This window comes from Canis lupus, chromosome X (genome assembly GCF_048164855.1).
Source record: "Canis lupus baileyi chromosome X, mCanLup2.hap1, whole genome shotgun sequence".
NCBI classification, from domain to species: domain Eukaryota; kingdom Metazoa; phylum Chordata; class Mammalia; order Carnivora; family Canidae; genus Canis; species Canis lupus.
The window spans coordinates 49,990,886-50,279,243 of NC_132876.1; the positions used below are offsets into that span (position 1 = coordinate 49,990,886).

The 288,358-nt window shown below is 39.3% G+C and overlaps 1 protein-coding gene across 2 annotated transcripts; it reads left to right on the forward strand.

The window, feature by feature from the left end:
• The first annotated feature begins 9,024 nt into the window (after positions 1-9,024).
• Positions 9,025-148,447, forward strand: PCDH19 (protocadherin 19). 2 transcript variants are annotated; one of them, XM_072818365.1, is made up of 5 exons: positions 9,025-11,246; positions 14,918-15,245; positions 92,752-92,810; positions 102,870-103,042; positions 147,498-148,447. In XM_072818365.1, exons 1-5 carry the CDS (start codon positions 9,100-9,102, stop codon positions 148,085-148,087), a joined length of 3,297 nt encoding a protein of 1,098 aa, XP_072674466.1. In that variant the 5' UTR covers positions 9,025-9,099; the 3' UTR covers positions 148,088-148,447. The 2 variants fall into 2 exon arrangements, with proteins under 2 accessions (XP_072674466.1, XP_072674467.1); XM_072818366.1 differs by having other exon boundaries at positions 102,873-103,042; positions 147,498-148,441.
• The last annotated feature ends 139,911 nt before the right edge of the window (positions 148,448-288,358 follow it).

Below are 288,358 nucleotides of genomic sequence, written 5' to 3' on the forward strand. Positions count from 1 at the left end.
GATCTCATTTTGAGCTATCATCCTGTCTACTCTTTTCAGCCAGCCTTCCAGAACTTATTGCCTGTTCCCCCAAATGCAACTGCACAGCTAGACAGTAAGGTTTTCTCAAGTTCCACCTTTTCCCAGGGTAGAGAACACACAGAGCTCCGTGGGCCTCAAGCTGGGCCCGCTCCTCTCTAAGACTGCTAGTTGTCCTACCAACCCGTCATTAGGAATGAGACTTAATTTGATCACTGCTGCCTAGGCTGTTAGCCCTAAGTAGATACCGCCTGGTACTGATGTCGCTGCATTTTGTGATCTTTGCTAACGGAGACCAGCCAAGCTTAGCCAGCTGGTGTCTCCTGTGACACAGGGCGCTCTCACTTCCTACTCTTCCTAATTGCCAGCTTTGGGGAGAAAGGTCATTGGTTCTCTACGGCTGTTTTGGCCCCAGCTGCAGGCAACAGACACAAATTAATATGCTTCCCCTCCCCAAGTCCAGTGTACCAATATGCAAATCATTGGACTCCAAATCAGGATGCGTTCTCAGATGGCAAGTCATTGTTTTCTTCTCATTCAGAAAAGGTACATAACTTCTTGGCTGCTAAAATGATTTTTCTGTCACTTCTGCTCTGTCTGTCCCCTTTGTGGTGCTCTTTGTCTCCTTCTGGGATCTCCCTCTTTCACTTTACTCTCCACTGCCCCAGGGCCTGTCAACCTGAACAAATATTATGCATTATGCTGTTAGTGGCACACGTGACATGCCTTTGGTACTAACATTGCCAGCCCAGGTAACATAACTACATCTGTTAAATTGGCAGCTCGTCATGTTTATTAGTTTCCTTTGTTTTTTTGTTTTTGTTTTTTTACCTTTGTTTCTTTTTTTAAATTGGCATTACCCAACTCATAAGTTTCCTAGTTCTGTGCAAAATCAAGTCAGTGGAGCAGCTGGAACTCCCAGGGAGCTACATAAGGCCTCACCTGAGTTACGGAAGAAGCTTTAAAGGAGCCAAGAATAAACTTAGGCCTACCCTGGGTACCTAGAACTAAAGAGTATACAACAGGTCTGGTGTCCTCACTGAGATTGTCTTGGGCCCAAGATACCTACAGAAGCCCAGGAAGTTGGGTCATCAGACTGACTTTTGTGTTCCTCTGCTTACCAGTTCCTTTGGCTATTATTGTCTATTTGAACCCAATGCAAAAGAGTGTTAAGGCACTAAGTTCATACACTCACTCCAGCTCTATCACCATATATCTCTAAGTTTTACAAGATCTGGCTTGTTTTTTCCAGTCCTGTGGACATCTCCAAAAAGAACTCAGCCTCCAGTAAGACCAGACAACTAGATAGATTTTTTTTTTTTTAATTTGGAAAGCTGATCTTCAAGACCTATCCTGTAGGGCTGATATTCTGGTCAGAGGTCTTTCAGCACCCTCAACCATTCCTTCTAGTGATATTTCTGCCTCTTTTTCTACCTTTTTTGCTTCAACCTCTCCAGAAATAGCAGAAGAGACTGTGAGAGAAGTCTAGGATGAGAGTCAAAAGCCAAGCCCTTGTCTGGAGGTCTAATCTGAGGGAGTTACACATGGTACAGAGGTTTCTAGGATCTACCTACTAGGTGGCAGCTAGAGTTTGGGGGAAGCAGTGCAAAAAAAATTGGCTTGCTGTAAATGAGGGCACCCCTAGTCTGTATATTTCCAATCATCTCTCTCTACCTTTATTTTTAGAATTCAATTTGTATTTCAACTGGTTTTTAAGGTCCTTTATTCCGTGATAGTTTTTTTTTTTCCGAAAATTGTCAAGAAGGCATTTACTTTAGGAGTATGTGTGGAATATCACTCTTACCTTCCTCCTTGGGATGAGAGAAGCAGCAGTGTGGGAAGGCTGGGCATGATATGATCAGAGTGCCTTTGAAGGGAGAGCTTTCTGTTTTCAAAGTTAGTGGTGGGGAACAATAACAGTTGGTATAAGTTTGCACCTAGAAAGTTAGCATTTGAGATCCACTGGGAGAGAATTCACATGAAAAGGTTGAGGCAATAATGCTGTGAGCCCAAATGGTGCTGTCAAAACATCACAGGTAGTCACTGCAGGGTAGTGCAGAAGGTGTTAGAGACTGGTGTCATTTATTGAAATGTATCTGCTGATTTAGCCTTTGCTAATTAAATGGTCCCCATGATGTGTGTTTATTTAGGGACAGTTATGAGTTTTGCATCAGCAGGGGTTTGGCCCTGTGGGAAGTGCCATTTCTAAAGAGAGGAGATAAGCATGGTGGGGACTTGGGCATAATTTGTTCAGGGATGCTGGCCTTGTCAAACCGGGAAGACTGGGAGTGATTCGTAGGTTTCTGTCCCTTTTCCACCACTGTTCCCCATGTCTCTTGTATTTATTGGAAAGGGCAAGTGACAGGGCCATGGTGGACCATTGTAGCACTTAAGGAGTACTTTTATCTTTGTTTCTCTGCTACAGCTCCCTGGGTGTCACTGTTATCCTTTGTCACAGGGTGGGAAAGGGGGTGGGGCTTAGGAGGAAGAGGGAGGAAAAAGTGCAGGAGACCTCAAAGACTTTTCTTAGCTCCCTTCCCTAGTTTTCCTGGTATTTCAGAATGGTCAGAAACAGCATCCAGGATGGTGGAAAATGCTTCCCATTCCTGCCCAGCAAGTCTACATCACTGGATGCTGCTTTTAATGGCTTTCCTTGTGATGCCTGGGACAGTGTGTGTGTGTGTGTGTGTGTGTGTGTGTGTGTGTGTTTGTGTGTGTGTGTAGCAGGGTGAGGGGACTAACTAGAAATTGGGCAATCACTTTGGGCAGAAGGGAACAGAATTTTAGGAAGCCATCAACAAGATGCACCTCATTCTAGTTCCTCTTCTAGAAAAATCCATAGTACATAGAATTGTGTGCTGCTATTAATCAACTGAATTTAAAACTTTATAAGGGCAAGGACCATTTTTTAAAAAGAATTTTTTTCAGTCCCTAACACAATGCTGGGCACACTGCCAGAATTTGTTGATTTCACAAGGGAAGTGGTTAAGTTTTGTGTAGTGAGGTCATCTTGGCAAGTCATTGAACTGCTCTGCAACTTTGCTCCCACATATGAAAAGTCTCTTTACCTCCTAGAGATATTGTAAAGATTAAATAAGATGATGACTTTAATAATGACACATTCCAGTATTGTGCTGTGTCCTCTATTTTCATTTTCGCTACTTTAGGCATTGTAACCTAAGTAAGGAGACCAGATATGCAGGCTGGCAAAAGTTGGACTTTGGCTATTTTTAAAATTTGAAAAATTTTTTATTGTATTCTATTATTTTTAAAATATTTTCTTTTTAAAAGATGTTTTATTTATTTATTCATGAGAAACACACACAGAGAGAGGCAGAGGCATAGGCAGAGGGAGAAGCAGGCTCCATGAAGGGAGCCCGATGTGGGACTCGATCCAGGGGCCTTCAGGATCATGCCCTGAGCCAAAGGCAGATGCTCAGCCGCTGAACCACTCAGGCATCCCAAGATTTTATTCTTTATTCATGAAAGACACACAGAGAGAGAGACAGAGGGAGAAGCAGGCTCCATGCAGGGAGCCTGAAGTTGGACTTGATCCCAGGTCTCTAGGATCATGCCCTGGACTGAAGGTAGCGCTAAACCGCTAAGCCACCCAGGCTGCCCTTGGCTATTTTTTTAAATAAAGCTTTTCTTCCAAAGAGAAGAAGCTTCATCAGACAGCTGGTCAAATTGGTTGGGTAGAATGGGATGCCCATGAGATGCAACAAATGGTGAACTAGAAGATAATCCACATTTTTGCAGCAAAGGCAGAAGGATGTGTGAGGGGGTTGGAGGAAACAGAGAAAATGGAGTTATTTGAAAGCTAATCTCTTTGGAGCTTGAAGCAAACATTTTAAAAGTGCATCTCAGAAAGCTCCCTTAAACTTGTCACTGCTATAGTCTTCATATCTTTATATCTTAGTAATTACCATAAATTTTTACCTTTTTGAACAAAACCTTTTACCCTATCCTTATCAATTTCAGGACAACAAGAATTATCCTCACACATTGGGTCAATTTAAATGTAAGGATATCCCCATTTTGGTCTTCTTCCACTGCCCTTCAGCATTGTTTCGGTGGTGAGGCTGAAATTTTAAACATCAAAAGAATCTTACGGATTTTGACTCTGGCTTTAGTGACTCAAAGGGCTGCCTTGGCCCAGAGAGCTGGCCCAGGGTGCCCAGCCCTATAATTGGTATCCAGGGCCTAGTGTTTCTCAGCAAAAGTTGGTTCAAAAATACTGAGGACTGTCACTAGATGTCCCTCTTGTGTCTCTAAAGAGGCTGAGGAGGCGGGGCTCCCTTCAGGATTGAAAGGAAGCTAAAACTGAGAGAACTTTGTTTTTTATTGTCCTCATCCAGAATGTTTTTATTAAGTTAATTAATAAATTCCTGATCAGGTAGATACTTTTTGCCACTTATTTAGCCAATAGCATTATTGGAGCATAATGATCAAGTGTGCCTATTAAAAAAAAAAACCACACATATACTGGGAGCAAGTGGTGTTAGGATTATCTGTAGCAATAGATTGGGAGGATGGAAGAGCTTTATTTTGGAGGGGAGGTGTAACTATTACTTCGAGCTTGAGAGTGATGTGAAAGAAAGAAAGTAAAGGCACAGTCTTCTGCTTCCCTCAGAGCCTGGCTTCCATAAAAGTGGTTTGGTATAGCTGGAAGTACTTGGGGTGCTCTGCTTGGAAAGGAGGGGCACCTGGAGTGTGAACAGTGAGCTGGAAGCAGGGAACTCGATGCCATCTCCTTAGTGAAGAGCACGTTTGTCTCTGCAAATGCAGAACATGTCTTTACAATGTGATTTGCAATTACAAAGGTAATGACATTGTACGTGAATTGAATTCTCCTATTTATCTTTAAAAGACTGCAGAATATAGACATTCTATTAGCACTCCCCAAAGTAAGAGGTCCGCAGCCCTCTTATCTTGTGTGCATCTTCACGGATGCCACGGCAACGTTAATCATTTTACCTGAGTAATTCTTCCATTTCTCATTACCTGGGGGATTGTTAATGGCTGAGACTACTTCTCAGACTCTTTGCTCCCGCTCAATCAAGCCGTGGAGGCGCCAGTTTACTTTTATTGATCAGTGGGTTCCTGACAGCCTTCCCCCCAAGGAAGCAGCATCATCCTTTTTTAACTTAAAGGGGAACAGATCGCCTTAAAGTTTACAGCTAAAAGCTTCTAAGCATAGCATGCAAAAATTTTAGCATGCTGCTAATTGTTCTGTTTAAATAGTCCAAGCAATATTTCAGAAAGCTGCCAAACTCCGAACTCACATCTCGTGATCAGATAGCAAACCCATTTCAAATGCCTTTTTAGGCCTTTTTAATTAGACTAAGATGCACTTCATTCCCACTCCACTCGCTGACCTCAAAGGTAAATAACTGTGATAAATCAAATGAAGCCCTTTCTTTGCGGAGCTTTGAGGTGCGCCCACGCTGTCTGCCATGTTGTACTCTCCCCTACTACTCTCCCATTTCTACAACCGGGTCTGCAGAAAACTGGGAGGACCACTGGGTTCCCTTGAGCCACACCTCTGCTGTCCATGCATCTAAAAGACCAAAATTAAATGATACTCATTGGAGATGCTTCGACTTTTCGTCCTTTTGTTTTGGGCTCAATTGCATCCTAATGTGAAAGAGTGAAAGGATCCCCACACAGAAAGCAAATCAGGTCCCCCCCCCCCACCCCGCACCCTCCTCTTGGTTTCTGATGCATGTTCAGGGGGTTGTAACCTCACTCCTGAAATAATTCCTTTTTGTAGGAGGAAGCTGTCTTCTCCGCCCCGCCCCCTCCCCGCCCCGCCCCCCACCGTAAAGGGTGCTAAACTAGTTCTTCTTGGAAGGAGAAATATTATTTTAAAAGAAGCTGGGTTGCTTTCTGCAAGAAGATGGCATTTTTGAGAAAACCTATTATGTTTCCAAATGCCATTTCCCCTTTTCTTGTTTAATGTTTTTAAAGGGCAACAGTGAATCTCATTTTAGGCCCACAAGCTTGGGCCAATGTCGCTGGGGCTAATTATGGGTTTGCTCACCCAAGACTCCCAAATATCCGAGACGACTCACTCAGAAGACAGGTGTACTCTTCCAAATATTGTAAATTCGGGAGCCAGTCCCCGCCACTCCCAATCTGTGATAAAACAAAACAAAACAAAACAAAAACAAACAAAAAACCCAACTTGTTCAGCGGGGTGATTTTGCTTCTTCCTGCTGGTGACCTTAAGTAAGAGCCACAGAACGGAGCGCGGAGGAGTCCCCCTCTGTCCTCCCGGCATCTTAGTCTGGAAGCTGAATTTAATGTCAGCCCCCGCCAGGCCGGCCTCCCGCTTCCCGGCACTGGCACAGGCCGTCGCCAGCACTGCCCGAGAGTAGCGGGCAGTCCCCGGGCCTGAGACCCCGCGGGAAGGCCAGGGTGCCCCGCACACCGGCGCAGGCTCCAGCTGCCGGCCACCCCTACGGGGGCTGCGCGCCCCGCTCACAGCTCCCGCAGGGCTGGGGCTCTCCTGGCATGGCGCTGCTCCACGGCGGCCGTTCCACCCTCTCTTCTCCAGCATAGTTTATTTACAGGGAGCTAAATTCTCCAACAGCATGGAGTGAGGGGTGACCAAATTCGTCCAGCCCTCTCCCCGGTTCATTCCCTGCGACACAGACCCCATTTGATAAACAAGCATCAGACAAGAGCGAACCGAACCGGGCCGAGGGCCCTGCTCTGGGAGAATATGTGCTGCGTTTGCCGGGGAAGGAGGGGTGGAGGTGACGGTCCGGGAGGATGGCCGCCGCGGTTCTCAGCTGAGGTGAAGACTCACCGGCCAAGAGCCGGAAGAATGACCACCTCGGGGGCGCCTTCTCCTTTCCTTTTTCTTTCCAACATCCGAGGAGAGGAGAGGAAAACAGAGAAGCAGACAAAACCCAGGGTGAAGAGACAAAGAGGGAGGGGGAGGGGAGTGAAGAGAGAAAGAATATGAATATTATAGTCAAGCTATGAGCATATATGAAGGAGATGAACACGCCGAGAGACACAAATCCTCATCTTTCCTGCAATCTGCAAACATGAGAGGTGCACAGCTCCCAGGGATGCTCGGCCGCAACGCCAGCACGTCCGCCTCTCCACTGCACTCAGTCCTCTAGCCCCCGCCTGCCCTGCCCGCCTGGCCTCCTCAGACTCCCGCCCCGGCTCGGCGGGCCGGGGTACCACTGGGTCCCGCCCGTGTGTAAGTTTCCGGCTGACCCCGCCCCGTCCCGCCCCGCCCCCCGCGCCTTGGCCCCGCCCCAAGCCCAGAGCCCGCTGGGCGCCGAGCTGATTGGCCAGCGCCTGGCGTAGCCCGGCTCGGCAGCTCGGGCTCTCTCTGGCTCTCTCCAGACTCCACCGCCAGTAGTTTGCGGCATCGGGAGCAGCAGCAGCAGTGGCAGCAGTAGCAGCAGTAGCGGCGGTGACGGGCGCAGGGGGAGACCGACCAGCGGGCGCGGACGACAGCACAGCTCCAGCACACCATGCCGGACTTGCCCAGAGGGCAGTGGCACTCGCGTCTCTAGCCTGGCGCAGGCCCTTGGTGCGTTGAGCTCAGCGACGTTGCGGCCGAGCGCATTCATCGGAGATCCAAAACCTCCCACCTCTGCTTGCTCACACTCAACACTCACAGTCCCTGCACCACACACTCACTCTTCCTCTCTCACACATTCACACACAGCCAGACAGCAAGATAAACCTCCCGAGTGCGACAGCGTCCAGGAGGGAGGGAGCCCAAACGCAGCGCGGCCAGCTCCTCTCTGGGAGGATGGAATCAAGACGCTCCCGCAAGTAAACTTTGGCGGCGACATAACCGTCGACCGTGGCAGCTGCTGAGGCGGACCTTAGCGACATTCGACTGAGCTAGGAGGATTTCCTCCCATAGCCGCGGCGGCGGCGGCGGCGGCGGCGGCGGCGGCGGCCCTCAGAACGACACCCCAGCCTAGACCAAGGAAGAAGGTGAAGCCCCGGGTATTCGCGGCAGCAGCCCCGCCTCTCCTGGCCGGTACTGTCGTCGCTTTCCTTCCTCTCTTCCCCATTCCCCGCCCCCCACCCCCCACCCCCGACCCCCGGACCTTTAGAAAGAACTGGACTTTGATTTTCTTGGATAAATCACCATCGCCTCGTTTTCACAAACTTGACGTGGAGGCTCGGGCTGCGTTGGTAACTTTGATTTCCGAGACGCAGATGCCTGCAGTCTAACTGCTCTGTGGAGGGGACTCCGAGCCCACCTCCAATCTTGGACAGGCGCCCCCCCCACCCCGCAGCCATCTGAAGCCAACCTCAGCGCGAGGGAGCGCTCTCTTGTCTCTGCAGCCTCCCCCTCTCCCTTCCCCCTTCTTTTGCGGGCCCCAGGACCGCCCTCCGGCTCAGCTGGATACCCAGGCGCCTGCGGCGCTTGACAGCAACTCAAAGTCCCACCTTTGATAATCCTTTCTCCCTAACAGACCTTGAAAAGGTCAGCGTGCCCCCCCCTCCGACCTCGGAGGGCGCGTTCCAGGCGGGGTCTCCCTCTGCAGCGAGCCGGGAGAGCTGGAGGGAGGTCTTTGCGCATGCCAGGTGAACAGAGAGCGCGTTCGCCAGCGCCTGTGCGGGTGCGCCGCGGCGGGCCAGGCAGTGCCTGAGAGGCTGCACCCCCACGGTCCTTCAAGTCTTCGCCCCAAGTGCGATCCAGACTCATCCTCCCGTCTACCAGGCAGCTCAGACGGCGTCGGACCCGCAGCCCTGAGCCGCTGCGGCCAGTCGAGCCTGGCTAACTTTGAAGGGGGAAAACTGAGGAGCCGGGCTGGAGGGAGGGGGCTCGGGGCCGCGCGGCGCTTCCTTGGTCCCCCGGAGCCCCCAGGGCCCCCGACAGTCCCCTCCGAGTCTGCTGCAACTTCAGCGTTGGAGCCGGCGCGGGTGTCTCCCCCGCGCCGCCGGGCCGCCCTGGGCGGGACTCCTCCCGCGGCCTCCGGGGCCCCGGGGCGCGCGCAACAGGCGGCCCGAGTCGGCGGGAAGCTGGAGCGCCGGCGGCGTCGGCCTCGGAGGGGAGTGGAGAGGCGAGGCCAGGCAGAGCCCCGCGCAGCCATGGAGTCGCTCCTGCTGCCGGTGCTGCTGCTGTTGGCTGTACTCTGGACGCAGGCAGCCGCCCTCATTAACCTCAAGTACTCAGTAGAAGAGGAGCAGCGCGCCGGGACGGTGATCGCCAATGTGGCCAAGGACGCGCGCGAGGCAGGCTTCGCTCTGGATCCACGGCAGGCCTCTGCCTTCCGTGTGGTGTCCAACTCAGCTCCGCACCTGGTGGACATTAACCCCAGTTCAGGCCTGCTTGTCACCAAGCAGAAGATTGACCGCGACCTGCTGTGCCGCCAGAGCCCCAAGTGCATCATCTCGCTTGAGGTCATGTCCAGCTCAATGGAGATATGCGTGATTAAGGTGGAGATCAAGGACCTGAACGACAATGCGCCCAGCTTCCCAGCAGCACAGATTGAGCTGGAGATCTCAGAGGCGGCTAGTCCTGGCACGCGCATCCCGCTGGACAGCGCCTATGACCCGGACTCGGGCAGCTTCGGCGTGCAGACATACGAACTCACGCCTAATGAGCTGTTTGGCCTGGAAATCAAGACGCGTGGCGATGGCTCACGCTTTGCAGAACTTGTGGTGGAGAAGAGTCTGGATCGCGAGACACAGTCGCACTACAGCTTTCACATCACTGCACTCGACGGCGGCGACCCACCGCACCTGGGCACTGTTGGCCTCAGCATCAAGGTGACAGATTCTAATGACAACAACCCGGTGTTTGGCGAGTCCACCTATGCAGTGAGCGTGCCAGAGAACTCACCTCCCAACACACCAGTCATCCGCCTCAATGCCAGTGACCCAGACGAGGGCACCAATGGCCAGGTGGTCTACTCCTTCTATGGCTATGTCAATGACCGCACGCGCGAGCTCTTCCAGATCGACCCACACAGTGGCCTGGTCACAGTCACCGGTGCCTTAGACTACGAAGAGGGCCACGTGTACGAACTGGACGTGCAGGCCAAGGACCTGGGGCCCAACTCCATCCCGGCACACTGCAAGGTGACCGTCAGCGTTCTGGACACCAATGACAACCCACCAGTCATCAACCTGCTGTCAGTTAACAGTGAGATGGTGGAGGTAAGCGAGAGCGCCCCCCCGGGCTATGTGATTGCGCTGGTGCGGGTGTCTGATCGAGACTCCGGCCTCAATGCGCGCGTGCAGTGCCGTTTGCTGGGTAACGTGCCCTTTCGGCTGCAGGAGTATGAGAGCTTCTCCACTATCCTGGTGGACGGTCGGCTGGACCGCGAGCAGCATGACCAGTATAACCTCACAATCCAGGCACGCGACGGCGGTGTGCCCATGCTGCAGAGCGCCAAATCCTTTACGGTTCGCATAACCGATGAGAATGACAATCACCCGCATTTTTCCAAACCTTACTACCAGGTTATTGTGCAGGAGAACAACACGCCTGGCGCCTACCTGCTTTCGGTGTCAGCGCGAGACCCCGACCTGGGTCTCAATGGCAGTGTCTCCTACCAGATTGTGCCGTCCCAGGTGCGGGACATGCCTGTCTTCACCTATGTCTCCATCAACCCCAATTCCGGCGACATATATGCGCTTCGATCCTTCAACCACGAACAGACCAAGGCGTTCGAATTTAAGGTTCTGGCCAAGGATGGAGGCCTGCCTTCGCTGCAGAGCAACGCCACAGTTCGGGTCATCATCCTCGATGTCAACGATAATACCCCGGTCATCACGGCCCCACCCTTGATCAATGGCACAGCCGAGGTCTACATTCCCCGCAACTCCGGCATAGGCTACCTCGTGACCGTTGTCAAAGCAGACGACTATGATGAGGGTGAGAATGGCCGGGTCACCTACGACATGACCGAGGGCGACCGCGGCTTCTTTGAAATAGATCCGGTCAATGGGGAAGTCAGAACCACTCGCACCTTTGACGAGAGTTCAAAGGCTTCTTACGAGCTTATTGTGGTGGCCCATGACCATGGCAAGACGTCTCTCTCCGCTTCTGCACTAGTCCTAATCTACCTGTCCCCTGCTCTCGATGCCCAAGAGTCCATGGGCTCGGTGAACTTATCCCTGATTTTCATTATCGCGCTGGGCTCCATTGCCGGCATCCTCTTTGTCACTATGATCTTCGTGGCAATCAAGTGCAAGCGAGATAACAAAGAGATCCGGACCTACAACTGCAGGTAGAGCCAACTTTTTTTCTTTCCTTTGTCTTAGATGAAAAAGGTGTATCTGTGTCTGTGTGAAAATCCCAGTGCTTTTGTTTACTACTTAAGTGCATGCTCTGTACATACTGTGCTTCTTGGAGGGGGAAAGTTTGTGGCAGTCCAAGTTGATCAATTCTTTTGATCTGACAATGTGCTGGAAGACAATCATTTACTGTTCCAGTGGTGGATTCTGTCACATAATGATGATGAGCAGTAAAGCAATGATCATTTTAAAATTTGCGCAGCTGTCTCCATGAAGTTATGTCAGGAAAAAAAATGAGAGAGGGAGAGAAGGAGAGAGAGAGAGAGAGAGAGAGAGACTATTTTCAGCAAAACCACCAAGTCCCACAACTTGATTTGAGGGGCACAGTGTTTTGAGGACAGATACTGAAAGGAGAGGGAGTGCTGCTGGTTGCCTGGTCCTGTTGTAGGGATAAGCTGAAGCGACCTGTAATTGGGTCTCTAAGGTAGGAAACAGAGAGTTGAGGGAAGAGAAAACAGGAATGTGTGGTGAAGCAGGTGACTAGTGTTTTTACAAAGTGTGTTCTTGGCTTGTTTTGTATCCATTCCCCAGACATCTGGCTATGTAAGGTGAAATTCTACCAGTCGCATATCTTTTCAAATATCTGGTTGGTTGGTGGGGGTAGAGACCAAACATCTCAATGAGGGATAGGACTTTGCTTCCAGATGTTGCAGTAAAAATAGCAATCTTCTGGAGCTGATGGTGCTTTTCTGTATTGTGGGTTTATGCTGTGGCATTAAGATCTGGTCCCTACCAGTGGATGTCACTATGCGTTATTGTGTTACACTTTTTCTTGAAGTGTATGCAGGGTGTGTGTGTGTGTGTGTGTGTGTGTGAGAGAGAGAGAGAGAGAGAGAGAGAGAGAGAGAGAGAGAGAGAATGAGAATAGAAATGCAGAAATTAGAATGACAAGTAGTATTTTAAAAACAAGATTTCCTGATAAACACATTAGAAGGTCTTGTTGAAGCCCTTCCTTACAGTTGGATAGAACAAATTAACCTAAGTATTTCTGGAGTCCAATTTAGGATAATACATGTAATTTTTTCCAGCAATATCTCATCGAAATGGTAAAAAAAAGAAGTTGTTTCTTTAGTTTGCTGAAATCGAATGATGGTGCTGTTTCCAACCAAGGTGTGCATGTGCTTCCAACACACCTACACATCCAATGTGTCTTTTGTGCCATCTGTGCTTGCACGTTAATCAGTCAAAATATGTTCCTGTAGGTCCAATTTGTATTTGACACCATCTGAAATGCACACTGCTGTGAATTAGAGCCCCCTGAATATGTAACAGCCATGCAATTATTGTTTCCCTTTTACTATTCTCTGCATTACACAAGTTAGTAGACAAATGCTAACCACACATGAATATCAATCAGGTGCCATAAAAGAGCAGCTGCAATGCCTCATAAATGCTTTAATCCTGTTACTAGTGAAATGGCCGTGACTTTTCTTTCCTTCAGATCTGAGTCATTTCAGATGGGAGAAATGGAAATTAATATTTCTCTTACCTTTGAAACCTGTGACTGCCAGTGGCAATTTTTACAGGAGAAAAGATGCAGGGTCTGTAAAATTTTATTTATATGGAGATAATAATGATAGAGTAGACTCTTTTTAAGCCATTTTATTACTGTAAAGTAACTGTATAAGACCCTTTTCTTGATGAAAAACAAATCATCCTGAAATAAAGATAGTGAAGGCTTTGCCACTTCTTGGTGATGTATGACTAGAAGTGAGAGCTCTTTCAGAGAGCTTGTCAGGGAGATCATTAAACAGGGAAGAAAGCATTTGAAATTAGAGAAGGAAAGAGAGAGAGAGAGAAAGAAAAAGAAAATCTCAGTACTCTCCAACTTCACTTACATGTGTATTCTGTAAAGAGCTCTGTTCCCTATGATGGTTTGGGATTAATGGAGTACAGTTTAATTAAATAATTGGTCAATACAGAAAGGGCTGCTCAGTGAATGCCTCAGCTAAGTAATTGGACGGGGCGTTGCCAAACTTAACCATCATGGGTAAACAAAATCATTAAAACTTCCCATTGCTTCTGTAAATAGATTAGAAAAGCAAATAAACCCTAGTCCTGAGGTCTTTGGGATTTTTTCTGCTCCCAAACTCCAGTAGCATCAGCTTGCCATCACTGCAAGTCTGCTGGAACATAGAGTGAAAGGACGAGGGGAACATAACTGCTCAGCTCTAGGAACATCCCAGGGACAGAGTAAGAATTTGCCTCTAGAAATAGGCAATCTCCCTGTATGCTCAGATGTTTTAGAAACGTAAAATTCAAGAGCCTGTCTTTCCCTGTATTAGGCAAGAGGTTTCCTTTTCTCAGCCTCTCCGGAACCTCTTCCTCAAATGCATTCATTTATGAGACTTGCGAGGTGATCTGCAATTGCTGCTGAATTGGGCTCCGTTTTTGTATTCAGACAATTAGCTTTGTTGAGCGAGAACACAGTCACAGTCTTTCCCTTGTAAAGATCAACCCATATAATTTATTAACCCGATTGTTTTGCTGATTATTGCCCAGAAATTGAATTTTCAAACAATAAGGTGAATCATTATGTGCAAAGTAATAAATGACTTTGAGACTCTGTCTACATTTTAATGTATTTCTTTTGACACGTCTCTTAAGGCTTGATGTCTTTGGTGCACATTGCTGGGTCTGTGTCAGTGTTAATTAAATTGAGCTCTTTATGTTCCAGTTGCAGCACAGCTGCTTGTAGGTACACCTGAATGGAGGAAGGATGCTGAATGCACTAACCTTTAAATTCCTTTGCAGTAATTGTTTAACCATCACTTGTCTCCTCTGCTGTTTTATAAAAGGACAGAACAGCAAGTGTCTGCATTGCATCTGGGTTTCTCCCATTAGCAAGAAGCAAGACAAAAGGCAGAGGAGAAAGTTAGCCTAAGGGGAAAGAGGTAAAAAGCATTTCCCCTCATTCGAATGGGTCTGGCTATCAGATATCTCCAGGAGAGGAGGGGGCAGGGTGGAGAATAGAAGGGAGCAGGGCTACGGCAAAGGGAAGGAGGGAGTGGAGGAGAGAAGCTGAGGATCCCTCAGATGATGGCGTCTGATCTCCTGCCCTAGTCCAAAACTGATCAGGTTAATCAAAGGGGAATCTGACTGAAAGTGTTCATTCGCCACATGGCAAATACCTGGAGGAACTGGAGAGGAGGTTTTTGTTTTGTTTTGTTTATTTCCTTCCATCATTTCCTCTTCTGGTAAATTAATACTTGCTTTGGATTTCACTCAAGGGTTCTTTTGGGTTCCAGGGGAGCTCCACATTTGAGCATTCTCATGCTCTCTCTCCCATAGGCTCAACTTTCCATGTCCTCCCCACCCTTTCGAAATAGACACTCACGATGAGAAATTCCACATCCAAAGTATAGAGACATTTTTGGGGGATGGAGGAATAGGAGGTTTGTATGTTTAATGTGAAAACTGTATGGCCCTTAGCTTGTTTTCACATGTAAACAGCGCAGGGAGAAATCCAATGATGTAATGCACCAGAATAAGAAAGAAGCTGGAGCAGAGGTGGGGTGCAACCCTCTAGGGTGCTTAAGATTTATTAATCAATGCATGGTTTGGGAGGGCCTTAGCAATACATGTTGCCTTTTTTGTCACATAGAATCGCTGAGTACTCCTATGGGCATCAAAAGAAATCAAGCAAGAAGAAAAAAATCAGTAAGAATGACATCCGTCTGGTACCCCGGGATGTGGAGGAGACAGACAAGATGAACGTTGTCAGTTGTTCCTCCCTGACCTCCTCCCTCAACTATTTTGACTACCACCAGCAGACACTGCCCCTGGGCTGCCGCCGCTCTGAGAGCACTTTCCTGAATGTGGAGAACCAGAATACCCGCAATACTAGCGCCAACCACATCTATCATCACTCTTTCAACAGCCAGGGCCCCCAGCAGCCAGACTTGATTATCAACGGTGTGCCTCTGCCTGAGGTGAGTGCCAGTGTGGGACTCCATGAGGTCCTCCCAGACCCCTTCTTCTGCTACTCCCTGGACCACTTTGGTCTCTTTGCTGGAGAATTCTCTGGCAGGGATAGGGAGAACTTCTCTGCCTAAGCCCATTTCTGTAGTCTGGGTTTGCTACTGGAGTCTCTTGGGGGCAGAGGGTAACCCAACATATTGGGCCTTTGCAGGAGTGGATGTTGGGAGTGGGAGCTCAAGGGGTCTGTGCCTTTGAAATCTCTGTATAGTCTTCTGGCATAATGTGAATTTGCTCCACCTGTTGCAAATGTGATGCGTTCGCCAGCCATTGGTACCTATACTCCAGTATAAGTGGCAGAGAGATCAACATGTAGTGTTAAAGATGGGTGAACCCTAGAATGCTCAGGGACCAGTTTCCCAGTGTGAGAGTGATTCCGCTCCAGGAAGCCCCTTTTTGCTTTTTCTCTGGCCATGTATATGCTTTGCCAAGAATATGGATGGGTTGGTTAAAGGGAGGCAAATGAAAAAATTAAAAAGCCACTTGGCCATTTCTTGGTAGTTCTTATGGTGACATCTGACAAACGAGGAGGTGGAAAGTGTCACTTATTAATGAACATTTCAGAAATTAACTATGATTTGAGTTAGCTTTGTTTAAAATGAAGCATTTTTTTTAACATTGTGTGGTCCGATGTTTGCTGGCTCTTAAAATACTTCAGGGTAGTAGGGTGATAACACAAATGATGGTGGATGGGTGGGTGAGTGGAAGGCTATAAAGTAACAGTTCTTAAGTTGATTTCGTTTTTCCATGAATTGCTTCAGCCCCTCTTTGGTTGGAAATTTGATGCACTAGAAGGCAGATGCCCTCTTCCAGGCCACTAATGAAAGGAATACTGTATATTTGAAAGGCACTTCCACATTTTTTGAAGCACCTGCACAACCCTTGTCTCTTTTGATATTTGCAATACTTATCTTGATAGATTGCCCTTCAGTAGATGATGAAACAGAGGTCCAGAGATGGTAAAGGAGTTGTTCAGACTCACAAATTAAGGCATAGAGAGACAGAGAGAGAGGAGGGGAGTAGGGAGGGAGAAGCAAAGGGAGAGGCAAAGAGAGAGAGAGATGACAGACAGACTAGATCTCAGGGCTCTGTAACTCTCTGGCAAGTGTTGCTTTGGTGACACCTTCCTGTCTCAGAAATAATTCAGCCTGACATACCTAGGCTATGATGCATATAAAATGGTCTCATAGTATTTGTATCAATTTCACAGGGCAAAGGGTTTTAGGACTACCCGAACCAATCGCTTTTCTTAGTTTCCTGGAAAATAATTCTCATCAGAAATAATTGGACCAAACAGCAGTGCTTCTAACGAGAAACTGATGATATTCTGCTAGCAACAAAAGCACCAATATTTTCAGTCTATAGCTCTATAAATAAGGATTTATTGAAAATCCAATATCATGCTACATAGACACAGTTATAATCATGGATATCAATATATACTACTAGGAACTAGATCATAGACTTTTTGGAGGACTACTTATGGACTACTAAGAGTTCTGCAATGGAGAGGAAGAGATAATTCTATGTAGTGGAATCAGGTAGACCATGATTTTGAATCTGGGAAAACCTTTTGGTATGGAATCCCTCCGAGTCTCTCTTTCCTTATCTACAAAGTTGGTACCCCTATTGTTGTGCAAGGTTGGTCCAAGGAATAATATGACTTTGTGTAATGTAAAAGGTATGACACGTATGTGTTCTCTGAATCGTAGATCTCTTCATTAGACAATAATTGGAGAATCCTTTATAATGGCCTGCACATCAGAGTGTGTCCCTGTAGACACTGTAACTTAAGAGGATTTTAAGTTGGTTTTATATAGATAACACCTACGAAGTGGTGTGGTTGGCATATTCATTTTGGACATTAAACAATGGAGGTGAAAGATAGCAAGGTTATTGGTTCAGGTGCTGTCCTCTATTGCTTGTGGAGATAGACCAGAATAATCATCTGAGTGCTTGGTGATTATTTATGTAATCAATTCAAGGCACTAGAGAAATGTGAACCCTGGTGCTTATGAGATATTTGGAGGAGACGGGAGACATATGACTGTCTGCATGGTTTACCTAAGATCTTGGTGTTCTTTTTGATTTTCCTATAGGCAGAATGAAATGAAATATTGCTTGAATCATTTAGAAAAGCCATTGAAAGTCTGAATTCTGATCCTATCCCCAACTTACAAAGCCACATGCTCTCCTTATGTAACAAAATCATGGAGATATAGTGTCTAGGGCTAGTCAAAGGCCAAGGCAGTGTGTACTAGACATAGTGAGGTTAAGTGTGTATTTCCAGTGTGCAGTCCTGTAGAGTTCAATGGACAAACCCACTCAGAAAGAGGAGAGACCCTCTCACAACTGAGCATAAATCAGGCCATTTAACCTGAATCTGTCACAAAGTTATGCATGGGGAGAATGACACTTCTCCTTTTCTTTCCATACCAGAAGTGCTTGAATGTGGACTAGATAGAATACTTAGGTACAGTGAAATCTACAGAAGAGCAAGAATGGTTGATTCATACATCTATACATTCAACATTTAAAATTTGTTAAAGGTCTACTTTTTTCTGCTCTAGGCTCTGGTGTTCTAGAAATGAAAAAGATGTTCTCCGTAAAGACTGCTAACTCTGGGAAACGAACTAGGGGTGGTAGAAGGGGAGGAGGGCGGGGGGTGGGAGTGAATGGGTGACGGGCACTGGGTGTTATTCTGTATGTTAGTAAATTGAACACCAATAAAAAATAAATTAAAAAAAAAAAGATGTTCTCTAGTCTCAAGGAATGCACATTTTAACAGGGGAGACAAGCAAACAAGTGGTTTTCAGTATGGAATGATTTATGCTACTTTGCGTTCAATAAGATGTTCTCCATTCATAGGATAGTGATATCCTGATATATTTTCTACCTTCTCTTTATATTTTCCTGTTAATTAATTAATCTATCCAAGAAACCGCCATTAATTAAGAAGTTAGAGTGGTAAGAGCTATGATGTGGTAAATATGAGATTCTTTGGTCATTTCTGTATTCAATCTTATGCTGCTTACATTTTTCTTTATATCATTTCATTATACCATTCTTTTATTTGTTCATGAATTAAATCCAATAGCCTTTGTCGCACACTTAGAATGTACTAGACACTGTACTGCGTGCCCAGTATCCAAAAATAAAACACTTGATCCTTGACCCTAGGGAGTTTACAAGGAGACAGACAAGTAAACAGGTCAATTCAATTCAGGATAACATTTCTTTTCTGAGCTTATGTTACATTATTGCTCTCCAGATTGGGACCAAAATACTTACACATTAGGTTTTTCTGCTGGGCTACCTTGTCACAAACCCACCCTTTTTGTTTGCTGCAGTCAGTTACAAGGCTTACAATGACATTGTAAAGGAGTCAGATTTTCTTCCCTGTAGCACTCCATCACACTTTGTCACCATGGCATTAGATATCAGTAAGCATTATTAGAGGATCCAGTGTGCTCAGCTGTGTGGCAGGTACCATGGGGATCCCAAATAAATATGAGATGCAGCATCTGCCCACGGAGAGTTCAGTCTGGTTGGGGAGCTAAGATCATCCAGTGATTTCCCTGCAAGCAATATAAGAAAGTCTCTAACTATATGTTACTTTGTAGACTTCTTAGTACTCCCCTTCTCTTTCTTCCTTGGCAACCCTGCTATCATTTATATGTAGACTTACCATTCAGATTCGGTGCTGCCTTGTGGGTAACTTTTGCATCAGTGTGCAAATTTAGCCACATCTGAACATTGTTGGCTCTAGAAACCAGAGGGAATGTAATGTTAAATGCAGTTAAGTGGATAAGGTAAAGGGAATGGAGCACTAGGCTAGGAACTCAGCCTTTTAGTATCACAGAGACTGTCTTGCCTTGAATAAAGTATCATTATTCACCGGTCTTCTGATGTTGGCCAGGAAATCAGCTATGTGGATTTTGTGGTTTTGTATACAGATTTGAAGTGGGAAAGTGGAGGATCTCTTTGCTGTTTACAGAAGAATTTTGTAGAATTAGTGATGTCAGGTATCCCTTAAATATTTTAAATCAAAGGGTGAGATTTGCATTTCTTGGCAACTGGTATACTTAGTCCATGGATTTAGTATATGCATAAGTGAGTGTATGTGTGGTGGGAGGAGAGTGAGAAGAGGGGAAAAGAGATTGAAAAAGAAAGAATGGATAAGAGGGAACAATAATAGGTTTGCCAGTTTGCTATGATTTTTCTGAAAATATTCCACCGTTTTTAGAGTCTCCTTATTATGGCAAATACTTTTTCTTCCAATGTTATGAAATGGAGACATGCCTACTGGGCACCCCTGGTTGCTGGAAAGTGTTACTCCTTTGTTCATCAGCATCCCTACATTACCCTTTTTGTCACCCAAGCTGAGATCATAGCTGGAAGAAGAAAATGCAATTCATTTCTTCTACTGCTAATGGAGACTTGGGTGAAATCTCTTCCTGCTGTTAGGAGGGGTCAAATGGCCCAGACAGTCTCTTTGGTGAGGCATTTTAAAATTTTAGTTCTCTAATGTTGAATGCTTCTGAGCTGACACTCTGAGAGTGTCATAGTGGGCAGAACCATGCTGAATTCTAGCCATATGTGTATGGGGATTTATAAATTCATTTTTTATTGGTGTTCAATTTGCCAACATACAGAATAACACCCAGTGCTCATCCTGTCAAGTGCCCCCCTCAGTGCCCGTCACCCAGTCACCCCAACTCCCCGCTCACCTCCCCTTCCACCACCCCTAGTTCATCTCCCAGAGTTAGGAGTCTTTCATGTTCTGTCTCCCTTTCTGATATTTCCCACTCATTTTTTCTCCTTTCCCCTTTATTCCCTTTCACTATTTTTTATATTCCCCAAGTGAATGAGACCATATAATGTTTGTCCTCCGATTGACTTATTTCACTCAGCATAATACCCTCCAGTTCCATCCACGTCGAAGCAAATGATGGGTATTTGTCGTTTCTAATGGCTGAGGAATATTCCATTGTATACATAAACCACATCTTCTTTATCCATTCCTCTTTCGATGGTCACCGAGGCTCTTTCCACAGTTTGGCTATTGTGGACATTGCTGCTAGAAACATCGGGGTGCAGGTGTCCCGGCATTTCATTGCATCTGTATCTTTGGGGTAAATCCCCAGCAGTGCAATTTCTGGGTCGTAGGGCAGATCTATTTTTAACTCTTTGAGGAACCTCCACCAGTTTTCCAGAGTGGCTGCACCAGTTCACATTTGTATGGGGATTTAGATTTTGGTTTCAAACTCTATCTTGAGTTCTCTCTGTTGCTCTATCTTTTACTAGCAAATGGTAGCATCTTCAATATGAGACATTCTGAGGGTGTATGTGTGTTCTGCTATTGACACTGAGCAATTTCATAAGTAGCCGTGGAAGAGTTTGCAGACTAAGGAGGTATGTGGCAGACCAAATTGAACACTTCAAATTATCTAATAGGAAGTCTCAATGTGTGTTATCTCAGTGTAGATAATGAAACTAAAACATCAGTTAGGCTTTGAAGAAAAATAAACAGAAAGAAATAGCTCAGCATACTTTGGTCCCTAAAACAGTTTTAAAGTTAGGGATATGCAAGGATTTGAGTGAAACTGGGTTAAGGAACTAGAAAAGCAGCCACAAACCTATTAGATGTCAGATTCAGAAATCTGACATTCAGAGTCAGAAATCACTGGGAAATTAATAGGTTTGATGAGGCTGGTTTAGAGAGCGAGGAAATGACACTGCCTCCAATTAAACCAACAAACAGTGAGGGTTGTTTTTTTTTTTTAATTTTACTTTTCTTGTTTCAGCAGCATCTTGGAACCATCTAAGTCTTATCCCTAAGGGTCAAAATAACCCTCAGGCTGCAGAAGGAAGCAATGGAAAACAGTGCAGCCCACATCTTTTCAAGTGTAGTCACTCCAGTTTTCTTTAAAAATCAAAGGCTCCACTACTACTAGGAGACATTCTAGGGCCACCCATTGCCTACATTGTATCTTATTGGGCCATTCACCTCTACCAGAGGCTGTGTTTCCCAGTGGTGATCTGCTTGCAAGATGTGTTCCAGAATAAACCGTTCCTCTGTCGTCTCCATGCAACTGCCGCAGAACTGAGTTAGTTTACATTAGTATTTGCTAATTTATTATTATCATTCCTTATTGGCAATTAGCTGGTTACCTTAGAGATCACTTCTCTCCCCATACACCTTCACTAAAGTTGAGCTCAGACAGAGTGCTTGCTAATGATCCTGAGATTTCTCTCCTTGGGGGACAGGAGGCAGGACATTTTCCATAGAGGGCTCTGAGGCTTTGGAATTCCTCTTATCAGAGGACCCCTTGTTTTGGGTCCTGGTGGCCCTACCTGGTTGTCAATCAGACTTATAAGGTGGGAGTTGCTGCCTCTCCTTGCTTATTCTGGCCCCAGTCTTTGCTGTGGTTTTGGTATGCTGTGCCCAGAGGCTGAAGGTAGGGGCGTGGGGGATTGCTTGTTAGGAATTAGAGGGCCCCAAAAGGATGTAGTCACCTCCTGACAAAGCTGGAGTCTTTGAATTGTGGCGCTGCAGTGGATCTGAGGCGGCTGCTTGGAGTTTGAGATATTAATCCCTCTGCTTGTGTATCTCAGTTTTCAGGGCTTTGGGGAGACCAAGCTTGGCTGGATCGAGTGTCTCAGATGTGGGTAAATGAAGCCATTTGTACAAGAGGCTGCGTGTGAGAGGCAGGAGGCTGGCTCTGGAGCGGCCATTTTCTCCTCCTGAGAGGAGGCTTAATTTCTTGATGTGTGACTGGCTGGCCTTTAATGTGAGCCTCATTTACTTCTAACAATTGAGATGCTTGAAGTGAAAGTCCCAGAGGATCAGTTGTTTGTAGAGGGAAATGCTCTTCAAGTTACATTTCCTTTTTGGCTGTTGTGGAGTGACTAGTGGTTTTTGTGTGGGCTGTATGGTGAGGGTCGCTCTGCTTCCAGTTGGTGTGCCCATGCTGCGAGCGCCTCCCTGTGTCACCCCAGGGAATGGTGTGGAAAGGACCACAGCTGCCTGGAGAACCGCTCTCTCTGCCAGCTTGAGGAACTTGGGCTCCCATGCCTGAAATCTCATTTGCTATATCATTCAGCATTTTGCTTAGAAATATTGGCTAGGACCACATGGCTCCACAGCATCCCTGGAAGAGATGTGAGAAGGATCCAGGGTTTCTACTCTATAATCATGAAAATGGATTTGCAGAGAGGACACATGGCTCAACCCCGTACACAGCATTTGGGGCCAAACTGGACTCCATTCTGCTTGACCGTTGTTCCTCTGGTACAACTTCGAAGTGCTGTCTGTCACAGAATAGAAAACCTGACTGGATGTCACAAGAGAGCCTGTGGATATACCTTTGAAGGGTAGTTGTGTTCCTGAAAAGCTGTGCAGCAGGTAAGCATTTTGTAAATTAGACCCTGTGTTAATCACAGTGATTGCATTCCATATTAATAAAACCCGGTGGTGGATTCTTTCATAAAAGAAAGAGCCCCATGTAATGTGAATAAACAACTCCTGCCTGGTTTCCTTTGTCAAGTCTGGATTTTTTGCATATCTTGTTTGCTGAAAGTGAGATTCCTCACATTGGCGAGATTTACAAAACCTTTGAAAAATGGGCCAATTCCTTCGTCTCTTAAATTCTCACGGTTTGGCTTTCCTGGTTGAATTTCAACTTAATTAAAATATGTAAGTACATGATATTTAAAATACATAGAGTCCAGAGAAGACAGGTATATATCACCTAGATTTACCAAATATTATGTTTCATATTTGTTCCAGATTTTATTTTTTTAAAGATTTTATTTATTTATTCATAAGAGACATACAGAGAGAGAGGCAGAGACACAGGCAGAGAGAGAAGCAGGCTCCATGCAGGAAGCCAGATGTGAGACTCAATCCCGGGACTCTGGGATCACACCCTGAGCTGAAGGCAGACGCTCAACTGCTGAGCCACCCAGGCATCCCTTGTTTCAGATTTTAAAAAAAATTAAAGGTCACAGCTACCCCCTTCCTGTTCTATTCATCTCCCTCCATTCTTTGTAAGTCTGTGGCTGGAAGAACTGAAGCCCCTCAGGAATGTTCTTGGTGCTTCTTGTTTTAGTCTCCTGAGCTCACTCCTGAAAGATACGGCTCTCGCTTTGTTGCTCCAGGTTCTGAAAGCTCTCCCAAGTCAATAAGTGTTTCTCGGGTTGAGTAGAGCCTGGGAATTACTTTGGAAAATGAAAAGGCTCTCTTATAGTGCTTTTAAATTTCAGCTTTTGGGGAAGTAATATTCTACTTTTCGGAAAGAAAAAAAAATGAGAGAGTTAGATTGACAGACAGGTGTTAGGGTTAGCTATCTTGAGTTTTGTGTAGACCATTTGTGATTGAAGCAGGCAAGAAGCTTGATGTGAAGTCTTCATTCTCCTTGAGCTCAGTGTTCATGGATTAGCACCAGGACTTCTTCATGTCAGATGCTTAAGCACTGCCTTGATGTGCATAGTCTTTGGATGCTCCATTAAATCTCTGAGTGCCAGGGTGGCCAGTTTTCAGCTTCTCCCACTGGGCCCCATCTGGCTGCTGTTCTGTGGCAAGCTGCTCTCCCTCACTGCTACCAGCTCTGGCCTTGGTGGTCTCTGCTTTCTGGATTATTTTTGTTTCTAAATCTGATTTCCAGAGCATGAAGGGCACCTCTTCTCAGATTGTGTAGTTTAGTCTTCTCAACAAAATGAATTCTCTGTGTAAACTGGCGGGAAGATAAATTCAATCCAAAGACCAGACTCTCCTTTTAGGGGAGTGTGTGTGAGTGTGTGTGCATGTGCGTGTGTGTGTGTGTGTGTGTGTGTGTGTGAGAGAGAGAGAGAGAGAATGATCTACTCTCACCCACTTATTCTGCCTCTGTGGTAATTGAGCCTTTGTGGGCTGGGCTGGCCTGATTATATACATGTCTATGAGTTTAGGCCCTCAGAGTCCCCCTCCCCACCCTATGACAGTCTGCTGATTGCCTTCCTGAGGAAAACCTCAGTAGCTCAGTAACAGCAGGGTGTTTTTCCCCCACATGTGAAGGCAGGGCACCCCAATTTGATATAGCCCAGGAATAGATCTCCTGGGGACTATTTTTAATTGAGAGCTCTACTTAGGGAGCAGCCAAATAATCATTGCTATGTGTACAATCCAGCTTAGGAAAGCTTCATAGGGAATTTCAATTCCGTGGAAATTATTTTCTAAGGCTCTGTTTCTCTTTTTGTGCCTTTTGGACATAATGCCATTTCAAACCCTCCTCTAACCTTTTCATTCACTTGGCTTGAGGAAACCTTATTTGGGCTGCCTATGTGTATAGGTACTTAGCCATAAAACCATACCTTTTCTTCTTTTAAATATTTTATTTATTTATTTATAGATTTTATTTATTTATTCACTAGAGACACAGAGAGAGGCAGAGACATAGGCAGAGGGAGAAGCAGGCTCCCCTCAGGGAACCTGATGTGGACTTGATCCCGGGACCCTGGGATCACGACCTGAGCCAAAGGCAGACGCTCAACCACTGAGCCACCCAGGTGCCCCAGCCACATCTTTTCTAAGCAAAATGTATGAGCAGGGATCAGTCTGCATTCAGAAGGATTGGCTTGATCTTTGAACAATTTTTTTTTCAACTAAAGATATCTGTAATCTAGCATACATATTTGAAACTTGACATGTTCGAGGCATGCAGGACATTGAAAATATAGGTCTGAGCAGAGACATCTGGCTATAGGTAATGGTGAATGGCTTGCTGGAAGACTGATTTCCTCCTCTGTGCTGCCAGGTGCAGAGGCCCATGGTAAGGACACAGGTACACTGCATTCAGAAGACTGGCATTGACTATGATCTTGCCATATTGGTCATTTCTTTAACTGGTGCATTTCCATTTTCTCAAGTATAGACTCTTGAGCAGTGGAGCATGCTAATGATAACATTTGTTCCTAAGAGCATAGGGGAAAGAATATATGGCATTAGCATTAAATAAAGGCTTTTTATGGAACTTTGTTTGATTTTTTAAATTATAAGACAATTTGTGATAGCTATGGCTCTTTAGAAACACATCTCAACTGCTGCATAAGAAACACCAATTTTTTATGTGGCCTGTGAGCTTGCTAATGGGGTGTATATCCTTACACCTCTAGGTCATTCTTATAATTTTGCCTCTACTGGGTAATTTTTTAGAGGTGGAAAAAGGCATATGCCTTGTTGCAGTAAGAAATAGAATAAGAAAATGTTTGAAATGTAAAGAAAGTGAAACTGTCTTTACACAAACTATACTTTGTAGAGTGACCTGATAGAGCAAAACTTTATAAAACTAGTAAGCCATAATACCACGGCACTGGGCACTGTTGGAATGGCCTCAGGGGACTCAGTCTTTGCCCATCTGATCACCTGGTGTCCTCAAGAAGAGATCATGGAAGGTAGAAAAAACTCAGCAACTGCAAAGGTTTGTGGCTATTCACGGTGCGATATTTGGAGGTATGGGCATCAAAGAATGTGTGACATTTGCATTACCTTGCTCTCCTCACCCTCTGAGCCTAGCACACTCCATCAGGACAGTTATCTCTAATGTGTGAGTCACCCCAAGTCACTGTATTCCCAAAGGTAACAATCTATAACTGTAATTCTGGGATAGATGAGGAGGTCACTAGCAAAACCAATGAAACGGAGTTAAAAATCTGTAAAAGAAGAGCTTTAGTTCATGGAAATCCATTATTACTAAGGAAACCACTACAGGACATGGAGAATTCTGAAAAATCTGGACAGATGCCAAACTGCATCAACCCTGGAACAATTATGTGAGGAGATTCGATCAGGATATCTCCAAATTCTTTTGCAGCTCTGACTGTAATTCCATGAATTTTATAGCATTGGTTTGAAGGGCTTCATATAGCTGACTGCATTAAGATTTGAGTCCATGTGATCACAACAGCTGCTCTGTAGGTGATATTGAGGGTAAAGGACCTAGCTATGACAGGTGACACAATAGGTATAAGCCTTTAGCTTTTAAATGAGGGCAGCATATTCTGTGTCTAATGTGGGTTGTGTGTCAAATAAGTAGCTTCTCCATTCAAATAGGTTTTCCTGTCCAATGTAAGTTCTGGCATAAAGGTAGCAGTGAGCATACTAACCTTGCTTCAGTTGGTCTGTACTTGTTCTAGGGATGTGTAGCAGAGACACTCCTCTTGCCTGGTAATAAGAACACAAATTCACTTAAATATAAATTATGTTGATTATCATGCTACCTAAAATTTCACAGATCTGGAAGTCACCAAGGTCTCCTTTTTAAGATAGGTATTCTTGAGAACTATTTTTTATATCATGATAAATTATCTAACCTTTCATATGGTGGAAGGCCAACATTATGGAAATAAGCAGCTTTTTATTCCATTCTGAGGTCAGTCTAACCAAATTATGCAACTTCTAATGCAATTGCTTGAAGCTTCCACTTTGAAAGTTTTCTCATTTTAATAACTCACAAGAGATAAATATTTTAGCTACTATTCATGCTTAACAATATTTTTCACTGATTATCATTCTCTTTGTGACATTTGTTGGCATGAGGGGCAGTTAGTTCACTGTGGCTTTGCTCATTTTGTTGTTTGTTATAGATAATCAGCAAAGAGCCAAAATTCAGTAAAACATGTAGTTTTGTTGTTATTTTTAATTTCAGGCCATAGGAGGCTCACTGAGCCCTACAGCATCAATATATATGGAGCACTTGGGGGTTTTGCTTGAGAGCCAAAAATGAGGTAGATTTTCTTTTAGAGTAGATTTGATTCTAGGATTATTAAACCATTAAACTCACTGCATGTTGGAGACTGGTGTTCCAGAATTTGGGCCACTGTCTGTAACAAGGCAATCTATTTCTTGCAAAAAGTGAACTACTATTTCAGGGGAAGGGAAGGTCAGTTGGGGAGCCCTTGGGAAGCTCTCTTTTACTTTTAAGCCCCCTAAAGAATATTTTTCAGGGGCTCCTTGAAGGCAGGGCCAATCCTAATATTCCGTTTGTATGGTGTTAGGTGTTATTAAGTTTTGTTACTTAAAAGTTTCTACAGTGGTTGTTATGCCCTGATCTTACTCTAGGTGAATCCTGCCCCTCCGTGATGATTTGCCTCCAGACTTTAGTGAATGGACTTTCTGTTCAAAAAAAATATTTTGGCTTGAAAACATTCACTCATTCACCCATCTACCAAATATTTGTAGATCATCCTTTACTGACCAGCTCTGTACTCAGCTCTGAGGGATAGAGAAAGTATAAGGTACTTACCCTCATAGTTTATGTATTACTGAGGAGACAAGAGGAGAGGTTAAATACATTAAAAAAAAAACAATGGGGAAAGTAAGGATGATTTACTAAATGGTGCTATGTGATTATATTATTGGAAAAAATGTTTTTATTCCCTACTATATAACAAAGTAAACTCTACATAGATTAAAGAGTTAAAATTTTAAGATGAAAATGCAAATAATTAAAATCAATTGAAAAGGACTTCAGAGGATAAAAGCAATGGAAATGAACACAAAGAAATAGACCAGCAGCTCTATTGAAATTTCGAAAGGTCTATATGTCTAAAAGAAAATAAGCTAAATTAAAAATAAACTATAAGCTGGGGAAATGTTTTAAATTTGTATAGCAAAGAATCTGTATTTATTAATTCTATAAACATTTATATAGTGCTTACTATATGCTAGTCAGTATTCCCGGTGCTGGAGATATAAGGGTGAATAAAACAAAGTTCCTGTCTTCAATGAGTTTATAATTTTATGCATACAGACAAACAATAAACAGATAAATATATAATATGTTAGGTGATGATATGGAGAAAAATAAGGAAAGGTAAAGGTAACTTGTTGTGTAAGGAATGAGGGTTCTCTAGAAAGATCAGGGAAGACATACATCTTGGATAAGGAGACATTTAAGCAATGCCTTTATATATAAAGAGCTCTTTCAAATCAATAAATAAGACAAATACCACCATATAAAACTTATGCAAAAGGCATAAATAGATAATTCATAAAGAGGCTGTACAAATGGCCAGTAGATACAAAAATATTTCAAGCTTAATAACTTAATAATAGCAATGGAATGCCATCATTAATTTTTAACTACAAACACTATACGTACTTATGAAAAAGTCTAACAAATATAGGAGCATATAAAATAGGAGCTAAAGTCTCCACAGCTCTTTCCTTATTCATCCATTACCTCAGGGGAACCACAGATAACAATTTGATGTGCGAGGTGTCTTATTTTTACTTATAGAATTAGGAAAAATTAAAAAAATTATATTCAGCATTGGCAAGGGTATGGTTATCATATACTGCTACATGGAAAATAATTGATAGAATTTAAATTGATATAATCTTTCCTGGGGGCAATTTATCAATACACATTGAAAGCCCTAAAATATCTAGCTGCTTCTTCTGGAAGTTACCGTAAGGAAATGATTTTAAATTTGCCTAGAAATTCATGTTAAGGGCTGTTAAATTTTTTACAATTTATAGAATAAAATATTGAAAATATTCTCAATATCATCAGTATATGAATGAGTATATATTATGATATGTACATTGCTAGAGTACTGTGAAGATATTAAAATAATATTTTGAGGAATATTTAATGATGCAAGAAAACACTGTTACATACATTAATTGAAAAAAATAAAAAAATGAAACAACATGTATAGATTGATTCTAATTGTTTAAAAATATATATGCATAGAAAAAATACTGAAAAAAAATACTGGAAGGAAAATTAGCAAAGCATTAATAGTTACTACAAGTTTCAGGAAATCAGGCAATTTTTACTTTTGAAATATACTTTTCTAATTTCCCAAATTTTCTATATTGAACATGCATTATTTTTGAGATCAGAAAAGCAATTACTGGGCACCTGAGTGGCTCAGCTGCTGAGCATCTGCCTTTGGCCCAGGGCATGATCCTGGAGTCCCGGGATGGAGTCCTGGGATCGAGTCCTGCATCGAGTGCCCCATCGGGCTCCCAACAGGGAGCCTGCTTCTCCCTCTGCCTTTATTTCTCGGTGTCTCTCATGAATAAATAAATAAAATCTTTAAAAAAAAGAAAAGCAATTACTTAAAAGAGGTAACTACTATACAGTATATATTAAGGACCAAAGAGGTGGCATAAAATTATAAATTATTCTGAGGCAGGACATATCATGTATGTGTTTATTTTCCTTTTCAATGGAGGTCTCTGTCAGATATAGGTTCACATTTAAAAATATCCCTTTTCTTTACAGTTTACCTTTTAAATATGAGAAATAAAATTATGAAAAATAGTTTTTCCTTCTTCACTTTTCTTGCCCATATGTATACTCTTGTAAAAGTAGATATATCTCACCAGTGTTAGACATCTGGTTCACAAATTTTAGTTTTAGAATGAGAGATTTTAAAATAGTAACAATTAACTGTACAGACTTTTAATACTATGAAAATGAAATAAGCTTTGGTCTAAGGGTCACTTTTGGCAAAATATAATTTTCAGTGTCCTTTTCAGGACCAAATAACCAGTTTGAGGGAGGACCTTTTAAATATTCTTCAGTATTTGATTTCATATTTGGGCTTCTCGAATCTGAGGCATACAATAGTCCCCAAGAATTTGGAACAAAGGAAGGAGAGAGTTAATGAATTGATTGTTACTGAGATGCTCAAAATTTCAAATCAAGCCTTGGCTAAATGCACAATTTTTTCCAATAAAATGAAATGAATTCAGTCTTTCTTTTCTTTCTTTCTTTCTTTCTTTCTTTCTTTCTTTCTTTCTTTCATTTGTTCCTTTTTTTTTTTTGCTTTTTAATATTTTATTGAAGTCAACCTTTTTAAGAAAGGCACATTTATTTGTTGGAGCCCCCATTTAGTAGCTTAACTTTGTACAGCATAAATAAAAAAACCAGCATCCTTTGGAACACCTCTTTAATTGATGGCTGTATAAACTTCTCATATAGTAAATATTGCACTTAAATACAAAATTGTTTATTCAGTGGCCCTGTGTAGATACCAGAACTATTTAGATATTGCAAAGAAGATATGTATTAAAAAACAAACAGATGCTTCACCCCCACTCCATAGCTAATCGAAGAGAATGTCATCTGTACAATGTCATCTTGATTGTAGAAGTGTTTGTCTGCTATAGGAAAACATCTGTGGCCTGATTCTGTAGTCCATCCCTTGGATAAATAAATGGAGATCATGGCCTTTGGTTGGATTGTATTTCTTATATGTGTAATCATTTAACTAAATTGAGTTTCAGTTCAAAGGATATGTTTTTCATGTTATAATGTGGAGTATTTGATAAAAATAAATACCTGCTGCTTTTGTGTGTGGGAGCACAAGAAGAAGGGACTCACAATTAAGGGAAATTAAGGAAAACACCACTACCTTCTTCCCAAATTCTCTATTTTCTTAGTTCTTTAATGTAAAATTCCTCATTTAAAGATATACTGAGAATGCTTACAACTTGGTTATGAAGCAACTTAAGATTCACATTGTCCCTTTGTATGTAGCTTAAAGAGGACATTGTTTGGAATAGAAAAAGAATTTTCAGGAAAATAAAATATTTAATTGATTTTAAGCCAGAATTTGAAAGAAGTTAGTGTGACAGAGTGTTTAGGCTGAAGAAAATAAATTGTAATGCTATGCAAATTCGTATCACCACTTAAATGAGGATAAAACTGCAGAAGGTGATAAGAAGATTAAAAACAAGGAATTTTGTTTATTGAATTCTGATCCTATTGGCAGTTGACAGTCAAGGCTCCGAGGAAGGCCCTATTAAACACATCGTGCTGTGTAGGATGTATGCAAAGGTCTGATTCTGAACTTGTTTATGGGCCCTGAATCGGCCTAAAGACCTTGGTGTTCTCCCTACCTCCACTTTCCATGACTGCTGTTGCTTAGGATCCAAGAACAGAATTGATGTTGTGGCTGAGATGTTCTTGTTTACTAGTGCCATTATGAGGGAGACTGAGCCACCTAGGGAGATACAGATACCCAAAAGCCCCTTGCAACAAGTGATGATCATCTTTGAAGACATGTCTGTAAATGTCCTGATTGTTTGAATGCAGTATACTATCTGACTTTTACTTTAGAATTATTAAGAAACCTGTTGCTCTACGGAGGAAAAGTAGGCTGGGTCCTATTATCTTTTATTATTGTTTTCATTGATTACTTATTATAAAATCAGTTTGTTTCCACTGTGAAAAAAATGGAAAAGGGCAGAAATATTTCAAGAAGTTGGAAAGTCATCCATAATTCTCCCACTCAAGGACAACCATCATTAACTTTTTTTATGTGCCTGACACAACAAAAATGCCAATAAAAGTTATTGAATTAATGAAAAAGCATTCATATTTTTGCTGTTTTAAGGATCACTTTATTTGGGATAATTGTTTCTTTTCCCATCTTTATTTTGCATCATAAGAGTTTTTTTGTATCATTAGAAAATCTCCCTAAGCCATCTGTTTTTTGGTGATTGAATTGTATTTTGTTCTATGGATAAAATTTATTTTACTCAATATCTAATGTTCACCTTTTAAGTTCTTTAAATTTTGTCCTATTATAATATCCTGTGATATCCTTATACATAAATCTCATTGTGATCTCTGATTGTTACGTTAGAAAAAATTCTCTAGAAGTTTAATTGTTTTATCTGAAGGTTTACATGTTTTAAGACTTCTGATATATATTTTCCTTAAAAAAGTACCGATGTGCAGTTCTACCAACAGTGTATAACAGCCCATTTCGCTGTATTCACAAAGCATTATTATAATTTTAAGTATAGTCTGGTGAAGCCATAGGGAAACGAGCAGTCTCATATATTGTTTGTGGGTATATAAATTGGTACCGGCCCCATGGAGGGAAATTGAATAATGTCCTTCAAAACTGTGGATGCATATGCGATTTGACACAGCAATTCCATTTTTAGGGTATTCATCCTATAGATATGTTTGACCATGTACAGAATGATGTAAATACAAGGTTATTCACTGATGTATTATTTGATATGACAAAAGTGAAAACAACGTGTATGTCATTTTTAAAAATGAATATAATATTTAAAAAATGAATGTTTCATATCTTGATATGGAATAATCTCTAAATATATTGGTAACTAAACAAGGAGAAGATTCAGAAAAATATGTAGGCATAGTATCATTCAGATGAAAAAGGGGAGAAGAGAGAATACATATTTTATTGGTTTATATATGCATGAAATTGTATGAAAGAATACACAAAATAATTGGAATGTATACCTGTTGGGAAAGTGGCCAATGAGAGGATAGGGAACAAGAGTGGGAGGGAGAATTATTAGTTCCATAGATGAAAATGGGTTATCTAACTTTAGTTTAAACCTGTTTTGAAAAAAAAATCTCCTTTTGTTGAAAAGAATTTTTTCAGTGTGTTGTATGACTTTTAATTCAGTTTATGCTTATTTTTTACAGAGTGTTGTGGAAGGAATCATATACAAAAATTTAAAAATTATTTATATGTATATATACATATTTATGTATTTCACATTTTTCCAGTATCCTTATGAATCTTTTTTTAGGGTTGTAAAAATATCTTTATTATTCAAAGTACTGAAAAAATTGCTTTTGTGAGTTTAGTACTTTATAATCCGTGAATGCTTTCTCCCTATGAATTTTTTATTGTGTTTTTAATTCCTTAGGAATTTATTTTGGCATATTATTAGAAGTGACAATGTAAAAAATATTTTTCTAGATGGTTAGTTGGCTGATTTAGTATCATTTATTGTTTATTTCTCTTCTTTCCTCACTGCTTTCTAGTGCCTTTTTTTAAAGATCTTTATTTATTTAGAGAGACAGCACATGCATGTGCACATGAGTTGGGGGAGGGGCATAGAGAGACACCATGCTGAGCCTGGAGCCTGACCTGGGCCAAAATGAAGAGTCAGTTGCTCAAACAACTGAGCCACCCAGGTGCTCCTTACTTTTTTTAAAGTAGGCTCCGTGCCCAGTGTGGAGCCCAATGTGGGGCTTGAACTCATGGCCCTGAGGATCAAGACCTTGAGCTGAGCTCAAGAGTCAGATGCTTAACTGACCGAGCCACCCAGGCACCCTTCTGGTGCTTCTTAAAAACATCATGAAGTTTTTATATACATGAAGTTTTTATATACACTAGGATATACTCTTTCCCAAGCTATTCTTTTTAATTTTCATTTTTTATTTAAATTCAATTTAGTTAACATCATTAATTTCAGATGTAGAGTTCAGTGATTCATCAGTTGCATATAACACCCAGTGTTCATTACATCAAATGCCATCCTTAATGCCCATCATCCAGTTACCACATACCCCCACCCACCTCCCCTCCAGCAACCCTCAGTTTGTTCCTTAGAGTTAAGAGTCTCAATGGTTTGCCTTCTCTGTTTTATCTTATTTTATTTTTCCTTCCCTTCCCCTGTGCTGATCTGTTTTGTTTCTTAAATTCCACATATGAGTGATATCACATGGTATTTGTCTTTCTCTGACTGACATTTCAAATAGCAGAATACCCTCTAGCTCCACCCACATCGTTGCAAATGGCAAGATTTCATTCTTTTTTCATGACCAAACTATTTTTTCCCACTGATCTGTTTGTCTACTTCTTTACCAATACCACACTGATTTAATCATTACTGGTTTATAATAGATTTTAATAGATGGTAGGGTTAGTTTCTCTTTATCCTTTGTCTTTTCACAAAAAGTTTTTCTGTATTCTTTTAGATAAGCTTTGGGATCATGTTAAGGTTTAAAAATGTTGGGATTTATTTATTTATTTTTTAAAAGTAGGCTCCACACCCAGCATGGAGCCTAATGCAGAGCTTGAACTCACGACCCTGAGATCAAGACCTGAGCTGAGATCAACAGTCAAATGCCACCCAAGCACCCCCCACCCCCGAAATGTTGGGATTTTAACTGGAAATCTGCCAAACCGATAAACAAATTTAGGAAGGATTAACATGTATATAATATTTCGCCTTTTTATCTAGGAATGTGGCATCTTTCCATTTTAGTCACTTTCATTCTAATATCATTAGTAAATTCATATAGTTCTCCTTACATTTTTTGTTAACCTTATTCCCAGCTATTTCATAGTTTTGCTATTATTTTATTTATTTTTATTTTTTTCATTGAAGTTTGATTTGCCAACATACAGTATAACACCCAGTGCTCATTCCATCAAGTGCCCTCCTCAGTGCCCATCACCCGGTTACCCCAACCCCCTCCCACCTCCCCTTCCTTTGTTCATTTCCCAGAGTTAGGAGTCTCTCATGGTTTGTCTCCTTCTCTAATTTTTCCCACTCAATTCCCCTCCTTTCCCTTATAATCCTTTTCACTATTTCTTATATTCCCCATATGAGTGAAACCATATGATGATTGTCCTTCTCTGATTGACTTACTTCACTTAGCATAATGCCCTCCAGTTCCATCTACGTCGAAGCAAATAGTGGTTATTCGTCTCTTCTGATGGCTGAGTAATATTCCATTGTATATATAGGCCACATCTTCTTTGTCCATTCATCTGTTGAAGGACATCGTTGTCCCTTCCACAGTTTGGTTGTTGTGGACATTGCTCCTATGAACATTCAGGTACAGGTGTCCCGGTGTTTCACTGTATCTGTATCTTTGGGGTAAATACCCATCAGTGCAATTGCTGGGTCATAGTTTTATTTTTAACTTTTTGAGGAACCTCCACACAGTTTTTCAGAGTGGCTGTGCCAGTTTGCATTTCCACCAACAGAGCAAGGGGGTTCCCCCTTCTCCACATCCTCTCCGGCATTTGTTGTTTCCTGTCTTGTTAATTTTCACCATTCTCACTGGTGTGAGGTGGTATCTCATTGTGGTTTTGATTTATATTTCCCCAATGGCAAGTGATGCGGAGCATTTTCTCATGTGCTTGTTGGCCATGTGTAGGTCTTCTTTGGTAAAATTTCTGTTCATGTCCTTTGCCCATTTCATGATTGGATTTTTTTGTTTCTTGGGTGTTGAGTTTAATAAACTCTTTATAGATCTTGGATACTAACGCTTTATCTGATATGCCATTTGCACATATCTTCTCCCATTCTGTAGGTTGTCTTTTAGTTATGTTGACTGTTTCTTTTGCTGTGCAGAAGCTTTTTATCTTGATTAAGTCCCAATAGTTCATTTTTGCTTTTGGTTTTTTTTTGTTGTTGTTGTTTTTTGCCTTCATAGATGTATCTTTCAAGAAGTTGCCGTTATTTTAACTGGGCTCTTTTTCCATTACATTTTCTAAATGGATGATGCTGATCGAGTATGTAGGAGAGCTCTTAACATCTGCAGCTATATTTTGAATGTCATCCCTTCTTGTTTCCTTAGACAATGCTTTTCACTTGGGTGCTCTGGGAAAAGGAAGGACTTGGAGTTATCCAGCTGGGAATAGAAAGGACACACTGGTAAGACCTTGGATTCTGGATGCAGACTGTCTTAGAATTCTGAGTACCCTAGTCTTTAGCAGAGTGATTTAGGGAAGTTTTTCTCTGTGCTTCAGCTTCGTCATTTAAAAATGAAAGTAATAGTACCCACCTCATAGAGTTTTGTGAAGATTCAATGTATTAAAGCACCTGGGATCCCTGGGTGGCGCAGCGGTTTGGCGCCTGCCTTTGGCCCAGGGCGCGATCCTGGAGACCCGGGATCGAATCCCACGTCGGGCTCCCGGTGCACGGAGCCTGCTTCTCCCTCTGCCTGTGTCTCTGAGCCTCTCTCTCTCTCTCTGTGACTATCATGAATAAATAAATAAAATCTTTAAAAAAAAAAAAAAAAATAAAGCACCTGACACAAAATAAGCCTTCAACAAATATTAAGTAGGGATACCTGGGTGGCTTAGTGGTTGAACTCTCCCTTCAGCTCAGGGCGTGATCCCCAGGTCCTGGGCTCAAGTGCTGAATTGAGCTCCCCGCAGAGATCCTGCTTCTCCCTCTGCCTATGTCTCTGCCTCTCTCTCAGTGTCTCTCATGAGTAAATAAGTAAATAAAATCTTTTAAAAAACCAAATATTAAGTAGCTGTTAATTATTATCATCTCTTTATGCCAAGGAAGACATAGAAACTGTACTCCTAATTTGGAAGAAAACAGATTCTCTTCTCCCTTAACAGAGTACGGGGTGGGGGGCAACACAATCCAAGTTTTTAAAAAATATTTCATTTATTCATGAGAGACATAGAAAGAGAGAGACATAAGCAGAGGGAGAAGCAGGCTCCCCATAGGGATCCCAATGCGGGACTCAATCCGGGGACCCCCAGATCCTGCTCTGAGCCAAAGGCAGAGGCTCAATGGCTGAGCCATCCAGGCATCACAAGCAATTTTGAAATGAAGGAAAACTTCCATTTGCCTCTATTTAATTGTTACAAGTAAATTCTACCCCAGCATAATTTTTTGCTTTTAGTTCACGAATTCCTTTTTATTTATGTAATTTATTATTTTTTAAAGATTTTGTATATTTATTTATGATAGACAGAGAGAGAGAGAGAGAGAGAGGCAGAGATACAGACAGAGGGAGAAGCAGGCTCCCAGAAAGGAGCTCGATGTGGGACTCGATTCTAGGACCCCAGGATCATGCCCAGCAGATGCTCAACTGCTGAGCCACCCAGGCATCCCACAACCCAAACAAGTTTAAATAAACAGGTAATTTACTGGCTCACATATCTGAGAAGTCAAGCTGTAAGGCTTGAAGCAGGGCCTCAAATGAGATCATCAGTATCTGATTTTCCTCCATTCACAGGCTTCATATACAGGCAGGCTATCCCATCGTGCTCCAGAATGGCTCCAGAATACATAGCCTTTTTCATTCAAACACATAGGATTCTATCAAAGGATTCATTGGGTCTCATTTTTTTAACATATCTTTTTTTTATTGGAGTTCGATTTCCCAACATATAACACCCAGTGTTCATCCTGTCAAATGCCCCCCTCAGTGCCCATCACCCAGTCACCCCATCTCCCCACCCACCGCCCCTTCCACTACCTCTTGTCCATTTTCCAGAGTTAGGAGTGTCTCTTGTTTTGTCACCCTCTCTAATTTTTCCCACTCATTTTCTCTCCTTTCCCTTAAAATCCCTTTCACTATTTTTCATATTCCATATATGAGTGAAAGCATATAATGATTGTCTTTCTCCGATTGACTTATTTCACTCAGCATAATACCCTCCAGTTCCATCCACGTCAAAGCAAATGGTGGGTATTCATCATTTCTAATGGCTGAGTAATATTCCATTGTATATATAGACCACATCATCTTTATCTATTCATCTTCTGGTGGACACCGAGGCTCCTTCCACAGTTTGGCTATTATGGACATTGCTGCTATAAACATTGGGGTGCCGGTGTCTTGGCTTTTCACTGCATCTGTATCTTTGGGGTAAATCCCCAGCAGTGCAATTGCTGGGTCGTAGGGCCCAGCCCTACGATCTATTTTTAACTCTTTGAGGAACCTCCACACAGTTTTCCAGAGTGGCTGTGCCAGTTCACATTCCCACCAACAGTGCAAGAGCGTTGCCCCTTCTCCACATCCTCTCCAACATTTGTTGTTTCCGGTCTTGTTAATTTTCCTCATTCTCACTGGTGTGAGGTGGGTCTCATTGTGGTTTTGATTTGTATTTCCCTGATGGCCAGTGATGTGGAGCATTTTCTCATGTGCTTGTGGGTCATGTGTATGTCTTCTTTGGTGACATTTCTGTCTGTTCATGTCTTTTGCCCATTTCATGATTGGATTGTTTGTTTCTTTGCTGTTGAGTTTAATAAGTTCATTATAGATCTTGGATACTAGCCCTTTATCTGATATGTCATTTGCACATATCTTCTCCCATTCTGTAGGTTGTCTTTTAGTTTTGTTGACTGTTTCCTTCGCTGTGCAGAAGCTTTTAATCTTGATTAAATCCCAATACTTCATTTTTGTTTTTGTTTCTCTTGCCTTCATAGATGTATCTTGCAAGAAGTTGCTGTGGCCAGGTTCCAAAAGGGGTGTTGCCTGTGTTCTCCTCTAGGATTTTGATTGATTCTTGTCTCACATTTAGATCTTTTATCCATTTTGAGTTTATCTTTGTGTATGGTGTAAGAGAATGGTCTAGTTGCATTCTTCTACACGTCACTGCCCAATTTTCCCAGCACCATTTATTGAAGAGACTGTCCTTTTTCCAGTGGATAGTCTTTCCTGCTTTGTTGAATATCAGTTGACCACAGAGTTGAGGGGCCATTTCTGGGTTCTCTATTCTGTTCCATTTATCTATGTGTCTGTTTTTGTGCCAGTACCGCACTGTCTTGATCACAGCTTTGTAGTACAACTTGAAATCTGGCCTTGTGATGCCCCCGGCTCTGGTTTTCTTTTTCAATATTCCCCTGGCTAATCAAGGTCTTTTCTGATTCCACACAAATCTTAAGATAATTTGTTCCAACTCTCTGAAGAAAGTCTATGGTATTTTGATAGGGATTGCACTGAACGTGTAAATTGCCCTGGGTAGCATAGACATTGTCACAATATTAATTTTTCCAATCTATGAACATGGAATATTTTTCCATCTCTTTGTGTCTTCCTCCATTTCTTTCAGAAGTGTTCTATAGTTTTGAGGGTATAGATCCTTTACATCTTTGGTTAGGTTTATTCCTAGGTATCTTCTGCTTTTGGGTGCAATTGTAAATGAGATTGACTCCTTAATTTCTCTTTCTTCAGTCTCATTGTTAGTATATAGAAATGCCACTGATTCCTGGGCATTGATTTTGTATACTGCCACATTGCATGAAGGCCTTTTTACAGGACAACATTTATTCTTTTTATTAGTGGTTCCTCCTAGGTTGCTCATTGTCCTTTATTATGATACTCATCCATAGTTCAGTTGTGAAATGGGATGAGGTCCTACATAAATCAGAGTTGGCTAGAGAGAGCAAGCCAGCAAGAGAGCAGAAAGTCCTTCTCTGATGTTATCCTTTGTGTTTTCTTTCTAGAGTCAGTGGATATCAATTTAGGCCTTAACTGACATTTTCAACCTTTCTCCTTCATGACTCTGTGCTGGGCATCTCCATTAGCTAGGAAGCTCTGGAGATGGCAATTTCATGGACCACTGGCTTAGGGTTGTGACCTACACTTTAATAAATACAGCCCCAAGCCTTTCTTCTCCTATGACCTGCTGCTTCCGCAGACCTGGGCTCTGTTTCAGGGCCACTGCTTTTTCTCCTTTCTTTCATGCAAGTGACTTACAAATGAATTTTAAATAGCCAGTTCATGGTGAGGAACTTTTGAGCTCAGTTTCCTAGGACAGTGCTCTGTCCCATACATGCCTTCCTTCTACCCAGGAAACCTGTTGTTGGTGTCTTTTATTTAGGGATTCCTTTCTTTCTTTCTTTCTTTCTTTCTTTCTTTCTTTCTTTCTTTCTTTCTTTCTTTCTTTCTTCTTTCTTTCTTTCTTTCTTTCTTTCTTTCTTTCTTTCTTTCTTTCTTTCTTTCTTTTTTTCTTTCTTTTCTGGATTTTATTTATTTATTCATGAGAGACACAGATAGAGAGGCAGAGGGAGAAGCAGGCTTGATGCAGGATTTGATCCCAGGACCCCAGGATCCCGACCTGAGCCAAAGGCAGAGGCTCAACCACTGAGCCACCCAGGTGCCCCTACACTCTTTTCTGTTTTCTTTTTTTTTTTTTTTTCCAATTTTGGGATGGAATGTAATGGCCTAGGGCAAAGGCTCCAATTCCACTTTTGCCACTTGGGGACCAATTTATACTTTGGGGGGTTTTAGGGAAGTGCCACGAGGCTGGTGAGAGGTAGGAAGGGAGAACAAAAACTTGATTCTCTATTATGATATTTAACCTGAATGAAATGCATGAATCGTGGCAAGTGTGGTCTCACTGTGAGTCATTGCTGCCAACAAAATAATAGGTATCTGGGTGCCACTATTTCCTAATCAGGTTTTTTTTTAATGACTAGATATTGTTCCCTATAGAGTTAGCAGTTGAGTACCAATCACTCTGTGTTCATTTAAGTACAAGCTGATCCCCCCGACCCCTGCTTTTAGCTTATACACTTATAATCCATGCACGTACAATTAAAATGATACCCAACTGCAGCTCAGGGTTTTCTTTGAATTTGTAGCAGCTTTTGTGCTTTTGTGAGCAGGGAAGGTTGTTGCTTTGCTATAAACCCCAGACCCAGAGTAAACCTCAGCTGTGCTGTAGCTATTTTGGACGACAAGTTTCGAGTTGCTTGTGTGTAATTGCCCATATTACATCATCTTAACCATGGTGAAATGTGCAAAATACAAAGCTTATTTAATGATTCGTTTCAGGTGGACAGTTCCTCTGAAAGCAATTTTATAAGGGTTCCGTGCATGAAACAGATTCTCCCCTTTGTTCTCGCTTTCTTGTTCAGGTGGAAGGTAATTCAGTGATTGATAACAATGTAGCAGAGAGAAGTGTATCATAATACATTGAGCCTCGTAACCTTGACAGTCTACCTAAAACCTTCTATGGGATGTAGTTTCCCTTGGTGCAAGTAAAGAACCAAGGGGAGAAAATTTCCCTTCATGTGAAATCAAATGAGCACTAACCCCTAGTGAAATTTAATTTCTCTATCACTGAGCAGCAGGATTAAAAAAATCTATTTTCAATGACCACAAGAAGCTTGGATACATATCACTCACTGATCTTAGCTGGTTTCATTTTGTCAGGTTTTGCTGTCCTTTGTCATGGCAGATGTATGCCATACCGAAGATTTTAAAATGTCTCTGTTGGTGGATTGCATTAACTCATCTTTAATTCACATATGTGAAATTTCGCTAAGCTAAGACCTTTTGGCATTTTCCTACCAATGTTAAAAATTTGCAGACTAGGTAGTAGGTCATGTCTACTCACCTATTAGTAGGAAGAGGAATTTTAAAATAACATCTATCTTTGGCCATGGACCTTATATATTGCACACAGAATGCAGTTTGGTAAAAGGCCTTATAGATAATATTTCAAAGTGAGAAAAAAAGATTGCTTAGAATCTGAAAAGTCAGACATGGATCAAATAATTCTGGGCCTTTTTATTGCTGAATAATGGACTTTGTAAATACTGTATGTCACTATTAGATCAAATGAGAATGCATAGAGTGCAATACTAATTGGTTCAGTATCAGGTGATGGCCTGTTTGCAGAATACAATGAAATTATGTTATCAATATAATGTTTTATCGACTCCTGGGTTTACAAAATTAACATAATAATAAACATAGCATAAGCACTTGCTGTGTAAGTTGTGGCAGGGAATAGGGTTTTGATTTGGAATTTGAAAACGGAATTAAAGGTGATTGAAGCAGAAAGGCTGTGGCATAAGATTTTTGCCAGCGTTTCTTGAAATAACTAAGTATATCTGGGTGTTTGAGAGGAATAAAATCTAAAGAACAGAGACTTTGGGGATGTGTTCCATAATGCTTTCTTCAGGCTTCTGCCAATATTAGCAAACTCTTTTGTTGAATATTTTAACTTGTTTTGGTATGGATATTAACTTATTTCATTATATACTTTTTCTTCGCGGTGTCTTGGTATTCTAGATGCTGGTTAAATAATGGTGAACAAAAGGGACATAGTCCCTACCTCCATGGAGTGGGGAGACAAAACCCTAATATAAAATTACAGTCTTTGCTAACTCTGGGAAACGAACTAGGGGTGGTAGAAGGGGAGGAGGGCGGGGGGTGGGAGTGAATGGGTGACGGGCACTGGGGGTTATTCTGTATGTTAGTAAATTGAACACCAATAAAAAATAAATTAAAAAAAATAAAATAAAATTACAGTCTTGTGAAATAAGACCGTTATACAAGACACAAAAGGGGCAACGTGATCTAGTCTAGGGAATTGTGGAAGTCTTACTTGGGTTGACACTTGAAGGGTGAGCCAGAGTCAGTGATGCAAAAAGCTGTGGGATGGGGTCATGGTTGAGAGCTGAGGAGTAGCATGTGTGAAGACCCTAAGTAGGAAGGAACTTGGTGGAGCCATAGTGAGAGTACCAGTGGCATCAGAGCAGGTGGGCAAGTGGAAAAACCTCACATGCTGTGTGGCTGGTAAGGTATGGATCTGAAGTTAAACTATTGGCCTAATCTCAGGGAGACCTTCCTCCCTCCCCCCAGGTGGTTAGAATCTGAGCACTGAAGTTCTGAACCCAGGCATTGGTTAGAAAAGTGGAAGGGGCTGAGGTAAGAGGGTAGTGGTGGTAGTTCAGAGTCTACTGTGAATTCAGCAGAGAGCAAATTCATTTCAGAAAAGCAGCCATGAGGGACACCTGGGTGGCTCAGCGGTTAAGCCCGTCTGCCTTCAGCTCAGGGCATGATCCTGGAGTCCCAGGATTGAGTCCAAACATCGGGCTTCCTGCATGGAGACTGCTTCTCCCTCTGCCTGTGTCTCTGACGCTCTCTCTGTGTCTCTCATGAATAAATAAAAAAAATTTTTTAAAAAGAAAAGCAGCCATGAAAAGAACTGATTTCAAAGTAAAGAAAGAAGCAGCCTGCAGCCGGCTTCAGATGGATGGTTTATGACTTAAGTGCATTCTTACAGTGTCTGCTCGAGGGCCTTTTGTGGCCACGCAGCACCCACACATGATAGTGGGTGGTATGCAGATGAGCTCTGTAAGATGGTGTTTATGGCACATGCAAGGCATAACTAGTCACATTCACGATGTGGGCAAATCAGTAGTTTCAAGGCAATATTTATGATTTTTATCTTCTTTCTTGGCTGCTTTTGATAGAGAAGAAGACAAGATTTTTTTCCTCTTCCTAGTTCCTCTAGATAAACAGACAGCAGGCCTCAGAGAAGAAAGGACTCATTCCTTCCCTATTTCCTGTTTGCAGTCTCAGCTTCTTTTTCCCTCTTCCCTTTCTGCTCCATTTTTTTCCCTGTGAAGTTCTGGTTGATAGTCAGCAGAGGGCGCACGAATGCACCAAAATCCAGCCTTTATTCCTCTGGCCACAGAAATTTCATTGTCTTTCTCTCTTCATCTTTATATTTCCCAGAGACAGAGGTGCATCTTGGCCTTTACTCTCTGTAATATTTGTATCAAGGGAAACCATTCCCCACCTATTTTTAAAAGGTGGGCAAAAGCTACCGTCTAGATGAAAAATAGAAATGGATTGTGTTCTTGAGATCTGGGAGGAAAGTGTGTGTGTGTGTGTGTGTGTGTGTGTGTGTGTGTGTGTGTGTGTGAGAGAGAGAGAGAGAGAGAGAGAGAGAGGCTGTGATCACAGAGTTGCTAGTACCGTGCGTAACTCGTTTGGGAAGGACTCATTTTGCCAATAGCAAGATAGACTGTCTGGGCTCTTCTTTTTTGCTTTCTCTGGGCCGTTGTCCTCATAGCAGCTGCCCTGCTTCTTGACATGTCCTGATAATGAGGATGATGTGGCCAGGGGGAGATTTATCTTCCCCAATTTGACTTCTTTATTGAATTTGCTCCTTGCTGAAGTCCAAAGAGGATTGTCTCCTCTTAACTGTGTGCTCTGTTCACTCTGCCCAAGGTCAGAGAATCCAGCTGTGGCCTGTCTGCCTACAACATCACTGGTCTTACAGAGCAATCTGCATATGTCTGTGACAGTTCTGTGCCTGATGTGTGAGAGGCAGAGGAAAGCTAGTGTAAGCTCTTGGCATGGCAGTGCTGATGCAAGTGGAGACTTGTTTGTGTTAATGACATAATCAGAAAAGATGACCAGGACCCAGCTGCAGGGAGTGAGGAGGTGTGCAGTTTAGTATGGTCTTCTGACAAACCCCACCAACTTCACATTTGTCTGCCCTTAGTGCCAATCTCCTGATATCTTAACCTGACTTTTGTTCTGGTTTGCTCAAACAATTCTGGTGCCACAGAGAATTGCTCAGCTGGTGGTAGTTATACTGCTAGCACGTTAATATAAATACAGGGCACTTTATAACCAACTAGTCATAATGATAACTACACATGAGGAACAGGCAAGGTTTAGCATATTCTGCCTGTTGTAAAGCATCAGCCACAGTTAACATTCCTCATAAATAATAGTGATGGCTCCAGAAGGCCATTTTTCATGAAAATTTCCTTACTGCTAGCAAGTATGGAAAAAAGCTGTACCAAAGAACAGGTTATTTAGAAAGCAGAGTGATTTCCCAATAAAATGCTTTCCAGCTTTTCCCTTTGGGGCTCAAGGAAGCCCTCCCCCCTCCATTTCAGAGATCCACATGAGTAGATTGCATGTTAATTGGTGAACCTAGTAGCAGTGTTCGTACTTCCCATGCCAGCAAAGTGCTAATACTATAAACACAAAGGACATTTAACACAGTAATTGTTTCTGATGGAGCAAGTGGCACTGTCAGCTTGCTGTCTCATGGATGGCTTCTGTACAATGGGAACAAGATTGGGAGTCAGGCCCAGGCTCCTCCTTGGTTTTGTGTGGCACAAACGAACAACTTAAAAAATAAGTGTTTGTATAGCCAAGGTCATTTCTGCCCTTTCTCAACAGACTTGCAATCCTGGACTGAATACTTATCTGGGTTAGTTTTGTGTCTTTGGAACAAACGAAATTTCCAGTGACCAGTCTGGTTAATCACCAGTGCTTATTCCCTCTTCCCTACTATTTTGTATCAGGTTTCCTTTTACTCCAGTATATTGGATTTCTAATCACATCAAACCCTATTAGGCTGCTTTCCATTCATAGAAGATTAGATTCCCTTATACCTCACTGCCTAGCAGGATTTTCTTCACCATTATGTAGCGTATTAGGTTCCCTTACATGGGTTGATGCTTGTTAAGTTGTGTTCCGTGCTGTGTAGTATTGAATTCTCTTTCTCATCTGCAGTCATTGGGTTGTTAATTACATACTTGCAGATTTGCTTCTTCTTAACATGTGTAGCTCTCCACAAGCTCTGACTGAACACTTCAGTCCCCCAGCCAGCCATGTCTGCTCACAGGTTCAGTTCCATTCAGCTGTGTGATATGGGGCACCTCCACCTCCCTGTACGCCAGAGTCGGTGCTAGATCCTGCAGGGTTTATAGATGTGAGTGTGGGATACTCCTCGTCTTCAAGGAGTTTACAGTCTGCTGGGGTCGGGGTAGGGAAGGGCAGTGTATAAGATGAACTATGTGCATGAAGGCTAAGTGTTGGTTATACTACTTTCCTAGTAACAGTTTATTGTTTGGCATACTTAAAACACCTTAGAAGGCAACTTGTTACTTATAATGCCATTATTATCATCTCTCTGTTCCAAAATGAAAAAAAAAAATAAGGAAAGACAATTGTGTGGAAAATGGACATTTTACCAGGTTCCACTGCAGGTTATTGGAAGAATTATGATAAAACTCTGGTGTCTTTTTTTTCAAGATTTTATTTATTTATCAATGAGAGAGAGAGAGAGAGAGAGAGAGAGAGGCAGAGACCCAGGCAGAGGGAGAAGCAGGCTCCATGCAGGGAGCCCGATGTGGGACTTGATCCCAGGACTCCAGGATCATGCCCTGGGCCGAAGGCAGGCGCTAAACCGCTGAGCCACCCAGGGATCCCCATCTCTGGTGTCTTTTAACACAGTCCTGCTTTCATATGATTTCTAATATGCGATTCTAAGAGATACCCATTAGACATGGATAAAGTCATTAAAATTCATATGTAGATTATTCTATTACATGAATGGACATTACATGCAGACAAGGATCTACCTCAATTTTTTTTTCTTTTGACATCAAAATATTTTGCAATTTTATTCATCCCTGGAAAGGAGGGAACCAAAAGTCATGCAAAGGAGTGTGAGTCATGGCTTCCCATAAGCAACAGAAGGGGCATTACTAATTGTGATCTTAATGCTCCAGAATCTCAACTTGGTGGCAAATCTTGTGTCTCACATTAATGTAAATATTGCCTAATTTCTTCTTCACATAGCTTCTCATCCCTTGAACACTTACCATGTGCCAGGCAGCATTCCAAGGGCTTTATTGTAGCATCTCAGTGATTGCTCACCATAAATGAACCTTCTATATATTTGCTGTCATAAAAAAAAACGATCCAAGTTTACTGGCAACAAAGGGATGTGTTTTGTATCTCTTTCTGCCAGCTCAACCAGAACGCTTCACTAATGCCAAATTTCTAATTGGCTGTGAACAGTACTTATAGCATAGTCTGAAGCTTAGAATGACAAATAGTCATCTGAAAAGACATGTAGTTTAGAAAAAAAGACCTTGATAATAAATAAAATTATTTGATATAGGAATGGAATAAAAACCAAGAATTTGGTTCTTTTTTTCTTCAATACCAAAACATTGTGCCTGCCTATATCTATCTATCTATCTATCTATCTATCTATCTATCTATCTATCTACCTACCTACCTACCTATATCTAGATATATATATCTATCTGGAAGGGAGAGAATCAAACATTTTTTTAAAGATTTTATTTTTTCATTCATGAGAGACACAGAGAGAGGCAGAGACACACAGGCAGAGGGAGAAGCAAGCTCCATGCAGGAAGCCTGATGTGGGACTCCTCCCAGGACCCAGGGATCATGCCCTGAGCTGAAGGCAGATGCACAACCACTGAGCCACACCAGGTACCATGGAAGAGAACCAAAGTTAAGGCAAAATAGAAAGAGGTGAGAGGACCAGTACTTTTGGAATGTACTCAGCCTTTTCAAACTAGTCAAATACATAGTGTTTCTAAAACCCAGAGTAATGATAACTGCATTTCCTATTCTTTTTTTAAAAGATTTTATTTATTTATTCATGTGAGACACACAGAGAGAGGCAGACATAGGCAGAGGGAGAAGCAGGCTCCCTGCGGGGAACCTGATATGGGACTCGATCCCGGGACCTCGGGATCACGCCCTGAGCTGAAGGCAGATGCTCAACCACTGAGCCACCCAGGGGTCCCTGTATTTCCTATTCTAATTGTGTAATGTAGAGAGATTTTACTGGCCTGCAACTGTGGCAGCAATATTCAGAATTCATTTTTCAAAAGTGTGTTACTATTCCAACATATGGACTGTAACACTGTTGCATTAGAATAATGAAACGTTGATCTTTCAATTGAAATGCCCTGCCTATTTACTTGACCAAGGTCATCACCAGTTGTCAGGGGGCTCTTTCTTTTCTTTTCTGAGGCTTGTCCTTATTGCATAGGGCTTAACATGCACATCTGGATATAGACGTTATTATTCTCTAACATTGTCCCCTGCTATATGTAATGCAGCATCCTCCTACCCTCACAAACACTCTTACCAGAGTATATTACCTTCATAATTCAACTAGTCCATATTTCATCTTCTTTTGAATCCAAGACTTGTGATCCTAACTTACAGTTTCAGAGACATAGTCAGTTACAATGTACTCTATTATTCCTTACACGTCTACGGTTTCCACTTTCCCCTGTTGCTGACTATAGTCTATAAAGACTATAGAGTCAGTCACTGCCTCAAATCTAGCTACTCTTTTTCACATGAATAGCATAATGGTGAACATTCTGTACAATGCCTGTGACTCACATAATCACCATGCAAAATGCATCATTCATAAATTGTTTAGTGTGACCTTTTGTACAGTAGCACTAATTATTATTATCACGGAAGCCCAGTAAACCAGACTGGTAATTATCAGGGATTTATTTGAATGGACAGCTAAGCTATTCTTGGCAAGTTAGTCAAAGCAGTTGTCATGACAGCCATACAAATATGTCTTATGAATTGGGTTAATTAGAGTAATTAATAACTGTTAGTTTGGCCCCCTTTCCCCAGGGTATTGCCTCAGCATTCTCAAAAGGGGAGAGGTAAAGTTTAAAACAAAGTTTGCCTCCCTCTTCTAAGAAAGCTACTTTTGAAGTCAGTGAGCGCTACCTAGCCTCCAAAGGTGGCTCCCCTAGAGAAACCCTGACTTTTGCAGGGTTCTTCTCCCCTAGAGAAACTCCTACTTTTGAGGGTTTCACAGTCAGCAAGCACAAGCCATACTGACAAAAATGTAGTTAAAAAGAGGAGCTAAATAGTTTCTGAAGGCTGCTGCTTTCTTTTTAGTCACCTATGAGAGCTCCCAAGGGACCATCCCCCCAGCTTCTACTTTCCGCAGAGCCCTGCTTTGTTTTTGCTCAGCTACAACTTTCTTGCCCTGCTCTCTAGCCTGCTCATTGTATCAATTTTCTTTTCTTATTTTTCCCTCACAAGGAAGTTGTGAGTTTTCCTCACCCAGGTTTCTGCTCTTCTGAGGTTTTCCAAGTTTTAATTCTGTTGGAGGACCTTTTTAAAAAATGCCTTGGGGACCAAGTAACATTGCTTGGTGGCGTTTTTGCTCTTTTTTCAAAGAAAGAAAAAAGGGGCTGGCTTTGAAGAGCTTTTTGTCTTTATCTTCCCTTTAAAAAAAAAGAAGGCAAAGGTTAAAAGTCCAAGTTTCTTCTTTTTTTCTTTTTTAGATTTTTTATTTATTTCAGAGAGAGAGAGAGAGAGCAGAAGCACAAGTAGGGTAGGGGTAGGAAGCAGACTGCCCTCTGAGCAGAGAGCCTGATATGTGGCTCCATCCTAGGACCCTGGGATCATGACCTGAGCTGAAGGCAGATGCTTAACCAATTGAGCCACCCAGGTGCCCCACCAAGTTTCTTTTCTGTGCATTTATGTGTATTAATATGTTTTCTTTATTATAGTGCAAAGAAAGGGAGAGGTTAAAAATGAAACTGTTTCTTTTTTCAATGAGATTATCCTTTCAGAGGATACTGTCGTTTGCAAAAAGAATTCAAGCCTTTTCATAATGATTTTGAATAGCAAATTGATTTTTCCCTGTGTCTTCCATAAAATAGGGGAAGTGAATACAAGGAGGGAAGGGGACTGAGGACATTAGTCGGACGCCAACTGTATGCCAGTTCCTGGGCTCAGTCAGTGCTTTTCATATATTAGCTAACTTAATCCTCACAACAGCCCAGTGATAATGGAAACGGTATTATCCTAGTTCTACAGATGAAGAAACTAAAGTATGTAAAGGCTAAGTAATTTTTCTGAGGTCACACATAATCAGGATATGTACCTAAGTCTCTCTGACCCAGAGTCTTTCTTCCATACCTCCTAGCACAGAGTTCCCCAGGACAGTGATAGGCTACTAGGCTTCTAGTACTTTACTAATTTCAGATACCTTGTCTACACTCAAAAGGTCCATTGACTAGGAATGCCCATTCTTTCTTGCTTCTCTGCCTCTTTGGCAACTGAAAACTGTCAGGGACTAGTAATATGACTTACCCATAAAATTTCAGTTTGGGGACAATTCTGGTAAAAAGCATTTAGTAGAGGGGAGTAGGCTAATACCTTAGAAGTGTACATAGAACTTTCCTCCCATGTCACAGGGAGGTGTCATGATCAGGAAAAGGCAGCTTCCTGGAACACCTGGGTGGCTCAGTGGTTGAGCGTCTGCCTTTGGCTCAGTGTGTGATGCTGGGTCCCGGGATCAAGTCCCGAGTTGGGCTCACTGCATGGAACCTGCTTCTCCCTCTGCGTATGTCTCTGCCTCTCTCTCTCTCTGTGTCTTTCATGAATAAATAAATAAAATCTTAAAAAAAGGAAAAAGTAGATTCCTTCTCTGTTTTACATGAAGTTGCCCTGTTAGGGAAGAAAGGCTTTGTGTTGTGTGAAGTGGCTTGGTGACAATTGGAGGCTACACAGGACACATGGGAGATGAAGGTGGTTGGGGTCCACTGAGTAACCCTGCCCTAGTGAAACAGGACCAAGTCCGAATACCTTAGGGCTATGCCAGGCCCATTTTTTTTCTGGTGTGCCCTTATACAATTTAGAATTAGTACTGTATTTGTAGTATTTAATATTTTATGTAGCTTTGTCTGGTCCATAAAAAAACATTCATTCAACAAATAGTGATTGAATAACTACCTCATGTCAGGTATTGTTTCCATGGTTCCAGGAAGAGCAGTGAACAAGACAGACGGAAATTTTTACCATCATGGAGTTAACACCCTAGTAGGGGGAGAGAAATAATGAAAAGAATTAGTGAGGGACATCTGGGTGGTTTAGTGGTTGAGCGTCTGCCTTTGGCTCCAGCGTGATCCTGGGGTCCCAGGATTGAGTCCCGCAGTGGGCTCCCAGCAGGGAACCTGCTTCGCCCTCTGCCTGTGTCCCTGTCTCTCTCTCTATGTCTCTAATGAATAAATAAAGTATTTTTTTTAAGAAAAGAATTAGTGAAACATGGTATTTTGGAAGATAAGTGCTATAGAGAAAAATAAAGCAGAAAAGGGGGATTGTGATTATTGGAGACATTGTGCAAATTTAAGTAGGATGGTTAGGTAAGGCTTCAGTGGGATCTAATTATGTTCCTTATCACATCACACACAGACTCTTCTTCAGCCAGGCTGATAGTTCATTCATTCATTAATGCCTACCCTCCCTACCTTTGTATCCTACCAGGCACAGGATACACACATTTAAGAACAAAACAGACATTACTTCTATGTTTATGGAGCTCAGAATATAGTGCAGGGGACAGGCAGTAAAAAAAATATTACACAGATAATGACTTGCAATCATGATCAATGTGATGAAAAGCAGTACAAGGTACTAACATGTACCGTGCATGGAGGACAGGGTACACATACTCATTCTGTTAGGATAAAAGCCACAGAGAGACCACAGACAGCATTTAGTCTCATTGGATTATAAGGGGAAGGGCCATGGCAACATGATTACAAAATAAATCTCACTTGGCTGAGGTTGTGTCTTAGGGATCCATGAATTTGTGATTTCAGCTGTCTGCCATAATTGCATATAGGTACCTTTAGCTTCCAACCCAGCAGATTACTGGCAGTTGATTTTAAATGCACAGACATACATGGATATATTTTTCTGGAAAACAAATAAATGACTGAAGTGGTGAATTGTGGGCCTGCTAGAAAACTGACTTAAAAGGAGGGAAAGCATTAATGAAGATAATAGCTGATTTTTAGAGCAGAGTGTCTATTTGTTCTTCTCCTTTCATTGTGCCTCCAAAGCTTCAAAACCCCCTAAAATGAAAGATTGTAGGATAAAATGCATCCATTTAATTTTTAAACCATGGAGAGCAAAGTATTTTAATGAGGAAATATATTATATTATTCTCCTATAAACCAAGGGCTAATAGCCTGGAACTGGTACTTTGGCTCCCTAAAAAGTCCAACAAGACAAGCCAATTACAGACTCTGGAACATTTTTATTTTTAGTTTCTCATAATAGCTATTCATTCTTTGCTATGGTACATTAACTGGGAAACAAGTTCAAATGAGAGTTTTGGCATCTTTAGAATAATTGACTATATTTACCAAACTCTTAATAATGCAGAGAGGTTCGTGCAGGGAGGGATAGAAGAGCAAAAGATTAGGTAGGGGAAAAGTGATCCAAGAAGGCATGACTTTCAAATTGACATCTGTGGAATACGGTTTAGCTTCGCCTTTTTTTTTTCCTTTCAGTTTATTCTTCAAGTATACAATAGTTTGGTTATTTATGCTGATTTCTGCCTTTATGTATAATATGGTGTTACTTTGGTGAGCAGGAATAATTAGTTGTTTACAAAGAGTGCAATAGGCACAGCTGTGATATTCTTCTCCATAGCACCATCTCTAGCAGTCCCCAACTGTCCTCTCTATCTGGGTGCATTGGTAACACTGTTAGCTGGCTTGTTCCCTTTCCTTTTTTTTTTTTAAGATTTTATTTGTTTATTCATGAGACACACACACAGAGGCAGAGACATAGGCAGAGGGAGAAGCAGGCTCCCTGTGGGGAGCCCAATGCCAGACTCGATCCCAAGACTCTGGGATCACGACCTGAGCTGAAGGCAGATGCTCAACCATTGAGCCACCCAGATGCCCCTGTTCCCTTTCCTTTGAAGTGGACTTCCTTTTGTTTTGGAGACCTGTTGTTTTTTTTTTTTATCTACTCTTCCTGCAGTGGCTCTCCTTGCCTATCTGGTGGTCTTTTTGGAAGTTGCAAACCAATGTCAATCTGAAGTGGAGCTGATAATGCCAAATGGAAGGAATCTTTGGGAAGTATAGAAATGTAGTGAGGGAAGAAGTTAAAGTTAAATGAACTGCTAAAACAAATATAATCTTAGGCCTCATTAATGAAGTAGAGTTTCCTGACTATGAGATGAATTAATCCCTCTGAACTTTATGCTGCTTGGATACATTGGAGTATTATATTCAATTCTGAATGCCTTATTTCAAGTAGCACACTGACAGTAAGCTTCAAAGAAGGTTAAGAAACTGGTAAAGGGCCTGGAGAACATATCACTTGTGGGACAACATTTGTGTTGGTTAATTATGAGGGAGGCAAAAAGTCAGTAGCATGAAGCCAGCATTATCTATCATTGGGCTGCACTGGGCAAATGTGTTGAACTGAAGAGGCTAAAACTAAAACATCATCAAAGCATAAAACCTTCTTTTTTCATGTTTGGACTGTGATTAGTTTGAGTAAAAATATGCAGACATGCCTCAGAGATATTGCAGGTTAGGTTGCAGACCATCCAAATAAAGCAAATATCGCAAGAAAGGGAGTCAAATCAATTTTTTTTTATTGGTGTTCAATTTACTAACATACAGAATAACACCCAGTGCCCGTCACCCATTCACTCCCACCCCCCCGCCCTCCTCCCCTTCTACCACCCCTAGTTCGTTTCCCAGAGTTAGCAGTCTTTACGTTCTGTCTCCCTTTCTGATATTTCCCACACATTTCTTCTCCCTTCCCTTATTTTCCCTTTCACTATTATTTATATTCCCCAAATGAATGAGAACATATAATGTTTGTCCTTCTCCGACTGACTTACTTCACTCAGCATAATACCCTCCAGTTCCATCCACGTTGAAGCAAATGGTGGGTATTTGTCATTTCTAATAGCTGAGTAATATTCCATTGTATACATAAACCACATCTTCTTTATCCATTCATCTTTCGTTGGACACCGAGGCTCCTTCCACAGTTTGGCTATAGTGGCCATTGCTGCTAGAAACATCGGGGTGCAGGTGTCCCGGCGTTTCATTGCATTTGTATCTTTGGGGTAAATCCCCAACAGTGCAATTGCTGGGTCGTAGGGCAGGTATATTTTTAACTGTTTGAGGAACCTCCACACAGTTTTCCAGAGTGGCTGCACCAGTTCACATTCCCACCAACAGTGTAGGAGGGTTCCCTTTTCTCCGCATCCTCTCCAACATTTGTTGTTTCCTGCCTTGTTAATTTTCCCCATTCTCACTGGTGTGAGGTGGTATCTCATTGTAGTTTTGATTTGTATTTCCCTGATGGCAAGTGATGCAGAACATTTTCTCATATGCATGTTGGCCATGTCTATGTCTTCCTCTGTGAGATTTCTGTTCATGTCTTTTGCCCATTTCATGATTGGATTGTTTGTTTCTTTGGTGTTGAGTTTAATAAGTTCTTTATAGATCTTGGAAACTAGCCCTTTATCTGATATGTCATTTGCAAATATCTTCTCCCATTCTGTAGGTTGTCTTTGAGTTTTGTTGACTGTATCCTTTGCTGTGCAAAAGCTTCTTATCTTGATGAAGTCCCAATAGTTCATTTTTGCTTTTGTTTCTTTTGCCTTTGTGGATGTATCTTGCAAGAAGTTACTATGGCCGAGTTCAAAAAGGGTGTTGCCTGTGTTCTTCTCTAGGATTTTGATGGAATCTTGTCTCACATTTAGATCTTTCATCCATTTTGAGTTTATCTTTGTGTATGGTGAAAGAGAGTGGTCTAGTTTCATTCTTCTGCATATGGATGTCCAATTTTCCCAGCACCATTTATTGAAGAGACTGTCTTTCTTCCAATGGATAGTCTTTCCTCCTTTATCGAATATTAGTTGCCCATAAAGTTCAGGGTCCACTTCTGGATTCTCTATTCTGTTCCACTGATCTATGTGTCTGTTTTTGTGCCAGTACCACACTGTCTTGATGACCACAGCTTTGTAGTACAACCTGAAATCTGGCATTGTGATGCCCCCAGATATGGTTTTCTTTTTTAAAATTCCCCTGGCTATTCGGGGTCTTTTCTGATTCCACACAAATCTTAAAATAATTTGTTCTAACTCTCTGAAGAAAGTCCATGGTATTTTGATAGGGATTGCATTAAACGTGTATATTGCCCTGGGTAACATTGACATTTTCACAATATTAATTCTGCCAATCCATGAGCATGGAATATTTTCCATCTCTTTGTGTCTTCCTCAATTTCTTTCAGAAGTGTTCTATAGTTTTGAGGGTATAGATCCTTTACATCTTTGGTGAGGTTTATTCCTAGGTATCTTATGCTTTTGGGTGCAATTGTAAATGGGATTGACTCCTTAATTTCTCTTTCTTCAGTCTCATTGTTAGTGTATAGAAATGCCACTGACTTCTGGGCATTGATTTTGTATCCTGCCACGCTACCGAATTGCTGTATGAGTTCTAGCAATCTTGGGGTGGAGACTTTTGGGTTTTCTATGTAGAGTATCATGTCATCGGCGAAGAGAGAGAGTTTGACTTCTTCTTTGCCAATTTGAATGCCTTTAATGTCTTTTTGTTGTCTGATTGCTGAGGCTAGGACTTCCAGTACTATGTTGAATAGCAGTGGTGAGAGTGGACATCCCTGTCTTGTTCCTGATCTTAGGGGAAAGGCTCCCAGTGCTTCCCCATTGAGAATGATATTTGCTGTGGGCTTTTCATAGATGGCTTTTAAGATGTCGAGGAATGTTCCCTCTATCCCTACACTCTGAAGAGTTTTAATCAGGAATGGATGCTGTATTTTGTCAAATGCTTTCTCTGCATCCAATGAGAGGATCATATGGTTCTTGGTTTTTCTCTTGCTGATATGATGAATCACATTGATTGTTTTACGGGTGTTGAACCAGCCTTGTGTCCCAGGGATAAATCCTACTTGGTCATGGTGAATAATTTTCTTAATGTACTGTTGGATCCTATTGGCCAGTATCTTGTTGAGAATTTTTGCATCCATGTTCATCAGGGATATTGGTCTGTAATTCTCCTTTTTGGCGGGGTCTTTGTCTGGCTTTGGAATTAAGGTGATGCTGGCTTCATAGAACGAATTTGGAAGTACTCCATCTCTTTCTATCTTTCCAAACAGCTTTAGGAGAATAGGTATGATTTCTTCTTTAAACGTTTGATAAAATTCTCCTGGGAAGCCATCTGGCCCTGGACTCTTGTGTCTTGGGAGGTTTTTGATGACTGCTTCAATTTCCTCCCTGGTTATTGGCCTGTTCAGGTTTTCTATTTCTTCCTGTTCCAGTTTTGGTAGTTTGTGGCTTTCCAGGAATGCGTCCATTTCTTCTAGATTGCCTAATTTATTGGCGTATAGCTGTTCATAATATGTTTTTAAAATCGTTTGTATTTCCTTGGTGTTGGTAGTGATCTCTCCTTTCTCATTCATGATTTTATTAATTTGAGTCTTCTCTCTCTTCTTTTTAATAAGGCTGGCTAATGGTTTATCTATCTTATTAATTCTTTCAAAGAACCAACTCCTGGTTCTGTTGATCTGTTCCACAGTTCTTCTGGTCTCGATTTCGTTGAGTTCTGCTCGAATCTTTATTAACTCCCTTCTTCTCTTGGGTGTAGGATCTATTTGCTGTTTTTTCTCTAGCTCCTTTATGTGTAAGGTTAGCTTTTGTATTTGAGTTCTTTCCAGTTTTTGAATGGATGCTTGTATTGCGATGTATTTCCCCCTTAGGACTGCTTTTGCTGCATCCCAAAGATTTTGAACAGTTGTATCTTCATTCTCATTAGTTTCCATGAATCTTTTTAATTCTTCCTTAATTTCCTGGTTGACCCTTTTATCTTTTAGCAGGATGGTCCTTAACCTCCACGTGTTTGAGGTCCTTCCAAACTTCTTGTTGTGATTTAGTTCTAATTTCAAGGCATTATGGTCCGAGAATATGCAGGGGACAATCCCAATCCTTTGGTATCGGTTCAGACCCAATTTGTGACCCAATATGTGGTCTATTCTGGAGAAAGTTCCATGTGCGCTTGAGAAGAATGTGTATTCAGTTGAGTTTGGATGTAAAGTTCTGTAGATATCTGTGAAATCCATCTGGTCCAGTGTATCATTTAAAGCTCTCGTTTCTTTGGAGATGTTTTGCTTAGAAGACCTATCGAGTATAGAAAGAGCTAGATTGAAGTCACCAAGTATAAGTGTATTATTATCTAAGTATTTCTTCACTTTGGTTAATAATTGATTTATATATTTGGCAGCTCCCACATTCGGAGCATATATATTGAGGATTGTTAAGTCCTCTTGTTGAATAGATCCTTTAAGTATGATATAGTGTCCCTCTTCATCTCTCACTACAGTCTTTGGGGTAAATTTTAGTTTATCTGATATAAGGATGGCTACCCCTGCTTTCTTTTGAGGACCATTCGAATGGTAAATGGTTCTCCAACCTTTTATTTTCAGGCTGTAGGTGTCCTTCTGTCTAAAATGAGTCTCTTGTAGACAGCAAATAGATGGGTCCTGCTTTTTTATCCAGTCTGAAACCCTGCGCCTTTTGATGGGGTCATTAAGCCCGTTCACATTCAGAGTTACTATTGAGAGATATGAGTTTAGTGTCATCATGATATCTATTCAGTCTTTGTTTTTGTGGACTGTTCCACTGAACTTCTTCTTAAAGGGGAATTTTAAGAGTCCCCCTTAAAATTTCTTGCAGAGCTGGTTTGGAGGTCACATATTCTTTTAGTTGCTGCCTGTCTTGGAAGCTCTTTATCTCTCCTTCCATTTTGAATGAGAGCCTTGCTGGATAAAGTATTCTTGGTTGCATGTTCTTCTCATTTAGGACCCTGAATATATCCTGCCAGCCCTTTCTGGCCTGCCAGGTCTCTGTGGAGAGGTCTGCTGTTACCCTAATACTCCTCCCCATAAAAGTCAGGGATTTCTTGTCTCTTGCTGCTTTAAGGATCTTCTCCTTATCTTTGGAATTTGCAAGCTTCACAATTAAATGTCGAGGTGTTGAACGGTTTTTATTGATTTTAGGGGGGGATCTCTCTATTTCCTGGATCTGAATGCCTGTTTCCCTTCCCAGATTAGGAAAGTTTTCAGCTAGAATTTGTTCAAATACATATTCTGGCCCTCTGTCCCTTTCGGCGCCCTCGGGAACCCCAATCAAACGTAGGTTTTTCTTCCTCAGGCTGTCGTTTATTTCCCTTAATCTATCTTCATGGTCTTTTAATTGTTTGTCTCTTTTTTCCTCAGTTTCCCTCTTTGCTATCAACTTGTCTTCTAGGTCACTCACTCGTTCTTCCACCTCGTTAACCCTCGTCGTTAGGACTTCTAGTTTGGATTGCATCTCATTCAATTGATTTTTAATTTCTGCCTGATTAGCTCTAAATTCTGCAGTCATGAAGTCTCTTGAGTCCTTTATACTTTTTTCTAGAGCCACCAGTAGCTGTATAATAGTGCTTCTGAATTGGCTTTCTGACATTGAATTGTAATCCAGATTTTGTAACTCTGTGGGAGAGAGGACTGTTTCTGATTCTTTCTTTTGAGGTGAGGTTTTCCTTCTAGTCATTTTGCTCAGTGCAGAGTGGCCAAAAGCAAGTTGTATTGGGAAAAAGAGAAAAAGAGAGGAGAGAAAGAAGGAAAGAAAAGAGAAAGAGAAAAAAAAGGGAAGAAAAAAAAAAACGAAAAAAAAAAAAAAGAAGAAAAAGAGAAAGAAAAAGAAAGGAGAAAAAAAGGGGGGTGGGGGAAGGAAACAAATCAAAAAGCAAAACAAAATAAAAACAAAAACAAAAACAAAAACAAACAAACAAAAAAAGAACCACCGGGGAGTATCTTCTGATTCTGTGTACTTTAAGTCCCTTGGCTTCTCCTGGAAGTTGTCCGTCTAGCTGGTGTTCTGGGGGAGGGGCCTGTTGTGCTGATTTTCAGGTGTTAGCAGTTGGGGGAGCTGCTGTGCCCCCTCCTGGTGCAGGGCTCAGTGGGGGTTGTTTACCCCGTGAGGCCGCAGGAGGAACAGCCCCAGTGGCGGGGCAGCTCTGGAGCCCTGGATTCAGCCCCCGCAGGAACTCCGTCTGCAGGGCCTGGAGGCTCCGGGGCGGGGCCGCGGATCTGCTCAGCTGGGGCAGGAGCGTCCTTGCTGTCCTGGGCCCTCCCGGCCTCTGCCTGTCCCGGGGGAGGCGGGATCCTGGGCTGTGTCCCGGCGCCCTGTGCTCCGGGGCCTGCGCTGGTGGATTCGCGCTCCCGGGCCGCGCAGCCCCCTCCGCGGAGCCGCCGCCCGAGCCCCTCCGAGCTGCTCCTGGAACCGCGCAGCCCCCTCCGCACGGAGCCTCTTCCTCTGCCCGAGCCCCTCCGAGCTGCTCCCGGGGCCGCGCAGCCCCCTCCGCGGAGCCGCCGCCCGAGCCCCTTCAGCTGCTCCGGGTCCCGCCGGGTCCCCCGTGCGCGCTGCAGCCCTTAGGGAGCTCGGCGCACTCTCCTGGGCGCGCAGTTGCTGTTACTGTCCCGGGGAGCCCGAGGACATCGCCGCCCTCCTGGGTCCTGCTCCAACTCCCCGCGAGCCCCTTTCCGCCCGGGAAGGTCGGTGCAGCTCCTGCGTCTCCGGGACGGGGCTCTCCTGTCCTGGGGACACTCGCCCCGGCCTCAGCCCGGCTCCTCGCGGGGCCCCTCCCCCTTGGAGGCCTTTGTTCCTTTATTTCTTTTTCCCCGTCTTCCTACCTTGATAGAAGCGCGAACTCTTCTCACTGTAGCATTCCAGCTGGTCTCTCTTTAAATCTCAGGCCGAATTCATAGATTTTCAGGATAATTTGAAGGTTTTCTAGGTAGTTTGGTGGAGACAGGTGATTTGGAGACCCTACTCTTCCGCCATCTTGCTCCTCCCCCCTCAATTTTTTGTTTCAAAAATTTTTTTTTGTTTTCCTAGTGCATATGAAAGTTATGTTTTCCATTATACTGTAATCTATTAAGTATATAAGAGTGTTATGTATAAAAACATACATATGTCAATTAGAAATAGTTTATTATTTTATTATTTTTTAAAGATTTTATTTGTTTATTCATGAGAGACAGAGAGAGGAAGAGTGAGAGAGAGAGAGAGAGAGAGTCAGAGACACAGGCAGAGGGAAAAGCAGGCTCCATTCCGGAAGCCTGATGTGGGACTCAATCCCGGGCCTCCAGGATCACACCCTGAGCCGAAGGCAGACGCTTAACTGCTGAGCCACCCAGGCATCCCAATTAGAAATACTTTATTCCTAAAAAATGCTAACCATCGTCTGACCTTTTTTTTTTCTGCTGGTGTTGGGTCTTGTCTCCATAATGATGGTTGTTGACTGATCAGGGTGGTGACTGCTAAAGGTGAGGGTGGCTATGGCAATTTCTTAAAATAAGACAACAATGAAGTTTGCCACATCAATTGACTTATCCTTTCACAAATGGTTTCTCTGTAGCATGCAATGCTGTTTGATAGCATTTTACCCAGTGTAGAACCCCTTTCAAAATCAGATCACATCTCTCGGACTCTGCTGCTGCTTTATCAACTAAATTTATGTCATATTCTAAATCTTTTGTTGTCCTTTCAACAATCTTCATAGTGCCTTTACCAGGAGAAGAGTCCATCTCAAGAAAACAATTTCTTTGCTTATCCATCAGAGGCAACTCTAATCCATTAAAACCAAGTTTTATCATGATATTGCAGCAATTCAGTCCCATCTTCAGACTCTAATTCTAGTTCTTTTGCTATTGCTACCACATCTGCAGTTACTTCCTTCACTGAAATGGATCTTTGATCCATGGGCTGCAGAGCATATGTTATGTTAGCAGGAATGAATACATCATGAACCTCATTATACATCTCTATCAGAGCTCTTGGGTGACGAGGTGCATTGTCAATGAGCAGTAATATTTTGGAAGGAATCTCTTTTTCTGAGAGGTAGGTCTAAAAATAGGCTTCACATATTCAGTAAACCATACTGTAAACAAGTATGCTGTTGTCCAGGCTTTGTTGTTGCATTGATAAGAGCACAAACAGAGCAGATTTAGCATATTTCATAAGGGCCTTAGGATTTTCAGAATGGTAAATGAGCATTGGCTTAAATTTAAAGTCACCAGCTATATTGATTGCTTACAAGAGAGTCAGCCTAAGCTTGAAGTTTTGAAGCCAGGCCTTGGCTTCTCCTCTTTAGCTATGAAGGTCCTAGATGGCATCTTCTTCCAATAGAAGGCTGTTTCATCTACATTGAAAATCTTTTGTTTAGTGTAGCCATTGTCATTAACGATCTTACCTAGATCTTCTGGATAACTTGCTGCAGCTTCTGCATCACAACTTGCTGCTTCACCATGCACTTTTATGTCAAGGAGACAGCTTCTTTCCTTAAACCTCATGAGGCAACCTCTGCTAGCTTCAAACTTTCTTCTGCAGCTTCTTCACCTCTCAGTTTTCATAGAATTGAAGAGACTTAGGGTCTTGCATTGGATTAGGCTTTGGCTTAAGGAAATGCTGTGGCTGGGTTGAGCTCTCTAGACCACTAAAACTTTCTCCGTATCAGCAATAAGGCTCTTTTACTTTCTTATTATGTGTTTGTTCAGTGGAGTGTGTTCACTGGAGTAGCACTTTCAATTTCCTTGGCTAACTGGCACAAGAGGCTTAGCTTTCAGCCTATCTCACATTTCTATATGTCTTCCTCACTAAGCTTAATCATTTCTAGGGTTTTGATTTTAAGTGAGAGATGTGTGACTCTTCCTTTTGCTTGAACACTTAAAGGCCATCGTAGAGTTATTAATTGGTCTAATTTCAGGATTGCTGTGTCTCAGGAGGCCTGAGAAGAGGGAGAGAGATGGGGGAATGGCAAGTTGGTGGAGCAGTCAGAACACACACATTTATCAATTAAGTTTGCTATCTTATATAGGTGCAGTCCGTGGTGTCCCAAAACCATTACAATAGTAGTATCAGAGATTAGTGTACAGCCAGAACAAAGACAACAATAATGAAAAGGTTTGAAATACTGTGAGAACTTATCAAAATGTGACACAGACATTCAATGACCAAATGCTGTGGGGAAGGTGGCACTGAGAACTAGCTTGATACAGGTTTGCCAGGAGCCTTCAATTTGCAAAAACTGCAATGTCTCTGAAGGGCAATACAGTGAAGCACAATTCTTTTTTTTAAAGATTTTATTTTATTTTTTCATGAGAGACACAGAGAAAGAGGCAGAGACACAGGCAGAAGGAGAAGCAGGCTCCCTGAGGGAAGCCCGATGCGGGACTCAATCCCAGGACCCCAGGATCATGACCTGAGCCAAAGGCAGCTGCTCAACCACTGAGCCATCCAGGTGCCCCAATGAAGCACAATTAAAAGGGGTAATGCCTGTGTACTTTTTGAACCCAGGGCCAGCTAATTATTTGACTAGCACAAGAGCTTTCACATACACAGTGTGGAAAATCAGTTCGCAGTTCTAAGACTGAAACCTGATGGATCATTGGGTGATTGTGGACATTTCACTTCCCCTTGTAGAATGCTCTGTATTTAATCTTCTCATTAGTAATGAACAGATAATCACTACTGCCAGAGGCAGGGTTGTAGAAAGGAAGGACCTGCTGGCTAGTAGGCTGGCTGTCTTCCATTCTTCTTGACCTGCCTTGCGGCTTTGTGGTGGTGCACTTTCAGTGGAGTTAGGAAGGAGTTAATATCTTCCAGAATCCTTCGATGTGCCTTGTTTTCCTACTAGGAATATTGAAAAGATGAACATGTGGTAGGAGATTTTGAGATTTTTCTGGCATTACAGACTCTTTTCCCAAAACGCACTTCTAGTAATAATAAGTCCAAATGATAGAATAAATATTAACTTATAAAAATAAAATTTCAATAAGCAAATTTTATGAAATGGTCGACTGCCATTGTATCCTCATTATTATTAGAACACAGAGAGAGGTCATTCATACCTTTATTCTCTGTCTTCTCATGCCTTATTTATTTTTTAAAGCAGAGCAGAGAAAACTTTGTGAGGCAAGAGATAAAAATTGTCTTTGTTTACAAAGAAACACGGTATGTACATTGTTGGCTCAAGGCCTGTAGTAGACAGTTAAGAGTCTGGCTTCAGAGTGATCCATACCCTGTTATGCAGGAAAAGAAGACATCAGAAACATTGCTTTCAGAGTAGAGACGATGTTTCTGAAAGAGTCAAGATATCCTTGTTTCTTCTTGCGACCTTCCCTCACCTTGGGCTCTGTATAGGGTCAGGCTTCCAGGGATGGCACACATTTAGCTGATAAGTGATGTGGAGGGACTAGAGCCCAGGCAGCACCTGAAAGGCAAGAGGGTTGCCCCAGAACTTCCAGCTTCTGGAAAAAAGGCACAGTGTCAGGTGATCAGAAGAAGAATGGAACAAGCATCAAATACATGTCTTCAGACCCCATGAAAGGTGAAAAAGTACTTCCTTTGCTCCCTACCAAGTGTGTAAATTTTATGGTAATCTTTTTGTACTGCTTGAGAGTGAGTGAGTCTGACAAGCTTAGGAAAATGAAGGTCTCCACCTACAGGCTGCTATCCAAAAGAGTTCGTTCGTTCTTTCTTTCTTTCTTTCTTTCTTTCTTTCTTTCTTTCTTTCTTCTTTCTTTCTTTCTTTCTTCTTCTTTCTTTCTTTCTTCTTCTCTTTCTTTCTTCTTTTTCTTCTTTCTTTCTTACTTTCTTTTTTTCCCCCTCTAACAAGTAGACTAGGGGAAGTTTTAAGAGGCTAGCCAAGCTAGGGTCAAGTTGCTCAGGGTTCATCTTTATGCAAAGGCTGCAAAAAGAATTTGGAAGTCATGAACATCTGACCACTGGAGAAAACCTTTACTGGCTCAAAACTCAGTCTCTGTGGTTTAATTAGCTACTCACTTGGACATTGATTTTTCTAGCACTTGTACTAATGTAACTTGTCTTCCAAACTTTACAGAAGAGCCAACCCAAATCCAGCTGGATTTGTGGCTGCAGGGAAGTTGCTTGATTTTCTTAAGCATGGCTTATACTCTTTCCCCTGACACTCATATATAACTTGTAAAATCAAGAATTAGAACTAGAGAGAAGCAAATTCTTCCCCCCTTAGATATCATGTGTCTGAAGACAATTCTTCTTTTTAAAAGATTTTATTTATTTATTCATGAGAGACACAGAGAAAGCGGCAGAAACAGGCAAAGAGAGAAGCAGGCTCCCTGCAGGGAGCCCAATGTGGTACTCAATCCCCAGACTCCAGGATCACACCGTGGGCCAAAGGCAGACGCTCAACCGCTGAGCCATCCGGGTATCCTGATTAAAGACAATTCTGATGGTGTTACCTAGAGGTGCCTTCTTGGTTGCTCTCTCCTCCATGCTCCACATGTATATACCATTATAGCATTACAGTGCTACATTATATTTGTGTCTTTACTTGTCCCCAGTGCTAAAATATGGGCTCCAGAACTCCTGGTATCTCAGTGATTGAGCATCTGCCTTTGGCTCAGGGTGTGATCCTGGGGGTCCTGGGATCAAGTCCTGCATTGGGCTCCCCGCAGGGAGCCTGTTGCTCCCTCTACCTATGTCTCTGCCTCTCTCTGTGTGTCTCTCATGAATAAATAAATAAATAAATCTTAAAAAAATAAATTTAGAAATGTGATCTCCTTGAGGGCAGTACTAGAAATCTAATTCATCCCCATATCCCTAGTATCTACCATGGGGCCTGGCACATAGTCTTAACAGTATTTGTTGACAATGAATTAAAGTATTTCTGCCCTTAGCTGTGCTAGCTGCCATTTGTTCTGCAACAGGTGGTCATGGACAACCAGGGAGCATGAGGCAAATCTTCAGTTGTAAGGAGGGCTCTGAATGATCTCTTTTCACTTTTTATTCCTGTCCTTTCTCATTGCTCCCATCCAGCAATTTTCACTACTCTTTAGACGTCTACAGGTTGTGCAAAGAAAGGTCTTAAACACAGCGTAGGGTTTTCTGTGACTTTTATGCCTTTTCACCAGGAACTGATGGCTTTGTCATTGCACTCAGCCTTTATATAGTATGGTCAAATCTAATTAATTGAGACTAACTTGGGCGCAGGCCATTTGGAGTTATAGGTAGAAAAGAAATGCAGTTTTATCACTTGGAAGTTCATAGAGTAATAAGAAGTAGACTAACAAAGCCCTTGCCAGGAAGTTTTACCAAATAGAAGTCCTTGGACCTGCTTTAATGAATAAATAAGAATGGTGTGCAATTAACATATTTATTGATTGTAAATTGCTTCTAAAGTGCTTAAAACGATGTATTCTCTTAAGTAAACACTTCCCTTGTAATCTTGTTTACACCATAATTTGCCCAACAAACTTTTAAAAAAATAGTTATGCAGCCTAGCTCTATGTGAATGATCACCAGATAGGAATCAGTGATCTCTGAACTACAAGCATGAAAAAGCAAGTAAACTTAAGAATGATGCTTTGAGAAAGTGGGCAGAGCAGATTCCTCCCTTATTTAGATGTTGTTGGTGATAGAGATAAGAGCTTGGATTTAGTTCTTCATTCTTATTTAGAGAAGAGAAAGCTCCCTCCCTCAGAAAGAAGCAATACTTGCTATCATTCTAGCCCCCCTCAGTGGTCTAATGCCAATTTCCACTGAGGCAGTGAAATGAGCAAATTTACCTTTTAGATAATTTCTTTATGATCAAACAATCCTCAGTGGGCAAAATTATAGAAGATACTGTATTTTGATTGCAGTTTATTTCTAGCAATTATAGATGAGCAATTTAAGTGGCAACAAAGCAAGTAATTTGCTAGAATGAGGCTGTATTTCACAAAGCTTTATCATTCTACTTTCTCTGGATCACTCAGCTAGAGACAGTCTGTTTCCTTGGGTGTATCATGCATTCTCTTTCTACAATATCCTGAGGAGAAGTTGCTCTTCTTAATGATAGGATATTTGTAAGAAATGATTTACACATCATTTGCACTAAGTTTCACTTTTTCTTCCCATGATAAATCTAGCTGACAGAACATAAAACATTTAGCCCCACTCTTTGGGGACTTCTTAAAGGAGAAATAGCTGGGCAAGTGGAAAAAGATGAGACCTGGCTTGGGTATCAGAAGATGATTTCTAAACCCATGCCTGTGTTTCTATTAACCAGCAGTGTTGCTTGGGGGTAGTTTTGAGGTTCCCTGGGCTCACTTCCTGGTCTTCAAAAAAAAGTGTGTGTGTGTGTGTGTGTGTGTGTGTGTGTGTGAGAGAGAGAGAGAGAGAGAGAGAGAGAGAGATTGATAGATAGATAGAGAGAGATGGGGGAGAGAGACTCCCAAAGGTCTTTTTTTTTTTTAATGTTCTCTGGGTATATGGTTTTGTGATGGTCATGAGTTCAAAAAGAAATTTTTCAAAGCCTGCAGTGAACAGCATAGCATTGTTAGATTGCACTAATGATGTGAAAAACCTTTGCAAATGACCATTTTTGCAGTAAAGCAACTGACAGCTCTATCATGATCTGAAGAAGAAATTAATATTGCATAAAATGATTTTTTTTTAATTCATGAAGGCTAAATCTCAGAAGGGACTATAGATTGAAAGAAAAAGCAGTAAGTCAGCCAGTTGGGCTTCTATTTCCTGCTGCCTATAAAGTTAGACTGAGTGGCAGGTCTCCTGGTCCAAGAAGCAGGAGTCTTCATTTCTTGCCCTGACTCTACCAATACTAGGCTATTTGATCTTTAATTCAAAAACTCTGGGCCTCAGTTTTTCCGTCTGTTAAAAAGGGGAAATGATACCCTGTCTATATATTTCTGAAGTCTGCTGTGGTTATTGGAAAAGGGCATAGGTGAAAAACAATTGCCACCTCAATACAAAGTACTGTTTAAGAAAATAACATTTTAAATTGGACCATTGAGATAGGAAGCTCTACAGGTGTTTCTAATTCTGTTAGATTGTAAACATCTCCTTTAAAGGTGTGGATTGCATCATGTTTGATATCATGTATATTACATACCGGTTTCTTAATATTAATAAACATGGATTCTAAATCTTTAGGTATATTATAAGTCATGCTTTGGATAAATAAAAGAGATCAGAATAGAAAGATAGGAAGACAGTTTTTTACTTGAGCCAGTTCTCCCTCCTGTCCAAATTTTTGAAAAATATTTAAACAAATACAAGTCTAGGAAGCACAGGAACCTTTTTTTAAAAGAGCTTTGCAAATCTTACATTTCTGATTCAGTCTATGAAAAAGACAAGTGAGCTCTTCCTATTTCATAGACATGTCTAACATCTGCTATTATTCAATTAACAAACAGTGGGTGAGCACCTGCTGTGTGCCAGGAACAGTGACAGGAACTAAAGATATAGACAGTAAAGATGTGGTCCTTACCCTGAAGGAGTTTCCAGCCTAGTGGTGGTGAGAAATTGGCAATACAATGTGTTACATGATGTGATAGAGATAGTGTACTCATTCTATTTTCCTAGTTCACCAAGTGCCTCCCATTTCAGAACTGGAGAGTCCTAAGTCACAGGCCACCAGTCTTGCTCTAAGGCAGCATTGCTCAATAGAACTTTATATGATGATGGAAATTGATATATCTGTGCTGATAGGGTAGCCACTAGCCACATTTACCTATTGAGCTCTTGAAATGTGGCTACTGTGATCGAGGAACTAAATTTTTACTCTTACTTTTGTTAACTGCAATTTAAATAGCTATATGTCTCTATCCTATTGGACAGCACGGCTGTAAGGAATGGTATAGTGGGCCCACAGTCAGGCTCCAAGGCAGTCCTGAGTTGAAATCTATCTTGTTGTTCTGGATCTTAGAAAGCCCTGGTCAAGCTGTCCCCATCCTTTAATGCTGTTTTTCTATCCACATACTACACTAGTCTTTGTAGGTCTCATTTCCAGCTGACAGCTCTGAATTATGCATGCTAATGTGCTTTACTTAACCCTGGGATGAGGTTTTTTTTTTCTTCCTTCCTCTTCTTTCTTTCTTTCTTTCTTTCTTTCTTTCTTTCTTTCTTTCTTTCTTTCTTTCTTTCTCTTTCAAGAAAAGAGATTCTGTGACAGTTAAGTCATAACAAAGGAAGAAAATGGGGTGAAGGAAAACTAGTTTATAAAGGCTTTTAAAATGTCTCACATCTTGATTTTCACATAATTTCAGATGGTATGAGGTCATTTCAGCTCTCTTTAAGCTGAGTTTTCTCTGTCTCTCTCACACACAGTCACACAGATGCAGACACACACACACACACACACACACACACATTCCAGCTAAGGTGTCTTGTTACAAGATTGGGCTCTTTCTTTTCCTACTGAATCAGCAATTACAAAAAAGATTTTATTTATTTATTCATGAAAGACACAGTGAGAGAGGCAGAGACCTAGGCAGAGGGAGAAGCAGGCTCCCCATGGGGAGCCTGATGTGGGACTCGATTCCAGGACCCTGGGATCACGCCAAAGGCAGACACTTAACCACTGAGCCACCCAGCCCCCCCCCATATATACTTTTTATCTCTCATGCCAAAGCCAAGAATGATTACTGCATTATTTCTTTTTCTAGTAGAACAGATAGGGGGAAAATGAGCTAAAATGCCCTAGTAGGGAACTCCAGAAAGAAAACTCTTCATAATGTTCAATGGGAATTTAGTTGGAAATAGAAATAAATATGCAAGGTATATCAAGTTTATGATTTGATGATCAGAATACCTGTCATATGTCTAGTAATACAGTCCTAGAAAGTACCTTACATATTTTATTCGATCCTAAAACCAATTCTGTAAGATAGTTAGAACAGATGTTATTTCTATTTTATAGATTAGGAAATTGAGATGAGGTTCAGTGATTTCTTAAAGGTCACACAGCTGGTAAGAACTTTCTCTATTTTTACTTTGAGGGCTCTGAATTTGGAGGCTTTCTAGAGATTTCTTTGAATATTCTGTGTTCTTTTCTAAGCTTATAACCATCTGCAAAAACAGTTGCCAGGGTGCAACTGCTGGGTCGTAGGGCAGGTCTATTTTTAACTCTTTGAGGAACCTCCACACAGTTTTCCAGAGTGGCTGCCAGGGTGACTTATGGCCCTAAGGGAAATAGTGTCCACCAGGAACAAGCATTTTATATATCAAAACACATAGGTATAATGTTCTTCCCTCACCAAAATTGTATATAATGTGTGTGCGTGCCCACATATATGTGTGTGAATTAATACATGGCTGCCCACACCTCAAACAAAATGTTTGTTATCAAGTAGACACATTATTGAGCACACCTGGATGAAGAGTGAGTGTGCCAGTTTCCTTTGACAAAAGGGCATATGTATATATAGGAGTTAATGAAGAAAGGTGTCTAAGGGTATTTGAAAGCCCCGCAGGAAGCTGGAGAGGAAGGGACTGAGAACAGGGCAGGGAAAAGAAGGTAGAAATCAATTGCACAGGCTAAAGTGGTATTGACTGCCTGACAGAGAGTACGATGTTATGTTTCTTTTTTTTTTCCAGAAGACAGTACATATTTTATTTTTATTTTTATTTTTTTATAAATTTATTTTTTATTGATGTTCAATTTGCCAACATATAGAATAACACCCAGTGCTCATCCTGTCAAGTGCCCTCCTCAGTGTCCGTCACCCAGTCACCCCCACCCCTCGCCCACCTCCCTTTCTACCACCGCTAGTTCGTTTCCCAGAGTTAGGAGTCTTTCATGTTCTGTCTTCCTTTCTGATATTTCCCACTCATTTTTTCCCCTTTCCCCTTTATTCACTTTCACTATTTTTTATATTCCCCAAATGAATGAGACCATATAATGTTTGTCCTTCTCCGATTGACTTACTTCACTCAGCATAATACCCTCCAGTTCCATCCACGTCGAAGCAAATGGTGGGTATTTGTCATTTCTAATGGCTGAGTAATATTCCATTGTATACATAAACCACAACTTCTTTATCCATTCCTCTTTCGATGGACACCGAGGCTCCTTCCACAGTTTGGCTATTGTGGACATGGATGCTATAAACATTGGGGTGCAGGTGTCCCGGCGTACAGATACAGATTGTATCTGTATCTTTGGGGTAAATCCCCAGCAGGGCAATTGCTGGGTCGTAGGGCAGATCTATTTTTAACTCTTTGAGGAACCTCCACACAGTTTTCCAGAGTGGCTGCACCAGTTCACATTCCCACCAACAGTGCAAGAGGGCTCCCTTTTCTCCGCATCCTCTCCAACATTTGTGGTTTCCTGCCTTGTTAATTTTCCCCATTCTCACTGGTGTGAGGTGGTATCTCATTGTGGTTTTGATTTGTATTTCCCTGATGGCCAGTGATGTGGGGCATTTTCTCATGTGCTTGTTGGCCATGTCTATGTCTTCCTCTGTGAGATTTCTCTTCGTGTCTTTTGCCCATTTCATGATTGGATTGTTTGTTTCTTTGCTGTTGAGTTGAAAAAGTTCTTTATAGATCTTGGATACTAGCCCTTTAAATGATAGGTCATTTGCAAATATCTTCTCCCATTCTGTAGGTTGTCTTTTAATTTTGTTGGCTGTTTCTTTTGCTGTGCAAAAGTTTCTTATCTTGATGAAGTCCCAAAAGTTCATTTTTGCTTTTGTTTCTCTTGCCTTCGTGGATGTATCTTGCAAGAAGTTGCTGTGGCCGAGTTCAAAAAGGGTGTTGCCTGTGTTCTCCTCTAGGATTTTGATGGAATCTTGTCTCACATTAAGATCTTTCATCCATTTTGAGTTGATCTTTGTGTATGGTGCAAGAGAGTGGTCTAGTTTCATTCTTCTGCATGTGGATGTCCAATTTTCCCAGCACCATTTATTGAATGGTGTTATGTTTCTGGCAGGGTTAATTTTTTTTTTAGGTTAAGTTTGGGATTATTCCTGATCTTTGCTGCTTGGAGTCTGGTGGTAGAGGGAGAGGGAAGTATTCCTTTTCATTTTTTTCTTTTTTAAATTTCCCAGTTTTAATGAGAAATAATTGACATAGGTCACTGTATAAGTTTAAGGCACAGAGTGTGATGGTTTGATTTACATATATTTTGAAATGATTACCACAGTAGGTTCAGGTAACATCCATCTTCTCATAGATACTATAAAAAGAAAAGAAAGAAAATAAGAAAAAATATTTTCTCCTCATGATGAGAACTCATAGGATTTACTTAACAACTTTCCTAAATATCCTATGGCAGTGTTACCTATAGTTATCATATTGTACATCACATCCCTAGTACTTATTTATCTTATACCTGGAAGTTTATACCTTTTGAACATCTTCCACCAATTTCCCCTCCCCCACTCATTGCCTCTGGTAACCTCACATCTGACCTTTATTTCTATGAATTTGGTATTGTTTTTTTTTAAATTCCATATATCAGTGAGATCATACAGTATTTGTTCTTTTCTGACTTATTTGACTAAGCATAATGCTTTCAAGATCCAACCATGTTGGGACACCTGGGTGACTCAGCAGTTAAGCGTCCTGGAGTCCTGGGATCAAGTCCCGCATCAGGCTCCCTGCATGTAGCCTGCTTCTTCCTCTGCCAGTGTCTCTGCCTTTCTCTCTCTGTGTGCCTCTATGAATAAATAAATAAAATCTTAAAAAAAAAGATCCAAGAAGGTTGTCAAAATGGTAGGATTTCCTTGGTTTCTTAATGGCTGAAAAATATTCCATTTCTGAGAGGAGGGGCAAGATGGCAGAAGAGTAGGGTCCCCAAATCACCTGTCCCCACCAAATTTCCTAGATAACCTTCAAATCATCCTGAGAATCTACGAATTCGGCCTGAGACTTAAAGAGAGAACACCTGGAATGCTACAGTGAGAAGAGTTGGCGCTTCTATCAAGGTAGGAAGACGGGGAAAAAGAAATAAAGAAACAAAAGGCATCCAAGGAGGAGGGGCCCCGCGAGGAGCCGGGCTAAGGACGCGGCGAGTGTCCCCAGGACAGGAGAGCCCCGTTTTTTTTTTGTTTTTTTGTTTTTTTTTGAGAGCCCCGTTTTGGAGAAGAAGGAGCTGCACCAACCTTCCCGGGCGAAAAGGGGCTCGTAGGGAGTTAGAGCAGGACCCCAGTAGGGCGGGGAGGCCCTCAGACTCCCTGGGACACTAACAGACACCTGTTCCCCGGGGAGAGCGCCACACCCCGGCGGCCGAGCTCCCTAAAGGGCTGCAGCAGGCACGGCGGGACCCGGAGCAGCTCGGAGGGGCTCGGGCGGCGGCTCCGCGGAGGGGGCTGCACGACCTTGGGAGCAGCTCGGCGGCGACGGCTCCGGCAGAGGAAGAGGCTCCATGTGGAGGCGGCTGCGTGGCCGGGAGCGCGATCCCAACAGGGCAGACCGGGAGCACAGGGCGCAGGGACACAGCCCAGGATCCAGCCTCCCCTGGGACAGGCAGAGGCCGGGAGGGCCCAGGACAGCAAGGACGCTCCTGCCCCAGCTGAGCACATCAGCGGCCCCGCCCCGGAGCCTCCAGGCCCTGCAGACGGAGTTCCTGCCTGAATCCAGGTTTCCAGAGCTGCCCCAGCCACTGGGGTTGTTCCTTCAGGGGCCTCACGGGGTAAACAACCCCCACTGAGCCCTGCAACAGGCAGGGGGCAGAGCAGCTCCCCCAAGTGCTAATACCTGAAAATCAGCACAACAGGCCCCTCCCCCAGAAGACCAGCTAGACGGACATGTCCCAGGGGAGTCAAGGGACTTAAAGTATACAGAATCAGAAGATACTCCCCGTGGTTTTTTTTTTCTTTTTGATTTCTCATTGCTTCCCCCACCCTTTTTTTCACCTTTCTTTCTTTTTCTTTCTCTTTTTCTTCTCTTTTTTCCTTTTTTTCTTCCTTTTTTCTTTTTCTCTTTTCTTTCCTTCTCTCTCTCTCTTTTTCTCCTTTTCCCAATACAACTTCTTTTTGGCCACTCTGCACTGAACAAAATGACTAGAAGGAAAACCTCACCTCAAAAGAAAGAGTCAGAAACAGTCCTCTCCCACAGAGTTACAAAATCTGGATTACAATTCAATGTCAGAAAGCCAATTCAGAAGCACTATTATACAGCTACTGGTGGCTCTAGAAAACAGCATAAAGGACTCAAGAGACTTCATGACTGCAAAATTTAGATCCAATCAGGCAGAAATTAAAAATCAATTGAATGAGATGCAATCCAAACTAGAAGTCCTAACGACGAGTGTGAACGAGGTGGAAGAACGAGTGAGTGACATAGAAGACAAGTTGATAGCAAAGAGGGAAACTGAGGAAAAAAGAGACAAACAATTAAAACACCATGAAGATAGAATAAGGGAAATAAACGACAGCCTGAGGAAGAAAAACCTCCGTTTAAATGGGGTTCCCGAGGGCGCCGAAAGGGCCAGAGGGCCAGAATATGTATTTGAACGAATCCTAGCTGAAAACTTTCCTAATCTGGGAAGGGAAACAGGCATTCAGATCCAGGAAATAGAGAGATCCCCCCCTAAAATCAATAAAAACCGTTCAAAACCTCGACATTTAATAGTGAAGCTTGCAAATTCCAAAGATAAAGAGAAGATCCTGAAAGCAGCAAGACACAAGAAATCCCTGACTTTTATGGGGAGGAGTATTAGGGTAACAGTAGACCTCTCCACAGAGACCTGGCAGGCCAGAAAGGGCTGGCAGGATATATTCAGGGTCCTAAATGAGAAGAACATGCCACCAAGAATACTTTATCCAGCAAAGCTCTCATTCAAACTGGAAGGAGAGATAAGAGCTTCCAAGACAGGCAGGAACTGAAACAATATCTGACCTACAAACCAGCTCTGCAAGAAATTTTAAGAGGGACTCTTAAAATTCCCCTTTAAGAAGAAGTTCAGTGGAACAATCCACAAAAACAAGGACTGAATAGATATCATGATGACACTAAACTCATATCTGTCAATAGTAACTCTGAATGTGAACAGGCTTAATGACCCCATCAAAAGGCGCAGGGTTTCAGACTGGATAAAAAAGCAGGACCCATCTATTTGCTGTCTACAAGAGACTCATTTTAGACAGAAGGACACCTACAACCTGAAAATAAAAGGTTGGAGAACCATTTACCATTCGAATGGTCCTCAAAAGAAAGCAGGGGTAGCCATCCTTATATCAGATAAACTAAAATTTACCCCGAAGACTGTAGTGAGAGATGAAGAGGGACATTATCTCATACTTAAAGGATCTATCCAACAAGAGGACTTAACAATCCTCAATATATCTGCCCTGAATGTGGGAGGTGCCAAATATTTAAACCAATTAATAACCAAAGTGAAGAAATACTTAGATAATAATACACTTATACTTGGTGACTTCAATCTAGCTCTTTCTACACTCGATAGGTCTTCTAAGCACAACATCTCCAAAGAAACGAGAGCTTTAAATGATACACTGGACCAGATGGATTTCACAGATATCTACAGAACTTTAGATCCAAACTCAACTGAATACACATTCTTCTCAAGTGCACATGGAACTTTCTCTAGAATAGACCACATACTGGGTCACAAATCGGGTCTGAACCGATACCAAAAGATTGGGATCGTCCCCTGCATATTCTCAGACCATAATGCCTTGAAATTAGAACTAAATCACAACAAGAAGTTTGGAAGGACCTCAAACACGTGGAGGTTAAGGACCATCCTGCTAAAAGATGAAAGGGTCAACCAGGAAATTAAGGAAGAATTAAAAAGTTTCATGGAAACTAATGAGAATGAAGATACAACTGTTCAAAATCTTTGGGATGCAGCAAAAGCAGTCCTGAGGGGGAAATACATCGCAATACAAGCATCCATTCAAAAACTGGAAAGAACTCAAATACAAAAGGTAACCTTACACCTAAAGGAGCTAGAGAAAAAACAGCAGATGGACCCCACGCCCAGCAGAAGAGAGTTAATTAAAATTCGAGCAGAACTCAACAAAATCGAGACCAGAAGAACTGTGGAACAGATCAAGAGAACCAGGAGTTGGTTCTTTGAAAGAATTAATGATAGATAAACCATTAGCCAGCCTTATTAAAAAGAAGAGAGAGAAGACTCAAATTAATAAAATCATGAATGAGAAAGGAGAGATCACTACCAACACCAAGGAAATACAAACGATTTTAAAAACATATTATGAACAGCTATACGCCAATAAATTAGGCAATCTAGAAGAAATGGACGCATTTTTGGAAAGCCACAAACTACCAAAACTGGAACAGGAAGAAATAGAAAACCTTAACAGGCCAATAACCAGGGAGGAAATTGAAGCAGTCATCAAAAACCTCCCAAGACAAGTCCAGGGCCAGATGGCTTCCCAGGGGAATTCTATTAAACGTTTAAAGAAGAAATCATACCTATTCTACTAAAACTGTTTGGAAAGATAGAAAGAGATGGAGTACTTCCAAATTCGTTCTATGAGGCCAGCATCACCTTAATTCCAAAACCAGACAAAGACCCCACCAAAAAGGAGAATTCCAGACCAATATCCCTGATGAACATGGATGCAAAAATTCTCAACAAGATACTAGCCAATAGGATCGAACAGCACATTAAGAAAATTATTCACCATGACCAAGTAGGATTTATCCCCGGGACACAAGGCTGGTTCAACACTCGTAAAACAATCAATGTGATTCATCATATTAGCAAGAAAAAACCAAGAACCATATGATCCTCTCATTAGATGCAGAAAAAGCATTTGACAAAATACAGCATCCATTCCTGATCAAAACTCTTCAGAGTGTAGGGATAGAGGGAACTTTCCTCGACATCTTAAAAGCCATCTACGAAAAGCCCACAGCAAATATCATTCTCAATGGGGAAACACTGGGAGCCTTTCCCCTAAGATCAGGAACATGACAGGGATGTCCACTCTCACCACTGCTATTCAACATAGTACTAGAAGTCCTAGCATCAGCAGTCAGACAACAAAAAGACATTAAAGGCATTCAAATTGGCAAAGAAGAAGTCAAACTCTCCCTCTTCGCCAGTGACATGATACTCTACATAGAAAACCCAAAAGCCTCCACCCCAAGATTGCTAGAACTCATACAGCAATTTGGTAGCATGCAGGATACAAAATCAATGCCCAGAAATCAATGGCATTTCTATACACTAACAATGAGACTGAAGAAAGAGAAATTAAGGAGTCAATCCCATTTAAATTGCACCCAAAAGCAGAAGGTACCTAGGAATAAACCTGACCAAAGAGGTAAAGGACCTATACCCTAAAAACTATAGAACACTTCTGAAAGAAATTGAGGAAGACACAAGAGATGGAAAAATATTCCATGCTCATGGATTGGCAGAATTAATATTGTGAAAATGTCAATGTTACCCAGGGCAATTTACATGTTTAATGCAATCCCTAAGAAAATACCATGGACTTTCTTCAGAGAGTTAGAACAAATTATTTTAAGATTTGTGTGGAATCAGAAAAGACCCCGAATAGCCAGGGGAATTTTAAAAAAGAAAACCATATCTGGGGGCATCACAATGCGAGATTTCAGGTTGTACTACAAAGCTGTGGTCATCAAGACAGTGTGGTACTGGCACAAAAACAGACACATAGATCAATGGAACAGAATAGAGAACCCAGAAGTGGACCCTGAACTTTATGGTCAACTAATATTCGATAAAGGAGGAAAGACTATCCATTGGAAGAAAGACAGTCCCTTCAATAAATGGTGCTGGGAAAATTGGACATCCACATGCAGAAGAATGAAACTAGACCACCCTCTTGCATCATACACAAAGATAAACTCAAAATGGATGAAAGATCTAAATGTGAGACAAGATTCCATCAAAATCCTAGAGGCGAACACAGGCAACACCCTTTTTGAACTCGGCCACAGTAACTTCTTGCAAGATACATCCACGAAGGCAAAAGAAACAAAAGCAAAAATGAACTATTGGGACTTCATCAAGATAAGAAACTTTTGCACAGGAAAGGATACAGTCAACAAAACTAAAAGACAACCTACAGAATGGGAGAAGATATTTGCAAATGAGGTATCAGATAAAGGGTTAGTTTCCAAGATCTATAAAGAACTTATTAAACTCAACACCAAAGAAACAAACAATCCAATCATGAAATGGGCAAAAAACATGAAGAGAAATCTCACAGAGGAAGACATAGATGTGGGGAACAAGCACATGAGAAAATGCTCCGCATCACTTGCCATCAGGGAAATACAAATCCAAACCACAATGAGATACCACCTCACACCAGTGAGAATGGAGAAAATTAACAAGGCCGGAAACCACAAATGTTGGAGAGGATGCGGAGAAAAGGGAACCCTCTTCCACTTTTTGTGGGAATGTGAACTGGTGCAGCCACTCTGGAAAACTGTGTGGAGGTTCCTCAAAGAGTTAAAAATAGACCTGCCCTACGACCCAGCAATTGCACTGTTGGGGATTTACCCCAAAGATTCAGATGCAATGAAACGCCGGGACACCTGCACCCCGATGTTTATAGCAGCAATGGCCACAATAGCCAAACTGTGGAAGGAGCCTCAGTGTCCATCGAAAGATGAATGGATAAAGAAGATGTGGTTTATGTATACAATGGAATATTACTCAGCTATTAGAAATGACAAATACCCACCATTTGCTTCAACGTGGATGGAACTGGAGGGTATTATGCTGAGTGAAGTAAGTCAATCGGAGAAGGACAAACAGTGTATGTTCTCATTCATTTGGGGAATATAAATAATAGTTAAAGGGATAAGGGAAGGGAGAAGAAATGTCGGAAGTATCGGAAAGGGAGTCAGAATATAAAGACTCCTAACTCTGGGAAACGAACTAGGGGTGGTGGAAGGGGAGGAGGGCGGGGTGTGGGGGTGAGTGGGTGACGGGCACTGAGGGGGACACTTGACGGGATGAGCACTGGGTTTTATTCTGTATGTTGGTGAATTGAACACCAATAAACAATTATTTTATTAAAAAAAGTAAAGAAAATCCATTTCTGTGTGTGTCTACGTGTGTGTGTGTGTGTGTGTGTGTGTGTGTGTGTATAAAACATCTTCTTGGGCACCTGGGTGGCTCAGTGGCTGAGTGTCTCCTTTGGCTCGGGTTGTGATCTGGGGCCTGGGGATCGATTCCCATCCACATCAGGCTCCCTGTGAGGAGGCTGCTTTTCTCTCTGCCTATGTCTCTGCTTCTCTCTGTGTGTCTGTCATGAATAAATAAATAAAATTTTTTTAAAAAATAAAACAACAAGTGTTTATTTACCGATGGATACTTAGATTGTTTCCATGTCTCGGCTATTGTAAATAATGCTGCTTTGAACATGAGGGTGTGGGAATATTTTCAACTTAGTTTTCATTACCTTTGGATATGTTCCCAAAAGTGGAATTGTTGGATCATATGGTAGTTCTATTTTTAATTTTTTGAAGATCCTCAATACTGCTTTCCATAGTGGCTATGTATTAATGTACAGTTCCACCCATAGTGCACAAGGGTTTCCTTTTCTCCTCATCCATGCCGGCCTTTGCCGTCTCTCGCCTGTTTGATGATGGACATTCTAACAGGCATGAGGTTATTATATCTTATTCGGGTCTTAACTTGCATTTTCCTAGTGACTAGTGATGTTGAGTATCTTTTCATGCACCTGTTGGTCTTCCATATATTTGCTTTGGAGAAATGTCTATTCAAATCCTTTGCCCATTTTTTAATTGTGTCATTTGTATTTTTGCTATTGAGTTGTGTGAGTACTGTATATATTTTGGATATTAACCTTTTATCAGATATATGGCTTGCAAATATTTTTCCCACTCCATGGGTACTTTTTTCTCATTTTGTCGATGGTTTTTCTTTTCCCCTTTGCTGTGCAGAAGCTTTTTAGCTTGCTCTAGTCCCACTTTTTAAAAAAATTACTTATTTATTTGAGGGAGGGGGTAGAGGGAGAGAAAGAATCTCAAACAGACTCCCTGCTGAGCATGGAGCCTGACACAGGGCTTGATCTCATGACCCCGAGATCATATCCTGAGCCGAAATGAATATTTGGAGGCCCAGTTGACTGACCCATCCAAGTGCCCTGAGTCTCACTTGTTTTTTATTTTGTTGCTTATGTTTTAGATGTCATATCCAAAAAATCATTACCAAGACCCATATCAAGGAGCTTTGTTTCTTTGTTTTCTTCTAGGAGTTTCATAGTTTCAAGTCTCATATTTAAGTATTTTATTTATTCATTTTGAGTTAATTTTTGTTAGTGGTGTATGATAGGGGTCCAGTTTCATTTTCTTACATGTGAATATTTAATTATCCCAGCACCATTTATTGAAAACAATGGTTTCTTTTTCCCATTGAGTATTCTTTGCTCCTTTGTAAAATATTAGTTGACTTTATATACTAGTCTTTGTTTCTGAGCTCTCAGGTTAGTTTCATTGGTCTATTTCTATTTTTATGCCAGTCCATAATATTTTGATGACTATAGTTTCATAGTATACCTTGAAATCAGGAAGTGTGATGCCTCCTGCTTTGTTCTCCTTTTTTAGGACTTCTTTAGCTATTTGGGCCTTTTGTGATTCCACGTAAATTTTAGGAGTCTTCTTCCCCCTGCTTCTGTAAAAAAAAATGCCATTGGAATCTTGGCAGGGATTGTATTGAATCTCCCCGCACTATTTTTTAATCTTCCTGCAGGAGGAAATTGCTCTAGCTGTGTTCACCACCTTTGAACTTGTCGTGTTTAAGCAGGCTAGGTTATTTTTTTTCCCCTCTCAAATAGTATACCCAGTTAGCCAGGCCTTTTTATACTTCTATTTCATTGCATTTTCTAGAATCTTAATGAGATGTGGCCTAGTGGTATGAATGAAGGATACGGAGTGAAATGTCTTGAATTCTAGTTGCCAATGTGTCACTGCTTCTCGCTAGTAGAGGGCAAATCTCTTAACCTCTTCTATCTGGCCATTAATGGGGTTAATAATATTTATTTAGCTCCTAATAGTAGCAGGAGAATTAACTAGTTAATGTTGGTTAAAAGGCAAAAAAAGGAAAAAAAGGGAAGAAAGAAGTGGCAAGTTTTTGTGTATTGTGTCCATTTCCAAATGCTAATTCTTTTTTTCAGGATGATATTAACAGGTGGCATCTGCTCTGCTGCAGTCATTAAGGACTTCATGGAAGTCTTGCTGGCTGGATGAGAAGCAAAATTCTTCAGTTCTGTGCCTTGAGCTCTGTACAAAATGCACCTGCCTTCAGCCCCAGTTTCCAACTTGGGTGTCTATTTTCTGCCCACCTAAAAATATTCATTTCCCTTATGGCTTCTCTAAGGTTTAGTAATTTTTCTTTCTCCTGAAAGCCTTTTTATTTACTGTTACCAGTGCAAAATGACTATTTTGTTTCAGCAGTGGGAGAAAATGATCCTTTTTATAAAGGCTTGCTAAACATTCTGGAACACTTTGTAATATAAAGTTCCATATACATGCGAGATGCTTTAGTGATTGTTGTTCTGTTGGTGCTTTGCATAACCACATTACAGATTTCTAATACTCTGACAATTTCAAGCTGCTAATGGTATTAGCCACTTTGTGAGGTGTAATTACGGCTTTACTGTGCATAGTCGCCAGCACTCTTATGTCAGATGGTAGCCCTTTGATTAGTCTCTGTTTTCAAATTAGGTCAAATTCTAACCTGCCCTTACCTCACACCTTGGATAAAATGAGAAAGTGTATTAGGATTTGGGAGGAAAGTTAGGGGCTTTAGGAGAATGAGTAAACATTTCCATTACTTTCTTGAATTCTCTTCCTATTGCTTCTCAGTTATTGTTCATGAAGTGAAGCTAAGTTTTGAGTGCTTTCTTGCCTCCAACAGTGATTTGCTGCGGTGCTTGTTTAAGTTGCTAGAAACTTGAGGCTAGTGTCCAATGCCCTTCATTTAAACTGCAGACATAATTAGAGCGTTGCCACTGTTAAGCAACCATGGAATCTGATTTTGAGAAATATTTATTGTGCCTCATTAAATTTGAAACAAGCGCTTAAAAGATCAGAAAGATCTGTTTTTATTTTTTTTGTGACAGCAAATATAAGTGGATGCTGTGTACACATATCTTTGACTCTACACATTCTGCCGAACTGAGACATGCCTCTGTTTGCCATGGTAGTAATCAGAATAGCTGCACCAAAAAGAGGACTATGGAGAATTTCATTGACCACGAACAAGAAAACAAGCTAATGTATTGTATCTAATTAGAAAACATCAATATTAGAAGGGAACACAGTCACAATTTCTAAGATTGTATATTACTTGACTGGTTTTGGTCAGCATGATCACATATTACAAATTCAAGCAACAAGCTGGTACCAGGGAAATGAATTTAGAATGATGTGCTAAAGCTGTTATTCCTTCAATCTTAAATGAGCCTGTGGAGGCAACTGTGTTTTAAGTGATATATAGTATAAACAGTGAGATTAGGGTTGGAATTGGATTTGGGGGTGGTGTTTTGGCCCACAGGCACAGGCACAGGGCTGCACAGTTTTCCCTCCAAATATTTTAAGTCTTGGGATGCCTGGTCAGTGGTTGAGCGTCTTCCTTTGGCTCAGGGCATGATCCCGGGTCCAGGGATCGAGTCCTGCATCGGGCTCCCTGTGAGGAACCTGCTTCTCCTTCTGCCTATGTCTCTGCCTCTCTTTGGGTCTCTCATGAATAAATAAATAAAATCTTAAAAAAAGAAAGTCATTCTGAGGAAAATCGGTATGAAGCAGACTAATCACTTCCTCGATGTCATCATCTTGTGTTTGCTTTCTATCTCAGTAGTTGGTAATGCCAAGAACAGAGCTCCTGAGAATTTTTCTGGTTTCTCCTGTTTTTGTGACCTGTTCTAGCTGAGTCAGTATTTAACATGGCTGTAGTACTTAACCTGTGTGTTTGTTTTCTTGGCTGTTTAAGGAGGGAATAATAGTTGGCACCTGCTTGTAAAGAACTTTGATATTTGGGGATGAAAGGCACTCTGTGCCTGAAAAATAACTTTAATATGTTGTAGTTACATATTTGGGGATGGTGATTGGACTTCAGTGTTTGTTCCACTGGCAAATGTGATTGATAGCTTTTTACTTCTCAGGGTGAATTTTGTTTATGTGGGATGAGCTAGCATGGCTCACGTGATTGGATTCATTTTATTTACTCTTTAGCTACTTTTTTTAAATAATAAATTTATTTTTTATTGGTGTTCAATTTGCCAACATACAGAATAACACCCAGTGCTCATCCTGTCAAGTGCCCATCACCCATTCACCCCCACCCATTCACCCCCACCCCCCACCCTCCTCCCCTTCCACCACCCCTAGTTCATTTCCCAGAGTTAGGAATCTTCATGTTCTGTCTCCCTTTCTGATATTTCCTATCCATTTCTTCTCCCTTCCCTTCTATTCCCTTTCACTATTATTTATATTCCCCAAATGAATGAGACCATATAATGTTTGTCCTTCTCCGATTGACTTATTTCACTCAGCATAATACCCTCCAGTTCCATCCACGTTGAAGCAAATGGTGGGTATTTGTCTTTTCTAATGGCTGAGTAATATTCCATTGTATACATAAACCACATCTTCTTTATCCATTCCTCTTTCGATGGACACCGAGGCTCCTTCCACAGTTTGGCTATTGTGGACATTGCTACTATAAATATCGGGGTGCAGGTGTCCCAGCGTTTCATTGCATCTGTATCTTTGGGGTAAATCCCCAGCAGGGCAATTGCTGGGTCGTAGGACAGGTCTATTTTTAACTCTTTGAGGAACCTCCACACAGTTTTCCAGAGTGGCTGCACCAGTTCACATTCCCACCAACAGTGCAAGAGGGTTGGTTCCCTTTTCTTCGCATCCTCTCCAACATTTGTGGTTTCCTGCCTTGTTAATTTTCCCCATTCTCACTGGTGTGAGGTGGTATCTCATTGTGGTTTTGATTTGTATTTCCCTGATGGCAAGTGATGCAGAGCATTTTCTCATGTGCTTGTTGGCCATGTCTATGTCTTCCTCTGTGAGATTTCTCTTCATGTCTTTTGCCCATTTCATGATTGGATTGTTTGTTTCTTTGGTGTTGAGTTTATCCAATCTTCAGCTACTTTTACTCACAATGAGGTCTTGTTGATTTTGCATTTGTACATAGAATAGGCATTAACTGGCTCTTTTATTTATTTATTTTTTATTTTTTTATGATAGCCACAGAGAGAGAGAGAGAGAGAGAGAGAGAGAGAGGCAGAGACATAGGCAGAGGGAGAAGCAGGCTCCATGCACCGGGAACCCTATGTGGGATTCGATCCCAGGTCTCCAGGATCGCACCCTGGGCCAAAGGCAGGCACCAAACCGCTGAGCCACCCAGGGATCCCCTTAACTGGCTCTTGAAAGTTTTTTATAAGCAGATACTACTTAATAGCTCACAATACTCCCACAGAACACTTAGAAAAATATCCCAGAGCCTTATTCAGAAGCCTTTGCTCATCTATTTAGTGGTATGGTGCTTAGCCTAGTCTTTCAGCAGGCTTTTGCTTCTGAATTACATGGATTCCTGCAGAAAGCTGATGTGTTTCTCAAGGTCTTTGTAGTAAAATTTGCAACTTGGTTGCTCTTCTAAAGGCAAAACTTTGACCCAGTCAATGATGAAGGCAGAGAAAAGCACTTTCCCTGGGCTGATAGAGGTAGTCTGACCACATTGATGGTGCTACTGAAATTTTAGGAATGATGATGAAAGGCTTCCAAAAGGGGAACTCTTTCAACTTGAGTTGTTGGATGTTAGTTAACCACATGGCCTGTATTTTCCATAGATAGCCCTTTCTTGAAAGCCACTGGAATCCCAGAGTTCTGTTTCACATGTAGAAAAGTAGCTGCCATGCTGTCAATCTGTGACTCAGAGAATTGCAATCTGGCAAAGCCTTATCTTCCTCCAGAAATTTTATCTACTTTGGTTTGGAAACACTATCTTGTGTCACTGCTGCCATTTCCAGTGATGGGGTAGGACTGATGGATTTAGATGGGTAGAAAGCACCAAATTGTGTCAGCTTATCCTTGGCAGTTATATCCAGACTACTGTATATTTATAATGTAGTAGTTGGGAGTGAGGACAGAGAACAAATTGTAACTACAGAAGGCAGTGTGTAGAATGGATGCTTTCTGAGGAAATAGGACCACTTGGCCTGATAGAATTGGTCATCTGCTTTAATGTGATAAGTAGCCTCATTATTAATTTCTTCCATGTCTTCTCTGTTCATTCATTGATACATTTTATGAGTACTTGCTAGGTGTCCAGCCTTGTGACATTGAGAGCTCAAAAGGGAGCTTCCAGTCCAGTTGGAAGATGAACTGACATAGTACACATGAAATAATCATAGAACCTAAGGAGATGCATAACTATGCTGCATAGTCTGTACATAGTGCTGAGAAAATGCCAAGTAGTGTGGCATGACCAGTGATGTGGATATATTAAAAATGAGGGAAATGAAATATGGGAGAAGTAGAGGACTGATCCTGGATGACCACTCAACTAAAGATTTGATTTAGATTTAATGCCAAACCCATCGAGAAACCCCTGTATGTAAAGTGTCCCTTACACCCCTAGAAAGAGAAGTGCTATGATGAAAATAGTAGGGGAGGAAGATTATCCACACAGCGTTTTTTGTACATTGGGCTAGAGTAAAAGGCAAATACAGATGAGGAAATGGAGGCACAAGGTGAAGAAGGCTGTGGAAATGGAGCTAAAGGAACGTATAGACACACTATTTCTAAAAACTTTAAGAATCTTATAACCCATTTGATAGGAGAGAGAGTTTGCCTTTATTTATGATGTGAGTTTGTACATATAAGAAATATAAAGGCCAGATCCTCCTATGTGAGTCACCTACCCTCATCAAGCCATTATGGTGCTATTTGGCTCTATGAAGTAGCAGTATAATTCTCAAAGTTGTGCTCTAGCAGCCTATGTATAAATATATACATAAATCTGCAGGAGAATATGTGCCACTCTTTGTGTGTGAGAGTTATGTGTGTGTGTGTGTGTGTGTGTGTGTGTGTATTTTTCATGTTTTTCTGAATGGTTGACATTTTAACCATCCCTGATAAGAAGTCCATTAGTTTGTGGCCTCCTTGGAGCTGCAACCTATGTCATTTTTTTTCATCAGCAGGTTTTGGTGCATGTTTATTGAATGGATGGATGAATGAATGAATGAATACAAGCCTTTTGTTTTAGAATCCTAGAATTTTTGGAGCTTAAAGAGAACAGTGACATCATTCAGGTTATTCTCTTCATTTTATAGATAGGTGAATTAAGGCCTGAAGAGGATTAAGGAGATTTATTCAAGGCCATCAGTGGCAGTGACAAACATGGGAAGGAGATCCAGGTTGTCTCACTATACTATATTGCTCACTCTAGTATAAGTGGATGTTTGTGACTATGCATTTGGGAGAGAGAGAGAGAGGAAGAGAGAGAGAGAGAGAGAGAGAGAGAGAGAAAGAAAGAAAGAAAAGAAAGAAGAAAGAGAGAAAGAAAGAAAGAAGAAAGAAAGAAAGAAAGAAAGAAAGAAAGAAAGAAAGAAAGAAAGAAAGAAAGAAAGAAAGAAAAAACGAGAATTAGGCATGAGAATATGAGAATTAGGCTTGAGATATATGTAGGCATAGATACTGGGAGCTTACTTACTTGGCTTGTTTTCCAGTTCAAGGTAAATATGAGCTTTCTAGTGATGGCAGCTTTAGGGATGGTGCCTTTTATTCCATCTTCACTAATTCCTGCTTCAGCTGCTGCTGTCTGGATGAATGAGCCTTTGAATATACATTCTAGCTGGAGGCATGTTGGCTTTGTTTTTATATAGAATTTACATTTTTATTTTTATGTGTTGCGGATAGGAAGTAGGAAAAAGTCATTTGTCAATTCATTTCCTAAAAATGCTTTTGTGAAGAGCTGTCATTTGAACATCTAAAACAGCAATTGGTTTTAGAAAAGGTTATGGGTCTTTTCATCGTTGATCAATAAATACAATTACCATTATTAGACATCAGCAGTTTAAAAAGGACTAGCATTTTAAAATCAGTTTGCTGTGCATCTGATTTGGGATTCCAGTTTTCCTGTTTGTATTGCTAAAATGATTAAGAGTTAAAAATTAAAATAATTAGATAGCAGATTGCAATTAGGATGCTTTTCAGTTTGATGGGACTTTTAAAGCATTTTTAAAAATGGCTATTTATTTTAAGTTGAAAACTTTAAGGTTTGAGGAATATCTGTTTTAATCTCAGAAACCTTTTTTAAGCTTTGTGTAGTGACCTGGGGAGTTGTGCCACTGGGCAAAAGATTCTAGTTCTGGATATTTGCATTTATTAGTTTCTTTCTCAGTCGGGTTGAAGTCTCTCCTGGTGATAAATGTGGTGCTGAGGCAGTCACAGTCACTCTTTGAGAGACTAGGGTAAAATTCAGTGAGCTGTAAGAGTAATGCAAAATGACAATTAAAGTAGGGCATTCTGGTACCTTGGGGGCCTGACAAAATGGAAGAATTTGACTTCTGATGTGCCAGACTTATTAACATAGAGACATAATAGCATACCACCTACCCAAAAGTCTTGCTTGGAAACCTCACATATCCAGAAGGGAGCTCAGAATAGAAAGCAGTAATCAAAAAGAAGCGTCTGAAGCAGGTAAAAAATAAACAAGAACCAAAATATTACACAGAAGTCTCTATATTTATTTTTAAGATTTTATTTATTTATTCATGAGACACAGAGAGAGAAGCAGAGACATAGGCAGAGGGAGAAGCAGGCTTCATGCAGGGAACCCAATGTGGGACTTGATCCTGGATCCCGGGATCAAGCCTTGAGCCAGAGGCAGACGCTTAACTGCTGAGCCAGCCAGGCGTCCCTAAAAAGTCTCTATATTAAAGATCATGTAATTTCCCTCTTAGAACAACAGTATTTCAGCTGTCTGCCCAGATCTGAACTCTTATTTTCTAGACAAATGGAGTTTCTTAAGAACATGGTAGAGTAGAAGTATCAAACTCTACTGTAATGGAAGAGGAGTTGTTTTTGATTTTTGATAGCACTGAGAGGTAATAATACTGTGTGTTTGATAGCAAGGTGATGAAGGACATATGTTAAAAATTAAAGGCAAGAACTCAAAAAACAGAACACTTTGAGGTCAGTGAATGTACCATCAAAACTTGCATGGTACAGTGATTTATGTTTAGAAGGGTGCTTCTAAGTAACCAATAAACAACTGTACAATACCCTTCAGAAACAACGCAGAATGATTAGGATTTTAAATCAAAGTTTTGGTTCTCGCAGAGGAAAGCCCTAAGGTATCTAAAAAACTCAGCTATCCAGAGGTACTTATTCATCAGGTTTTCAGAAAATCAAGGTTTTATTAAACCTAAGCCAAATGAGAAGTCTGTTCTCAATGAGTTCCTAGGATAAACACTTCTAGATAAAGAAAGGATTTGGGAGACATATATGGGAGACATATATGAGTCTTATTTTTCCATTCCAACTGAGATTGGAAATAGAAGTTTGCTCTAGACTCATTTTTTAATGTCAAAATTAGGTTTTTCAGAAACAAATGTTGTTCTTGTTTTCTTTACTGTGTTCCTGTGTTAACTTGGCTGTCTCATTAGAGATGGGGACATTTCCTAGTGAAATTAATGTGACATTTAGAGAAAATTTCCCCTCTCAAATGTTTCATGTTATTTGCCATTTAGAATACTTAGAGAGGGGATTGGAATAATGTCAAGCAAATTTTGATAAAATAGGGCTAACCAGGAGCCAATAAATTCATGCAAAAAAGAAAAGCTCTTTTATTATTTCTTTAAAAAGTGTATTTTTGCTCTAGTTCTTTAACCTATGTTGAGATAACCTTGACAGATAATCTGGCAGGAGAGATGCCATCTTCTAAACAACTGGGATTGCATTAGAAAACACAGCACATCATGTCAAAGCCTGTAGTCAGTCCTTTGCTCAGGACAGTTCTCTCCTCTGAATGTACATTTGAAGTATCTGGGAAGCTTTAAAAAATACCAAAGGCTGGGCCCTATTATAGACCAATTACTTCAGAATCTCTTGGAGTGGGACCTTGGCAACAGTATTTTTAAAACCCCCGAAGATTCCAATGTGCATTAGGGCTGAGAACCACTGGATTAAGATGTGCAAACTATTCATTAAGAACAGGTTATTTCGGGGACACATGGGTGACACCTGCCTTTGGCTCAGGGTGTGATCCTGGGATCTGGGATTGAGTCCCACATCCGGCTCCCTGTGAGGAGCCTGCTTCTCCCTCTGCCTGTGTCTCTGCCTCTCTCTCTGAATGGAGAGATGAATGGATAAATAAAATATTTTTTTAAAAAAAGAAAAGATTATTATTTTTCCTCAGGCTGGTCTGAGTCTCATTCTTTGCTCCATCTGAAGTGCAGGAAAAGTGTAGAATGTCTTTCAATGCACAGAAGTTGGGTTTGAGCACATACCTTGAATCAATATGAACAAGAACACTTGATGTGAATATACACAGACCCATAATAGGCTATTTGTGGCCAATTAGCTCAGTTGTTTGGAATGTAGTATTAATGGGGCCAGAATAGTGTATGCTATCAATTAGAATAATTCTGTTTCATAGTTTGCTCCCGTAACTCCAATCAAGTGGCCTCACAAAGAGACCTGAGACAGATTACAAAGACAAAAAGACAGTGGGATGACTCAACATAGCAACATCCACTATGGGAAAATTGGTTCTAGAAATCTGCTGCATGCCTAGTGCTTCTAATTTCATGAGGATGCAGCATAGGGTATCTGCCTATTATGGTCTGTGCTGGTTTTAGGAATGGAATATTTATTTACATATGGACCCACAAGAAGGGGTGGTTTACTCTTTTAGAGCAAAAAAAAGAGGGAAGAAAGATAGGAAGCTGACAAACTTCAGTAATACTCTTTTCTACCTATAGTGGCAGATCATACCTGGCGTGTTTGCCCAGGTTACCCAATCTGGATCTCAGAGTAAGGGAAAGGGAATTTTTTAAAAAAGATTTTATTTATTTATTCATGACAGACACACACAGAGAGAGAGAGAGAGAGAGAGAGAGAGAGAGAGAGGCAGAGACACAGGCAGAGGTAGATGCAGGACTCAATCTCGGGTCTCCAGGATCACACCCCCAGGCTGAAGGCGGCGCTAAACCGCTGAGCTACCAGGGCTGCCCGGGAAAGGGAATTATTAAGATCTTCACAAGCAAGCCTTATAGACTTGTTTCTTCTTTTACTCAGTGCCTGCAAGAGGGAATCCACATGGTAGATATATTATTTCATTAGGATCAAGACATAGTATAGTCACTGGGGATAGAATTTGAATGGCTTTGTTTATTTGCCCATACCCAGAGTTCTGGCGCTATGACTGGAGGTGAGGTCTTTGCAGAGGTCCATACTGCACACAGTATGGATAGTACACACAGGTTGGATGCCTTTTATGCAAAGCTATGCAAAATGCTCTATTTGAAAACTGGCTTCTATCCAGAGTGGCTGCACCATTTCACATTCCCACCAACAGTGCAGGAGGGTTCCCTTTTCTCCGCATCCTCTCCAACATTTGTTGTTTCCTGCCTTGTTAATTTTCCCCATTCTCACTGGTGTGAGGTGGTATCTCATTGTGGTTTTCATTTGTATTTCCCTGATGGCAAGTGATGCAGAGCATTTTTTCATGTGCGTGTTGGCCATGTGTATGTCTTCCTCTGTGAGATTTCTGTTCATGTCTTTTGTCCATTTCATGATTGGATTGTTTGTTTCTTTCCTTTTGAGTTTCATAAGTTCTTTATAGATCTTGGAAACTAGCCCTTTATCTGATAGGTCATTTGCAAATATCTTCTCCCATTCTGTAGGTTGTCTTTTAGTTTTGTTGACTGTATCCTTTGCTGTGCAAAAGCTTCTTATCTTGATGAAGTCCCAAAAGTTGATTTTTGCTTTTGTTTCTTTTGCCTTCGTGGATGTATCTTGCAAGAAGTTACTATGGCCGAGTTCAAAAAGGGTGTTGCCTGTGTTCTCCTCTAGGATTTTGATGGAATCTTGTCTCACATTTAGATCTTTCATCCATTTTGAGTTTATCTTTGTGTATGGTGCAAGAGGGTGGTCTAGTTTCATTCTTCTGCATGTGGATGTCCAATTTTCCGAGCACCATTTATTGAAGAGACTGTCTTTCTTCCAATGGATAGACTTTCCTCCTTTATCGAATATTAGTTGACCATAAAGTTCAGGGTCCACTTCTGGGTTCTCTGTTCTGTTCCATTGATCTATGTGTCTGTTTTGGTGCCAGTACCACACTGTCTTGATGACCACAGCTTTGTAGTACAACCTGAAATCTCGCATTGTGATGCCCCCAGATATGGTTTTCTTTTTTAAAATTCCCCTGGCTATTCGGGGTCTTTTCTGATTCCACACAAATCTTAAAATAATTAGTTCTAACTCTCTGAAGAAAGTCCATGGTATTTTAATAGGGATTGCATTAAATGTGTAAATTGCCCTGGGTAACATTGACATTTTCACAATATTAATTCTGCCAATCCATGAGCATGGAATATTTTCCATCTCTTTGTGTCTTCCTCAATTTCTTTCAGAAGTGTTCTATAGTTTTTAGGGTATAGATCCTTTACCTCTTTGGTTAGGTTTATTACTAGGTATCTTATGCTTTTGGGTGCAATTGTAAATGGGATTTACTCCTGTTTGGAGTTCCTCAAAGAGTTAAAAATAGACCTGCCCTACGACCCAGCAATTGCACTCTTGGGGATTTACCCCAAAGATTCAGATGCAATGAAACGCCGGGACACCTGCACCCCGATGTTTATAGCAGCAATGTCCACAATAGCCAAACTGTGGAAGGAGCCTCGGTGTCCAACGAAAGATGAATGGATAAAGAAGATGTGGTTTATGTATACAATGGAATATTACTCAACCATTAGAAACGACAAATACCCACCATTTGCTTCAACGTGGATGGAATTGGAGGGTATTATGCTGAGTGAAATAAGTCAATCAGAGAAGGACAAACATTGTATGTTCTCATTCATTTGGGGAATATAAATAATAGTGAAAGGGAATATAAGGGAAGGGAGAAGAAATGTGTGGGAAGTATCAGAAAGGGAGACAGAACATGAAGACTCCTAACTCTGGGAAACGAACTAGGGGTGGTGGAAGGGGAGGAGGGTGGGGGTGCGTGTGAATGGGTGACGGGCACTGAGGGGGGCACTTGACGGGATGAGCACTGGGTGTTATTTTGTATGTTGGTAAATTGAACACCAATAAAAAATAAATTTATTATAAAAAAAAGAAAAGAAAACTGGCTTCTTCAACATGACAGTATCTTGAGATGTTCCTCAGTGCTTTTCCTGCAAAGCCACTGTGCTCACAATTTCCTTTTTTGCTTTTTGTGTCTATTAACTTTCTTGAAAAAATGATTTTTTAAAAGATTTTATTTAATTATTCATGAGAGACACACAGAGAGAGGCGCAGACATCAGCAGAGGGAGAAGCAAGCTCTCCACAGGGAGCCCAATACAGGACTTGATCCCAGGACCCCAGGATACAACGAAGGCAGAGATCAACCACTCAGCCACCCAGGTGCCCCTCTTGAAAAAAATGTTTTAGTACGTTTGGAGGCTGAGATGAAATGTGTTCATGCTATTCTTTTATTCCTTGAATGAGGTCAAATTCTTGATCCTATTTGGGGTTTCAGGTTCCGTGGAAAGCGGGGTTAAGTTAACGATTTCCAGCATTTCCACCGTGAACCATGAAAAATTCAGTGGAACTTTCCCTTTGGATTCATGTCCCTATTCTATATATGAGGAAAGTGAGGCATGCAGAAATTAGGTAATTTACCCAGGGTTGCACTTTGAAACTAGTCATTGAGTACTTAATCCATTTCCTGTTTTAATTAGATAGCATGCTTTCTAACAGGTGGAGACTTCCACTTGTTATATTATATATTGTATTGAATATTATAAAAGAGCACATTTACCCAGGACAATTTTTGCCTATTATGTTGGGATAATAATTTATTCAAGAAATGCTTGTTGATCGACTTACAGATGGATGACTTCTTCCAGCAATACTTCCAGCATTGTATTCCCAATGCCGCTTCAAGTCTACCTCATCTTCCTGTAATTATATTTGCAGCAATTTCAGCATCCATTTTCTTTTATTTTCATTATTTTTATTTTTTCAGCATCCATTTTCTTATGAACAGATTCGAAATGAACTGACCTTTTTGATTTTTTACTCTCCCAATCCATTCCTTATAACAGAACCAAAAATCATTTGTGGTTTACATTAAAGGGGATTTTATCCCCTAGATAAAAGCAGTGTGAGGGGATATTACAGAGGCCATCATCAAATGAGGAACATGTAGAGGGCATGAGCATGCCTGAGTACAAGACAATGGTGGTATGTAGTTACCTTCTCAGCACTCTCTCCTACTTGCTCACTGCTGTCATCCCCAGCTACTCTAGATACTTAGGGTCCCCTCTTCCCCAACTGTTAGCTGTTTGGTACTCACGTGGTAGTTGGATTTGCTAGCACCTATCCTATTTTTTCTTCTACCAATCTCTGAGTTCCTTGAAACCAAAAGCATCTAAGAGCCTAGCACTGTTAATGTCTGACGGCTAGTCATCTGAAAGCTATCTGCTATTTTGTTAGCTAGATAGCTGTTTTGTTTCCTTTTTCAGGTACTTTTAGTCAGTGATTTCAGAAGGCCCTAAGGCATGGTGAGAATGGTGAGGATTTCTGGTGGAATAGCAGGAGGGTGGAGATGTTATTAGGCATTTTCCAGTAGATACAATGGTTCAGTGAAAGTAGTACTTTAGTGTTGGGGTAAGGTTCACCTTCCTAGGACTTTCAGTTACTTCCGTGTCAATTTTTCTCTTCATTCCCACCTTCTAAGGCTGCCCCCTTTGGGTGCTCATTAACGGTTTCCCATCCCATATGGCAGGTGTTCTGCATTTGCTTTTGTAAAGCTGTTGCTCAGGCAGTCTACTGTAACCAGATTAGGCAGTAGCGTTTTAATGATAGGAGCTGAAACAGGGTTTGCTTGCAAACTTCATGTTTCACACAAAAGGTTTTGGCACCCCCTGTGGACTGCCCTTCACCCAGTTTCAGGCATAATACTTGTTTGCCTTTATATCTGTTAAAAAAAAGGGGGGGGCTTCCTGCATAACCAATGCTGAGCAAAATGCCTTAAAGAGAAGTGCAGAGTTTAAATCCACAGTAGGGGATTACCTTGCCTGCATTTCCCTATCCATGGAATAAATATTTTAACTTGTTAATTATCTACTACTAATAAAAAATACCTTTGAACTTCCAGTCAATTTGATGGGCACAGAATTATATCCGCTGGGAACGGGAAGCAATTAGTTTCTGTAAAGATTGTGCGTCATGCTGTATCTTCCTCCAAGTGGTTGTATGGTCAGTAGTCATGGTATTCTAGGGGATGTTTGTATCAATTTCATCTTGGCCTGCAGTTGAGGGCTGCCTCCACAGAACCCCCAGGGCCCTAAGAAAGCGGCAGAAATTCTTGAGGCTGTTTTCCCACTATGGCCTTGGTTTCTGATTCATTCATTGCTTCTCACACAGCGGAAAAACTCCCCCCTAAGTAGAACAGTTTGGCTCTCTTCATGAATCATCTATGTAACCTTTTTAATCTTTTTTTTCCCCTTTGCAGACTGAAAACTATTCCTTTGATTCCAACTATGTGAACAGCCGAGCCCATTTAATCAAAAGGTATGTTGATTTGCTTGTCTATTTCTATGACAAAGCTTCACTTAATAGAAAAAGCAAAACAGATTAAGCTTTTTAAATGATGCCTTTGGGGGATCCCTGGGTGGCGCAGAGGTTTGGCGCCTGCCTTTGGCCCAGGGCACGATCCTGGAGACCCGGGATCGAATCCCACATCAGGCTCCCGGTGCATGGAGCCTGCTTCTCCCTCTGCCTGTGTCTCTGCCTCTCTCTCTCTCTCTCTCTCTGTGACTATCATAAATAAAAAAAAAAAAAATTAAATGATGCCTTTGTTTTTATGTCAAGATTTATTTATTTATTTTAGAGAATGTGCACGAGTTGGGGGGGTAGGGTGAGGAGCAGAGAGAGAGACTCTCAAGCAGATTTCCTGCTGAGCGGAGTGTCTGACTTGGGGCTGGATCTCATGACCCTGAGATCATGACTGGATCCAAAATCAAGAGGTGAGTGCTTAACCAACTGAACCACCCAGGTGCCCCATGATGCCTTTGTTTTTGGATTTTAAAATGAATGCCTGTTTTTGGATTTTAAAATGAATGCCTGTCTGCTTATTGTAAGAGATTTGAAAAATTCAGAAAAACATAGAAAAATAAAAATCGCAGTAATTCCACTACCCGAAAATAATCACTGTTGGCATTTTACCATTCTCCTTTACATCAAAATGTATGCATAGACACAAATTTTAAAAAAACTGGGATCATATTAAAATAGTTTTATATGATGATTTTGATATCTGATATTAGAAAACAGATATTTTCAAAATCATGTTGATATCAAAATTCTTGTTGCTCTTCGCTTTCAATGGAGAGAGGCCTTAAACAATTTCTCATGTGGAACTTTCAGTGAATTTCAAGATTGCTGTGCTTTTGTTTACTTTGGAATCATTTTAAAGATATGTTAATGGCAGTAAACTAATTTCTAATCTTTTAAAAACGTTATAGGTAAGACTGGAAAAGAAAAAAATCTTTTTTTAAAGATTGATTGATTGATTGATTTATGAGAGACACAGAGAGGCAGAGACATAGAAAGACGGAGAAGCAGGCTCCTCACAGGGAGCCTGATGTGGAATTCGATCCCCCTACCCGGAATCATGCCCTGAGCCTAAGGCAGATGCTCAACCGCTGAGCTACCCTGGTGTCTCAGAAAAAAAAAAAATCTTTGCGTGATTCAACACTTCTTAAGATATTTGGAAGTGTTTCAAATGTAGCATTCAAAGTTAGGATTTGTGGGGTACCTGGGTGGCTCAGTTAAGCATCTGCCTTCAGCTCAGGTCATGATCTGAGGGTCCTGGGATCAAGCCTGGTATTGAACCCGATGTCGAGTCCCACAGTGGACTTTCTGCTTGGCAGGATGCCTGCTTTTTCCTCTCCCTCTGCCATTCCCCCCACTTGTGCTCTCTGGTTCTCTTTGTCTCTCTGTCAAATAAATAATATTTTCAAAAAACAAAAATACAAAAAAACCAAAGAGGATTTGTGTGATTGGTTAGTCATAACTGTTATCCATATAGCCACAGAATACCGAGCTGAATACTGCCAAGGAAGATTCCATCTGATGCAGTGGGTACCAAGGTTCAGGGAGCCCTCTAAGGAGGGAGCACTAAACAAAGTGGAGAACTTACTGGGCTGAAAAACCAGTACTGACTATTCACATGATGCCTTTATTACTCTTCATGCAAATATCCTCTTGAATGGTCCAGTGGTTATTCTGCAGCTAAAATGGAATCAGAGTGTGTTTGTTAAAATAATATAAATAAAATAAAGAGAGAAGCAGGGTCTATTGGAGCTACAGTAGAGAAGATGTGAAAATTCTATTATTTTGCTGGCTCCAATCCCATAAATTTATCTCACCAGATGAGTATGATTTGAAGAATAAACTGGCTTGTTGAACAAGTCACTTTAATTCATATTTAATTTAATTCATGATGCTGCAGTAACCCCTGAAATCATGCTAGGTTTATCTGTATTGGTCTGGAATTGCTTGTGAACTTAAGTGATGACCATTAATTATTGTTAATTAAAATGAATAGCCCAGCATTACTGGTCATAGCAGTTTGTAATTTTCTTGAGAGGTTGGGAGAAATCTACTTTGAATATTTTCTTAGCTCACAGAATAAACTCAAAATGTAAGGAATTCAAAATTACCTGACTCATTTGTTTTAGGAGAAAAAAGGCCCCTCTTTATGTGTGCTGTTTAGAGTAACTTTGCAGCAGAAATCTACTTTATTTTTATTTATACTTTATTTTCTGCTTTAGGACTGTTATTTCAAAGCTTCTGATAAAAATTCTGGTAAAAGCAGATTTTTTTTTTTTTTATCTTCACCTGTCCCTTGGGCTAGCTCTGGGTCCCTGGGAATTCTATGACCAGGTTAAACTTTTGCCGTAAGTCTGATTTTCAGAGCAAGGCAGAAAGCCTTCTCCTAGGGACCCTCGCTGTCTTAGGTCAGCCCCGAATATACAGTGCCCAGGCTGAATGATGAGATGAAAACTTAACATTTAAACATTTAGTTTTTGGGATACATGTATTTCCACAGCAGCTTTGGGACTCCCTAGAAACCTCTGATTTTGGTTAATTACTTTATATGTTTTGGTTTACACACAAAATGCACAACCTGGACTTAACACAGGCTTTCAGTGGAAAAGTCTCCTGATGTTGCCTGAAACCTAAAATAGTGACTTTTTACCAGGGACCACTTTGATTAAGAGGAAACATCTGAAAACTCAGGGACACATGCATTTTTGCCAGATTCTGTTTTTGGAACATTGACGGCTTTGGAAAACCACAAAGGCCTTGGAATTTACCGGATCCATTGAGTTTAGACAAAGCACAATACCTGGAAAGATACAGGAAATCTCGTGTGCTATGCTTTTCTGGGGACTAACCATTTTAAATGTAAAATGTGTGGAAAATGTTAAGAGAGAGTTATAACACCAGGTGATAAAAACCATGCAAACTATGTTCAAATAGCTCACAGTGATGTTTGAAAGGGGTTTCACTGTATGTGGTTTCTTGAGGATCCATTTATATGCATGGAAAAATCTCCCAGCCAGGAAATTCTGAATCTTGTTATCAGTTTTAATTTTACCACCAAGTCCTGTTTCTTTGAATCCAATTTCAGGAGAATTTTGAGAACTTCTTTTCCTATCCATTTTCTTTCCCTCTATTTATTTTCTACTTACCCAAGGATGCTTCTTGGACCCTTCTCTTCGGCATTCTCTAGCAGTTGTTAACTGTCTCGTCCAGACAGTTTACACACAGGCTGCTTTTCCACTCTCACATCTGTTTACCTTGGGTAAACCAATGGAAAGACAGGGAGCAAGGGGGTTCCCTTAAGCACAAATCAAGGTTGAAAAGGGTAGAGAGTGGATCTGGAACAGAAAGGGAAGATAAATGTCACATCATCTTTGCACCCCAGAATCTGGTGTCATATTTATGTAGTTTTGTTGTTGTTTTCAGAGCATCACCTGCAACCTGCAGGTGTACCCACGGCTTATGTCAGAATTCCAGATTAATGAGCCAAGATGGTTTAGAAACTTTTTTGGATGTGCTTCCTTCCTGCTGTGTTTGTTTCCCTGGTATCTTCTCAGAACAAGGCAAGCCAGCAGTTGCACTTTGCCCCTGCTGCAACACTCTCTTTCTTCATGCTTGGTTTCTCTGCTGCTATCTAATGTCTACTCCCACAGTGCTTTTGGAGCAATATCAAGCGGGGCATGAGGCTGTAGCTCAAAGAAAATGAAGCAGGAAATGAACAAGATAGTGAAGCAGGGTGGAAGGGAAAATGACCATTGGCTTCTAAAGCATACATAGTGCTTTCCTTTTCCACCCGATGTGTTCTGGAGTTTTGCTGCACCTGGTATAATATCTTGTCTATAACAAGTGCTGGTACATGTTTATTGAATGAATAGATGAAAGAAGTTGAAGAAAATCTCAGCATTTTATCAATGGAAATTGGCACGAAATATCCCTCTAAACCAGTAATTTCTGACCTTTAATATGCATTAGAATCACCTCGGAGGGGATGCCTGGGTGGCTCAGGGATTGAGCATCTGCCTTTGGCTCAGGGCATGATCCCCGGTTGGGGGTTCGAGTCCCGCATTGGGTTCCCTGTGAGGAGCCTGCTTCTCCCTCTGTCTATGTCTCTGCCTCTCTTGCTGAGTCTCTCATGAATAAATAAATAAAATCTTTTTTTTAAAAGAATTGCCTGGGAGGTTTGTTAAATGCAGAGTCTTTTAGCTCCATCCCTAGAGAATCTCCAGTTTTCATAGGTTCCAGACGTGATTATGATGCAGGTAGGAGGTCCAGGAACCACTGTAGAATCATCCTTATATCCTCTAAATATAGTTACAATACTTTTACTTTCTTCTCATTCTTACTCTTACGTGGCATTCCTTGGGCATGTGGTCTCACCTGCTAGGAAGATATGACCTGTTTCCGTTCAGATTATTCTGTCTCTGGGAAAGATTTCCAATATTTTATTTTATTTTATTTTATTTTATTTTATTTTATTTTATTTTATTTTATTTTATTTTATTTTTTTTGATTTCCAATATTTTAAAGGGTAAATATGGGTCAGAATTGGAATAATGTTTATTCATTAAGCATTTTCTATGTAACTCTCATGTTCAGAGTCTTGCTGTAGGTGTTTTCACACAAATCTGTTCCTTTGTTGGCCACCAGCGCAGTAATAGAAACATTTGCATTTACAATACCATTGCAAATGGGTACCCCTAATTTATTGTCCTACAAAAGTTGGTTTACAAGTCTTTCATTTCCCAAGAGGTACACAGGTAATAAAACAAGTGAAATCAGCATTTTTTATGCCTGGCATAAATTGCTATTTGTTTTGGGTGAGTAGCCATTTACCAGGCTGTTTTACAATTTGCAGCATCTTGCTCCCAGGGCCTTAAACTGCCTTACCCAGATCCATTCATTAAGCCACTAAATGTCCTGACAAGATTAGAATAAGTGGTACTTAGTTCGGCAGATGGGAAAACTGATCTTTTAGTGGGTTCCAGGGTTTGGGGGAGGGGAGTTACACCCCTTGCATTTTTTTTAAAACATCCTATTATTTATTTTTTTAAAGATTTATTTATTAATTCATGAGAGACACACAGAGAGAGGCAGAGACATAGGCAGAGAAAGAAGCAGGCTCCCTGCGGGGAGCCCGATGCAGGACTCCATCGAGGATCTGGGATCACGCCCTGAGCCCAAGGCTGATGCTCAACTGCTGGCCACCCAGGCATCCCATCCCTTGCATTTTTTTTTTTTCAGAGAATACATGACTACCTTTTTTGGAGTCTTTTAAACAATTTTTATTGAGTTTAAAATCTTAATTCCAGTAGAATTACCATACAATGTTATACTAGTTTCAGATGTACGATATAGTGATTCAACAATTCTTTTTTTTTTAAAGATTTTTATTTATTTATTTATGAGAGGTATAGAGAGAGAGGCAGAAACACAGGCAGAGGGAGAAGCAGGCTCCATGCAGGGAGCCCAATGTGGGACTCGACCCTGGGTCTGCAGGATTATGCCCTGGGCCGAAGGCAGGTGCCAAACTGCTGAGCCACCCAGGGATCCCAGTGATTCAACAATTTTATACCTTACTCAGTGTTCATCAGGATACGTGTACTCCAAATCCCCATCACCTCTTTCACCCATTCCCCCACCTACCTCCCCTCTGGTAACTATCAGGTTGTTCTCTATAGTTAGAAGATTTTTCCTTGGTTTGCCCCTCTCTCTCCCTCTCTCTCATTTTGTTTTGTTTCTTAAATTCCACATGTGAGTGAAATCATATGGTATTCATCTTTCTCTGACCTATTTCACTTAGCATTATACTCTCTAGCTCCATCCATGTTGTTGAAGATGGCAGGATTTCATTTTTTTTGTGGTTGAATAATATTCCATTTTATATATAAATATGTATATTTACATATATTATCTTATATATCATATATATTATATATTATATTATACATATTATGTTATCACCAAATGTATGTATAAATGTCATATATATATATATGTATATATATATATATATATATATAAAACCTCTTCTTTATCCATTTATGTAGCAGCAGACACTTGGGCTGCTTCCATAATTTGGCTACTGTACGTAAATAATGCTGCAATAAACATAGGGGTGTATATAGCCTTTTGAAATAGTGTTTTTGTATTATGGGGATAAATGCTCAGGGATGGGATTACTGTATTGTAGGATAGTTATATTTTTATTTTTTTGAGAAACCTCCATACTATTTTCCACAGTGGTTGCACTAGTTTGCATTCCTACCAACAGTGCATGAAGGTTCCTTTTTCTCCACATCCTCACCAATACTTGCTGTTTCTCATGTTTGTTATTTTAGCAAAGAATACCTGACTTTTTATACTCACACTACCAGTCCCAAATAGCCAATCCTTAACTATTTTATTATTTCTCTCATTTCTATAAAAAAAAACCAAAATCTCTGAGATGGTTTGTAATATTTAGATACATATAAAAAAAGGTGATCAAACTTTAAAAAGGTGATCAAGCTTTAAAAAGATAGCCAATCCTTAACTATTTTATTATTTCTCTCATTTCTATCAAAAACAAAAAACAAAATCTGTGAGGTGGTTTGTAATATTCAGATACATATAAAAAAGATGATCAAACATTAAAAAGGCATACTTCCAATTGGGTGAAGCTAAATAGTGATCCTTGGCATCCAAATCACTGCAATTAAACATTATATTTATCATGAAGCTTTTGAGAAGCCAATACAAAATGGTAAGTACACCAGGGCATATAGTTCTCATTTTTCAATAAACAAAGGACACACATTTGACAGGAGACTTTCTTTTCCTGTTCCTGAATTCTAGGAGAAATTAATATAGCATACAGTGTTTGACTATAGTTTATGGAAGATATAGAGACATTATTTAAATACCCATTTCCTATATCAGTTAGAAAGAAAGACCACAGGTGTAATATTTAACTATAAATCAATGAAGACATTACCATATGGAATAATGATCATATTAAACAATTACCATTTATTGAGCATTTGTGTGTACCCAGTACTTCATGTACAGTATTTCATTGAGTCATCCAAATGACCTTGTGAAGAAGGTTTTAGAAAATGCATTTTATAGACAAGGAAATTGAGGCTCAAAGACATTAGATAACAGGCCCAGTCTCCCATAGATGAAGTGGGATAGTACGATTGTCACTTATTCTAATGACAGTGCTCTTTCCTCTATAGTCTGAAAATCTGGTAGAAAAGAGTTTGAAAGAACCTAAAGCAGTGATTTTCAGCTGAGTGTGATTTGGCAATGTATGGAGACCTTTTTGGTGTAACTTCTGGAAGAGGCCCTACTAGCATCTAATGGGTAGAGGCCAGGGATGCTGATGAACATTCTACAATGTGCATAAAATATTATGCTAAACATTCTACAATGTGCATAAAAAATTATGCAGCTTAAAATGTCAGTAATGCCAAGGTTGAGAAACCGTGGTCTAAGGGATGGTTAATTACATTGTCCTTATACTCCTTAACCTATGTCTCCAGCATATTTTGTCAACTGCTGAAATGCACCCAATTCAGGGTTGAAGTCTCTGGCTTAAAGCAACAATTTTGTGTTCTAGATTAAAGAAATTTTCATGTGCTGCAGATACCAGAAATGCAAGTCAAAAATTAATATTTGGTATAAAAATATATGAACAAGGCAGGTCATTTCCCTTCTTCTGAAATACAGGAGTCCATATGGACAGGACCAATTTTTTTTTCTAAAAGACAAACTTTGAATCTGTTCAAGCTATGGGATTAGTATTTACAGGACGCCCCAACATCTGTGCGGTAAAGCTAGAAATTGTTACACGCTCTAAAGCCTGTACTTCCAATTGGTCTTCTTGACCATAAAATAATTTTAGGATGATTGTTTTTTTTTAATGATAGTCACACACACACACACACACACACACACAGAGAGAGAGAGAGAGAGAGAGAGAGAGAGAGAGGCAGAGGGAGAAGCAGGCTCCATGCATCAGGAGCCCAACGTGGGATTCGATCCCGGGTCTCCAGGATCGCGCCCTGGGCCAAAGGCAGGCGCCAAACCGCTGTGCCACCCAGGGATCCCGGATGATTGGTTTTTTAATAGAACTGCATACTGGTGGGTCCACAGGGCTGAGTAGCTGCATGACATAATTTTGGAGGAGCTGAGTGAATTGGCTTATTGAATGATTTTAGTTTTAATACAGGTGATGCTCAGTGATCCTTCCTGAAAGTAATTAGCAAACAGGTCAATGTTTTACTCTCTCCTGCTCTTCATTTTCTTATAATTATGGCTTTCCAGTTACTGCCCTTTTGATCTTTTCCTTTTCATATTCATGGCAGCAAGCATTCTACATCTAGATTGGTTATATATTAAAAATCTGCTGTGATTCCTTTTGACCAATGTAGAGAATGACAATGTATCTATTGTGTCCATGGCATAGCTCTTCATCATATATACCGAATGTTCTTATCAAAGCCTCAGAGATCCAGGCCTGTGGATATTCAAGGTTGAGGACATCAAATGAGTTTACACTATCATCTCTACAGGCTCTCTTTTCAGAGGTACAGTAGGTCTGTTGAGACTTACCCTAATTCACAAGCATGACACTCTGTTATTAAGACGACAACACATTATCTTGATACTTCCTCACTGATTGGGGAATGGATTCACCATTCCACTAGGTATTTCAGATGCATAATTTATGGTCCTTAGTGTTGCATATCCACAGATTCTGTCAGGACATACAAAGTGTTAGAAAAAACAGGTGGGGCCTCTATGGATGTACCTTATGTATTATTCTCTATTTTTGTGTGAGGTTCTTGGATGGCATGTTTAGTGCACTGTATGGTGGACTGATTTAACAAATGCAAGAAAAATTGGCCCATAAACTCCTCAGCTGAAAGTTTTCATATTTTTAGCTTAACTACACTCACAGTTTTATTAGAGCTCAACTCTCTGCTTCTCTTATATCTTACTGTGCATGCACCAAGGCTCTCCTCTTCTCAGCGCCTGCCTCTCTTCTTTTCCTTTGAATCTATCTCTCTGAATTTCTCAGCTAAAACTGACCTGAGTTCTCTGGTCCTGATAATCCTTTCTATTTTAATTGCATTACTTTAATTTCTGCCACTTCAATTTTTGCAGTTGATTAGTAGACCTCTTTGGAGAAGCAATTTACATAGTATTTAAGGGCCCAGGCTCTGGAGCTAGACTGACTGGATTTGGCCTTAGATCTGTTACATTTCCTCAGCTATATGACCTTGGGCAGGTTATTTAACTTCCTTGTGCTTCTGTTCTTTCATCTATAAATGGCAATATTAATGGTACCTTTCTCTTATATAGTTGTGATGATTAAAAAAGTTAATTCATGTCAAGCACTTAGAACAGTGCCTTATGTGTAGTAATTGCTCAGGAAACATTAGCTATTATTTTACTTTGATTACATAAGAAGAGAGAAAACCTTCTGAAATGGTAATATTCTTTGCAGGTGGTTGTTTCAAATTTCTATCTTCTTCCACCTTGCCTGTAGTAATGCATTGAAGATAAGTGAATGAAAGTATTAGCTACATCAGCATTCAATACTCGGAACCTCTCTGCAGTGTTAAGTTCCATTATCTTTGTTTTTTAACAAAATTATTTATTTGTTTGTTTGTTTGTTTATTTATTTAAGAGAGAGAGAGAGAGAGCACAGAATCCTGTGAGAGGGGCAGAAGGAGAGGGAGGGAGAGAATCCCAAGCAGACTCCCCTCTGAGCACAGAGCCCAACACAGTGCTCGATATCACAACCCATGAGATCAGGACCTGAGCAAAAATCACAATTTGGATACTCAACCAACTGAGCCACCCTGGTGCCCCAACTTCCATTATCTTTAAACAGAAATTTCTCTTTTATCTACTCTTTTTGACAGTCCAGTCACTGTTGGCCTCACCACAGAGATGATATCATCCTGGCTCTGAAAGATTTTAAAGATCAGATTATCACAGTTGTAAATTATCATTCTTTCTTCAACCCAGCAGCTCTACCTTCAAGGACTTAGAGGGCAACAGCCTGAAGGATAGTGGTCATGAAGAGAGTGACCAGACTGACAGTGAGCATGATGTCCAGCGGAGCCTGTATTGTGATACTGCTGTCAATGATGTGCTGAACACCAGTGTGACCTCCATGGGATCTCAGATGCCTGACCATGGTAAGGGCTGATTGGATGTAAGTTGCAGCTATGATCCCAAAGAATCCAAATATTTGTAGGTACATTGTACTACTTTACTGTAGTAAGTGTCATCAAGGTGTGTACTGTGCTTATGCCTGAATAGCATCTACAGAGTTTTGAGATGTTCTGACACTTGACCAGGTTCTTCATCCTCCCTGAGTGGATCTCCTAGGTTTGTATAAGGTTGCAGGCAGTTTAAAAGCTAACTACTTATTCATATTGTGTACATTCTTTTTAATAATAACTGCACTGAGCACATAGAAAATGAGCAGATACTTTCTCACCAGGAATAAATGCCTCATTTTACATGAAATTTAACTGATCAGTTGAGTTGCACAGAACATAGCACTAATGACACCAAAGGGGTGGATTTTATTTCTATATCAGGCTGGTTAACATTACCCAGAGAGAGGCTCTGTTCTCTGACCACAGATTGTATACCCTTTACTGAAGAGAGAAAGTACCAAACTTCCCATTTTGTTTATGGGGTGGGTATGCCAACTCCCTCTAGCTACCACACACATGCATGCCATTCATCGTAGGAGAGACTAGTGTAAGAAAACATGGCTTATCAAAGTAATATTCTGTGCATATGAAAAACATCTCAAAGCAAATCTCAGGAGTAGCATTCTCATGTATGAAAAAGAGTCTATTTTTGTGAATGCAGCCACACATGCTTTAGCAAGAGGAGCTATTTAAAGCTGTGGTAGGCATAAACCAGGGTATAAAAACATTAGCAGAGTTCAGCAAAGGCAGAATATTCAAATGGACTTGGGCACAAATGTCATTTTCAATGTTTTACGGATGCAAACATGCTAGGAAAACAGCCTGTCTTTTTCAATTAAGAACTATGAATTCAGCTTGGTGTTTAGGCTCAGTGAAGCTTCAGAATGCTTGGCTATGTCTTGAGAGAAGCTAGACGCAAGCTCAGCTGGAAGCCCTACTGCTAAAAGACTTAAAGATGAGAAAACAAAATATGGTGATTATGTGCTGGTCTTCAGCTGTTTCATTTCACTGTAAACATCATTAAATGCTTTTTGTTTTGGTCTTATAAATGAATCCAAAGGAGAATATTACACAATTCAAAAAAGGAAATGTTTTTCATAGAAAAAGGTTTGTCACTGTAGATTCTGTTAAATTGTCTAATCCATCCCCTCCCCAGCAGACCCAAGTGCCAATGTCTGTAATATATAGAGGTCACTACTGATTGTGCACTGCTGTTTTCCCTAATTGGCAAGTGGTGACATCCACAGAGATAATATACTTTCTGGGCAACCTTTCTAAGACTAAAGATGAAAAACTAGACATTTATATAACTGAAACAGAGACTGTTTAATTCTCAGAAGATTAGTAGTGTGTCATAGGATACAGACGAGTATTATCATTTACTAGTCTTGTATCTCAAAAAAGTGATTTTTCACTATATCAGAAAGGGTTTTAGTTAGACGCTTTTAAAAATGAAGTGAATCCAGAAAAGGAAAAGGTCATAATTGATTCTCACTTTATACCTGGATAGAATAACTCTGTTTAAATTTTTGTCACATTTTTCTAGGAAAACAGTATTGGTGGAGTATGCTTAATTTTTCTGAGGGACTCTTTCTTCCAAATGGGATGTATTATATGTGTATATATATAATACATTATACATTATATATATATATACACATAATGTATTATATATACAATGTATTATATATGTTATATACTAATGAGAGTATTCTAAAGCAAATGTGTGGCATTATTCCAAGACTCTCCTACATAAAAGATGATTACATACACACACACACATACACACACACGTGTACCCAGACACCTTTTGCTGTTTAATTTTGGCAACACTTTCATATTTTTTCTCAGTATTCAGGTTGCTTTTATGTATCTTATTTTTTTCCCCATCATTCAAGCAGTGGCTAAATCTTAAGCCAACCCTTGAATTTGCTTTTTTCAATTTGGTTGAGTCATTAAGCTTTAGGTACAGACAGAATTCTGGTCTTGCTTACCTCTCAGGCTCTACCTTATGATATCCCCATACTTCTGAGCTTTCCATAATAGTACTTAATTGTTATATCCCAAATCAACTCTAAGCTAAACACATAAATTGTGTCACTTCAGTTATTGCTACCTCAAACAACAGCAACAATCTCAACAATTAACATTTTTTTAAAGATAGAGCACAAGAGAGAGCGCATAAGCAGGGGGAGCAGGAGAGGGAGAAGTAGACTCCCCACTGAGCAGGGAGCCCAATGCAGGGATGGATCCCAGGACTCAAGGATCATGGCCTGAGCCAAAGGCAGATGCTTAACTGACTGAGCCACCCAGGCACCCCAGCAATTAACAGTTTATAGCATTTTACTATCTCTAATAGTAAAATGGATGCACATAATATTTCTCATTTTATCCTGAAGCAGAATAGTTGAAAGACAATCATGGAGCAAATTTACCACGTATGCCTGATCTTGTAACCATTCTAACTAGAACAGTTCTAGATATATTCATTCCAGGGCAATACGGTATTGTTGCTTCTGGGGACTACCAATTTAGAAAGATCATGAGGGAAAATGGAATTTCCTCTGGACTCAGACCTGCACTGAAAGTCTCAAGGATTCCTTGAGGGAAAAAAAATACCAACAAAATAAAACAAAACAAAAATACAGACCCAAGTCTCTTTGATTCATTGATACTGTAATAGACATTTCAAACCCAACTGCCCTAAAATCCTGGTGGTTCCAGAGATGGACAGTTCTTGAGGTTTTAGTAAATGACTCTCGAGATAAAGGTTATAAAGACCTTGTCAGACTAACTCTGATCCTGACAATATTTCTTCTGGTCCTGTCAGAACCATTCAAAGTTGGGCCAAATATATCCAATAGAGTGTATCTTACACCTTTGTTTTGGCTTACCTTGGATTTCATGTCTGTAGTCTTCTGTGTTTTCTGAATTGAATATTAGCACAGCATTTTTCTTTGCACATATATGGACACATGATTGATAGGGAGTGTCAGGATTTTCAAAATAAAGATAATTTTATGCATCTGGTAATTTTTTCCTTGAGCAGGAATGGGTTGTTCAGTGAGCTATTATTCTTTTGCCAACATTTGAGGAAAATGTACAAATTATATTTGCTCCCCACTTTCCCAGACACCTGGGCCCCATGCTTCTTCACACTGCGAACGTTTCTTTGGGTTTTATTAACTGTTATAGTAGAAGGACGCTTGGTCTGAATGTCAAAGGTGCTTCATGACTTTCAGAGTAAAGGCCTAAATCCCTTAATTTTCAGCAAACCATCTTGAGAACATTCCTAGGGATGGAACCCAGAACCAGTATATTCAACCAAAGAAGGAGAATATCTGGAAGGCTTTTGCACCCAAAGGGCAAAGCCAGGGAGGGGTTTAGCCACTTGAGTTTGACTTGTGTTTTGACTACCCACCCTAATACATTTGTGAGCTGGGTCAGGCTGGAGATAAGAAGGAAGGACAGGAATCTCTGCTTTCTGGATTATTATCAATCCTGGTATCCCTCTCAACATGCCTAAGACCAGGTCACTTGGTTGATGAACTGGCTGAGCTGAATTTCCTTGTTTCCAGGTGATTGAATTACAAATTCATTTATCATTTTGGTGCCCTTAAATTAATATGTCTCAGCGTGTCCCAGTAATTCAGCTCTTATTGTTATGGCTTCCCAGAAAAGAAGGTGATGGAGAATTGTTTATCCTGTACTTCCTACTCACATATAGCATTTTTGGGAATGCTATCTCTTTGGAGCTCTCAGAGTGCCTTGAGAATAAGTAAGTGTTGTCACTCAGAATATTTTACCACCTGATTTGGTTCTTGAGGTGATTTGGTGCTGAGCTTGGGAGTCACATTCAAATCCTTTAACCAATTCCTTCCCTTCCTCAATTTGACGGATTTGGTAAAATTACCAAATTACCAAATTCAGGCAGGGCCAAGAAATTTGCCTTATGCATGCAGCAGTCTCCAAGAAGAGTAACTGACCGTTATTAGAGAGGTCAGAGGTGCCAGAGGTTCATGGTTTTGTTGCAAAATTAGGGGTATCACTGGGCTTGAATCTCCTCCTTTCAGAGTTATTTCTGGGCTGAGTAGTGCTGGGGTTAATAGGCTTCTGTCTCTTCTATGCTTCTTTGCATGACCATTTGTGATGACTTGGATATACAATTATGCTTACTTAAACTATGTAGTCCTTTTGGGAATCATGTCCCAGAACTATACATACTCATCCCAAGCTCAACTTATTTGTTTCAAATCATACTCAGTCTCTCTTTATGATTTTAATTATTGATTATAAATTCATCAGCTGAAAAGATGACTCTAATTGATCTAATGTGGACCTAGTTTAGAGTTAACTACAACACTGAGTTGGTTTTCCTCCCCTGCTAATTGATACCAAATGGAAGCAACATACAGAAACTCACAATAACATCTATCTGCTTTCGTATCCAAATGCAATATAATGATTGCTTTATTTCTGGAATTGTAAATCCTTCTGCATTTTAAACTTGTTTATTTGGTAGTTCATCACCTGAATATCATTTAACAAAATTTTTTTTTGTGTAAAATATGGTTTGGAAGAACTTGATCTGTGCCTGATGCAACTGCTATTACAAATTAGCCATGAAAATATTCTGTAGGTTTCATACTATGCATAGTCTAGTTTCAATCAGAGGTGTATTAAGGCGTTTACACTTCCAACACTCTACTAGCATTGTGTAATTTTATTTCCTCTAGCCTTTTATTGAAATTATGATTTAGTGACTGAACATCCTTTGCTTATCCTTTTACCTATCCCCCTGACTCACCTCTCACCTTACTAAATTTCTAAGCATTCATTTCAATTAGTCTCTTGGCAAAAGAGAGTTCTCAGTGGAGAATATTTTGTGACATTGCAAAGCAGTGTGCTACTGGGCTCCAGAAATGGTAGCATGGGCCAGATGTTTATAAGAGTAATTGAAAATTCCATCTTATCAGAATAGCATTTGCTGTCAAAAAGTTTTATCTTTACTTCAACAAAGAGGTTGATTAGATCCCCCTGGACCTGAATTAGCATCTTTGAGGCTAGATATACTGTGCTGCAATTCATGTGGTTAGTTCTCCCCTGGTTTTGTTCATATAGAATCTTTTAAAAATGTCTTCAGCCTCATGAATATATATGCCAGGTGAAATGTTAAATTACTTGAACAATGGAATGTATGTGTATATAATGAATCCATATATGTGACTTTCAGCTGTTTTCATCTATCTTGGATATACAGTATTCTAATGCCAGGTGGGAACAATCCACGAATAGTTACATATATTTCACCCATTCATTTAGCAATATTTTTGAGTGTCCACTGTGTGTCTGGCTCTGGAAATTGAATGTGTCAATTGCTGCTATTATGGACTGTGAAAGTTCTCATCATTTTAACTTTGCTTATATCTGGCATTTGCTGAATTGACCAAGGTCAGCTCAATGATGAAACTAATTTCATCAATGATTTTAGAAATTGTTATAAGAATAGATCCTGGTACTATTAAAAACTTTATTAATATTGTGTCAACAAAGCAAGAGAAATAATGAAAGGAGACTTACAATCAAGACCATATTTTTAATAAGAATATCATGAAAGACTCTTCCTTGATGTCCTAATTTGAACAATGTCACAATGATAAACATTTTCTTTTTAAATCCATCTGCTATGAGGCTGAACTACTTGCTTACTTTTAGTTAACTTCATTATAAAACGATAGGTTTAATCTCTAACATGCCCAGTTACCTTGCTGGTTTAGAGGCACTCAGTGGTACTCAATGCCCAGTCTGCCTTTTTTTCTGATGTTCAGGAACTTTTATTCATTCTCAGTCTCAGCAGTGGCTGGGCAGGTGGGAATAGAGGGACAGATGGATACTTTTGTTTATTTCAACTACATTGCTGCACCAGATAATTGGCTCCTTTCAAAGCATTATTTACATTTTATTGGCAAGACAGTTGCTGGAATAAAAAGTTGTCTTTAACTAATGGAAACATGCATGCTGTTAGCAGTTGTTTGCTAGCATTATTTTGGCATGGACCTTTTGGTCAGAGAATTTTTCTAGGGCAGTTCTCTTCATCTGCTTTGAAGTAGAAACAATGTGCTCCCCTGTTTTTTTTTTTTAATAAAAATGTTTTCCTGATCCACTTGGAACTTTTAGTTGTCTCATATTCAATTTCTATTTTAAAATTTATTATTAATAATTACCTGTGGAAAGGGATTCATAATTCATCAAGAGCATAAACGTCAGGGTCTTTCTTGACTGGTTGACACTAAAATTTTCTATATTTTTAAGTACTTATAAAGCATTGGAGGATGGAAATTATACAAAGGAAGCATACTGGACAATTAAGACTTATATTCTCTAGGAATTTTTGGCCCAGTAGCACAAATAGGCCAGAATGGAATAGACTGCATAGGATCAGTGAAGAAATTAATTATTTGAGCTGGAAAGCAATATACATCTCAAAGGACACATTGGTGTAATGGGATCCCTTTGGAGGAATAGTGGAAGTAAGGCCCAATATAGTAGGCTAGATAAAATTATGCTCTATTTGGGTAATTTGCTAGGTGAATGTTTTCCAATTGCTTTATGATAAAGCAAGTTCTGTAGGCCATGATAAATAGGGACACTGCCAATGGGATAACAGATGAGAAGCAAAGTAAGTTGTTTTATAGGGCTGGATCATATGGGTTGCTTTGCATACTCAAAAAAGTCCATTGAAATGTCAAGATCATCATCTACTTTGGGTCTTTCTATTTAACGACATTTTTGTCCTCTCATAAGATGGTTAAGAACCAAAAACTCCATCAGGATGGGAAAACATAAATCTAAACTTGTCATTTAAATATTTATGAACTTGTTATTCTGTTTGTTTTCCCTTAACCAGTTGATTATGAAATAAATATGGGGAACCAAGTCCAACCATAATTTAAAAGGCAATTTTAAGAATACCAAAACCATGTGTTATTTCTTTATTGTATGGCAATATACGCGTGAGATGGTTTTCCTCTTTTATAGATACTTTTTGTCATCCAGAATTATGTCTTAGCCCTAGGTATTTTTGATCTCCGTCTTTACCAAATGGATGATTGCCTGTTTACTTTGGGCCAAGGAAAGGTAATCTCACACATCTACTTTGGAATTGTGGCTTTTTGAAAGAAAGTCTTTTCCATTTCTTTTCCTCCATGACTTATCCCCAATAAATCCCCAAACGTGGAAAAATCAATAAGCTCCAGACTGGAAAATGTTTGAGTGGCGCTTAGAGCCATCATTAAAATTGCTTTTTTGAGACTTACAGCTCAAGGTGGGCAGACAAAGCTGATTCTTTTGCAACTGGGCAGAATGGAGTCCTATAAACCAATTATTCTGCCACATAGAGAGAATACAAAGCAGTTATCCATAGCTTGGTCTAAAGAGATTATCAGTGAGATACCAGTCTCTAGAGTTGTTTTGGAGCAAATCATTGGGGGTGGACATTTGTGTGCAGGTGACAAAGTCAGAAAGGTGTTGTGGGATTTTAGGTTTTATGGTGAACCTTGAAATTCACTCAGTCTAAATTCTACTCCATCATTGGAGAATTTTGCGAGATGGTGTGTGACAGAGGTAATATGAAAGGCACTGAATACAGAAATGGCAAAAGTAGTTTATCAGAAAACAAGCTCTTTGTGGCTGAATTCGTTCATGAGAGGCATTTTGTATTTTGAGGGATCCTGGTAATCAGAAATAATAGTTCTACTCCATTATTCTTTGTAATAGTACAGACAACAAACTTGCAAACTGTTAAATCTGAAATAATAGATGATATCATTTTATCATAACTTAGTTTTTTATTATTTTTGTTTATTTGAGAAAGAGAGAGCACACATGTGAGTGGGGGGAGGGACACAGGGTGAGAGAGGAGAGAATCTCAAGCAGGCTTCCTACTGAGTGTGGAGCCAGATGCAGAACTCAGTGTGGGGTTTGATGCAAGGCTTGATCCCATGATCTTGAGATTATGACCAGAGCCAAAATCAAGAATTGGTCATTTAACTTACTAAGCCAACAAGGTGCCCCATCAGTTAGTTCTTTGAAACCTTAGTAATATCCATGTTAGTGGCAAATGGGGCACTTTAGGTTCACAATTTAGTTTAACAGAAAGATTTTCAGTTTGGTATAAGTTAGAAACTTAAGAACACATTCATCCTCTTCTATCCCAGTTAGCTAAGCCCTAAGTTCTTGCTAATTCATGGTCTAGTATCTAGACTCCAAGTGATGCAGGAGGGTAACTGTTATCTGCCTTAAATAAAAGCATAACTCATTACATTGACATTTTAAATACATACCTCTGTAAACACTGCTGTAATCACCTGGAGAAATTTGGTAGCCTTAGTTGATTGCAGCAAGGCAGCTTTCCAGTTATGAGTTTGAAAATTTGAAGCCACTGGGAAAGATATGTTTTCCAATTTGTATGAGGCCACTTTCTTCACCTTTAAACTCATATAGTTTCTCCTGGATAAGAGGAATACTACAGATTCCAAGATATTTAGACTGGTCAAACTGTACCAAGGCATCAGTTAGTAATACAATTCCTGGATCATATGATAGTTTTGTTTTTAACTTTTTGAGGAACCTCCATATTCTTTTCCAGAGTGGCTGCACCAGTTTGCATTCCCACCAACAGTGCAAGAAGGTTCCTTTTGCTCCACATCCTTGCCAACACCTGTTGTTTCTTGTGTTTTTTATTTTAGCCATCCTGACAGGTATGAGATGATATTACATTTTAGTTTTGATTTGCATTTCTCTGATGATAAGTGATACATCTCTTCATGTATCTGTTGTCCATCTGGATGTCTTCTTTGGAGAAATGTCTGTTCATATCTTCTGCCCATTTTTAACTGAGTTGTTTTTCGGGTGTTGAGATTTATAAGTTCTTTATATATTTTGAGATACTAACCCTTTATTAGTTATATCATTTGCAAATATCTTCTCCCATTATGTAGGTTGCCTTCTAATTTTGTTGATTATTTCCTTTGCCATACAGAATCTTTTTATTTTGATGAGTCCCAATAGTTTATTTTTGCTTTTGTTTCCTTTGCATCAGGAGACGTATTTAGAAAAAAGTTGCCCTATTGTTGATGTCAAAAAAAAAAATACTGCCTGTGTTCTCTTTTCAGATTTTTATGGTTTCTGGGGTGCCTGGGTGGCTCAGTGGTTGAGCATCTTCCTTTGGCTCAGGGCATGATCCTGGGGTCCTGGGATCGAGTACCACATGGGACTCCCTGCAGGGAGCCTGCTTCTCCTTCTGCCTGTGTCTCTGCCTCTCTCTCTGTGTGTGTCTCTCATGAATAAATAAATAAAATTTTTGAGAAAAGAATATTTATCTGGTTTCAGGTCTCACATTTAAGTCTTTTAAAAAAAAAGAGATTTATTTGTTTATTTTAGAGAGAGAGTGGGGGAGGGGCAGTCAAAGAGGGAGAGAGGATCTTTTTTTTTTTTTTTTAATTTATGATAGTCACACAGGGAGAGAGAGAGGCAGAGACACAGGCAGAGGGAGAAGCAGGCTCCATGCACCGGGAGCTGACGTAGGATTCGATCCCGGGTCTCCAGGATTGCGCCCTGGGCCAAGGGCAGGCGCCAAACCGCTGCGCCACCCAGGGATCCCGGGAGAGAGGATCTTAAGCAGACTTTGCCTGAGCATGGAGCCCAACTTTGGGCTCAATCTCATGACCTTAAGACCTGAGTGGAAACCAAGAGTCTGAGGCTGAACCAACTGCACCATGCAGGTTCCCCTCACATTTATGTCTTTAATCCATTTTGAATTTATTTTTGTGTATGGTGTAAGAAGGTGGTCCAGTTTTCTCAACACCATTTGTTGAAGAGACTGGCTTTTTCCCATTGGGTATTCATTCTTTCCTGCTTTGTTGAAGATTTATTGACCATATAATTGTGGAATTATTTCTGGATTTTCTATTCTTTTTTTTTTAATTTAAATTCAATTAGCCAACATATCATTAGTTTCAGATGTAGAGTTCAGTAATTCAGTTGCATATAACATCCAGTGCTCATCACATCATGTGCTCTCCTTAATGCCCATCACCCAGTTATCCCATCCCCCCTCCCCATTCCCCTCTAGCTACCCCTAGTTTGTTTCCTATTGTTTAGCATCTTCTAGATTTTCTATCCTGGTTTATTGATCTATGTGTCTGTTTTTGCACAAGTACCATACTGTTTTGATTCTCTCAGCTTAGTAATAAAACTTTAGGTATGGGATTGTGACACCTCCAGCCTTGTTCTTCATTCTCAAGATTGTTTTGGCTATGCAGGATCTTTTGTGGTTCCAAACAAATTTTTGGATTGTTCTAGTTCTGTGAAAAATGCTGTTGATATTTTTGGTAGGATTGCATTAAATGTGTAGATTGCTTTGGGCGGTATAGATATTTTAAAAATATTTGTTTTTCCAATCCATTAGCATGGAATATCTTTTTCATTTCTTTGTGTTGTCTTCAACTTCTTTCATTAGGGTTTTTTTTTTTCATTAGTTTCATTAGTTTTTTATAGTCAGTATAAAAACTAACCTCTTTGGTTAGGTTTATTCTTAGGTGTCTTATTATTTTGGTGCAATTGTTTTCTTAATTTCTCTTTCTGCTGCTTCATTATTTGTATGTAGAAATGCTATAGATTTCTGTACATTGATTTTGTATCCTATGACTTTGTCTATCAGTTCTAGCAGTTTTTGGTGGTTTTTTGGGTTTTCTTTTTTTTTTAGATTTTATTTATTTATTCATGAGAGACACATCTGTGTCATCTGTAAATAGTGAAAATTTTATTTCTTCGTTGCTGATTTGGATGCCTTTTATTTTTTGTTGTTGTGTTTGTTGTCTGAGTGCTGTGGCTAGGACTTCCAGTACTATGTTGAATAAAAGTGATGAATGGACATCCTTATCCTGTTCCTGATCTTAGGGGAAAAGCTCTCGGTTTTTTCCCATTAAGGATGATGTTAGCTGTGGGTTTTTAATATAAGGCCTTTAATATGTTGAGGTGTGTTCCCTCTAAATCTATTTTGTTGAGGGTTTTTTATCATGAATCGATGTGCTTTGTCAGATGTTTCTTCTGCTTCTATTGAAATGATCTTATGGTTCTTATCCTTTCTCTTATTGGTGTGATGTATCACATGGATTGATTTGCAAATATTGAACCACCTTGCAACCCAGGAATAAATACCATTTGATCACGGTGTAGGATTTTGTTAATATATTGTTGAATATATTCAACAATTTGCTCATATTTTGCTCATATTTTGCTCATATTTTGTTGAGGATTTTTGCATCTATGTTCTTCAGAGATATTGGCCTGCAGTTTTCTTTTTTTAGTGGTGTCTTTACCTGGTTTTGTTATCAGGGTAATGCTGGCCTTTTAGAATGAATTTGGAAGTTTTCCTTCCTTTTCTTTTTTTGGGAATAGTTTGAGAAGAATAGGTGTTAACTCTTCTTTAAATGTTGGGTAGATTTCACCTGTGAAGGCATCAGGTTTTTGTTTTTGGGGAGATTTTTGATTACTGACTCAGTGTCTTTGCTGGTTATTAGTCTTTTATGATTTTTTTATTTCCTCCTATTTCAGTTTTGGTAGTTTTTATGTTTCTAGGAATTTATCCATTTCTTCTAGGTTGTCCAACTTCTTGGCATTTGGTTTCTCATAATATTCTCTTATGATTGTAGTTCTGTGGTGTTCATTGTTATTTCATCCTTCTCATTTGTGATTTTATTTATTTGAGTCTTTGTTTTTTTCTGCATAGAGGTTTATAAATTTTATTTATCTTTTCAAAGATCCATCTCCTGGTTTTGCTGATCTGTTTTATTGTTTTTTTTTAATTTTTAAAAAATATTCATTTATTTTTGAGAGGGTTGGGGAGGGAGGAACAGAGAGAAAGGGAGACAGAGACAATCTCAAGCAGACTCCCCACTGAGCACAGAGCCCAATGCAGGGCTCGATATCATGACCAGAAGATTCTGATCTGAGCTGTAAACAAGAGTTGGATGCTTACCCAACTGAGCCACCCAAGTGCCCCATGTTTTTTTAGATTCTATATCACTTATTTCTGCTCTAATCCTTATTGTTTCTTTCCTTCTGCTTGTTTTAGGTTTTATTTATTGTTCTTTTTCTAGCTTCTTTGGGTGCAAGGTTAGGTTGTTTATTTGAAATTTTTCTTGCTTCTTGAGGTAGGCCTGTATTGACATAAATTTCCCCCCTTAGAGCTGCTTTTGCTGCATCCCAGAGGTTTTGGACTGTTGTATTTTCATTTGTTCCATGAGTTTTTAAACTTCTTTTTTTATTTCCTGCTTGACCCAGTAATTGTTTAATAGCATGTTGTTTAACCTCCATGTATTTGTGGTATTTACAGATTTTTTTTCTTGTGTTGACATGTGTCATAGCATTGTGGTCAGGAAGTATGCATGGTATGATTTTGACTTTTTGAATTTATTGAGGGTTTTTTTGTGGGCTAATATGTGATCTATTCAAGATAATGTTCCATGTGCACTGAAAAGAATGTGTATTCTGCTGTTTTAGGATGGCATGTTTTGAATATATATGTTAAATCCATGTGTTCCAGTGTGTCATTCAAAGCCGTTGTTTTCTTGTTGATGTTCTGTTTAGATAATTTGTCCACTGAATTTAGTGGGGTGTTAAAGTGCCCTAGTATTATTGTGTTATTATTAATTAGTTCTTTTATGTTTGTTATTAACTGTTTTATTATTTGGGTGCTCCTATGTTGGGTGCATAACTATTTACAATTGTTAGATCTACTTGTTGGATCGTTCCCTTTGTTATTATGTAGTGTTCTTCTTTTCTCTTATTACAGTCTTTGTTTCAAGTCTATTTTGTCAGTTATACGTATTGCTATTCCAGCTTTCTTTTCACATGCATTTGCATGTTAAATATTCCTCCATCCCATTACTTTTAATCTGCAAGTGTCTTTAGATCTAAAATGGGTTCCTTATAAGCAACATATAGAGGGTCTTGATTTTTTTTATTCATTCTGACACTCTGTGTCTTTTTTCTTTCTCCAAATTTTTATTTAAATTCCAGTTAGTTAACATAGAGTGTAATATTAATTTCACATGTAGAATTTACTGGTTCATCACTTACATACAATACCCAGTACACATCACAACAAATGCCCTGTTTAATACTCATCACCAATTTAACCCATCCCCTTGCTCACCTCCCCTCCAGTAACCATTAGTTCATTCTCCATAGTTAAGAGTCTGTTTCTTGGTTTGCCTTTCTTTTCCCCCTCATGTTCATTTGTTTTTTTGTATCTTAAATTCCACATATGAATGAAGTGGCATGGTATCTTTCTCTGACTTCTTTTGCTTAGCATAATACTCTCTAGCTCCATCTATGTTGCTGCAAATGGCGAGATTTCATTCTTTTTTTATGGGTGAATAAGATTCCATTGTCTTTTGATTGAAGCAGTTAGTCCATTTACATTCAAAATAATCATTGATAGATATGTATTTATTGCTATTTTATTGCTGTTTTATTACTTGTTTTGTGGTTGTTTCTAAAGATTTTCTCTGATTCTTTCCTCTCTTTCTTCTTTCATGTTTTGCTGACTTTTTTAATTATATATTTGGATTTCTTTCTCTTTATTTTTTGAATACTTATTATTGGCTTTTGATACATGGTTACCATAAGGTTTGTTCATAACCTCTTCTCATATAGCAGTCTTTATTAAGCTGATGGTCATTTAAGTTTGAACCCATTCTTTTCCCCTTTCCTCCTTAAATTTTAGGTGCATGTTACTATATTTTATATCCTTTATTTGTGACTTATTGACAAATTTTTTACAGGATTATTCATTTTCACTAGTGCTTCCTATCTGTATACTGTCACTTTTGGTCTTTCCTTTCCACTTCACATGTTCCTTTTTAATGTTTCCTGCAGATCTGGTTTAGTGGTCATGAATTCCTTTAGTTTTTGTTTGTCTGGGAAACTGTTTATCTCTATCTATCTCTAAACTGTTTATCTCCTTCTATTCTGAATGATAGCCTTGTTGGATGAAGTATTCTTGGCTGCAGATTTTTTCCCATTCAGCACTTGGAATATATTATGCCACTTTCTTCTGTCTTACAAAGTTTCTATTGAAAAATCTCCTACTGGCTTTATGGGTTTCCCTTGTAAGTTAATGACTTTTTTTTTTATTTTGATGCTGTTAGAATTTTTTCTTTATCACTGTATTTTGCAAATTTAATTACATTATGACTTGGTGTCAGTCTTCTTTTATTGAATTTGATGGTGGTACTGTGTGCCTCCTGGATCTGGATATCTGTTTCCTTCCCTAGATTAAGGATGTTTTCAGCTATTATTTTTTCATATAAATTTTCTGTCCCCCTTTCTCTCTCTCCTTCTTCTGGGACTTCTATAATATGAACATTATTATGTTTGATGGAGTCATTGAGTTCCCTAATAGTATTCTTGTTTTGCATAATTCTTTTTTCTCTCTTTTGTTCAGCTTGATTACTTTCCATGGCTCTGTCTTCTAGATCACTAATTCATTCCTCTGCTTTTTCCATCCTGCTGGTCATTCCATCAAGTGTGTTTCTCCTTTCATTTATTGTACCCTTTATCTCTACTATGTTATTCCTTATCGTTGTGTTAAGGGTCTTATTCATGTCTTCCACTCTTTTCTGAAGTCCAGTGAGTATCCTTATTGTCATTGCTTTAAATTCTCTATCATGCATGTTACTTACATTTGTTTCATTAGATCTCTGGCTCTGGGCTTGTCCTCTTCTTTCATTTGGGATAAATTTCTCTGTCTTCTCATTTTCTCTGCCTCTCTCTATTTCTCTGTATTAAGAAAGTCAGCTGGGTCTTCTGCTCTTGAAAGTAGCGACTTTATGAAGAAGAGGTCCTGGAGTGCCTGTAGTGCAGTGTCCCTTGTTCCCCAGAGCCTTATACTTCAGGAGAGTATCTTATGTGTGTTGATTATGCTATGCTATTGTGCCTGAGTCACTTTTCATTTCCATGTAGTCATCTTCACTGACTCTCTGCCTTTTGTGGTGCGAGCTTGCTCTCTGTGGTTTTAGTAGGACCCAAGCAGTCCAGCTCTGGTGGGACCTGCCAGCTGGAGAAGTTGGGAGCGGGGTAGTGGTTTCAGCAAAATGTGTGCTGGGCTTGTAGTCCAATTCCAGGTCCTCTGAAGTGCTCTAGTGCCTGAGAGCTAGGTGTCAGGAAAGCCAGGGACATGAGGCTAGGTGCAGTGTGCAATGCTGGCTGGGGGCATGCTGCTGAGCACAGTGTGGTTTGGCTTGGTGTGATGGCTGGGGTGGGTGTGGTGGCTATGCCCAATGTGCAAAAATGGCCTAGGATGTGTGGCTTGGCATAGTGCAAGACAGTATCTATAGATACCCGGCTGGGAATGGCATGAGGCAGCTTCTGGGGATATGTGGCTGGGTGATACACACAAAGGTGTCTTGGGTGCACAGCCAAGTGTGGCACTGCGGATGTGCATGGCACTTGGTGGCAGCTGTGCACCAGGCAGCTGGTAGGGGGCATGTTCAGCTTTAACAAAATTTGCCCTGAGCCCAGGGCTGAGGCCAGCAGGGTTGGGGTGTACAAGTCTTCAGGAGAACTTGTGCATGTGGTGCACTGCTAGGTGGTTAGGTAGCAAGTGTCTGTGCAGCCCTACCTCCGGCATGTGTCCCTGTGCTTATGTTATGGGATGGGGAGGAAAAAGACTCCTTCTAGCTCCTTTGTTTTCAAAGTCCCCCAAGGTATTCAGAAATCAGCACGAACAGATCTGTCTCTCATTTGCCCTGGTGTCTTATAAACTGGTTTTTGTGTTGCCCCTCTGCACAGGCTGCTGTATCTTTAAGGGCAGTGACTGGCTATCACTGGTTCTCTGGGCTCCACCCCAATGTTGAGTTTGCTGACCTCTAAAGCTCCAGGTTAGAAGCCCCACTGGTTTTACAAGTTCATATTTTCAGCTCTTCTGGTTTTAGAGCCAAACTCTATGGGGATTAGTCTTCTCTTTGTGAACTCTGTGGTGGAAGGGCTGGTTTTTAGGCTCTCTCTGAGCACACAGCTTTTACCTCCAGTGGGTGGTCTCCCTCTGCCTTTCTGTCCTTACTAACCTTCTAGATGTAGCTTCTTCTCAATATTTAGTCATAGAGTTTGTTCTTCTTCCAGTCTTCAGATTGCTGTCCAGTTTATCAACTTGGATGTGGATGATATCTCTTTGAAAATGGAGCGATCTCAGGGTCTTCTTACCCCACCATCTTCCCAAAATCTGAGAATTTTGTCCTTTTAATTCAAGGAGCCATTTTATTCTAGATACATGCTTCATATAAATATCTGTTCCATTTCTTTCTGGAAGAAAAACGGATGCACTGAGGGTTTAAAGACTTCATTAATGTCAAAATGCAAATCAATGGCAAAGTCCAGAGTAAAGACCTAAGTGAGAATTCTTTTGCTTGACTCACTGACCATCAAACTGCACGTTTTAGAAGTTGAATGATTATCTGTGAGTAACCTATTAAGTCTGAGTTTCCCTATACTGGATGGTTTTGCTGAATGGCAAAATGAGCATTCAGAAATACCATTGTCTATGCACAACGTGGATTGTTAAGACCTGGCGCAAGACCTTTGTACCAACTGTCAACTTAGAAGGTGTTATTAGGCTCTCAGAGCTCACCGAACACTTTAAGATTTATAATTGATATCAACTGAAGTTGAAGGCAAAGATAACCTTCCTCCTTTGACTATAAGAGGGCCCTAGTTAGCTGTAGGGTAGGTATATTGAGTCATACTAGCCTTCTGCTGACATAGCAAGTGAGCACTTCCTGAATTCAGCTGATAATCTATGCAACTAATGAGTCTGCAAACACATTGAGGTGCTGGAGCTGGCACCAGGAAATCACCATTCCAAACTAACCATCTCTTATTAACCTTTTGGTGTTTCCTTTGTGACTCTAATTAGAGACCCCTAAAAGTATCTGCTTTGGATCTTTGATTTAAAATACAGTTTTCTAAGAGACACAGTCCACTTTAAGGCTTCCATTAGGGGATCCCTGGGTGGCGCAGTGGTTTAGCGCCTGCCTTTGGCCCAGGGCGCGATCCTGGGGACTCGGGATCGAATCCCACGTCGGGCTCCCGGTGCATGGAGCCTGCTTCTCCCTCTGCCTCTCTCTCTCTCTCTCTCTCTGTGTGACTATCATAAATTAAAAAAAAAAAAAATAATAAAAGGCTTCCATTAGTATGGTGTCTCTCCTCATGAAGGAAAATGACTGACTTGTCATTCAAGAAAAGTTTGTGTTTAATTTATAATGTCCAATAATTTAAATGCCAGAAAAAGTTGCTTCTGTAGTTGGTATAATTTATGATGCTCTCCAGGTTCCAGTGGTACTGAAGTGGGTGGCAGATGTTTCTATCAGCATTGTGTGTTGACAGTCTGAAGGTACCCATTCCCAGCTTGTAGCCTTGCTTGTCAGACTGCCTGTCTGCCTTTTGCTTTGGACATAATGCCTTTAGGGCTTAGGAATGTTTTTTGCTTCCTTTTTGCAAGATGATGATCCAAGGAATGAGCATTGTACTGTTGGATGAAGGGAAGTCTTCTGTGCTGTATAAGAGCTGTGTAGTTCAAAATGATAGCTTATCAAATGGGCCTACTTAACATTGAAGCTATTACATTTGCATGGCAAAGATGAAGGGGCAAACATTTCTTGCTGCTGTAGTGTCCTATCTTATTCCATCGTTGGTAGTTTTCACACCCAGATGTAAAGTGCATCACTGAGCAAAGGGCGTTGTGACATAAGTGTTCAAAGTATGTTGGACCCATGTCTTCATCCTGTGCTTTTGTTTATCCATCTCCAGCACCTTTAAGTGCCTCATTTCTCTTAAATAAAAATTATCTAAAATAAATGACTTATATGACCCTTGAGGACAGAGTCTCTGGATGAGGAATTGGCTGTTTATTAAATAAGTGAGATTTGTGATGTTAGACATTATTTTATTTGATTTAGAAAAGGGTATTTCTTCCAGAAGCTTAATATTAATCATCTTGGATCTTTTAGAGATTAAAATATCAATACCAGAAATGTAGGCACAGAACTAATACTCTACTTGCAGCATTACTTAGAGCCCCTTTGATATCTTAAGTTTTCACTGTCATCAACATAGAATGTTTAAAGTGTTGAAACATCTCCAAAATAATTGTGTTAGGGAGTTCATGTTGTAATATATTATTTATCCCTTACAGCAACCCTGAGAGGGAGACAAACATAGAATTCCAAAAAGTTAACAGAGGAATGACAGCTATTTAAGCTTAGACTCAAAGTCAGAATCTTAATTGATTAACTAAGAAGAGGAAATTAAAATGAGGAGTTATGAGAGAAGAAAGATCCAAATATCTACAGTTGAAACTCAGGTTGACAGGGACAGGAGGGGCATAATCCAGACTTCCCTTAATAGGTACTAGCTAATCTTTATATGTACTGAGAATTCTAATTGTCATTAGAATCTTCTGGATAGATGATCTACCATGAATTCAGGCTCTAAATAATATGAGCAAGTCATATTGAGTCAGTGCAACTGCTTCTACTTTATTCTATTCTCAAGATTGACATCACTTGTCTGCCTGTAAATCCAAAGGCAAGCATAGAATCATGGTGACTAGGAGTAGAGATTTTGGAATAAGACAAATCTAAGGTCCACTCATATCTTTGGCACTTAATAGCTATTGACCTTAGTCAAATTACTTATTTTTTTCTTGAATCCTCAATATTCTCATCTGCAAAATGGGGATAAAATAAGTTACTTATCAGGGTGGTTGTGAGATGATCCAGGTAGGGTACTTAGTATACTTCCTGGTGCATAGTAAGTGCTCAAAACATAGAAAGTGCTGTACTATAGAGATTCAGTTAGTAAAATACCCTCTTTGCGTGATTTCAGGGACACCACCATCCAAAACCTCTTACCTATTTGCTGCTGTCTATGATCTGTTTAACAGAGGGCCAGGCATTTCATTTTACATTAACGGTTCAAACCTCAAGCAACCCTTGGGAAGAGGGAATGCATTTATTCAAATTTACACTAAGTTGTTAAATGACTATTAGATTGTTTCTAAATTTAGAATTTAGCCTATATGGGGAGATGGTTTCTAGAATATTGAACATTAAGAGTCTCAGAGGGGGGAAGCACAGAAAAGAGGTGCTAAAGGTGACAACCTTCTGAGTTTTCCCAGAGCCATCAATGTCTAAAGGAACATTGGGTAACTGTTACTTGATTTAGTCACTGTCAAATGTCTGGATGCTGAAAAGCTGCCTTCACTTTTCTGAATTAGCCCAGATTCTGGTTTGAGGAATTATAGGATGTCCACCAAAGGTTTTTATGAAACTTGGAAGAGAGGTTTGTGTTAATGTACATTATACAATGCACATACTCTTGAGCACCTGTGGTGAGGCAAGCAAAGCTATAATTCTTTTCTGGTGGCATTGACTCTGCTTTGCTCTCTCTGTGTAAAAATGTGCATGCTCCAACCCCCAGAGTTTCAGTCCTTCTTTCCTCCTCTCCCTTTCTTGCTTCACTGCTCTTAAATGGCTAATGGATGGCAGATAACATTTTGATTCATTTTTTTGGTTCCTACCTCATGCCAAGACTTTCATTAAGAAATAAATAAGGAGATATATTTTTCATTTCTAGTGTTCCTTTATAAAAGTTACCTTGCAAAGGATCCTTTCTATTCTTTTTTTTTTTCTTTTCTGCAGGTGGACTGAAAAATGCACAGCTTTTACCTGAAAGGTCATATCTCCTTGTCATATGAATGAGCTCACAGCAGGTCCATAGTGACAGTGTCATCTAAGTAATGATGGGAACTTATGTGTCTTTGGATTTCTGCCCTTTTTTTTGTAGTGGAAAGAATGAATTTGTTAATGATAGAAAAGTCTCAACCAAAGTCTCTTATAAGATCCTTTCTATATAAATCTCAGGAGAGAGGCACTCAAATATACAGTTGATAAATGATTTTTTTCACTACTGACTTGTTTAGAGCTGATTGTCTTAAGGTAAGTTACATGGCTCATCTTCTCTGGTTATAGTGTGTTGAATTTAGCTGGCAGGGTGTGGTTTTGTAGCATAAAATGTTTTGGCTTGTAAAAGACCTTATGACATGTTTGTTTGGCAACAAATGGAGGTGGAGAGGGGGAGAAGAAAGAGGGTGAGGGAAAGGAAGTAGGGACAGATAGAGAAAAAGAGAGAGGGACGGAGAAAGTGAGGGAGAAGAAGAAGAAAGGGGGCACAAATACACAGAGAACTGTGTGGGAATTAGGGATATTAAAAAAGAATTTATAGGGACAAGCACTGTGTTTTTGAACAAAATTTTGAAAAACTTTCATAGCTTGAAACATTCCATGATCAATGTAACTAAGACTGCATAATTTTTGTATTCCTAAAAATCCAAATCTATGTGCTATATGCAAAATGCTAAAAAGATAATTACAGCCTTAAAATAATGCCATGTTTCCCAGGGGAAACTGAGAATTATAGTTTTCACTCTATTATTTATTCATCACAGAGCCCCAGATAAGTCACTAACCTCTCAAAATCTCAATTCATATATTTATAGATGGGCTGATGAGCAGTGTCGCAATAATGTTGCTAAGACTAATAACCAAAATGATATTTCTATTTGTATAATACCTTTTGTTAGTACAGTATATATGTGAATCGGATAGCTAGTTTTTTTTTTTTCTTCTGTGTCATTCTCCTCCCTGGCCTGTTGACCTGAGCACTTTACTTTCAGCACAATCTAGTTTAGCAGAAAGAGAGCACTGACCTGAGAATCTGGGGCTTTCATTTCTCATCATATTCTGCAAATTAATAGCTGTGTGACTGTATACAAGTTACTTGTCCTGTCTAGTTTTGGGTTTCTCATCTGTAGAATGGAGGAGTCTGGTAGTACTTACGTTATAGAGTGGCTGTAAGGATTAAATGAGATCATACATACAAGGCACTTAGAAAAGTGTTGATTCTATAGTAGACAGTCAAAGAATGATAGTGATAAGGTGAGGCTGATGAAGTCATTCTTCATTTGGCTTATTTTCCTTCTTCACTTGTCCATATCTTTTTTGTATGTTAAAATCTTGGGCAAAATTGAAGTCCTAGAAGAAAGAAATCTTTCTTGACTAACACTTTGCCCTGATTTCTCTTCTACTTGGCACATCTTCCACACCTATATACACAGTTTATATCACATTAATTTACTTTTTACCTATTTTTAATGTAAAAGGAGGGGATTGATAATTGTTAGGAGCCTTCAACTTCTAAGCTCTTTTATTCTACATTTTTGGTTCTGGGCACAATTTTTTTAGATTCCTGAGCACACAGCCATTTGCCAGTGGATCTGTAATGAGTGCCATACTCAAGTTAACAGATGGTATGGTGTGCTTGCTTTGAGGGGTAATTGCTCTTTCATCTTAATTTCATCCCTTTGGCATTCCTTTCTCTTTTAAAAAAAAGATTTTATTTATCTATTCATGAGAGACACAGAGATAGAGAGAGAGGCAGAGACACAGGCAGAGGGAGAAGCAGGCTTCATGCAGGGAGCCCAAGGTGGGACTCGATCCCGGGTCTCCAGGATCACGTCCTGGGCTGAAGGCAGTGCTAAACCGCTGAGCCACCTGGGCTGTCTGTCCATTGGCATTCCTTTCTTGAAAGCTGCTCAATGGCAATGTCATGAAACATGGGGTAAAAATCAAAGTGAAGTCTATTTTAGAAAAAAAATACAGTTAAAAAAAAAAACTAAGGACCAGTGAAGTTCTTCCATGGGAGGGGCGTTTCACCCTAGTATTAGGAGCCAAATAAGTCAAAGGGTACAATGGACTTAGATTATCTGTTCATTCCTTTTATCCTAAGCAAAGTGGCTATTTCTAGTTGTTAATTATCTCTATTTTCCATAAATAAAATTTAAGACTTCTCCTCCTCCTTGGCTAGCATGTTACAGTTTTGCCTGTTCTTCTTAAAGTCTAACACTCTAAGCCAAATCTTGAGTTCTTTCTTCTATGGGGTCAATTGTAAACTGCTAACTTTACTACAGACTTTTCTTCCATCTTTTCTTCTCCCTCCCCCTCTCTCCACACACTTTTTCCCTTGATATATCTTGGAGATATTTTCAATGACATTAAGTGAGAATTTTTTTTTTGGTGTAGTAGTTCATCATTCCCTTATAGAAGGTTTTTATGGCTTCTTTTCATTTGGTACAGTTTTCTTTATCACTTTTTTCCCTCTTCCCACATAGCTCATAGCACACTAGTATGAGTAGAGAAGACTTTCAGTGAACAAATCTTGATCAGTTCATTGCTGTGAACACTACTGAACAACAAATGCCATCCACCAATGTTTGATCCTCGGGGCAGTTCTCATCTACCCCATTTTACAAATGCCAGAGATGAAATGACTTATTCTTAAGATAGGGCAAGATGAAAGAGAGTTTGTGTTTACCAGCTTTGTTAATGTTACTCCAGGGCATTGTTCTATTTTTTCCTTTTTTTTTTTTTTGGTATATTTTTTATTGGAGTTCAATTTGCCAACATATAGCATAACACCCAGTGCTCATCCCGTCAAGTGCCCCCCTAAGTGTGTTCTATTTTTCCATTTGAAGTCTCAAAGCCTACTGGACTAGCAGGAAGTTCTGAAAGGACTACCTCCTCCAGTTTAGAAAGGATGTTACTTGGGGAAACTGCAGCAGAATATAACAGTGAAGCCAGAAAGATTGGAAAGTCAGAAGCATATATTATGAGATAGAAGGAAATAACTGGTGTGCCTAACTATCCCAGGAAGCATTTTTGATAATACCCAGGTGTATCCACAGTGGTGGCATCTGTATGGATACTGGCCTTTCACTTTGTTTCTTACATTTTACTCTTTGAGTGGGCCTGCTGTGTTATCTGTGTCACTGGCAATTCTGTTGACCACAACACTTCAATTGAATCACAGCTTGAGTGTTCTTGGTTTCATTTCCTCTAACCTTGCTGGTTTCTTGTTTGTGTTAGGGTTTAAAACTTTTTATTTCAAAAAATACTTGATGAAATTCAAGTCTTTAGCTTCTGTTCCACTCATCATTTCCTCTAATCTGGGCTGTTTTGTATCGAATGTTTTCACTAAGATAAATGCTATATGTTTTGTCAGATGGACCAGTCATTCTAGACTGTGGTGTGATATGAGCATTTTGGTGATGGCCATTTCTCAAAGATGATCTAAAAGATATCTTCCATATTGTTAAAACCCCCTGTGATCACTCTTTACTTGCCAATGGCTATTGAAAAATTCTTATTTTCCCCTTTTTATTGGGATTCTTGTGGTATAGGGGGGAAAGCCCTGATTCCGGCATCTGGATTCAAGTCCTGGATCTGTTACTAACTCCATTTGTGATCTCGAGCAACTTACTTTCTCTCTTTGGGCCCCAGATTTCTCATCTGCAAATGAAGAGAGTTTGGACTGGGATGATTTTTATATATAGGGGCTAATTACTGTTGATAGTTTAGGACTCTTTATTTTTCATTTAGTCTGAAAAGATTATTGGGGAACTGGAAGGGATTTTGGCTGGATTTTCCTCTGTATTTCTAAAGACCAAAGGAGGATGGGAAGTCTTAGTCATGGGGTTGTAAAAATCATTCCATTGTAGTGAGGGAAGTCAGTATGAAACACTGGTGAAGCTAGCTTGTGTTAAACATTCTGATTTTCTTTTTCCTCTTTGACTTTTGTTTGCATGTGTTTGGCTTAACTCTGCTTTTAAATGTGTGTATTTTTTATGGAAATGGTCCTCCTTTCCTTTTACGCCTGCTTCATGTTCTCATCTTCCTTCTCCCTTACTGAATCATTAATTTCTGAATAGTTTGCAATTTTCAACTTAATTAGGTCTTTCCCCTAAGTGAAGAACACAGCTGTTTCTTCCCTGTTGCTTTGGCAGCTGCCTCCTGCCTTTCCCAAGATGGAATCATTAGCTCTTTCCTTTGATTTCTTAGTTGGTCATTAGTTCAGGACTACTAGCCCATCTCCTGGTACTAGAACTCCCAAATATCATGGCTAGAGTTGCTCTGATAGCCTTTGGTGCCCTTCAATCTTTTGGGGGTTTAATTCTAAAGAAAAGATATTTAGCAGTCTTTCAAAGTTTCATTTGCCTCATTATCTCCTGTGATTCCATTCTTCAGCCTTTTGAGGTGCTACATCATCTATGAGGAGAATGTAACCTAATGTCCATGATGTGGTTTTGATAGAGAAATAGAGGATAAGAAGATCCTAAATGTACTTTGTCTCTGAATTAAATGGCCCCTATTTGTCCACTTCACAGATTTTTCACTACAATTCCTAAGAAGCCCTGTTGCCCATTGGTCTTTTCATTTTGCTTTTATGTACCTGTGTTTCAAAAAGTGATTGATGTTTTTCTCTAGATGCTTTGGCTTTATTTGCCCCTCTGGCCTTTAATTTTGTGATTACTCACTTTGATGGTTAATTGTTGGGATGTTGCCCTTACATCTAAATATCAAGTTAGTTTCCGTACTCTACTCCAACTCTCTTCTCGCATTATGCTTCCTGTTAATCAACCAAAAGCCTTCTGGATTGTTGGTTTAGCCATGTGGTTCCAGATGTGTTTGGTGAAGGCTGGTTTTGCTTCCTCACCTCAAGTGCCTCATTCAATTGAATTCTTCATACTCAGCATATTAGGTATCTTGTCAATATTTCCTTCTTAGGTCTAGATTTTAAATTTGAATACATTCTCTGTGTGTGGTTATTTTTCTCAAGTGATGAGATCTGTTGCAGCAGAGAGTCAGAATTAGCTCTGTACCTGGGAGAGAAAAAAGCACAGAGAGAAAGAGCACTGCTCACATTCTCAGAAGGAGTATTCAAGGGTGAACCCTTGGTGAAATTGTGTCAATGGTGTGACCATATCTATTTGCCTGCATCTTCTCCATTTGAGATCCATTATAGGCATCCAATGCTCCCCTTGGGTTTTCTTAGTTTCTGTCACCATTAACCTTTCTGCTAAGGGCTCTGCTTTCTCAGACTTTCTTTGCTTGTTTTCTGCTTCCCACATATAAACTTATCTGTTCCATGTTCCATTTCCCCAAGGTCCTAATTATTTGAAGGGACCTGTTGAACTTTCCCTTTGCAAATAGCATTTAATATCTTTTTTTTAATTGAAGTTTAGTTGACATACAATATTACATTAGTTTCGGGTGTACCACATAGTGAATTGACAATTCTATACATGATGCTATGCTCACAATAGTGAGTGTAGTTACCATCTGTCACCACATGATTTTATTATAATATTTTGACCATATTACTATGCTGTATTTTCATCTCCATCATTTATTTTATAAGTGAAAGTCTGTGCCTCTTAATCCTCTTCACTGATTTAATGGATGATAATACAAAGAAAAATTAATGGTGGCAAGTGGGCCACCAAAGCAGCCCTGATGAGGGTGGCATTTGGGTCACCAAGGCAGCACTGATGAGGGTGATGTCTTTAACATGGAGTCTCTCCCAGCATCTCATCCTTGATATCTCACCATCATTGGCTACATGGTCTAAGGATAAGGCCAGCTTGGATGCCATCTCTCCCAAAGAGTCAGAGTTTCCTGATGAATAACAATACTTAACATGTGGTGAGTTCTTTCTTTGTGCTGGGCATTCTTTAGCTTGGCCTACATACATTTCCACTTTAAACCATCCCATCAAACCCAGAAGGCCAGTGATATTATTCCTATCTTATAGATGGAAAAAAAACCCCAAGCTGCAGAGAATAACTAAGTAACTTCAATACAATAGGGGTCTTAAGTGGTAGAACTGGGACTTGAACTAGGCAGTGCTGCTCCAGATCCCATAGTCTCAGACCCTATGCTACCCTGCCTCTGGAAGAGAGATGGTGCCCTTTCCAAATGTGCACTTCACTGAGAAGAGCTGGATTCAGATGTGCTGTAGGGTAGTAAGTTTCCCTTTGACAAGGAGCAGATTAGGTCTTGAATTGCTCCAGTAGAGGTGACTTATGTATATGTCATTTTTTCTTGAGAGAAGCTTGCCTTTGGATCCATTGCTGCAGCAGAAAGTTTTGCTTTTGCTTTTCTGTACCCCCCAAATTAGCAGTGTTAAAAATTTTCTTCACCAGTCCCTATAACTTTGGGTCCTCAGTGGGAATGGTTGCCAGATGCCTAGGGTCAAGCTTACACTCTATTTCCCCCTACTTTTGGAGCTGATGGAGCTGTTGGGAGGTCTCTCCATGGTGTTGGTGAACAGGAACATGGCAGACTCATGGGGTGGGGGTTCTATGAAGGGGAGAGAAGACTCACCCATGCTATCAAGGGCCAGAATGGCCAGAAACCCTGCCTCACTGAGGTAGTGCCAATATTTTCATTATAAGTAGCTTTTCCATCTAGTTGTATAATGAATTGTTTTCTGAGGTGGATGGTTGGGCTCCCTGTTACTACTGCTTTTCCTTCTGGGCTGAGCTTTTATTGGCTGTTGCTTGCTTACCAGCAGACAGAAAGCTTCACCCCGTGGGCTGCTGTAATCATGGTAATGAACACTCTGCTCAGGAAGGGAGCTTTCTCTTTCTTTCCCAGTAGCTGTTACCCCAACACTGAGAATGTAATATATTCGCTTATTCATTTATCAACAGGATTAAATCCAGAATGAAGCAGGGAGCAGTCTTACCCAATCTGTGCTTCGCATGTTTTCAAGGTCTGCACTATTCCAGCTGTGTAAACATGATTGAAGAACTTAGGAATTGCCTAACAGGGGATTGCAGTTTGGGAGAGGCCCATCATGGCTGGGCTGGAGCCAGAAATTCTTCCACCCACTCCAATCCACACCCTGTGAGGTTGGCTTGCTCAGCTTCTAGAGTCAGAAGTGAAAATGGGGCATCTGCCGTTAATTATACTGTCTCACTGCTTCTTATCAGTAGGGGATGAGAACTAGGTAAGGGCTAGGAAAAACTAAAGCCATATCCTCAAAGATGCTCCAGTTGTGGTGCTAGGAAACAAACCAAGGGAAGGCATTGGACAAAAATAAGAAAGCCCTAGGCAGCCCGAGTGGCTCAGCAGTTTAGCGCCACCTTTGGTCCAGGGCGTGATCCTGGAGACCGGGTTCAAGTCCCAGGTCAGGCTCCCAGCATGGAGCCTGCTTCTCCCTCTGCCTGTGTCTCTGCCTCTCTCTCTCTCTCTCAAGAATAAATAAATAAAATCTTTTAAAAAAATAAGAAAGCCCCAAATATTAAATATGACAATAAAAATAAAATATCAAAGTTATAGCTGCATCTATATTTCATTTGATTCTTTCTATGATCACTGGAAGCAAGAGCAGAAAAATACCATGTCCAGAGAGGACCAATTTGTTCTGATATCTGAACTCAGCTTTGTTACTGAGATTTGTTTACATAATGACTAGCTCAGTAATGCTAAAGACTTTTAATATATTAGCACTATTATCGTGGAAGGAGTTGTGATTTCTCCATAACAAATACAAATATTAGAGATCATCCATCTCATAGAGCCTGAGATCTGTCTAGTAATTATTCTGTTCCTCTAAAGAGGCATATGGGCATGCATATTCCTGAGCTCCAAGGTATGGACTTTCCGATTGGGGAAGGTCAGTGTTAAGTAAAACTAAGGCAGATGGCTTTCCACTGGGTGTGGATGCCAGGAAGAAAATAGAACATTACCTTTTAAATGTAGTGGGATGCTATTGCATTTAGGGATAACCTAATTGGTTATATTCACACGCAATACAACTGACTATTGAAAAACTATCTTCTGAGCAACTTATTTTATTTTTTAGCCTTTTTATTATTTTTAAGTTATTTTTTGCTTTTGTATATTTTTATTGAAGTTCGATTTGCCAACATATAGTATAACACCCAGTGCTCATCCCGTCAAGTGCCCCCCTCAGTGCCCGTCACCCAGTCCAGCCTGCCACCCACCTCCCCTTCCACTACCCCCTTGTTCATTTCAGAGTTAGGAGTCTCTCATGTTCTGTCTCCCTCTCTAATATTTCCCATTCATTTTCTCTCCTTTCCCCTAAGATCCCTTTCACTATTTTTTATATTCCCTGTATGAATGAAACCATATGTTTGTCCTTCTCCGATTGACTTACTTCACTCAGCATAATACCCTCCAGTTCTCTCCACGTCGAAGCAAATGATGGGTGTTCATCGTTTCTAATGGCTGAGTAATATTCCATCGTATACATAGACCACATCTTCTTTATCCATTCATTTTTCGATGGATACCGAGGTTCCTTCCACAGTTTGGCTATTGTGGACACTGCTGCTATAAACATTGGGGTGCAGGTGTCTCGGCTTTTCACTGCATCTGTATCTTTGGGGTAAATCCCCAGCAGTGCAATTGCTGGGTTGTAGGGTAGCTCTATTTTTAACTCTTTGAGGAACCTCCACAGTTTTCCAGAGTGGCTGTGCCAGTTTGCATTCCCACCAACGGTGCAAGAAGGTTCCCCTTTCTCCATATCCTCTCCAACATTTGTTGTTTGTTTCCTGTCTTGCTAATTTTCATCATTCTCACTGGTGTGAGGTGGTATCTCCTTGTGGTTTTGATTTGTAGTTCCCTGATGGCAAGTGATTCAGAGCATTTTCTCATGTGCTTGTTTTCCATGTCTATGTCTTCTTTGGTGAAGTTTCTGTTCATGTCTTCTGCCCATTTCATGATTGGATTGTTTGTTTCTTTGCTATTGAGTTTAATAAGCAACTTATTTTAAAGCAGTGTCTCTGAGACACAATATTCTTTTTTTTAATGATTTTATTTATTTATTCATGAGAGACAGGCAGAGAGAGAGAGAGAGAGAGAGAGGCAGATACATAGGCAGAGAGAGAAGCAGGCTCCATGCCGGGAGCCTGATGTGGGACTCAATCCCGGAACTTCAGGTTCACACCCTGGGCCAAAGGGAGGCGCTCAACCGCCAAGCCACTCAGGCGTCCTATGGGACACAATATTCTTTTGCAGAATGGAAAGCCTCTGGTTTGAGAAGAAAAGCCAGTTTGGTAGAGTGCTGAGTTTTTATCATATGGGAAGTGTTCAAGAATAGGATGGGGAAGAAAATTCAATAAATTACCTTTCAATGCAATTTTGGGATGTCAGGGAAACAAGAGACTTCCTGGAAAGTTCTAGGCTATGATGTATACACATACATTCTTTTGTTCACAAGTTGTGGGAATCTGAAGAGGCATAAACAGGCCTCTATATTACCAGCAGGGCATATGGGAATCCTTACATCTTCTGTCATATCTAACCAGAGAGGGGGCCTGTCAATACCGTCCATGTGGTATGCCTGGAACTTAAGACTAGGATGCCTATTAGTGTTATGCTGAATGCAATGCTGTAATTGTAGCATGTGCAGAGCATCCTGTAACACTTAGATCCTGGATGCTTTTTTGAATCATTAGGTATGAGCACTATGGGTGCCATAATAGCACTAGAATTCTGCAGCTGAAGAGGAAACACATTTGGCTTGTACTTCATCTACAATCACTTACACTTAAGCTATTGATACTTGATTGGGATCTGTAGACTGCTGGGCTTGTGCTACGGGACTTCTAAGCATATTTGATGGATGGAACAGACAGGGAGGCTATAGATTTTGGCAAGCTGTAGTTCCCATTAGTCAGGATGACTGTATCTGACACTAGAGATTCCAGCTCACCAAAATGAAGCTTATTTCTCTAGGCTTTGGCTGATGGCCCAATGATATTAACGTGAAGAACAGGAGAGGACCAGTGTCACATTAGACTATGAATTTCCAATGAGCAAATAGTTGAGTAGTTTACTGAATACCCTGTTGATTTTGGGGGCGGACATAAATTCATGGCAGCTTTTTTAGAATTCAAAGGAACTGTAAGTTTTACATTTTTATCTTATTATAAATGTTAACCATTTACTCTCCTAATAGGGAAATGTGGTCTCTTTTCTTACAGGGTGTGCAGAGTATGTTTGTAGTTGTGCAGTTAATATTCATCTCCAAGTTTTTCTTGTAAGGGGTGCTGGGAACATAGCTTGATAAGGACATTCCAGACACAGCTGTTTCTAATATTTGGTGGGGCCCCCACAGAGGCATTAGGCTTATTGTGAAGGTTCCTTGGTGGGAAGGAGGAAATGTCCCAGAGAACATTTTTTTTCCATATTGGTGGATTTTCTGTCAGACTTGACCATTGCTATTGCTTCTGATTGCCTCCCTGTAGCTTCCCTGGAGATGTGAGTTTCTAGGCAGAAAGATTTGATGTGATGAGGAAAGGGCTACAAAGCTGACAGAAAAGTCTGAACAGAATGGTGAAACAAAAGGCTATTTTGGGCATGGCAGAAACAAGTTAAATACTATGAAATGGAGAAAAGGGAGATGAGATGAAAAAAGAGGGAAGAGAATTAATTCATGGGAGCACTTATTTCTAGGTGGGAATAAAAGGTCCACTGAACTCCAGGGGAACTTTCCTTTATGCAATGCCTGTGAATATGTTGAAGTTCTGTAAAGGCAATTCCATCTTAAATGCACTGGGGGAGCTGATAAGCTGCAGTTCGTGGATTACACTATCTAGTGCATAATCAATGTACTATTCCCATGCCCTGGAAAATCTGCAGGGTGTGGTCAGGAGAAAGGAAATAGAACAGATGGAAGATGTCCTCTCAGAGTTTAAGAGCTTCCTTAAACAAAGGCAAGATGTGAGCCTCCCCTTTTACACCTCCAGCAACCTTTCTGAAAACTACCTTTGAAATTGTCTGGCTTCTTCCCAGTTCCTCAGTAATTTCTGAAACATTTTAGGTACTCTGATTAGTTTTGCTTTTAAAAATAAAAGAAAGTTGGTTTGTGTGTGCTAAAAAAAGAATCATCTGGACAATCTGTGCCTATTTGGGTGGTGCACAAGAAAGGCGAACTCTTGTATCAATCTTTATTCCCTCTGTAAACACAGATGACCAAAAGCAAAGGCTGTTATTAATGGTAATGCAGACCAGAAAAAAAGGCTATTATTTTCAGTCTGTTGAACAATACAAAAATGCTTCTCAAGCACTGTGTTCAGATGTTTCTTTTTATTAGTCGTCACACAAGAAATTAGACTAATTTTAAACAGTTCATTTTCCCACTCTTGTCTCTGTAAAATCATTACTCATGAGTGGTTTCTTTGTTGAAATACCGCTGACCTCCCATATTGGAATGGATAACAGGGTGTTAAATGTATAAACCTTTCAATTTGCATGAACTCTGGAAAAGGTGGGGGAAGCAAAGATTCCCCAGGAGAACAAAACCATTTGTCAATGTCCTATATAAGCATCTTATCCAGGAATCTATGTCAGCATTGCAATTCTGTGTTGTGTTGTGGTCTGTGTGTGTGTGTGTGTGTGTGTGTGTGTGTGATTAATAACAGGAAAGAGCTCTTTGAATGCCAGCAGGAGGTTTAGAAATATAATTCTGCATCTGCCCCACTCCTCTCCTTTCCAGTATTTTTCTACCCCCTGCCTCCAATCCAAGACCATTAGGATATTGATAAAGGAGTTGGGCCATGTCTTAATATATGAGCAGATGATGATCCTTAGCTCTTCAGCTAGGCGCTGTTTGCATTTTGCCAAAGCTGATTATTTTATCTGCAGTTTTAATAAGAAGCCAGATTATTTTCTGTTCACTAACTGATAGAAGCAAATAAAAAAAATATTGCAAAGTAGAATCAAGATAAGAAAGCTCTAGGGCCAAAGAAGGCTTTTTCTTTAATTAATAATTTCAGTTTACTCTTAGAATATTTCTATGCTAGAATCCAACATTTATACTAAACAAGTCTGCACCCTCCCTCTCTGTAACTGCCAGATTGGAATCTCAGAATAGAAATCATGCAGGCTTGAATGAAGCTTCAAATTCTCTACTCTCGGTGCTGTCTTGTTTTCTGAACATAGAACTAGACTCCTCAGGGCTTCTCTAGACACAGCATGGTGTTTCTTCATTAGGTACATGTTTTGCAGACCTAGTCATGAGAGATTGGCATTTTAACCGACAAGGGGCAAAACACAATAAAATGGAGTTCAGGAGATGTAATGTCTTGGAAAAACAGAATATTATTCCAAGGGTGTAAAGATACATGATCTGTACTAAATGGACAGTGCATTTAAATTTCACCAAACTCGTTTTAATAACCTTTTTATTTGTTCCATTGATATATTTTGCAGCTTTATTGAGATATAATAGACATATAATGCTCCCTTGTTTTAACTTGTGAATGGAAATGAGTATTCAGAATGATGAGGACTGATGGTGGTGTGTGCACGTGTGTGTATGTCTGTGATATATTTCTGTGGCTACAATCTAGGCTTACTATGCATCAATACTTACATGGATTCTACTAGAATTGTGTCAGAGTGTCTTAACTCAGGTCATCTCCACCAAAAAGCCTTTTGCTACTCTTATATTCAGAGATGGGCCAACTCAGAAAAAGCCCTCACAGCTGTGGCCCAAAGACATTCCAAAACTTCTTTGATGCTTCAGCCAGAGCAGCCATACTTTCTTTCTTTCTTTCTTTCTTTCTTTCTTTTTTTTTTTTTTTCCATACTTTCTTTCAAAGAAGAGTTGGACAAGCTATGGGCCAGGGGGTCATACAAGAACTGCCATGTGTTAAAGGTGTAAAGGATTTTTTTTCTCCCTAATAAGAGCAGCAGGACAAGCATAGGATGCCTTCAAATGATCAAGCTTCCCCAAAGAATAGATTAATTGGTCTCACTTCTGAATTTGTCTAATTGCTTTTGAGGCAACACCCTGAAAAATGGAACTTGCTCTTTCCTACTAGTATGATTTTTTTTAAAGATTTTATTTATTTATTCATGAAAGACACAGAAGGAGAGAGGCAGAGACACAGGCAGAGGGAGGAGCAGGCTCCATGCAGGGAGCCCGATGTGGGGATCCTGGAACTCCAGGATCACACCCTGAGCCTAAGGCAGTTGCCCAACCGCTGAGCCACCCAGGTGTCCCTCCTACTAGTATGATTAAGTGGACACCTGAAAAAAGAATAATTATGAGTATTTCTAAGGAAAAGAGCAAAAGAGTCAAACTGAGCATTGTCCATGAAAGATAGAGAATGACAAGTAAACATAGAATGTGGTGTTTGATCCCTTCAATTTTAGTATTCATTATTCATAGTTATTATTCAGAAATCCCAGCACAAATGTTAGCCTGCACCCCAGTGACACATTTGCATTTTATTTTAAGTTGATTTCTACCTGGTTTTGCAAACAAGGATTTAATGGTTTTGCCTGTCTCTCTCCCTCTCCTGCTGTAGCTATAGCTCGTCTTTTTCATCGACTGACTTCTATCCCTTTCACACTCTTTATCGCCATCATCTGTTTCATTCCCTTATCCTAGATTCATTCATTCCCCACACCCCCCATCCTCCCTCCCTCCCTCCCCCTAATGTTCTAGGAGAAATGATTTCTAACACGTAAAAGTGATATTTGAATAGATTCCCCTAAGGCAATCAATTTACTTTTAATTTGTCTGGAACTAAGCTTTTCTTTGTTGCAATGAGGAAGGATTGAAACTGCTGTAAAATTTATTAGCTTCCAGGAAGATATTTGAAATGAATTTTTTTAATGATTGTGCTGTTTGCTGTACCCAGAAGCGGTGTCATAGCAATTACAGTATTCCAGATGGTTGCTGAAGTTACACTGCAACATGAAGATAATGCCAGACTTTTCGCTGAGGCTTTTGTTGGTAATGAATAGTCAACCTAGATAGTTAATAGATATTAGTCTTTCTGACATTCCCGTGTGCCTCCAGAGTCTGTTTCTAGTGACTCCTACCTAGCTGATGTCATGACATACACTATCTTTTTGAATCATTGCAAGGGACAGTTATTGGTTTACTGAACACTTTATTTTCCAAATGTGAAAGAAGTGATTGGAGAATTGCAAATGTTGTTTCTTAGTTTTGTCACTCAGTAACAGGAACATTTTGGCAGTCAGGAATCTTCAAAGAATTTAGAAATCACGGTTGCACCATTTTGACTCATGTATAGTATTGCCTGAATGTCCTGGGACTTGACTGAAGGAAGTGTCAGTTTCTGTGAAGAACACCAGACTTTTTCTCCCTCCAAAATTAAATTTTCTTTTTTTAAAAAATTTATTTTAATTTATTTTTTTTCAACATTAAATTTTCATTAAAAAAGGGAAGTTTTTTTTTCCTCCTGGCTAACCTACCCTGTCACTCCTGCTTTTTTTTTTTAAAGATTTTATTTATTTATCCATGAGAGAGAGAGAGAGGCAGAGACACAGGCAGAGGGAGAAGCAGGCTCCATGCAGGGAGCCTGACGTGGGACTCTATCCAGGGTCTTCAGGATCACATCCCCGGCTGCAGGCGGCGCTAAATGGTTGAGCCACCCGGGATGCCCTCCCTCCTGCTTTTTTACCAGTCTTATTCATGCCATCCTCACTGTGTGTTCTGTCTAATCCCCTGAAGCTCATGACCAACATAAGAGTGGCTTTTTTTCTCAAGCTAATGATCTGTTAGCAATTTCCTTATTTTCCAGGAAAGAGTAAAACCAAGTTGGCAGCGACTTTAGTTCAGGGCTACTTATACACATCATATGAAGGCTCTGTCTTGCCAGCAGCAGCAGAACTACCTGTAGAATGTGTGAAACAGTCTGGCTGTTTTTAATCTACACAAAATCAAACAACTGGTTTGAACTCTTCACAGAAGTGACTAGGTGTTGTAGGTGTCCAACAGATATAGGCTAAGAGGCTTAATTCTGTGGATGTTTTAGAATGAAACATTAAAAAAAAGGTTCCACTTTGCTCAGAGTTTCAGTATTTCAGTGTTCCTCCTTTTGGGGGAATTGTTCAATGGCCTTCTTTAACACCTCATATTTGACTTGTAAAAATACTTTTTCAAGGCACCAGGGTGGCTGAGTGGTTGAGCATCTGCCTTCGGCTCAGGTCATGATCCCCTGTCATGGGGAATCAAGTCCTGCATTGGGCTCCCTCAGGGAGCCTGCTTCTCCCTCTGCCTAGGTCTCTGTCTTTCTTTCTGTTTCTCCCATGAATAAATAAATAAAATGTTTTTTTTAAGATACATTTTCAAATAGTTTCTAAACACCCAGGTGAAGGCCAGCACTTTGTCACATGATTTTCTTTACCACAGAAGCCAAAATACAAAGATTCCAGTTTAGTCCATTTCTGCTTATCTTGGTCACCATGAATACCTCTTATTTCTTAGTCTCAATTTTCCAGGCAGCCTTCTGCTTCATTTCCTTGTTCCCCATGCATCAGCACAAATGATGTATACTTACATGCATCTTGAAATCTCTTTTTTGTGGGTTGAATGGAATTGAGTCCTAGTAGAAAAATGAAAACTCCACAAACTATTGTGATTGTACCAATTGCAACTTAGAATTGTATGACTTTACATGCTACACTCTCATCTGCCATAAATATTCAATTCTCAAGCACTTCTACTTCATTATGCTTTAACTTTCTCTCTTTGACCAGCTCAACATTGAAGATGATTCAATTGCTTTGAATTCTGGAAGGGGCATCTTTTAATGTATTTTCCAGTTGCACTGGGAGTAAGTGATTTCAGATGCATAGATGGTGAATGAGAAGAGAGGCTTATATGCCATTTGGCATCACAGAGGCCAAGTGATGGGTGGCACTTGCTGATTGATGCTGATCTGTTAAATGGTCTAGGACAAGATTGGGGTCCATCAGTTTTTGGGTTTGCTGGGTTTTTTTTTTTTTTTGCAGCCATCCATTCCATCCAAAGCTAAAACATTACTTTACAGATTCCTGCTATATGACTAGTTAGCCCTCCTGAAAATACCACGCTCTGCCAATCAGGGCTGCCTTTTTTCTTTGCCTATCTGCTGTCTTTTGGCAACATCCTTTTGGCGGGCTCAGGAACTTTGTTCCTATACCCTATCCCCACCATGCCTTTCCTAGGTATCTCTCCCTCTAGACATTTGCAGCCTTTTTTTTAACCCCACAAAATCTCTCCTATCCTGGGTTCCCTTCACCCATGATTTTGCTAGATGACCAAAGAAAACCCAATGATCTCAGTTTGGCAGTGGATTCCTTTATTTTCACAGGGACCTTAATGCTTGTACCCAACTGAATGAGAGATGTGAGAATTTCTTTCTGTGTCAGAATGGCTGGTCTTTGGATAGCTCTTCTTTGGCATCCATCAAATAATGCCATGTAGGTGTTTTGAATACCAATCACAGTTCTGGCGTCTTACCCCTCCTGCCTGTTGCCTGTCAGACCATAGTGCTGTAGGAAGGGCTGCTAACAACGAGTAGAATGCTAGAGAACAGGACAATAAAAAGAAAGCATTAGGGAGGAACCAAAATGGCAGAAAATTCTGAAAGAAAAGGAAGAAGGGCGTGAGAAAGAGACAAGCAATTGTTCATAGCATGATTTGTGATTTACTTATTACACTAGAGTGGCTGCAGAGTAGCTTGGTGTCATTGGTTCATGAATCTCTGGGAATATCTCAGCCTTCACTGATGTGCCCTTGAATATTTTATAGATGGAACTCCCAACTTTTCTTGCCAAAACTTTGGGTCTGTTAGAAAGTGAGTGTAAAGCCCAGATAGTGCTTCCAGCTCCCCTTCCTCCCTCCCTCTCTCCCTTCCTGGCCTTAATTTTGCCATACATATTTTAATTAGTTTTGCCAGAAAGAGTCAGCATCTGCAATTGGTCTACTAAAAGGCTCACTATAGGGCCCAGTTTGGATTTATATTTTATAGGAATTAGCAACAGTTTTGTTTGATGCCAAGAAATAATGCTTGATCTTTGAACAGCACATTCATTTCCTCAATAGATGCTTCTGCTCATTTATTGTTACCTTATCAGAGTACAGGTCCTATTAACTATTGTTAGAATTGAAAACTCCAAGGCGGACATCAAATCATGACACATCTCTTTAAAACCTGCACATAGTGTTTAGGAAACCACTGAGAGGCTAAGATGACACTTGACTTTAACGTTTCTCAAGTGCTATATTTATTTTATTGTTTCTGACACAGCTACCTAGTGTTCTTAAGTTTTTGTAGTTTCTACCAAATAGAATAGTAATTTCCACTTTTAGGAGTTGTATCAGTAGCATAGTATCTGGTGTGTTGACCAAGGTTCTTTGTTTTATTGCTATCACTCATATATCTTTTGTAAAAAAGATTGTTTTATTCATGAGAGACAGAGAGAATGAGAGAGAGAGAAAGAGAGAGAGAGAGAGGCAGAGACACAGGCAGAGGGAGAAGTAGGCTCCATGCAGGGAGCCCGATGTGGGACCCGATCCCGGGACTCCAGGATCACGCCCTGGGCGGAAGGCAGGCGCCACACCATGGAGCTACCCAGGGATCCCATCATATACCTTTTTTTTTATCCAATTAAATTAAACTGTTAAGAGTACCTGCTCTATGCTGGACACTATGCCAGCTTCTGTGGGTATGGGAGGGATCAAAATAGATATAATCTTTGCTCGTTTTGAATTTATATGCTAGCACTGGATATAGATACTAGACAACCATAAGGAGTGCTATAAAAAGAGGTGGTATACAACATACCCTAGTCTATCTAAGAGATCAGGGAAGGATTCCCTGAGAAAGTTAAATTTAATTTGAGGTTTCAGGGATAATATATCAATTATAAATAGTGTTCAACTGCTGGTAATAAAGATCCTCCTCTCCCACGAAAGAAAATGAATCAATGGCTAAGAGGGAGGCTTATTTTTCTGCTTATATGAAAGAACTTCAGGTCTAGTGAGGTGAATCTACAATATCTTTGATATCTCAGAGCTCTTCTGTCTGTCTGTTCTGCTTTCCATAGCTTCAATCCTCAGAGTTCCCAGTAGTAAGATGGATACTGTAGATCTAGCCATTGTGTCTCCATTCCAGACAGGACAAAGCAGGATGGAATAAGGACAAAAGGGTCCCCCAGCTACATCACCCCCTCCTCCTTTTAAGGAGTTTTTTTTTTTACATCCTGCCTTCATAACATCAATCACATGGCCACACCTATCTATAAGAGAGGCCAGGAAATCCAGTTTTTTAGCTGGCATATTGCCAATCCTAAGAAAAGAGTGGTTCTATTCCTAGATGTTAAATGGAGGTATGGATATTTGGTGGGCAGTTCATTATGTGTGCTTCAGATGAGTAAGAGTTAGGTAGGTCAAGAGGGGATATTTCCTAGCAGTTATGTTTTCTTGATTATAGGCATACATGACAAATTTTGACAACACTTACCTGTTCATAATTGGCGCTCCCATTCCTTCAACTATATCTTCCAAAACTTGGCCCTGCTTTTGTTGTAGATTATTTTGTTCAGAGAATGATGCAGATTGAGCTAAGTGGATACATATGAGTACAACCTAGGAAGCTTTTCTGATTTACACATCACTTGGCTTGTAGGTTATGTTACCACTGCTACTTAGAAGGAACTAACTACTTGGCTCTTAGGAACTGGAACTCACTTTTACTTTCCTTTTCTGCCTCATTGACTGCAGATCACTTCTGAGGAGGTGATACATTGCTCTTGTAACTGATACCTTGAACTATTTTAGTGTTAGAGTTTTGTCTCTGATCATTGGGATCTTTGAGTTAAATACATCCAAACTCTGAATCACAAGAAAGAGCTGCAGCATTATTGAACACATCCATTGTGTCTGGACATCTATACAAACCCAACAGAGCCTCTCAGCTCTTCTATTCCATCAGGTCTTTGAAAGTTTTAGCAGAGTCTGAGATGATGTTTTCATCATTTTCTTTTTTTTACTTTGGGGCCATGTGTAGGCTTTTTCTAGTGAGGAAGCACATTGTTTGCCTCCATCTGAAGAGACAGTGGTTTTATGAGGAGGGTAACAATTGCCCCAAAAAGTTTTCCTAATATTTGCACAAAATAACATATTCTCTTCTTTTGCTATTTGAACTACTTCCTTATCCATCATATCTTAATCATTGCTCTTATGCCTTTTATTTAAGATGTAATTTTTTTTTTGCCAGACGTTTAAGGTTACTCTCACCAAGGTCCCTAATGACAGATGACAAATACATATGACCACCTACATTGAGGAAGCTTTATTTTCTCTCTGTATTTTCTTTTTTTTATGAATTTATTTTTTATTGGTGTTCAATTTGACAACATATAGAGTAACACCCAGTGCTCATCCCATCAAGTGCCCCCCTCAGTGCCCATCACCCAGTCACCCCTACCCCCCACTCACCTCCCCTTCCACCACCCCTAGTTCGTTTCCCAGAGTTAGGAGTCTCTCATGTTCTGTCTCCCTTTCTTATATTTCCCACTCATTTTTTCTACTTTCCCCTTTATTCCCTTTCACTATTTTTTATATTCCCCAAATGAATGAGACCATATAATGTTTGTCCTTCTCCGATTGACTTATTTCACTCAGCATAATACCCTCCAGTTCCATCCACGTCAAAGCAAATGGTGGGTGTTTGTTGTTTCTAATGGCTGAGTAATATTCCATTGTATACATATGCCACATCTTCTTTATTCTCTCTGTATTTTCAACTTTTTGTCTAAATTTGATTTAAGGACTGGCTTTGAGATGTGTGTCCCACTTCCAAACGTATACATTTTATTCATTCATTCATTCGTTCGTTCATTCATTTATTTTTGCAAATCTTAGGGACAAGTTCAGAATTAGAGAAGACCAATTTGCAAATTCCTCACTGACCCCTAATTATACGTACATTTAAATTATAGACACCTGCCGCCATTTATCTGTACCTGGTAATGTCTTTGAATTTCCACAACTGTGTGTGGATTTTAGAGGTTTACATTTTGCCTTGCGTAGGCTCAGGTCAAGATGTAACAAGGTATAGAGGCATAAATAAGCATATAAGAGGAATCTTAGCAGGGAACTAGTGAATTGTTAACTGACCTCTGTTTCAGCTGGAGCCAGGATCTTGACAATTTTTTTTGACAGCTAATTTTTACAAAATGGTTCAAAATGGATACAAAATGGTTCCTCTCTACTCTTATGCCTCCATCCCTAGCCACTATACTACATGATGGCAGGCAAATAACCTCTACCGGTTCTGTGCAATTCCAGAAGTAGTTTCTTCACATTTTTACATCTGGTCTGTCTTCATTGCTGTTCTTAGGGGGCTTTGTATTGTGACTTTCTCACCTTTAATATGCAGTTTCCTTACTAAACTGAAGTTTTGGCTTTTGAAAAAGTAATTTATCTGCAATACATTTATGAATGTAGATTACCTTTGGCTGGGAACACATTCTTCCTGTCTGTCTATATTCAGCATGCTTTCTTTCCTATTTTATATGGCTATAAATACTAAAGTTAGGTTAGATTTTGTTTTAATTGAATTGACACAAATGTCATCAAGTGTTGTTCAATACTAAAAATGAGAAGCAGCAAGTCACTGCCCTTAGTAAGAATTTCAGGAAATAAAGATATCAAATCTAAGCCAGGGGTGAAACATTGTGAGTAAATGAGTCTCTAAGATTCAAGTCTTTGCTCACATTGAGGCAAGAGCAATGAACATATAAGTTCACATAATTAATCCAAAAAAATTCCTATTTTTTAAACCTCATATAGGGCTGATATAGGCTTAGTGAGATTGGTGGGTAGGCTTATTATCACATTCCTGGAGGAGCGGAGTTTATCTTTTCCTCTTCCCGGAGGGTTATTTATCCATGTAGGCAGTGGGTAAGTTGAAATCAAGTACTATCTTTGCAGAGAAGCTTCTAAGACTGAGTTCCCTGCTCTGGTCTTCCTAAATTCATAAGATCTTACAGGTATCTGTTTCTAGGACCTCTGCTCTTCTTTTGTGTGTGGTGGGGATCCAGGTCTTCCCATGCTATTTATTTGAAGCAGTCTAATATGGGGACGAGCACTGTGCTTGCCTTCAGTGTAACACATGGATGGCGTTCTCCTACTTAATTGTGTTGAAAAAAAAAAAACTGCATCTCCAAATTGGAAGGCAACTACTTGATACTAAAAACTTAAAAGGAAATGAGAGCTGTATGTTCAGTTCATTGAGATGATCTTGCTAGATTATAATTCACCACTGTTCTACTTGAGGTGTGTGAAAGTGGCCTGTAATATCAACCTGAAGGTCGCCTGAGGTTTTTCTCTTAATGGCTTGTCGTATGTCCATGGTTCTAGGGTTCAAAGACCAAGTTCTTCATGCTTTTGTGCTGTAAATTAGGGGAAAAAAGAACAGGGATCTCATAGCCTTCTGGACATTTTTTTTTTCCTTTTTGCTGACTTCCAGGAAACTCTTACTCAGATTTATAGAAATAAAAGCTAATTATTAAAATGTTCCCCCGCTTGCACCCCCTTAATCTTCACCTCAAAACAAATACACTAATTCTTTAGAGTTTTTACCTTGGAAGTTATATGGATTTCAGAGGAGATGGGGAGGATAAAACATCTTTTTGGGGGACTCTGAACATGGTATTCTGTCCTACTGGAGGGATCTTGGGGCTTCCTAGGAAAACACTGCATTTAGATGAAACTGATTATGGGTGGATCATCTGTACACTCTTCCACAAATGTTTGAGTCTATACAAAGTAAACGTTTCTTAAGTTTGTTCCAACATGTTTTCCTTACTTTCGTACTTTCTGTCTCCTAGAAACATACGCATTTTGAATGATGATAGGCTATCAGATGGCAACACTGAGAATTTGCAGGGAAGAGGCAGAGAAAAGGCTTTGAAAACTATTTTGTAGAGGTGGTCATGCAACCCACATGTGGAACTATGCTGGAGTTTGCAGAAGCATTGCCCTACCTATGGTGGAAGGCACTTATCTTATTGGTGATAATGCTCATTTGTTATTTGGCTTCGTATCTGCAAAATTCTGAGTGTTTTATTCTCCACCACTGAAAAGGAGCATAAAATGGCCATCTTAAAGATAAATTGGCAAATTGTGTCCCAGTACACTGAAAGGGTCTGAACTTTGATTGGCTTTTCAGTAGTTTAAAGTAGGTCAAAGGCCATTTTGTGTTGTGTTGAAATCTGGACTCAGCCTGGAGTAGGCCATGATATTTAGCTGCTTCCAATGCCTTTTTTCCAAATGATAAGGTATACATCCAATTCAACCATTATTTCTTGAGCCTCCCATTGTATGTGCCCATTTACCAAAATAACCTTTGGTAGATGAAACAGAACATTGCCTCTTTACTATCCCATTTTCTATTTAAAAATAAGAAACAAACAAAGAAATACAAGTGTATAAAGAAAGATGTGTTATATATAGACTGTATCAGGCAAGACCCTGAATTTCAGACTTCTTCCCCCAGCAAAAAAGCAATCACAGCAATATCAACTTTATTTTGTCATGCTTTTTTGTTTTCATCTTTACAGTCTCTCCTTATCTCCCTACCTCCTCCAATTCTGCCCCAAGGTTTTCTGTAAATGTTAAACTGCTCGTATCTTGATGCACTATACAATGTAATAAAAATTTTGATTAGGTAATCCTCATACAAGAATGTAATATACATTTTCTTAATGTACTGTTGGATCCTATTGGCTAGTATCTTGTTGAGAATTTTTGCATCCATGTTCATCAGGGATATTGGTCTGTAATTCTCCTTTTTGGTGGGGTCTTTGTCTGGTTTTGGAATTAAGGTGATGCTGGCCTCATAGAACGAATTTGGAAGTACTCCATCTCTTTCTATCTTTCCAAACAGCTTTAGTAGAATAGGTATGATTTCTTCTTTAAACGTTTGATAGAATTCCCCAGGGAAGCCATCTGGCCCTTGACTCTTGTGTCTTGGGAGGTTTTTGATGACTGCTTCAATATCCACCCTGGTTATTGGCCTGTTCAGGTTTTCTATTTCTTCCTGTTCCAGTTTTGGTAGTTTGTGGCTTTCCAGGAATGCGTCCATTTCTTCTAGATTGCCTAATTTATTGGCGTATAGCTGTTCATAATATGTTTTTAAAATCGTTTGTATTTCCTTGGTGTTGGTAGTGATCTCTCCTTTCTCATTCATGATTTTATTAATTTGAGTCTTCTCTCTCTTCTTTTTAATAAGGCTGGCTAATGGTTTATCTATCTTATTAATTCTTTCAAAGAACCAACTCCTGGTTCTGTTGATCTGTTCCACAGTTCCTCTGGTCTCGGTTTCGTTGAGTTCTGCTCGAATCTTAATTAACTCTCTTCCTCTGTGTAATATACGTAAAAATAGATGTGGAAAACTAGGGCTACAAACCAGACATTGAGATGAACAATTTTCCAATGGATAAGCAGAAATTAACCCTGGGTCCATGCTTTGATGAAACCCATGTAGAAAGCCTCTCTGAGAGTCAAATTAAAGCCTTATCATTAAATGAACCTGATTTGAGAAGAGAAAAAAATGTCTCACCAATAATTATGAATTCTAACTGCTGAGTTCTTCTATGTTAGGGTTAAAGTAATCCAGGAAAGCTATCTTTAAGAAATATGACCGTAATAAAACTGCAGATGAGAATAAGGAGGGATGGCTAGTGGAGTATAATTAAATGATGCTCAGCCTGTGAGTGATATGTGCATAGGGTCATTTGAAACTTATGGGTCGGTTGAAAGGAAAAGATCTCAGTATATTCCTTCTAATGGGAAATCAAGTCATGTAAATAACTTCGTGAAGATATTGGCTGGTAGAACTGATGGTCAAAAAAAAGTAAAGTGATTGGGTTTTTGAAGAACATACCAATCTTTTTTTTAAGATTTTATTTATTTATTCATGAGAGACACACACAGAGAGAGAGAGAGAGAGAGAGAGAGGCAGAGACATAGGCAGAGGGAGAAGAAGGCTCCCTGTTGGGAGCCTGATGCAGGACTCGATGAGGGACTCAATCCCAGGACCCTGGGATCACGCCCTGAGCCAAAGGCAGATGCTCAACCACTGAGCCACTCAGGCATCCATCCTGCGTGATACCAATCTAAAATTAAGTAGGTGGAAGCATAGTTTTCAGTGCTGTTGCTCAAAAATATGGCCAAGGCTTCTCAGATATACTGACTGTTGGATTCTCTGCTCTGCCCCCATTCCCTATTCTGTTGGAACCAATTTCAAATGCAATTGAGTTTTAGCAGGAGTTGTTGATAAAAATGCTGACTCTCAGCATCTTGATACTTCAGGATAACCTTTCTTTAATATACATTTTTTTTTCATCATAACGTGTTTCCCTTTAGGTTTCCCTTTAGGTTAGTTTTGTCAGCAGTAGGAACAACAACAAAAATAATAATAAAAGAGAAGAGTATACAGGGGGAGATCTACAGCCTTTAAAAAATCCAATTCTTCACACTTGTCCCAAAAGGCAATAAAGGACTATCTAAAAGTGTCATTTCCCAAAAGGGCCTGTGGGTACCTAAGAAACCAGAACACTGGGGAGTAACAAAGATTCCTGGGAAAAGCTGATGTAATTGACATTTTATTTTCTCCCAACAGATCAGAATGAAGGCTTTCATTGCCGGGAAGAATGTCGGATTCTTGGCCACTCTGACAGGTGCTGGATGCCCCGGAACCCCATGCCCACCCGCTCCAAGTCCCCTGAGCATGTGAGGAATGTCATCGCGCTGTCCATTGAAGCTACTGCTGCTGATGTTGAGGCTTATGATGACTGCGGCCCCACCAAGCGGACTTTTGCAACCTTTGGAAAAGATGTCAGTGAACACCTGGCTGAGGAGAGGCCCACCTTGAAAGGCAGGAGAACTGTCGATGTGACCATCTGCAGCCCCAAGGTCAACGGCGCTATCCGAGAGGCTGGCAATGGCTGTGAGGCTATTAGCCCTGTCACCTCCCCCCTGCACCTCAAGAGCCCTCTGCCCACCAAACCCTCCGTGTCTTACACCATTGCTCTGGCGCCCCCGGCTCATGATCTGGAGCAATATATCAACAATGGCCCATCTCGTCCCTCTGAAGCTGAGCCTCGTGGAGCTGACAGTGAGAAAGTCATGCATGAGGTCAACCCCACTCTGAAGGAGGGTCGTGACAAAGAGTCTCCTGGTGTGAAGCGTCTGAAGGATATCATTCTCTAAAGCAGTCTCGGGGAAGAACAGAGAGAAACCATGCTGGTTATCGAAGAAGCAGTGGCTGGTTGTTTTAATTGCTCACCAATGGTTGGTTCTTGAGTGGCTGTTATTTCAGAGCTTTCCCTAAATGTATTGTTTATAAGTGACTATCATTCTGTGACAATCCCTCTCGTTTCAACAGGCAGCAGGGGTGTTCATTTGGAGCAAATTAGCTTTGGCTTGAGTTGTTCATGGGGCCTTGATGTTGGGGAAACAGAGACAAATTCAGTTGGGAAAAGTATTATGTATTAAGTGTTTGAATTTATATATTTTTCTATGTCAAATTATTATAAATTACCATTGTGGAGGATTACATTTAAAAAAAAACAATAACAAAAAGAAAGCTCTGGACACCTTTAATAAGCTTGCCACTGTTTTGTAGTGTAGACAAGTTAATGGTCATTTATAGTGTACTATTCATTGATTCAGTGATGTGAAATTGAGCCCCCAAAAGGTTGTTTCTGAACCTTGAGTACTTTCCAATGCCGCTACTTTGCTGTGGACACCCCTGCTTTAAGAACCCTTTTGCTAGCTGTGCTATTGTTGTATTTGATATTGCAAATTGCTATGTATGTGGTGATGGCAAAAGGCTTTTAGAAGTTGGTGTTTTTTTTCTTAGAAAAAATTAAAACTACAGACAAAAACAAAGTGCAACAAACTGAGATGGCAAGTGAATGAGCAACACCACACATATAGATTGAACACTTGGAGGACACTCACTCACGGAGGCTACCCACATAGTGGTTACTCACCACCTTGCAGAGTATTTCTCCTGCCTTTCAGTCTTCTGCCGAGATCAGTGATAGATCATCACAAAAAGTGGTTTTTGGATATTCTGCTATCTACTTTACAGTTGTCAGAACTACTATGCTGAAAGTTTTATGACATCAGTTTTTTAAATTTTCAGGCCCTAAATGGGAAGTTATCCATTTCCAGGCTTAGAAATTCCCTGTATCCAATCGTCTAAAACTCAAAAAGACTGAATCTATCTTGAGATCTAAATTAGCATCTTTTCAGATGCACTCTTCCTGATTCGGTGTTTCCCAATCACAATTAGAATTAGACTGCAAAGCATGTCGGGGGCTGGAATTGAGAACTCCGTGTTGTTCTATATTGTAGGATTATAAATAGGAATAGAGTAAGCAGTACAAAGTGTACATTTAGGAAAAGACAGGTAACCAGTAACAGCATCACTAATCCAATTACTGTGCCTTCTAAATGGAGACACTTGGACACTTGAACTCGTCTTTTTATGACTAATACTTTTTTAAAATTAAGAATGTGAACAGGAAACTATTAACATGAAAATCCTTTAGATTTAGCTAACTCTTTGCTGTAGGCTAGGAATACACCTTTTATTAGTAACAAGTTTGTTATGCACATTCTTTTTTTTGTTTAACATTTCTCCAAGTCCTCCATTTATTGTCTATTAATATTTAGTAGTCAACATAGTATTCTTGCAGCCTAAGAGTTCATTATTTAAAATTAAACAAAATAGGTCACCTTGGCTCTGCCTTGGTCTTTAGAAAGTTGTTTCTAGAGAAACAAGTTTTGTAGTTCTGTTCTCATTTGTTTTATTTTTTTGGAATTCAAGAGTACCCAGGAAAAAAGCTTAGAGGTTAGAGCACTAAAATGCAAACAAGGATTTATTTTCTTAAGTTTAGTTGGATAAGTGAGCTCTTTTAAATGTTTTAATTATTTTTGTCTGAGTTCTTGGCTGTATTTATAGGAATATTTTCTTTTATGGGGGGGAGGGTTTTGAGGGAGGGTAAGGCAGTAGGGATGGGGTTAAGTAGGAGAGAATATTTCTGAAAAAGAACCTATAATGAAGCTATAAATTCATCCTTATTTCTTATTCAGTGCTGAATACTACTACCTCATGCAAAATATTGGTGTGGCTGCAGATTTCCCTCTGAAACCAATACCATTAGAGATCAATTACAATAACATCTTCATTTCAGCTCATTTCATTGTCTCTCATACACTTTTTTTCTCCCTCTTTGATTCATTTCATCTTAGTAGTTTTGAATTAGGTATTTGTGTTTTCAAGTGACTATTTGATGAACGCATTAAAATTATTTTTTTCCTTTAAGTTATGATGGCTGCCTGTAGAATTTAGACTGTTCTTCACCTGATCCATCCTGATGTTATATTGTTAGCTACCACATCAAGGTCACTTTCAAGTCAGATTTGACAATTTTTGTTCAGGTGTATTTCCTGCTATGCTCAGTGGGAATGAGGGAGAACTTGAGAAGATTGTGGCAAGTGGGAATATTAAATGTTATATGGCCACTGTGCCAGAGAGGGCACTGGCTGCCATGTCTCTTACCAGCCAAGTTTAAAATGGTTAGAGTAGCAGTGGCATAGATTTTGCTCCCCCCCCCACCTTTTTTTTTTTCCAGAATTCAGTTTCAAACTATAGACCAATTCTTTTTCCTTATCAAAATACTTTTTTTTTCCTCAGTGGGAAGTCAGAGTTTTTTTGGCTCCCAAACCCTTTACTGAGCATGTTTAGAGAAACATTAATGAAAAAGAAGCTTTTTCATTAAGAAAGTATCTTTTTTTCCCCCTCTATAACTGTCTGATGTATACATACTCCTGGAAGCACAAGGGCATCCTAGGAGGGCTAGTTTTATAGACAGGCTATGCCTGCAAGCAGGAATTTTGTGCATGGATCCTAGATTTCCCTTTGGCTCATGTTCCACCCTCCTCCTTTTCAGTATGTCTGATGAAAAGCCACATAAGGCCAGAAGGCCAAATATTCTTCCTTTTCCCTCTCCAAACATGTTACACATTTAAATCTGAGGGAGAAGTTTCAGTTCCTAAATCCTAGGGAGTTCTATTCCATCTATTCTGATGTCCCTTTTGGGAAGGAGTTGGTGTTGAGGCATGACTTGCTTTTCTAACAGCTACATTGGGCACATCCCTGGGCAGGTAAACTTTTTCATGCAATATATAGGATTTAATTTACATTGATTGCTTTTCCCCAAATAGGGAATATGCTATATACAAGGAATTGGAAGAAGAAGAGAGCCATGCTATGTGGAATCTCTTTTCTCTATACTGACTAATCTTTGAACCTGTCCAGAATGAAACTTACCATATCTTTGATCCTCTTAAAGCCAGGAGAGTAAATTGTGGTCCACCTTATTGCCCAGATAGGTAATGAGCCAAAGTATCCTGCAGTTCCTGAAGGGCAGTTTTTCTCAAACTGTAGTCTTCGAACCGGCGGCAACTACATCACTGTGGGAACTTCTCAGAAATGGTTAATTCTCTGTTCTCATCCAAACCAATTGAAGCAAAGCTCTTGGCAGAGAGGCCTGGTAATTCCTATGTATCAGATGCCCACTAAAGGCTGAGGGCTTGTTAAAGCATGGGTTGATTGGGCCTCATGCTTAGAGTTTCGGTAGGTCTGGGATAGGTCCTGAGTCTTTGCCTATTTAAAAATTCCAAGGTGATGCTGATGCTGCTGGTCTGGGGACCACACTTTTGAGTATCACTGCTCCAGAGTAAACCTGCTTAATAGAGCTAATTGCACCTAAGGTGCCCATCTAAACTAATGTGTTGACATGGTGACCTATTGATCATGAATAAGAGATGTTGGAATATAGTGTAGAACTCTGAAAATTAGCAACACCCAGGGTATCGTCTCGATAGTGTTCCTTCAAGAACAGCATACAACTGATCGTAGGATGGGAATTCAGTTGAACTTTTTATGTTACTCTATCATGTCATTAACAAGCAAAGGAAAAGTGGTCAAATTGAGGCACCAAGGACAGAAGACAGTTTGGGGAGAGGCAGGGGTGTAGGAGAAGCTCAATCAGGCATCCAGGGTGGGAAAAGGATTATTATTGTACATAATAGCAATTCTGGCTAGAATTCCAATGCCCTCTGTGGGGTCATTTTGATGTTTGAATGTTCCCCAAAGCATCCTAACAAGTCTGGTCCACTTGGCTCTTTACCCAGGGTAATAAGACCCTAACTAACTTTGAAAACCTGGCATACATGACCTTAAGAAGTCCATTGTATACAGTCCTAGTGTTTGCCTTCTCAGTAAAATTACATTTAAGGATGTCATTTCATGAGTCAAATTGTATCTGCTGACACTGAAGTGTATTGAGATGTTGTTCTTTAGTTTAAGTATGTAACAAAGTAATATTCAAAGGGGATGTGTGGGGGTGGGGCTGGGACCGGGTGGCTTTATATTGATAATGAAATATTCCAGAGCAAAACACATTGTCCTAAAGAAGTTGTTGCAGCTCTCTTTGTTTTCTTGTGAGGCTGGAATTGGCCTGTGGGTCACTTATTGTGCAAAAGTGAATTAATTTCTAATAGAACTCATATTGCTTTTGTAAAACAAAGAAAATCAACCACCTTGTCTGAAATGTATATTGTAAGGCGCTCTTGGTAAAGAATAACCCACGAAAACCTGATCTTGATTGGAAAGCACTGTAGGTCATTAGGGAAAACTGATGATGCTGATTGTTGCTCCAGCTGTGTTGGCAATTAATTGACCTTGTTACTAACTGTAAGTTGCTGTTGACCTTAGCAAACAAACGGGCTAACACCGTTACAGCACTGGTTAAGTAGATTTTTACTGGCACTGGCTGGCGTTCAAATGAGGAAGGCTAGGATACAGACTTTAATGACCAAGAGCCAGACTAGCTCAAGCTAGAAATTAAGCAACAAATACCTCCTTGTGCTATTTGAATGCTAAGGTATTAGTTGCAAAAGGCTTACGCCTTCGCTCCTCTAGTGAGGGGAATGAGCCTGATGACACTATTACTGTTTACCTGTCAAACCAGGGTGGAAATTTAGAGGGATGCAAGTACAGTACGTCTCATTAAGCAGTCTCTGTTGCTGATTATATGAAGATGGAATTGTTGTATATGCTGATTTGTATGTTATGTACATTTTCACAGTGATTGAATCATTGTAAAAACACAGAATCACCACTCTGTTTTATGAAGATGATAAAGCAGCTTTATTAAATTATTACAGTTATGTTTTAAATGGTGTTATCTGCCACATTGTTTCCTTTTATCTGGTGGTTCTCTGTTTCCCCCTTAAATGTGTTTTCTCTGCTTCAAAAATTCAATGCATTTTAGTATTAAAGGCTATTATGGAAAAATTGTTGAGTGTTTGGTGAGATGCGTCTTAGCATTGGTTGGCTGTAGGATGTGGTAATTTTTAGGCCAAGGAAGTAACCAGCCCTTGGTGGGGACACTGGTGTTCAGGCCCAAAGGGTTCCTCTTGCCTTTTCCACTTCACTGGGTTGCCAAGTCTCCAACTAAGGGGGGGCTTCTTCCTTCGACCAGGCTCTAGTCATTTCCCGTGTGCCTCTCCCCCTTCCTATCCTAGTTAATACCATTTTCTGAGGAGAGAGACCCATTCATATCTAGAGTGGCAAAGACTTTTCTGGGTGGTACTTTAAAAAAAAAAGATTGATTTATTTACTCATGAGAGACACGCAGAGAGAGAAGCAGGCTCCCAGGGGGGAGCCCGATGTGGGACTCGATCCCGGGACCCTGGGATCACGACCTGAGCCAAAGGCAGACGCTCAGCCACTGAGCCACTCAGGCGCCCACTTTCTGGGTGGTACTTTAAACAAGAACACTAAAACCATTCTTTAAGAATCACCATTTCAGGCCAACTTCACAGTGGGACTTCTCTGAGGAATCAATTTTTTAGAAAGGTGAGAAATAGTAGACGCTGATAGCAGAAGAGAGTTTGAAACAAAGATGACGTGGCTGCCTCCTTGATGCCTTCCGATTTGAAAGTGAAGCAACAGGAGAGGCTCTGACTTTGTACGTAACAGGGCTATGGTATAAGTCCCAATAATCTTGCTTTATCTAAACTGTTATTCTCTGGGGCTTAGCACTTCGGCTGTAGGTATTCATTCTGGCAGAAATGGGCAGAAAAAAAAAATCCTGGTAGAGTAAAAAAAGGGGCATGGCAGAACATTCCCAAATAATGCCTTTAGTGGTTAAAGGCTAAATTGCTTCAGCATGACCTGGTATCTCTGGACCATTAAAAAAAAAATCTCAAGGAAATCCACTGTTTCCCTTGATCTCCAGCTTTCTGCTATCCCTGCCCACCTGTATTAAATTGAGATTGCATCTCATCCCCCCAGAATTAGCTTAAAGCTGTAGCAAGAGCCAGATATTTGATGCTGCAGTTTAACAGATGTTACATCAGAATGCGAATGCAGACATGCTGGGACAAATGAAATCACATATGCAGATGTATATACAGATGTTTACACAGACTCACAGATGTTCCTAAAGGTGTATTGGAAGGAGGCTGATCTGTCACTGTCTTGGAGGCCATTAAGTCACAGGAACCCATTTTGAGTGCTTATGTAATTAGTCCACACCAAAAGTGCAAAGTAGTTTCTCTGACCCTCTTCCATTTACCTTTTTTGGGGGGGGTCCTCAAAAAGGAATGGCAACTCCTCTTTAAAATAAGATCCTTCAGGGCAGCCCGCGTGGCTCAGCGGTTTAGCGCCGCCTTCAGCCCAGGGTGTGATCCTGGAGACCCAGGATCGAGTCCCACGTCGGGCTCCCTGCATGGAGCCTGCTTCTCCCTCTGCCTGTGTCTCTGCCTCTCTCTCTCTCTCTAATGAATAAATAAATAAAATCTTTAAAAAATAAAATATCCTTCAGGGATACCTGGGTGGCTCAGTGGTTGAGCAGCTGCCTTCAGATCAGGGCGGGATCCCGAGTCCCACAGCGGGCTCCCTGCGGGGAGCCTGCATCTCCCTCTGCCTGTGTCTCTGCCTCTCTTTGTGTCTCTCATGAATGAATAAATAAAATCTTAATTAAAATAAGATTCTTCAAAGAATGAGCAAGAGAAAAATAAGTAGTCACAAGATGAAGGGCATTCATACATGCAACACCAGTACATCCAAGGTCATGGACAACTACTGAACCTCTGCCAAAAGTGGGAGAGTTACTAAATCAGAGACATCATGTCAAAGCTATTAAAAGTTGTAAAACAAAACAGAGCAAATTATTTAAATTGCACACTTCTTCATTTTGGTAACTTGTGACTCACCTCATCTGTCATTGATTTTTGCTGTGTGTGGGGTCAAGAAACCATGGTGGGAAACTGCCCAAGAAGGCAGATTCTGATAAGAAGTGACAGCTGCTTGAGGGACACATAAGACTACCCATTTTCATTATTTTGGTTTTGGGGTATAGATATGCCACCACTTGTAAGGGGATGGGACCCTTAACCTGCAAAACAAAATTCTCCAGGATGGGATCAGAGAGGTTTTCTCTTAGAGTTCTAGGTCCTAACTTTCCTTTTGTTGGCAAATGACCTACTTGTATGTCTCACACTTCCATCATGTGCTGCTTTGGATGTGGAGGAGAATGAGTGACAAGCGACACAAGATTTTCTTGGTTATATGCAATTACTGGCTCACTGGCTATAACCCTACCTCATTCTTTCAATGATCAATGCTCTGGAGGGAGTCCACAGAGCCCTGGTGGGAACCTCTGCTGTTGCTGCCCAAAGGTGAGGGGGAAATTGTGCCAGTGGCCCCAACACTTCCCCGCTTTCCTTCTCCCTGTGTGTCAGTGTCTCGACTTCCCGCCAGGTGCCCAAAGCCTTAATTTTCCTTAGATGTCCAGGTTTCCAGTATGCTCCCCTCTCCCCAACCGGAGTCTTCTCTCTTATGATTGTCTTCCCCACTTCCTTTTCTATTCCAGATTATCTCTAAAATTTAGCTGTATCCCATCCTTTCTAGAGTTCTCTACTCTGCTAGGGTTTAAGGGAGCCAAACTTTTTAAATTGACCATCTACTATGTGCCATTTTACAAATATCATCTCATTTCCTCCTCATAGTAACCTTATGGATGGATGATGATATCTCCATTTTATATACACATAAATTGAGGCTTAGAGAGCTTAGGGGACTTACCCAAGGTCACATAGCTACCAAGCAGCAGAGATAGGATTCAAAACCATGTCTGTCTACTTAGAAATTATTACTCTTTTCAACTACTCTTAAGAGACAGGTAATCAACCTGATATGTTCTTCCTTACTTAAATATTAACCAATGGATGCTAATGTCCCAAGGCATTTATCCACCTTGAAAACATATTGACATTTTAACTGAGGTCTTTGAGAACCCAATATCGTGCCCCAAAGAAGTGATTATAGCAGTGTGATTTTCTAGCCAGAGGGCTTTTGATCAGCCTCATAGGCATCTCACTACTCTCTCTATACCCAGTGCCTGCCTTTCAAGTTGCATTAGTCATGCATGACAGGACTATGGCTTCTTTTAGAGTCTGTGCACTCTAGCTAGTCAACAGCCCTTGAAATGAAGGTCTGGTAACCCCATATTCATCTGTCCCTCTGGGTTTCAAGCAATCTGTCAAGGCTGTATTCATGTGTGTTACAGGTCAGCACAGCTGGAGTCAATCCCAATATATGTTCACAATAGGCCCTGGTGACTTTTTAGATCCAGAAAGTTGGTTGAAAATGAGGGAGGTTGAGGGCTATAAAGCAGGGTGAGAGTGGTGGTGGGGAGGGGAGGCATATTTGAAAACTAAATAGAAGCCCCAGACTATTGGAGAAGAATATCAAGGAGTTAAAAAAAAATAGCTGGGAAAACTGACTGAATCATTTGTGAGCACTTGGCCACCAGAGGCCTAGGAATCGGTTGGCATGCCTGCCTCATAGCTCAGGTGTGATTGAAGAGATGTTGATAGGCCCCCAAGGGACCGTTATCTGGTCCTTCTCAGTCAGGAAGGGCCCTGACACAGAGCTAAGCCTAGAAGTGAGGTCAGACAAGGAAAAAATGGGAAGGGAGGAATGATTTCGATGCTTAAAGTCTTTGGTGATGAATTCATCAACTTCCCCAAAGGAGGCCTTGATATAAAGAATTTAAAGACTAATCTATTTAAAAATTCCTGTTGTTGAATGGTTCTTGTCCAGTTTGCCTTGGTGGTCCAGCACTTTCTCAGTCTGGGATGTAGTTCTCAGGGTTTTGGGAGGCCAGACCTGAGTAACATGCAGAGCTAAGCACTGAGATGCTTTGCCAACACTATTCTAGCATTCATTTTTTTTTCTTTAGCAGAAAATTATGGAGTTTCGGGGATGCCTGCATGTCTCAGTGGTTGGGCATCTGCCTTCGGCTCAGGGCATGATCCTGGGATCCTGGGATTGAGTCCTGCATTGGGCACCCTGCAGGGAATCTGCTTCTCCCTCTGCTTGTGTCTCTGCCTCTCTCTGTGTGCCTCTCATGAATAAATAAAATCTTGACAAAAAGTATGGGGAGTATCAGAGACCAAGACAAAAGTATTTTATGTCCCAAAATTAACATATAGGAGCTTCTCAGAAAGTTTCTGATAAACTTCCCTCATTCCCACTGCCACCACTTACCTGAATGACTGAAGTCATCTCCTAATTTGCCTCCTCTCATCTACCCTTGCCTCTCTTTATCACATCCTTCACACTGCAGCAGGAAGGATCTTACTAAAATACAGTGCTGGTTAAATCACAATTCTGCTTAAAACCTGTCAATGGCTTCTCTCAAGATAAAGTCAAACTCATTAACATGGACTAAAGTGCTTTTCCATTTTTTGAATTGTTCCCCATAGTAAGGAATGCATTTTGCATCATGACTTGATAACACACACATATAACTGAAACAAACATTTCACAATACTCATCCTTGTTACTCTGAGTGCACTCTGAGATTTTCTATTCAAAACTGTATGCCAAGGGTAGCAAACTTTTCGTGCAAAGGGCCAGATGGTAAATATTTTAGGTTTTGTGGGCCATAGTCTCTGTTGCAACTGCTAATCTTTACCATTGCAGTGGTGTACACAAATACTTTCATTTACAATCCCCAGGACTTTGGGGATCTCCTGAAGATTCCCCAGTTTTCAGATGCAAAGCACCCCACTCTCTGTCCCAGGTAGAAAGCATTCTAACTAGAGACATTTCAGTATCACACAGTGCTTTATTCACAGGGCCAGATCTTGAGCACCTCCACACCAATGTCCCCTTTATATGTAATATTTCATTTTTTTTTTACTATTTCTTCTCCTTGAAGTATTTATGAATGAAGTATTTATCTGATTTTGATTAGCAGGCAACGAGAAAAAATAATTTTCATGATCACCAGAGTGGGGAAAAAATTCAGTGAGTCACAAAACAAGGTCTATCCCCTTTCTCTTCTTCTTTCTCAACATATAAAATGCTTATATGTATGTACTTATTTACATACATAGATATGAGAAGTAAAGCACAGTTAACATAAATTTAATCTCTATCCCAATTTCATAAAATGAATCTTTTCAAAGAATGCAATTTAGAGGGAAAAAGAGGTACCCTTTTTTCATAGCATATTAGTTTGAGGTTTTAGATCATGTTGTCTACAGACCGTATGCATTTTGAGGGAGAAAGCTGAAGCTCAAATCTTATAGTCAGCTCTAGAGTTGTTTCTTCATACAGTTTCTTTCCTGACTTCTTATTCTAGTGTTTACCATGGTGTTTGAGAAGTTGGGCCAATTATTTTCCTCTTTAGCCTGCCTCTTTCTCCTATTTTCAAGCATTAATCCACATCTGAACTTCCCAGGAAATCTAGCTGTGTCCAACTGCCTTCTACACTGAGCTTCATGTATTATAATTCTACCCCTACAACCTTGAGCCCATTGCACATGGCCTGAGCTTTGAGGGGCCTGGGAAAAGCCTTACTTCTGAATGCTTGCTGAATACCAAACTTTTTGAAGAATGGATTGACAGTGGATTGGACACTGGGGAGACTAAGTAGAAAACTCTTACTATAATCTATGCATGAGGTATGAGGACCTTAATTAGGATAGTGATAGTAGCACTAGAAAGAAAACTGGATAGGTCTTATTATGTGATTAGAGGTGAAAGGGCAAGAATGAGAGAAAAGAGTTGGCAAATGGGAGAATTTATAATAGTCTGATTTGAGAAAGATGATCATATAGTACAATTTTCTACCTGATCCCTCAATCTAAACAGTCCTACCGACACACACACACACACACACACACACACACACACACACACACACAGAGACTTATATACCTATGTGGTTTCTAATTCATTTGTTCTTCCAACAAGCATTAACTGAGCACTTACTACATGATAGGCAGTCTGTTAGGTGTTGGGGATGGAATAGTGAACAGAATAGGCAAAAACCCTTGCTATCATAGAGTTTATATTCTATGGGGAACATAGACAAGATAAATAAGTACAATATATATTATGTCAGATTGTGATACATGCTAAGGAAAGGAAAACAGTGAGGCAGAAAAGGGGGATAGTAAATGTCTAGGGGGCTACTGAAGCTTTTGTTAGGACAGTCATGGAAGGTGTCACCAAGAAAGTAATTTTTGAGTAAAACCTAAAGAAACTGATTTAGTAGCCACATGGGTATCTAGTCCAGAGAGAAGAGGGAGGCCTTTCTGGGTTTTGAGCAGAGCAGTAATCTGACACAAAATTTAACAGTATCACTCTGACCAATGGATTACAGAGGCTCAAAGGCAGAAGCAGGAAGACCGATTGGGAAGCTCCTGCAGTAATGCAGGCTAGAGAAAGTGGTAGTTTGAGCCGGGGTGATGGCCATGAAGAGGCTAAGAAGTGATCCAAGCTGGATACATTCCTTATTGCTTCCTTGTAGCCAAAAGTGGGAATATCATTATCAATAGAGAATCAACACTAGAGAGTGGAGAGAACAATTGTAAAATGCTAAGGGAGAAATGAGGACCTAGGGGGTAAGTCAGAATAGGGCCACATGGGAGAGAAAAAGCAGGCAGTTAGAATGTTTGAAATCAATTTTTAGGATCAGGTGTTTCTGACTCCACAGAGCAGATGATATAGGCATGTTCTATGCCTTTCACAGTGTTTATCTCTCCATAAGGTAACATGATTTGCAGCATTTTGAAATAATAAACTGGCTCTTTCTTATGTGTATAAATTAGGGAGATACTTGTTCTTCTACAAGCTAAATGAGGCAAAAGGAAATTCTAATTGGCCCTGGGAAAAGTAATTAATGGGTCAGAACAGCCCTACCATTTTTTTTTTTTTTGAGGAGTACTCCCTGTAAGAGTGGGCTCTAGGCAAATCCTCTATCTTTTCTGCTCCCTGATTAAGTGTGGGATGCTACTTCTGGGGTTTGGGACCATCTAAACAACTTAGATGGTAGAAGGCTGGAAGCAGAGTAAGGAGTATCTGCCAATTGTTATGGCCTTGAGGGTTTTTTATTATGAAAATATGCAAATATATATATATATATATATATATATATATATATATATATATATATATATAGTAGCCGAGAGAATAGTATAATAAATGTGATATCCGGGATCCCTGGGTGGCGCAGCGGTTTGGCGCCTGCCTTTGGCCCAGGGCGCGATCCTGGAGACCCGGGATCGAATCCCACGTCGGGCTCCCGGTGCATGGAGCCTGCTTCTCCCCCGGCCTGTGTCTCTGCCTCTCTCTCTCTCTCTATGACTATCATAAATAAATAAAAATTGAAAAAAAAATATTTAAAAAAAATAAAATAAAAATAAATGTGATATCCCCATCATCCAGCTTTGGTAATTATCAGTATACTTGGGCTTTGTATTTCATAGAGAATGAAGGGAAATGTGAATCCTGGGTTAAACCTTGTCTTTTGGAGTTTTGACATTTTGATCTCCCTGTGATCAGAAGACTCAGCATATGATTAGTCTGGTCCAGAAATAGGAAGCATCTCCAGGTTTTGCAGACTGAAGAACAACTGAGGGCACAGAGAGGGGGAATGCTAACTTTTAAAATTGGAAAAACTCTACAAAGGAAAAGTACAAAACTCTGAGCTTTTGATGGAACACAACTCTCCAGAGGTTACGGAGTTGGTATGATTAACTTCTTTATCCCCGAAGTTGTCAGCTTTGTTGATTAATTCTACTTGGGCTTTTCCTCTTTTCCTTTCGATGAAACACTAATTCACTGTTACATTTTAGCACTGAAATCCAGGGAAAAAATAATATGGTTTCCAATAGCTATTTTTGGTCACTATTTTTTATGCAGTACATTGGCTTTTTAAAGTTCTAGGTCTAGGTTTCTTGAAAGACGTAACATCTTTACAGTTTTCCTGTAATATTTTCTCATATAATAAATCTCAAGATTAACTTTGCACCATATTCACTACTCTCGTCTCTGAATTTTTATTGTGTTGGGGCCAAAAAAGTTGTGTGTGTGTGTGTGTGTGTGTACTTGTGTGTGTGTGTGTGTACGGGGAAGGGTGCTTAGGAGGTTCTGGGTTCAGGTGAGAGAGAAGAGGGAGTATTCACAAATGTTTCCACTCTTTTGGTCAGCGATTCTTGCCAATAAAGGATCAAACTTAAACATGGGTATAATTTTGCTTAGAAAATAGCTATTATGACACAAAGAACTATCTGGTGAGGTTATATCAAGGAAAGTCATTCTCATTTGCCATAGACCGGGGTAGTGGTATAGAGGACTAGGCTGGATGCCAGAACCTCCACCCAGGTGGAGCTTGAGTTGACCATATGGTAGGTTTGTTTTTCACTTGCTTAGTTTCAGATGGCAGGTCAAATATTTGGCCTAGACCAATCCCTTCTGAAGTCTCCAAAGGCAGCTGAAGATGTTTTAAATCCCTCCCAACACTGTCAGGGAGCTGCACCTGGCTTTGATAAACCATGGAGTAATGTGCCAAAACAGCAACCTCAGTCAGAAGGCAGTGAACACAAGAGGGCTTTCCTTCCCAGGACCACATAAGAAAGAGAAGTGCACATTGGGAAACTGAAAGTTGTCACTTAGTGGTGGTAATACTTCTGAAACAAGTATTCCCTGACTATCCTAACCGAAGTTTTTGTAACCCTCTAGATATTTACTATCCTCTTTCCCTGCCTGGGTGCTCTGTTTCTCCTTAGCATTTATCACAATCTGACATGATATACAGACACTGACTGCCTAGCAATGTGACACAGGTAAGAAAGCTTTGCTGAGACCGAGGGCTTTCATTTTTCCATCTGACAACTCAGGCCCAACCAAAAGGAGGTGAGATTCAAAGACATTTCAGAAAAATAGAAATGCTATCCAGATTGGCCCTATTTAACATTTATAGATACAGCTGGCCCAATGGGGAGCAACTTCCCACATAGGGCCCTATGAATGGCACATCATAGAGAAATAGAGCTTAAATAATATTAACCACTGTTCAGCATTTAGTAGGTGCCAGGCACTACCAAAATAAAACATATATATTGTTATTTAGTCTACCCAAAATGACAAGATAATTCTCTTACCGGTATTCCCATTTTGTAGGTGAGAAAACTGAGGCTTGGAAAGCCTTTATGTGATTCAGGTTCAAACATCTAAAAACTACCAGAAATGGGGTTCCTATACAAGTAGCCTTATCTGAAAACCCATAGTTTTAGCCAGCATGTTATTTTTGATTTTTTAAATTTATTCTGTTTAGATATCTTGAAGTCATTTTCTTTTTTTAAAAAAGATCATTTATTTATTCATGAGAAACATAGAGAAAGAGGCAGAAACATAGACAGAGGGAGAAGTAGGCTCCTCACAGGGAGCCCCGTGCGGGACTCTATCTCCGACGGGATCACGCCCTGAGCAGAAAGCAGACAACCACTGAGCCACCCAGGTGTCCCGTTATATATAATTTAGGATCTGGAAGAGACCTTTGTGGTCCATTCAACTCCCTAAATTTACAGATGAGGAAAATAAACCACAGGGGAGGGAAATGACTAGGCTGTAAGATCCACAGATCCGTGAAGGCAGAGATCATAACTATTTTGCTTACCATGTGGGTCCCACTACTAATTTCAAGATCAAGCCTATAATATATCATGGATATAGAATAAATTAGCAAAATGGAAGGTGTGAATCATGGATACATGAGATCTTACATGTCTGACATTCTATTTCATTTGAGCCTCAGAAATTTTTCTTTTTTAAAAAAATATTTTACTTATTTATTTGAGATAGAATGCAAGTGGGGGTGGGGGGGGAGAGCGAGAGAGAGAGAGAGAAGCAGACTCTCCTCTGAGCAGGGAGCCTGACGTGGGGCTTGATCCCAGGACCCTGAGATCATGGCCTGAGCCAAAGGCAGATGCTTAAACGACTGAGCTACCCAGGCACCCCAGAAATTTTTCTTAATTACTAAAGGTATGTACACAATATTTGATGCCGATGAGGGAGGCAATGGGCATGAAAGGTCAAACTTCAGTAGCTTTACAGTTTCGCATGATGGAGGGCTGGTACAGACTCAAGGAACAACATTCATTTATTCATTCTACCAACAGTTTTTGAGGTCCTAACCTGTGCTAAGCACTGCACTAGGCCCGGTAGTACAGCTGTAAATGATAGCTAATTTTCATATATCTGTATAGGGTCTGTTCTAAGTGCTTTGTGTATAAGCAGTCAGCACATTTGTATTGAACACTTATTGTATGCCAGGTATGTTCTGGGATGCATAATTGAACAAAACAGACAAAAATTCATGTCCTCATGGAACTTAAACTGTAATCTTCATGGCACATTTATGAGGTTGATTCTATTTTTAGTCCCATTTTATAGATGAAGAAGCTGAGACAGATAACTAACCTGTTCAAGATCTCACTGGCAGGAAGTGGCACAGCCAGGTTTACACTAAGGTAGTATGGTTCTCAAGACTACTTTTAACTATTGCATTCTATTGCCTTTCCAAGAGGAATAAGAGCCTTTGCACTCGAGTGCCTGAGGAACTATTTGGGTGAGAGTAGGCAAGAAAATGAACAACTGTATAACAAAAACAGCAGTAGCTAACACTTACTGAGTGCTTACTCTGTTCCTGTCTTTGTGTTAAGAGTTTGATGTATTTTCTTCCATTTCATCCTCCTAACAGCCTGAAGGACAGGTAACATTATGGCCTCCATTTTACAGATGAAACAATTGTTGGGCTCCATATTCCCATACCTGTAACTACTGTAATGGAGGGCTCTCCAAATAAGTTTTTAAAATACATTACCCAAGTTCATGAGCACAGTCTACCTAATAGAATAACAAAATGGTAACCTCCCCACCCACAGCCTTTGTTTTTACTTACTGTCAAACCACTAATATCATAGTTTGATCTTTGGTAGCTTGTCCATACTGTAGGAGCTATACATGCTTTGCTGTGACAGTCTTCTCTGAAAGGCCACTTAAGTTTGGTTCTCAGTTTCTGAGATGTTGCTGGCCTGATGTCTCTGGAAGTTCGGCCAGATTTTACTAGTTCTGCAGACTTCTGTTGTAACAGCATTTTTAGGGAATTTAAAAAAATGGGACTGTGTCCCTTGGTGAAGAAGCAGCTCCATGAAGAAGCAGCATGGTGTAGTGGCTGAACTTCTTATCTTTAGACTCTTATAGCCTAGAATTCAAATCCAGTCTACTACCTCTTTCTAACTTGGCAAGTTACCTAACCTTTCTGTACCTTAGTTTCCTATTACTTAAGGCAAATTCTAGAAGCTTTAAGAGGAAGACAAAGTGTATATTTAAAAAAGTATTAGAATTATTTATTTTTTCAGTGTTGTGTGTGTTGTGTGTGTGTGTGCACGCCATGAGTATGAAAGTAAAGACGCAATTTCACTGTCCCCAGTATTCCCAGCCCAACTAACTACGATACAAAGAAGTATTCTTCCCATTCATTCAGCCATCCTCTACGATTTTCTCTTTAGAAAGTGCTATATAATAGAATCACATATAAAACTGTATTTCATATCTATCCTAATAATAAGAGTTCACTCTTGACCACATTTGTTAAAATGAATATTAAATGATTTTCCACTTATTGTCAAATGTTAGCCAACTTTCTATCTACCTCTAGTTATCATGTAACAGTTGAACATTAATATTTATTACTAGATGTTAGCAATTTTATAGAGCTTTGCTTCAAATGTTTGGTGCCTCACAATCTGTTGGCACAGAAAGTATAACAAAGCAAATGACAGAAGAGCAGATTATAATAGGGTCTGATGGTTCATTTTTAAACGGGAAACCTATTTCCAAGGAGAACATCTGCTCTTAATGTGGAGTGCAGGGCCATCTCTGGAGCTATATACTTTCAGCAGATGGAAGTGCGTGAACTGGAAACTCATAGAGCATGAAGTTTGTCACCTCACCAGATTTCTTCCTAGATAGTTCCTTGTCTAGTAGCCTTGAACCTGAAAATGCCAAATGAGTACACATTGTCTTCTGAGTAAAAAGATCTTCCTGTGTGTCAATTTCAGCGTTACTCTTTGTTGAGAACCTCATGGCTCAGATTTACATGTTTCCTTGTACTGTATACATGGGGAGATCACTGTCCATTTGTTTGTGGATGCATTTGTGAGAATTGAATGATAAAGTCATGGCTGTCACATATGGAAAGAACCTATCAAGTCAGTTAACTTCCCCCTAATCGTGGCAGCACTGTTCCCTCAACAATCAGTCTGGCCTTTGTCCAGTTTCTCTTTAAAGAAAAAGTATTTGCAACATTCTCTTTCACATAAGACCTTTACCCTCCTGAGTATAATGCTTTCTTCCCTCTCCCCACCTTTTTTTAGTCAATAGTTCTCTTAAGACAACGAAATCTATACCGTGTTAAATTACTCAACGATCTAAAAGTAAAACCTTATTATAATATGGCAGGACAGTGCTAAAAGAATATCGTGTGTTAGTAAATTTCTGTTATGTTAGCTTCCTATTGTGCCGAGAAGTGAAAAACACAGAACCTTTAACAGAACAACTGGCTTTTTAAGAGCCTCACTACAACATAGGGTAGCTGCAGTCTGAGGGTTACATTTAACACAATATATTTACATTTTGAAAATGACAGTCAAAATGTGATCAGGAAACTCTAAAACTTTGTGCCAAATTGTCATTCCTATCTGTAACAGGAAACGACAATATATTTGATATATTTGGCTTAGTACCTATGGTTGATGGGCTAATGGACACTAGAAATATGTAGATGGATAGGTTTAGATAAGAGAAGCTAGTAATTTACAATCACTTATCAAATAACATTTCATTCAGAGTTATGAATAAACCATAATAAACACAGTGCTATGATTTGTAGTTGAGCATCGATAAAAGAAGATGAATAAGAGTAGTGAAAAAAAAGCGATAGGTAGAAGAGTTAAAAAAATCACTGTAAGTAAAAGACTTTTCATCACTTACCCTTTTGTGTCTCTGGGAAGAAGAGTTTTTTTAACTCTTTAATTTCTGAGCAATAAAAATGAAAACAAAGGCATTGGCAATAATACTACATACACATTGCACCTTAAATATGTGTAAACCCTCCTAGACCTACAGAGCACTTAATACTATTCAACGGCACTATGTCATTCAACAAAATCCGAATTGACTACCTACTCCATGGAAAGCCCTGTGCTAGGTGCTATAGGAAGAACAGAAGGGTATATCATTAACTCTTTGACACATAAAATGACAGCTTTCAGAGCCCTGTCCAATATGCTTTCTTCTCCACATCCCCTTTATTATATTTTGTATTTTTAACAATCCATCCACATGTGGCAGTCTGTAGTACCCAGGCTGACTAAAGAGGCTGCTTATCAGTGAGAGGATTGCAATCTAAAGAGACAAGTATTGGTGCATAATTTGTGAAGCTTAAAGGGCATGTTTCAGGCAGTAGCACTTCCATGAATCTAGCCCATCCTATAGGACTAAGGACTAGAAGACATCAGAAGTGCCACATGTGTGTGAGTTTGCAGATGCCTAATAACCAGTTATTAGATCTGGGTTTGAGGATGAGACAGACTTCTAGAGTGTTATTTGTTGGGTATATATAGTCACGTGTCCGAATACTCTGACCATTTGGATGTTGGGCTCTTTTTTTCTTCCATTTGCTGTATGACCTTTTAGTGATGTGTGGCTGCTCAAAACTATTTAGATGTAAAGTTTGGAGCACTGAAGCCTTTGGCATTTTGCATGTGCATGCATTAACATTTTTCAAAATAGAAAGTATCAGATTTCTTCAGAGGGTTCTTTTCACTCATTTTTCGGCATTTCTGATTCTAAGCAAAACAAAAGATCCATCCTGCCTTGTACTGGACCTACTTTAAAACTGGCCCTGGGATTTTCCCTTTCTTCTGTAGAATTTTTTTGGTGAAGCATCTGGAAGTCAATCAACAATGTCCAGGGAAAAACTCGGTGGGCAAGAGTAGGAGAATAAATCTTAGCGTTCTTATTAGAGGTTAAGAATGGCAGTACTCATCAGCAAAAGTCGTAGCTAACATGAACAGGTACTTCCTGTGAGCCAGGCTTTGCTTTAATTACTTTACATGAATTCTCTCACTATAACTCTGTGGTTTAGGTAATATTTTTGCAGTTGAGGCAACTGAGGCCCAGAGATTAAATAACGTGCCCACCAACTCCCAGTCTTAATCAGCAAAGCTGGGTGTCATACTCAAGCAACCTGGCTTTGGAATGCAAGAAGAAGAACCACTAGTGTCCCACCCTGGGACAGACCTGAGAGTGGTGTCCCCTGGTAATTGGCATTAAAAGAAAAATTCTCTGGGGATTCTGATGAGCTTCCAAGGTTTAGAAGTTCTGTTTGAAAGTATGCTGACCTTACTTTGAAAAAGAGCCAGTGCCCAGGTCTGAGAAGAAAAGGGAGGCAGACAGTAGAGATACTCATGAGCCATAGGATGATAAATACCCACCATATGGTCAAAATGACTCCCACTGCCTCCCATTGAGGGAAGCAGACACTGCATATGAAATGTACTGTTTATTTTCTTGTGCAGTGGTTTCAGTTGGAATTAAGTGTTTCACATCAGACAAGGAATTAATAACAAATGATCTCCTTCCTCAGTGGTGCAGTAACAAATATGTAGTAATTTGAAGGCTGGAAAGAAAATGATTACTCCCAAAGATGCAATAAATATACGATATGCTTAGAGAGTCCTTGGATGAAATGAACACTGAAGGTGCTGCTAGCTGTACTTTCTGCTTAAAGAAAAAAAAGTATAGTAAAAAAAGCGACATTTAAAAATGCTGTCTGATCTGTCAACATTTTGTTAACGTGTAATACCTTAAGGACACAACTTAGAAGTAGAATCTTCAGTGAAGCAAAAACTGATTCCTTCTTCACATCACAGGAGAGGAAACTAGAACAGCCAGGCATAAAATGTTGCAGTTTAAAAGCAACTTGGTAGGATAGGCTACTTCTGCCTCTTTTCTTTCTCTGCTTGGTCTCTGGAAAGGGCAATGGCCAAATGCTATGATTTTCTTCAGCAAGGTACCCTGATACCTGCCCTCAAGACCCATTTCCATTCTATTGTCTTAGCGCTTACAGTACTCTGGGAGATCTGCTGTTTTTCCTCCTCCCTCTGCCAAGCTCCTTGTTTTAAGGACTCCAAGGAAACCAGTCTTTATATTCAGTTGACCCTGGCCTTGGCCTAAAAGCAAGAAGCAAGAAAGAAGTCCAAGGCCAGAACCAGCTGCTGCTGCTGCTGCTTGTATTATATTGTAGCTTGTGTCCAGTCCTTGGGTCTCTTCGAATGGCCCTACCTGCTTAATGCTCGCCACAACCAGCCTTTCTCTTGCTGGATCCTAGTATGCAGAGCGCTACAGTGGGAGGCAGTAGCACCCCATGTTGGAAATGAACTTTCATCGTCCATTGAAGACATTTTTTGAAATACATTTAGACACATAAGAAGTTGCAAAAGATGTGCAGGGAGGTTCATACACTATTCACCCCTCCTTCCCCAATGTTATTATCTTGCATGACTATAGCTACAGTATCAAAACCATGATGTCAGTGTTGGTATGATCCACAGAGCTTATTCAGATTTCACACAAGTCAGAGTCACACCTATTTGTGTGTGCTGCTGTGTACGTACATATAGTTTTATGTAATCTTATCACGTTTATCTGTCTTGATTGTTGTAGCTATGTAGTATGCCTTAACAGCAGGAAGAGTAATTTCTTCCTCACTTTTTAAAATAAAGATTTATTTATTCATGAGAGACAGAGAGAGAGAGAGAGAGAGAGAGGCAGAGACATAGGTAGAGGGAGAAACAGGTTCCCTGTGGGGAGACTGATGCAAGACTTGATCTCAAGACCCTGGGATCATGCCCTGAGCCAAAGGCAGATGCTCAACTACTGAGCCACCCAGGTGGCCTTCTTCCTCACTTTTTTAAGAAAAAAAAAAAACCTTCCCTTTATTATTGCCTCCTTTCCCTAATTCCATTCAAGAGTGACTCATCAGCAACTTTTCCTACCCCTAAATTGGCTATGGCTAAGAGTTCACGCTATCTAGTCTGAATGGAGCTAGTGCATTCTGGGAATGGACAGAGGAACCAATTTCCTTGGGAGGATTTCCAAGGATTACACAGCTTAGATTTTCCTTGGGGAAGAGAATGAGGAAATTGGAAGATATGTTTGGTTTGTTTTACTACTAACTCTTAAGAAATGCACTCCCAACATCTTAGCCCAGGTGTATCACCTAAAAGAGGTGTCTGATTATTGCCTCTGTGTTTATTTTCCATTATGGGGAAACTGTAAAACACAGGGGTCAACCCATTGGCCTAACTGAAAAAATAAATCAGAGCAGAACAAAACACCTTTAATTTTCTAATATAGTCAAGTGAAAATTTGAGGAAAAATTATATCCTGGTGATGTGGTATAATTTGGGGTGTACACCAAAGTGTCCTTAATTTTCAGTGTTTCTCCCCATCTGCTGACTACTGATATAGTACTTCATCCCTTTAGCATAAGCTTTTAAATCCCTATAACATGCAGGTGTTCATGGGAGGGCTGATGCTTTCAATAGTTTTTGATAATTTGCATCTTAGTATGAGCCTGTGTATTTTATCTTTTCTTGAGACAGATTTTTATGGGGTAAAGCCTATGACAATGCTAGTACTGGAAGCTTGAGAAAGCCAGAGAAGGGCCCAGAATAGAGGGGTTGATGGCTCTGAGGACAAATTTTGTGCCGATCATTGTATTTGCTGAAGCAAATTTTGCCTTAGACTCTCAGATTTCTGAGCCAACTGTGCAAATCATCCTTCTCTTTTACTTAGATGGTTATCATTATAAAAACAAAACAAAAACAAAACCCAGATCTATCTTTGTTCTCCCTATTCTCTATGTTCTATTGACCATTTGGTTATTCTCAGATTGTTTGAGGAAGTTTGAAATTAAGACACTTAGAATACTGCCATATATGTGAAAGGAGAGACCCCATTTAATACATCCAAATCATTTGAATTCTATTTTAATTCAATTTAATTATATGTGGTTCAGTTCAATTCAACATTTATTGCATGTTAAGCAAATGCCAGGCACCAAACTCTGGTGATGAATGTGTGTGTTAAGCCAATACAGAATCATTTCTGTGACATGATATTGATACCGAAACTAGTCACTCACTTTCACCAGGACACAAAGTGACATTTTAAAAAATAAAGACAAAAGGCAGCTAGGTTATGAACTGAAGATGAAAAATGGATTTCTGAATGGAATTCACATCTCTGAGTCAAACTGAGACATGCTCCCTGGAGTATGAGTCCATAACTTCCTGGCTTTACCTGGTCTGACATGTCAGCAGTGGATCAGAGGGCTGCTGAGAGGAAGAGTGGGCTGGGACATAATAGACCAACATAGTGTGATACTGATACATTCAGCCACAGAGCTAGCATCTATTATTGGGATTTATTCCTAAAAATGGTTGTGGGTTGATGCCTCCATTACAAGCCTCACACTCTTGATTTCAGTGAGCTGCATACCAGGATTCACATTATGTTTGAAAAGAGATACAAGCTTGTGCTGACTTTATGTCAAGCTGGGTAAGTGCAAATGGGTTTGAAACTTAAAACACTTTCAGTTGCTCCTCCTGTTATGTTGACCTATTGTGTTGCCTGGCTAACACAACAGTAGCCTTGCTTCAGAAAATGATGCTTAGCTAGTTCTTGGATCCAATTAAACTTTGGAAGCTGAGAAGGGAATCCAGATCAAACAGAAGTGAATTTCTACATCATACACCAAACAGCTTCAAGTTGCTTCTCAGGCTGATTCTCAGAAGTGAATACCCCCAGGTAGAGACTTTTCAGGCAAAGTCATCTTCTTCATGCAGGAAAGTCATGTAGCTAGCTGAGCCTGGATGAATAGCCACTGTGACAATCCTGGCTAGAAGGTGTCTAAAACTTCTTAGGTAACTGCAAGGTGTTTCTCATGCTATACAGGCAGAACTGGTGTAGTGTGTGTAGGGTGTCCAGGTCTCTTTCTTGGCCCTCAAAGCACAATCACCTGAGAGAATCACTCATGGGGAAGCTTCACATCTTCCTCCTACCCCCAACTCTTCTGATATACAGTGGTGAGCCAGTAAGGTCAGCCTATCACACTTTGGGACATGCCACTGACAACTGCATGAATGTGAGGGAGGTGAGGTGAGAGGCAGGCATGAGAAATATGTCAGATCTTGATGTACAAAGACTTATAGCATGCCCTTCACTTCTTGTAAATTGAGAGGCCTTTTAGTGGTAAGGAAAGTTAAAAGCAGGCGTGATGACTGATTTAACTGCCTATTAAGCAAGATCTTCTAAGTTGAGGCTTCCAAAGCAGGTTCTTCTTGTTTGTTCTTTAATGAGCTGCTTATAGGTAATATTAATGAATTGAAGAGGCAGTGGGAAAGTACTTCACTCTTTGCCTGCCTCAGATGTCGCTCAGTCAGTAACTGGAATCTTTGTGGGGGACAGACTTGGAGACAGGAAACACTGTGGGAAGGAAAACTTCTGGCCAACTATTTGTAAAATCAAATCAAATTATTTAGAAGCCATCTTGAACTTTTGAGGCTTTTCCAGGTCATCGTTTTTGCCTCCTTCTCACTTCTGGGGATTGCTTCCAGGGTAGGAATAAGGGAAGTGTGAATCAGTAAAATCTGTAACATGTCAGCATCACTGGTCAAAAGGTTCACTGGGAACATGCAAAAAATGTTTAGCTTTCTGATAATCAAAGAAATTATAATTAGAATCTTAAGAATTTCCCCCCATTAAAATAGTAAAGAAGGCGGGATGCCTAGGTGGCTCAGCGGTTGTGTGCCTGCCTTTGGCTCAGGGTGTGATTCTGGAGTCCTGGGATTCAGTCCGGCATCGGGCTTCCAGCATGGAGCCTACTTCTCCCTCTGCCCGTGTCTCTGCCTCTCTCTGTCTCAAATAAATAAATAAATAAATAAATAAATAAATAAATAAATAAATAAAATCTTTAAAAAATAGTAAAGGAGGGGAAAGGGAAATATTAGAGCCGACAAAATGTGTGATGAAATAGAAACACTCAAATGGTGCTGGTGGTTATAGAATTTGGTACAACTCTTTTGAAGATAATTGGACAGTTTATACCTTTTGATGTAATAATTTAACTTCTGGGAATCTATACAATTTAAGTGAGTGATATTAAGAGATAAAGTTTTAATCACATATGTGCTTATTGTTATTTATTTATTTTAGTCAAGTGGAGGATATAACCAAAGTGTATGAGAGTGTGGGAATATAATTAAGTACATTGTGGCATATCCACACGATGCACTAGACAGTCATTTAGTCATTTAAAAATGTGCTTATAGGACACCTGGGTGGCTCAGTCAGTTAAGTGCTCAATTCTTGATTTTGGTTCAGGTCATGCATGATCTCAGAGTCATGAGATCGAGGCCCACATCAGGTTCCATGCTGTGCATGGAGCCTGCTCAAGCTTCTCTCTCCCTCTGCCCCCCCCCCCGCTTTCTCTCTCTCTCTCTCTCTCTCTCTCTCTCATTCTCTCCAAAAAAATGTGTTTACAAGGAGCTTTTAATAGCATGGGAAAATACTTATGTTATAATATTAACTGGATAAAAAAGCACAAATTTTTATATAGAGAGTAAACAGCCATATGTAAAAATATGTGTATAAATGCACAGTAGAAAGGATGGAAGGAAATACAACTGAATGCTAACAATGGTTGAATTTGGGTGGTGGAGTTATGATTGATTTCTCCTGATTTCTATTTTTTCATTTTCTCAAATTCTCTACACTGAACATGCACTATTATTATAATTGGGAAAGAATTTTATTCAAAAAATGTTCAGTGGAGGTCTGGATGGGAATCGAAAATATTGACAAAGACAAATTTGGGAGGTTATCCAAGAGTTCTATTTAGCTATGTTCTTTCTATTTTTGTTTACCCAAGAGAGTTGAAAAGTAGTTATATTTAAGTCTCAGGCTATGTGGCCCTGCACAGATCATTTTATTCTGCACATTATTCTGACTCTTTAAATGACTTTGTCCTAGGCCCTATATGGGAGAAAAGAAAAATACTGTTAGCTATCTTTCATTGAATGCTTACTATGTGATGGGCATTAGGCTAAGCTCTTAGCATTGATTATTTCACTTAATCTTCACAAAGGTAAGTTAATGTTATTATTATAATACCCATTTTATAGACATGAAAACTAAGGCTTAGAGAAATTAAATAGCAATGTAAAACACACAAATAGTCAATAATAGACTAAAAATTCAAACCCATGGCTCAATTACTATATTTGACAAACTTGCTTTCAGTAAGTGGGTAGATAATAACTACAAAAAATGTTTCAGATTGGGGTGCCTGGTGGCACAGTCAGTTAAGCATCTGACTATTGGTTTTGCTTAGGTCATGCTCTCAGGGTCATGAGAACAAGCCCCATATTGGGCTCCATGCTCAATGTGGAGTCTGCTTGAGACTCTCTCCCTCTCCCTGTTCCCCTCTCCCTAGCGTGCTCTCTCTCTCTTTATAAAATAAATAAATAAACAAATCTTCAAATAAATGTTTCATAGGTGCATGAGTGGCTCAGTTGGTTAAGCATCACTCTTGATTTTGGATCAGATTGTGATCTTGGGGTTGTAGGATTGAGCCCAGTGTGGGACTCCATGTCCAGTGCAGAGTCCGCTTGAGTTTCTCTCTCTCTTCCCTCTGCCCCTCCAACCCCTTGCTCTCTGAAAAGAAATAAATAAAATATTTTTAAAAAATGTTTCAGATTGGACACTTTAGCCTGAAAGTATCAGGAAATTCTATTAACAGTTTAAGCTACAAGGCTGCTATATTTTTATTTACATGCAAGCCTAGAAAAGTAGGTTATTCCTGGGGTGTTCCAGAAACTGTGTGATTCCTGGGGCCTGGATAGCCATCCCTGAGATATTTTTTGGTCTCTCTTCAGAGTTTTAAGATGGCCACAGAAGTATTAATGCATCATGTGAGCATCATGTCCTCACATGAAAGTGTTCTAGGAAGGAAAAAAATGGGAGAGGATCTATTTTTGCAGATTTTTCTTTTTATTATGGAGAAAAATGTTTCACAAAAACCTCTACATCAAATTTCTTTGGGAGACAATTCTCTTTTGGGAGGCAATTCTCCAATGGCTAATTACATTTCAGTATGTCTTATGAGCAGAGGCCATGACTGTCTTTGTTCTGGACTATTTTTCCAAGGATATTTGTGTAGTAAATAGCCTTAGAAGATAGAGATAATGTTTTCTTCCAGGGAAAGAAGCAGGCCTGTTTACTGCCTATTATAAAAGATTTGTGCTTGCTAAACTCAGGATTCCTTTCCTATAATCTATTGTACTAAGTGCACAGTTGTCATGTGGCTCTCTTTGTATTAACCGATGGGAACTAGGGATGAGAAAAGAGGCTCAAGAAAATGTTGATCCTCTGGTTACTAATGCTGCTGTGGGTGGAAAAGTCTTTTTGTCTCTGGCTCAAGATTTGTGCATCTTCTACCAGCATCCGTAACACTATGGCAGGTTAATCTGTTATCTAGTAAGTAGGGTAAAATCTCAGACACTTCACAATTCCTGAAAGTTTTATTGGTTATAATATATTTCATTTGGTCACTTCCAGCTGTGAGGAAAACAAAGATAGAGATTGTATAGCAAGGAAAATGGAATAATCATATCTGGCCTAGATAAATTAGAATTCATTCCTGAGGCTTGGAACATTGCTCCTCCAGCCAAGGTTTCTTTTGAAAGAAAGTAGGGAAAATGGTTGTTGAGGAGGCAACCAACAATGTTTACCATAAAAATGACTGTCATAAAGGGATAATGTGACCTGTAGTTTAAGACAATGAAACTGAAGAGTGTAGCTTCAAAGGAAAAAAAAAAGTTTGTTTGAGGGCTTGGAATTAGAGAAGGCTTCATAAATGAGGAAATAATTTATATTTTAAATTATATTTAAAGATCTTTATTATTTAAAGATAGAATCTTTATAGACTATGATGAGAATGGCCAGACTGGTAAGATGTTCCAGGCAAAGGAATGGCTCAGTCAAGGTATAGTGTGAAAAAAACCACATGGCCTATTCAGGGAGTAGAGATGAGTTAATTTGTACCCTAAAGTCCATTTTTCTTTTCTTTTTTTTAAAAAAAGATTTTATTTATTTATCTGTGAGAGGCACACAGAGAGAGGCAGAGACTTAGGCAGAGGGAGAAGGAGGCTCCCTCTGGGGAGCCTGATGCAGGACTTGATCCCTAGGACCCTGGTATCATGACCCAAGCCAAAGGCATACGCTCAACCACTAAGCCATCCAGGTGCCCCTAAAGTCCATTTTTCTAAAGTATTCCCCAGAGTAAAGATGGAATACTGTGGTTTATAACGAACTCTGTGAATTTTGAAAAATCATTTAGTCATTGTCTCTCAGTAGTGTCACATATAAGATGAGACTGGTATTTACTTTGCAGAGTCATGGTAAATAACAATATGGATAGTGGCTCTGAAGTCACATGGAGGCAAAATGGCCAAAAAGATGTCATTACTATAGTTTATGCAATTTAAGGGCAAATCAGTTGAGAACTATCATTAAATAGCTTATCCTCTTGAAGTTCACATCCTGTAGACAGCATCAAGATATATATGAGGATCCAGAAGTTTGGCTTTGAGACCTAATTTACTCCCTCTTGATTTATTTTTCTCATTTATAGAAAAAAGGCTATGAATTAGGGTTTTCAGTCTTATATTTTATATATTTCTAGATCAGGATAATTACTCCCAGTCATATACAAAGAGTTTGTTCTTGATATCCCCCACTTTCTCCTACTTAGCACACATAGATATCACATGCTGGCAGTATGATGCATACACATACTAAGACGCAAACTTTGATCCTACTAAATATTTTTGTGTCAAACTGATGTTGAAACTCTAGCTCCCTTAAATCATTCTGTAGTAGGTTAGGTCAGGATGGGACTAGGAACTGAAAGACTCTTAGTTTTGATTTATGTTTATTTATTTATTTCTTTGTTTATTGTGTATAGTTGACATGAAATGTTGCACTAGTTTCAGGTGTACAACGTAGTGATTCAAATTATACATTATGCTATGCTCACCACAAGTGTAGATTTCTGTCACCAGACAATACTATTATAATACCATTGACTGTATTCTCTATGCTGTACCTTTTATTCCCATGATTTATTTATTACATAACTGGAAACCTATATCACCTACTCCCTTTCGATCACTTTGCCCATCTCCTTAACCCTTAGTTTTAGAACTGGCATTTAAGTTAATACATGTTAGATTAGTTTCTTGTTCAATGAATTCCATTAGAGTGAAAGCTTATTTCTAGAATTTTTTCTATCTGCTATTTTTAATGCCCTATCAAATACATTATCAATTTGTGTGACCCATGATGGCTCCATAACTCAGCTCACAGAGGAATTAGAATGAGACCAACCTCATGGAGAGAAATCTCCAAGTCATCAGTTTTCAGCTTTCATTTTCGAGCTTCCTTTGTCATATCCTTCAAAAACCTGTCACTATGGAGTGGCCCTTTAGTGCAAAAGGGCAGGAAAGAGCTCAGCCTGTTTGGTCTGTCATTCTTTATGCACTCCTTTGTGATGGATAGAAAAAGGCAGTAGGCAAGGAATCTTGTTCTGAGAGCATAGAATAGAAGGCCTGTGAGAAATTCATCTAGTACAGAAGTCAGATGCAGAGGAGATTCTTATGTCTTGGTGCTTACTGCACTCTGGTTCTCATGAAAGACTAACAAACTCAACAATTAGCAGTGCCACTCATGGCACTGAGTTCCTACTGTATGCATACTTCTTCTAGGCACAGCTGAGGAAGAATAGGATGCATGATTACAAGGAGTTTGCCATGAACTTGGGGAAAGAAATATTTTTTGGGGGTAGCCAATGACTTATAGTAACATCTGCAAAACAGTAAACAAGTGAGTGCTAATTAATATGACACAACTAGAATAAGCCCAGAATTAAGAGGTGATCATAGTGGAGAAGGGCTAATAAGGAAAGGCTTCCCAGAGGAGGAGAATTTTAAACAGAATTGAATGAAGGAAGTCCATGACACATACATGTAGTGCTCCTGGCACCATTATTTCATGCAGCAAGTATTTGGTATCTGTTGTAACATGGCACGATGGAGGGAGGATACTTTGGGGGATACATGGAGGTTCAAAACTCCACCTCTGCCTTCCCTCAGGAGTTTCCAATCTGTTAATGAGGTTCACTTCTTCCTCACTCCTGATGTTTCCTTCTATATAAAATGATATCCCATTAACATAACACTCTGGTCTCTCTCTGCTCCTCATTCCATCCTCTTTTGAGGAGAAGGTATAACTGTTCTGATTAGTGAGTTTGAGAGAGGATGCTCGGCAGGTATAGCTCAGTAGTGCTCTATGCTTTGCTTGAGAGTCTTGTAGCTTATGTCTTTTGAGATACATTTTAGTCTGCTCCTGAATGCCTTAAGTCATATATGTGGAGGACCCCACATGGGAGGCCTGCTGACTTACACTGCCACTTATGACAGGGAGTTAAGTCTATCTAGTTCTGTTTTTTTCAGATTCAGGAAGCTCACCTAAGCTATGTCCTTAACTCTAGACCTCAGCAGTAAAAAAGAAGGTGATATTTTATTTTCTATCATCTGAATTGTTTATCTAGAAGTCAGTTGACTCAGAAGTCAAAGGAACACTATTTATTTGGGGTACCTATTCTACCCCCACCAAAGTATAATAGGAGGTATGAAACAAATCCATATGTAATTATAAGAAAATGTAAATGTGGGCAGCCCTGGTGGCCCAGCAGTTTAGTGTCACCTTCAGCCCGGGGTGTGATCCTGGAGACCGGGGATTGAGTCCCACGTCGGGCTCCCTGCATGCAGCCTGCTTCTCCCTCTGCTTGTGTCTCTGCCTCTCTCTCTCTCTCTGTAAGTCTGTCATGAATAAATAAACAAAATCTTTTTAAAAAGATTAAAAAAAAAGAATAGGTGAATGTGATATGCAGCATAAATGTGGCTTGGACCCTTTAATATTTTTCTCTTGACTCTGCAGAGGCTGTCACCAATATACGGTCTCTTTTGAAACTCTCAACATTTACAGAATGTTGCTGACTGGCCACTTTTCACTTGCTTCCAACTGTCTCTTGACTTTCTGATTGTTGATTTCCAACTCTTCCTCTCATTTCTAGTCCTGGTCTCTCTCCTGAGTATCTGACTTGTATATTCAGTTGCCTACTTGACATCTCCATTTGGATGTTACATAGCTTTACTCCAATTTAAACGACAAAAATTGAACTCTTGGGGTAGAATTCTTGGAGTAGAATACCCCAACCTGTGTCTCTCCCAGTTTTCGTCATCTCAGTAAATGGCACCATCATCCATCCAGGTGCTCAAACAAAATATCTTTGTGTGGTCTATATCGGTGTGGTGGTTTGATCATGCTTGCCTCTTGGGTATCATATTTCTCCTTTTTTGTGTGTATTATAACTACTGTGGTTCTCAGGGTATCAGGCACAGGGTGGGCACTCAATCGATATCTGTTGAATACGTCTCTTTTATTAATTACACCTGATTATAGCCTTTTCAACTTGTTGTGGCAGTTTCTTTGTCTTTGGACCTTCCCCTGCCCTTGAATTCTAGCATCATCTTGCCCCTCTTTAATCAAGACTAAAATGTGCTTTTGTCCTAGTGCAGTGCAGATAAATTACTTTGAAAATTCAGAGGAGGGGACTAGGATGGGTGAATTATGGAAAGTTCATGGAGGAAGAATAATTTGAAGTAGGCCTTGAAAGAAGCAGGATTTTGATATGTGGAAAGATGGAGGCAACGGAATGAGACATTACTAGTGAAGAATTCACTAAGGGGAAAATGTGGAGAAAGGTAGAGAAACACGATTTTGGGAATATAACCAATAAATTGATCTGTGAAGAGGTATATTGGAAGCTACAATTAGAAAGGTAAGCCACAGGTAGTTTGTGGAGAGATCTAAGAAACAAATCTACTTGGTAAAACTTTGCAAGATAAACTCTTCAATAAAACTGTCAAACTTTAAATGAAAGCTACATAGACAGAGTATGAAATTAAAGTCTGTCCCATTAGGTAATGACCAATTTTCCTGTGAGATAAATGTTGGTTGAGTTTTGGGGAATTTCACAGAAATATGCTACTTTTGACAATGTTAATATTTCTTGCAAAATTCTTCACATCCTGAACATTCTCTTGGATTTGCTGTGAAATTCTGCAAGTACAATTATTCTCCTTGTCATCTCTTGAAAACAAATGTTTCAGGTTCATCCATTCTGTGGATACTCCAATTCTCCCCTGGATTCTAAGGGCAAGCTCTGGCCTAAGACAGTAGAAATACAGTGTTGGGAGGGAGTATTTTTTCAGTTAAGGAGCCTCCATTGGCCTCAGCATCAGGGAATAATTAGTGTGTAATGTAGAACAGTGTGAGAAATTGTTCAATTTCAGGAAAAACAATTGTTGAAGAGAAAATGGATCCATTTCCCCAGTTCCACACTTGAATACATTTGTGCTGGCTGCCTGCATTTGTGAATTGGAGGCCACCCAGCAAGTTGCTGTTTTTAGCAGTGATTATTTCACCAGACTCATTTACATCTCTATTTTTGTAGAAATGCTTTCTCTTTGGGGTGGGCTCCACTGGGACAGGGTGTGTTCCTCAGACTACTGAGCATTGGCATGTATATAAGTGCAAGGAAGGAATGTTTTCCTCACTTCAGTCTGACTTAAAAGAACTGAAGAACTACCTTCTAAAGTGGGAAGAGTCCTCATATAGGAAAGTGAGTAGACATTCTTTGAAGCTTCAGAGAACAGATCTAGGACTAATTGACAGAAGTTCTAAAGAGGCAGACGTTGGTTTAGCATAGGAGTTTTGTCACAATCAGCTGCTCAGAAAGGATGAGCTGCCTAGTCAGTTAATGACTTTTGTATCCCTGAAAGTATTGAAATGATGTGGTAGAGAAAATTCCTGCACTGGGTGGTGGGAGGTAGGATAACCTCAAAGATCTCTTTCTAACCTCTGTGGTGAATCTTACTGCCTGTATATCAAATTCTACACGTTTTAAGATCAAGCCCTAATCTCATTTTCTGCAGAAGGTCTTCTACAGCACTTGTCCATTTTCCGTACTTGACACCAATCATTTATGGCCTTATGTTGTTAGTCCAAGGTGTCAAAAACAGCTGTCCCAGATATAGAGAACACAAAACCCCCTGCCTTTCTTACAGATGATATATACAACAGCCTTCTCTAACTTTTAACCTATTTCTAAATTTTACCCTAAGCTTACTCCCTACCCCATCAGTTTGGCAATCCAGGATGGGGTGAGATCCAGAGAAGGGATGAGGATATTGATTTTATACATTATGTATTTTGCACTTACCTTGTAAGTCTCAGGGAATAAAATACATTAGTGAAGAAAACAGAAAAATATTCCTGCCCTTATGGAGCTTACATGTATATCAAATACCAGCACATAGGAGGCATTCAATATATGCTAACTTCCTTTCTTCTCACATCTCCTCTGCTTATTGGACATCACCTGTGTACTGTGTGCTTACACATGGTTGAAACAACCCCGAAAAGTAGATCTTCTCATCTACATTCTTATGTCAGAATAATGGAAGATCACAAGATTAAGTATTTTATCTAAATTATAAGTAGTGTAAGTATAAGTTGAACATGGGTCTGTCTGATTTCAGACTCATGCTTGTGCATTAGGCTGCTTCCAAGGAGCATAATGTTTCTTGGCTATCCTGTGGGTGGTAACTTTCTACATAGCAGAAGATCATCTTTTGTAATATTAAATTATGGTCTCTAAAGGCATGACCCTCATACTTTAGGCTGAATAAGAATCACATCGGAAGCTTGATAAAAACAAAGATATGAGAATTCAAATGAACCTGGTAATCTTCACTTTAATAAGTATCTGCCTGCAAATAGCTTTGATATTCATAGGCCATAGAGCATACTTTTAAGGACCTAAGGTCCTTTACAGCTTTAACACTTTGTTTTTTTTTTCTTTTTTAAAGATTTTATTTATTTATTCATGAGAGACACACAGAAAGAGGCAGAGACATAGGCAGAGGGAGAAGCAGGCTCCATGCAGGGAGCCCCATGTGGGACTCGATCCCGGGACTCAGGGATCACACCCTGAGCCAAAGGCAGACACATAACGACTGAGCCACCCAGGCGTCCCAACTAACACTTTGTTTCTATGAGATTTTGACTAATTCCAATATTGTTATTTATAACATGTAAGAGCAGTTGTGAGATTCATTAGCAGTCAGTGTAGTTGTATTATCAACTCCAGGACCACCTTCAGCACCATCAGATAAAGTTGTCACCCATCTGTAAGCCACCTTATGGATATTTTGTTCTTCCTGGGGAATACCTATGCAAGGGGTAGCCTTTTCTCCTCTGCTGGGACTTCCTGGCTGGCTGGCTGGCTAGCCCATACAAAATCAACAAAACCAAACAGTTTGAGGGTGGGCTTTATAAAGCTATTAAAGTACAATTAGTGACTTGTTTTTAGATCATATACCTTGAGGATAGTCAGTGTTATGGATTTGGACTATTCAGCCCTACTGAAGGTCTGGTTTTTTCCACTCACTGAATTTACTTTTCATGATCATGATGCTATCTCCCAGCACCTTTTGAAAATACTGCCTTTAGTGGACCCACTGTTGATAGGAGAAGTTTTATGCTTTGGGGCTTAAGTGCTGAACCTTTTGTTTTGAGAGTAAGGTTGATTGGGTACTGGCAATGGGCAATATAGGGTTTCAATACCTGAATCTTGGAATTCACATGCTTTTCCATTCAACAACAGTATAAGAGGTTAGAGTCTCTCTCACATTGTGTTAGCATGGTTCTGGGCCCTCAATCTGCAGTTGATTGATTAGTCACAATAATAATAGCTAACATTTATGGGTTATTGACCATGTGTCAGCCACTATAATAAATGTTTCACATGCTAATCACTTTGTTCAATTCCCCTGACACTTCTTGTCTGTACTTTTATGGTCTTCATTTTACAAATGAGGAAACTGGCTGGAATTTAGAGAGCTTAAGTAACTTACTCAAGTGTACATAGCTAGGAAGTGATAGAGCTAGAATTTAGATCCAGTCTAATGGCAAAGCTTTCCCCTCTATTTTCAACCTGTGTATTCTATGCTTTATAAAAATAAAAGGGCAATATATTCGAGGAGCTTGAATATTTGGATATGAGATTAAGGGTTTACAAGTTAAGCTGGAAAAGAAAGGGATTCAATCATGTTTGATTTTCTCAAAACATAATTTTTTTGCTAACATGTCTGCTTTCTCTTTTTTACATTAATAAATCTTTTCTATATGTCTGTGCTCTTAGTAAATAGCTAATGATAATGGCTGCCACCTGTATTCCTCAAAAATGGATCGAAAGTTAGAATGCAATTACAATTAATGTGCATGAAAATGAAAATTGTCAAATTAACACGGAGTATTACAGTGCAGAATGTAATGTGGCAACATTTTCAGCGTAGAAATAAACATGGACTAATTAGGCATCACTGCTCCCCACTGATGAGTCCAAAGCCACACAGCTACTTTGTCCCTTATCTCTCTCTATATGGGAAGTATCTCTAAAAGTAGCCAGAGAAAACATAGCTCAGTGCTTGCTTGGATCCCAGCCTTCTCTCTTCCTCTCCCCTTTACTTCTCTGTACTTATATTGTAGAGCCCTATTCCTCTTGGTATTTCTTATTGTTGCTATTATTCTTATTATTTATTTTCATTTAAAAATAATCTCTATTCTTGTAAAAATTCAAACTGTAAAGAAAAAGCAAAAGAAAAGTAAAATCCTCTTTTTTCTCTGCCTCTACTCTGTAGTAGCCTGTAGTCACTTAAGTTCCTCATACATCCTTCTAGAAACTTTGTATGCATACAGGTATTTATGCACATACACAAAATCATATATAATTTTTACAAGTGTTGATGTTATCATAGTCTTTGTCAATCTGATAGGTAGAAAAAATGGTATCATATTGTTTTATTCTACATTTCTCTAATTACAAGTGAAGTTGAATATGTATTTGTATGTTTGTTGGTGATTTGGAATTTTATTTTGTGAGCTGCTCATTTTCTATTTTTTCTCATTAAGTTTTAATAACTCCTTGAATATGAAAGAAATTGGCCTTTCTTCTGTCACATACATAGCAAATATTTGTTCATAGTTTGTCATTTATCTTCTGCTTTTTTAATGGTTACTTTTTTTGCATACAGACTGTTTTAAGTTTTATGTAGCCAAATTTATTGAATATTTTCTTCACAGATCCCAAGTTTTATATCTTTTTTTTTCCAGGTTTTATATTTTCATTTGAAAAGTATTTCCCATTCCAGTATTACTTTAAAATTCCTTTCATGCTTTACTTATCCCTCTTTTAAAATAAATTTAAAATTTTTGTTTTAAAAGTAATATTGAGAGATTTACTGGAATTAGATACCATGAGAACGCTCCTAGAGGATTCCTAGAAATACTAGATAAATTATAATGTGTTCTATTAAATATGTAACTTAGCTCTCAGGAAAGTAAAGCATATTGTTAGGATTCAGAAACAGAGAGGTGGAAGCAGAGAAGTGAACATATATTTTACAATATGCCCTAGAGGAAGGTGCAAGAGGTATCAGGCTTAGTAATCTGAAGGTTCATGTTTTAACATCTGTATGAGGATAAAAAATAAAACCGTGGGTCATTGCAAAGTGCCTTTTATATAAAACCAGGAAGCCAAAGGGCTACAACATCAATGAAATGATGGACTAGAAAAAAATTACATGCAATAATACAGAGAAATAACAAGGAAGCCTATCATTGTCTGGCATCTGAGTGAGGAAGAAGTCTTTCCTGAAAATTTGCAATAATAGGTCATATTTCTCATAGATTTGGAATTTGTACTTACACTACCTTCAGGGCTAGGAACTCTCAAGCCAGGTACTAACATAAAATTGGTTCCCAGTAACAGATTTGAAGAACTAAGATTGTTAAAATGTCCATATTACCCAAAACTATGTACAAATTCAATGCGATCCTTGTCAAAATACCAATAGCATTTTTTCACAAAACTGGAACAAATAATTCTAAAATTTGTGTGGAACTACAGAAGACCCCAAGTAGCCAAAGCAATCCGAACAAATCTGAAGGCATCACAATACCAGATTTCAAGATACACTACAAAGCTGTAATAAAACAATATGGTACTGGCACAAAAATAGATGCATGGATCAATGGAACAGAATAGAAAACCCAGAAATAAACCCACTTTTCTATGGTCCATTAAACTATGACAAAGGAGACAAGAGTATGCAATGGGGGAAAAGACAGTCTCCTTAATAAATATATAAAGCTGGGAAAATTGGACAGTGCATGTAAAAGAATGATATTGGACCACTTTCTTACATCATACACAACAATAAACTCAAAATGGATTAAAGACCTGAATGTGAGACCTGACATCATAAAAATTCTAGAAAAGAGTACACCAAGTAATTCCTCTGACACTGGCTATAGCAACATTTTTCTAGGTATGTCTCCTAAGGCAAGGGAAACAAAAGCTAAAGTAAATGATTGGGACTACATCAAAATAAAAAGCTTTTGCACAGCAAAGGAAACCACCAACAAAGCATAAAGGCAACCACAAATGGAAGACGATATTTTCAAATGATATATATGATAAAGAGTTAGTATCCAAAATACATAAAGAAAAAAACCCAAACAATATGATTGAACAATGGGCAGAGAACCTGAATAGATTTTTTTTTCAAAAAAGACATACAGATGGCCAACATACACACAAAAGATACCCAACATTACTAATCATCAGGGAAATGCAGATCAAGACCGCAATGGGATATCACTTCATACCTTTGAATTGATAACATCAAAATGACAGGAAATAACAAGTGTTGGAGATGATGTAGAGAAAAAGGTAACCCGGGAGGAGGGGGAGGATGGCGGAAGAGTAGGGTTCCCAAGTCACCTGTCCCCACCAAATTACCTAGATAACCTTCAAATCATCCTGAATATCTATGAATTTGGCCTGAGATTTAAAGAGAGAACATCTGGAATGCTACAGTGAGAAGACTTCGTGCTTCTATCAAGGTAGGAAGACAGGGAAAAAGAAATAAAGAAACAAAAGGCCTCCAAGGGGGAGGGGCCCCGCGAGGAGCCGGGCTAAGGCTGGGGCGAGTGTCCCCAGCACAGGAGAGCTCTGCCCTGGAGAAACAGGAGCTGCACCAATCTTCCCGGGAGGAAAGGGGCTCCCAGGGAGTTAGAGAAGGACCCCAGGAGGGGCGGGGATGCCCTCAGGTTCCCGGAGACACTAACACACACCTGCGCCCCGGGGAGAGTGCGCCGAGCTCCCTGAAGGGCTACAGCGCGCACGGCGGGACCCAGGAGCAGCTCAGAGGTGGCTCTGGCAGAGGAAGAGGCTGCGTGCAAAGGGGGCTGCGTGGCCAGGAGCGAGAATCCAGCAGCACAGGCCCGGGAGCACTGGGCACCGGGACACAGCCCAGGATCCGGCCTCCCCCCGGGACAGGCAGAGGCCGGGAGAGCCCAGGACAGCAAGGACACTCCTGCCCCGAGCTGAGCAGATCAGCGGCCCTGCCCCGGAGCCTCCAGGCCCTGCAGGCTGAGAGGTCCGCAGTTACTGCGGGAGCTGACTCCAGGGCTCCAGAGCTGGCCGCAGCCACTGCGGTTGTTCCACCTGGGGCCTCATGGGGTAAACAACCCCCACTGAGCCTGCACCAGGCAGGGGCAGAGCAGCTCCCCCAAGTGGGAACAGCTGAAAATCAGCACAACAGGCCCCTCCACCAGAAGACCAGCTAGACAGACAAGTTCCAGGGGAAGTCAAGGGACTTAAAGTACACAGAATCAGAAGATACTCCCCCGTGGTTTTTTTGTTTGTTTGTTTGTTTTGGCTTTTTTTGTTTGTTTGTTTGTTTGTTTTTGTTTTTTAATTTGTTTCCTTCCCCCACCTTTTTTCCCTTTCTTTCTTTTTCTTTCTCTTTTTCTTTTTTTCCTTTTTTTCTTCCTTTTTTCTTTTTTTTCTTCCTTTTTTCTTTTTTCTTTTTCTCTTTTCTTTCCTTCTTTCTCTCCTCTCTTTTTTGCCTTTGCCCAATAGTACTTGCTTTTAGCCACTCTGCACTGAGCAAAATGACTAGAAGGAAAACCTCACCTCAAAAGAAAGAATCAGAAACAGTCCTCTCTCCCACAGAGTTACAAAAGCTGGATTACAATTCAATGTCAGAAAGCCAATTCAGAAGCACTATTATACAGCTACTGGTGGCTCTAGAAAAAAGCAAAAAGGACTCAAGAGACTTCATGACTGCAGAATTTAGAGCTAATCAGGCAGAAATTAAAAATCAATTGAATGAGATGTAATCCAAACTAGAAGTCCTAACGACGAGGGATAACAAGGTGGAAGAACAAGTGAGTGACATAGAAGACAGGTTGATGGCAAAGAGGGAAGCTGAGGCAAAAAGAGACAAACAATTAAAAGATCATGAAGACAGATTAAGGGAAATAAACGACAGCCTGAGGAAGAAAAACCTACATTTAATTGGGGTTCCCGAGGGCGCCGAAAGGGCCAGAGGGCCAGAATATGTATTTGAACGAATCCTAGCTGAAAAGTTTCCTAATCTGGGAAGGGAAACAGGCATTCAGATCCAGGAAATAGAGAGATCCCCCCCTAAAATCAATAAAAACCGTTCAACACCTTGACATTTAATAGTGAAGGTTGCAAATTCCAAAGATAAAGAGAAGATCCTTAGAGCAGCAAGAGACAAGAAATCCCTGACTTTTATGGGGAGGAGTATTAGGGTAACAGCAGACCTCTCCACAGAGACCTGGCAGGCCAGAAAGGGCTGGCAGGATATATTCAGGGTCCTAAATGAGAAGAACATGCAACCAAGAATACTTTATCCAGCAAGGCTCTCATTCAAAATGGAAGGAGAGATAAAGAGCTTCTAAGACAGGCAGGAACTGAAAGAATATGTGACCTCCAAACCAGCTCTGCAAGAAATTTTAAGGGGGCTCTTTAAAATTCACTTTAAGAAGAAATTCAGTGGAACAATCCACAAAAACAAGGACTGAATAGATATCATGGTGACACTAAACTCATATCTCTCAATATTAACTCTGAACGTGAACGGGCTTAATGACCCCATCAAAAGGCACAGGGTTTCAGATTGGATAAAAGAGCAGGACCCAACTATTTGCTGTCTACAAGAGACTCATTTTATTTTATTTATTTATTTTTTAATTTATTTTTTATTGGTGTTCAATTTACTAACATACAGAATAACCCCCAGTGCCCGTCACCCATTCACTCCCACCCCCCGCCCTCCTCCCCTTCTACCACCCCTAGTTCGTTTCCCAGAGTTAGCAGTCTTTACGTTCTGTCTCCCTTTCTGATATTTCCCACACATTTCTTCTCCCTTCCCTTATATTCCCTTTCGCTATTATTTATATTCCCCACATGAATGAGAACATATAATGTTTGTCCTTCTCCGACTGACTTACTTCACTCAGCATAATACCCTCCAGTTCCATCCACGTTGAAGCAAATGGTGGGTATTTGTCATTTCTAATAGCTGAGTAATATTCCATTGTATACATAAACCACATCTTCTTTATCCATTCATCTTTCGTTGGACACCGAGGCTCCTTCCACAGTTTGGCTATCGTGGCCATTGCTGCTATAAACATCGGGGTGCAGGTGTCCCGGCGTTTCATTGCATTTGTATCTTTGGGGTAAATCCCCAACAGTGCAATTGCTGGGTCGTAGGGCAGGTATATTTTTAACTGTTTGAGGAACCTCCACACAGTTTTCCAGAGTGGCTGCACCAGTTCACATTCCCACCAACAGTGTAAGAGCGTTCCCTTTTCTCCGCATCCTCTCCAACATTTGTTGTTTCCTGCCTTGTTAATTTTCCCCATTCTCACTGGTGTGAGGTGGTATCTCATTGTAGTTTTGATTTGTATTTCCCTGATGGCAAGTGATGCAGAACATTTTCTCATATGCATGTTGGCCATGTCTATGTCTTCCTCTGTGAGATCTCTGTTCATGTCTTTTGCCCATTTCATGATTGGATTGTTTGTTTCTTTGGTGTTGAGTTTAATAAGTTCTTTATAGATCTTGGAAACTAGCCCTTTATCTGATATGTCATTTGCAAATATCTTCTCCCATTCTGTAGGTTGTCTTTGAGTTTAGTTGACTGTATCCTTTGCTGTGCAAAAGCTTCTTATCTTGATGAAGTCCCAATAGTTCATTTTTGCTTTTGTTTCTTTTGCCTTCGTGGATGTATCTTGTAAGAAGTTACTATGGCCGAGTTCAAAAAGGGTGTTGCCTGTGTTCTTCTCTAGGATTTTGATGGAATCTTGTCTCACATTTAGATCTTTCATCCATTTTGAGTTTATCTTTGTGTATGGTGAAAGAGAGTGGTCTAGTTTCATTCTTCTGCATGTGGATGTCCAATTTTCCCAGCACCATTTATTGAAGAGACTGTCTTTCTTCCAATGGATAGTCTTTCCTCCTTTATCGAATATTAGTTGCCCATAAAGTTCAGGGTCCACTTCTGGATTCTCTATTCTGTTCCACTGATCTATGTGTCTGTTTTTGTGCCAGTACCACACTGTCTTGATGACCACAGCTTTGTAGTACAACCTGAAATCTGGCATTGTGATGCCCCCAGATATGGTTTTCTTTTTTAAAATTCCCCTGGCTATTCGGGGTCTTTTCTGATTCCACACAAATCTTAAAATAATTTGTTCTAACTCTCTGAAGAAAGTCCATGGTATTTTGATAGGGATTGCATTAAACGTGTATATTGCCCTGGGTAACATTGACATTTTCACAATATTAATTCTGCCAATCCATGAGCATGGAATATTTTTCCATCTCTTTGTGTCCTCCTCAATTTCTTTCAGAAGTGTTCTATAGTTTTGAGGGTATAGATCCTTTACATCTTTGGTTAGGTTTATTCCTAGGTATCTTATGCTTTTGGGTGCAATTGTAAATGGGATTGACTCCTTAATTTCTCTTTCTTCAGTCTCATTGTTAGTGTATAGAAATGCCACTGACTTCTGGGCATTGATTTTGTATCCTGCCACGCTACCGAATTGCTGTATGAGTTCTAGCAATCTTGGGGTGGAGACTTTTGGGTTTTCTATGTAGAGTATCATGTCATCGGCGAAGACGGAGAGTTTGACTTCTTCTTTGCCCATTTGAATGCCTTTAATGTCTTTTTGTTGTCTGATTGCTGAGGCTAGGACTTCCAGTACTATGTTGAACAGCAGTGGTGAGAGTGGACATCCCTGTCTTGTTCCTGATCTTAGGGGAAAGGCTCCTAGTGCTTCCCCATTGAGAATGATATTTGCTGTGGGCTTTTCATAGATGGCTTTTAAGATGTCGAGGAATGTTCCCTCTATCCCTACACTCTGAAGAGTTTTGATCAGGAATGGATGCTGTATTTTGTCAAATGCTTTCTCTGCATCCAATGAGAGGATCATATGGTTCTTGGTTTTTCTCTTGCTGATATGATGAATCACATTGATTGTTTTACGGGTGTTGAACCAGCCTTGTGTCCCAGGGATAAATCCTACTTGGTCATGGTGAATAATTTTCTTAATGTACTGTTGGATCCTATTGGCCAGTATCTTGTTGAGAATTTTTGCATCCATGTTCATCAGGGATATTGGTCTGTAATTCTCCTTTTTGGTGGGGTCTTTGTCTGGCTTTGGAATTAAGGTGATGCTGGCCTCATAGAACGAATTTGGAAGTACTCCATCTCTTTCTATCTTTCCAAACAGTTTTAGGAGAATAGGTATGATTTCTTCTTTAAACGTTTGATAAAATTCCCCTGGGAAGCCATCTGGCCCTGGACTCTTGTGTCTTGGGAGGTTTTTGATGACTGCTTCAATTTCCTCCCTGGTTATTGGCCTGTTCAGGTTTTCTATTTCTTCCTGTTCCAGTTTTGGTAGTTTGTGGCTTTCCAGGAATGCGTCCATTTCTTCTAGATTGCCTAATTTATTGGCGTATAGCTGTTCATAATATGTTTTTAAAATCGTTTGTATTTCCTTGGTGTTGGTAGTGATCTCTCCTTTCTCATTCATGATTTTATTAATTTGAGTCTTTCTCTCTTCTTTTTAATAAGGCTGCCTAATGGTTTATCTATCTTATTAATTCTTTCAAGGAACCAACTCCTGGTTCTGTTGATCTGTTCCACAGTTCTTCTGGCAAGAGACTCATTTTAGACAGAAGGACATCTACAGCCTGAAAATAAAAGGTTGGAGAACCATTTACCATTTTTATGGTCCTCAAAAGAAAGCAGGGGTAGCCATCCTTATATCAGATAAACTAAAATTTACCCCGAAGACTGTAGTGAGAGATGAAGAGGGATACTATATCATACTTAAAGGATCTATCCAACAAGAGGACTTAACAATCTTCAATACATATGCCCCGAATGTGGGAGCTGCCAAATATATCAATCAATTAATAACAAAAGTGAAGAAATACTTAGATAATAATACACTTATACTTGGTGACTTCAATCTAGCTCTTTCTATACTTGATAGGTCTTCTAAGCACAACATCCCCAAAGAAACGAGAGCTTTAAATGATACACTGGACCAGATGGATTTCACAGATATCTACAGAACTTTACATCCAAACTCAACTGAATATACATTCTTCTCAAGTGCGCATGGAACTTTCTCCAGAATAGACCACATACTGGGTCACAAATCAGGTCTTAACCGATACCAAAAGATTGGGATCGTCCCCTGCATATTCTCAGACCATAATGCCTTGAAATTAGAACTAAATCACAACAAGAAGTTTGGAAGGACCTCAAACACGTGGAGGTTAAGGACCATCCTGCTAAAAGATGAAAGGGTCAACCAGGAAATTAAGGAAGAATTAAAAAGATTCATGGAAACTAATGAGAATGAAGATACAACTGTTCAAAATCTTTGGGATGCAGCAAAAGCAGACCTAAGGGGGAAATACATTGCAATACAAGCATCGATTCAAAAACTGGAAAGAACTCAAATACAAAAGCTAACCTTACACCTAAAGGAGCTAGAGAAAAAACAGCAGATGGACCCCACGCCCAGCAGAAGAAGAGAGTTAATTAAGATTCAAGCAGAACTCATCGAAATCGAGACCAGAAGAACTGTGGAACAGATCAACAAAACCAGGAGTTGGTTCTTTGAAAGAATTAATAAGATAGATAAACCATTAGGCAGCCTTATTAAAAAGAAGAGAGAAAGACTCAAATTAATAAAATCATAAATGAGAAAGGAGAGATCACTACCAACACCAAGGAAATACAAACGATTTTAAAAACATATTATGAACAGCTATACGCCAATAAATTAAGCAATCTAGAAGAAATGAACGCATTCCTGGAAAGCCACAAATTACCAAAACTGGAACAGGAAGAAATAGAAAACCTGAACAAGCCAGTAACCAGGGAGGAAATTGAAGCAGTCATCAAACACCTCCCAAGACACAAGAGTCCAGGGCCAGATGGCTTCCGAGGGGAATTCTATCAAACGTTTAAAGAAGAAACCATACCTATTCTCCTAAAGCTGTTTGGAAAGATAGAAAGAGATGGAGTACTTCCAAATTCGTTCTGTGAGGCCAACATCACCTTAATTCCAAAACCAGACAAAGACCCCACCAAAAAGGGAGAATTACAGACCAATATCCCCGATGTTCATGGGTGCAAAAATTCTCAACAAGATACTGGCCAATAGGATCCAACAGCACATTAAGAAAATTATTCACCATGACCAAGTAGGATTTATCCCCAGGACACAAGGCTGGTTCAACACTCGTTAAACAATCAATGTGATTCATCATATCGGCAAGAGATAAACCAAGAACCATATGATCCTCTCATTAGATGCAGAGAAAGCATTTGACAAAATACAGCATCCATTCCTGATCAAACCTCTTCAGAGTGTAGGGATAGAGGGAACATTCCTCAACGTCTTAAAAGCCATCTACAAAAAGCCCACAGCAAATATCATTCTCAATGGTGAAGCACTGGGAGCCTTTCCCCTAAGATCAGGAACATGACAGGGATGTCCACTCTCACCACTGCTATTCAACATAGTACTGGAAGTCCTAGCCTCAGTAATCAGAGAACAAAAAGACATTAAAGGCATTCAAATTGGCAAAGAAGAAGTCAAACTCTCCGTCTTCGCCGATGACATGATACTCTACGTAGAAAACCCAAAAGACTCCAACCCAAGATTGCTAGAACTCATACAGCAATTCGGTAGCGTGGCAGGATACAAAATCAATGCCCAGAAATCAGTGGCATTTCTATACACTAACAATGAGACTGAAGAAAGGGAAATTAAGGAGTCAATCCCATTTACAATTGCACCCAAAAGCAGAAGATACCTAGGAATAAACCTAACCAAAGAGTTAAAGGATCTCTAACCTAAAAACTACAGAACACTTCTGAAAGAAATTGAGGAAGACACAAAGAGATGGAAAAATATTCCATGCTCATGGATTGGCAGAATTAATATTGTGAAAATGTCAATGTTACCCAGGGCAATATACACGTTTAATGCAATCCCTATCAAAATACCATGGACTTTCTTCAGAGAGTTAGAACAAATTATTTTAAGATTTGTGTGGAATCAGAAAAGACCCCGAATAGCCAGGGGAATTTTAAAAAAGAAAACCATATCTGGGGACATCACAATGCCAGATTTCAGGTTGTACTACAAAGCTGTGGTCATCAAGACAGTGTAGTACTGGCACCAAAACAGACACATAGATCAATGGAACAGAATAGAGAACCCAGAAATGGACCCTCAACTTTATGGTCTAATAATATTCATCAAAGGAGGAAAGACTATCCACTGGAAGAAAGACAGTCTCTTCAATAGATGGTGCTGGGAAAATTGGACATCCACATGCAGAAGAATGAAACTAGACCACTCTCTTGCACCATACACAAAGATAAACTCAAAATGGATGAAAGATCTAAATGTGAGACAAGATTCCATCAAAATCCTAGAGGAGAACACAGGCAACACCCTTTTTGAACTCGGCCACAGTAACTTCTTGCAAGATACATCCACGAAGGCAAAAGAAACAAAAGCAAAAATGAACTATTGGGACTTCATCAAGATAAGAAGCTTTTGCACAGCAAAGGATACAGTCAACAAAACTAAAAGACAACTTACAGAATGGGAGAAGATATTTGCAAATGACCTATCAGATAAAGGGCTAGTTTCCAAGATCTATAAAGAACTTCTTAAACTCCACACCAAAGAAACAAATAATGCAATCATGAAATGGGCAAAAGACATGAAGAGAAATCTCACAGAGGAAGACATAGACATGGCCAACACGCACATGAGAAAATGCTCTGCATCACTTGTCATCAGGGAAATACAAATCAAAAGCACAATGAGATACCACCTCACACCAGTGAGAATGGGGAAAATTAACAAGGCAGGAAACCACAAATGTTGGAGAGGATGGGGAGAAAGTGGAACCCTCTTGCACTGTTGGTGGGAATGTGAACTGGTGCAGCCACTCTGGAAAACTGTATGGAGGTTCCTCCAAGTGTTAAAAATAGACCTGCCCTACAACCCAGCAATTGCTCTGGTGGGGATTTACCCCAAAGATACAGATGCAATGAAATGCCAGGACACCTGCACCCCGATGTTTATAGCAGCAATGTCCACAATAGCCAAACTGTGGAAGGAGCCTCGGTGTCCATCGAAAGATGAATGGATAAAAAAGATGTGGTTTATGTACACAATGGAATATTACTCAGCCATTAGAAATGACAAATACCCACCATTTGCTTCAACGTGGATGGAACTGGAGGGTATTATGCTGAGTGAAGTAAGTCAATTGGAGAAGGACAAACAGTATATGTTCTCTTTCATTTGGGGAATATAAATAATTGTATAATTGAATATAAGGGAAGGGAGAAGAAATGTGTGGGAAATATCAGAAAGGGAGACAGAACATGAAGACTCCTAACTCTGGGAAACGAACTAGGGTTGGTGTAAGGGGAGGAGGGTGGGGGGTGGGGGTGAATGCGTGATGGGCACTGGGGGGGGGCACTTGACGGCATGAGCACTGGGTGTTATTCTGTATGTTGGTAAATTGAACACCAATAAAAAGTAAATTTATTTTTTAAAAAAAAGAATTAGGGATCCCTGGGTGGTGCAGCGGTTTGGCGCCTGCCTTCGGCCCAGGGCGAGATCCTGGAGACCCGGGATCGAATCCCACGTCGGGCTCCCGGTGCATGGAGCCTGCTTCTCCCTCTGCCTTTGTCTCTGCCTCTCTCTCTCTCTCTCTCTGTGACTATCATAAATAAATAAAAATTAAAAAAAAAGAATTAGAAACCAAAAAAAATAGTATATAAATTCTCATCTTTCACTGTTTTTTCTTTTTCTATGTTTTTGTGCAGAATTAATAATTGTATTTAATGTGGAAACAAAAAAAAGATGATCAATAATAGTCAATCTCTATATACAGTACTACATTGACAGTAATAAACTTCAAAATATCCTAGAAAATGCTGTATGTGGTGAATGCATTTGTGGGTATTGGTGTATGTGTGTTCTAAATCTATACTCAAAAAGTCATAAAATATTTTATTGGGAAATAAGCCCTTCAAATTTGCTTATATTTTATTGTTGAGAATTTTAGCATATTCATTGAGGATATTCTCTAGTTTTCTTTTTTATATTCTTTTCCTTATTTTAATATCACGATAATGCTGGTCTCATAAAATAAGTTTCCTCCTCTTTAAAGTTTTGGCCCATACAGTTAATCAGATGGCATAAATAACTCTTTAAATATCAATAATCACTCTAAATGTAAATGTACTAAATTCTCCAGATTCAAAGCAATCCCCAACAAAATTCCAACGGCATTTCTCACAGAAATAGAAAAAAGATTTGTGTGGACCCACAAAAGATGCTGAATAGCCAAAACTACCTCAAGAAGGAAGAATAAAGTTGGAGGCAGCACACTGTGATTTCAAACCATCTACAAAGCTATAGTAATCAAACTAGTATGCCTCTTGCATAAAAGACACATAGATGACCATTGAAAAGAACCAAGAGTCCAGAAATAAACCCTCACATATGGTCAAGTGATATTTGACAAGGACATCAAGAATACCCAAAGGGGAAAGGATAGTCTCTTCAGGAAATGGTGCTGGGAAAACTAGATAACCACATGCAAAAGTACGAAATTGGACCCTTATCTTACATCACTAACAAAATTAACTCAAAATGGACTAAAGACTTAAGAACTGAAATCATAAAACTTCTTGGGAGAAAATATAGGGGAAAAGCTCATTTACGTCAGTCTTGGCAATGATTTTTGGACATAATGCCAAAAGCACAAGCAACAAAAGGAAAATTAATAAATGGGACTTCATCAAACTAAAATAAATTAAAAAAAGCTCTGCACAGCAATAGAAATAACCATGAAATAAAAAAAAAACAATCTAACAAATGGGAGAAATATTTACAAATAATGTGTCTAATAAAAGACTAATATCTAAATTCTAAAAAAAAAAAGAAAAAGGGAAAAAGGTAACCCTCATGCACTGTTGGTGGGAATGTAAATTGGTACAGCCACTGTGGAAAACAATATGAAGGTTTCTCAGAAAATTAAAAATAGAAATATCAGATGATCCAATAATTCCACTACTGGACATTGATACATAGAAAACAACAAGAAAAAAAAAACTGATTCTAAAAGATATATGTGCTCCTGTTTGTTGCAGCATTTTTTACAATGGTCGAGATATGGAAGCAACCTAAGTGTTCATCAGTAGACAAATGGATAAGGAAGATGTGGTATATATACAGAATAAAATATTAGCCATAAAAAGGATGAGACCATGCCATTTGCGACAACATGGATGAATCTAGATGGTATTAAGATGAATGAAATGAGTCAGACTAAGAAAAATAAGTACCATATGATTCCATTCATTACTGGAATCTAAAAGAAAAAGAGAAATGAGTGAATGAACAAACAAAAATCAGAACAATCCTGTAACTACACAGAACAAACTGATGGTTGCCATGGAGAGGAGGAGGCACTAGGCAAAATGGGTGAAGGGGAGAGAGAGATGCAGTCTTCCAGTTATGTAATGAGTAAGTTACAGGAGTAAAAGTCACAGCATAGAGAATCCAATCAATGATATTGTAATACTGATGTAACAGAACAGATGGTAGCTACACTTGTAAACTTAGAATAATGTATAAACTTGTCAGATCAGTAAGTTGTACACTTAAAACTAATGTAACATTGTGTGTCAACTATACTCAAATAAAAAAATAAATAAAAATTGAAAAAAGAAAGAAAAAGGTCAAAAGATCTGCATGCACATACCACTAAAGAGAAAATCTAAATGACCAACCACATTGGAAATAAGGGAGAAAAATTAAGCCTTAATGAGATACTACAAAAATGGACCAAATTAAAATTTTACATTAACTATTGTTGACAAGGAACAGTGCAACAGGAATTCTCAGGGCTGGTGAGAACATAAATTGGTACAATCTTTTTTTTTTTTTTGGTACAATCTTTTAATAAAATTGTTTGCACTATGTAGCAAAGTTGGTTATATGGATAGCAGAGTGTAGGTCAATTTCAATCCTAGATATATACCATAAAGGTACTTGTGCATAAGAACATCAGGATATATATAAAAGAATGTTCAGGCCAGTAGTGTTCTCAATACTCAAAACTAGAAACCATCCAAGTATCCGTCTACTGATAAAGGGATAATGAAGTGTGGTATATTCACATAATGGAAAATTAAGAATGCTGTAAAAATAAATGTGTTATAGCTAAACAAAAAATGAATAGAGGATTTTACAGCAACATTGAGTGAAAGATGCAAGATATAAAAAGTATATCAAATGCAATTCATTTTATATAAATGTAAATTGGTACAAATACTGTAGAACGCAATTTGGCAGTAAGTAGTAAAGATTCACATGCTCTATAACACAGCAAGTCCACATTTAGGTATATATCATAAACCTCTTTAGATAAACACAGAGAGATCTTTGTAAGTTTGCTCACTGAAGCATTGTTTTAATAGTCAAATATTAGAAACATCCTAAATATACATGAACAAGAGAATAGTTAAATACATTCTGATAAAATGACACAATAGTGTAGTGTGGTCAGAACCAAAAACTAAAACTTCATTGAAACTGAATACTCGGGATCCCTGGGTGGCTCAGCGGTTTGGTGCCTGCCTTGGGCCCAGGGCATGATCCTGGAGTCCCAGGATTTAGACCCACGTCAGGCTCCCTGCATGGAGCCTCCTTCTCCCTCTGCCTGTGTCTCTGCCTCCCTCTACCTCTCTCTACCTCTCTCTCTCTCTGTGTGTGTCTCTCATGAATAAATAAATCTTAAAAAAGAAAACGAATACTCTAGAACTATATGTCAAACAACAATATATCAGAAAAAAGCCCTCTATTATCTATCTATCATCATCTATCATCTATCTATCATCTATATCTATCTATCGAGAAGGAGACAGCAGGGATGATATCAGCAATAAGGCAGAATAAAAGGCCTTACACCCTCCTCTCCCTCAACACACCAAATCAACATTAATACTTGAACAAATTCCCTATGTGAGAAATCCAGAAACTAGTTGAAGGGCTTCTGTACCCCAGGTGAATGCAAAACCAGCCACATTGAAGCCAGTAGGTATATTCAAGGCATTCTTTCATTATAATCCCTATCACTGAAACAGCACTATATGATTGGAGGGAAATTAACAGCCCCCAGCATTTCTCTGGAGAGGGAAAGAATTAGACCACATGTCTAACATTCCAATTTTCCAAGGGTGACCATGGGACTGTCTTCTGTTTCACCTGAAAGCATGGACAGGACCTGGCACACTCCTAAACCCTTGGAGGCCAGTGAGAACAAAGACGGTAGTTTGAATGAGTACATGAAATCATTTGCCATTGCCCCTCCTCCTGATCAGCACAGAATAAGTGGGTGAAAAATGTCCAGATCCCAGATTCTCCTGGAGAATTGAAAAAGTTGGAACACATGTCCAAAGTTCCAGCTTTTTCAGGAGTTTTCCAAGAAATAAATTTCTGCCTTGCCTGTCTCAGAGGGTTGACAAGGACCTGGCATACTCTAGAAACCTGGGGCTACTAGAACAAAGATGGTAATTTGGACTAGTAGAAAGAGGCTCTCAGAATCTGTGGCAGGGCTAATTGGTGTGTGTGTGTGTGTGTGCGCACGTGTTTGCACATGCGTGTGTGTAGCAGCAGTAAGAAACTGCCATGCATTTGGTGACTTAGTGACTTAATACAAACCTATTATGTTTAGTTGTGACTTAATACCAACCTATTATGTTAAAAGTTCTGTAGGTCAGAAGTCTGAAATGAGTCTCATTGGACTAAGGTCAAGGTAACAGCAGGACTGTGTTCCTATCTAGAGACTCTCAGGAAGAATCCGTTTCCTTGCTTTTAGAGGCTGCTCATGATCCCCTTCCTCCATCTTTCAAGACTGCAAGGTCACATCCCTCCGACAATTCTTCTATAGTCATGCCTACATGAGGACTTGTGATTTGATTGGACTTATCCGAATAATCCAGGATAATCTCCCCATGTTATGTTGCTTGATCACATGTTTTAATCACATGTACAAAATTCCTTTTGTCACATAAATATATTCACAGGTTCTAGCATTTAGGTGGACATTTTGGAAGGCCATTATTGTGCCTGCCACAATACATCCATACTTCTCTATGTATCTATATCTATCTATCCACACATTTATATATACATAAACATTTCTTTACATTTAATGATAGGTCATGAACTTTTTTTATGATTTCAAATATACTTGAAAACATACTTTTTAATGACTACATAGTACTTAATTACATGGATTATAATATTTTGTTCAATTAATTCCCTTATTTTAACACTAGTATTTTAAGAAGTAGTTCTGCAAGAATATCTTTTTGCATATATCTTTGGGTATCTCATTATTTCTTCTGAAATTACTTGGACAAATCTGTCATATGTCTCACTCATCTTGAATGCTAATAACTTATTTTTAAGAGACTTTCTTGAAAGTATTTACCAATATGTATTCTCACCAATTTCAATGAGCATATCCATTTCCCCATCCCTTTACCAACACATTATACTATTCAAAAACAAACAAAAATCCTCATTAGTTTTGTACGTCGTACCTCCATTCTTTCTTTTATCAACAGCTATTTTTAGAAATTTGCTCAGGAGTTTTGCAACTATGTGTTGTCATTGGGCTGGTCCGTAGATTCATTAGAGCAGAAAGACAACTCCCAAAGATGAAGGGAAATAGTTTTTTTTTTTTTTACTTTGGAGAAGTCAACCAATTTACACCAAGAACTTCCTATTAAATCTACTAGACAGATTTCCCACTTCTTTCTTTGTTTCAACAAACGGCAAGATATTTGCAAATGTAAAGGTAGGACTTTATGAGGTTTGTTATATTTGACAGTTCTTCAATGAAGGATCATTCAGGTTTGGGCAAAGAAAGCTTTCTGCTTAAAAAACTGATCTGGACCTATATTATATTTTAGAATGGTTATTCCTGCATTAAAAAAAAATGAAAGCAGCATATTAAGAAATGTGTATCCAGAAGGATGGAGTAATGTAATGAATATTTACTTAGCACTTACATGATAGTCAGGGTTCTAGTAGGAAACAGATTACACACTCAAAGGACCACTGAAAAGACACTGATGAAGGGAACATTTACAAAGGTGTGAACAGGATTATGGGAACCAACAAGGGATGATGAAGTATCCTGAGACTAGTAACAGTAGAAGGTGATCACCATCCTAGACTTTAAGGGACAAAAGGGAGAAAATGATGCTACTATAAACTGGAAAGGGGATCCATAATGAGAGAGCCACATGAAGGGAACTGCCAAGTCACAACCTGACAGAGAGGGGAGTGGGTGGAATAAATAATCTGAGCTTTCTCTCCTATCTTATTTCTTGCCAGTACTGCTCATTAGGCGGACTCAATTGAAAGCCCAAGGGAAAAGGCACCCAGCCAACATAGTCAATAGAATTTTTCCTCTTAAGGCCCAGAGTGGAGCACAGAGAGGAGAATGAATATGGAAGCATAAATAGAAAATATCCACCAAATCCTATATATCAGACATTTTATGAATGTTAGCAGACATAAGCTTTATAATAGCCTTTGAGTTACATTTTATCCACCCCCTCCTTATTTTACAGATGAGAGATGTGATGCTCAGAAAGGTTAATATCTAAGGTAGCATAATTATATGGTAAAACTAGGATTCAAACCCAAGTCTGTCTAACACAAAATGCTATGCCCTCAATCTACTATGAGACACTTCCTCTCACATCTTTATTTAGGACTTCTACGTGTCAGACATAGAGCTGCAGATTGCTGCAGGGAATGCAAGGAAAAAAGTCCCTTCCTTTTAAGAAGTTAAATCATTCTTCTTTATATGCATTATCTCATTTAATCTTTTTAACAACTCTATGAAGTAGAACAATTATCACCATTAAACAATTTTTAACAAATAAAATTACCATATTTTTGTACCTTTTATTCTGTTTAATAATCTTCCTTGGAGATGGATTCTTAGCATTTCATATAGATCTACCTCTTTCTTTTAATGATTGTATGGCAGATGATTAGGTAGATATATCATTTATTTAATCAGTTCCCTATTAAAGGACATTTGAACTGTTCCAGTTTTGTGCTAGTATAAATAATACTTCAGTGAACAATCATATACATTTCTCTTGGCGTACTTTTGTGAATATTGCCTTAGGTTAAATTTCTAGCAGTGGAATTGCTGAGTAGGAACAGTTACAATTTTGATGGATTTTGCTAAATTGTCTCCAAATACTTTGTATTACATTTCCTCCAACAGAGTGTAAAAGGCCTTTACTTCTATATGACAGATGGAGAAATTAAGGCTTAGAGAGGTTAAGTAAACTGCTCAAGGTCATAAAGCTAGTAAATAGTAGATGTGGTTTTGCACACTATCTGTTTAACTCTAGAGCTCTCATTTTTACAGACTACATTATAAATAACAGCAAAGAGAAATTGTTTAGTTGTAAGTATTTTAAGTTCATTTACTGATCATAACCTTTAATAATGTGATTGTTTCCATCTGATTTTCTCTTTTGTATCATATGATCTAGAACAAGACTGAGCAAACTACAGTATATTGGCTAAATTTGGCCCACCACCTGTTTTATTTGACCTGCAACCTAAAAATGGTTTTTGCATTTAAAAATGATTGGATAAAAACAAAAGAATACTATCTGTGACACATAAAATTTTCATAAAATTCAAATTTTAGGGTCCATAGATAAATTTTTATTGAAACACGGCCATCCATGACCATTCATTTATATGTCATCCAATGAGGCTACTTTAATGCCATAATGGCAGAGTTGAGTGTTAGTGACAGAGACTGAATGGCATACAAATCCTAAAATATTTACACTCTGACCTTTCCTAGAAAAAGTTTGCTGGTACTTGTTTTAGAACTACAGAATCAGTCATCTAACAAATATGTACTTATTCTTTATCAGACAATACTCAGGGAACAACTTGGTTCTATGATTTTCAAATTTTCTTTCATTTGTTGAACCCCCTTTTTGAGTGAAATATTACCTAACCCCAACTATAATATAGATAAAAGCAGAACTTCTCTGATCGGTGTCATGATAGGGACAGGTGTCCAAGATTCTTACATGACTGGCTTTCCTGTTGGTCTTTCCTTTTGCCTTCTCTCTTGGCATTTCTTAAGGAATTCATAGCTCTATAGGCATATGAAATCTAAGGCCTCCATGGAATGTCATTTGAAAATTACTGGTACAGGTGCACCTGGGTGGTTCAGTGGTTGAGCGTCTGCCTTTGGCTGTGGTCATGATCCCAGGGTCCTGGGATCAAGTCCTGCAACAGGCCCCCCTCAGGGAGTCTGCTTCTTCCTCTGCCTATGTCTCTACTTTTCTCTCTCAGTGTCTCTCATTAATAAATAAATACAATCTTAAAAAAGGGAAAATTACTGGTATATTTCATTTCTTTACTTTTAAAGAGAATAATAAAGACGCAGAAAAGTTAAATGATTTACCCAAAATAATCCAGTGACATGACTGAAGTTATAACCCAAGTATCTGGATTTGAGTGTATGTGGGCCAGGGTGGTCCTAATGTCCAAACAAATAAAATTTGTAAATAAGGTCAGCCTTCTTGGTAGATGAAGTTTCTTCTGATCAAAGTTTTTATTTCTTTTCAAATTTTTATTTAAATTCTAGTTAGTTAACATATAGTTTCAGAAGTAGTATTTAGTGATTCACCACTGACATATAATACCCAGTGCTCAATCATACCCCTCCTAAAAAACAAATCAAAACAAAGAAAACCCAAACAAAAAACAAGTATCCTCCTTAATACTCAACACCCATTTAGCCAATCCCCCACCTACCTCCCTCCATAAACCCCCAGTTTGTTCTCTATCATGAAGAATCTTTCATGGTTTTCTTACCTCTCTCTTTCTCCTTCCCTTATGTTCATCTGTTTTGTTTCTTAAATTACACATATGAGTGAAATCATATGGTATTTGTCTTTGACTTATTTCACTTAGCTCAATCCATGTCATTGAAAATGGCAAGATTTCATTCTTTTCTCAGGCTGAGTAATATTCCATTATAGACACACACTCCACAGCTCCTTTATGATATAAACATCAGGGTGGAGGTGTCCTTTTGAATCAGTATTTTTGTATCATTTGGGTAAATACCTGGTAGTATAACTGCTGGATCATACAGTAGTTGTATTTTTAACTTGTTGAGGAACCTCCATTCTGTTCCCAGAGTGGCTGTACCATTCAGCATTCCCACCAACAGTGTAAGAGGGTTTCCCTTTCTCCAAATCCTTACCAACATTTGCTGTTTCCTGTGTTGTTAATTTTAGCCTTTCTGACAGGTGCAAGGTGGTATCTCATCGTGGTTTTGATTTATTTCCCTGATGATGAGTGATGTTGAATATCTTTTCATGTGTCTGTTAGCCATCTGGATGTCTTCTTTGGAAAATATCTATTCATGTCTTCTGTCCAATTCTTACCTGGATTATTTGTTTACTGGGTATTGAGTTGTATAAGTTGTTTATATATTCTGGATACTAACCCTTTATCAGATAATGTCATTTGCAAATATCTTCTTCTATTCTATAGGCCATCTTTTAGTTTTATTGACTCCTTTGTTGTACAGAAGATTTTTATCTTGATGAAGTCTGAATAGTTCATTTTTGCTTTTGTTTCCCCTGCATCTGGTGATAGGTCTAGTAAGAATTTGCTATGGCTGTGGTCAAAGAGGTTACTCTCTGTGTTCTCCTCTAGGATTTTGATGGTTTCCTGTCCCACATTTAGGTCTTTCAACCATTTTGAATTTCTTTCAATGTATGGTGTAAAAAAGTGGTCCAGTTTCATACTTCTGCATGTTGCTGTCCAGTTTTTCCAACACCATTTGTCAAAGAGACTGTCTTTTTCCCACTGGATATTCTTTCCTGCTTTATCAAAGACTAGTAAACCATATAGTTGTGGGCCCATCTCTGGGTTTTCGATTCTGTTTCATTGATCTATGTGTCTGTTTTTGAGCCAGTACCATACTGTCTTGATGACTACAGCTTTGTAATATAGCTTGTAGTCTGGAATTGTAATGATTCCAGTTTTGACTTTCTTTTTCAGGATTGCTTTGGCTCTTTGGGGTGTTTTTGTTCCATACAAATTTTAGGATTGTTTGTTTGAGCTCTGTGACAAATACTGGTGGCATTTTGATAAAGATTGCATTAAATGTGTAGATTACTTTGGTTAGTATGACATTTTAATAATATTTATTATTCAAATCCATGAGGATGGAATGTTTTTCTATTTCTTTGTGTCCTCCTCAACTTCTTTCATACATATTCTATACTTTTCAGAATATAGACCTTTTTCCTCTTTAGTTAGGTGTATTCCCAGGTATCTTACTGTATTTGGTGCAGTTGTAAATAGGATCAATTACTTGATTTCTTTTTCTGTTGCTTTATTATTGGGGTATGGAAATGCAACCGATTTCTGTGCTTTGATTTTGTATCCTATAACTTTGCTGAATTCATCCATTCATTCTAGCAATTTGTCAATGGAGTCATTACAGTTTTCTGCATTAGTATATTTTTTTTTCTGCATTAGTATATTACATCTTCTGCACATAGTTAAAGTTTGACTTCTTCCTTGCCAATTTGGAAGCCTTTTACTTCTTTTTGTTGTCTGATTGTTGAGGCTAGGACTTCCAGTACAGTGTTAAATAGTAATGGTGAGAGTGAACATCTGTATCTTGTTCCTGAATGTAGAGGAAAAGCTCTCAGTTTTTCCCCATTGAAGATGATATTAACTGTGGGTCATTCATATATGGCCTTTATGATGTTGACAAATGTTCCATCTATACCTACTTTGTTGAGGGTTTTATTAAGAATGGATGCTGTACTTTATCAAAAGTTTCTTTTGCATCTGTTGAGAGGATCATATGGCTCTTATCCTTTCTTTTATTAATGTGGTGTATCAATTTGATCAATTTGTAAATATTGAATCACCCCTGCAGCCCAGGAATAAATCTCACTTGATCATGGTGAATAATTTCTTTAATGTACTGTTGGAGTCAATTTGCTAGTATCTTGTTGAGAATGTTTATATTTATGTTCATTGGGGATATTGGCCTGTAATTCTCCCTTTTAGTGGGGTCTTTGTCTGGTTTTGGAATCAAGATAATGCTGGACTTGTAGAATGAGTTTTAAAGTTTTCCTTCCATTTCTGTTTTTTTGGAACAGTTTGAGAAGAATAGATATCAACCTTTCTTTAAATGTCTGGTAGAATTCCCTCTGGGAAGCCTTCTGACCCTGGACTTTTCCTTATTTGGAGATTTTTGATTACCGATTCAATTTCTTTGCTGGTTATGGATCTATTCAAATTTTCTATTTCTTCTTGTTTCAGTTTTGGTAGTTTGTATGCTTCTAGGAATTTATCCATTTCTTCCAGATTGCCCAGTTTGTTGGCATATAATTTTTCATAATATTCTCTTATAATTGTTTGTGCTTATGTGATGCTGGTTGTGATCTCCCCTCTCTTATTTGTGATTTTATTTATTTGGGTCCTTTCTCTTTTCTTTTTTATAGGTTTGGCTAGGTGGTTATCATTTTTATTAATTCTTTGAAAGAACCAGCTGTTTGTTTTTTATCTGTTCTATTGTTTTTTTGTTTCTATATTGCTTATTTCTGCTCTAATCTTTATTAATTCCCTTCTTCTGCTGGCTTTAGGCTATATTTGATGTTCATATTCTGGCTTCTTTAGGTGTAAGTTTGGGTTGTGTATTGAAGACTTTTCTTGCTTCCTGAGTAGGCCTGTATTGCAATATACTTCCCTCTTAGGACTGCCTTTGCTGTATCCCCAAATTTTTGGACTGTTGTGTTTTCATTTTCATTTGCTTCCATGTATTTTTAAAAATTTCTTCTAAAATTCCTGGTTATGCCACTCACTCCTTAATATGATGGTCTTTCATCTCTTTGTATTTGTGGTCTTTCCAAATTTTTTCTTGTGATTGACTTATAGTTTCATAGCATTGTGGTCTGAAAATATGCATGGTATAATCATTATCTTTTTGTACTTGTTGAGGGCCAATTTGTGACCCAGTATGTGATCTGTTCTGGAAATTGTCCTAGTACATTCAAAATAAATGTGTATTCTGCTGCTTTGGAATGAAGTGCCCTGAATATATATCTGTGAAGTCCATCTGGGCCATTATGTCATTCAAAGCCATTGTTTCCTTTCTGATTTTCTGCTTAGATTATCTGTCTATTGCTATAACTGTGGTGTTAACGTCCCCTATTGTTATTGTATTGTTATTAATGAGGTTTTTTTTATGTTTCCTATTAATTGGATTATATATTTGGGTGCTCCCATGTTGGGGGCATAAATATTTACAATTGTTAGATCTTCTTGATGAATAGACTCCTTAATTATGATATAATGCCCTTCTTCATATCTTGTTACAGTCTGGTTTAAAATATAGTTTGTCCTGGGTGCCTGGGCGGTTAGCAAGTTAACCCTCTGACTCTTGGTTTCTGCTCCGGCTGTGATCTCAGGATCCTGAGATCAAACCCTGTGTTGGGCTCTGCATTCAGTGTGGAGTCTGGCTGAGATTCTTTCTCCCTCTCTCTCTGCCCCTTCAGCTCATGTGCTCTCTCGCTCACTCTCTCTCTCTCTCAAATATATAAATATATATTTAAAAAATGAAATAAAATCTAGTTTGTCTGATATAAGTATGGCTACTCCAGCTTTTTTGATATACATTGTAATGCATGATAGATGGTTTTCCATCCCCTCATTTTCTTAAAGGTTTTAAATATTTATTTATTTGAGAACATGTGAGAGAGAGTGTGTGAACATGTAGGGAGGGGGGGAAGAGGGAGAGAGACTCAGACTCTCCATTGAGCAGGGAGCCAGACACAGGGCTGAGTCAAAGGCAGACACTTAACCATCTGTGACACCTAGGTGTCCCTCTATCCCCTCACTTTCAATCTGCAGATGTCTTTAGGTTTAAAATGAGTCTCTTGAAAAAAAAAAAGCAAAAAAAATAAAAATAAAAAATAAAACGAGTCTCTTGTAAGCAACATATTGGTGGGTTTTGTTTTTTATCTGTTCTGATACCCTATGTCTTTTGATTGGAGTATTTAGTCCATATACATTCAGAGTGATTGTTGATAGATATGAATTTAGTCCCATTATATTACCTGTAAAGTTGGTGTTTCTGGTGATGTTCTCTGCTCCTGTCTAGTTTTTGTTGCTTTTGGTGTTTCCCGCCCCCCAAAAGAGTCCTCTTTAATATTTCTTGCAGGGCTGGTTTAGTGGTTACAAAATTCTTTAGTTTTTATTTGTCTGGGAAATTCTATCTCTCCTTCTATCCTGAATGACAGCCTTGCTGGATAAAGTATTCTTGGCTGCATATTTTCCCCATTCAGCATGTTGAATATATCATGGCACTAGTTTCTGGCCTGCCAAGTTTCTGTGGACAGATCTGCTGTAAATTTCATCTGTCTTCTCTTGTAGGTTAAGGACTCCCCCTCACCTTGCTGTTTTCAGGATTCTTTCCTTGTGTGTGTATTTTGTGAATTTGAGTCCAGTATGTCTTGGTGTTTGCTGATTTTTGTTGAATTTGACGGGAGTTCTCTATGCTTCTTGGATTTTGATGTCTGTTTCCTTTCCCACCTTAGGTAAGTTTTCAGCTATCATTTGCTCAAATAAACCTTTTGCCCCCCCCCCCCTTCTTTTTCCTCTTCTGGGGCTTCTATGATTCAGATGTTATTACACTTTAAGGAGTTACTGAGTCTACATTCACAATCCAATACCTTTCTTTCTCTATTCTTTTCAGTTTCATTGTTTTCTATAATTTTACCTTCCATATCACTGATTCATTCCTCTGATTTGTCCATCCTCATTGTTATTGCATCTAGTCAGCTTTGAAACTCACTTATCAATTGTTTATTTTTGCATGACTAGTTTTGAGTTCTTCTATCTTTGCAGTAAGGGATTCTCTAATGTCTTCTATGCTTTTCTCAAGCCCAGCTAGTATCCTTATGATTGTTGTTTTAAGTTCTGGTTTAGACATCTTACTTATATCTGTATTGATTAAATCCCTGGCATTTACTTCTTTCTGTTCTTTCTTTTGGGGTGAATTCCTCCATCTTGTCATTTTGTCTAGGTATCTGTGTGTGTGTGTGTGTGTGTGTGTGTGTGTGCGTGCGCGCGCGTGCGCTTGTTAGGACAGTCTGCTATATTCCTGCTCCTGAGATTAATGCTTGTATTAAGAAGAATACCTATACCAGTCTTGGGCCTGGTGCTTCAGGAGGTTTTTCAGATTTTCAGAATGTGCACTCTGCTTTTGTGTTTTGGCTGCTCCTTCTGTCAGGTCAAACCTTTGCAGAGATTCTCTTTACCCGCAGTGGGGGTTGTTCAGACCTTGTCCACCATGTGGCAAGTTTTAACTAGCTGTGTTTTGGTCTGTTTGTTTAAAGAAGCCAGATCTCTCCAAAAAACAAAACAAAACAAAACCCAAAGAATCTAGATCCTATTCCCCCTAGAGCTGAAGCTCTGTAGCACTCTATGATTAGTAGTCTTGGTGCATGTGAGGGGTTTGTGCTGATCTTCTGAGGGAGGGGACTGCTACACGGATTCTCAGGCAGACTTGCCTCAATAGAGATACACCTGCAGGGCACAGTGGGGCAAGACTTGGTGTGAGCCTCTCCAGCCTCCACTGGGAGGTGCTGTGTTTTTCACTGAATTTGGTCAGTGCATATGGGTGGAGGAAGGAAATGGTGCCACCCTGCTCTCTTGTCCTGGGAGTGGGGAGTTTGTGCCTGCTACTCTTCATGAAGCCCTCACAGAAGAGCAGGCAATCATCCTGCTTGTCCCAAGCTTCTGTCATGTCCCTGCCTTCACCCTGCGTCTGAGCTATCTGCCTGCCAGGTGGCATAGTACTCCTTTGTTTTTTCTTAGGTGCGTGACTGGGTTTCAAAACTTCAGATTTTAGGGACCTGTGCTGATCCTCTTGTGGAAGGGTCTTGTGCTGTGGCTGGGTCTGATTTGTCCCAGAAAAGTGGTTGCATGTCCCACAGTGGTTCAGAGTTTATGGTAAGCCACAACAGAAAGCTAGCACCAATGTTTGCTGCCCTCAGCCAGTGTCTTTGATCCTATGCTAGTCAACAGGGCAGCACATTGGCACCACCAGTTTTTTTGTTCCTGGAGAGGCTGTGCCACCTCTCCCAGATGCATTCCAAGCAGGGGAACTGTTTCTCCCTATGTGACCCAGGGGATCCTCAGACCATACTGCCCACTCCCAGGCCTCTGCACTCCTTCCCCACTGGAGCACCGCTAAACCCACCAGGCATGTACCCAGTGATGACGCAGATTTCTAAACTTCAGACTTTGAGCTCTGTTGCTTATAAAAACCACAAGTTTTTTTTTAAAAAAGTTTTTTTTAAAGCCTCTTTCCTTTTCCCAGCCAATGGTTTTGGGGAAGCGTTTTCTAGTGCAATCCCTTACATGCTGCTTTCACTTTTTCTTTCTCATATTTTCTCCCTTTGTACCCTCAAAGCAACTCTTCACAGCTCCTACCTTCCATCATGTGGCTGTTTTTTGTTTTTGTTTTGTTTTGTTTTTTTACCTGTAGATGTGAAGTTTGTTCTCTTAGTCCTCAGATTTATTTCTTGGGTGTTCAGAATGATTTAATATTTATCTAGCTGTATTTGAGGGATTATGCAAGTTTAGCGTCTCCCTACTTCACTACCATCTTAACTCCTAGTCTCTTCTGACCAAAGTTAATATAGACTGTCTATACTGGAAGTGTAGTTATAAGTCATTTAGTTCAAAACTTCCATTGCTTCCATTGAGAAGAAAATATGAGAGAAAAGTAACTTTCTCAAGGTACATCAGTGAGTTGCAGATAAAGCTAAATTTTTGGTTCATTTTTAGAGACATTTACTTAAACTAGGCTATCTCCTATCCCACTATTGGTGTGCTTATCTTTGAAGGTAAGTTGTCCACTAAAATCCTCTTTCAAAATATTTCAAAATATGCAGAAGTAGAGAGGTAGTATATTAGCATTTAGTTAATCAGAAATGAAAAAGTCTTTAGCATCTTTATCATAGCATCAAGTGACTGGGTGAGAGTCTGGCTAGAAGAAGAGAATTAAAAAGCTAGTTAAAGTTAGTCAGGAGCTGGCCTTACATGTAAAGTTATAATCTATGAATGTTTAAGCCAGCTTTTAATTACTTGGGAATAACCACCCAGACTTCTGACTAGCCAGACCACACCTTGTTTTGCTGCTTACCTTCTGGGTGTTTTTTTTTTTTTTGGTACTTTGATAGTTGCTCAATATATGATAAAAGTGTTGGTGAGAGGGGTTATAATAATTAGCTCAATACATATCTCATGACCACATGTTGATATATCTTTTTTTCCATTAGTTTAGTCATTGAAATGTTTTAGTTTCCATTAGTTTAGCCATTTGGTGTTTTGCTGAGATGCTATAGGGGTAATTTAAGTATTTTCTTTACCAATAATCTTTTTTTACAGCATAGAGTTGAAGACGTTTTCTGGGTGTACAGATGTAGGTGCATTTTTCTATGTCCTCAGAGTTGTTTGAACAACATGATTCATTGACGTTAATAAATGGTAATTTCTTCTCCTTAAGGGATCTGGGATAGCCAACTCCAGTTTCATTGGAACTGTAAGTATTCTCTGATTTTATAATCCAAGAGTAGTATTGCTTCCAGCTATTCTGGAACAAGCCTTGAAATGTTGCCAAGTGGCTGCTTGATGGTAAAGTGGACTTTGCTGGCATAGTAGATACTTTGATCAACCTGACTGACAAGTTTCTTTTCTGAGGAAGCTGAAAAGATTACTTAAGAAAAATCTCTATTTCATGACTGGATGGTAGACTCTTAACTCAGAAAGATTTTTATAGGATATATCCTGAAAGAGGGTCAGATGTTATAAAAGCTGTATTATGGGTCCATTGCACTTTTCAGTTTCTTATAAGAAGGGCTGGAAGGACCCATCCTTCAACTTGAGCAATCAGGTTGGGCCTGAAAACTTGATTCATGGATATTCAATAAGAACCACTTACATTTTGTTATAAGTTAGCTTATGGGCAGTGGATTGATCTGTTTGGCAGGGTTCCTGTGGGAGAAACAATTCTCTTGTTCTCTTGAGATCACTGGATCTTCAATGGAAAGTTTTTTTTGTCTGTTATATACTCCTGGTAATATGATAATACAGTCAAGTTGTTAACATGCTTTTTATTCTTTGCTGCGACAGTTGTCTTTCTTAATCAGTAGTTTTGCATAATTAAAAACATTATAAACCTTAAATTGGAGACACAATCAGACATACTTGAGCTCTCTTTGGAGAACACTGGCTATCTCTGAACAATAACCTGACTTCTGAGTCAAGCAGTAGCCCCCAACCTGACTGCACTCTATCTATAGACTGTTATAGCCTTTATTTAGTCACCAATGTCTGAAATTAAATTCACTTTCTGAATTAGCTACAGTGATCAGACATGCTAGTTTGCGTGGGGACAGTTAATACTGTGCTGGCTGATATTCTATAGGGCCACCTTGTAACAAAATACCCTGTTGATTCTGGTTATTCTTTCCTTCACTGTATGGCAGAAGGGAGCAAAGAATGAAAAGCTGACAGGTTGCAGTCACTGGCAAGAAACTCTACTATTCACTAGCTTTTAAGATAATCTTCACTGCCTCAGAACAGGGTAATTCATGGAAGCTCTTTCTTTTATAATATTGCTTCCAACCTGAAGTGCAATTTTGGTTTCAAAGGCTCTGCATTAAGGAGACTCCTGATCATTTCAAATGTCTTTGAAACATGACATCAAAGAGCCCCTTTTTCTGCCAATTTCACTCCCAGTATTACCTCATTTCAGGTTTCTTTTCTTTCTTTTTTTTTTTTTAAACTCCTTGGCCCATCCATGAGCCTAATGTTCTCCAACTTTCTAGAAATTCTCTTTGGGAAAAGTATTCTCAAAAACAAAAAACATTCAGGCTTAATTTGTCACCAATACAGCCAGGAAAATCTTGACCAGGAACTATGTTTTTAAAAAATGTGCCATGTCACACATACATACACACACATGCAAACACACATGAACCAAACAAATACACACACACAAAAAAAACACAATAAAAACTCATTATCTTGGGCATTTTTATAAAGACTACTTTAAATCAGGATAATATAGACTCTTTCTGTGTTAGTAGTTACTATTTTTTGATTTTATGCAATATATTTGATGCCAATGATCTGTCTTCCTCAGGTAGTAATCTCAGCTTATATAGAATAGCTCTAAATAGATGAAGTCTAGAAAAGGTTTCTGAAAATCACAAACCTTTGCATCTACATGCGGTAGTGGCATCACTGTGGATTAAAAGGGATCTGTGATGACAGCAGTGAGGGTAGCTTGGGTAAACTTTTTAGATTGGTACCAAGAAAGGCAAAGCTTCATGTTGCAGGGAGGGATGCCTGGCATCCCAAAATCTCTTGGATAGATGGAATGTGAATTTCTTGTTTGTCTTCTCTCCCTCTCCATCTCTCTCTCCCGCTTTCTTCCTCTCCTTTCACTTTCTTTCTCCCTCTCTCAAAATAACATTAACCACAGTTGGATCCTCAAATATTGAAAGTGACCAACATTTGGATATTATAGATTGAAGTTCATTGGGATTTGGCCTGAGGTAGTAAACAAGATCCACCAGGTTTTAACAAATTCCTCTAATATCTCTTAGAAATACTTCTGAAATGGGTACTCAATAGTGTGGATCCTAAGACAAAACTTGAATGTGGCTCTAAAGAGATGGCAAAGTTTGGGCAAGAAAGGATTATAGGAAGCATAATCCTAGGAATTTTAGAGCTTGAAGGAATTTTAGATACCATACAATTTTTTATTGTAATATACCAACAATATTAAAAAATCAAAACATGAGAACTAAGAAGTTTTGCTAACTTTGAATTTTTCCAACTAGAGACATTATTAAAGAAAAATATTACCATTTCTATTATCACCAGGTAAAAAAAATAATGGCCTTATGTGGTCCTATACCAATAAATGCTTAAGTTCAGAATTTTAAAAATTGAATAAATTTATCTTAATGAAAAACTTACTTCGTTGTCTTTATCTCATTTTTGCTCAGGAATGACTGGTAAATATTCCATCACTGACTGGTACCTGTCTATGGACTGCTACTTGGGAACAGTTGATTTAATCCAACTATATTCATTTTACAGTTGAATAAATAAATGGGGGCCCAGAGAGGGAAAATAATTTGCTTTGGGACCTGCAACTGGTTTGTGATAGAGGTGAAGCTAGAATAGGGATCTTGTAAGTTTGGTTCATGATTCCCTACAGTCCTACCATAGAACATGAAATGAGAAGGACTTTTTTATATCACAGTCCATATATTATGACAAGACTTTAAAATATGATTTATGGCAAAATTTTAAATGAAACATGATTTTTTTTCTCATAGCAGATGCTACTGCAAACTCTAGCTTAATAAATTTGTCTGGAACAACTTATGTAAGTTTAGGGCTGTGCCTGTCTATATAAAGAGATGAATGTGATTTGAGGTATATGACTGGTTGCATTGATTTAATTTATTCTTCCATTATCTATTTGACTTTAAAAGAATAAGTGGAGGGAGAAGTTAAATACAAAGAATGATTTCCTAAGTCAAATGGTTGTGAAAATTGTTTAAATTGTATTAGTGTCTAAATATGAAACCTTGCCAGGGGCTTTAGCACAGTTTTTAATTTTTAATTTTTTTAGCACAAAATTTTTGTGAAGAGGTTGCCTCTTCACATCACTTTAAATATTTTTGTTGAGTTAGAGTCAGTCAGAGAATCCAGTTACTATGTGGAGCCTCAAATGCACAAATTTACATTGCATAACAAATGACTCAATATGTGCCACCTTTACCTAGGAAAATCATGAAGAGGAGGAATTGAAGGGGCACACATCCTCACTTTATTATCAGTATTCACACCACAACCTACAGATCCCTGGGAACTCAGTGCTATCAGCTACCTACTTTTTCAAGTGCAAGACTGAATTACGTGGCCAACTATGTACACCTAATCACAGATTAAAAGGTGACTGGCTCACAGAGCAGAGATGGGCAGGAGGAGGCATTTCTTTTCAGAATAGTCTGTTGCCTAAGTGAAAATATGTGAAGGATTCCATAAAGGGTTCAGTATCCCCAAATAATGGTAATTTTATACCCCAGTAATTCATTCCTTTGAGATAATAAGGTGTTTGTTTCTTATCTTCTCTCCCAGGGAAGGAAGGGGAAGAGACACAGTATCAACTTTTAGCACTTTAGTCCAGATTTTGTTCACAGAATTTTAGGGCAATAGTTATTCAGAAGCCAGCTGAAAAAAGTAAATTACTGAAATAAAGAGGAAGGGGAGTGAGGCTCAAGGGGGCTGTTTGAGAGAGGAAAGTTGTGGGATGTTGTAATGGCTGTCCTCATTACCATAGAGGTAGGAGGAAGAAATTTGGGACCTTGGCTAGGAGTTAAGAGGGTAGGAAGGTAGGAAGGAGTTCTTAAAAGGCTACAAAGGTTACCTAGGTACCAGCCATCTTCCATTACCAAATGGTTTCTATTATCTCAAAACACTGTTAAGAGGTTCCTTGTGCTCATATTTACAAGCAGGGAGAATAGGGCCTCATAGGAAGGTCCAAATGGCATCAGAAAGGGTTATGTACTCTTGGAATGAGGGTGGGAGGTGGGCGGTATAAGGAGTTATGTTGAGAGGGTGCGGCAAGATGGCGGAGGAGGAGGGTCCCCAAGTCACCTATCCCCACCAGCTTACCTAGATAACTTTCAAACCATCCTGAAAACCACGAATTTGACCTGAGATTTGAAGAGAGAACAGCTGGAACACTACAGAGAGAATAGTTTTCGCTTCTAGCAAGGTAGGAGGCAGAAAAAAATAAAAATAAAAAAGAATTAAGTGGGGGAGGGGCCCTGCGAGGAGCCGGGCTATGGGCGGGTGGTGAAAGCCTCTGGGACAGGAAAGCCCAGCCCCGGAGAAGCGGGAACTTTAAAAAATCCGCACCGGATTCTTCCCGGATGAAAAGGCGCTCAGCAGGGAAACCGGGCAGAACCACAGGAGGGGCAGGGGAGCCTCCAGTCTCCCGGAGTCACTAATAGAGGAAGTGCTGCCCCGGAGGAGAGCGCGCTGCACTCCTTGGGCCGATCTCGGTCAAGGGCTGGAGCGCGCCCCAGGCGGGGCCTCAGGATCTCGGGAGGGGGCTCCAGTCGGAGGTGGCTGCGCCCTGCTGCCTTCGGGAACGGTGGCCCGGGAGCGCGATTCCAGCAGCACAGGCCCCGGATCCCAGGGCACCGAGGGGACGCAGCCCAGGATCCTGCGCTCCCCACCGCTGACAGGCGGAGGCCTGGAGGGCACAGGACAGTGAAGACTCCCCTGCCGCGGGGCACCCCGGAGCTGTGCAGATCAGCGCACCCGCCGCCCGGAAGCATCTAGGCCAGTGCGGACTGGGAGACTGCGGTAGTTGCCGTGGGAGCCGACTCCAGAGCTGGAGACCTGGCCGCCATCTTTGTTGTTCTTTCTCCTTGTTTCACCCTGTGCCTGGGAGAGGCAGGGCCTCCAGGGAACAGGGGCCTCACGGGGTCAACAGCACTCACTGAGCCTGGCACCCGGCAGGGGTGGGGCAGCTCTGTCCAGGCACATATACCTGAGAATCAGCACAGCAGGCCCCTCCCCCAGATGACCAGCTGGAAGGACAGGGGAAGAGCGAGTTCTTGACCAAACAGCACTGGAAAGCTCCAGGGGAAGTTGAGGGATTTATAGTATGTAGAACTAAAGGGTACCCCCACTTTCTTTTTCCTTTTTCCATTACAACTCATTTTTATATTAGACTTAAAATTTCTAATATTTTTTCTCTTTTCCCACCTTAACTACAATATTTTACATCTTCATTTTTAAGTTTCTTCCTTTTTGACTTTCATATTTCTATATTTACATGTCTTACATATATTCTCCACTTCTAGATTTCCTTCAACATACTTGATTTAATTTTGGGAGATATATGAAATCTGTTTTGTTTTGTTTTGTTTTTGTTTTCTCTGCCTCATTTTGTTCTACAATGGCGGAAGTTAATACCTTCTAAAACATGACCAGCATGCACCCAGAAACAAGTGGTATACCGTGCTGGTTCATTCTGTGAGATTATATTCTCTCTTCATTCCCATTCTGCCCCCCTCTTTGATCTCTTTTATGTTTTGGTGGTCAATGGTGGGCCTTTCTACAAGTATTGCTGGTTTATATAAAGTTGGGACTGAGCATCTAACATACAGAAGTCATACACTCAGAACCAAGAGGATCACCCTCTAGGACCCCTGAGGTAGACTACATTCTCCCTCCACTACAACTTCTACACCACCACCACCCACAAATCTGTCCCCTCTTTTTCTTTTTTCGTCTTTTTTCTTTTTTCCTTTTGCCTTTTGCTTTTTTCTCTTCTTTCCTACTTTTTTTCTTTATCTTTGGGATTCTTGGACTTTTATTTTTTACTACTTTGTTTTAAAATACGTTTTTCACTTTAGTGGTCCTTGTGTTTTATTTTGTTCTGATCTTTGTTTTCATTATTTGGTCTCTGCCCTCATCAGAATCACATAGGGTGAAATTTACTTAGGTCATGGTTGATTTTCTTGACTCAGCCAACTTATACAGCCACTCTGCACTGACAAAAATGACTAGAAGGAGGAATTCACCACAAAAAAAAGCAGAAGCAGTACTCTCTGCCACAGAGTTACAGAATGTGGATTACAACTCAATGTCAGGAAGTCAATTCAGAAGCAAATTATAGAGCTACTGGTGGCTCTGGAAAAAAGCATACAGGATTCAATAAACTTCATGACTGCAGAATTTAGATCTAATCAGGCCAAAACTAAAAATCAATGAAATGAGATGCAATCCAAATTGGAGGTCCTAACAATGAGGGTTAATGAGGTAGAAGAAAGAGTGAGCAACATAGAAGACAAGTTGATGGCAAGGAAGGAAGCTGAGGAAAAAAAAAAAAGAGAGAAATCATAATACGTATAATGTGAGTTCCAGAAAATGCCGAGAGGGCCAGAGGGCCAGAAGGATTATTTGAACAAATCATAACTGAGAACTTCCCTAATTTGGGGAGGGAAACAGGCATTCAGATCCAGGAGATAGAGAGGTCTCCTCCCCAAAATCAATAAAAACCATTCAACATCTTAATATTTAATAATGAAACTTGCAAATTCCAAAAATAAAGAGAAAATCCTTAAACCAGTGAGAGATAAGAGATTCTTAACTTATATGGGGAGAAATATCAGGTTAACGGAAAACCGCTCCACAGAGACCTGGCAGGCCAGAAAGGGATGGCATGATATATTCAGGGTACTAAATGAGAAGAACATGCATCCAAGAATACTCTATCCAGCAAGGCTCTCATTCAAAACAGAAGGAGAGATAAACAGCTTCCAAGATAGGCAGAAACGGAAAGAATATGTGACCACCAAACCAGCTCTGCAAGAATTATTAAGGGAGACCCTGTAAAAGAAAGAGGAAGCCCAAAGAAATAATCCCACAAAACAGAGACTGAATAGGTATCATGATGACATTAAATTCATATCTTTCAATAGTAACTCTGAACATGAATGGGCTAAATGATCCCATCAAAAGATGCAGGGTTTCAGACTGGATAAAAACCAAGACCCATCTCTTTGCTGTCTACAAGAGACTCATTCTAGAACCTAAGGACACCTGTAGCCTCAAAATGAAAGGTTGGGGAACCATTTAGTATTCAAATGGTCCTCAAAAGAAAGCAGGGGTAGCCATCCTTATATCAGATAAATTGAAGTTTATCCCAAAGACTGTAGTAAGAGATGAAGGGGACACTATATCACACTTAAAGGGTCTATCCAACAAGAAGATCTAACAATCATGTCTATTTATTCCCCTAATGTGGGATCTGCCAATTATATCAATCTATTAATAACCAAAGTAAAGACATACTTAGATAATAATAAACACTTATACTGGGAGTCTTCAACACAGCACTTTCTGCAAATGACAGATCTTCTAAGCACAACATCACCAAAGAAACAAGGGCTTTAAATGATACACTGGACCAGATAGATTTCACAGATATATACAGAACTTTCCATCTGAATGCAATGAACACACATTGGAACTTTCTCCAGAATAGACCACATACTGGGTCACAAATCAGACCTCAACTGATACCAAAAGATTGTGATTGTCCCCTGCATATTTTCAGACCACAATGTTTTGAAACTTGAATTCAATCACAAGAAGAAATTTCAAAGAAACTCAAACACGTGGAGGTTAAAGATCATCCTACTAAAAGATGAATGGGTCAACCAGGAAATTAGAGAAAATTAAAAAGATTCATGGAAACTAAGGAAAATGAAGATACAACCATTCAAAATTTTTGGGATACAGCAAAACCAGTCCTAAGAGGGAAATACTTCACAATACAAGCTTTCCTCAAAAAATTGGGAAAAACTCAAATACACAAACCAACCTCAGACCTAGAGGAACTGGAGAAATAACAGCAAATAAAACCTACACCAAACAGAAGAAGAGACAGTAAATATTTGAGCAGAGCTCAATGAAATAGAGACCAGAAGAGTTGTAGAATAGATCAACAAAACCAGAAGTTGGTTTTTAGAAAGAATTTATAAGATAGATAAACCCCCAGCCAGCCTTATTAAAAACAAAAAAGACTCAGGGATCCCTGGGTGGCGCAGCGGTTTGGCGCCTGCCTTTGCCCAGGGCGCGATCCTGGAGACCCGGGATCGAATCCCACATCGGGCTCCCGGTGCATGGAGCCTGCTTCTCCCTCTGCCTGTGTCTCTGCCTCTCTCTCTCTCACTGTGTGCCTATCATAAAAAAAAAAAAAGACTCAAATTAAGAAAAACATGGATGAAAGAGAAGCTATCACAATGAGTACCAAGGAAATACAAACAATTTTAAAAATGTATTATGAGAGCTATACACCAATAACTTAGGCATCTAGATGAAATGGATGCATTTCTGGAAAACCATAAATTACTAAAACTGGAACAGGACGAAATAGAAAACCTGAACAGGCCAATAACCAGGGAGGAAATTGAAGCAGTCATCAAAAACCTCCCAAGGCACAAAAGTCTAGGGACAGATGGCTTCCCAGGGGAATTCTATCAAATGCTTAAAGAAAAATAACACCTATTCTACTAAAGCTGTTCCAAAGGATAGAATGGGTCGGAATACTTTCAAACTTGTTTTATGAGGCCAGCATCACCTTAATTCCAAATCCAGACAAAGACCCCCAAAAAAGGGACTTATAGGCCAATATCTTGATGAACACAGGTGCAAAAATTCTCAACAAGATACTAGCTAATAGGATCCAACAATACATTAAGAAGATTATTCAGCATGACCAAGTGGGATTTATCCCTGGGATGCAAGGCTGGTTCAACACTCTTAAAACAATTGATGTGATAGATCACGTCAACAAGAGAAAAAACAAGAACCATATGATCTTCTCAATAGATGCAGAGAAAGCATTTGACAAAATACAGCATCCATTCCTGATCAAAACTCTTCAGAGTGTAGGGACAGAAGGCACATTCCTCAGCATCTTAAAAGCCATCTACAAAAAGCCCACAGCAAATATCATTCTCAATGGGGAAACACTGAGAGCCTTTCCCCTAAGATCAGGAACAAGACAGGGATATCCACTCTCACCACTGCTATTCAACATAGTACTAGAAGTCCTAGCCTCAGCAATCAGACAACAAAAAGAAATAAAAGGCATTCAAACAGGCAAAGAAGTCAAACTCTCCCTCTTCACAGATGACATGATACTGTGCATAGAAAACCCAAAAGACTCCAACCCAAGATTGCTAGAACTCATTCAACAATTCGGCAATGTGGCAGGATACAAAATCAATGCCTAGAAATCAGTGGCATTTCTATACACTAACAATGATACTGAAGAAATTGAAATTAAGGAGTCAATCCCATTTACAATTGCACCCAAAAGCATAAGATACTTAGGAATAAACCTAAGCAAATAGGTAAAGGATCTATACCCTAAAAACTTCAGAACACTTCTGAAAGAAATTGAGGAAGACACAAAGAGATGGAAAAATATTCCATGCTCATGGAATGGCAGAATTAATATTGTGAAAATGTCAATGTTACCCAGGGCAATTTACACGTTTAATGCAATCCCTATCAAAATACCATGGACTTTCTTCACACAGTTGGAAAAAATAATGTTAAGATTTGTGTCGAATCAAAAAATACCCTGAATAGCCAGGGGAATATTGAAAAAGAAAACCAGAGCCAGGGGCATCACAATGCCAGATTTCAAGTTGTACTATAATGCTATGATCATCAAGACAGTGTGGTACTGGTACAAAAACAGACACAAAGATCAATGGAAGAGAATAGAGAATCCAGAAATGGGTCCTCAACTCTATGGTCAACTGATATTCGACAAAGCAGGAAAGACTATCCACTGGAAAAAGGACAGTCTCTTCAAAAAATGGTGTTGGGAAAATTGGACAGCCACGTGCTGAAGAATGAAACTAGACCATTCTCTTACACCATACACAAAGATAAACTTAAAATGGATGAAAGATCTAAATATGAGACAAGAATCCATTAAAATCCTAGTGGAAAACACAGGCAACACCGTTTTTCAACTTGGCCATATCAACTTCTTGCAAGATACATCTATGAAGGATAGGGAAACAAAAGCCAAAATGAACTATTGGGACTTAATCAAGATAAAAATCTTCTGCCCAGTAAAAGAAACAGTCAACAAAACTCAAAGCCAACCTCCAGAATGGGAGAAGAGTTTTGTAAATGACACATCAGACAGAGATCTAGTATCCAAGATCTATAAAGAAGTTATTAAACTCAACACCGCAGAAATAAACAATACAATCGTGAAATGGGTAAAAGACATAAACAGAAATTTCTCCAAAGAAGACACATATGGCCAACACACACATAAGAAGATGCCCGCATCCCTTGCCATCAGGGAAGTACAAATCAAAACCACAATGAGATACCACCTCATGCCAGTGAGAATGGGGAAAATTAACAAGACACGAAACAACAAATGTTGGAGAGGATGTGGAAAAAGGGGAATCCTCTTGCACTGCTGGTAGGAATGTAAACTGGCACAGCCACTCTGGAAAACTGTGTGGGGGTTCCTCAAAGAGTTAAAAATAGAGCTACCCTATGACCCAGCAATTGCACTACTGGGGATTTACACCAAAGATACAGGTGCAGTGAAAAAAACAAGATAACTGCACCCCAGTTTTTATAGTAACAATGTCCACAATAGCCAGACTGTGGAAGGAGCCTCGGTGTCCACCGAAAGATGAATGGATAAAGAAGATGTGGTCTATGTATACAATGGAATATTACTCAGCCATTAGAAATGACAAATACCCACCATTTGCTTTAACATGGATGGAACTGGAGGGTATTATGCTGAGTGAAGTAAGTCAGTCGGAGAAAGACCAGCATTATATGGTTTAACTCATTCAGGGAATATAAAAAATAGTGAAAGGGATTATAGGGGAAAGGAGAGAAAATGAGTGGGAAAAATCAGCAAGGGTGACAGAACATGAGAGACTCCTAACTCTGGGAAATGAACAAGGGGTGGTGGAAGAGGAGGCGGGTACAGAGATGGGGTGCCTGGGTGACGGGCACTGAGGGGGGAACTTGATGGTTTGAACAGTGGGTGTTATACTATATGTTGGCAAATCGAACTCCAATAAAAAATATACATATTTTAAAAAGGAGTAATTTTGGTATTGATATCAATGAAATCTGAAAGAGGTAGTTAACCATTTATTCATAGGCCAGTGGGTTAAATGGTGCCTGGTTCTTAGTTTTTGAAATACTTCTACACCTTACAGTTTATCATATTCTGCTTCATTTAATTATTACTTCATGTGATAGCTAAGGTAGTCATTATTATTATTATTCTACAGATGAAAAAACAGATATTACTTAATTTCTTAAATGACTTTCCCAAGGACAAAAGGCTAATATATGATTGAACTAGGTCTAGAATCCAGGCATTCTTTTTTTTTTAATTTTTTTTATTTGTTTATGATAGTCACACACACACACAGAGAGAGAGAGAGAGAGAGAGAGAGAGGCAGAGGGAGAAGCAGGCTCCATGCACCGGGAGCCCGACGTGGGATTCCATCTCGGGTCTCCAGGATCACGCCCTGGGCCAAAGGCAGGCACTAAACCACTGAGCCACCCAGGGATCCCCGAATCCAGGCATTCTTAATCCAAATCCTGTATTTTCCCAGTAAATGTTTTTAACATTTGATTTTCTGAAGCCTTAATATTTTTTACAATTGAAGGATTCATTTACTCAGTAAATATTTGACAACATACTTTGCTTCAAATTGTATGCATAGAATCCACTCTCACAAAGTTCTTATATAAATACTGTCTGGGGAAATGAATAGTAATTGCCAGAGGAATAGGATAAGCTAGATGATTTAGGAACTCAGAGAAGAACATAAAATCATAGTATCTTCACAACCTGGAGGCATTATTCAGGACATCTCCAACATCTGATTCTAAAAATTACTTTGGTTTTTAACATTCTTGACAGTGGGTGTCCAGGTTCTGTTTAAATTTTTCCAGTGATGCAGTAGGGGGTTGAGCAGGGGATTCAACTATTTATAGGGGATGGGCATGGTAGACTGTGTGTGTATTAGATTCATTTGTGGGACTTATTGAAATTATATATCCCCTCCCCACTCCTTACCTCTTGTTCCTATCCTTCTGCCCAGAGTTTCTACATTCCTTGATCCCATATTTTCTGTTCTCAGTGCAAATGTCCCCAGGTCCTTCACCTACCTATCATATACTGTGTTTTCTGTACTCTTTCACCACTCTAGTTAATTTATTCTGAACTTATTCTTGTTTGTACATGTTTCTCTTAAAATGTTGAAAAATAATACCACAGATGTGGTTGTACTGGAACAAGGTAGGATGGGACCATTGTTTTTTGTGAACTGGACAAAATACTTAGTGTACCTTTAGATTGCGCTTGCATCTTTAGCAGTCACATCCCACTGCTGGCTCATATTGATCCTGAGGCCAACTAAAATCCCCAGGTATATTTGTTGGGACCAGTCTCTCTCTATCCTATACTTGTGAAATTGTTATTTTGAATCTAAATCTGGATTTAATACATATTTCAGTTCAATTGAGTCTTTCTGGTTTAGACATTTTATCTGGTTTGTTGAGATCATTTTGAATCCTGATTTGGTTGCCTATCCTATTGACTATTCCTTCTAAACTTCATGTAGTACTCACATTTTATAGGTTGCCTTCTGTATTCATTTGGGTTGGGATTAAGCTTTCTGTTTAAGGGCATAGTGGGGATTAAAGGAGGGTTAATGGAGGAAGTAAATTTTTTGTGTTAGGATCCTAGTGGAGATTATCTTACACACAAAGGACATGAGATTTTCCTGATTGGGAGAAAGTCTAAAATGAGAGCTATTTGTTCATTCTTTCATTCGTTCATTGATTAAATATTTACTGAGCTCCCATTGTGTCTTCAACACTAATTTGCTGGGTATATGAAAGTCATGGTAACTGCTCTTAGAAAACTTATAGTGTAGTTGGCTAACTCTACAATCTAGCTCATAACTGCAACATTATATAGCCAGAGAAGGCTAAATTTCCAAATCATAAGTTTACTATTTTTGTATCTATGGAAGTTCAAAAACAATTATTTTCAATTTGATTCAATAAATACTTATTTACTAGGCATTGTGCTAGGTACTGAGATACAATGGTGAAAAAGAAACACATTGTCTCTATTGTATTGAGCTTATAGTTTAATACAAATGATTAAGCAAGCAAATAAACAATTATTATCAGTGTAATATGATATGTTCTTTGACAGGGATGGTTTTCTTTTTTTTTTTCAGGGATGGTTTTCTAATCACATATAGCAGTATCAAACAACCAAGATTTATGGAGAGGGGGCAGTCAGGGAAAGCTTTTTGACAGAATGACATTTTAGGTGAGAAAGATGATAAAGAGTAAAACAAATGAAATAGCAGGATAAGAATATTGTAGGCAGAGGGAATAGCTAATGTGAAGTCTTGGATGAATAAAAGAGTACAGAACATTGGAACAACTGAAAGATGTTCTTTGGGCTGGGCCAGAGAGTGAGGTTGTGGGGATTCCCATTAAGTAAATTTGGTTTGCCTACCACTTTTAGGGTACCAAAGTGTCATATGACACCCCCTCTTTATTTCTAGGGAGCTGCTATGGAAAACAGATCACTACTTAAATGGTTCTACAGCTTTGAAGGGGTGGTATCATAAAATGACTTCCCCTTTCCTAAAGACTTAATGTCTGGTTCCAGCTGTAATAAAATTAGAGAAATCCTTCACTTTTCCAAGTACTTTACATTTCTTCTTATGTTTCCTTTAACATGTGGGATATTTTTAAAACATATTTTTTAAACATAAATTGGCCATTTGACTCTATCTTGCTAAGCTGTTTGACCCTGGGGATGGAATTAATTCTTTATAAGCACTGGTTCTGCTTACCTTATTGAAATAAAAGCTACAATTGCTTTATGGCAAAAATAAGCCTATTGTGATTAAAAATAAATGATAAGTATGACTGTGCAGTACATGCACACTAAATATTTCAGTGTGGGGGCGAGAAACTTGGGTGTTCATACAATATGAGGTAAGTTATCTAACCATTTGATTATTTGCAAAGTGTTTGAAATGGAACAGAGTTTCATAAAAACAAAAAAGGCTAATGTGAAGGGGACTTTAAAAACCCATTTTAGGTATGACCAAATGAAGAGGTTCTCAGGGACCATGGCTAAAGTAAAGGATTCTGGAATTTAAGTACATGCCTAAGGCAGATGAATTGAAGGGCTGATGAGGTGAATTTGGTTATTTTGGGAGAAAAATCTTATGTTCAGTTAAAAAATCTGAGACTTGTTTTTCTCCCCTGGCATGGCACATTTGAAGATCTTTTAGAATCTGAAGCTTATTACCTCTGGTAAGCCTTATACCTGGCATATAGCTTGTGACTACAGCTTGTGTCTTATAGTTGGAACATAGCTCGTGGTGTGCTATGGGTAGAGGCCACAGCTGCATTTTTGCTAGAGTGCAAGTCATGCTTACCTCTAAATGGAGGATAGAGAATTTCTTTACTTTATATGTGAAAATATTAAATAATATGCTAATAATGATAGCAAAGATCTATTGAGATGTTTTTTTAATTTTTATTTTTATTTATGATAGTCACACACACAGAGAGAGAGAGGCAGAGACATAGGCAGAGGGAGAAGCAGGCTCCATGCACCGGGAGCCCGACGTGGGATTCGATCCCGGGTCTCCAGGATCACACCCTGGGCCAAAGGCAGGCGCTAAACTGCTGCACCACCCAGGGATCCCAGCAAAGATCTATTGAGCACTTGGTATATACCAAACACTATGTCAGATAATTTACATGTATGATCTCTTTTAGTTCATACTATAATTTTATGAGGTATTTACTAACATTATTGCCCTCATTTTACAGGTGAGAAAACCAAAGACCCAGAGATAAGTACGTTATCCAAGATCCCACAACTAGCAGTGATAGAAGTGGGGCTTTTCCAGGTGTTTCCAAAGCTGAGCTCATGTAGGTAATCATTATGTTGTCCTTTCACCACCCTTTCATCCCAGAGGAAGGGATTCTTGAGATGGTGTGGAACCTTCTTTTAGTCTATAGGTCAGCAGTATTGCTGAAAGTTGTCACTTCCTGTCTCTACCTCTCACACAGCTGAGAGGCAGCACTGGACATTGGAAAGGGCATAGGTTTTATATTCACACAGACCTGGTCCAATCCTTGCTGTACAATTTAAAGCCATGTGATCATAAATAAGTGACTTAACTTCCCTGTCAGTTGCCAAATCTATAAAGTAAAGGTCATAATATCTACTTTGCAAGGCTGTTGTGAGGATTAAATGCAATAAAAAAAGCAAAATGTGTAACATAGTGTCTGTTGGATCATAGGTACCCAATATTGGTGGCTGTTTCAGTAATTAGAAGTGGTCCAATTAGATTATTGAGTTGTCAGATATTCTGGTGATAGGTACTTAACATCTTCATCTGGAGCCAAGGGGATAAAGACAGCAACTGTAGGTAGCTCTTTATGCAGGTCCAGTTCAATGTGTGGCTTCTAATCTCTCCTTCCTCTAACTGCTACATCCAATAGATTAGTCTTAATGTAAGTAATAGAATTTGATATTCCTAAGTTGTGGTATTAGCCTAAACTCAATTAAAGCACCATATTGCATTGCTGCACTTCACCCATTTGTGATTTCACACCACTCAAATAGATGCCAGTTTCCATGGCTTTGTTTCAAAGCAACACTTTCCATACATGGAAATGAAACTGTACTGCAGAGGGAGACATGATAAGAAGTTATTTGTAGGTTCAGAAAAAGCAGAGTATTTTTAATTTATACCCCATTCATAATACACAACCATTTTTTCAGCAAAAATCTCTGCTGCATTTACACTGTAAATTATTTGCTGGGAATCTGAACTACAGAAAAAGCTGAATTCAATTTCTTTGAATTCAGTAGCAGCAAAGCCACTTTTCACTCTTTTGTCTGGGAAAGTAAATCCTTAGTATAGTGCATTTCCCACACAGTCAGTGTTTGTTGGTTATTTATGATTCAATGGTTGAATTTTTATCTCCCTGCTTTTTATCTGAAGCAATTATGAGGCTACAATTATGAAAATAATGAGCACAGATACATGGTTCAACATGTCTGCATTACAGCTTTTCTGCTGATTCAAATAAAGCTCTAGGGTTAATATCTTTACATGTAGTTTGCAATTTGTCCTCTTTGGCCCCATGTATGCTAAGAGTCAGTATTGTCACGCAGCCCTGCTTTCAATGTCCTCTGAGGTTTGAATATGATGAATAAAACAAAAGGGTGAGAAAAAACTGAAGGTAGAAGTTTCCAGGAAAAAGAACCTCAAGGTGATTCATACAGCTGAGCCTCAGAGGAAGAACCTGGCTCCCACCTGCACAAACACTGACAATTGTTTGGAAAATGTCACCAATCAAGGATATTTAGAAAGGAGGCTGAGGAAAGGTTCATTTCTACCAGCCAACAAAAGAACTTGGGAAATTCTGAAATTATCCTCAGCTATTGAAATTAGTCTCAACAAACAGGACATGTTCCATTTTTCAGTAGAATTATATGCCAGGAAGCATAAAATCCATCAACAAACAAGAAATAGTTATGAGACTTCAAGGGGATAACGCATTTGAGTACCCAGCATAGTGCCCGGCCAAGCACACACTCAATGAACGTTAAAAATCTAATTAAATGAGAACTTTGTATTGGCATAGCATTGTTCTAAAGGGTTATAGAGAAGTTTACTGTATAGTCTTAGTCCTTACAATAAGCTTTCGCTTGTTGTAAACTGGGTGAGATAGGACCCAGAGATGAAGAGAGAAGCAGCAATATGAGGCAGTGTAGGTAATGTCAAATGATGGATGCAAACAATGAGGAAGTAAACCAGTGTTTTCTGAGCATTTACTACATGCCACTGATTCCTCGTAACAATCATAAGAGGTTAGTGCTATCATTATTTCCCTTTAATGACGAGTAAACTGAAGTTCAGAGCAGTAGAGTAATTCTGTCCTAGTCACATAGGTAGTAACTGACATATGTGGGATTTTGCTTTCTGCTCCAAATTCTATATTCTTCTATGGTATGTATTATACTTTTTCCTGTGGTCAAACACAGTGGGGCCCCTTTATCCCTCTCTATCACACATTATTTGCTAGACTCCTTGTTAAGTCTTGTACATATAGCATATCATTATATGTAGAGGTTAAGGTTGTGGACTTCCTAGATTCAACTCTTCTCTCCACCCATCAGCTATGTGATCTTAACCTCTCTGTGCCTCAGAAGTAAGTGAGTTAATACATGCAACATATTTATAAAAGAGTTTGGCACATTGTAAGTCAAATATAAGTGATAGTTGTTACTATTTTTGTTAATACTTTTAAATCTTTATGAAGTAGGGACTGTGGTTATGTTCACTTTACAGATGAGGGACGTGAGCTTCAAAGAGATTAAATGACTTTTCCAAAGTTACCTGGGTAGTAAATTCTGAATCTGGCATTCATGTATGAGCTTGTTGACTCTAAACTTTTTTTCTCACTATGCCACATTGCTCCCCTAAGTGCCATAGCTGCTCAAGAGAGGGGGAGATGTCTATGTGAGCTCAAGGCTTCATTATGGTTGTAATACTTGAGGTTGAAAAAGAATAATGAAAAAAAGAATGTTTGTAGGAAGCTAAGATAAAGAAGGAAGGGTAGTGTGTGTTTAGGGGCCTAGGAGGGAGGGCCAAGCATTTTCCTTCTAGAAGACTCTTACTCTTACAGAGCATGAAGAAATTCAATCCTGCTATTAGTGACATGAAAGCAAGTGCAGGCCTGCTCAAAGAAGCCTGTCCTACAGCCCAGTCACAAGAAGGCCCTGGGGGTAGGAGGCAGCCTACAACTTCCCAAGAGGAATAAATCTGAGGAAAGTAGTAAACAAATCTCAAAGTAATCTCCTACAAGGGTGTGCCTAGAATCCTAAACCTGCTTACAGCAGTCCTATCTACCTCCAGGTGGCTCCTATAGTCATGGCCCCTACCGACAGACATATGGCAGAAGAATTTCCAGAGGAGAAACTAGCACTTGAAGAGTACCAAATTGGGAAGCAAAGAAACCAGTTGCTTAATTGAAAATTTGTAAAAATATGTACAATTTTAAGTGCACTACATAGTGCAGCACAAACCCCCATTGGAGAATGATTTAACTGCTATTTGCTTCCTCCTCTGCATAACTGAGTCTCCTGGGAGCCTTTGCTCTAGTAGTTTGGCTATCTCAGCTGCTACTGTGCCTCATTTTCCTCTATTCCTGAGTCTCAAGAGGTGTGACTTGGGGAGCCAACCGTGTCTTTTGTAAAGCCTGGCAGATTGCCGATGTAGCTGGTAAGAGCTGATGATTTATGTCTGGGAGTCTGTTTAACTGAGGTTTCTGCCTGCCTAAAGCTTCCAGTGGTAATAGCCCTCCTAATTAACTCTGTTATTCTTTACTCCTCATCCTTTGAAACTCTCCCAACTTTGGATGACTCCAAGCTTTAGAGAAACATTTTCCTGTGGAGAAATTTCACTTAAACGCCATCCAGTCCTTCAAATCTTACATCAGCACCTGTGCCGGCATGCACTTTGTAGTGAACCCCAGTGTTCCAGTAGAAAATTGTCTCGATGTATCACAATTACACAGGCTTGAGCTAAATGACTCTGTGGCAACCTACTGGGAAAGTTCATTGGCTCAAGAGCTTATAAATGGACTTGATTTACCCTGCTTAAAGGAAGTGTACCTGTGCCTTTGGATGGTGTGCTGAACAGTGGGATTCCAAATAAAAAATTCTTTAAGAGCAAAGGGGGAGAGTTCCAACTGGCTTTGCAAACAAAATGTATTCCTACATTTTACTACATTTAACTACATCCTCTGAGATGCAGTTAACAGCTGATTTGATGTAGATCTGGAGAGACTTATTCCATATCCTTCTCAGGCATGATTTCCTGATTATTGGAGTTTTAATAATTTACATATGTAATAGATGCTGTTAGAACTTCAGAATGCTCTAGACTGACATGACAGAAAGCAAGTAAACTTTCATGTAAGTTATTCCAGGATACTTTCCCATTATTATTGGTCAATGAGCAGATGAAGTAAGATAATTCTATTGTAACAAAACGATCAAGGGAAATCTGGAGATTTTGTTGCTTTACTGAGATCTTGGTAACATGGCTAAGTGAAGCAAAATGCATTTCCAAGCAGATAAGACTAATTTTCTCTGATTGATTAGGACTCAGAACTCATGCCATAATTGTATTCTTTTAATCTGGCTCTGGTCACTCCCACTAGGTGTTGGGAGCACAAACTAAGAAATATAAGGCCCTTTCCATTGTTTTGTTCTCCATCTGTTGTCCCAAAACATTGACATATTTGCTGAAGCTCATGAAAGGTTCACATACTCTGAGAAAGTCACATCTCTTCTCTTGGTCTCCATTCACTATTTGATAAAATGTCAGTGAGGTCCATTGATACTATTATGCTATACTCTGAAGGACAAAGAAATTTTGGTTCTTGCTTTCAAGTATCATGAGCAAAACAGAAGCTGTTTCTGGGGACGAAAGTGAGATTGTGGCAAGATGAAGGGTTGTACAGGAGGTGAAAAAGTAGAGATGGTAACTGTAGTCTACTTTTTAAAGAGGTGAAATTGTAGACAAGGGACATTTGGGAGGATTGTTTTGTACCTGCAGGCATATCTATTAGGGCTTTCTTTTGGAGACTATGGGTTTTCAGAACACAAGACACATGCATTTGATTTTTTAAAAAATCGAATTATGGAGAGGAGGGGCAACATGGCCGAAGAGTAGGGTCCCCAAATCACCTGTCCCCACCAAATTACCTAGATAACCTTCAAATCATCCTGAGAATCTACGAATTCGGCCTGAGACTTAAAGAGAGAACAGCTGGAATGCTACAGTGAGAAGAGTTGGCGCTTCTATCAAGGTAGGAAGACGGGGAAAAAGAAATAAAGAAAAAAAGGCATCCAAGGGGGAGGGGCCCCGCGAAGAGCAGGGCTAAGGCCTGGGCGAGTGTCCCCAGGACAGGAGAGCCCCGTCCCAGAGAAGCAGGAGCTGCACCAACCTTCCCGGGCGGAAAGGCGCCCGCAGGGAGTTAGAACAGGACCCCAGGAGGGCGGGGATGTCCTCAGGCTCCCTGGGGCACTAACAGACACCTGCGCCCCGGGAGAGTGCGCTGAGCTCCCTAAGGGCTGCAGCGCGCACGGCGGGACCCGGAGCAGCTCGGTGGGGCTCGGGCGGCGGCTCCGCGGAGGGGGCTGCGCGGCCGGGAGCACGAATCAAACAGCGCAGGCCCCGGGAGCAATGGGCGACCGGACACAGCCCAGGATCCGTCCTCCCCCCGGGACAGGCAGAGGCCGGGAGGGCCCAGGACAGCAAGGACGCTCCTGCCCCAAGCTGAGCAGATCAGCGGCCCAGCCCGGAGCCTCCAGGCCCTGCAGATGGAGAGCTCCGGAGTTCCTGCGGGGGCTGAATCCAGGTTTCCAGAGCTGCCGCTTCCACTGGGGTTGTTCCTCCACGGGCCTCACGGGGTAAACACCCCCACTGAGCCCTGCACCAGGCAGGGGGCAGAGCAGCTCCCCCAAGTGCTAACACCTGAACATCAGCACAACAGGCCCCTCCCACTGAAGACCAGCTAGACGGACAAGTTCCAGGGTAAGTCAAGGGACTTAAAGTATAGAGAATCAGAAGATACTCCCCGTGTTTTTGTTTTTGTTTTGTTTTGTTTTGTTTTGTTTTTTGATTTCTGATTGCTTCCCCCACCCTTTTTTCCCCTTTCTTTCTCTTTTTCTTCTCTTTTTTCCTTTATTCTTCCTTTTTTCTTTTTTCTTTTTCTCTTTTATTTCCTTCTCTCTCTCTCTTTTTCTCCTTTTCCCAATACAACTTGTTTTGGCCACTCTGCACTGAGCAAAATGACTAGAAGGAAAACCTCACCTCAAAAGAAAGAATCAGAAACAGTCCTCTCTCCCACAGAGTTACAAAATCTGGATAACAATTCAATGTCAGAAAGCCAATTCAGAAGCACTATTATACAGCTACTGGTGGCTCTATGAAAAAGCATAAAGGACTCAAGTAACTTCATGACAGCAGAATTTAGATCCAATCAGGCAGAAATTAAAAATCAATTGAATGAGATGCAATCCAAACTAGAAGTCCTAACGACGAGGGTTAACGAGGTGGAAGAACGAGTGAGTGACATAGAAGACAAGTTGATGGCAAAGAGGGAAACTGAGGAAAAAAGAGACAAACAATTAAAAGACCATGAAGACAGATTAAGGGAAATAAACGACAGCTTGAGGAAGAAAAACCTACGTTTAATTGGGGTTCCCGAGGGCACCGAAAGGGCCAGAGGGCCAGAATATGTATTTGAACAAATCCTAGCTGAAAACTTTCCTAATCTGGGAAGGAAACAGGCATTCAGATCCAGGAAATACAGAGACACCCCCCCCCTAAAATCAATAAAAACCGTTCAACACCTCGACATTTAATAGTGAAGCTTGCAAATTCCAAAGATAAAGAGAAGATCCTTAAAGCAGCAAGAGACAAGAAATCCCTGACTTTTATGGGGAGGAGTATTAGGGTAACAGCCGACCTCTCCACAGAGACCTGGCAGGCCAGAAAGGGCTGGCAGGATATATTCAGGGTCCTACATGAGAAGAACATGCAACCAAGAATACTTTATCCAGCAAGGCTCTCATGCAAAATGCAAGGAGAGATAAAGAGCTTCCAAGACAGGCAGGAACTGAAAGAATATGTGACCTCCAAACCAGCTCTGCAAGAAATTTTAAGGGGGACTCTTAAAATTCCCCTTTAAGAAGAAGTTCAGTGGAACAATCCACAAAAACAAGGACTGAATAGATATCATGATGACACTAAACTCATATCTGTCAATAGTAACTCTGAACGTGAACGGGCTTAATGACCCCATCAAAAGGCACAGGGTTTCAGACTGGATAAAAAAGCAGGACCCATCTATTTGCTGTCTACAAGAGACTCATTTTAGACAGAAGGACACCTACAACCTGAAAATAAAAGGTTGGAGAACCATGTACCATTCAAATGGTCCTCAAAGGAAAGCAGGGGTAGCCATCCTTATATCAGATAAACTAAAATTTACCCCGAAGACTGTAGTGAGAGATGAAGAGGGACACTATCTCATACTTAAAGGATCTATCCAACAAGAGGACTTAACAATCCTCAATATATATGCCCCAAATGTGGGAGCTGCCAAATATTTAAACCAATTAATAACCAAAGTGAAGAAATACTTAGATAATAATACACTTATACTTGGTGACTTCATTCTAGCTCTTTCTACCCTCGATTGGTCTTCTAAGCACAACATCTCCAAAGAAACAAGAGCTTTAAATGATAAGGACCAGATGAATTTCACAGATATCTACAGAACTTTACATCCAAACTCAATTGAATACACATTCTTCTCAAGGGCACATGGAACTTTCTCCGGAAGAGACCACATACTGGGTCGCAAATTGGGTCTGAACTGATACCAAAAGATTGGGATCGTCCCCTGCATATTCTCAGACCATAATGCCTTGAAATTAGAACTAAATCACAACAAGAAGTTTGGAAGGACCTCAAACACGTGGAGGTTAAGGACCATCCTGCTAAAAGATGAAAGGGTCAACCAGGAAATTAAGGAAGAATTAAAAAGATTCATGGAAACTAATGAGAATGAAGATACAACCATCCAAAATCTTTGGGATGCAGCAAAAGCAGTCCTAAGGGGGAAATACATCGCAATACAAGCATCCATTCAAAAACTGGAAAGAACTCAAATACAAAAGCTAACCTTACACCTAAAGGAGCTAGAGAGAAAACAGCAGATGGACCCTACACCCAGCAGAAGAAGAGAGTTAATTAAGATTCGAGCAGAACTCATTGAAATCGAGACCAGAAGAACTGTGGAACAGATCAACAAAACCAGGAGATGGTTCTTTGAAAGAATTAATATGATAGATAAAGCATTAGGCAGCCTTATTAAAAAGAAGAGAGCGAACTCTCAAATTAATAAAATCATGAATGAGAAAGGAGAGATCACTACCAACACCAAGGAAATACAAACGATTTTAAAAACATATTATGAACAGCTATACGCCAATAAATTAGGCAATCTAGAAGAAATGGATGCATTTCTGGAAAGCCACAAACTACCAAAACTGGAACAGGAAGAAATAGAAAACCTGAACAGGCCAATAACCAGGGAGGAAATTGAAGCAGTCATCAAAAACCTCCCAAGACACAAGAGTCCAGGGCCAGATGGCTTCCCAGGGGAATTCTATCAAACGTTTAAAGAAGAAACCATACCTATTCTACTAAAGCTGTTTGGAAAGATGGAAAGCGATGGAGTACTTCCAAATTCGTTCTATGAGGCCAGCATCACCTTAATTCCAAAACCAGACAAAGATCCCACCAAAAAGGAGAATTACAGACCAATATCCCTGATGAACATGGTTGCAAAAATTCTCAACAACATACTAGGCAATAGGATCCAACAGCACATTAAGAATATTATTCACCATGACAAGTAGGATTTATCCCCGGACACAAGGCTGGTTCAACACTCGTTAAACAATCAATGTGATTCATCATATCAGCAAGAGAAAAACCAAGAACCATATGATCCTCTCATTAGATGCAGAGAAAGCATTTGACAAAATACAGCATCCATTCCTGATCAAACCTCTTCAGAGTGTAGGGATAGAGGGAACATTCCTCAACATCTTAAAAGCCATCGATGAAAAGCCCACAGCAAATATCATTCTCAATGGGGAAGCACTGGGAGCTTTTCCCCTAAGATCAGGAACAAGACAGGGATGTCCACTCTCACCACTGCTGTTCAACATAGTACTGGAAGTCCTAGCCTCAGCAATCAGACAACAAAAAGACGTTAAAGGCATTCAAATTGGCAAAGAAGAAGTCAAACCCTCCCTCTTCGCCGATGACATGATACTCTACATAGAGAACCCAAAAGCCTCCACGCCAAGATTGCTAGAACTCATACAGCAATTTCGCAGTGTGGCAGGATACAAAATCAAAGCCCAGAAATCAGTGGCATTTCTATACACTAAGAATGAGACTGAAGAAATTGAAATTAAAGAGTCAATCCCATTTACAATTGCACCCAAAAGCATAAGATACCTAGGAATAAACCTAACCAAAGAGGTAAAGGATCTATACCCTAAAAACTATAGAACACTTCTGAAAGAAATTGAGGAAGACACAAAGAGATGGAAAATTATTCCATGCTCATGGATTGGCAGAATTAATATTGTGAAAATGTCAATGTTACCCAGGGGAATTTACACGTTTAATGCAATCCCTATCAAAATACCATGGGCTTTCTTCAGCGAGTTCGAACTAATTATTTTAAGATTTGTGTGGAATCAGAAAAGACCCCGAATAGCCAGGGGAATTTTAAATAAGAAAACCATATCTGGGGACATCACAATGCCAGATTTCAGGTTGTACTACAAAGCTGTGGTCATCAAGACAGTGTGGTACTGGCACAAAAATAGACACATAGATCAATGGAACAGAATGGAGAATCCAGAAGTGGACCCTCAACTTTATGGGCAACTAATATTCGACAAAGCAGGAAAGACTATCCACTGGAAAAAAAGACAGTCTCTTCAATAAATGGTGCTGAGAAAATTGGGCATCCACATGCAGAAGAATGAAACTAGACCACTCTCTTCCACCAAACACAAAGATAAACTCAAAATGGATGAAAGATCTAAATGTGAGACAAGATTCCATCAAAATCCTAGAGGAGAACACAGGCAACACCCTTTTTGAATTCAGCCACAGTAACTTCTTGCAAGATACATCCAGGAAGGCAAAAGAAACAAAAGCAAAAATGAACTATTGGGACTTCATCAAGATAAGCAGCTTTTGCACAGCAAAGGATACAGTCAACAAAACTAAAAGACAACCTACAGAATGGGAGAAGATATTTGCAAATGACCTATCAGATAAAGGGTTAGTTTCCAAGATCTATAAAGAACTTCTTAAACTCCACACCAAAGAAACAAACAATCCAATCATGAAATGGGCAAAAGACACGAAGAGAAATCTCACAGAGGAAGACATAGACATGGCCAACACGCACATGAGAAAATGCTCTGCATCACTTGCCATCAGGGAAATCCAAATCAAAACCACAATGAGATACCACCTCACACCAGTGAGAATGGGGAAAATTAACAAGGCAGGAAACCACAAATGTTGGAGAGGATGCGGAGAAAAGGGAACCCTCTTACACTGTTGGTGGGAATGTGAACTGGAAAACTCTGGAAAACTGTGTGGATGTTCCTCAAAGAGTTAAAAATAGACCTGCCCTATGACCCAGCAATTGCACTGTTGGGGATTTACCCCAAAGATTCAGATGCAATGAAACACCGGGACACCTGCACCCCGATGTTTATAGCAGCAATGTCCACAATAGCCAAACTGTGGAAGGAGCCTCAGTGTCCATCGAAAAATGAATGGATAAAGAAGATGTGGTTTATGTATACAATGGAATATTTCTCAGCCATTAGAAACGACAAATACCCACCATTTGCTTCAACGTGGATGGAACTGGAGGGTATTATGCTGAGTGAAGTAAATCAATCGGAGAAGGACAAACAGTGTATGTTCTCATTCATTTGGGGAATATAAATAATAGTGAAAGGGAATATAAGGGAAGGGAGAAGAAATGTGTGGGAAATATCAGAAAGGGAGACAGAACATAGACTCCTAACTCTGGGAAATGAACTAGGGGTTGTGGAAGGGGAGGTGGGCGGGGGGTGGGGGTGAATGGGTGACGGGCGCTGAGGGGGGCACTTGACAGGATGAGCACTGGGAGTTATTCTGTATGTTGGTAAATTGAACTCCAATAAAAAATAAATTTATTTTTAAAAAAAGGATTAGGATTAATATTTAAATAATAAAGCCTTGTCCTGATAGGCATAAAGTCATACATGCACCTTAAGGAAAAATGCCTATACATACATTGCATGTTTTGTAAATGAGGCTGATGCTCCTCCTTGGGTGGAGAGTTTAGTAGCATAATGAGGTAAAGGCAATTGCCAGTCATTCCAGGGGTCACTCCATCATCCATCTGCATAGGCGTGATTCAGGGGTTTAGCTCAACCAGTCTGGGTGTTCTGTGTCAACTAGAGGTCATGTCAGGGCGGTAGCCATCACCTGATGTTTGGCTTCAGGTTTCATTTGCCTGAGTTAGGAGGTAAGCCGGAAAGAAGAGGTTAAGGAAAAATTAAATGAAAGGTTAGTGAGTATATGCTTGTGGCTGATACAAAGGTAGTACTTAAAACTTATCCAGAGCTTTTTGTTTATTTGAAAAAAACTGAAGCAAATAAAGTAAAATCTGCATAGTGAAAAAAAAATCCAATTGTGGTCAATGGCCTGGATGTAGGAACAGAGAAGGTAAATGGATGGGTTAATTAAAGGCTAAAGATTTTCCAGACAATTTTGGTAGAATTGCCTAAGGAGATAATGGATTTGAAGGTATTGGTTAAAGAGTGTTTCAGATTAGATCACAAACTTGAAGCTGGGGAAGGAAGAAAGTGAAGCCAGAAATGGACCAATAGACTGATGAGAATGGAAGGCACAGAAATGGAGAACTCAATGAAAATGAAGAACAAAGGAAGTGGGAGTAACAGAGTGAATTTAACAATCATGAGATAGTGCTCAAAGAAAGAGCTATTGGCATTTAAGAGTTATGAAATGGAGAAGTTCTGGTGGGAGATGAAGTCTAATGTTTGGCTCTGGGAGCAGGTTTTTAAAATGGAATGGAGGAGAAAGTCCTTGTAGTAAAAGAAGTCAAAGAACCTCGGGCAGCAATGTGGGTTTGCACCATGATTAAGACACACGGGTTAATGACTGGAGTGGAAATAGACAAACTGAGAGTGTTGTGCCAAAGACCTTGGAGAATGTGGGTGAGTGGCCTAGGGGGTAAGAGAAGAAAGTGATGAAGAAACATGGAAAAATATATATCCTTATCCCACAGAAAGGAAGGTCTTCTGTAAAAGAGTGGAAAGCCAGCCCCGTGAGGTTAGGGTAATTAATTGTTAAAATATTTTAGCTACTTTAAGGGCCAGAACAGAAACTTCTGATTTTTTAAATTATTTTTTTATTGGAGTTCAATTTGCAACATATAGCATATCACCCAGTGCTCATCCCGTCAAGTGCCCCCCTCAGTGCCCATCACCTTTTAAATTAAGTAATTGTGAGATAGGGAAATGATTTGGTGGCTTGTGAGAGCATCCTTGGAAAAACACTAGGTTTGATGTTCACACTATAAAGCAATACAATCATTATCCTTGCAACTATTAATGTAGAATGTAACAGTAATTTGCAATGATTCTTCATGCTGGTCCCGTGGGATAAGGGAGTTCAATTATTCCTATTTGCAAAGGAAGGAATAGACAATGGTTCTGTGGTGAGGCTTAAAACAAAGTTATTGATTGAGCTCCCTTTAATTGGCTATCACTTTCTAATTGGCTGATGATGTACAGGCCACTCAAAACTCCCAAGAGAATTCGCAGGAATCCAGGCTGCACAGTAGTGGTAAGTGATAACTTGAATAACCTTGTTTATTGGCTAAGGGCAGCCACTAGGCTAACTCTATAGGACTGTTACATGGGCCTTTTTCTAGTACTTCCAATTAAGGACATTGAAATATTTGCATTATCAGTCATTTTGATCACTAAAGCTCAATTAACATATTGTTTGTATTTGGTTCTATGCTTATTCATATCTAAGGATACTATGCATTGAGATGCCTGGATGATAAACATTTATATTTGGTATATATAAAATGGTGTTATCCCTTCTGTGTTTATCTATTTATCACCTTCGAAAGTATCATATTCCTCCCTTTGTTGAATTATCAACATTGGCTTATGCTTTAAAAGAAAAAAATTCATTTCCAGAGTTCAATTTGGACTTTACAGTCAGTGATGGTTTTGGGCACTGTCAGGATCAAGCTATTTTGGAAGAATAGTATCCTGGACAATTAGTAAGGCAATATAGTTGCGATACTGACATATGTATAGGGAATGCTGGAATGGAGTGTCTACTCTAGGGGTTTCTATGTAGCCAGCTATAGATAAAGTTTTTTCTTCTTCTCTAAGAGGGAAACTTGTTTTGATCTGTTTCCAAGAATTCTTTTCTTTCCCTTTTTTTTTCTTCCTTCTATTGTCCTTTAGATAAGAAAAACAAACGGATAGGATGGAGCTTTTGTTACAAAGTTCCCTTCAGAGAGGCTAAGAGACATAGTGAAATGTCTAGGTGTGCTAGGGGCCTTAGGGACTGATGGGCTGGATCAGTGTTTGCTTCTTACATTCAGTCCTGTCATGATCATGAGACTTAATGGGCTTGTATTTGGATTGGTAGCTTGGACCCTTTACCAACATCAGAACAAATGCAGGCAATGTCATGTGCTCTATGCTGAATTTGACCATTAAATATCAATTTGAATCAACTTGCACTTCTAGGTCAAGTTTCTATAATATTGCCTTCTGTGCCTTTTGACCTTTCAGAGATAGCTATTTACTGTTTTGTTTGCTAGGTCTTTATTCTGTTCTAAGACCTGTGCCCATAACCACATATATCCCCATTTCATCAGGTGTCCAAGGAGTTTCACTTTTCTCCTGCAACACCTTTAAACATTTTTTCCCTCAATTTACTCTTCTTGATGTAAAAAAATACACTTTAAACGTAATGATAATTTTAAACAAAAATATTTGCTTTGACAAATTGATGTTGTGCTCAAATACATTGCTAAATTGTAGGTTGGACAACCTTATTAAAAGTTATAAAATTGAATGTACTCTTTTCTCTCTACCTTTTTTTTGGTTTTGACTCATTTCCCCCTTTGCTCTCTTACTTTCCCCTCTTCCTACCCCCTACTCTCCCTTTCTTATAAGTTTTCAGCTGGATCTTTTCCACATTTTTTCTGATTCTCTTTGTTGTGAAAAGATTAAATTTGTTTGACCAGGTTCTGAGTCAGCAAAGTTGTAAAGCTAAAGATAAATGCATGTCTTTTACCTGCATTGTTCCAGTAATGTTTCTCTATCCAGAATTTTTTATTATTCTTTCTAAATGTCTGTTATTTTACATTGGTGGTTTCCTTGGTATTTTTCTTATTTTGACACCTTCTCCATGGTGAAATGTTGATTGCACCACTGCTCTCTCCTCAGAGCCCTCATGTGTCTTCTCTTCATTTCTTTCTTTCTTTCTTTTCCTGCAGTTTAACAGGTGACCTTTAATAGTACACCAAACCTAATAATTCCAAGAATTTTATGCTTTATTTATCTTTTCAATATTTTCCCCTGGATTGCCATGAAAATCTAGACTTTTTTCAACTAAACGCAGGGCTAGATTTCAAAGGACTTTAGCCTTAAGGGAATCATCAGCCTCTAAACAGAAGTACCCACCAACCTTCTACATTTTATAATATGAATTTTGTTATGGATAATATTTTATGTATCCAGAGGTAAGTGTGCACTGAAGAGATATCATCTGCTTTCAATATTAAAAAATAAACGTAATGAGCAGAAAAGAAAATCCTCTAGTTCTAATCTAATTGATAGTCTAGTGATTTTTAAACATGTTTTTACTTCAGAGGGGTTGGTTTCTTAATATGTCTGGCTAGACAATAAGGGATAGAGTATCTCATAATAAAATAGAAGAGCCTTGGGGATAAGAGTGTGGATTTCTAAGTTACCATAGGTCTACATTCAAATCTGAACTCAGCAACTTTCTAGGTATGCAGCCTTGTGTAAGTGAGTTAACCATCTTCTCTTAGTCAGCTTGCCAATCTGTAAAATGGAAATTAATTATAGTATTTAATTTTACAGGGTTGAGAGTTATATGGGTGAAAATATATAAATGCCTATGTGTGGCACATATATACTTGATACGTTTTAGATATCATGTTTCTGATAATTTTATAGATTCCTCATGGAGGTAATAATACATTATGATGCAATTAAAATGTGCTGAAATTTGTAATTGAAATTACAATTCAGATTTCAGTAGAATGTGTCTTTCTTGTGAACGTGATAATAAAATTCTCGGATGGCTGGTTGCCTGTGTAACAGATTTTTTCCCCCTGATACTTCTTACTTTATGATCTTGGGCTTGTTAACTCAATATGGTTTCTAGATGCAAATTTCCAACCCTTAATCTCTCTTAGACTCTGTTAACATTTTAGGGTGAGAAGAACCTTCTCTCCACCCCCACCTTCCTTGTATATATGTGGAAGGCCTAACATTGACAATTATTTCTGGATGGTCTGCAGCATGGTCCTTCAAGGGGTTGCTTTAGGGGGACTAAAGAGCTTAATATTCATCACTGCTTCTGATTTTGTAGTCCAATAGACATTTTCTCATTATGATGCATTGTCTAACATCTTTAATCAGATTTGGATCAGAATAACCATCACCGTGGAAATGGTGTATTGAAGAAACACTTATTATGGTCTTCACTAACTCTCTGTTTGGATAGTCTTGAGTGCTAAAGCTCTAGGCAGCTTTTAAGCAATGACCCTATACCCTTAACATATTAAAGCCACAGGAGCCAAACTGTGGAAGGAGCCTCAGTGCCCATCGAAAGATGAATGGATAAAGAAGCTGTGGTCTATATATACAATGGAATATTACTCAGCCATTAGAAATGACAAATACCCACCATTTGTTTCGATGTGGATGGAACTGGAGGGTATTATGCTGAGTGAAATAAGTCAATCGGAGAAAGATAAACATTATATGGTCTCATTCATTTGGTGAATATAAAAAATAGTGAAGGGGAATAAAGGGGAAGGAGAGAAAATGAGTGGGAAATATCAGTGAGGGTGACAGAACATGAGAGACTCCTAACTCTGGGAAATGAACAAGGGGTAGTGGAAAGGGAGGTGGGCGGGGGGTGCGGGTGACTGGGTGACGGACACTGAGGGAGGCACTTGACAGGATGAGCACTGGGTGATATGCTATATTTTAGCAAATTGAACTCCAATAAAAAAAATAATAAAGCCACAGGAGTCTTATCTTACGAGTACCTCTGTTGGGAGGGGCACTTTTTTCCTGTTGAAGTTTGTCTATGAAATTTTAGATTTGTTGATTTGACAAAGGGTGTTAGTGGACAACAGAGAAGGGATTTCTTAGTTAGAATTCCAGAGGACTGGGCAGCCCGGGTGGCTCAGCGGTTTAGCACCACTTTCAGCCCAGGGCCTGATCCTGGAGACCTGGGATGGAGTCCCACATGGGGCTCTCTGCATGGAGCCTGCTTCTCCCTCTGCCTGTGTCTCTGACTCTCTCTCTCTCTCTCTCTGTGTGTGTGTGTGTGTGTGTCTCTCATGAATAAATAAATAAAATCTTTAAAAAAAAAGAATTCCAGAGGACTTTTGTTTCTTTTGGCTAAAAATTGTACTTTGATACCCTTGATTTTATTTTGAGAGGTTTGCAACTATCTTTTCTCAATCTCTCTCTCTCTCTCTCTCTCTCTCTGTGTTTTTCTCTCCCCCTGCCCACATGTGTTGTACCATCATGGTTCTCAAACTTTAATATGCGTAGATCTGAAGTGGGGTCTCAGATTCTGCATTTCTCAAAAGAACCCAGTTTATTCTGATGTTGTCCTCAATGGGCAACACTTTGGTCAGTAAGGGTGTAAAAGAGCTTGCTGGTGACCCATCCGTGTTTCTTGACACTCACTTCTATGCATTGGAGATTGCTTACTACTAATACCTTTGACTCTCTGAGGGTTTTCAGTTGTTGCTGTTGTTGTTTTGTGTGTGGGATCACTTATTTGTATGCAGGGAAAGACTGAAATGCCAGAAAATTAATGGTCCTGGAAGCAATCCTTAACCAAAGTCTGATGGGAATTTTTGTGGATAAATATTCCAGTTTCCTTGTCTCTCAGTCAGAATAAATTTCTTCAGAGTTTCACACCAAGATTGAGCTCCTATTGCCATCCTTTATGCTCTTTGTTCCCTTCCCTGCCTCACTTCTCCATTCTTCTATGGCTGTTTTTTGTGGTCAGCTCTCCAAAAAACTTATTGTATTTGAATTTTATCTCAAGATATGCTCCTGCGGGAACTCAAACCCTAGAACTTTTAGAGTTTGAGTAACTTTGAAACTACATATATATTTTTTTAATTTTGTTTCCCAGGCTACTTGAGAGATACATCTTATACCTTAAACACTACTATATTTGATTTGATCAGTCACATTACGTTAACTGATCGTTTGTAGGTTTGACCTTCAAGTGCCTGAAGGAAATTCTCCATACTAAGGAACATAAGGAATCTCTGAATTAGAGTTCACTAATCCTACCAATTTTGTAGAAATGCACTAATACTAATTTTCAGTACTTGATATAACCTTCAATCAGCTTCATGACATCAGTTTGGGGAGATTTGTTTGGAAAGAATGTTTAAATGCAAGGGAATGATTATTTTTATGTATCTAAACTCAGTGAATTTCATGTCAACTAGGATACTCATGAATTTAATACATTGCACACAGTGGAAAAATAAAATCCTAAATGAGTCTTTAAGGGTAAACCTTGGCCAGCTGGACTGTCACTCACAAAGGTGACTTTTGTACTAAAAAGCCCATTTGAGGCCCAATTTAATATTAAATAGTCACTAAAGTCACTAACAGTGCAACTGCATAGCATCTTCCTAGAACAGCTTCTTTAGTCTAACGGGAGTTTGATAATTAAACATTAACATTCTGCAGAGGCGGTCTCCCACTTTGGCCATTTGGAGATCACTGATATATTATACTGCAGAGTGGTTGGGAGTGGTAGATTATTAAGCTTTGGATGCATAGCCCACTTTATTTTGCCAAGGGTTGTCTAAAGAAGCACTCAAATGCATCTTTTGACCATCAATGCTAATATGCAATAAAATTGTGTGGACTCCTTAAAATACTGTTTATGGCAAAGCTATATGTAAAGTTGTAAAAATAAACCTTTAGCTTTGTCTAATAATTTTTCACTTTCAAAGTGTATTCTCTAGTATTTCTTTTTATTCTCTAGTATTATCTGATGTAAAATACCTTGATATTTTAGACAATTCAAAATTCATTGAATGTTGAGGTTCACAAGAAATAAATGGCCACTTTGAAACTGTACCTAGCATCCTCCCATTCTATCTTAGTAAGTTGAGGCCTCAGGATAGCAAATTCAATGAGGCATCAGGGACAAAGTTAAAGGTCATGCTTAAAATTTGGTTTAGATCTCTCTTGTGGCTGCCATTCATCTAATTTTATGCAAACCAGGTTTATCAAACCCTAGTAACTTTAGTGAAACCTTATCCCTAAGCCTACCCCCACCTTCTAGCTCTCAACCTCTGTGGGGCTCCAAAATTTCTCTATAGGAATTGCTAAGGAGCAATTGGTTGTGGGTCTAGAAGTCTTGCCTTAAAGCTGTGTTTAGCAGTATACTCTTTTTATTTAGATTGTATGTATATCAGTTTTAAAAATTCCCAAGTCTTCTAAAGGCATTTTCATTCAAATGATATGAGATTTTCTTCTTATTTTTTTCTAATTTTATTTGGAGTGCCTTGGGGAATGACTTGCCCAACCCATTTCTTTGGTGATATCATGGGCATCCTCAAACCTTAATTAGTTTGCTAGAACTTGCTTTGTATTATAGCTCCATGTGTGGATGGACAAGGTTTTTAATCCCTTGACTTCTGCTTCCTGTGAAACCTGATACTACTACTCTTTGTAAAGTGATTGTGTTAACACCCTACTGAGTATGCATGTATGTCTCTCTATTCCCCTTTCTCATCAATTTTGGCTTTTTGGTGGAAAGGACCCGTTTTCAAAAGATCATTTAGAGCCTCCCTGTTTCTTTGATTCTTAGGCTGGCCTCCTGTTAAACTTTCGTAAAAGTACACACATTTTGGGTGCCCCTGGGTGGGCTCAGTGGTTGAGCATCTGCCTTTTGGTCAGGTCGTGATCCCAGGGTCCTGAGATTGAATCCCACATTGGGCTCCCCATGGGGAGCCTGCTTCTCCCTCTAACTATGTCTCTGCCTCTGTGTGTCTCTCATGAATAAATAAAATCTTTAAACACACACACACACACACACACACACACACACACACACACACATTTTGGAAAGCCTAAAAAGGAAACTCTTCCGTGCCCATGTGCAGGTTTTCCTTACATCACCAACTCCAGAATTTGATGAATATTATGTGAATTAAAATGAGAAATATGTCTTTCTTTCACGGATTCTTAAGACACATTCAAAAAGACCTGATTACACAAAGAGAACTGCTGTCCAATTACCTTGCTTGCAAGGACAGATGCTTATAATTATTTGTAATACCAATGTTACAAGAAGAAAATAGATCTAAGAAAATAGATCCATTTACAAGTATATTAAAAACAGTGCTCTCTGTAACCAATGATACTGTTAATGAAGAGTCGCAGAATCTTTTTTTTTTTTGAAGAACCTTATTTATACACAAGTCCCAGTGAATGGTTTGTGTGAGAGTCATGATTTCAACTTGCTTTCAGTACTAATCACTTGTATAGGAAGTTGGTACATTGCTGGGTAATGGAACTTGGGATATCCCCCCCTCTCTTATGTGGGTGAAGGAACAAGATTGAAGAAAGTTCTTAAGATCACATTATTAGGGACGCCTGGGTGGCTTGGCAGTTGAGCATCTGCCTTTGGCTCAGGGTGTGATCCCGGAGTCCCGGGATCGAGTCCTGATTCTGGCTGTCTGCATGGAGCCTGCTTCTCCTCCCTCTTCCTATGTCTCTACCTCTCTCTCTGTGTCTCTCATGAATAGATAAATAAAATCTTAAAAAAAGATCACATTATTAAAAGGCCAATTTGTTGAGTACACAGTTGGATCTTAATAGCTCCTTGTTGAAATGCAAGAACTTGCTTTGCAGTTGAGAAATCCCACTGAATAAATCCTTTTCTTTTGTACCTGTTCCATTACTCAGAGAAACAGATTTGTAGCTGGACACATTTTTAGTAAGTGTATCCTTATGTTTCAAATACGTACAACAGCCAACTAAAAATATTTCCACAAAAACAACACCAAAGTTAAGAGTTTAGAACTTCATCTGTGTGAAAACTGACATTATTGTGATTATACTTTTCAAATAATTTTGAAAAGGGGCAGGGAAGAGAGTGCATTGATAATCACATTTCTTGGTTTCCCCTTGGTTGCATGCCCTTTTCTGTACCCCAAGAGTTAGTGGAGGAACCATAATTTTGCTCTTTTTTATACCACAATTTTCCTGGCATTCTTCACAGGTCACTGCAGCCTCCTCCAATAAGAAGCTATTGATTTGGTATCATATAAAGGATAGAAGCAACAAACTAGTTTGGGATAGGTTTGGGAGGGGGGACTGAGGGAAAGCTACACTTTCCTGGAGTGATAGTAATAAACAATATGTTCCCTGTTTTTTGACAGAGTTCAAAGGAGATCAGACCAGGGTAGTGACCCTGTGTGAGTTTCAGAAAATGTGCCCCGAGTTGATGAATTACCATGGTTTTATATAACATTATGGATTTGTAAAAATTTGATCATTTTGCTGCTCTAAGAATCAAGCAAACCACTATCACAATGAACAGTCCTTTTGAAAGCAGAGATGTTCTTGACAATGTAAACAGGTGCAAGGAGGGCAAGGTTTTTTGGCAACTCCACTCCTTCTAGCAGTCAAACAGATACATTACCTACCCCAATCTTCCTATGTTCTTTTGTGCTATTCTGAGAAGATCTGGGACTGGCTAATGACATAAATGGTTAAACTTTAACATTTTCATGGAATATTGTCAACAGGGCAAGGAAGACTCCTCTGCTGCAGAAAATGAGGTAACAAAATGAAATGCTTTATTTCATGTTCAGCATCCTTTCAAAAGAAAGAGAATATATTTTTAAAAAGTCCAACAATAGAAATTATAATGAAAATGAGAAGTATCTGGAAGAGGGAACACTCTAGACTGTTTCCATTTTGAAAAGAAAGGAGAATATGGGCGAGTCATGTGTAAACACGAGTAACAATAGAAGGATGGCAGAGTGGCACCTTTATTTACACATTCCTATGTTATGGGAATAAGAGAATGTTTTGTGAGGTTAAACAGTAACCATTATGAAAAAAAAAGCTCAAAGTCTATCTTTTTCCATGTGTCATGTAAAATAAATGAGAACATCCATTACATTTATGTTACATTTATTTAACATAGCATGTCAACATATTATTTTCCTTTTGGTAGGCTTTTCTTAGGTAAATTGAATGCCATGAGCAGGTACAGTAGCTGGGCTAAACTTACCAGGGCCATTATTCTATCCTCAGGGTGGTCAATTCATCCTTGAAGTGGTCAAACCAAACAATTTCCCCAGTGGACTCCGTCCTCTCTAGGAATATTTCATCTCCCTTAGGAACTTGTAACAGTGGGCCCCTGCTTTATTTTCTTCTATAGTATTATCCACAGCTTGGAATTACTATGTTGTTTACTTGTTAACTGTCCATGTTTACTAGATTAAAAGCTCTATGACTTATGGATCATAGCCCTGAGATCCACTGCTGATTCCCCAGCACATAGTAGGCTCTCAATAAGTATTTACTGAAAATGTGAATAAATGATTGAGTGACCACTACCCATGGTGGCACAAGACTGCCATTGTATTACATTGCAGTAAAACACAGCCATATTTATCACCTTTTAGGTGCACCTGCTCAAAATATCCTGAAATGTTTTAGCAAGAGGCACAAAAAAGTACTTAACACCTGTACAAGTGCATCTTAGAATTAATAACGTATAGTGAGGGAACTGTCATCACACCTCTTACAATCATATTTTCACCTGTCTCATCTGTTGGCAACTGAAGGCTGGTAGAGAATACTTACCAATGAAGAAACTCAGCACCAAACTTGTTTTGGACAATCTGTTTTGCATCTTCAGAAATAGTTTTAAAAGAGACACACATCTGCATTAGTTCATTCAGCTGTAATTCTCTTTCACTGGGCCAGGTTCAATAAAAGGGTAATGGGGAAATGTTTTTGTTCTTTGAATTTCGATGATTAAACGACCATTTCTATTGTCTCCTTTCCAGTCTTAACAAACATTGTAGCTACAGCCATAATTACTAGATTTTGTTTTTGTTCTGCTGAACCATTTTTATTGAAGAACGCCAAGCACAGGGAAGATTACATACAAACATTGAATTTAAATAAAATAACTCCAGAATGCAGTAGACAAAAGAAAGACATTAATAATGAAAAAATAAGGCAACTGATTTTCCCCTTGGCATTTGCATTTTGCCACTCACATTCTCATTCTAAAATCATGCCAAAATTGTCATTGTTTTGCCTGTGTTAATATGAGAGTTACTTGATTTCCCAATGAAAGATTTTAATGATCTACTTTCATTCTGTTTCATTACAAAGAAAACTAAGAACATTTGTTGTGCATGCTCACTCTCTTGTAATTTCCTCCTCCTGCTCTTTATTCCAAATGCCAAAAAGGTGAGCCTACCTATTCTGACATCAACCTGAAAGGGACTGGACCACATGACAAACACAGTGGCCTCAGTTTCTTCCTTTACCTTAGGAGATTCCTAATATTGTTGTTGGAGCGACTCCTGGCTTAAGACTTGCCCTCTGCCCTATCTATATACCCCTTTTCCTGAATCTTCAAGGTAGAATACTTATGTAGAATTGGCAGACTAGAAGGTGGATAATAAATACTATTTATTGGCTGCTTACTATTGCATGAATACTTTATATAACATCTCATTTAAAGCTCACAGTGAACCTATGGGATAGATACTATATCCATATATAGATGAGAACATGAGGTTTAGGGAGGTAAAGTGACTTGTCTAAGGTCATAGTCAATGCATGGTGGAATAGGTATTAAAATCAAAATTCATTGCCAAAGCTTGTGCCCCTCACTACTATGATAGCATGGATTTTATATGTCCTGGGAAGCCAATGCCTAGAAGTAGGTCTCAGGAACAGGTTCATAAATGGAACTTACAAATATAAATTTTAAGCAGAAGAACCTTTCATCATCACTTCTACCTTCCTGCCCAGATAGGAATTATTCAGCTGTACAAACATGTGGATTTAACTTTTGGCTTGAAACTAAAGTAATTCAGTTAAGGAATTCCCTCCATAGCTTTATAATCATAGTCACCAATCACTAAGGGAAAAATCCGGTACACTATGACTCTTGTTGATTAAGTGCTCTATACAAGCTGAGATGTAGCAGAGTATGAAGTGCTAACGTTTATATTTAGACGCCTAAAACAAATGCTCGAGTACACAAGTGCCTATTTCAGAGCCCTGTGAGAGATTGTCATTGGACTTGCATGGCTGAAAGTGGAAGAAAAACATGGATAATACGTTCATGGGTTCATTTGTAAGAAAAATTCTGTGGTACCAGGTAGCAAGAAGAAATATGAAGGGCAAGGAGGTAAACTCATCTTAGGAAACCTATAAAAACACACATGAAACATGGATCAAGTTTTATAAAACACACTGATACCATCAGGGCATTAAGACCTCAAGAAAGGTCAACATAAGAATTTGAGTTTGGGGACAGAAAGCAGAAAGAAGCTCTTGTCAGAAGATAGGGAGTCAAGATGACAGAACAAAACTGATAAAAGAAAAGTATCCTCTGGGAGGAGAAAAGAGGAGTAGAAGTAAAACATTAAATTTTCCTCAATTTAAGTGGAAGAGATGGTATAAGTTTCCTTATTAGTATATGTGCTATATTGTCTTAATGCTTCTGTGGATACGTAGTAAGGCACTATACCATCGTACAGATGTGGAGTGTGAAGAGGGGAGAAGAGCGTGGGATCTAGAAGTATAGTCCCTTAGATCAAACCCTACTTTTGTCATTGACTAGCTGCGTGACCTTGGACAAATTCTATTTTGGGCCTCATTTTCCCAATCTGTAAAATGAGAACATCGGTAGTTTTTACCTCATAGTGTATTGTTATAAGGATTAAAATAAATAATGCATAGTAATCTGTTAACAGTGTATAGAACACAGTGAAAGCTTAATAATAATAATTGCCAACTGTTTCTATTTTGTTTTTTAATATGATGCTGTTTATGTGTCTGTGTCATTGTTAACCGTAGTAATGTATTTTGATGATAAATTCCTTGAAGGCTGGGCCTGGATGAGTTGCCTATTGTTGCAAAATGCCCTTTTTGTGAACTTTCCTTTGAGCTTTGGTGAATAGGTTTTATTTGCTCTGAGGGTGGAAAAGGGTGTGACTATTAACATGGAGACTTTCAGGTCAGAAAGACCTGGTATTCTTTTGTGATTGTTTACATTTTTAAGTACCTCAAAAAAGTCCCTCCTTGCATTCTTAACCCCTACCTTGACCCTAGGCCAGGTTATATTTCCCTTATTACATCTAGGTATTGAGAAGGGTTTTGAGAAGTGGACATGGAGACAAGAGAAGCAAGCCAAGCTGAGCCCACAAGGCTGGCAGGGAGCCATGGAGACATTGGTGACTTCAGCATGAGAGGAAAGCTGCAGTTCCTCTCACTGTTTGATGGCTTTTTGCATGTTTGAAAAATAAAACCCAATCTGTCATATAACTAACTGAACTCCTTTTAACTGCCTAATTCCATGCTCTGTGAAAACATGCTTTTTTTTTTTCCTTCATGACAGACAGCTCACTAAAAAGTGAATTAAACAATGGTTTTCCATATTATTGATTGGCCACTGAATAGCTATCAGCAACAACCTGGGAGTGAGGGATAGGGGAAAAAACTTACGTGCAACAATATTTTGCTTTATATAAAAGCCTCTTTAGCTACTACATGATATCTGGGAGCCGTACTACCTTAATGTCTTTGCATTGTTTAACATAGAGTCTCAATGAAGAGTTTAAAAAAATACATTCATGCTGTGTTTTTTCAATAAAAAGTTGATATTGAATTGTCTTCCAAGCCTAACATGCCTTATTTTTCTAAAATATTTGGAAAGCTTGTGAAATAATTTGTGTGAGTGCTTTAAATAGCACTGGCAATGAGAATAAAAGCCCACATTTATGTTAGTAAAAGCCCCACTCCTATACTAGTTTTAGGAAGATAAAATTGCTATGTACCCATGAGTTAAAAGTTGGGAATAATACTCCACCCATGGGTGTAACTGGAAATTAGAAGCACTAAGTGTATTGATAGGGCTGTGTGGTTCTTTTGGAATGCTGGAATCAATCACCTGGTTTCACAATAGCATTGGTCCCAGAAACCAAATACTTTATATAACTAGCCTGACTATGTGTTTGATCCTGGAGAATAATTATTTTCTTAGTATCCTGTATACCCATGATACTGGTGCTTTCTGCAATGATAACAAAGTATTCTGGAATATATGTGGATTGTGATTTGTCAATGACAAAATGGTGATTATCCAATCTAATATAGGTTTCCCTATTATTGCCTATGAGAGATATCTTTTTTTTAAAAAAAGATTTTATTTATTTATTTATGAGACACACACACAGAGAGAGAGAGAGAGAGAGGCAGAGACATAGGCAGAGGGAGAAGCAGGCTCCATGAAGGGAGCCCAATGTGGGACTCCATCCCGGGACTCCAGGATCACGCCCTGGGCCAAAGGCAGGCGCTAAACCGCTGAGCCACCCAGGGATTCCCCAAGAGATATATTTCTTATAGCACTTAAAATTATCTGATACTGTATTATATGTCTATTTATTGGTTCATCATCTTTCTCATTCACTAGTATTTAAGTCATATGAGGGCAAGGGATCCTGTATGTTTTGTCTTCCATTGTCTTTTTAGCACCCAGCACAGTATCTAGCTGGAGCTGTAGTGAGTGCTGACTGGGGGTGTCTACACTGGTGTACATCACTCTGGGGTTGCCTTGGTGGAATGACTGGAGCTAAGGTGAGGTAGGGGCACAGGGATCCCTGAGGCAGTAGGCCAGCTAGCATCCTGGACCCTACTCCCAGCCATACTATCAAGGTGGAAGCAAAGTGTAAACCATGATGTTCACCAGGTCCTTTGACCCAAAGAGTGTCAGCAGCTGTCCCACCATTTGGCAGAGTTTTAGGGCTGGATACTTTATATTCTAGTTTCCCTTTTAAACCATGAAATTTGTTCTGTGCCCCAGGCATCTGGAACTGGTATGATATAGCATTCTCAGGGCTCACAGAGGCAGCAGGCCAGCTATGGCACCTGGACCTTGCTCCCATCTGTGCTATCAAGGCAGACAGGGAAAATAAACCATGGTGCTCCTGAGCCCCTCCAACCTGGAAGAGTGTTCCAGGCGTTCCTCTACCATTTGGTATGGTTTTAGGGCTGGTTCCTTTATTTTCTAGTTGTCCTTTTAAACTGTAGCTTTTTTCCTGTGCCCCAGGGCAGACAAATCTGTTCCTGGTCCGTCAGCACTATCCCTCCTCATTATACTTTGCAGCATTGGGTGTGAAGGTTCCTTTACTTACTGAGTGTCTATCTCTCTAGTCTATCTTTTGTTATGCAGAAGATGTTTAGTCAGCCCTCAGTTCTTCAGGAGGAACTACTCTATGAATAGGTATAGATTTAGTGTTTTCATGGAGGAGAGGAGTTCAGAATCTTCCTATATCACCGTATTGGGCACTCTGGTACTTTATAAATATCAGTTTTTTCAAATATGCATCAATAAAACTAAAAAACCCTCCCAAATCCCTAATTCTGTGGCAGTAACATGAAGTATTTAAAGGCATGAAAATCAATAAGCAAATACTGAATTATGTACTTGTGGTAGGCTAAATAATGGCCTCCCAAAGATGTCCCCATCCAAATTCCTGGATTCTGTGAATATGTTACCTTACACAAGAAAAATAGTTTTGCAAATGTGATTAAGTTAAAGATCTTGAAATGAGGAGATTATCCTGGATTAGGCCTGAGATAATCACAAGGATGATTGTAAGAGGGAGGCAGGAGATGAGAATGAGTACTAGGTGATATGAGGACAAAAAGCTGGAGTGTGGGTGGCCTTTAGAAGCTGAAAAAGGCAAGGAAACATTTTCTCCTAGATCCTCCAGAGGGAATGCAGGACTGTTGATACCTTGATTTAGCCTAGTGAGACCTATTATAGACTTCTGAACCTCCAGAACTGTAAGATATTACATTTGCATTGTTTTAAAACAGTATGTTTGTGGCAGATTATTATAACAGATATGGGTAACCAATATAGTACTCATTATGTGTCCAGCACAGTGAAACATGGTATGCAATAGAAATGTTCCTTCTCCTTATCTCCAAATATTCAGGATATACCTACTTAATCACTGCAGTTCCAATTTAATTACCATCTTCCTTAGGAAGTCTTTATCTCAAACATCTTTACAATTCTTCAACTTAGCTAACATTTTATCTAAAAGATTTTTATGGCTCTTATTGCTTCTTACATTGTATTCTAGTTATTTGTATATATGTTTTATCTTCTCAATTAGATTGTAAATTTTCTGAGAACAGTTGTTACATTTTATATATTTTGTAGCCTATATTCCCCTGCCCCAAACCCAAATTGTGGCTTGCATATAGGAAATTCCTGGTAAATATTAGCTGCATGAGTGTTTGTAATCTTATGACCTCCTAGAAAATCCAGGATGAAATATTGTCAAGGGAGGGATGTAGAAATAACCAAATGAATATTCAGTGCTTTAGTATATTTGAGGCAATGTATTACAACCATTTTTATAGGCTGGTTAATGGAGAGATGTGTAAAGCACAGAATTTGTCCTTAAGGAGCTTATAGTCCTAATGGGAAGACAAAATTTGGTTAACTTCACCTCAATGTTTATATCTTTTAATGTGCTTCTCTACAATAGGGTCATTTAGAAACCCTTCCTTTTCTTGCTTTCTGAACTGGAGGCAAATTAAATTGTTTATGCTTCCAAAAATTCTTACCCTCAACTAAGCTAGCACATTGAGTACTCAATGTTTTACTAAAAAACTATTTCCTTAAAAATAAATGAAGAAACTAGACTTACATAATAAAATCTTTATTTACAAAAACTGGCTTCTGTTGTGTTTGAGTTTGTTTTGGGACTCCAAGTGGAATAAAAGGGAAGGGATATTTAACTTCTACATTATACCCTACAACAGAGCTAGTCTAAAAGAAAGATGGTGGTATAGTATATTAGAGCTTTGGGATGGAATTTTTGTCTATTAGCATTTGTTTTACACTGATTCATCCTGTTTAAGACTTTAAGGTTTTACTAAGGCTGATTATAATACTACAAGGTAGAGAATGTTAGTTCACAGAACCAAGAGTAAGCCTCTCCATCCCATGAAATGGGTTTCTATATACCCAAAAGCAATTGGTCACTATGTTTTGAGTATCAGTGAGATGTTTGTCCTGTGACACTGATAAAATATTCAATTGTATCTGTTGTTCCAAGTATAAGAGAAAACAATAAAAAAGGTAAAGCCTAGAAAGTATATAAAAGTTTTGTGAAGGAGAAGAAGGAGGAGAAGGAGAAGGAGGAGGAGGAGGAAGAGGAGGAGGAGGAGGAGGAGGAGGAGGAGGAGGAGAAGAAGAAATGAAGAAGAAGAAGAAGAAGAAGAAGAAGAAGAAGAAGAAGAAGAAGAAGAAGAAGAAGGAGGAGATCATTTTTATGGGGACCTGTGTGGCTCAGTGGTTGAGTGTCTGCTTTTGGCTCAGGTGGTTATCCAGGATCAATCGAGTCCTGCATCGAGCTCCCTGCAGGGAGCCTGCTTCTCCCTCTGCCTATGTCTCTGCCTCTCTCTGTGTCTCTCATGAATAAATAAATACAATTTTTTTAAAAAAGAATATCATTTTTACTTAAACATTTTTTGTGTAGTGTTATATATAAAGAACTGTGTTAGGTGCAGTTAGTAAGGCAAAGGTGAAGAAGCCCTAGCATATAAGAAAAACCTGGATCCAGAGGGCTAAAACAATGACAATACAAAGTCATATGCTAAGGGCCAAATGAAAATTGTCCTTCTATGTTGTAAGTTTAAATCTATATACCTATATGCCTAATTTTTGGTCTTAAATATGAACAAGGTTTTCCTTCTTCATGGTCAACATAATTATACTTGTCTTTCTTAGATCAACTTGATTTGGATGTTCTGGATTTTGAAAAAATACCAAGTCAATCTCATAAGATAGAGATGAAGAAAACAAGAAGTAGAGGTATTATTCAGGGTCCTCCAGAGAAATTGAGCCAATAGGATGCATATAGATAAAAAAAGAGGGAGATTTACTATAGGAATTGGCTTATATGGTTATAGATGGCTAGAAGTCCCCCAATCTTACATCTGTAAACTGGAGAACCAGGAAAGCTAGTGATACAATTCAATCTGAGTCCCAAAGCCTGAGAACCAGGGGAGCTAGTGGTGTAACTTTCAATTTGAAGCGGAAGTCCTGAGAACCAGGAGTTCTGATGTCTGAGGTCAGGAAAAGATGGGCATCCCTGCTCCAGAAGACAGAGTAAGAATTTGCTTTTCCTTTGCATTTTTGTTCCATTTAGGCCCTTAAATAATTGAATGATGTCCACCCACATTGGTGAGGGCCAATCTCTTTACTCAGTCTATCTAATTGAACATTAATCTCTTCCAGAAACACTCTCACAGACACTCAGAAATAATGTTTAACCAGCTTTCTGGCCATCCCTTTGCCCAGTTAAATTGACACATAAGTTTAACCATCACAGTAGGTAAGTGTGCCCCTGGAGACCAAGCTTTAGAAAAGAACTTAGGTCTTTAGGGAGATGTACTATGTGTAGGATAGCCCAGTGTGAATCTATGGACAGTACCTCCACTCTATCACCTGAGAGTATCCTAGGTGGTATTTTCTTTTGTGTCCTAGTTTTTTTCACTATCATTGCTAGATAAAAAGGTACTGGGCTAAGAATCCTGTATAATTCATGATTCTCTTTTATTGTCAACCATTTAATAAATTTTATTATAGAATTTCAAAATGTATCTGTGGTTATTCATTTGTTCTCAACTCATATTTATCCATGGTCTAATGTAAAGCAGGCAATGCTCTAGGAACTGAATATAAAGGGAATTGAATAGGTATTATCTCTGCCCTGTGGAAGCTTAAAATCTAATAACAGGGATATATATTTAGAAAATTAACTCACAAATAAATGCATAATTACAAACTATGGTCAGCACTTTGAAGGACGAGTATGCTCTGAATGAGTAATGATGAAGGTTGTGGTACCACTTTAGACAGGTTGAGCAGGAAAGCCTATTTTGGGGAAGTAATATTTCAGCTTAGATATGCTACAAAGTAGTCTGTTAAAACAAAAGGAAGACAGAGCTAGGGATATCCTAGGCAGAGAAAATATGTGTGAAGCATGTGAGATGGGAAAAGCTTGTTATGGTCTAGGACCTGAAAGGAAGCCACTATGACTGGATCAAGTGAATGAGGTTTTATAAAAAGGCTAGAAAGATAGGCAATGACCAGATCACATAGGGCTATGTGGGTTCTTGTAAATGTCAAAATGTAAATTTTATCCTAAATTCAAAGAGAAGACATCGAAGTACTTTAAGTAAGGAGCAACATGATTTATGTTTTAATAAATTCAGTCTGTTCTGTAGAGAATGTGTAGGAGGCAGAAAACAGATCATTTAAGAAAATACTTGAGTAGAATAAGAGGGAAATGATTGAAACTTGAACTAGAATAATGTTGGGAGGGACGCCTGGGTGGGTCAGCTGTTGAGTGTCTGCCTTTGGCTCAGGTTTTGATCCCAGGGTCTGGAATCAAGTCCTGCATCAGGCTCCCTGCATGGAGCCTGCTTCTCCCTCTGCCTATGTTTCTGCTTGTCTCTCTCTGTGTCTCTCATGAATAAATGAATAAAATCTTTTAAAAAAATAGAATAGTATGGGGAAGAAAGGTCAAATTTGGGAGAGGCAGTTATGGCATCTTTGTGAGAAAGGTGGATACTATATTATTTTCCCTTATTTGGAAAGTTGAGACAGAGAAAGTTTGAGGACAGAAGATCAACTTGATATATCACTCCTTACTGTGCCACATGAATATTATGTATTCAGTGCAAGGGCCAAGTTGGGTGAGACTCCCAGGGTACTCAACCCAGTATTGATCTTGTTGAGTAGATATATTAATATAGACTAGCATATCCTCTCAGAATCCAATGATGTCTGAGGATTTTAAATGTATTTAGTAGATGATGATAAATAGTAGTTTAAAAGAGTTAAGTATTTTTAATTTGGATGGTATTCTTTTAAATATTTAGCTAAAATCTTGATTTACTTAACTTACTTGATTAAATTAATGATCAACCTATTACATGTCTACAACTACTCAGCTTATACTAAGCATCATTGAGGACATAAAAGAAGGATATTATATAAAAACCATCCCCAAAACAATGACTTAAAACCATAACAGTTATTCATTTTGCTCATAAATATGAGGTTTAACTGGACTCAGCTAGGCAGGTCTTTCCAGGTCTCTGGTTGAACTAGAGATATGGTTATAATCAGATGGTGGTTGAAGATGGAGTTATTTCAACTACTTCCTTACTGTGTCTTGTGCTGTGCTGGCAAGACAATACAGCTAGAGTTTGGAATACCTAGAGTGCCCCAGACATCACTATTTCTGTGTAATTTCCCCATGTAGCTGAATTTCTTACATGGTAGCTAACGGATCTCAGAGTGAACATCCCAGGAGAAAGCAGCAGAAACCTAGCCTCAGATGTCAGTTATTCTGTATTGTTTGTTGAGGTGGTCACAGAGGCCCACCCAGGTTTAAAGCAGAGGGACCTTAAATTCCATCTTTTAATGAGAAGAGTGTCGAAGCACTTCAAACATGTTTTATTGTCACCAAAGACATAGTTCCTTATTTTATTAAAAAAGAACCCTTATATTTTAGATGGGCATGACCAAAAGATGACAGCACTGGAGATAACTGTGCATATTTTACAAACATATAATATGTACAGTTAGTAACACTTCATTTTTAGAAGATATATGCTGTATATTTTCAAAGTGATTCATGTGATACTTTCTGAGACTAAATTTGCAACTTTGTAAGAAAACTAGAGATGATATTGTATTTATCAAACTAATAATTATACTTATTTGTGAAGCTCTCTGGAAGTGAAACATCTCCAATTCAGGCAGTGAATCATGCATATTTGGATAATATTTTTTTTGGTTTTCATAGACTTTTAAGACAGCCACCATCATTGAATATCACAGGTACTTACATTTTTTTTTTATTTAGCCAATGCAAGAAGACATAGTGTCCTGGATATTTTTCTTTAGTAATACATTTATATTATTATTTTTCAAAATAAGCATGGACAGTTTAAAATTTGAATTGTTTTACTTCTGTGAAATGTTTTAATAAACAAACCCAAACATTTTTAGCCAGATGCAAAAGAGAAACTGTTATTTAACCTAGAATTCTTACTCTTCCTATTTATTCATGCTGTGGAAAAGATCAGTGAGCTTTAATTTATTTTCCACTAACAATCAATGTAATAGTTGAGAATAAATCAAGCCAGGGGGAGCATATTTCTAGACTTTCTGAACTGGTGACTATTGTTTAAAGTAAAACAAAATAAAACAAACCATCAAGCAATAAATGCCTGGATTTTTTTTAATAGTTTCTACTAATTTTTGGTACAGAGGTGATATCTGCTACAGGATGACTTTCTTAAAAACCTCAGCGAAAAAAATATTTTTGAAAGGTTCTGTATTAGTTTTGAAATATTATGATACAATGAAAGGATGATTGCTTGATGTTCTGTTAGATTAAATTATTATTCAACAAACAATCATTGACCTCAGTGAAGAAGACTGAGAATATAAATATGGCGTCTGGTCTGTTGTGATGTCTAAAATGTTTCTGAAAAAGGTGTGTGAATTTATTATCTCAAGTGCTATCTAATTTAAGTTTTATTCTCCATTTCAGTAGAGCAAACATGTCTTAATTTAAAACTATCTTCAAATATTTTACGAAAATAATTTTAATAAAACTACACTCTTTTTTGTTTATTTTTTATATTTTATTTTAATTCTAGTTAGTTAACATACAGTGTTAGTTTCAGGTGTACAATATAGTGATTCAACATTTCCGTACACTTGTTCATCACAAGTGCATTCCTTAATCCCCATCACATATTTCACCCATCTTGCCATCTACCTCCCCTATGGTAACCATCAGTTTGTTCTTTATAATTAAGTCTGTTTCTTGATTTGTCTCTCTCTTATTTTTTCCCTTTGCTTGTTTGTTTTGTTTCTTAAATTTCACATATCAGTGTAATCATATGGTATTTGTCTTTCTCTGATTGGCTTATTTTGCTGAGCATTATATTCTCTAGCTCCATCCATATCATTGCAAATGGCAATATTTCAGTTTTTCATGGCTGAATAATATTCAATTGCATATATATATATTACATCTATCTATATATCTATATCACATCTTAATTCATTCATCAATTGATGGACACTTGGGTTGCTTCCATAATTTGGCCATTGTAAATAATGCTGCTATAAACATGGGGGTGAGTGTATCACTTTGAATTCATGTTCTTGTATTATTTGGGTAAATACCCAGTAGTTCAATTGCTGGATTGTGGGATAGTTGTATTTTTTTTTTGATAGTTGTATTTTTGACTTTTTGAGGAACTTCCATATTATTTTCCAGAATGGTTGCACAAGTTTGCATTTCCACCAACAGTGTACATGCACTCCTCATTTTATTTTATTTAAAGATTTATTTATTTGTTTTAGAGAGAGAATGAGTGAATAGGCAAGGGAGAATCCTGAAACACACTCCCCACTGAGCGCAGAGCCTGACCCCAGCCTCAATCCCATGACCCTGAGATCATAAGCTGAGTTGAAATCGAGTCAGCCACTTAACTGAGTGAGCCACCCAGGCACCTCACACTCTTTATTTTAAACTCATCTTTTTTTGAAACACCCTGTTTTGAATGTCTAAAGAATAAGCCAGATGTAGTTACTATATTAATAATGGTGATAATACATAAAAAAAGGTCATCTGTGCAGAAATTTACTTGTTATACTCTAATTTTTAACCCTTATGACAGGTTGACAATCTCATGAAAAGGCCTCATTAGAGGTCATTATGGGATAGCAGAGTATGTTGACATCCACATAGAATGTTCTATGGATAGGCTGAGTATATTTGTTACTGTCCAGTGACATTGGGCTTCATTTTTTTTTTGAACTCTGTTGCTGATGGTAAGATGAGAATGGAGGCTACTACATATGCAGAATCTAAGCTTATGCCTCTTACTTCCTACATCAAACCTTCCAGCTCAATTTTTTTTGAAACTAAGAAACAAATGTGTATTAACATATTAAATATAAAATATGACAGAACTGGGAAAGTTGATTCGTTATGCTGGATTTTGAGATCGAGAGAAAGCTGTTTGTTATTTGGCATTCAGTCTAAAGCAAATAAAAATTCTGGTAGCCACTTTATCTTTTGAATATTTAATCTGATTCAAAATTTGGCCTATTCGTATATAATTTCCAGGTATGTAACACAGCTTTAACCTTAAACAGTAGTATAAACAATGTTGTCAAATCCAAAGAATAGAGCCTGAGAAAAATAAAATCCACAAATAGTTATTTATATATTACCTTTTGCAAGTCTCAAAAAATACAAGCTTTATCCATATGATTTCTTTGGTTTCAGTCACCAAAGAAATTCAGTTATCTCTGTGACAGAGACATTATAACAAAAACTGAGACAATCTTAGAGTGAGGCATTTAAAATGAGGAATAGAAGTTATGCAGTTAAATGAACATAGATTCCAACTTCTGTCCTGTTCTTTAGCCTGGAACTTAGCCAGGACATTAATTATCTCTCTGCTTCTCTTCCTAAAAAGTTTCTAGGAGATTTTAAATGACTCATAAAGTTCAGCTCCTTTTGTTCTACATCTTTTTGAAAACCAGTACCATGACCCCCAATGGGTTGAGGTTTCCTAGTCTGTGTATGCAGAGATGAACACTATCATCTTGATCTTGGCTGGGTGAAGAGCTAATTTGCATTGGAGGTAGGGATGGTTGGGAACTGGCTCCCTAGAGCCTTGCATGTAAGGAGGTAGAGAGCCTATTGCTACATTTTATTTCTGAGATGTGATTTATTCCATAAGTCCAGAGACTTTTTGAAGAATGAGCTGGAGGTTTCAATAAAGGCCTTGACTTTAAGATATATAACTCATGATTAAAAATAACCTCAGCTCAAAGGAGAAGAGTGACCTTTGCAAAAGTGGGGGTATTTTGGTTCTTTTTACCATGCTGGAATAAGTCTATTTAATCCTGCAAATGGAATAGAGAAAGAAAATGGAGAGAAATTAAGAAGACTTCAATTGGTACTAGATGTGATTTGGAGTGAAGGGACACAACATTTTTGAATGAATATATGCTGAATACCTGGACTGTTTATGTGAATTGCACAGGTATGACATATAATGATCATGTGTGATGGCATATTTATCCATGTAAATCTCAATGTATACCATGTGCTGATGGAAAATGTGTGTATTGGGCAGCCCAGGTGGCTCAGTGGTTTACCGCTGAGCTCGGCCCAGGGCATGATCCTGGAGACCTGGAATTGGTCGGGTTCCCTGCATGGAGCCTGCTTCTCCCTCTGCCTGTTGTCTCTGCCTCTCTCTCTCTCTCTCTCTCTCTCTCTCTCTGTATGTCTCTCATGAATAAATAAATAAAATCTTTTTTAAAAAGGTGTATTATCGCTAGATTCTTCCAGTGTGGATTCCCTTTGGGAACTGGCTTGAAGACATTGATATCATTTCCCCCAAAATCATTCTATTTCTATTGGGAATAGCTTTTAGCAGTAGAAACTCTTGACCCTTTGCCTTTCATCAGACAAACTTTAGGCTTGAGCTCCCTTTAAAAGACCCTTGGCATTTACTTCATTCCTTCAGGATTTTTGGGTAGTTTAGAACTTTAACATATTGCTGCAGGTATGACCTGGAAGAATTAAAGGACTAAATGTCCTTTTATTAGAACTACTTACTTACTGCAATAGGGAATATGGCCATTTCAATAGCTAATTGTTATTTGAATTTTATTCCTTCTCTTATAATTGATGATTGAAAAAAAGTTATAGTGTATATTCTTTATGCAGTATTTATTTCATTTTCCCCCCAAAATGCTTACCTCTTCATACTTGCATCTCCCTAGATGGAGTTAAGTGTTTTGATGAAGGGTAGACTGAGGTGAAGCAGTAACTCTCATCGGCTGCTTGACATAAATTACGCCTCCAACTATTTCAAAAGGGAAAAAATAAGGCTATGAAAGGCTGTGGGTGGCAGGTAAGTGCACTTAAGACAGATGTGTTAGAGAAATTGCTTCAAAGACACAGATCTATCTTTAGAAATTTCCCAGTTGTAGGATGAATTGGGGGGCTTGTTTTCTTTCTGCAGTGATGTGTCAAAGATGAATTGCCAGGCAGTAAACTCACTTGTGCACGGAGTTTAAAATGGTATTCTATGTTGGTTAATGTCCATTTCCTTTTCAACTGCCTGCCCACCTTTCTTGGGTGGGAGCCTCTGACTGCTACTGGAATGCCAGGTGACACAACAAATGATCTGACAGTGTTTTCCTGTTAGTCCTGTGTAATAAGGATTTCACTGATAGATTAAGCCCCAGAAAGTATTAGAAAAGCAGCTTTTTTTCCTCCTGAATCATCATAGTACTTTGTACTTCTCTAGTAGAGCAATTACTACTGTGCTGTATTGTAATTATTTGTGTCTGTTTTTCCCAGTAGACTGTGAGTTCCTTGATGGGAGGAACTGTGTCTTATTTATCTTTGTATACTCAGGATGTAGCATAGTTTCTGGAACACAGTGAAAACTCAATAAATGGCTTGTGTACTCAATGAAGGAATGAGTGAAAAATGTTCATCCAGGCTATGAGGCCAGAGACCAAGATTCCAACACTTGTAAGACTACTTGTTTCATGATACCTGACTTCCTAGGGTTTAAAACAGTGCTTTTAGGCCTGGGCATCCATCTTTTGTTCTATGGCCATAGAGGTATCCATGTCCTATTTCTTTGAAAAAGATGGCTATTTCTGTGCTGTTATCTTCTCCAAAACCTTTTACTAGAGTGCAAGCATAACACCCTGAACCTCTCATTCATTAGAACCATCACAGTTGTTACTGATTTTTTTTCCTCTATTTGTGTAATTTTATTTGATTCAGGCCTGCATCTTCCACTAGACTGTGAGTTCAGTGATGGAAGGTAAATACTTCTGATTTTGTTCACCATCACGGGATCTAATACAGTGTCTGTCTAAGGAGTAGGAACTCCATAAATGAATAAATGGCTGGAAACATTAACATGCTTATTTTAGTCATGCCAGCTTGTTTGTGTGTGTGTGCGTGATTTTTCTAGACTAGGAAAAATATATGTATATCAGTCTTCTCAACATTACTTTGAAAACTTTTTTTTCAGGTTCTACTCTAACATTTGAGTATCCAGGCTCTTTTCAGAAAGCTTTAATAAAATCTTTATAATAAAATTACTTGACCAGATTATTTTTGGAAAAAGAATGGTCATCTCTAAAAGGTAATGTTGACTTTTAAAGTGCCCAAGTTTGGAAAACTCTGCAGTGTTGATCTCAATGGAGTCTTTCTGTTAACTTTTAAAGCAGTGTTTGGTTGCTGCAAAGGCTTCTTTCAAGGGGAAAGGCCTTTAGAGTGACACTCAGTAATTTAGCCATTAAGGTTAATGTTCATCTTCTCTCTGTCTATTCAAACTTCTAAGGTAGGCAGTGCAAATAGCTTATCAGGTAGTTTTAAAGGTTATGTGCAATGGAAAAAATCCTGCATTGCTCATGGAAATGTCCTTAGTAATTAGTGCCTGCTTATTGGGAAGAGGGGGCTGAGGGACTCTCTCAGCTCATCTATCTTGCTTTTTCCTCCAGGTCACTTTGTGACGAATTTTGAGTTGGTAGCATTCCAACCTGGAAGGTAGCTAGCTATGTACATCTCTGCTTTATATATTGGTGAAATCAATACTTTTTTTAAAACAACTTTAACTTTCTCTTTTCTTCTTCAGCCTCTGCACTGTACCTCTGGGGTGAGTCTGAGAGAGATCAGAGCAAAGAGCAGACTTCTCTGTTGACAGTCTGTGGCATTGGTAAACAACCAGAAGAGCACTAGGTATTATATGCAACTGATGAATCACTAAATCCTATCCCTGAAACTAATAATACAGTAAATATAAACTAAATTGAGTGTAAATAAAAAAAAACAATTAAACAAACAAAACCCCACCTTTCAGAGAATGAGTCAGAATAAGGATGGTGGGATGCTTAGCGTTTTTCCCTGCTATTACTTTTTCATTTCAGCCCATAACAAAGCTATACCTCTGTCATCTCTCTGGCCTGCTATTCTCTATGGAATACACAAATTGGGCCCTGCCGGGTCAGTGCAGGGATTCACATCATGAATCCCTCATAAGTGGATCTTAAGCTTCTCAAGGGAAATGAAAAGTTAATCTACCACTCCAGACCCCAGCTGAGACCACTGACTTAGCTTCCTTTGAGACTTCATTGAATTATTAGTCTTTCTCTTTCTCCTACTTTCTCCAAGCAGAAAAAGGTATGGGTTACAGCTGCTTAGAGGATGAAGGAAAACCTAGAGTTTTTAAAAATGGTAGCTCTGAGGCAGGCATTTAGGAGTGACTCTAATAGTTCTTTTGTAAGAGTGAACTGTACCTCCAGGCTTATTGTGATCACCTACTGAGAGAAATCACAGAATGAGTCAGGAACAATGATGAAGAATGCATTTTTTCCCAGTGCATTGAATAGCTGCTTTACATATAGATTCAGTAGTAAGATAAAAATCTGTTTTCATTCTGTTTTATTATCTGCTTCTGAGAATATAGCAGTAGATTTGGGGGATTATATTTTCAAGAAAAGTTTTATTTTCAAAATCTTACTGATGACTGCATTCACTCCCTGACTCCCTGCCTTGCCCTTCTCTTTTTCCCTGAGTCATAATGGGACATTTTTTCAAATAAGGGAGAGTTTTTGTTGTTGTTGTTTCCACATTCAATTTATTTTTGTTTTCCAAAACTTTGTAGTCTTCCATTTTCATTTTTGAATGGGAATTTGTTTGCAGACATTTATAAGAAATAGCATAGAAATGCTGGGAATGACTTGAGAAGATTAATTTCCAAGGATTCAGCTCAGAGAAAAATTTAGTTTTGCTTGAATTTTGTTTCATTTTGCAAAAATGAATTCTACATCTCACGGCTATAGATTTGTTTTTGAGATATTGACCAACCTGTGTGCAACAGAGCCTCTTTCATGACATTTAATTTTGAACATCAGAGTAGAAAGACCTAAAGACTGGAAATAGAAAATAAGTGAAGAATTGAAGTTTGGATTAGACTTTTTTTGAGTCCAAAGTTAGCTTTTATTAATAACATGAATTTTATGTTTGACAATTTAGAATGAGTCCTTTATCTCTGCAGAATTTTATAAATGGCATTCTCAAGAATACCAATCATAATTGTAATAATAGGTACCATGTTTTGGTTATTTGCTATGTGTGATAAGCATATATATATATATATATATATATATATATATATATATACACCATATATACATTTTCTAATTTTAATAATTACAATAGTACTGCCAGATATATATTATCTCTATTTTGCAGACAAGGTGACTGAAACATAAAGATTAAGTGACTCAAATGTTGGTTCCCAGTTAATAAGTGGTCAAATTGTTGCACTACAAATTTATAATTTTTCTACTCTACATTACCATCTTTCATATGGTCAAATGAGAAAATTGAGAAGATCACTTTGTCTTTCAATCATCAATGTACTCTAAATATGCCATGCAGAATTGGCTTCTGGAAACTGAAAATAGTTCTATGAACATGGGCTTTTTCTTTTTTCAGCGTTTCTATATTCCTGGAAAAATAGATGATTATCATCTTTTAGAATAAAAATTTAATACCAAATTTGATCCCATACTTCAAAGATAGTCCTGAGTATCTATGGAGCAAAGCATAACCACAAGGTGGGGATTTAAAAATCAGCTCTCTCAGGATGTTTAATACAAGGAGAGTCTTCTAACATGCCCTAAGATATATGCTATGGGGCTCTCTATTTCTATCCAAGGGGTGGAACACCATCAGTCTTTCAGAATAAGTTATAAAAGAAAGCTAAAGACCATGAAGCCCAAAATATCCTTCTGAAATACTAATGTAACCAGTACTCAATATGAACATTGTTGGGACACCTGGCTGGCTCAGTCAGTAGAGCATGTGGCTGTTGATCTCAGGGATCATGAATTCAAGCCCCATATTTCTTTTTTTAAGATTTTATTTATTTATTCACGAAAGACACACACACACACAGAGAGAGAGAGAGAGAGAGAGAGAGTCAGAGACATAGGCAGAGGGAGAAGCAGGCTCCATGCAAGAACCCTGATGCAGGACTGAATCCCAGGACCCCGGGACCACGCCCTGAGCCAAAGGCAGTTGCTCAACCCCTGAGATACCTAGGTGTCCCTGGGTGTAAATATTTCTTAAAAAATATGAACATTGTCTTAAGATCTCTGTAATAAAGGTAAAATTTTTTTCTAATAATAATTTTATTTTTTATTGGTGTTCAATTTGCCAACATACAGAATAACACCCAGTGCTCATCCCGACAAGTGCCCCCCACAATGCCCATCACCCAGTCACCCCCCCCACCCCCTGCCCTCCTCCCCTTCCACCACCCTTAGTTCGTTTCCCAGAGTTAGGAGTCTTTATGTTCTGTCTCCCTTTCTGATATTTCCCACACATTTCTTCTCCCTTCCCTTATATTCCCTTTCACTATTATTTATATTCCCCAAATGAATGAGAACATATAATGTTTGTCCTTCTCTGATTTATTCATTTCACTCAGCATAATACCCTCCAGTTCCATCCATGTTGAAGCAAATGGTGGGTATTTGTCATTTCTAATGGCTGAGTAATATTCCATTGTATACATAAACCACATCTTCTTTATCCATTCATCTTTTGAGGGACACAGAGGCTCCTTCCACAGTTTGGCTATTGTGGACATTGCTGCTAGAAACATCAGGGTGCAGGTGTCCCGGCGTTTCACTGCATCTGTATCTTTGGGGTAAATCCCCAACAGTGCAATTGCTAGGTCGTAAGGCAGGTCTATTGTTAACTCTTTGAGGAACCTCCACACATTTTTCCAGAGTGGCTGCACCAGTTCACATTCCCACCAACAGTGTAAGGGGGTTCCCTTTTCTCCACATCCTCTCCAACATTTGTGGTTTCCTGCCTTGTTAATTTTCCCCATTCTCACTGGTGGGAGGTGGTATCTCATTGTGGTTTGGATTTGTATTTCCCTGATGGCAAGTGATGCAGAGCATTTTCTCATGTGCATGTTGGCCATGTCTATGTCTTCCTCTGTGAGATTTCTCTTCATGTCTTTTGCCCATTTCATGATTGGATTGTTTGTTTCTTTCCTTTTGAGTTTCATAAGTTCTTTATAGATCTTGGAAACTAGCCCTTTATCTGATAGGTCATTTGCAAATATCTTCTCCCATTCTGTAGGTTGTTTTTTAGTTTTGTTGACTGTATCCTTTGCTGTGCAAAAGCTTCTTATCTTGATGAAGTCCCAATAGTTCATTTTTGCTTTTGTTTCTTTTGCCTTTGTGGATGTATCTTGTAAGAAGTTACTGTGGCCAAGTTCAAAAAGGGTGTTGCCTGTGTACTCCACTAGGATTTTGATGGAATCTTGTCTCACATTTAGATCTTTCATCCATTTTGAGTTTATCTTTGTGTGTGGTGAAAGAGAGTGGTCTAGTTTCATTCTTCTGCATGTGGATGTCCAATTTTCCCAGAACCATTTATTGAAGAGACTGTCTTTCTTCCAGTGGATAGTCTTTCCTCCTTTATCAAATATTAGTTGATCATAAAGTTGAGGGTCCACTTCTGGGTTCTCTATTCTGTTCCATTGTCTGTTTTTGTGCCAGTACCACACTGTCTTGATGACCACAGCTTTGTAGTACAACCTGAAATCTGGCATTGTGATGCCCCCAGATATGGTTTTCTTTTTTAAAATTCCCCTGGCTATTCGGAGTCTTTTCTGATTCCACACAAATCTTAAGATTATTTGTTCCAAGTCTCTAAAGAACATCCATGGTATTTTGTTAGGGATTGCATTAAACGTGTAAATTGCCCTGGGTAACATTGACATTTTCACAATATTAATTCTTCTAATCCATGAGCATGGGATATTTTTCCATCTCTTGTGTCTTCCTCAATTTCTTTCAGAAGTGTTCTGTAGTTTTTAGGGTATAGATCCATTACCTCTTTGGTTAGGTTTATTCCTAGGTATCTTACGCTTTGGGGTGCAATTTCTCTTTCTTCAGTCTCATTGTTAGTGTATAGAAATGCTACTGACTTCTGGGCATTGATTTTGTATCCTGCCACACTGCCCAATTGCTGTGTGAGTTCTAGCAATCGTGGGGTGGAGTCTTTTGGGTTTTCTATGTAAAGTATCATGTTATTGGCGAATAGGGAGAGTTTGACTACTTCTTTGCCAATTTGAATGCCTTTAATGTATTTTTGTTGTCTGATTGCTGAGGCTAGGACTTCCAGTACTATGTTGAATAGCAGTGGTGAGAGTGGACATCCCTGTCTTGTTCCTGATCTTAGGGGAAAGGATCCCAGTGCTTCCCCATTGAGAATTATATTTGCTGTGGGTTCTTCGTAGATGGCTTTCAAGATGTTGAAGAATGTTCCCTCTATCCTTATGCTCTGAACAGTTTTGATCAGGAATGGATGCTGTAGTTTATCAAATGCTATCTCTGCATCTATAGAGAGGATCCTATGGTTCTTGTTTTTTCTCTTGCTGATACCATCAATCACATTGATTGTTTTACGAGTGTTGAACCAGCCTTGCATCCCTGGGATAAATCCTACTTGGTCATGGTGAATAATCTTCTTAATGTATTGTTGGATCCTATTGGCTAGTATCTTGTTGAGAATTTTTGCATCCATGTTCATCAGGGATATTGGTCTATAATTCTCCTTTTTGGTGGGGTCTTTGTCTGATTTTGGAATTACGGTGATGCTCACTGCACAGGACGAGTTTGGAGGTATTCCATCTCTTTTTATATTTCCGAACGGCTTTAGTAGAATAGGTATGGTTTCTTCTTTAAAAGTTTGATAGAATTCCCCAGGGAAGCCATTAGGCCCTGGACTTTGGTGCCTTGGGAGGTGTTTGATGACTGCTTCAATTTCCTTCCTGGTTTTTGGCCTGTTCAGGTTTTCTATTTCTTCCAGTTCCAGTTTTGGTAGTTTGTGGTTTTCCAGAAATGTGTCCATTTCTTCGAGAATGCCTAATTTAAGGCGTATAGCTGTTCATAATAAGTTTTTAAAATCATTTGTATTTCTTTGGTGTTGGTGGGGATCTCTCCTTTCTCATGCATGATTTTATTAATTTGAATCTTTTCTTTCTCTTTTTTTTAATAAGGCTTGCTAATGGTTTATCTATCTTATTAATTCTTTCTAAGAACCAACTCCTGGTTTTGTTGATCTGTTTTACAGTTCTTCTGGTCACAATTAAGTTGAGTTCTGCTCGAATCTTTATTAACTCTCTTCTTCTGCTGGGTGTAGGATCTATTTACTGTTTTTTCTCCCACTCTTTTAGGTGCAAGATTAGCTTTTGTATTTGATTTCCTTCCAATTTTTGGATGGATATATGTATTGTGATATTTTTCCCCCTCAGGACTGCTTTTGTTGCATCCCAAAGATTTTGAATGGTTGTATCTTCTTTCTCATTAGTTTCCATGAATCTTTTTAATTCTTCCTTAATTTCCTGGTTGACCCTTTCCTCTTTTAGCAGGATGGTCCTTAACCTTCCATGTGTTCAAATCCTTCCAAACTTCTTGTTGTGATTTATTTCTAATTTCAACGCATTATGATCTGAGAATATGTAGGGGACGATCCCAGTCTTTTGGTATTGGTTAAGACCTGATTTGTGACCCAGTATGTGGTATATTCTGGAGAAAGTTCCATGTGCACTTGACAGCAATGTGTATTCATTTGCATTTGGATGTAAAGTTCTGTAGAGATCTGTGAAATCCATCTGGTCCAGTGTATCATTTAAAGCTCTTGTTTTTTTGGGATGTTGTACTTAGAAGACCTATCGATTGTAGAGAGCGCTACATTGAAGTCACCAAGTATAAGTGTTTTATTATCTAAGTATGTCTTAACTTTGGTTATTAATTGATATACTTGGCAGCTCCCACATTCGGGGCATATATATTGATGCTTGTTAATTCTTCTTCTTGGATAGATCCTTTAAGTAGGATATAGTGTATCTCTTCATCTCTCACTACAGTCTTCGGGGTAAATTTTAGTTTATCTGATATAAGGATGGATACCCCTGCTTTCCTTTGAAGACTATTTGAATGTTAAATGGTTCTCCAACCTTTTATTTTCAGGCCGTAGGTGTCCTTATGTCTATAATGAGTCTCTTATAGACAGCAAATAGATGGGTCCTGCTTTTTTATCTAGTCTGACACCCTGTGCCTTTTGATGGGGTCATTAATCCCATTCACGTTCAGCGTTACTATTGATAGATATGAGTTTAGTTTCATCATGATACCTATTCAGTCCCTGTTTTTGTGGATTGTTCCATTGGACTTCCTCTTTCTTTTACATAGTCCCCCTTAAAATTTCTTGTAGAACTGGTTTGGAGGTCACATATTCTTTCAGTTCCTGCCTATCTTGGAAGCTCTTTATCTCTCCTTCTGTTCTGAATGAGAGCCTTGCTGAATAAAGTATTCTTGGCTGCATATTCTTCTCATTTAGGACCCTGAATATATCCTGCCAGCCCTTTCTGGCCTGCCAGGTCTCTGTGGAGAGGTCTGCTGTAATCGTAATGCTTCTCCCCATAAAAGTTAGAGATTTCTTGTCTCTTGATGGTTTAAGGGTCTTCTGTTTATCTTTGGAATTTGCAAGTTTCACTATTAACTGTTGAGGTGTTGAGAGGTTTTTATTAATTTTAGGGGGGATCTCTCTCTCTCCTGGATCTGAATTCCTGTTTCCCTTCTCAAGTTAGGAATGTTCTCAGCTATGATTTTTTCAAACACAGTTTCTTGTCCTCTGTCCCTTTCGCTGCCCTCTGGAACCCCAATTATATGTAGATTTTATTTCTGAAGCTGTCATTTATTTCCCTTAACCTATCGTCATGATCTTTTTGTTGTTTTTCTCTTTTTTCCTCAGCTTCCTTCCTTGCCATCAACTTTTCTTCTATGTTACTCACTCATTCTTCTACCTTGTTAACCCTCATCGTTAGGACCTCCAATTTGGATTGCATCTCATTTAATTTATTTTTAATTTCAGCCTGATTAGATCTAAATTCTGCAGTCCTGAAGTCTCTTGAATACCTTATGGTCTTTTCTAGAGCCACCAGTATCTCTGAAATTGTGCTTCTGAATTGGCTTTCTGTTATTGAATTGTAATCCAAATTCTGTAAGTCTGTGGCAGAGAGTACTCTTTCTGATTCTTTCTTTTGTGTGAGTTTTTCCTTCTAGTCATTTTGCTCAGTGCATAGTGGTTAAAAAACAAGTACTGGAAAAAGGAGAAAAAGAGAGAAAAGAAGGGGGGGTAAACAAACAGAAAAATAAAACAAGGAGGGGGTATTCTCTGATTCTATATACTGTAAGTCTCTAGACTTCCTCTGGATCTTTCCTGTGTTGCTTGGTTAAGAACTTGCTTTTCCCCTGTCCGTGTAGGTGGTCATCTGGCGGAAGGGCCTGTTGTGCTGATTCTCAGGTGTTTGCACCTGGAGGAGCTGCCCAGCCCCCTGCCAGGTGCAGGGCTCAGTGGGAGCTGTTATATCCTGTGAGGTCCCTCCTCCCTTTCGGCCCTGCTCAGTCCCAGGTACAAGGTGACACCAGGAGAAACAACTACAGTGGCGGTGGCCAGCTGTCTAGTTCTGGAGTCAGCTCCCTCAGTAACTACCGCAGCTCCTGGACTGTAGGCGCCTTGATGCTCGGGGAGCGGGGGCACCGATCTGCACAACTCAGGGCCTCCCAGCGGCCAGCGGAAGCATCCTTGCTGCCCTTTGTTCTCCCGGCCTCCGCCTCTCCTGGGGGGAGCGCTGGATCCTGGGCTGTGTCCCCTGGCGACCTGGGCTCTGGGGTCTGCACCGCGGGAATTAGGCTCCTGGGAAGCGCAGCCCCTTCTGTGCAGAGCCGCTGCCCGAGCTGCTCCCAGGGCCCTGTGGGCCACGTGTTGCAGCCCTTTTGGGAGCTTGGCCTATGGTATGTGGCACCCTCTCCCCCAGGGCGCAGTTCCTTTGTTAATGCCCCTGGGAGCCTGAGGGCATCCTTGCCCCTCCTGGGATCCTGCTGGAGCTCCCTGCAAGTGCCTTTCCATCCGGGAAGATTGGTAAAGTTTCTGGCTCTCCGGGCCTGGGCTTTCTAGTACTGGGGGCACTCGCGCCCAGCCTTAGCCCAGCTCCTCACGGGGACCCCTCCTCCTTGGATGCTTTTTTATTTATTTTTTTCCTTCTTCCTATCTTGATAGAAGCGAACTCTTCTCACTGTAGCATTCCAGGTGTTCTCTCTTTAAACATCAGGCCCAGTTCGTAGGTTTTCAGGATGATTTGAAGTTATCTACGTAAGTTGGTGAATACTGGTGACTTGGGGATCCTACTCTTCTGCCATCTTGCCCAGCCTCATCTCTTGTCTTTTTGACGATGGCCATGCTAACAGGTACAAGAGAGAGGAGCACACAGGGGAATCCACAAGGACAATGTTTCCCAAAGCTGTTTGCTTGGACAATGAGAGAGGCAAATTTCATGAGTTTTTGCAACCAGTAGTGCTTAGCCTGAAGTTTTAAAGGTCAGTGGGCTTGGCTAGGATAGAGCCTGGAGGGCATTGCCCTGCTCCTGGAGACAAGGCAGACAAACAACTAGCAGGCAGACGTAATGGAAACAGTGAACTGAAAAATGCCTGGGGGCACATAGGGTGATTATTCGTCTTCTAAGAGGCAGCAGTCACAGAGATACCCCTCCAGGAGCAAAAGATAACTGGCTCCATTTCCCTCCCTTCAGCAGAAACACAGAGCTAACTGAGGGAAGCAGCTCAGCACCAAAAGTATCTGCCTAACTTGCTTACACCAAGCCTCACCTTGTTTTCTGGCAGCACTGCTCTTCTCAGTCAAGCTTGAATCAGTTCCAGTGTGGATTTCCCTGCTCCACAGAGGACAGCGTGGACCCTGGCCCATGTGTTGTCTCATGAGTAGAGAGTTCCGCAGGGCCTCATTTCTTGTGGATTTGGTGTCAGGTCTTATTTCACAAGCACAGCTAAATTGAAACTTGTCATATTCAAGCCAGAGAGCAGACACTGCCTGAAGCAGGCAAGGAGATATTCTGCAGACAACTGGCCTGAAGAATAGAACAGCCAAAACACAACAGCAGAGCATATGGAGCACACACTGGAGGAACTCCCTGAGGTTCCAGGCCCTGGGCACTACATGTCTTCTTCTCCATAAGACCATTACTTTCAAGAGCAGGAGACATAAATAGATTTTCTAACACAGAGAAGAAGGCAGAGACTTAGAAAAAAATACAACACAGAGGAATTTATACCAAATGAAGAACAACATAAGGCCATGACCAGAGATCAAATTGAAACAGATATAAGTAACGTGCCTGATGGAAAATTTAAAGGAACAATCATGAGGATACTCACTGGGCTTGAGAAAAGAAAAGCAGCCATCAGTGAGACCCTTAACACAGAGACAAAAGAGTTAAAAAAGGTTCAATCAGAGATGAAGAATGCAATAACTGAGATTGGATGCAGGTTTGATGCAATTAACAGCAGGCTGGAAGAAAGAGAAGAATGAATTGGTGATTATAGAAGACAAAATAATGGAATATAAAGAATTTGAACAAAAGAGACAAAGACGAATTATGGAACACAAGAATAGATTTAAGGAACCCAGTGATTCTATCAAATGTAATAACATTAGTATTATAGGAGTCCCAGAAGAAGAGAGAGAAAAGAGGGAAGAAAATTTATTTCAAGAATTAATAGAAAACTTCCCTAATCTGGAGGAAAGAAACAGATATCCAGATCTGGGAGGCACAGAGAATTCTTATCAAAGTCAACAAAAGCAGGCCAACACCAAGAAATATTGTAATTAAATTTGCAAAATATAGTGATAAAAGATCCTTATTGCAGAAAGACAAAAAAGTCTGTAACTTTCAAGGGAAGATCATTAGGCTAAGAGAGATTTCTCCACAGAAATGTGACAAGCCAGAAGAAAGTGGCATGATATATTCAATGTGCTGAATGGGAAAAATATGCAGTCAAGAATACTTTATCCAGCAAGGCTATCATTCAGAATAGAAGGAGAGATACAAAATTTCCTGGACAAACAAAAACTAAAGGAGTTCATGACCACTAACTAAACCAGCAATTCAAGAAATATTAAAGGGGACTCTTTGAGTACAAAGGAGAGACAAAAAGTGACAAAGACAAGAAAGGATCAGAGAAAATCTCCAGAAATAACAACAAAACAAGAAATAAAATCACAATCTTTCAATACATATCTTTCAATAATTACTTTGAATGTAAGTGGGCTAAATAATAAAAAGACATAGGGTGTCAGATCTATATGCTATCTACAAGAGAGTCAGTTTAGATGTAAAGATACCTGCAGATTGAAAGTGAGGGGGTGGTGAAACATGTATCATGCAAGTGTATGTCAGAAAACCAGAGCAATACTTACATTGGACAAATTAGACTTTAAAACTAAGACTAAAAAGAGACAAATAAGGGCATTTCATAATCAGAAAGGGGACAATTGAACAAGAAGATCTAACAATTGTGTATATATATTTATACACCTGATATGAGAGGAGAAAAAGGAACCCTCTTACACTGTTGGTGGGAATGTGAACTGGTGCAGCCACTCTGGAAAACTGTGTGGAGGTTCCTCAAAGAGTTACAAATAGACCTGCCCTATGACCCAGCAATTGCACTATTGGGGATTTACCCCAAAGATACAGATGCAGTGAAACGCCGGGACACCTGCACCCCGATGTTTATAGCAGCAAAGGCCACGATAGCCAAACTGTGGAGGGAGCCTCGGTGTCCAACGAAAGATGAATGGATAAAGAAGATGTGGTTTATGTATACAATGGAATATTACTCAGCTATTAGAAATGACAAATACCCACCATTTACTTCAACGTGGATGGAACTGGAGGGTATTATGCTGAGTGAAGTAAGTCAGTCGGAGAAGGACAAACATTATATGTTCTCATTCATTTGGGGAATATAAATAATAATGAAAGGGAATATAAGGGAAGGGAGAAGAAATGTGTGGGAAATATCAGAAAGGGAGACAGAACGTAAAGACTGCTAACTCTGGGAAACGAACTAGGGGTGGTGGAAGGGGAGGAGGGCGGGGGGTGGGAGTGAATGGGTGACGGGCACTGGGGGTTATTCTGTATGTTAGTAAATTGAACACCAATAAAAAATTTAAAAAAAAAGAGAGCACCCAAATGTATAAAACAATTAATAACACGTATAAAGGAACTAATTGATAAAAACCTAATAATATATGGGGACTTTAACACGCCACTTACATTAATGGACAGATCATCTAAACAAAAAATAAACAAGTAAACAATAGTTTTGAATGACACACTGCACCAGATGGACCTATCAGATATACTCAGAACATTCCACACTAAAAGAGCAGAATACACATTCTTTTCAAGTGCACATGGAACATTCTCCAGAGTAGATCACATATTAGGTCCTGAAACAGGTCTCAGCATATACAAAAAAAAAAAAAAAGATTTAAATGATACCATGCACCTTTTCTGACCACAACACTATGAAACTAGAAGTCAGACACAAGAGGAAATTTGGAAAGGATACAAATAATGGAGGTTAAACAACATGCTACTAAACAATGAATGTGTCAACAAAGAAATCAATGAAGAAATAGAAAAGGTACATGGAAACAAAGAAAATGTAAACACAGTGGTCCAAAACCTTTGGAATAAACAAAAAATAAAAAATAAAAAAACAAAAAAAAGCAAAACCTTTGGAATGCAGCAAAAGGAATCCCAAGAGGAAAGTGTATAGCAATATAGTCCTATCTCAAGAATTAGGAAAAATCTCAAATAAACAACCAAAGGAGCTAAAAAAAGGTACAAGAAATGAGGCCTAAATCCATCAGAAGAAAGGAAATAATAAAAATTAGAGCAGAAATAAATGTTACAGAAACTAAAAGAACAGTAGATCAATGAGACCAGTAGATAGTTCTTTGAAAAAAATTAATAAAATTGATAGCCCTTAGTCAGATTTATCAAAATAGAAAGAAGAAAGGAACCAAATAAATAAAATCACAAATGAGAGAGGAAAATAATAATCAAAACCATAGAAATGCAAACAATTATAAAAGAATATTATGAAAAACTATATGCCAATAAGTTGAAAAACCTGAAAGCACCAAAACTGAAGGAAGAAATAGAACAGAAAGAAATAGAAAACTTGAACAGATGGATAGCCAGGAAAGAATTGAATCAGTAATAAAAAAAATATCCCAACAAACAAAAGTCCAGGGCCAGATGGATTCACAAATTCTACCAAGCATTTAAAGAAGAGTTAATACCTATTTTTCTCAGCCTATTCCAAAAAACAGAAAAGGAAGGAAAACTTCCAAATTCAGTATATGAGGTCAACATTACCCTAATACCAAAACTAGATAAAGATTCCCCTTAAAAAAAGAGAATTACAGACCAATACCTCTAATGAATAGATGCAAAAATTCTCAATAAAATATTATCAAACTGAATCCAACAAAACATTAGAAAAAATCATTCCCATGATCAGGTGGGATTTATTCTTGGGTTGCAAGGGTGATTTTGATATTCACAAATCAATTAATGTGATTCATCACATTAATGAATGAAAGGATTAGAATCATCTGATCCTTTCTGAATCATCTGATCCTTTCTGTAAATGCAGATCCTTTCTGTAAATGCATTTGACAAAGTATGATATCCATTCATGATACAAACTCTCAACTAAGTAGGTTTAGGGGGAATATACCTCAATATAATAAAGGCCATATAGGAAAACCAACCCCTAATATCATCCTCAGTGGGGATAAATTGAGAGCACTTCCCCTATGACCATAGGAACAAGACAGGGATGTTCACTCTTACCACTATTATTTAACATGGTACTGCAATTCCTAGCCACAGCAATCAGAAAACAGAAAGAAATAAAAGGTATACAAATCTGCGAGGAAGAAGACGAACTTTCACCATTTGCAGATGACATGTGCTCTATATAGAAAACCCAAAATACTGCACCCAAAACTGGTAGAACTGATATCAGTAACATCAAAAGACACAAAATCAGTATACAGAAACTCACTGCATTTCTATACACCAATAATGAAACACGAGAAAAATAAATTAAGGGGTCAATCCCACTTAAAATTGCATCAAAACCAATAAGATACTGAGGAATAAACCTAATCTAAGAGGTGAGAGATCTCTGAAAACTATAAAACCCTGGTGAAGAAAATTGAAGATGGCATGAAGAAGTGTAAAAACATTCCATGCTCATGAAAGTTTTTTTTTTTTTATTCATTAGTGGATATTTTATTTTGTAAAGCAAAAATTGCATGTGTTGATATAATTATGTGATTTTTCTTTTTTAGACTGTTAGTGTGTTGAATTCATTGATTTTTCAAATATTAATCTAGCCTTGCATTTGTAGGACAAAACCCACTTGGTTTTGAGGTATTATTGTACTTTTTCTATAGTGATGGATTCAGTCTGCTGATATTTTTTTGAGAGTTTTAAAGTCTGTGTTCATGAAGGATATTGGCCTATTCTTTTGTGTGTATGTTATCCATCTTTGGCTTTCATATTAAAATAGTGTAGGCCTTGTAAAATGAGTTGAGAAATAGTTCCTTTATTACTTTATGGAAGATATTGTATTGTATTTATGTTGAGCATTCTTTAAATGCTTAGCATTTACCAGAAAAAAAAGTCTTGGCCTAGAAATTTCTTCCTCTTTTTTCCTTTACTACAAATTCTATTTCTCTAATAGTTCAGGGCTAGCAAATTATCTGCTTTATCATGGGTGAGTTTTGGTAGTTTGTAATGGTCTAGGAGTTGATATATTTGATCTAAATAGTTAAATTTATGTATGTAGAATTATTTGAAATATTTTCTTATATATAATACACTGCAAAATATATATTTCTTTATTTTATATATACACAACATATATTTATGTATATATATGTACTCCACACCCAACATGGGTCTTGAATTCAAGAACCTGAGATCAAGAGTTGCATGCTCTATTGACTGCCAGCCAGGGGCTTTCTTATTCTATTTTTAGTATCTATGCATTCTGTAGTAATATCCCATTTTCTAATCCTGATATTGGTAATTTGTGTCTTCTCTCATTTTTTATTGATATTGTTAGAGTTTTATCAATTTTATTGAACTTTTCCAAGAAATTGCTTGTGGTTTAATTGTAATATTCTGTTGTTTTTCTGTTTTGATTTTATTGAGTTCAACTCTTATCCTGATTATTTCCTTGTTCTTACCTTGGATTTATTTTGCTCTTCTTTTTCTAGTTTCTTTGGTAGAAACTTAGATTATTGATTTGTGATGTTTTCTTTTTTAATATAATCATTAATACATTTTTTTCTAAGCATTACTTTTGCTGTATCTCACAAATTTTGATAGGTTGTATCTCAATTGATATTTATTTCAAATATTTAAAAATTTCTCTTGTGGTTTTCTCTTTGAACCTTGTCTTATTTAGCAGTGTATTTAATTTTGAACTGGATGGAGTTTCTAACTATAATTTTTAAAAGATTTTATTTATTCATTTATGAGAGACACAGAGATATATAGAGAGAGGCAGAGACATAGGCAGAGGGAGAAGCAAGCTCTCTGTGTGGAGCCTGATGTGGGACTCGATCCCAGGACCCCATGATCATGACCTGAGCCAAAGGCAGATGCTCAATCCAGGCACGCCTGCATGGAAATTCTAACTTTGTATCTCTTTTTTAGATTTCTAGTTTAATTACACCATATTCACAGGACATAATTTGCATGATTTCAATTTTTATAAATTGTTAAGGATTTTTATGACCTAGAATATGGTCTATTTTGGTGAATGTTCCATATGCCCTTTACCTGAATGTGAGCTCTGTTATTGTTTTAGAGAATTGTACAACTGTCAATTAGATTTAGTTGTTTGATTGTGTCCCTCAGTTCTTTTTTATTCTTCCTGATCTTATGTCTACTAGTTCTATCACTAAGAAAGGAGTGTTGAAGTCTTCAGCCATAATCGTGGATTTGTCTGTTTCTATTTTTGGTACTGTTCATTTTTGCTTCATGTTTTTCAATGTCTGTAGTTAGGTGCATATGTTTTTAGGATTGTTATGACTTCTTGGTGAATTGACCCATTCATCAATATGTGATGTGTTTTTATCTTTCAATTTTGTTTCCTCACTTTGATATTAATATAAGCACATCAATTATGTTTAATTTATGCTTGTATAGTATAACTTTTGCTTTTAACATGCCTATATTATTATATTTGAAATGACTTTCTTCTAGACAATATGTAGTTAAATCATACCATTTTCATCTTTACAAATGATTTCTGTTTTCTAATTACTGTGCTTAGATCATTTCTATTTGAAATAAATTTTTATATGTTTGCTTTTTAGTCCATCCTGTTTCTCATTTTCAGAACTTTTTTTGATTATTTGTACATTTAATGTTCCATTTCAATTTTTATGTTGTGATTTTAACTATGTCTTTGTATAATTATTTTATTGGTTAACCTAGGGATTACAAACTACAAAGTTAACTTTGTATAGTTTATTTAAAATTAATATTTTACCACTTTGATGACACTGTGTAATGTATAAAACTGTTGAATTACTATGTTGCACACCAGAAAATATAACATTGTATGTCCACTACAGTACAGTTATAAAAAATAAAATAAAAATGAAAGCTTGTCAATATCTATTCCCTTTTCTCTTCCTCCTTCTATACTATATTGTCTTTTTAAATAAAATTTTTAAGATATAATTGATATATAACATTGTGCACATTTATGATGTACAACATATTGATTTGATACACATATATTGTGAATGATTGCGAGTGTAACTTTAGCTTACACATCCATCATTTCACTTAATTACCATTTCTTTTTTTGTGTTGAGAACATTTAATATCTACTCTCTCAGAAACCTTCAAGTATATAATACAGTATTTTTATATATAATCACTAGATCACTCAGACTTATTCATCTTAAAACTTAAAATTTTTACACTTTGATCAATATCTCTCCATTTCCTCCACCCCTCAGTCACTGGTAAACTTCATTCGAAACTATTTATATGAGTTTGGCTTAGTTAGATTCCACAAGTAGTGATTTTGTTTGGTATTTATCTTCTTAAGTTGGACTTATTTCACTTAGCATAATGGCCTCAAGGTCCATCGATGTTGTTCCAAATGGCAAGATTTCCTTCTTTCATATATTCACATATATATATGTGAATTAATATGTGTATATATATATATGATATATATGATATATATATGCACACACCAAATCTTTTTGATCCATTCATCATTGATGGACACTTAGGTTTTTCCCATATCTTGACTATTGTGAATAATGCTACAATTAGTATGCGAGTGCAGATATATCTTAAGATCTAATTACATTTCCTTTGGATATGTATTCCCAAATGGGATTGCTGGGCAGCCCCCGGGTGGCTCAGCGGTTTAGCGCCACCTTCAGCCCAGGCGTGATCCTGGAGACCTGGGATTGAGTCCCACGTCCGGCTCCCTGCATGGAGCCTGCTTCTCCCTCTGCCTGTGTCTCTGCCTCTCTCTCTCTCCTCTCTGTGTATTCTCATGAATAAATAAAATCTTAAAAAAAAGAAATGGGATTGCTGAATCATATGATAGCTCTAATTTTAATATTTTGAGGAACCTTTATACTGTGTTCTACAGTAGTGTACCAATGTATATTCCCAACAACAGAAAACAAGGACTCCCTTTTCTCCATATCCTCTCCAATACTTATCTCTTGTCTTTATGATAACAGCCATTCTAACAGGTGTGAAGTGGTATTTCATTGTGGTTTTGATTTTAATTTCTTCGTGGTTAGTGGTGTTAAACATCTTTTCATGTACCTGTGACCATTTGTATGTCTTTGGAGAGATGTCTATCTAGTTTCTCTATTTTTATCAGATCTTTTTCTTGCTACTCAGTGTATAAAGTTTTTAAATTTTTATTTTGGATATTAGCCCCTTATCAGATATATGATTTGGAAATATTTTCTCTCACTGAATATGTTATCTTTTCATTTTGTTAATGTTTCTCTTCCTGTGCAGAAGCTTTTTAGTTTGATATAGTGCCACTTACGGATTTTTTGCTTTTCTTATTTGTTTTTTTGTTGTTATATCTAAAAAGCATTGCCAAGACCAATGTCAAGGAACTTTCCCCCCATGTTTTCTTCTAGGAGTTTTATGGTGTCAAGTCTTATGTTTAACTCTTTAATCCTTTTAGAAGTAAGTTTTGTGAGAGGTGTAAAATAAGAGTCTAATTTCATTGTTCACCTGTGCTTTTCCAGTTACCCCGATGCTATTACTGAAGAGACCTTTTTCCCCCATTAAGTACTCTTGGCTCCCTTCTCAAATATTAGTTGATTGTGTATGTGAGGGTTTATTCTTGGACTCTGGGTTCTTTTTTTTTAAGATTTTATTTATTTATTCATGAGAGACATATATATATAGGGAGAGGCAGAGACACAGGCAGAGGGAGAAGCAGGCTCCATGCAGGGAGCCCGATGCAGGACTCAATCTCGGGTTTCCGGGACCACGCCCTGGGCCGAAGGCAAGCGCTAAACCGCTGAGCCATACAGGGATCCCCCCTAGACTCTGGGTTCTATTTCATTAGTTCATGTATTTTTTTTATAAATTTATTTTTTATTGGTGTTCAATTTACCAACATATAGAATAACACCCAGTGCTCATCCCATCAAGTGCCCCCCTCGGTGCCCATCACCCAGTCACCCCCACCCCCACCCACCTCCACTTCCACAACCCCTAGTTCACTTCCCAGAGTTAGGAGTCTCTCATGTTCTGTCTCCCTTTCTGATATTTCCCACTCATCTTTTGAAAGGGAATAAAGGGAAAAGGAGAAAAGATGAGTTCATGTATTTATATGTTAGTATCATATTATTTTGCTTACTATAGATTTGTGGTATATTTTATTTTATTTTAAAGATTTTATTTATTTATTCATGAGAGGCAGAGACAGGCAGGGGGAGAAACAGGCTCCTCCCAGGGAGCCTGATGCAAGACTTGATCCTGGAACCCTGGGATCATGCCCTGAGCCAAAGACAGATGCTCAACTACTGAGCCACCCAGGTGTCCCTTTGTGGTGTATTTTAAAATCAAGTGTGATACCTATAACAGTTCTTTTTTCTCTCTTTTTTTAAAAATTTTTATTTATTTATGATAGTCACACACACACACACACACACAGAGAAAGAGAGAGAGAGAGAGAGAGAGAGAGAGGCAGAGGGAGAAGCAGGCTCCATGCAGGGAGCCCGACATGGGACTTGATCCCGGGTCTCCAGGATCGCGCCCTGGGCCAAAGGCAGGCACCAAACCGCTGAGCCACCCAGGGATCCCCTGTTCTTTTTTCTCATAATTGCTTTGGTTATTTGGGGGTCTTTTTTGTTCCCTAAAAACTTTGGGATCTTTTTTTTATTTCTATGAAAAATGCCATTAGAATTTTTATAAGAATTATATTAGATTTGCAGATCATTTTGGGTAGAATGGACATTTTAACACTATTAATTCTTCTAATCTATTAATATTGTATATCATTCAATTTACTTGTGTCTTCTTCATTTTATTCCATCAAGTCTTATAATTGTCAGTGTAAAGATCTTTCCCTTCTTATTTAAATTTATTCCTAAATATTTTATTTTTTGGATATTATTTTGAATTGATTGTTTTTTTTTACTTCTTTTGTTTTTTAGATATTTCATTATTAGTGTATAGAAACGCATCTGATTTCTATATGTTGATTTTGTATCCTGCAAATTAATTGATTAATTTTAACAGGGTTTTTTTTTTGGAGTCTTTAGATTTCATTACAAGATCATATAATCCACAAACAAAGACAATTTTACTTCATTAATGACTTGGATGGCTTTATTTATGTTTCTTGCCTAACTGCTCTCACTGGGAATTCCAGAACTATGGTGAGTAAAAATGGTGAAAGTGGGCACTCTTGCCTTGTTACAGATCCTATAAAATTTAAGAAGATTTAATTTATACCAAGTATCTTTTCCAACCACATGGCATGAAACTAGAAATATATGACAGGAGGAAAGCTGGAAAATTCATATATATGTAGAAATTAAACAACATGCTTCTGAACAACCAATAAGTCAAAGAAGAAATCAAATAGAAACTAAAAAATATCTTGAAACAAATGAAAATGGAAATACAATACATCAAAACCTATCGGATGCTGCAAAGGCAGTTCTAAGAGGAAAGTTCACTATAGTCTTTACTCCTATAGCAAAGAGAAATCTCAAATAACAACCTAATTTTACAGCTCAAGGAAAAAAAGCAAAGCAAAGCAAAACAAACTTAAAATCAAAGTAACAAAAGGAAGGAAATAACAAGATCAGAGCAAAAATAAATGAAAATGAGATCAGGAAAACAATAATAAAAAAAAAGACCAACAAGCCTAGGAGTTGCTTCTTTGAAGAGATAAACAAAATTGACAAACCTTTAGCTACAAGAACAAAGACATAAATAAATAAAATCAGAAATGAAAGAAGAAATATTACAACTGATACTACAGAAACACAAAGGATCATAAAAGACTACCATGAACCTTAAACACAAACAAATTGGATAACCAAGAAGAATTAATAAATTTCTAGAAACATACAACTTACTGAATCAGGAAGAAATATAAAATGTAAACAGATAACAAGAAGATTGAATCAGTAATAAAAAACCTTCCAGTGAAGAAAAGCCCAGAATCAGATGATTTCCCAGTAAATCTTATCAAAAATTTGAAGAAGAATTAACATCAATCCTTCCCAAACTATTTCAAAATACTGAAGAAAAGGGAACATCCCTGAAATCACTTTGTGAGGTCAACATTATCCTGATTCCAAAGCCATATAAAGACAGTACAGAAAAATAAAGGTACAGGTAAAAATTTCCAGATATGTCTCCTGAGAAAAAAGCTTCTGAACAGCAGAGGGAACAATCTAAACTAAAAGGCAATCTATAGAATGGGAGAAGACACATCTGAAATGACATATCTGATAAAAAGTTAGTGTCCCAAATATATAAAGTACTGATACAACTCAGTACTCAAAAACAAGTAGTCCAATTAAAAATGGGCAGATGATATGGACATCCAGATGTCCAGCAGACACATGAATAGATGCTCAACCTCACTCATTATGAAGGAAATGCAAATCAAAACTTCCATGGGATATTGCCTCACACCACTGAAAATGGCTAAAATAAAAAAACTCAATAGATAACAAGTTCTGGTGAGGATATGTAGAAAAAGCAATCCAGTTGCACTGTTGGAAATGCAAACTGGTGGACAACAGTATGAACATTCCTCAAAAAGTTAAAAATAGAAGAATCCTATGATCCAGTAAGTGCACTACTGAATATTTATGCCCAAAATATAAAACACTAATTCAAAGGGATACATGCACCCATATGTTTATTGCAGCATTATTTACAATAACCAAATTATGGAAATAGCCCAAGTGTCTACTGATTGATGAATTCATAAAGACCACATCTTTATTTATATATATTATATATTAGAATATTACTATATATATATAGTAGAATGTTACTCAGTCATAAAAAAGAATGAAATCTTGCCATTTGCCATTACATGGATGGAGCTAGAGAGTATAATAATAGAGTATTAAAATAGAATAAAATAGTATGTTCAAATGGAGAGAAAGATTGGCATGTGCTTTTATTTCCCTTATTTCAGGAGATATATCTGGAAGTTTTGACCTGTACTTTTCTTTCACTCTAGGAGTGAGGTCCTTATTATCCCTTTAAATTTCTGTAGGATTTGTTGTGATGTTCCATTCTTTATTTCTGATATTGGTAATTTGTATCTTTCCTCTCCTTTTTCTTGTTGAGTCTGTGTAGAATTTTATCACTTTTACTGACTCTTTCAAGGAATTAGCTTGTAGTATAATTGATTTTTCTCTATTTTTCTGCTTTTTCCCATTAATTTTCCCTTTCTTTTTTATTATTTCTTTAGTCTGCATGTTTTGCTTTATCCACTCTTCCTTTTCTAGTTCCTTAGGAAGCATATATAACTTAGATTTGAGATTTTTCTTTTCTAGGGTAAGTATTTAATGGTATAATTTTTCTTCTAAGCACTGCTTTAATTGCATCTGATAAATTTTGATTGATTGCATTTTCAATTTCATTCAGTTCAAAATGTGTTAGATTTTCCTTGTGATTTCCACTTTGACACATGGATTAATTACGAATATGTTTAATTTTAAAAATTTTTAGGAAATCTTTGTTATTAGTTTCTTATTTAATTCCATTGTCATCAGAGAAAACATGTTGCATGATTTTAATCCTCCTAAATTTATTGAGACTTGTTTTATGACTCAGAACGTGGTCTATTTTTATGAATAATCCATGTGCAATTGAAGAGAATGTGTATTTCTGGGACATCTGAGTGTCTCAGTCAGTTTAGCATCTGACTGTGGCTAGGTCATGATCTCAGGGTCTTGGGATTGAGCCCCATGTCAGGCTCCGTGCTCAGTGAGGAGTCTGCTTCTCCCTTTCCCTCTGCCCCTTCCCTGACTTGTGCATGTATGCAGGCAGGCTCTGTTTCAAAAAAAATAAATAAAATATAAAAAAATGGGAAAATGTGTATTTTGCTATTGTTTGGTAGAATATTTTATAAATGTTCATTAGGTCAACTTGGTTAATAGTATTGTTTAAGCCACCTATATCCTTACTGATTTTCTGTCTACTTGTTCTGCTGGTGATGGAAATAAGAGTGTTGAAATCTTCAGCTGAAATTAATTTTTTTTTCTTTTTCCATTATATTGGTTTTAGCTTTAATTAAGGCTCTGTAATTAGGTACATACACATTTAGGACCTCTATATCTTCTTTTTTTGGACCCCTATATCTTCTTAAGAAATTGACACCTTTGTCATTATAAAATGCTCCTCTTTTATATCCTGATGATATACCTAGTGATATTTCTTTTTCTAAAATCTACTCGAGCTTTCTTTTGATTTGCATTAGCATGAAATTGTCTGTTTTGCTTTTAACACATCTGTCTCTCTATTTTTTTTCTCTGTTCTTTTTTTTAAGATTTTATTTATTTATTCATGAGAGAGAGAGAGAGAGAAAGAGGCAGAGGGAGAAGCAGGTTCCATGCAGGAAGCCCGACGTGGGACTCGATCCTGGGTCTCCGGGATTATGCGCTGGGCTGAAGGCAGCGCTAACCCACTGAGCCACCTGGGCCACCCAGTCTCTATATGAAGTTACTCCACATAATTAGCTGTTATGTAATTAATCTGAATATCTGTCTTTTATTTGGAGTATTTAGACAATTTAAATATAATAATTATCAGTGCAGTTTCTCTTAAAACTATCATCTTCTTTATTTCCTTTCTATTTCTCTTCTTTATTCCATTTTTCTTTCTTCTGACTTATTTGGATTATGTGTTTTTTTTTTACATTTCCACTTTATTTGCCCTTTTTAATTAGCTATATCTCTTTCACATGTTTTTTTAGTCATGCTTTTAGTGTTTAAAAATATCATTTTATGTTATTATAATCTACCTTCAAATAATGTATAATTTTATGTAAGTTATAAAAATCTACAAGGGTATACTTTTATTTTCCTCCCATCCTTTATACTATTATTTTGTACATTTTATTTTTATTTATATTATCACCCCCACAATACATTGTTTTTGGTTTATCCAATTACCTATAAGGAGTTTTAAATAATAATATATTTTCTATTTGTCCATATTACCATTTCTGCACTCTTCATTTTTTAGGTGGATACAGATTTCAATATGATATAATCTCCTTCTGGCTGAAGACGTTCGTATAATATGTCTTGTATATTTATATAATTTAATGGTGATGGATTCTTCCAACTTTTGTTTGTCTAAAAAGTCACCATTTGTTCTTTTTTTTAAATTACTCTTGGTATAGAACTCTAAGTTGACATTTTTCCCTTGTTTGTTTTCTTCCAGTGCTTTGGAAATGCTTCTTCATTATTTTCTGGATTCCAGGGCTTCTGACTAGAAGTGTGATGTAATTCTTGTCTTTGATATATACATACAATGTATGTATCTTTTTTCTCTGGCTTTTTATGAGAATTTTTTCATTATCTCTGGTTTTCAGCAATTTGATTATGATGTGCCTTTATGTTTCTTCTACTTGGGACTTTTTTGAGCATCTTAGTTCTTTGCATTTATGATTTTAATAAAATTTGGAAATATTTTGACCATTACTTCTTTAAATATTTTCTTATCTGTCCAATTTTGGGGAGACTCCAATTATGCATATATTAGACTACTTGATGTTGTTGTATAAGTCACTGAAGATATATTTGCTTTTTATTTTTCTGCTCTTTGTTCCTTATTTTGTATAGATTCTTTTACTATGTCATTAAGTTCACATATCTATTTTTTTCTACAGTGACTAATTATCTATATAATCCAGTGTATTATTGCCTTTTTTATTACTAAAGAATATCATCTGGGTTTTTAAAAATATTTTCCATTCTCTCCTTTGTATGTTCATGGTAGCTTTTGTCTTCTTGAAAATGTGGAGTATACATACAAAAGCATTTAAAAAATCTTTGTGTGTTATTTCCATTACTTTATGTAAAATTTTTTGCATTCTTTTGATAGATTTTTTTCTCCTGGTCATGGGTTATATTTCTCTGCTTCTTTTGTAAAGCTAGCAATTTTTTATTGTAACACAATTCTTGCCAGATTTTGTGAATTTTATATTGCTAAGTGGTAGATATTGTATTTATTTAAAAAAACCTTGGGATATTTTTTCCATCATAAAGTTATATGGAATCAGTTTGATCATTATGAGTCTTGCTTTCCAGCTTTGCTAGCATGGCTATAGACATAATTTAGACACAATACTAAGGCAATAGCTTTCTGAGGATCATCCTATGATCTATATATCACTAGGTCTTTCTATTCTTGCTGGTGGTAATGTAAGCTGTTGCTGGCTCTACGTGTATTCCAA

Bases quoted from the DNA above. Each gene is read 5' to 3' on its own strand.
- PCDH19 (XM_072818365.1), top strand. From the start codon at position 9,100: ATGGAGTCGCTCCTGCTGCCGGTGCTGCTGCTGTTGGCTGTACTCTGG. The intron at 11,247-14,917 runs GTAGAGCCAACT...TTTGTCACATAG, and splicing joins ATCCGGACCTACAACTGCAG to AATCGCTGAGTACTCCTATG. The intron at 92,811-102,869 runs GTATGTTGATTT...TCTTCAACCCAG, and splicing joins CGAGCCCATTTAATCAAAAG to CAGCTCTACCTTCAAGGACT.